This window comes from Camellia sinensis, chromosome 13 (assembly GCF_055761805.1).
Source record: "Camellia sinensis isolate YWXY chromosome 13, ASM5576180v1, whole genome shotgun sequence".
NCBI classification, from domain to species: Eukaryota; Viridiplantae; Streptophyta; class Magnoliopsida; order Ericales; family Theaceae; genus Camellia; species Camellia sinensis.
Window position 1 is genome coordinate 98,173,853 of NC_138973.1, and position 288,358 is coordinate 98,462,210.

The 288,358-nt window shown below is 39.6% G+C and overlaps 2 protein-coding genes, 1 long non-coding RNA gene and 1 pseudogene across 3 annotated transcripts; 1 reads left to right on the top strand and 3 right to left on the bottom strand.

The window, feature by feature from the left end:
- Positions 1–24,778: 24,778 nt before the first annotated feature.
- Positions 24,779–25,825, bottom strand: LOC145805580 (uncharacterized). Its single transcript, XM_082900746.1, has 4 exons — positions 25,634–25,825; positions 25,223–25,592; positions 24,922–25,175; positions 24,779–24,802 (listed from the first exon to the last, which is right to left on the bottom strand). The coding sequence occupies exons 1-4, from the start codon at positions 25,823–25,825 to the stop codon at positions 24,779–24,781; spliced, it is 840 nt and encodes a 279-aa protein (XP_082756872.1).
- A 2,810-nt stretch (positions 25,826–28,635) lies between these two features.
- Positions 28,636–195,521, bottom strand: LOC145805581 (uncharacterized; annotated as a pseudogene).
- On the bottom strand, positions 52,070–55,737 carry LOC145806333 (uncharacterized). Its single transcript, XM_082902973.1, has 4 exons — positions 53,268–55,737; positions 53,150–53,206; positions 52,986–53,075; positions 52,070–52,907 (listed from the first exon to the last, which is right to left on the bottom strand). Exons 1-4 carry the CDS (start codon positions 55,231–55,233, stop codon positions 52,432–52,434), a joined length of 2,589 nt encoding a protein of 862 aa, XP_082759099.1. The 5' UTR covers positions 55,234–55,737; the 3' UTR covers positions 52,070–52,431.
- On the top strand, positions 54,822–56,627 carry LOC145806334 (uncharacterized). The gene is made up of 2 exons (XR_014349298.1): positions 54,822–54,960; positions 55,724–56,627. It is a non-coding gene; the product is annotated as an uncharacterized LOC145806334 (long non-coding RNA).
- Positions 195,522–288,358: the final 92,837 nt, after the last annotated feature.

Sequence of the window (288,358 nt, forward strand, 5' to 3'; positions counted from 1 at the left end):
TAAAGAAAAACGGACAACGCTTAAGAACAAAGACTTTGAGAGAGAACACACAGAATAACCCTGCATTAGAAAAGGTAGCTGTTGGCCTTGAACCTTTCGTAGTGAAAGTCTATTGGATTTACTGGCTGACCAATGAACATGATGTCTTGAACTGTTCTGCCGTTTGTGTAAATCGAGACAACAGACCTCACACAGGAGTTACTCCAACCATTATTCTTGTTTTCATTGGTGTATTTAGTTTGGCCTTGGAACACTAGTCTGGTTCAGTGAGCGTTTTTAAAGAATTCAGCCTTGTCAATTCTTAAATAAGTGACCCCACTTCGCACTCACATAGGTGACCTACAAAAGGTATCTCTCTATACCACGGTTGACTATTCACAACACTTAGATCATTAAAAGCATCAGCTTAAGCTCCCACCCCACAGGGCATCACTGTATAAAGGAATGGATAAGAGGATTTACCTTCACAGTGACTCATCCGTTACACGCAATTAGGTTGTCTCTTTGAACCTAGATCTTGGGATCTCCAATCAACTAGGTTGGGTTTTCCATTCCGGTAACATTCGCTAAAGGCCTTAACCTCATTCCTTTTGACGACTTCTTACTAACTCTTGATTTAACCCTTAGGTTAACAGATTCGTAATATTGTCCCTATAGTGACAACAAATAAGAGCAGTCGTCGTATGGAAAATGTCTAGACTTTCCATTATATGTATTAATTTGTACCCTACCAATACTTGATTGGTTGTCACAAAATATACAAAATTGCTATGACAAGTTTTCATCGATATGGAATATTCTCAAGAAAACGGCAAATCAACTACTTTAGTAGCTTTTTCTAAAGTACTAAACTCTGACTCCATCGTTGATTTCATGATATACATTTGCTTGGAAGATTTCCAAGACACAGTTGCACCTCCAATAGTGAAAACAAATCCACTAATGGATTTGTAGTTTTTATATCAGATATCCAGGTGATGTCACTGTACCCTTCTAGTACAGCCAAATATCTGGGATAATGCAACCCATAATCCCGACTTCATTGTATATACCTTAGTACCGCACAATCGCCTTCTAAAGATAGGCATTGGGATTACTCGTGTATCTACTTAGCTTGGTAATTGAGTAGGCTATTCTTGGACTTGTACAACTCATCAGATACTTAAAACTTCCAATGACCTGAGAATATTCCATTATTCTTGGTCAAACAGAGACTAACGTCTTTAATACACTTGTATCTGGCTTATACTTCTCAAGACTCTTATCAAAATAATGAGACTGAGAAAGTACACTACCAGCAGATGGTCAGGAAATCTTAATTCTCAGATATACATCTGCAAGGCCCATGCCAAACTTAGAGTTCAACATCCACTTGGTAGTATTGAACATCTTCGCATAACTACCAGCAATGAGCATGTCACCTCAATACAGACACAAAATGACATATACTATTGTCAATGTCTTTGACATAAACACATTTGTCAATACCCACTTAACAACATAGTGTAGTCAAATTTCTCATGCCATTATTTTTGTACTTATTTCAAATTATAAAATGATTCGCAAGCTTACAATCTTTCGTTCTGGAATCGACAAACCCTTTAGGTTGTTCCATAAAGATTTATTCAACTAAATCTTTATATAGGAAAGCTATATGAACATCTATCTTGATGTATCTCCGGACTTCGCACAATTGCAATCACACTCACCATAACTAGTAATCACGTATCAAAGCAATCCAGGCCTTCTCTTTGCCGATATCCTTTGATAACGAGCACATCTCATCGGCTTTTATTTCATTTGCATCCCAAGGCTTACTACATATGCAAGATAAAGTTAAATTAATAACTTATTTCTAGAGAAATCGCAACTTCAAAGAAGCTTTTAGCCTTACTAGCCACCGTATAGATTTAAGAAGTTTAGATAAAAGAACTTCAAAGTCCTAGTCTATTTACATCTTCTAGGCTTATCTTTTTCCTCATGAAAATCGCTTCCTCAATTCCATGATTGTAATCTTGTGTAAATCTGAATATCAGATTCGTCCACAAGAAAATCGATATGCGCTACTTTATTGTGCAAAACCGTTGAAAATAAAGTCAATGGATTTTCAAGCCTATCCTATCCACTTGGGTTTAGGTATTGCCACATTCTGCATGACACCCCCACATTTGCCACCTTTTGCATGACACCCCCACATTTGTAGAATTTATACAAAGGCTTCCAGCCTCTCCAAAAATTCATACAAGGTCTTTAAACAATTCCTTGTGTCACAATGATTATGAGACTCTCATAATCATATCACAAAAAACACATTCCCAAACCATCATCAACCGAATTAGGTCTTTTCCGAATTCAAGGCACCAAAAAAATTTGGTCCAACATGTCACTATGAAGTCAATAACCTTACTATTTGGAATCACAAACCTAGTGATCAATAGTCTACTATTCGGAACTTCATAACATGGCCAGTAGTCTTATCACTAGGAATCACTAACTTCTCATCATGTGGTCAGTAGACTCTCCAGTACTAGGAACCATAATGTTTTAAATGTGATTAGTAGTCACTTCCATTACTAGAAATCATCATGTCTTGACATATGATCAGTAGCCTCTCCATTACTAGGAACCATCATGTCTTGACATGTGATCAGTAATCTATTTACTACTAGAAACCACAATCTCATAACTATGTAGTCAGTGGTCTAACACCTCCTAGGAACTACTAGTTTTTTATCTCTGTGATCTGTGATCTTGTACTCACTAGGAGCCACCAATTTAAGAATATATTTAGAATTTAAAAAATTCAAAGATATATTCACCCACCCTAACGGGTTGTCTTGTCTTTGTTTTCAAGTAAAGTCACATGGCAATCATACATGCTACAATTGACATAAGGATAACATACTAATTGCTTCTAATTAATTCAGAGATATTATCATGCAATCTTATTATTTCCTTTAATCACACTTGATCTCTGTAGATCTTCCTTTAAGAACCTCGTAAGGCTTAAGGTTGTCAGGTGGAACAACATTTTCTATTGTCACCTATTGAAGCCATTTCTGAAAAATCACAACAGAATTTCACTATTCTATTTTTCCCAGAAACTAAACTTAATAATAGAAAATCCCAAAGTCTGAAATTTAATTCAAAACTGATCTCACCATTTACCCTAGAATCGAACATGGTTAGGAAAGTTTCTAGGAAGGCTGGAGGGGTCACACCAGTCCCACTTAAAACCCAGATAACCTTAGACAAAACATTCACAAGCATGTTGACTACTAGTCCGTGAGAAACAAATTTAGATTTAAGTTTTTCAGGGGATAAACTAGGTTAAAACAAACCAAGTTTACAAAACTTATAAGCAATTAAAATTTGTTTTCAGAATTACACCACTCATAAAAGTTAACTGGTACTCCCGGAACTGAGCCCATTATTTCTAAATAAAAATCAGAGATATTTTAGCTAATGCTAAAAGTTGGTTTCCTTTCCCAAAACAAAACACTTTGGAAATAATCATATTATAACCAAAGACTTTCTCAAAACTTGGTTTCCTACCACTTTGAGAATAAAAAGATTAAACCCAAAGACTTCCTCTAATCACAAAGATTTGAAACCAAATCCATCATAGTTGCCATTTCTGAACAAATCAGAAATACTCTTTAGCCAAGGCTAAACTTTGGTTTCTATTATAGAAAACCAAAATACTTTGGGAATAATAAAATTAATCCCAAAGACTTTCTCTAAACTCGAAGGTTTATAATTTCTTTTATTCCCCTTTTCCTTTCACCATGATGAAACTATTACAAATTAGAAATTAAAAATACTACAAATGGAAATGGAAATGCAACTACAACTGTTATAATTACAAATTGTGTAAATCTGCAAAACGGAGCTCATGGCTGCATCCAAAATCGTCTGTTTAGCCAAAACCACACTTCTCCACTTGTTATGCTTTTCTTTGTATAAAACACATTACAAAACTATATCCTCGTTGCCGCTAAATCTCTATGCTCGTTGTTCATATACATACTTGGATACAAGATGAGTTAATGAACCAATAATGTGAATATTTGTAGACACCCCATTTTTGACCAACCTCAAGGCTTAGACGTCATCGTTTGTGCACTCGATGATTATGCTTGTTTGTGCTCATTTTGAGTGCCTGAAGTTCTTGGTGAAACGTCGTGTCTTTGAGCCTCTAAACCCTCCTTGTTTTGTGCTTGTTTTGGCCAAATCTTGGTGCCTCTTGCCTGGAGGAGGGAAGGGCCTTGTCGGCCACTTTTGGCCATTGTCGACTACTTTTCCCCCTTGTCGGCCACTTGAAGTGGTCAGTCGGCTAGGTGAGGTGGCCGACGGCCATTTTTCTCCTTTTTCAGATATTTTCTTAGCCAGCTGTGCCAACTGTTGTTCACTGAATGCCTCCTCCATACACGTGTATGGAGGGATGAATACAAGCCTTTGGCTTGTATTTCTATATAATGGGGGGTTAAAAAATTTGGGAGCAAAATTTCCTCTCTCTCTCTCTCCCTATTTTGTGCTTGAAAGTGAGAATTCTCTACACATTTGTACTAAGACCCTTGACCAAATACCTTCACCTTGGAGCTGAGGTTCTTTAAGGCTTGGTTTGAGTTCTTAAGGCTGGTTTTGGCTTAGAATTGTGGCTGTTTGTTGCTGTGCTTCAAAGGTATAAGACTTACCTCTTTTAAAGCTTCATTTTAGTTAATTACTTGGCCATCTATTCACACTATTTTGACCTAGTTTTTCAACCATTAAAAACTCTATTTTTGAGGTTTAAAAGTGGTAGTTTAAGTCTTGGTGAGTTGGGGGTGTTCTTCCTCTTTTGTTCTTTGGCTTGTGAAGCCTTTTGTGCCATTTCTTGCTATCTTTAAATCAAACTTTTTGGCCCTTCAAACCACTGAAATTCAAAGGAATTTTAGTGGTAAAAACTTGGTTTTGAAGTCCAAAAATAGAGGGGTTAGCCTCCCCTCCTTATCTCTCAAGTGCATGCCTAGTTAGCATCATAGGTTAGCTTGATTTTCTAGCTTAACTTAGCCTAGTTCAAGCATGTTTTAGGCCCTATTTTGGTATGTTTCAGCTCTGTTTTGGGTTGGTTGGTGCACTTGAGGCTTGCTTTTTTGTACTTGTAGTGCAATTGTGCTTACTAGTCTAGCATGCTTCATGATTTAGCCTATTAGTCTAGCTTGTGTTAGCTTAATTTCAGCATGTGTTAGCTACTGATTTGGCCTACTTTAACTCTGTTTTGGGCTGCTTTGATCATATGAACCTTATCTTGCATGGCTATAGTGCAAATGCCTTCACTAGCTTAGTGTTTTAAGGCCTCTATCATGCTTTGCTTGAGATGATGGCATGTTATAGCATCATTTAACATGTGATTTTAGTGTATATAGCTCTTTCACACTCTTACTTATTTCACTCTTTCATTGCTTTTGAGAGTTGTGTTTTGTGCCTTGTTTGCGGACTAACATGCGAGCATGTTTTTCTTGCCTTTTATCCTTCAAACTCAGCATGTTTTAGTCATTGTTTTGACTAGTTTTAACTTTGTTTTGAGTTCGTTTGGCCCTCTGACGCTTGTTTCGTATGCTCGTAGTGCATTGGTGCTTAATAGCCTAGCTTGTGCTATTGTTTTGGCCTCTTAGTTTAGCTATTCTGAGCTTATTTCAAGCATGTTTTAGGACTCCTCTTAGGCTGTTTCAGGACTGTTTTGGATTGTTGGTCCCTTTTGAGCTTTGTATGGCATGCCTCTAGTGTAATGCTCTTCACTAGTTTAATGTTTTTGACTCTTAAACATGTTATACATGTTTTGCTTGCATGTTTTAGTATCACTTTTGCATGCTATTTCAGCGCTGAAATATCTACAACTCTCCCCCATTCTTCATTTTTCACTTTGTTTTGAAAGTGGCCGTGAGCCCCTTGTTGGCTTGAGTGTAGGATTGAGGCTCTCGTGTCTAATGGTTTTAATCCTCCCTTGAGGGTTTCTACTAACCAACAACATGAGGCCTCTTTCATGCTCAAGGCACTTGTGGCTTAGGCCCTCTTTCCAATTAGAGGACTCTCACATTGGACTTAATCGGTTAAAAGACTAATCGGTAATGTAAAATGTGTAAACAAAACATGACAAGTAAAACTTGAGCAAGTTAAACATGTTGTGTTACATTGCATGTGTTTGGATCAGACATTAATCCAAACACAAGAAATGTGGGACGTTTCATACTCGAAGTGATGAAATGTGTCACGTTTCTTGGTCGCCGTCACCCTTGATCATGCATGATAGGGTGTTGGCCACTTGAGTCTTGTTTGTGCATTCATTGACCTTGTACAAACTTAACTCTCTAGCCATCATGCATTGAAAATGCTTGGTTGATGGCTTGAGAGCCAAGAGCTACACTCCTTTGAGCTTGAGAGATGATAAGGAGGGTAGCAGTACACACATTTCTTGAAAATGCATTGCTTTGCCTCTGTTGCTCTCTGTTGTAGCAAAACCAGAAGTTTGGGAAAAGGGGTGGCCGACCGGCCAGTTAAGGTGGCCAACAGCCACCTTTTGTGGCCGACCGGCTGCCAGTTCATTTTTGTGCAAAAAGTATTCCTGTTTTGAAACAGTGGCAACCTAGAAGTTGGTTCGATGTTCAGAGAATAAGTGAGTGCAAACAGAGGCAGCCGACGGCAAGGCGATGAATTTTCGGGAGGAAGCCAACCGAGCATGCATGTCTCCCTCGGCGCGAGGCCACTTTATTGCTTTACTAGCTAGTTGTAGCTGATTAATACATGTGTTGTAATTACTGAGTTTAATTTGGTTTGTAATATCTTAGCTATCTTAGAATAGTTAGTTGATTTATTTCAATTGTGTTGTAATTAATTAGCTAGAATAGTTAATTAGTTATTTTGTAATAATTAGCTTAGCTTAGTGTAACTTAGCTTATTCATTCGGACCCTCCTTCGAGAGGGCGTATTGTTGTAATAAGTGTGTGTGCGTGTGTGCATGTCTTCCAACCCCACGTCTTTCTCCCTTTTATTTAACTGCTTTCGGTAGTTAGATTAGGGACACGTTTTGATTAGCATACCTTATGCTTGCATGATTGTATTAATTCATTTGTATTGCATACACTGAGGCTCGGCGCATCATTCAAACTGCATTGTATTTCAATACTTATTTGAATATATGTTTCAAAGCATGTTATCAAATTGTTGCATTCATATGCCATATTAGTAGCCGAGCCTATTAATTGCATTATTGCATGTGTTGTGTTGCATTAGGCATCTTATATAGTTAGGGTCATGCATATTTCTAACTAGCTTTTGTTTTGGCTCGGAGTACACTGTAAGTTTTACGCTTTTGCATACTTGCATGAGTGTGAGTGTTGCCATGATAGCATGCTTGCCATGAAGCTATTTGCTTAAGTGATTAATTGCATGAATGCTTGTGGATGAAGGCTTTGTTGTTTGAATTGGAACAATTCAACAAGTATAAGTTTTAAGCCCACTTTGTGTAGACACCCCATTTTTGACCGTCCTCAAGACTTGGATGTCACTGTTTGAGCACACGGTGATCTTCCATGATTGTGTTCGTTTGGAGTTCCCGGAGGTCTCGGCTCGCGCGCCTTGCCTCAGGATCCCCGAACTCGACTGTTTAGTGTCTGGTTTTGCACCGAACACTTTTGTTTTGCCTTAGAAGGGCAGGGAATGCCTTGTGAGACATCCCCATACACCACCGGCAGTGGCTGGAGGCCACCGGCTGGTCTTTTTCTTCCATCGGCAATTTTGTTTGCCGGTCGGCACACTTTATTGCCGGTCGGCATAATATGTTGCCGGTCGGCACTGTTTTTTGCCGGAATAGTTTTTTTGGGCAGCCGACCACTGTTCCTCCACTTTATGGAGATATTTTGTGCCAGCTGTGATAGCTGGCACCAACTCGTTTCCCCTCCATACACGTGTATGGAGGGATTTCCCTCTAGCCAAGCTTGTTGAATAAGCTTTGCAAGAGGGATCCTTATAAGAGAGAGGCTTTCCTCTTGGTTCTAGGTTGGAAAAACAGAAGCAAAATCAGCCTTTAGAGATATAGATACATATTGTCTCTATACCTCTCTCCCTCTCCCTTCTTGTGTGTGTTTCTTGGCCCAAAAGGTGTGTTTTACCTTACTTTTGCACCATTACACACACCATTACACCTTAGTCCGAGATTGAGGGACTTGGGGGAGTTGTTTCTTGAGTTTTGGACTGGTTTTGATCCAAAGAAGGAGGTTAGGCCATTTGTTCTTCAAGGGTTCTTCAAGGGTGAGCATTTTCCCTTTTATTCCCCAAACTTGCATTGGTTTTCTACCTATTTTGTTTATTGTTTTGGCTCTTGTGTATAACATAAAAAAGGCTCATATTTTCCTGCTCTAACACTTTCATTAAGGTCACTTTGTGGTTAGATTGCAAACTCACCCTCTTAGGCCTTGTTTAGCCTATTTTGGTGCCATTTTGATAAGGTTTTGTTCACTTCAGCATTTTGATCTTTTGATCACCAAAAATCAGTGTATTTTAGTGTCAAAAAGGTTGGTTTGAAGTCTTGCATAGGGGAGGGACACCCCTCTCCCTTTATGGTTTTGTTTCTTTGCTTTTTGGGCTCAAGAGAGTAGCATGTGTGCTTGTTGTTTCTTGGCTTCATTTCAACATTTTTTTAGGCATGTTAGGTCATATATAATCTCTGTTTTTGGTCAAATTTGTGCCTCCTTGCATGCTTGTAATACTTGTTTTGTATTGCTCTATTTTGCTTAGAAGTGCACATCATGGTTAGGCCATGATTCTTGTGAGAGTTGGCTTAGTTCCATGAAGTTCTTGGTGATGTTTTTCCATGCTTAAGGTTCATTGGTTATCCATTTAGCCATGCTTGACTTGTTTGTGAGGGTTGCTTTGTATTTTAACTTAAAAGCTTTGAGCATGATGGCCTCTAGCATATTTGTTTGTGACTATCCTCATGGTTTAAATATCATCTAAGGTCTTTCTTTTAGTCCAAGAATCATGTTTACATGTGTGCATGCGTGGCCTTTTTCATGTCTTGAGGGTGTGCCTTCCTATGCCTAAGAATGAGCCTTAGTGTATTTGCTTCATGGGGGATATCTTAGTTGCCATATTAGGAGTTTTTGGGGTCCTATCTTGCATGCATAAATTCTGTTTTTACTTGTTTTAATCATGCCATGAATGGCCATGTTGGTGGGGGTAAGTTGTCTCCTTTAGTGCCTTAGCTTTGGGACCATAAGTTTGCTTGTTAGCATGAGTGGTTTGTTTATCATCTTAAGCACTTTTGGCCACTGTTTTGAGAAGGGTAAGGGCCTGCCCCTTTGCAACTTCAAGCCCTCTTGCATGTTTGCCCCATGTTCGTTGCATATTTGTTCCATTAAGCTTTGTAGCACATCAATTCCATGGTCAATTTGCTCCATGTTTGCATCATGTTTGTATCTTGTGCGCTTGGTATCATACATTTTGTCATGATAATTGCATATTGCTTCTTGTGTTTTATATCTTGGTGGCGTGTTACATTTGAGGCTTGTGAGCATTACATGCATTGCATTTACTTGGTTTGGGGTGTCAAACCAAGTGTGGGAGTCAAGGACCATTCGTACTTCAAGTGATGTAATGTGCCTTGATCCCCGGTCATCGGGACCTTTGACTCTAACTTGATAAGGCCTCGGTTTTCATGTTGTTTGTTGCATGCATTTTCATATCAAATGGCAAATTCGATCCTTTGACTCACCATGTACCATTGATGATTCAAGGATCGAAAGTCATGCTTCTTTGAGTCCAAAATATGATAAGAAGTAGGACCATGCTTACATGTGTCCAAAAACTCCATGCTATGCACTGCCTGTCCTCTGTTTGCTGTCAAATTGTCTGTTGCAGGAAGTTTCTGCCGACCGGCAGAATTTAGTGCCGACCGGCACTATCTGGAGTGCCGATGAATCTGATAAAGTGCCGACGGGAATTTTGGAGTGCCGGTGGCAATTCTGTCTGGCCGGTGGTGCTCTGCAGGATGCAGAGAGCTTGTTCCAGCACTTTGGAAATTTTCAGAAAGACAAGGCAGTACAAACAGAGGCGACAAGAGTATAGTACGGGTTTTCCGGGCAGGACGGATTCGAGCATGCATCATCTGCGCGCCCCGAGGCAGAGGCTGTGGCCACCCTCTTCATTCTTTTGCTTCCTTTTTTTAATTAATTAGGAAATTTTGTAATAATTTTATTTGTTCATTATTTTGGGACTGTAATATTAATTCGAACCCTCTGAGTGAGGGTAAACATGTAATAAGTGTGGGTGAGTGTGTGTATGTCTTCCAATCCCCATTTCTTTCTTCCCTTTTATTTACCAGCTTATGATGGTAGATTAGGGCATTTTTGAAATTAGCATACCTTATGATATGCATGCGTGCATTCATGCATCTGTTAACATGCACCGGGCTCGGTACATCATGCTAACCGCATTTGTATTTTCAAATTCCAAAATTGAATACATGAATTAGTTGGTTGCATATCGTATGCCATATCTAGGTTAACCGAGCCTAACTAGAATTGCACCTTGTATGTGTTGCATTAGGCAAAATAACATGAACTAGGACACGCGCATTTGCTAACTAGTTTATTGTTTTGGCACGGAGTACAATGTAAGTGGTTATGCTTTAGCATCCAACATGCGTGTGAATGTTGCCATGAGAGTATGCTTGCCATGCGGATAAGTGTTTACATGAGATAAATTGCTTGAATGCCTGTGGGTGGAGGTCAAATTGCTTAAATTGGGATAATGCGTTAAAACTGCGAGTTTTAAGCCCACTAGATAGTGGCAAAATCATCTTTTCTAAAAGCCCACTTGAGGGTGGCAAAATCTGCATTTTAGCCTACTTGCGAGTAGCAAACCATTTTCAAAAACAAACATGAAATGTTTTGTTCCAATTTGGGTGATTTGGTCTATACTTGTTTGCTGCGCGCACAACATAGTAATTCTAGGCTAATAACCGGTTTAAGAACACGTAACGTTTTCAAAATTGGATATCACGGTTAGTAGAGGCCGGTCTTCGGACCGGGCGAAAGGGGGTGCTCATAGCTGACCTTCCCCGATCGTACCCAAGCTCCCGAGCCGAGACAACTCCGGTGATGACGGACATGTGGCCTTCGGCACCGAGTCAGTGTTTCCTAAATTCTCCCATTTTAAAATATTTAGGTGGCGACTCTGTATCTGGCAAAGCAGTCCATGTTTGGCACTACTTTTTCAAAAATCTGTTTCTCAAAACGATTTGCCAGATTTGGACTCTTTGGTTCAGATTAAGAACCGTGACACAAATCGAGTCCGAACTGTAGCACGAGGCCCACGGGCGCGTCTACACTTTGCGAAGTGGCAAATCATGTTTTAAGCCCATCATGTTTGATGGAAAATCCGCGCTTTAGCCCACTTGAGGGTGGCATTTTCAAACCATTTTTGAAAACAAACATGAGTTGAATTTGTTCCAAGTCTTGCGACTTAGTTTATACTTGCTTGTGTGCGTCACATAGTAAAGTTAGCTAATAATCAGAATAGGAACAAATAAGGTTTTTAAAACAACATATCATGCTTAGTAGAGGTCGATCTTTGATCAAGCGAGCGAGGGTACTCATTTCAGGACCTTCCCCTCTCGTACCCAAGTTCCCGAGCCGAGGCAACTTTGGTGATGACGGACACGTGACCTTTGGCACGAGTCAAGGTTTCCTAAATTTCCCAAAACAAAACATTTAGGTGGCAACTCTGTAATCTGGCAAAGCAGTCCAGTTTTGGCATTATTTGATTCAAAATCGATTTTTCAAAATGATTTTCTGAATTGGACTCTTTGCTATTTATCAGTCTTACATTGTACTTTGTGAAATTAGATTCAGAACCGTGACAGGAGTCCGAATTGTAGGACCAATTCGAGCTCTCCACGAGGGGGACCCGAATAAGTCGAGCTACAATAGTACACAAGTGATTTCAGTAATAACTCACAATGTGTAATTCAAAGGCTAGAGATGCATTGCAGTTACAAGAATGTCATGAGTTTCATGGCTATGAAATAACTACATATATAATATTATTATGGTCATAACATTAGCATTCAACCATCTAACTATGAGAAAATAATCTTATAAACAATAAAGTTAAACTCCAACAATACATAATAGTGTTTGGAATAATTCACTTGATTATATACATCAAGACATGGAAACACTCATAAACGAAACAACAATTAATTAATAGAATTATAATGCAAAATTATTCTACCATGCACTAATTCTCTCTTAGGATCCATCCACCTTATAATACAACATAATCATAAGCAAACTCATAAATAAGACCATTATATAGAAAAAACTGAAACTGTTTTACTAAATTTTCTTCTAAAACAAACCTGTTTGGAGATATTTTATACCGTTAGAAACCTTTCGTCCAGACGAATCTCTTGAAATTCTCAAAACATGAATTCCAATACTTTGATTTTCTCATAATTTAATTAATTAAATAAAATAAAAAATGTTACTAATCTTTCAAAACAACATACAGAATAAATCCGAAATAAAACTCAACATTAAAGCGAATCTTTCAATTCACAGATATATCAAAAAAAACTAAAAGTCCAATCTTATTCCTTGTTCCACGCAAAGGTAATCCTGTTCAAAAAGTTAATAGCCCAAATTTATTTGTTCCAATTTGTTTTGTTCATCTATATCATCCTTTTGCGTTTAGGCAAACCTATAGAGAAAGTTAGCTACAAAACAAAATAAATAACACACAAATCAAATAAATTAGTAAGAACCTTAAGAAATAAATTTCTTATTTTATTTTATAAACTCCTACCAACTTAAGCACTAACAACCAAATAACTCATGCAATAACAACTAATTAACATAAAATAAATTGTATGAATAAATTACTTAAAACAAACAATTCAAATTCCAATAACTTTAGGAAATTAAATTAATTTTAATTCCAAGAGTCACTAAAATAAAATTATAATAAAACTAAATTATTTTATCAAAACTATTTATAAAAATCTGTTTTAAGATTGTTGGTACCTTTTTCCATAATAATATAAGAAAAATATATATAAAATGAATTAAATAGAGATGACAAAAGAACTATTATTATTATTATTATTATTATTATTATTATTATTATTATTATTATTAAAGAATGAAATATACAATAAACTATAGAACTAAAAAAAACACAAGAATGAATTAGATTACAAGATGGATTCATATGGACATATTAAATAATGTACGAGAAATTATTTAAATTTAAAACTTTGAAGAATAAAAGATAAGGATGCAAACCGAAATCTGTGTGATACCACAATTTCCTTAAAATAGATTCACCGCCTCCCGATGGATGCTGAAGGTACATCGGCGTCTGTCTCTCAGAATGCGATGGTCGAAACTAGCTAATGCAGAAGCACCTTTTGAATAGCTTCGGCGAACTTGACAATGGATGCACTCTCTCCAACAAGAACCAAAGAAGGGGCTAGCAAAAGAAGATAAGAAAAAAAAAAGATTGGTGTAAAAAACCATCTCCAACTTTTTTTCTCAAAATACCATCTCCATTTTCCATCAAAAATCTCTCCAAAATTATCCTACCAAGTTGGAGGGGAAATGCCTCTATTTATGCTAGTAGCGGAGAGCCTTAGCCATGAAAGCTAACATCAATGGGGTCATCAAATGTCATCAACTCTAGCCATTAGGGCTAGAGTTACAAAGGTTCAAAATTCCAAAACCATTATATAAATCATAATGTGTATATAATGTATAAGTTTTGAGAATTAAACTAGAAGAGTTGCAAAATGGATACGGGTGTTGGGTCACAACCCGATCCAAGTCCAATCTCAAACACATGCACAAACTAAGCCCTACACAGCTTAGTCCAAAGCTCAAGACTAGGTCCAAGTCTAAGTCTAAAACCAAACCCAGTATATGCACAAGTACAAGTCTAGGCCCAGTCCAAACCAAGACTAAGTCCAAATCTAAATCCAACTTTATTGACACCCACTTTATGAGATAATTTTTATTCACAACCAATAGTTTCAGCTCATTATTTTTGTATTGTAATCTTCTTACTTAAGATAATACAAAACCACTTAGACCCGCCTTAACCGACAGTTGAGTCCCACTTTAATTTCGAATTAAAATTGCCGAAAAATCATTATTTTCTAACATTGTCAAACACTTTCACTACAAGAAAAGAGCCCAAATAACACGGAACTTTTTGCAATGGTATAGGTACCGTCGCAAAAAATGGTCTTTTGCGACGGTGGTGACCCCGTCGCTAATGAATATATCACAAAAAAAAACATAAAACATTTGCGACGCCTGATGTACCATCACCAAAAAAAATTATTTTTGAGACTGGAACATTTACTGTCGCAAAAGTCTTGTTAAAACGACATCGTTTTAACTGTTAGGATTCATCATTTGCGACGGTTTAAGTATGCCGTCGCAAAAAGTAATGAAATTTTTTCTATCCCTCTCATTTTAGCCTATTCGCGGTCATGTGTTTCCCCCAAATCCCTAAAATCTTTAAAACCAAAATCCCCAAAACCATTTTGAAGCAAAATCCCCAAAGCCCTTGGGCCAAAATTCAATAACGATGACGGACGACGACGGTGATCAACGACGGCTAGCAGCGAGGGAGCAGCGAGTGACGGAGGTCATCAACGACGACGACGAGCAGCAGCAAGTGACAACGGCGATGACGAGCAGCAAGTGATGACAGTGACGACTGTATGCCCCTCTCTCTCTCTCTCTCTTTAATTACATCCAAAGCCCTCTCATTTTTTTGAATTTTTTTTTTCTCCATTGTTGTTTGGAGGTGTCATTGGTTTAAAACTATGCCTAGAGGTGACCATTCTCAAATTTGAAGTGATGAGACCATTCTCAAATTGGCATTTGATCGTATATCTCCTCCCTTCGGTTTGTTGCATAATTTGGCAGAGCCTTCTGGTTTCTCCACCTTGATGACATCGTCTTCAGAAATTGTGCACAGTGATGGCCTTAAAAAAAAAGAGACTTGGTGGATCATAATTATCACTGGATATTTTTTTTTTTTTTTTTTTGCAGATCGGCACAACAAACACCATGTACACACCATATTTACAAAAATATATGCTAATGATCACCCAGTGATTAGTATTAGTCTTGACATACGTGCTAAATGTGTATAAAAATATGTAAAAAGTGCTTAGTATTCTAACTATTTTGGTATTACCTCCCCCTTAAAGACAGACTATAGGTTATCATTAGCATGATCCTTTGAAAAATAATAGTGAACTTTATTATTTTCTAGATATGATAGTTCCTATATTTATACATATGGTTCGTTTGAATCCACGTAGGAGGTAAAAAGAAAGGGGGGTAAATATTGATGTATCATTTTCTTAGTCATCAAACCAAGACATACTCTCCTCTCTGAGGATGAGCTGTCTAGCACAAAATCTGACTCCATTTTCATTTGGCAGACTTAGCTCTAACAACATTACACTCTGGTAGGGGCCTCCCCATCAACCATAACTCAGTTGTACCAAATTTGCAGTCATGTGTGCGGAAATTGTTTCTTTAGTCGATTATAAACGTACCTAATTGCCTTAAAATAGCAAGAACTTATGAAGAGGTGAGTCCTCTGCTTCTTTATTTTATATTGAAGGAAAAATAATGGTTGGTCATTTAATGGTTTCATCAAGTCGTAGTTTATGGTTTCATGCTCATATTGAAGGTAAAAAACTCACTACACCTTGTATCTTCCCACCACAGTTGTCAAATCGGGATTCGTATCGTGAGTCGAAATGGTCTCGTACCGAATCGCGAATCGAATCGAATCGTGAATCGTAAAGATTCGGTCACTTCTTCTAAATTATTTAAAAACATATATTTACACATTTAGATGTTAAATATATCTTATGAATATAAAATATTTAGACTTAAATTAATGATAATGTTATTTTGAATGATAAACACGTAGTTTAATAAGTAAGAAGTTAACAAACGTTCCTATGTAAGATCACCATCTTACCTTTTTTCTTTTTAGATATTTCTTATCAACTATTCTTAATAAAAAAAATAACCAAATAGACAAACTATCAATTTCTAAAATAACAAAAATTAATAACGATATTGATATTTGGACAATAAGCATACATACTTTTCTAAGTAACAGTGAACAAATAATAAAAAAGAATCATTTAGAATCTTTTTTTTTTAAAGCCTAAAATATTTTAAAAAGTATAACTAATCTCATACATGTAATATTTAATTTAATAAAATAGTAATAGATAATTCATAGTGTAATTTTAATCTTAAATGTCTTTAGAAGATATATTACAATTTTTTAAAGGAAAAAAAAAAGGAGAAGAAAGGTTAAAAATATGTTGGGTCTGACTAAATCTAATTGGATCCTATTAAAAACTTCATGATCACTAAAATAACAATAAATCATGTATATATGTTGGTTTGGTATTAACATTATTAGAAGTTGTATTATGTCATTTTTACTAAAAAGTTGAAGGAAAAATAGAGTCAAAAATATGTCGGACACAATAATTTTAAAAATTGCATGAATCGTAAAAAGTGAATCGAATCGTGAATCGATTGTGAATCGTGCGATTCACTAGAGATTCACTTTCAAAATAGATTCACCCTTAGATTCGTATCGATTTTGTAAAAATTGCGAATCGAATGGGGAATCGAATCGCGAATCGTAAGATTCTGATAACAGAGCTTCCCACTAATATCTATTAGTGTCAAATCAACAAAAGATGAATGCTTGAAGCTCAACGTTTTATGGAGGCCTCTTTTGATCACCTCAAGTCATGTTTTACTCATTGATACTTGCAGGACTCATAGAGTAACTGTAACAAATATATATTCATTGGTTGGAATAATAACTGCCATTTCCTTTTGTTAAAAAAAAAGGTCCCACATTTGTATTTGACTTGTTTCATTGTTCTAATAATTTTGTACTTGTTGTAAAGCAGTGTCACATATTTGTGGCTTGATGGATCAGTTGAACCAGAAAAGCGTTTTGATATTGTAAAGGCTTTCAATTCAGACCCTACTATTCATGTACTACTGCTCACTACACATGGTAAGATTTTATTATATATAGCATACAGTCTTGGGTTAGGAATTTCACTAACCTATAAATTCTCCTTCCATCCTTCAGTTGCTGGGCCATTCTAAAAATCCTCTCCTCTTACCTTTATTCAAATAGGAACTCTCACTCTCTCTCTCTCTCTCTCTCTCTCTCTCAACATATTATCTAGCAGCAAAATGGTGTTACCAACTTATGGGAGTATGCATAGGAAAAATTAATAAAAATTTGGACAGAAATATCAAATTGAAATTAGATTTAAAGTGTAGGGATTGAATTGTTCAAATTAAAACTACGTAGATGAAAGTGAATTTTGAGTCAAACTATAAGGGTGAAAAGTGTAACTGACCCATATTTATTTTTCTGTTCTATATTTTGGGGGGCTTTGTTTCATTGTGATCATAATGAATGACTAGTGGCGGGTGCACATGCTATGTCTGCACGGTACACGTGTGCAACTTTATATCTAGTTTCTTGGATGGTTGGCTGAAGCTAAGGTTGTTGCTGAAAAATTGCATTCATGATTGCATTCATGTTGGCTGAAGCTAGGCTATGTTAGGTTCATTTGGTGAAGGCTAGGCTATGTTAGGCTCAATTAATAATGTATAAAATAAAGAGTAATGTTGAATATTGGGTAACATGGATCAGGTATTTTTTATTGGATAAAACCACATAGTAATAAACTATTCAAACTTCAATGCATGATTATCATCAATGGTTCAATTTACTATATAATCCAACTTGGTAAATACAATGTTTAAAATGAGGAAAGAAGACAAAAAGTTATTGGGACAAAGGCCAAAATAACTTATTTCCACATCATGAAATGCCAATACTAGCTTGGTAGTAGTAGCAGCAAGTTTTTGTCAGGCTATTCCTGCTCAAGCTGCCCTATGGGTTGATGGAAAAGCTTCGAGTTAACCCCTTCTTGACATTTGAGTTTAGCAGCTGATTTTAAGCCTAAGTGACATTGCCAAAATTTGTGATAAATGTCATGGTCTATGTTTCAAAGAATATTATACACCATATTATAAGTTAATCTAGTTTTATAATGGTGAAAGTATACATTTTTGCATGTGGTATTTTCCTGCAAATAACAAGATAATGTGGTTATAAGTAATTAATAAGGTAATGTGGTTGTAAGCAATTAACAAGTATATCTTTTCTGGTTGGATCTTAGAAGGATATGTTTAATGCCTGTGTTTTTACCTACTCTTGTAGTGCAAAATGTTATTTGCCCTGTGCTTCCCTTATAAAGTTCATCAGTTCCATTCACATTGACTAATAATTGTTATCTACGTCTAACTTCGAATTGATTTCTCATATGCAGAGTCATTGAGGTTGATTTATTTTCTCGCTTGTTGCAATTGAAATTGAGAGATCTGATCTTCTCTGATTGGCTTCTCAGGTAGTTATCTGAGCAATCATGAATGCATTAGCTGAAAAAAGAAGCTAAGGTTGTGGTTGAAAAATTGCAAGCTTCTCTAAAGGAAGAACTTGAGAAGGATGAGCAGAGAAAATCAATGCCAACCAAAGGGGTAATGTAAATCTACAAAAGATCCATGTGTTCTTTTTAGAATATTCATTTCAATATAATATTGCTTATCATGTTTATTAGAATACATTTCTTTTTAGAATATTCATTTCAATATATTATTGCTTAGTAAGTATGTATATCAGCATACATTTCTAGAATTTGCAGGTGAAATCACTAAATGATATGTACAAGAGATTGCAAGAGTACAACACTAGCTTGCAGCAGTATAATAGCAAGCTTCAAACAGACCTTGCAACGACTAATGAGACCCTCAAACGAGTAGAAAATGAGAAAGCGACTATAGTTCAGAATCTCAGCACTTTACGGAGTCATTATAATGCATTGCAGGACCAATTGACTACCTCCAGAGTAAGTAATTTTTTCGGTGTCCTACGGATTGTTTTTCTACATAATATATATTTCTTGTTCTTTATCTAAGAAAAAGTATGTATCAGTGAGTTGACTGACTCTACGCGACTGAGATTTAAAGTCTAAAATATTAGTTTAAGTTAATGAAAATTTTGGCTAAAAATTTCTATATTCATGAACGAACTTTTGCTATCACCTCATTTTATGTCAAAAAATTCAATGTGACAGTTGTGCGTAGCTGACTCCAAACACTTGTATCAACTTTGGTTGATTTGTACATCAGGTTAAGTGTTTTTACATGAACTTCAGTAAGAATTGGCCTTTTCTGTAAACAACAATTGTCCAAAAGGTAAAACAAAGCAGAACATAATTTTATAACTTTCCTCTTCTAAATAGTTAAAACAATATGAAGTGAGAGGAAAGAATTGAGAGAGCTGTAGAAGGGTAAATAGTGATAAATATTGAGGACAAAGATGTGGATATTTGAGGTGTTGACACCCCAAAATCACCAAACGGGGTCGGATTAGCACAAAACTTGGCACACACAACCGTTAAGGCATGAGAGACTTGTGGGAGAAGATGGGGCTCGAGTCGGGTTCCCGATTTGAGAGTTAGAGGCGGATTTCAGTCTAGGCAAACTAGTTCCTTAAGAAATTTAAATTCGAGGTGTTGACGTCCCAAAATCGCCAAACGGCGTCGGTTTGCCACGAAACTTGGCACGCACGACTGTCTAGGCACGAGAGACTTGTGGAAGAAGACGAGACTCCAATCAGGTTCCCGGTTTGGGAGCTAGAGCCGAATTTCACTCTAGGAAAACTAGTTCCTTAAGAAACTTGAATTTGAGGTGTTGGCGCCCCAAAATCACCAAACGGTGTCGGTTTAGCACGAAACTTAGCACACACGACCGCCAAAGAACAAGAGACTTGTGGAAGAAGACGGGACTCCAATCGGGTTCCCGGTTTGGGAGTTAGAGCCGAATTTCACTCTAGGCAAACTAGTTCCTTAAAAAACTTGAATTGGAGGTGTTGACAGCCCAAAATCACAAAACGGCGTCGGTTTAGCATGAAACTTGGCACACACGACCGCCTAAACATGAGAGACTTGTGGGAGAAGACGGGACTCCAATCGGGTTCCCGATTTGGGAGTTAGAGCCGGATTTCACTTTAGGCAAACTAGTTCCTTAAGAAACTTGAATTGGAGGTGTTGATGCCCAAAATCACCAAATGGCGTCGGTTTAGCACGAAACTTGGCACACACGACCGTCTAGGCATGAGAGACTTGTGGGAGAAGACAGGACTCCAATCGGGTTTCCGGTTTGGGAGTTAGAGCCGAATTTCACTCTAGGCAAACTAGTTCCTTAAGAAACTTGAATTCGAAGTGTTGATGCCCCAAAATCACCAAACGGCGTCGATTTAGTATGAAACTTCGCACACACGACCGCCTAGGCACGAGAGACTTGTGGGAGAAGACGGGACTCCAATTGGGTTCCCGGTTTGGGAGTTAGAGCCGGATTTCAATCTAGGCAAACTAGTTTCTTAAGAAACTTGAATTCGAGGTGTTGACGCCCCAAAATCACCAAACGGTGTCGGTTTAGCACGAAACTTGGCACACACGACCGCCTAAGAATGAGAGACTTGTGGGAGAAGACGGCACTCTAATCGGGTTCCCGATTTAGGAGTTAGAGCCGGATTTCACTCTAGGCAAACTAGTTCCATAGGGAACTTGAATTGGAGGTGTTGACGCCCCAAAATCACCAAACGGTGTCGGTTTAGCACGAAACTTGGCACACACGACCGCCTAAGAATGAGAGACTTGTGGGAGAAGACGGCACTCTAATCGGGTTCCCGATTTGGGAGTTAGAGCCGGATTTCACTCTAGGCAAACTAGTTCCATAAGGAACTTGAATTGGAGGTGTTGACGCCCCAAAATCACCAAATGGCGTTGGTTTAGCACGAAACTTGGCACAAACGAACGCCTAGGCACGAGAGGCTTGTGGGAGAAGACGGGACTCCAATCGGGTTCCCGATTTGGGAGTTAGAGCCGGATTTCAATCTAGGCAAACTAGTTTCTTAAGAAACTTGAATTCGAGGTATTTAAGCCCCAAAATCACCAAACGGCGTCGGTTTAGCACGAAAGTTGGCACACACGACCGTCCTGGCACAAGAGACTTGTGGGAGAAGACGGGACTCCAATCGGGTTCCCAGTTTGGGAGTTAGAGCCGGATTTCACTCTAGGGAAACTAGTTCATTAAGAAATTTGAATTGGAGGTGTTGACGCCCCAAAATCTCCAAACAGCGTCAGATTAGTACGAAACTTGGCACACACGACCGCCTATGCAGGAGAGACTTGTGGGAGAAGATGAAACTCCAATCGGGTTCCTAGTTTGGGAGTTAGAGCCGGATTTCGGTGTAGGAAAACTAGTTTATTAAGAAATTTAAATTTGAGGTGTTGACGCCCCAAAATCTCCAAACGGCGTTGGTTTAGCACGAAACTTGGCACACACGACCGCCTAGGCACGAGAGACTTATGGGAGAAGACGGGACTATAATCGGGTTCCCGGTTTGGGAGTTAGAGCCGGATTTCCGTCTAGCCAAAATTATTTACTTAATTATCTTTGTAATTATATAACAGTTAATTTTTTTATGTTTTTTTGTAATTAAAATATTAACACGTAATTATGTTGTCATTAATTATTTTTATTTCTTGTTTTCAAATATTTCTCGAGTAGCAGTTTGCTTCTTGTGGAATACAGGCATGTGAAGATTGCGATTTACTTTTGTTTTTGTTACCCACGGAAGAATCATGAGGGAAACTTTTGTTTTTGATTTACGTTATTTTGAATTGTGAACAATATTATGTATTTAAACGTTATATATGTATTATGCAATATTATGTAGTGGGATAATTTTTCTAATGTGTTGTAATGAATGAATGCAAGAATATTTTTATTATGGATGAATTGTTATTTTTATACTGAAATTTTTATATTACTATGTAATTATTGATTTCTTTTTCAATTATTTTTCATTTAATACAGGTAATTTTTATATTTTTAATGATTTTATTGCAGTTTTTTTTTTTTTTTTTTTTTTTTTTTTTTTTTTTTGGTGAGACGGCACCACATTGCCATCGCAAAGATATTGGCAGAGTTGAGACAAAAGCCTTTTGCGACGGTACTCTTTGCCATCGCAAATAATCTTTTAGCGACGGCATATCGTGCTGTCACAAATATTTTTTTAGCAACGGCAGGTATCCCGTCGCAATAAAAATTCTTTAGCGACGACATTTTTGCCGTCGCAAATAACACCTTTAGCGACAGCAACATAATGCTGTCTAAAAAAATCACAGATTTTTTCATATTAATGGCGACAGAAAAATTCTGTCGCGAAAAGGCAACTTTGCTATTGCAAAAAAAAAGGCGACGGCAACATGTCGTTGCTAAAACCTTTTTGCAACCCCCTTTGTTGCGACCCCCCACTTGCCATCGCTAAAAGTCATCTGCCGTCGCAAAAAACCTTTTGAGACGGCAATTTGAGTATTTGCGACGACATTTTGCCGTCGCAAAAAGTCAATTTTTTTGTAATGATCTAAAGATCACAATTTAACAATTAGTCATTATTATCAAATACGGAATGGTGACTGAAAAACAGAGTGTAGGAGAATGGTAACAACTGTGAGAAACGGGTTTGCTTGCTTGTGTTGTCAAAATCAAAAGGAATCTTTTAAGGAAAGTGTGTCCATTGTTCATGGAATTCCGCAGGAATCCATTAATGTTCTATTTTGAGAAAATTAATACAAAAGATGGGAAGGAAGCGAAATAATTGCAAATATGTGAAGAAAAAAAAAATATTATATCATTAGTTCATATAGTTTAAGTAAAGTGTCACTTTAGTTTCCATAATTTTAATTTTAATAATTTGATCTCTACATTTTTAGTTTTATTGCAATGTGATCTATCCATTACTTATCGTTAGAATTTGAAATGAAAAAAATACTATGTGTACAAATAGAGACACAAAAGTAAAATTCAAAATAAATTATAGAAACCGCCGGTATAATATATTCATTATGCCGGTGATCCTTATAGTTTGCTTTGAATTCTACTTTGATCTTTTTAATTTTGTATATGATTTTTTTCCGTTTAAAATATTAACATGCATGATGGAGGGATCACATTAGAACAAAATTTAAAGTGCAATGACCAAATTGAAACTATGATAACCAAAATAAAATTTCACTCATATTAGAAGGCCTAATTAATGGTAGAATCTACCCAAAAAATTAAAAAAAATATAATGTCTCAACTCTTCTGCCCCTTAGCCTTTCTGTCTTCCCATCTCTCTTTTCTCTCCAAACCAACAATCAAACAACTCTGGGTAGAACTTTCATAATTTTACAGCATGTGTGAAGATCAATTGGCTCTATGCTAATGATTTGAAGCAAATTGGCACCCCAATTAAATAGATGTATTATGTATATATGTAGTTGAGCGGAACAGCTTGTAACACTTTCTAATAGCAGTGAAACTATAACAACTATTAACATATCCCTCCTTTTTATGTAAATCTAATATTTTTGTGTGTGAGATTTTTAACTCTTATTTATTTATTTTTTCTATTTTTCGTGTCTCACCGACCAATCTAATCCTGGTTAGAAATTCTGCAATTCGTGACAAACAGTTGAGATAATGATGCAATGCTCTTCTTTCATTCCTGTACAGTTGGGCTGAAAAATTGAGCATAGACACAAGCAAAATCAGCTGCCGATTGGATTTTTGGAGATTTGGTCATGTCAAATATACCCTACAATTAACCCGTTGGCCTAGTGGTTGCAGCTTAGGACTTGGGATATGCTCCCTTTAGATCTCAGGTTCAATTCCCACCAGGTGCTATTAACTCCTTAGAGTTACGTCCGCAGAATCTGCCCAAGATTTGTCCAATTTACATAGAGGGGATGCTTTGTGTGGGTTCCAAAATTAGTTGAACTGTACGTAAAACGGTCTGAACAGCTAGGCATCAAAAAAAAATATGGCCTACAATTTTCAAAATGCTAATAAACAAAAGGTTTCATAGTCCCACTTGAAATGCAACAGAATAATTTCACTATGTTGATGGACTTGCTATAATGAATTAAGGTTCTAGAGACAAAAAACTAAAGACAAAATTACCTTTCAAGAATGAAATATTTTAGTTGCCAAAAGTATTGTTTCTAGTGACGAAATTGGACATTTATTGATAAATTGTTATCATTTTGAGATCAAAATTCTTTTAGCGCACAATTTTTTTGTTTTTAAAAGTGTATTTATTAGTAATTTTTTAAAATTGTCTTTGAAGGTCATTTTTTTAACTTTTCAAGACAGTCTTTTAGTGGCAACTCTCGTGACGACAGGACTAGTGCCTAATATTTTTTTACAATAATATTTATACTTTTAGGGATAAAAATTGAATCCTTAAAGCTTTTTTTTCTTTTTCTTTTTTGATTGGCCAAAAAACTTTATTGATGAAAAGAAAGAGGAATACATCAATAAAAAAGTTGAATAAACAAGCATCATAGCAAAGAAAAATGATCCCAACTAGGTTTGGCACCGTTGAGTGAGCCCAATCATATATTAGCATACAAGAAGTTGGTGAGCAACCAACCAAACAAGAGCAAGAACAAAAACACAAAAACAGCATCCCATCAATACAAAAGACAAGCAACCAAAACCCACCCTGCTGCAACTGCTACAAGACACTACCCCTATTGCTACACAACAAAACCACCCTGCTGCTACAAACCCAACAGACACAAGCATACAACACACCAATCAACCAATACCTTGGCTGCAAAACTTCTACAAGACACTACCCCTATTGCTACACAACAAAACCACCCCTGCTGCTACATACCCAATAGACACAAGCATACAACACACCAATCAACCAATACCTTGGCTGCAAAACTTGACTTGCTGGAAGGTTAAACACATAATCATTCACAGCAAATGGAACAACTGCAGATGAAGCTCTCACCCACAATGCTATTCTGGTTTTAATTGTATCACACAGCCCAGGCAGATCAGGTTGAGTACCCTGGAACACCACCTCGTTCCTCAGATTCCAAATAGACCAAAGAGTAGCAAGTGTATAATTTTCCAAATTTTCTGAACAAATTTGTTGAAAGTAAAACCAGCCCACCAAAGTAAAACACCTTTTACAGATTCTGCACCCCACCATGATAGAATATTAGCCCAAACCTGCCAGATGAGAGGGCACCACATCATAACATGGTTGACAATTCTGCTTCTGCTTCTGCTATACAAAACACAAGCAATGTTAGCACTCCCATTGATGATAGCAATACTTTGAAGATACACAATAGTTTTAAGCTTTTGCCTCCAAGCCAACCACACAAAAGAATTGACTTTGGGTGGAGAGACATTATGCCAAATCATCTTAGCAATAACTCCATTGTCATTGGGTTGAAGATTGAATTCACACCATCTAAATACTGAGGAAACACTAAAACAACCAGAGTTTTCTGCCCTCCACCCTAAAGCATCCTCCTTATCTGCCCTAACCTAAGAGCACAGGCAGCGAGTAGCATGTTAACGAGACTAACCACATCCTCCTTTTCCCAGTCCCTCAACTCTCTACAAAAGCCCTGTTCCCATTCAGGCAGACCACCTCTAAGCTCAAGTACCTCCTTTACTGATCTATGTCTATCAGATGAGAGTCTATACAACCTTGGGAACACCTCATTTAAACGCCTATCTCCAATCCATTTAACCCTTAAAACCCTTACATGTTGCATTTACTTTCCTGTTCCATGACTTCCAATCTTAGGGTAGTGGGTAACTTCATTGGATTTCCAAGCGCAATATTTTCTTTTATGTTTCACAGATTTTGAAAATTGAAGTTGAGCGAGATATTTTAGTGGTGGAATTGGAATGCCGTCATGACATCCTGATTAGAAGTGTGTATGAGTGATTTTGGTTTAGATTAGCACTAAACCTAAGAATCAATCAGTCATCATCAGTTTCAGATTTTTAGACTTAGACTGAACCAATTCTCTATTAAAATCGAACCGAACCAGTGTAGATCAAGTTATTTCGGATTGGAACCAGAGTTCCACAATACTGAAAATAAGTTAATCATTCATTTGAAAAACAATGTCTCCATTTCAATCTTGCATCATTACAAACTTTTTTTAAAAAATAAATATTTATAATAAACAAGTCTTGAATATGCAAACATAATATAAAGAAAAATAAAACATTGTTTCACAATTTAATACAAACCAACAATCATATATTTTGCCCTAATTTAGGTTTTACATGTCATAATCAAGTGTAGCAATGTCCACCTTGTTTTTCACTTTTCACTAGTTATATAAAGGCAACTCGACATAAATATAATTTTGTGTAATATATATATATAACTTTGACTCTCAAGTTGGCTTAGTTTAGGCAAGATGTAAACTAAGAACTAAACAAATCTTATAGGATTTGTGGTGGCAAAAATAAGACAAGCCACGTGATGTAGCATGGCCATTTGGTATGGCAGAGAATAATGTCGGATTTGGTAAGGTGAACTTGGCCACCAAGTAAAGATTAAATATGGTCCATAAATAACTCAACTATGGTTTGGACAAGCTTAAGGGGAAGAAACCTCCTATTATAAATAGAGGCAACATCTGAAGGAAAAGTATGTCTAAACCAATATATTTACTTATTTGTTCTTGTTTACATATAAAACATCATCTAACTTAGGCATTGTCATCCGGCCAGCAACTGCTAGTCAGGTGGTACTAACGATTTGTTATTTTGCAGATCCAGAATGGTGTGACTCATCTCTCCATTAATATGTTGATTAATCAATTTGAGACAAATCCTAGGGTCTGATTTTAAAACCCAGAACCGAACCAAACCAAACCGAAATATTGAAATAACTGAACTACCCTATAGAAGTCGGGTTGGTTCAGTTATCGAGTTTTCTGGATTTGTTGTGCAACCCTACTCCTCATGAGCCTTTAATTAATCAACTGATAGCTTATGAGCAAGTTTTATTCACATCAACTGATAGCCATATATCCATGAAAAAATTGTACATCAATGTGCATATTCATGTCAACCACCATCACAAGAACACCTAACACGGTAAATAATGGTTTATTACACCACCATTGGTACCCAACTCTGTCCAACAAAGGCTATCTATATCCAAATCCAAAGTACTAAACTTCTGTATAGTTGAACTCTTGTCTGTGTCAAGCCTTAGGACATCGAAAGGGAAGATTCATTCTAATGTTCTTTTATCTAATAGGAAGGTGGTGATGCTTTCATTATTTAACTTCAAAACATAGCTGATCTATTTAGTTCTCAACATTCTTAAAACACCAGCGACAACAACAGTGTATATAGGTAGCAAAAATTCAGTTATATGCCCACAATAACACGCACACACACATATATACGCAACAATAATTGAGTATGATCAACTAGAGTATTGTGATTAAAAAGCTTAACATTTTTAGTTTTCTTGTATGATCAACAATTTAGTTTTCTTGTGACATTGGTGATGATTGAGAATGTTCAAGTTTGCAGGAATAGGGTGATGATTTCATGCTTACACAAAAGCAGTAGGCAATAGCCATGCACTAAAGGATTGAAATCCACGTGGGGCAATGAACACAAAGCATAAATTTAAGGATTAAGTCCATCTTTAACACATTGAAACAAACGTGTGCTTATCAGATACAAAATTTCTATAAAATATGTGTTAGGGAAAATCGATGATTCCCCACAAGTAAATCAATCAATGGGAATAAAAACTAATGCGGAAAAATTAAATCAAAAGCAACACAAGAATTTTTACGTGGTTCCCTCAATGTGAGGTACGTCCACGGGATCGAAATCCGATTCACTATCAACCAAATAAGTTCCAAACGATTACGAACGAGACACCAATGGTCTCACAAAACCACCCTTAGGTGAATTCTAAATAATCACAAATAAACAAGAGGAAAAACCTCACCAAATAGAGGAACCAAAATCTTTAGAACCAGAGTTGTAGAAGATCCAAAATAACAACCCAAATCAACACCTTCTGCACGCCGAAGTTGTCAAAGCAGTGCTTGAAACAACCCACTGACTTGAATTAATATCAAACCAATTGTTGCTGCGCAAAGGAAAGTGGACCGAATTGATTACGAAGTGCAATCTCACCGAATTAATTACTTGCTGCTTCTGTTTTTCTTTTCTTCTACCAACGGGGCAAAAACATAAACAATATGTCTATATATTGTTAATTCTAGAGTTTATATCAAACCCTAGTTGTTACCAAATTGGATTGGGTCTTCTCAAATATAATATATAAAAATATATTATACCTAAATCAAGTCAACTTAAAACTCTTTTAGTAAACCAATTGGGTCCCACACTCCAATAAGGAGGTATACCCAACAATATGTATCATCTAATTTAGACATTGACAAAGAATAAACATACTACTTACACAAGTAGTGAGAAGGAAAAACACCTGGCTTATGTAGTAGTCACTTGCTATAATCTTTATCGAGTCCACATCAAGGTAAATGATCAACTTTTGTGCATTCAACAGTCATTAAAGGTCCAATGCCAGGCCATCACCATTGTCTTCTACCATCCTCTCATGTCTAGAATTGGTGCGCAGAGGAGCACCACCACCATAATTGCTTCTGACATTATCCTCTCTAAGTGGCAATTGTTGGCTGCAACTGAGCAGGATTTGCAAAACCTCTTTCATGCTAGGCCTAGTAGAGGGAAGTGTGCCGGTGCAAATGATCCCAAGCTTGAACACACCAGGCATTTCATCCAAGTAACAAGCCTCTTTAACTCTTGTTGTACGAGCATACTCTGAAATTCATAGTTTAAAATATGAATGCAAAACAAATTTTAGTAAAGAAAGATTACCCGTCAGCAGTTTGTATGTCACTTACCTGGAGCTATGTACCCAAAAGTTCCAGCCACAATTGACATTGTATTGGGCTCTCCATGTTTCACCAATATCTTGGTTAGACCAAAATCAGTAATTTTTGCATTGGACTGAGAATCCAACAAGACATTGCTCGATTTCACATCTCGATGAATTAATGAAGGTGCGCAATCATGGTGCATGTAGCATAGCCCCCGAGGAGCTCCCACTTCAATTTGCAACCGCTTAGGCCAGTCCAAGACAACATGGTGGACTGATTCGGAGATGCTTGGCCGCTTCTTTCTATGGAGCCACCTATCCAAGCTATGATTTTCTAGATACTCATAAACCAGAAGTTTCGAATTCTCACTTGTAATACAGCACAGCAATTTCACTATATTGGAGTGGCGAATCATGTCTAATATCTGAACTTCTGCCAGAAACTCCTTCTCAAGCCTTTGGTCCAACTTTTTACTATTCCAAATCCTCTTGACAGCAACAAATATGCTTGAATAGTATACAGCAACATGATACACTTTCCCTGACCCACCCTTTCTGATCACATTATTTTCAGTCAAACTTGACACAATGTCCGACTCTGTGAAATCCAACATCTGAAATGCTGTGAGGTTCCACGTTAAAATTGTCTCATGCTTTCCCTTTCGTTTAACTTTCTTAATGAAGAACAGTGATAACAAGCTCAATACAAATATTATTGCTGCTATACTTACAACTATAGCAAAAGGATTGGATGAAAGTTTGATCCAGTTTGGAAGTAATTGTACTGATAAGTAATTGTACTGAAGATCAAGAGTGATGAGGTTTTTTAGGTTGCAAATGAAGGGTGGGACTGCTCCAGCAGTGATGCTTATGTTCATAAGTGCAAGTCCAGAGATTTAACCATTGGTGCAGGTGATCTCAGACCAGTCACAGTGAGTGGAGTTGGAGCTTGATGATGATGGTGTCCAATGGTTGATGGATGGTGGATTGGACTAGTGTTGTTTCAGTTTCAGTAGAATGGAATACTCTTCACTGTAACTTTGAGAGTTTCCATGGAAAGGTAGGCTGAGGAAGAGGATGGAATATAAAAAGAAAGGGATTTCAAAAGATGTGAAGGTTATTCTTGATATTTTGGTAGAGACCGGTGTTGGGTTTTTCTCAGGTGACAAAGCAAACCATGGTGGCATGTAAAACTTGTGGAGCTCTAGTTTTCGAGTGGTGACAGCGGTGGTGGTGGCAGTGAGAAGGTTGTAGTGGTGTGGTGTCATGACCCGAACTAGCCCTTATAGGTTAGGATCATAACCGGCCAGTAATCATTAGATTACCTACGGCCTTAGACAGAAAACAGATTTTAAAATAATCATATGGGGCCAAAAGCGGAAGCAGACTTAAAAATTTTGTCCAATGAGCTGTGTTTACATAATAAAGCGAAATATTCCATAAACAGTCCATAATAACTCACACATAAAAACGGAGATAATATCTTATACATCCAGGAACTTCAAGACATGCAGTCAGCCAAACAAAACAAACTGGACGATCCAACGTATTCACCAATAAAGCAAAAATGTAAACACAAGAACAAAAACGAAGTCTTGTGCGTGAGACGTGCGGGCTGACTCCACAAAACTTCACTTCCTCTCATATCTTTCGTTGAGGTTGGGTTTGGTTATCTCTTTGCTCACTTACACACATATAAATGAGAGTGAGCGATAACCCAGTGAATAATATCAAAAATAAAGAAGTTACATGAATGAAATTCATAACAGGCATATCTAACGGCCTTAAGCCCATTCACGTTTTTATCTAATATATCAAACGGCCTCAGGCCCAAACATATCAAACGGCCTCAGGCCCAATTCGCTCTTATCGAATGGCCTCGAGCCCAATTTGTTTGTGTCAAACGGTTTTTGGTTCAATCATTCATGTCAAACGACGTTTGGCCCAATTATTCATGTCAGACGGCCTTTGGCCCAATCATTCATGTCAGACGGCCTTTGGCCCAATGTAGACACCCCATTTTTGACCGTCCTCGAGACTTGGATGTCACCGTTTGAACACTCGGTGATCATCCTTATTTGTGTTCGTCTTGAGTTCCCGGAGGTCTCGGCAATGCGCCTTGCCTCAGGATCTCTCGACTCGACTGTTTTGTGTCTGGTTTAGCACCAAACACTTGTGTTTTGCCTTTGAGGGGCAGGGAGTGGCTTGATGGCCATCCCCACACATCACCGGCCATGTCTTGAGGCCACCGACTGTGTTTTGTTTCCATCGTCCAAATGTTTGGCTAGTCGGCACTCTATTTGGTCGGGCGGCCACTGATTTTGGTCAATCGGCCACTTTTTCTGGCCGAGCCCTTTTCTTGAGGGGGTTTGAACCTTTTGAACCCTTGGTTCTAGCTTCTTGAGGAAGCTTGAACCTTTTGGACACTTAGTTTTAGCTTATTGGGAAAGTTTGAACCTTTTGAACCTTTGTTCTAGCTTCTCCAAGAAGCTTGAACCCTTCTAAGCTTCCAAGAGAAGCTTGCACCTTTTGCACCTTTTCCTCAAGCTTCTAAGAGAAGCTTGACCCCTTTGCCTAGCTTCTCCAAGAAGCTTGGCCCCTTTACCTTAGCTTCCGTTAGAAGCTTGCCCCCTTTGACCCTTTTGCCTTAGCTTCTCCAAGAAGCTTAGGCCTTTTGCCTTGCTCTATAAATAGACGGCCTCTCCTCCCATTTCAAGGGTTAGAAAAATCTGATATATAAGATATATATATCACTCTCTCTCTATATTTCCCTCTCTCTCTACATTTGGGTGTGTTAGAGGGTTCAAAAAGGTCTTGTTCTTGGCCTATTGCACACCACTACATAGCCACACACTTCCATCATCACTTGGAGGTTCTTGGAGCTTCTTTTCAAAGGTTGAGGGCTGTATTTTTGAGTCTAAAGGCTGCTGGTTCTTGCTGGTCCTCAAAGGTAACACTTCTTACCCTCTTTATTCCCCGTTTTTGCACACACTTTTAGCCTTACTTGCAAGCATATTTGAGCTTTTTCATAAACTGAAGAAAGCCTTATTTTGAGCTCCTTTTGAAGTTTGTTTCAGATCACTTTTGTGTTTGGGGTCGTTTACCCCCTCTTAGGCCTTGTTTGGCCCCATTTTGTGCTATTTTTGGTGAGCTTCGGGACCACCTTGTTTGGGCCTCCTCACCACTGAAGGAGAGGGCCATCCCCTCTCCTTGTTGTCTTCAAAATGTGCCATTTTAGCCTCATGTGTGAGCACCATTCTTGAGTTCATGTTGGCCATGTCTTAAGTGTTATTTGTGCTTATTTTGCCATGATATAGCACTGTTTTTACTTGGTTTAGACACACCATGCTTGCTTTGCATACTTGTCTTGTAATACCATGATTTGCCTTAACATGCTTTATGCTTTGAGCCTTGTTTCTAGCATGTTTTTGGCTTAGCTTTGTGAAGCTTTTATACTTGTTTTGATGTGCTTGAGGACTGTTTTTGGTCATTTGGGTCGTCCATGCTTTGCTTTGTATAACTACCATGTAATCCCCCTTGTAGGCTTTAAGTATCGGACCCTCTAGCATGCTATCCTTGCATCATTTCAGTGGTTTAGAACCACTTGTCATGTCATTTTAGTCCTTGTGGTATGCTTGTATGCTTGCATTTGATGCCTCTTTAATGCTTTATAAGGTTGATGTTTCATGCTCCATGTTTGTGCTATTGTGCATGCCTCTAGGATTAGATCATTTAGATACCATCTAAGTGGCTTTTTGGGGCTTAATTTGGCATGATTTGGGACTGTTTTGATTCACTTTGATCATTTGGTTCATGTGTCATATGATCATAGTTTAAGTCCTTGGGCTTGGGTGCATGCTTTGCTTGCATTGGTAGGTTGATTTGGCATCATCTTCTACATGTTTTTCAAAGCTTATCATGTATGCTATGTGCCAATGTTTGCCCCTTTTAAGTGTGCTTGAAAGTTGCTTCTATATGCTTAGGTATTCAACCATGTTTGCATGCATGTTTGTATGCTTAGGTACTTGGCTCATGACATTTTGTTGCATGTTTAAATGGTGTTGCATTTGGCATGCATTTCTTGCTAAGTTGCCTAACATGTTACATGCCTTGCATGTGTGCATGGTTAAGATTACACTTTGCATGTTTGCTAACTTGCATACTTGCCCTCATGTTCATGTTGCGTACTTAGCCTCCATGCCTAGGTTGCATTGCATAGAGCATGCATGCTTTGCCTCTTGAATTGAGTATGATAGAGGTTGGGCTTTATGTGTTTATTTGGTTTGCATGTCATTTGAAATCAAAATGCACAACTTGGTTTCTTGGGCCATCACGCATTGAAATACGCGATTGGTGGCCCGAGAATCAAGGAACATACCCCTTTGAGTCACAAACATGATAAGGGATGTGTTGGTGCACACATTTGCTCGAAATACATTGCCATGCCTTGTTTTGCCCCCCTACTGCTGTCAAAACAGGTTCTGCAGGAAGACTTGGCCGGTCGACTACATGGAGTGCCGACCGACCAATTATTGATGGCCGAGAGATCAACAAATGGCCGATGACCATTCGGACATGGTCGATGGGGTTCCCACTTGGTCGGTGGTGATCCACAGTGTCCATGGAGCACACCTTGGGATTTGTGCAATTTTCAGAGGAGCAGAGCAGGGGAAACAGAGGCAAACTTGTGCATGGTGGTGGGTTTCCGAGCAGAACTGAGCGCGCATGCATTGAGCCCTCTTCCCGAGGCTGCTTTTACTGCTTAATTGGCTTAGTTAATTTGCTTAACTAGTTAATTGTTTGTAATATTTAATTAGCCTGATAGTTAGTTAAATTGTATTATTCTTTTGGACCCTCCGAGCGAGGGCGAATTTGTAATAAGTGTGGGTGCGTGTGTGCATGTCTTCCAACCCCCACTTCTTTCTCCCTTTTACTTACTTGCTTTGATGGTTAGTATTAGGGCATGTTTAATTTAGCATACCTTATGCTATGCATGCGTGCATCATTCATCAGTATTGCATGCACCGGGCTTGGCGCATCATGCTAACTGCATTGTATTTCAATCCCAAATTGAATACATGTTATCTATCGCATTTCACATGCCATGTTTAGAATAGTCGAGCATGTCTAGATTGCATCTTTGCATGTGTTACATTACCCATTTTGAACATGAACTAGGATCACGCATATGATTACTAACTAATTTCTGTTTTGGCTTGTAGTACTAGGTAAGCTTTTATGCTTTAGCATGCCACATATGTGTGAATGTTGCCATGATAGCATAATTACCATGAGGCTAGCTGCTTATGTGATATAACTGTTTGAATGTCTGTGGATGGAGGTTGAATTACCTAAATTGGAATAATGCATTAAAACTGTGAGTTTTAAGCCCACTAGATAGGGGCAAAACCATCTTTTCTAAAGCCCACTTGAGGGTGGCAAAACCTGCATTTTAGCCTACTTGCGAGTAGCAAACCATTTTCAAAATAAACATGCAATGTTTTGTTCCAATTTAGGTGATTTGGTCTATACTTGTTTGCTGTGCGCATAACATAGTAAATCTAGGTTAATAAACGGAATAAGAACATGTAATGTTTTCAAAACAAGATATCATGGTTAGTAGAGGCCGATCTTCGGATCGGGCGTGGGGGTGCTCATAGCTGACCTTCCCCAATCGTACCTAAGTTCCCGAGCCGAGGCAACTTTGGTGATGACGGACACGTGGCCTTAGGCAAACAAGTCAGGGTTTCCTAAATTTTCCAAAATAAAATATTTAGATGGCGACTCTGTATCTGGCAAAGCGGTCCATGTTTGGCACTTCTTTTTTAAAAATCTGTTTTCTTAAAACGATTTGCCGGATTTGGACTCTTTGGTTCAGATTAAGAACCGTGACAACTCGAGTCTGAACTGTAGCACGAAGGCCTTACGCGGGCGCGTCTACACCCAATCATTCTAATCATTCATGTCAGACGGCCTTTGGCCCAATCATTCTAATCATTCATGTCAGACGGCCTTTGGCCCAATCATTCATATCAGACTGCCTTTGGCCCAATCATTCCAATCATTCATGTCAGACGGCCTTTGGCCTAATCATTCACATCAGACGGCCTTTGGCCCGATCATTCATGTCAGACGGCCTTTGGCCCAATCATTCATATCAGATGGCCTTTAGCCCAATCATTCCAATCATTCATGTCAGACAGCCTTTGGCCCAATCATTCTAATCATTCATGTCAGACGACCTTTATGTGTGTTTCATACTCATGATCATGATCGTATTTGTATTCACTTAGTCTTAAGCAAAAGACTGACATTTAGAATACTCATTCTTAATTCAAACATACAAATCCATAAGGCATGTATAGAAGTAACGTTTGGGAAAACAACATACTTGAACATATCTTTACCAAGATATTACTCACAGCGTTCTGCAGGTGGATTCGTCCTTATGCTTGACCCTACACAATTCATAACACATATTGGGTTACAAACGATTCAATCCGTTCTTTAATCTATTTATTTCTCTTAGGCTTCTTTCTTTACCTTTTAGGTCATTTACAAAGCTCAATGTATTCCTAAGAGTGCTTAGAAATGAAAGAGAACGGAAAACGAAACACAAAACCATTTTTCATAATTTCAGGAACAGGGCTCTCCACTCGAGCGCGGCTTTGGCCGTTCGAGCGGACCCCTTTGGTCTGCAAAAGTACTAGTTACTACATTTCTACGCTCGAGCGTGACTCTTTCCGCTCGAACAGACATCAATGTCTGCAAAAAGTTCTGGAAGCCAACATTTCACGCTCGAGCGGCGCTTTCCCCGCTCGAGCGGACATACCGAATTCTGGAATTTCCAGAATTGCATTTGAAGCTCAAACTTAGCATTCAAAGGGTCTAAAGCTCATGTTCTTGATACAAAATCATGAAAATCTTTATACAATATGAGGGCATAAGAAAATTGAGTCTAATTTGTCCAAAATCACAATTCAATTCCCAAATTATTTCACATTTTTCTTGACAACCCATACCAACTTCATATCTTCAAAACTCATGCAAATTAATTTCCATATCATTTTTAAATATACATGCATGTGAAATATAGGCTTCACTTTCAACTTAAATAGTACAATTGATGATCAACTTCATGAAATTCAACATTATCATGCTTACACATGCCAAATAGCCTTCAATTCATTATAAAATGCATGTTTGTACTCAAATATGGAAACTCATGACAATCCTTTACATGCATGCACATACAAACTTTAAGTTCATCAAATTCAACTCAATTTATATTTTTCATATCAAACCCAATTCCAAACTCACAAATTCTAAAATATGAATTAAACTTTCAAAATATAATCTCAAAACTTGGGTTCATACATGACTTGTCTAGAAACATACAAACTCTTAATTAATCAAGAAAATATGATCAATTTTAGATCATTTACATCAAAACTCCTTTAATTTAAAAATTGAACTTATTTGTTCATAAACTCATAATTTTCCAAAGCTTAGTTCTCATTTCATCAAAATATGAAATCAATTCCAAGAAATTTGTGATGCATGTGAATTTACATCTCATATATATCAAAGTTTCCAAACCCAAGCTCAATTGAAGAATTAAAATTATTTCCATATTGATTAACCTTAACCATGTTCATGAATTAATTCTTTAATTTCTCCAAATTACATACATGTAAAAATAAGACTCAAATCCATATAAGATATGCAAAATCAAACCCAAAATAATTAATTTCTAAGTTAATTTCCATAATCATGAATCTAATTTAATTTCGTCATCTTCTTGCTAATTCTCTTTTAATTACATGAAATTGAACCCATTTACCTCTTAATTTCAGCTTGTCGGTAAATTATCTACAAAATTTAAGTCTCAATTTCTTACCTTAAGTCTTCAAATTGATGAATTTCTTGGTCAATTATTGAACTCCTATTCAACACTTCACTCTCCTTTGTTTTTCTCCTTGGTCTTCCAGCAAACTCTCTCTTTCTCTACACTCTTTAATTCATTTTCTTCCCTTTTTGAAATGCTCTCCGCAGAGCTCCAAGCAACCAAAAGCCTTTTACATACACACACATGCACACCTATTCACACATGCACTCCTCTTCTTGTTGCCAACACATAGCACACGTGCACACTTAATCAAGCCTCCAACACAACACTCACATGCACACACGTACACAGATTTCTCAGTACACCCAGAATTTGTCTGCACACCCACCCATATACACCCTCAAATTTCTTTAAATCATCCAATTTATGATTAAAATTAACTTAATTAACACTCGGTCTAAATAAATCTTGATTAGTACATAATTAAATTAATCATAACTAATCACAAATCTTGCATAATTAAATTAGTCTAATTTGACTTCCTTTAGAGCCCAATTAATTATATTTAAAATTATCAATCCGAATCAGATTTTTAATCAATTCCCAAAAGGCTTCAGATATTAAGGCCAAGTTTGAAAAGTTGCCAAAAAGTCAAAAAGTCAAAAAGTTATTCAAAAAGTTAAAAAGTTATCACTATTCACAAAAAATCAAAAATTACGGCTGCATAACTCTCAATCCTAATTTTTCTCTACACACTAATTTATACAAATTTTTAACACATATTTTTCCATAAAAAGTCAAAAAATTAACCCAAACAATCATATTTTTTCCCTCAACTTTTTAGTCTAAAAAGACAAAAAGTGCACTTATTTAGGACACCCCAAACAATCCCTAAATTAAACTTATTATCATCATTACTTTTGATTTCCCAAGCCATTTGGGCCTTCAATTCCTAATCAAATTCCAAATTTTCGTCAATAAATTACATATTTAAATTGGACACTTCATAAATAAATTTAATTCGTAATAATTACAATTCTCAATCCTCATAATTTAACTAACTTAATTAACTCCAATTCGGACCTAATTAATCAAATATTTAATTAAACTCTCATATGGTCCGATACTTGAAATTAAACGGAATCAACTCACCAATTTTACCTTCTTAAGCCATTTGGACATTCAATTTCTAATTCCAAATTAAATTCTTATTAAAATCGAATACGAATCAGATTCCAAAAATTTCCATAAATCTCAAATTAAATTAGGATAATGACTAATCAAAATTCTAAATCTCCTTAATTAACTAAATATAAAATATTATACATGGCGGGGTTGTCACATGTGGCAAGCAACCATGAAATGAGAAAACAAACCACGGCAACTTTCCAACTTCTAAAAGAAAAATACAAGTGCTATATACTCAAAAATATTCGGAAAAATGCTAAGAAATTGGACGTATGATGTAAATTTAAACATAGTGAGGTGTCAAGTGTGGGTCATGCCAATAATAAAAATAGGGGGTAAATTATTAATAGGTCCTAATAGTTGAATTTAATTCTCATCAAATCCTATTGAAAATAAGCCCTAGTACAATCTTCGCTAAAAATATTTTTTTCTGATAATTTTTTATATGTCGCTAAAAATTGATAATTAGTAACTTTTTTTGTCACGATTTTTAGAAATTGTTACTAAAACTTATAATTAGTGACGTTTTTCTATGACTAATTTTTCAAACTGTCGCTAAAAGTTAAAAATTGATAACTTTTTCGTGACGATTTTTTTAAATTGTTGCTAAAACGTAATTAGCGACATTTTTTGTAACAAAATTTTCAAGCTGTCACTGAAAATTAACAATTAGTGACATTTTTTAATGGTGTACGATGAAAAATATCATTAATTATCATAGGACCTATTGGACAAGAAGTCCACTTAGTAAGACTTACACGTAAGTCCCCCTAATAAATACGATCAATATATTTCAAATTACAAACACTTTTTTAGATAAACATGCATGTCTTATATTTGTTCCGCATCGATATCACATGTGAACCCATCAATAAAATTCTCCACCACCATGAAAATTTAGACTATTCTTTGTGGCTATGACCCTTACCGAACTAGCTATTACATGAATACGTTAACAAAAAAATAAAAATAAAAATTTAATGCTATGTTTGGAGTATGAATCTTGCATTTGTTAAAGGAAGTCTTCAAAAGGAAAATAAGATTACTTGATACATATTCATTTTTTATGATTAATCAAACGAAAGAAAAAATAAATAAAAAAAATCGACGTACTAATTCGTTCACTTTTATTTTTCTAATTCTTGAAAACATAAGAAATAAATTAGCTTCTTCGATACACACACACACAAACAAGAAAAAATAAAAAAGTACAAGAAGAAGAAAAGAGAGAATAGGTTCAAGGATGCCATACATATAATGATTTTTAGGACTAGCACACCATCGTTGAATCAATTGAGACCCCATTGAACACTGCCAACTAGTAGATGACTTTGAAACTCATTCCACATGAGGTGAACTCCCCTTGCCCTTTTTTTCTTCTCAACTTCCAACTAAGAGCCAAAAAATCAACATGACCCTGCATTAACAGCTTTTTGCAACACTATATCAAATATCAACAGAACTTAGAGCAATTATTGCAGCTTATTCTAAGTGTTAATGTAATCAAACTGCAAAATCATTACATCAAGGAAGTGTTGTATTGAGTAAACTCAATTGAGTTAACTCATTGGGTTGACTCAGATTCTAGAAGGCTTGAAAGGTGACTAGTTGTGCTTCTAGAATCTTGCTTGATACATTGCACTCATATTCTGCAGGTACAGGTACAACTTGCAAGCAAGTCGGCAAGTTGAAGCCATGGAAAAATATCCTTTTGTCCTCCAATTTTGTTGTATAAATGGAGGTGCTAGTAGAGTGAAAAATAATCAGAGCAAGTGTAAGCAAAGTGTGAGTGACTGTAAGTTGAGTTTGACAGCCTCCTCCTCCTCCATTGGTGTATATGTTTGTTCCCTTGAAATTAGTGAAAATTCGCTCCCATAGATGTAGGCGCATTACTGAACCACGTAAAACTTGTGTGTTTCTTGTTTGGCTGCATATTTTGTGTTTGTTTCTGTAACATCCCAAATTTTATTACTCGAATATTATTATCTAATCCATGATTATAGTCAATTTCCATAATAATAAAAACAGAAGCAAGAATAAATAGCTAAGTAATAAATGTTCTCTCTCGTATGTACAGTGATGAACTATTCAACTAGAATAATTTATAACATGAGCCCTTAGGCTTACCTAGAAGAATAAATAAATAAATAGAAATGAATCAACGCTTATTACAATAAGATGGCATTTCGCCTACAAGTAATAGACTGCGTGGCCAACAAATAAGGAGACTCCATGGTCTTGAACAATATTCCAAACTTCTCACCTGAAAAATGATTAACAACGTGGGATGAACACTAATGTCCAGTAGAGATCCCAATGATTCTAAACAATAGTATGTTATAGATATATATGATCATGAATATTCTAACTCAATAAACATATATATATATATATAGTGTTGTTTTTCATATCTAGAACATACATACGTACGTATAATTTTCTCAAAAGAATCATTCTTTACCATTTCAAGAAACATCCATTTTTCAGACTTTCGTAACTCATTATTTTCAATTCAAAAGATTTCCAAACCGAAGTCAAATCTCGAATATCATACACACATTAACCATTTCAACGACTCTACGGCTCATCTTTTATAATCCAAATGATTTCATCACGTCGTTTATTTTCAAAATCAATTCACAACTAATCCTTTGTACTTTCATGCTACTCATTTACATCAAACAACACTAATAAACATAACATTTACATTCTCAATAGAATCAATCTACCTCATAAGAATCAATCCACCTCATAACACAACTTTAACTATATTTTCAATACATATTTTCATCAACAATAGTCTCTACAAATATACACACACTAACAATAAAATCTCACAATAAAATAAACAACTTGTGGTCTTGCCAAGCCCCACATTACCACCATAGTCTCGACAAGACCCATGTCTACCTGCTTTACCGGTTGCTAGCCGGAAGGAACGCATTACCTCTATATAGCACATCCTACTTTACCGGGTGCTAACCGGAAGGAACGCATTACCTCTATATAGCACATCAGCCCGCTTTGCCGGTTGCTAGCCGGAAGGATCGCGTTACCTCTATATAGCACAACCACATTCCACAACTCATGCATCTCAATTTCCTTCCAATCATTCACATATAATTACGTAATTGTGCAGTTAATCAACAACACATAAGGTTTCATATCAACCTATTTCACATCAATTCTACAACAAATAATACCATCCTGCACCAATGGTCACGGACAAAACCTCTAAGCATTTAATAGTAATAATATAAACAAGACAGTGTGATTCTCATAACATTTCCATACCTCAATATTACCAATATCGTCTAGAGTTAGATTAACAATTATATCATCTCATAATGTCCACAATTGATTCTACTATTTTCAATCACCAATATTTATAACGTTGTTGGCACATAAATTTCAACTAAATTTATGACACGTATAGAGCCTATAGAAAAGTTGTAGGTAATCACTTCCTAAAAAGATCAACATGATCCGTTGAAGTACATAAATAAAACAACGTTGTATCTCAACGACGTTATTCAAGATGCTCAAGTGACACGTGGAGCCTACGAAAGATGACACCTGTAGAGCCTACAGCAAAGACACCACACAGGATGAAACCCCAAAGATCAATCCGGTTAATCAAATATATGATTAACCAGATAGCGCTATTATTCAAAATTCAAATGGCAAATCAAATATACGATTAACCAGATAGCATGATTATTAAATAGGCGCTATCATTCAATTTGAAATTCAAATTGAAGATGAAGCAATCCTATCACCTGATGGCCCTCCATAAATATGAGGACCATCACACAAGACAGAAAGAAATCAGAAGTGAAAAAGATCAGAGAGAGAGAGAAAGAAATTAAGAGCTAAACAAATCGTTACAAGAAAGAAGAAGAGAAGCCTAGAGAATTCAAGAACCTACGCTAATGGCGATGAATAGGTAAAGGGTTCCAAACCCAAATTGTATTTTCTATTTGAGGGTTCAAAACCCATAAGAATCGCAATAAAATATTTCCTTTTTTTAAAATTGTCTCTTGTTGTTTATTTTGTTCTTCATTAATCAGAGGTTTCATTTTGCATAAAATGTGTAATTAACGATCTGAAATACAGATCGGAAATAAGAACCTGCTATTCAAATAATCAACACTGTTTAGTCAAAAAACTAAACAGTGGACATTTGTAACATAAAATTTTGAAATGTGTTGAAACACTTCATGTTTTAAAATTTGTGTCTACAAATTCTGGCACGCCCAGTGGGACTTATTTCTCCTCTCATCTTTTGAAGAACAAAATAATAATAATATATATATACAGTTGATACTTACTGACGTATTCTTTTGTTATAGGAATGCTGAAGCAACTATTAAGAGACAAACCTACACTCCAGTGGTTTTGAAATCACCAAGGGTGGAGATAGCACCCATCACCCAAGGGGCTCCGGAGCGAATGCTCTTGGCTGTCCCAAAGGTAGAGCCAACGAAATCCTGGAAAGATGCACTTCTTTCCCCTGCCACCCAAGGGGCTCCAGAGCGAAAGCTCTTGGCTGTCCCGAAGGTAACTGGTGTGACGAAGAAAGTCACACTTCTCCAGAAAGCTGAAAGTTTGAGAAAGAGTACTGAAGATTATGTGAAAGTGTCAAAGCAGTACGCAATTGTGAGGGCCACAGCCCGAACGAAGAACTTTCTAATTCAGGCAAAGGAGGCTAATCAATTTGCAACTGCGACTTTTGTTGCAGCTTCAATGGGGGCAACAAAAAATGTTGTGGCCCAACTACTCAAAAGGGTAGAAGACTCCATTAAAATGGTGGAGTTTGCCTAGAAGAAAGGTTCTGTTGAAAACATGGCCATCATTAGGGCCATTGGGAGGAGGGTAATGACCCAACCTCCTGTTGATGGAAAAAAGGCCCATGTTGTTGAAAAAACAGTTGCTGCCTACGAATCAATAGTTCTGTTTAGAGCACAAAATCGGTCAAACCAAATCTCAGTCAACTCTCAGGAGCCAAAGGAACACTCGTTGGCTCGACAAGGTTTGAATAAGGAACACCCGTTGGCTCGACAGGGTTCAAATAAGGAACACCCGTTGGCCCAACAGAATAAGGAACACTCGTTGGCTCGACAGGGTTCGAATGAGAAACACCCGTTGGCCTGACAGAATAAGGAACACCCGTTGGCCCGACAAGGTTCGGATAAGGAACACCTGTTGGCCCAACGGGATTTGAATCAACATCAATTGACCAGCTCTAAAAATATAGGGACTGTTTTGAAAATTCACGAGGAATTTACAAAGGCACAAATGGTTCCTTCTATGCCCTTAGGGGCTCGACTTGATATGTCATCCGGTTCAGTTTCGAAAAGACAAAGGCGAAGAAGAAATAAGGCCTTAAAGAAACTGGAACTAAGAATAGTGGCAACAAATGTTATAGGAGCTATTGAAAGGGCTCTCTCGAAAGATGAACCCCAAAAACAAATTGAAAGTCCTGTCTTTGTCGGAAAATCCAAGGTGGAGGAGGGTAAGCAACCCTTGGGAAATATTTCTACTTTGGTTGAACTATCTATGGAGGGAATAAGAAAAGGGCCTGTAATAAGGTCCATAACCCGTCAGGCTCAAAACAAAGCATCAGATGCTTCAAATATGAGTAATGTTGTGGGGGTTGATAATCCTTTATACGAACAAGATGATTCTATCTCGTTTGTTTCAACAAATATTGGAAACAATGAATTGAAAGATATCAACAAAGTCGCGGTTATGATGACTGAGGTTGAGAAAGAAGGTGAAAATTCGCAGGTCCAACAAGACCAAAGTCTCAAGGAAAAAGTGGTGGCCCTACAAGAACAACTCAAGAGAAAAGAACGGGAAATGGCTGCTATGTTGGAGCAAATGCAATAGTTGCAGGCCCAAATGATAGGACCAGGAAGTGCACCCAAACAAATGACACAACCTGTTGTGGGGACATCTGTAGGCATACAAAGTACACTAGCCCCAGGGGGCAATGGTCCTTGTTACTCTGATCTAACCAGTGGTGGTATGAATCCAATGCTCATGGCCATGATTGATGATATGGTGAGGAGACAAGTAAAGAAAGTCAAAGAAAGAGATGATGAGAATTTTCGAATAATTACAAAACCCTACCCAGCATGGGTAGATGCTGTTCCATTCCCTTCTAGTTTTTCCCAACCAGATTTCAAAATGTTTGATGGAACAGGAGATCCAAGACAACACGTGGCTCATTTTCTTTCAAGGTGCGGGCCAATAGCCCATAATGAGGCCCTGTGTCTGCAGCTATTTGTTCAGTCACTTGAAAGTTCTGTATTTACTTGGTATGCTAACCTTCCTGAGGGATCAATCCTAAATTGGGATTCTATGGTGAAGGAGTTCCTTAAACAGTTCTGCAACACACAAAGGCGAGTTGGAGTACCAGAACTGATTGAGACCAAGCAACGTGACAATGAGTCTGTTACAGATTTCATTGCAAGATGGCGAGCTTTGACATTTGCTTGTCCTCAAAAGTTTACGCAATTAGAGTTAATTCGGATGTGCCTTAACAACTTTCGACACGAGCTCTCTACGGCTCTTATGGCTCAAACTTTTGAAGGATTCAATGATCTATGCACTAAAGCTCATGATATGGAGTTGCATCTAGCTAAACGAAGGAGGCCTAGGGCCGTTGAAAGGGTTGAGTCCTCAACTACAGCTACAATCGAAACCAGAAAGAAGGGTCCCGTTGAAGTAGGGGCTAAAAAGCCCAAGGAATTTAAAAAGGTGACTATGAAAGAGAGGTTGGAGAAAAAATATTCTTTCATGGATGATCTGGTCGAAGACCTATTTGAAGATCTGTTGGAGCAAAAGTTGATTGCTCTCCCTGAGGTGAAAAGACCACATGAGGTAGGAAAGACCAATGATCCAAAATATTGCCCCTACCATCGTTTGATTAGTCATCCGATAAAAGAGTGCTTTGTTCTGAAAGATAAAATTCAAGAACTTTTGGACTCTAAGATCATCGAGCTCCCTCCTCAAGAGAAAGCATCTGCTAACCCAATCACTATCGACAATGATAATGAAGGTGAATGAGTTGTTTATCAGTCAAAAAGCATGAAGAAAAAACAAAATGCCACAGTGAAAGTTAGAAGTGTGGTTGATTCAACAACACAAGGGCCAAAAGTTTCCAAAAAGCAAAAACCAAAAGTTTCTAGGAAACAGAAAAAAGCCAAAGTAAGTAAGAGAAAAGGAAAGAAGAATCCAAAGAAAGAAAAAGGGGAAAAATTGGTCCCTGATGAGCAGTTAGAGCAAGGTCTTCTTGTCCCAGTCACATTGGAGGAATTTCTACCTTCAAAATTTCAATATGTGGAGTTGCAGACATACTTTGATAAAAGAAGGGAGGAAAAGTTTACATTGGCCCCTTGCCTAACCATCATTGTTTTGAGTGATGACGAGGAAGATGAGGGTGAAGTTGGTTCAAAAGTTAGGGAAGGAGATTGCATTACATCTCCTATCTGCATACTTGACTCACCAGAGTATACACCAACTTCTCCAGAATACACACCAGCCTCACCAGAGTATACACCAGCTTCTCCGGAAAACACAACAAAAGCCTTTTCTCCAAAATATTCGCCAGTACCACCAATGTACTATCAAAGCACTCCAGAATATGTAAGGGGGCAGAACAAGGAGACACCGGGTGTAGGTCCGACTCTGAGCTTGTGAAAAAGGCGAAAAAACGACTACACTTCAAGGATGATAGGGTGAATAGCGGGTGTATGTCGGATGATGAAGTATGGAAGCATTCAAGTAAACAAGCGAAGTCATCTCAAGTTGAGGATCCTAATGAAGATTGGGAACTTGACTTTTCCCCTGATGATTCATCATACACATCCCCAGCTAGGACATACGATGGAGAAAGTGTATCAAGTGACCACTTTGACTTTCCTTGTAATGTCATCACTGTGGACGTAAATTTTGAAGAGCGAGAAATACATATCATTCGCAATCCAGGTGATGATGAGAAAGCAAAAATTGAAGCTAGAAGGGAAACGGAACATCAGGCGAAAGTAACTGTCTCTTTGAAAGATGAGGGTTTTGAAGCCCATCAAAATTTGAGTATTGAAAGAAGTCAAATTTCTGGACACCCTTTCCCTAATTGGGTCGAATGGGTTCAGTTTCCACGAGGATATGCAGTACCTCGTTTTCCTTTATATAATGGGACAGGTTGTCCAAGGCGCCATTTGGTTCATTTCCTTGCACAATGTGGAAACACAGTAAAAAGCCAGGCATTACTTCTACGACAGTTCGTTCTTTCTTTGGAAGGATGGGCAGCGGATTGGTACTTCAGCCTGCCACCTAATTCAATCCCAGATTGGGACACCATGGCTGATTGATTCTATAGGACATTTTATAAACCATAGCCAATAGAAATTGAGATGTCAGAAAATTTGGATGACGAAGGTGCATCTTCTCAAACATATGATTTCATAGAAGGCACAATTCAGGAGAAGATTGAAACTGCCCTTGACCTTCGAGAGATGGGCACTTATTGCCCAAGGGGTTTGTTCCCTTTATGGGTAGAGCAAACACCATTTCCTGAAGGATATGAACTTCCAAATTTTGTCCTATATGAGGGGTATGGAGATCCTCAAAAACATATTAGGCGTTTTTTGAAACAGTGTGGAGAAACAACTCAAAATGAAGCACTTTGCCTAAAACAATTCCCCCTTTCCTTAGAGGGGATCGCCTTTGACTGGTATTGCTCCCTCGATGGAGTCATGGTGCCTAGTTGGGAGGCCATGAAGAATGGTTTTGAAGAATCTCAATGCTTTTATAGGCGTGATTCCCGGTACCTAAGAAATGGGAGAAGAGTGCAGCTCCAAGAAGATGGAGAAGTGACTGATGATGATGATCACCCTGCAGCTAGACCAGTTAACATGGTCCAAATAAGTGAGGGAATAAAAGAAGTTGAGGTCAACGAAAAGGCGGTTGCTGAAGTATGCCAGACTTATTTGACCTACCGGAGGAAATTACGAAATCCTCAGGACCCTCAAACGTCGGAAGTTCCACAAGTTTTGCTGGAGGAAGAGCAAGTGAAATATGATGTACTAGCTCATCTAAAGAAAATTCCAGCATTGTTGAGCGTATATGATGCACTAAAAATGTCTCCAAAGCTTCGAAAGTCTTTAATATATGCCCTGTCCAAGCCAGAGGATTTCCACAAAGAAATTGAGGGTAGAAATCAAGAGAAGGCAACTACATGCATGGCTATGGTAACTTTTGGTGACAAAGACATGTGTGCTGAAATGACAGACCATAATCGGCCTTTGATGGAGGATCTGCGGTGAACCTTCTGCCTCGGAGGGCCTTAAATTTATTAGGGGTTCAAATTTCACAACTTCGCCCAAGTCGTTTGGTCATTCAAGGATTTAATCAGAATGAGCAATGCCCAATGGGGAAAATTGAATTACAAACCAAGTTTGGGGATATTGAAGAAAGCACTGAGTTCTTGGTTATTGATGTAGACACCTCTTATAATGCTTTGCTTGGGAAACCATGGATGCATAATCATCATGCAGTGCCATTAACTTATCACCAATGTATTAAGTACCCATTGCCTTCACCCAAAAAAGAGGGGACAATTATGGCTAACAATGATCCATTTGGAGAAGTAGAGGCCTACTATGCTGATGCTCGCTTCTATACAAAGACTTCACAAAGAAAGGGAAAAGATGTGAAGAAGTCTGAAGATACTCCGAATGTCAAAGACGCTCTAGAGTCTACTCCAGTTTCAACAAAAAGAACTTTTCGATATGTGCCAAAGTCCGAAAGGAAACTGGGGGCAAAGGCTCTAGCCCCAATAAATCCAATTTTGGATCTCAAGGGTGAGTTCACGTTGCCATTAAGGAGGACAGAATGCACCTATGTGGAAAAATATAATAAGATTGTGGTCCCTTCTAAAGGAAAAGGGTCGAAACCCATCATATTCCACTCGCTTGGAGATGTTGAACAAAAAGTGAAAATTGAACAAATGCCAGAAGAAAACATCTCGAGTTTTGAGAAGCCTACCTTCAGTGCAGAAATCACACAGATGTTGGTAAAAGTTGGTTTAGATCCTGAAAAAATACCAAGAACAATGACACCCTTTGACTTTGCATTAACACCTTCACAGAGGCAGGCTATCCAGCAAGGCGGTATTATCACCGCCAGGACAGAGGGGTTAGGCTATCAGGGGAATGAGGAAAAATTTCCAGTAAACATGACTATCACTCAAGATGTGTTGGAAGATGTTGACCAAGATGAAGCTCAACCTGCACCAACAGAATTTGAAGCGGGAGGCCAAGCCACCGTGGATGACCTTCGTGAAATAAATCTAGGTGATGAAGGAGAAAACAAACCAACCTTCATTAGTGCAAATTTAAAGGAAGAAGAAGCTCGGCAATAAATTTCCTTTTTAAGGGATTATCGTGACATATTTGCATGGAACTACAGTGAGATGCCTGGTCTTAATCCAGAGATTGCAGTCCATAAGCTTGCAATTCACCCTGAGAAACGGCCAGTTAAACAGCCTCAAAGGCGAACTCGGCCAGAGCTTACAGCCCAAATTGAAGCCGAAGTCGACAAGCTTATCAATGCAGGATTCATCAGAGAAGTCAAATATCCAACCTGGCTAGCAAACATAGTGCCAGTCAAGAAAAAGAATGGTCAAATCAGGGTTTGCATTGATTTCCGTGATCTCAATGAGGCTTGTCCTAAAGATGACTTTCCTTTGCCTATCACTGAACTTCTTGTAGATACAACTACTGGGTATGAAACCTTGTCTTTTATGGATGGATACTCAGGATACAATCAAATCCGAATGGCACCTAAAGATGAAGAAATGACTGCATTCAGGACTCCGAAAGGAGTCTTTTGCTATAAGGTAATGCCTTTTGGCCTGAAAAATGCTGGGGCCACGTATCAAAGGGCGACGACTATAATTTTTGGTGATATGCTCCATGACACCATCGAATGCTATGTTGATGATCTCGTCGTCAAGACAAAGGAAAAGGAAAACCATGTGGAAGATTTGAGAAAAATCTTCGAACGTTTGAGGAGGTACAAACTCAAGATGAACCCACTAAAATGTGCATTTGGAGTTTCATCAGGAAAATTTCTTGGGTTTGTGGTTCGAAACAAAGGGATTGAAATTGACCCTACCAAGATTAAAGCTATTGCCGAAATGCCTCCTCCACGAAATTTAAGGGAATTGAAGGGGCTACAAGGGAGATTGGCCTATATCAGAAGATTTATTTCTAACTTGGCTGGTCGATGTTTTCCGTTCTCAAGATTGATGAAAAAGGGTGTTCCATTTGAATGGGATTAGCAATGCCAAAATGCTTTTAATAGTATGAAGGAGTATCTTTTGAAGCCTCCAGTACTTATGAGCCCAATAAAAGAAAAACCACTTTTGTTGTACATAACAGCCTTGGATAGTTCGTTAGGGGCATTGTTGGCACAACATAATGAGCATGGGAAAGAAAATGCCTTGTATTACTTGAGTCGTACTTTGGTTGGGACAGAGGTCAATTACTCCCCTATCGAAAAGACATGTCTTGCCTTGGTGTTCGCCTTGCAAAAACTAAAGCACTATGTCTTGGAACACGAAGTCAAGTTGATATCAAGAGCAGACCCCTTGAAATATATACTTTCACGGCCCATACTTTCAGGGAAAATTGCAAAGTGGGCTGTAATTCTCCAACAATTCGCAATTGAATATGTTCCCCAAAGAGCTGTAAAGGGGCAGGCTCTAGCAGATTTTTTGGCAGCACATCCTATACCTGATGACTCACCTCTAGTAACTGATTTACCAGATGAAGAGGTTATGCAAGTAGAAATTCATAAAGGATGGGAGATGTATTTTGATGGAGCTTCAAGGAGTCCAGATGGCAAAAAGCAAGAAAATCCTAAAAACAATAAAGCTGGAATTGGAATTGTGTTTGTGACTCCAGACAATGCTATAATCACCCATTCTTTCGCCTTAAGTGAAGGATGCTCCAATAATGAGGCAGAATATGAAGTTGTAATTGCTGGATTAGAATTGGCATTACAAATTCCTATTGAAGAACTCTCAATTTATGGAGATTCGGAACTGGTGGTAAAGCAACTTCGTGGAGAATACATTGTTAAGAAAACAAGTCTCATCCCGTATCATGAAAGGGCTGATCAATTGCTTTCGCAATTCAGAAAAACACATATTTTCCATGTGAAGAGAAGAACAAATGCTCGAGCTGATTCACTTGCAAGTTTGGCTACATCACTCACCCTACCAGATAGTAAAACAATTACTATCACGGTAGGTGAAAGAAGGGTGTTACAACCTTTAAAAGAGGTTTCTGACTTGGTTCCAATCATGGTTGTCACCACAAAAGGAGAAAGCGAGAAGGATTGGCGAGAACCATTCATAGCTTACCTCCAACATGGTAGGCTACCTGAAGATAAAGTAAAAAGAATTGAAGTGAGACGCAGGGCTACCAAATTCGTCCTGTGGAAAGATGGAACGTTATACAAAAGGTCTTTGGATGGAATGTTCATGCGGTGTATAGCCAAGGAGCGTATTCAAGAGGTAATGGCAGAAATACATGCAGGTGTATGTGGGGCACACCAAAGTGGTCCTAAATTACATATGCAGCTAAAACGGTTGGGATACTATTGGCTGACTATGATTGCAGATTGCATAAATTATGCTCGAAGATGCCAAGTCTGCCAATTCCATGGGAACTTTCTCCACCAACCCCCAGAGCCTTTACATTTAACAACTTGTTCTTGGCCATTTACAGCATGGGGTATGGACATTATTGGTCCTTTTGTACCTCCATCTTCAGCAGGATATCGATACATCCTAGCTGCAACTGACTATTTTTCAAAATGGGCTGAGGCTGTGGCTTTAAAGGATATAAAAAGCACAGCTGTTTCCGAGTTCATCCGAACCCATATCATTTACAGGTTTGGGATTCTAGAAAGTATCATCATGGATAATGGACAGCCATTCAGGAGTGATGCTTTGAACAAGTTATTTGCCAAGTACAAAATCAAAAACAACCATTCATCAAGATATCATGCACCTGCCAATGGTTTGGCAGAAGCTTTCAACAAGACATTGTGCAAAATTCTTAAGAAGATGGTGGATAAGAACAAAAAAGCTTGGCACGAAAAGTTACAAAAGCTTTGTGGGCTTATCGAACTTCGCACAGAACTCCTACTCAAGCAACCCCTTATTCGTTGGTTTTTGGAGGAGAAGCAGTGTTACCACTTGAGGTTCAAATACCATCATTACGAATGGCAATACAAGAGTCCTTAACGGAAGATGAAAGTGCAAGAGTGAGGTTGGCTGAACTGGAGACCCTGGATGAAAGAAGGTTGTATGCTCAACAGAACTTGGAAATCTACCAACAAAGGATGGCAAATGCATTCAATAAAAGAGTGAGGCTTCGTTCCTTTAAAAAGGGAGACTTGGTACTAATGGTTAGAACACCCATAGTAGTCTCATGAAGAACCAAAGGAAAGCTTGAGCCCAAATGGGAAGGACCTTATGTGATTGAGAAGGTTTACTCTAATGGGGCCTATTTGTTGATAACGATGGATAGTGACAGAATCATTCCCCCAACCAATGCAAGGTTCTTGAAGAGATATTACCCTTAAGAAAGCCTGCTAGGTTGAAAACCCGAAAGGGCGGCCTAGGCAAGAGTTAGGGCAAAAAAAAAAAGGGCAAAAGAAAAAAAAAAAAAAAAAACCCACCAACGGTATTGTATGTGGTTAAACTGCTAAAATACCTCACCGAAATCTAAGGTGATAAAACATTAGATACTCCTGGCCCGCAAGAGTATAAACTGTGTACGGCCAAACAAAAGTCAAAAAAACCACCAACGGTATTGTATGTGGTTAAACTGCTAAAATACCTCACCAAAATCTAAGGTGATAAAACATTGGATACTCTTGGCCCGCAAGAGTATAAACTGTGTACGGCCAAAATAAGACAAATAAATGTATTGTATTGAGAAATTTCATATAACAAGTAAATCTTTTGTGTACGGCTAAAATAAGACAAATCAATGTATTGTATTGAGAAATTTCGAATAACAAATAAATCCATCACTGAGCGAAATTTCATAAGTACATTATGTTCGGATGAATAAAAAATAATAAAAGTGCATTCATTCATTAAGAGAAGCCTTAGCCCTTTCAAAAGCACGTTCCACAACACTATGTTGTCCATTCTTCTTCTTGTGTTGGCTCAAAACATTCAGAGCAGTTTGCACATCTTCTTCTGATTTAGAAACACTCTCGGAAGCTTGTGCAAAATCACACATAAAGGATGCATGTTCCGCTTGGGTGGATGACAATTCCTCTTCAAGTTGTTTGAGTAACTCTTTGGTTTGAATAATCCTTTGATTAAGACCCGCAATCTACTCATCCGACTTGATAATTGAAGCAGACAATTGTTCATGTTCGCCAGAAACTTTGTCGAAATGAAGCTTCTTCTCACAATATTGGGCCTCAAATTCTGCAGTAGACAAGTTTGAAGAGTCTGCAAGTTGGGTTTTCAAAGCAAAGCACCCAAGGAATATCTTCACCTTCTCATAAAAGGAGATGAAGTCTACACCCAAACTCTTTAAAATCATGAAAACGTTGTTTGCTACAGCAATCATGCCATTAACATCCGTCATTGATTGGAGAGAAATAGTAAGACCTTTCTGAATATGGGTGGCTGCTTCGTTAGAGGAAGTTCCCAAAAGAAGGCCAGATGAAGCAAAGGGTGCTTCAAGTTTGTCAAATAATTTGTTAACCCCATTTGCTTCAAGTAAGTCTGCAAGAATTTGGGCTTCTTCCGAAGTATCAGAATTAATTTCGTCTGTCTCTTCCAATGTGTCAGAAGTACTTTCTGTGCAAATAGAAAGAGATACTCAATGAAAACATAGAAGGTAAAAACAATATATATATATATATGAATGAAGTATACCTTGGTGTACAGCTGGAAGAGACTTAGGTGGAGGAGGAGACAAGTTGTGATTCCCACAAGTGGACCATGGATTTTGCAATGTGGCATGATCTAAAGAGAAAAGAATTCCTTGACTATCTATACATGATGAAATAAAATAAGGTACAAAGAATAAATAAGAATACCCTTAAAGGTAGCCAATGGCATATGCGAGGCAGCTGGGGAAGTCCGAGGCGCACTGCCTAAGAAAATGAAAGGTATTAAAAAAAAAAAAAAAAAAAAAAAAAAAAAAAAAAGCTATACCTTTCTCCAATAGCTTGGATGGCTCGTTCGAAGGAGAAGAAAAAGCTACATTTGCTGAGGGCAATTTACTCATCTTAGTCGGTGTGCCATCCAAAAGAGGGGTGTAGTCATAAAACTCATCTTCACTCTCGTTACTTCCATTGAGAGAACAATCAAAAGATTTGGTACGAGAAGGAATTTCAACACTCTTAATGCGAATACGACCCAAGGCAGTTAATTCATACCCATCTCCCTCAAAGAGTTCTTGAATCATATTCTCATCTTTATCTTCAAGAAAAGAGTACAAGTATGTGCGAAATTGATCCATTGGGGTTTTGGTCGCTACAGTGGGTTGGGAAGTTCCTGTACAATCACTGATAGACATAGTCTCTGGAAAAAGCTTTGCGAGACTAGAAAATTGGGGACCAGAATCTGCTTGCTCAAAGCTAAATCTCATTTTAAATTGAGAATTACACATATCCTCGAAAAGATGAAGGAGATCTGAAGCCGAGTAACTAGATCGAGAAGGAGCAATAAGTGGTCGACTATTATCCATTCTCTGAAGTGATGATGCTTCCAGAGCAATAGGTGAAGATGATGACCTAGCTCTAGAGTAAGGAGGATTTTTCGTCTTTCGGTCTTTAATTGACATATCTAGTTTTCTCTTGCGTGAAGATTTCGACTGGGAATGAGTAACATATTGAAGCACGGTAAAGGAAGTTCCCAACCACCAATTGGCATAAGGCATGGTTACGTGAGAAGTAGATCGGGAGCCTGGTAACTCCAATGAGACTTTTGTACCACAGCGTAGCATATGGCGCCAGTTGTAATAAAATTTAGCCCACTCAGAGGGTTGCCGACAAGATACATTAAGCGGTGTAGGGCACGCTTGAGCAAACCCAAATTGACGACCGAATCGGTTAGGGGAGTACGGTTCAGAAATGAAATTAAATCCCATTTTAAAAGTTAAAACCCCTTGCCTCAAAGATATAAGATAGCCAAGATGGAAAGATGATATCCTTTCAGAGTCGACCAGAATGCCTGAAGGTTCACTTTCATGGGTAAGATCCCTAAACTGACACTCCGTACGATAAGTTAGGAGAGAGTCCACAAATGGAAATTTATCATTAAAAAACTGGGCTGCCGATTGGTTTCCAATAAACCCAAGATATGGCATGAAATGAATATCAGGAATTGGACAAATCAACTGAGGATCCCCATGAGAGTAAGTCTTGACAAAATATAGTGAAATCCATCCAAAAAAGTAATGTAAAGGACCTTGAATATTTTCCTTCCCAGGTGAAGATGATGATGCCATTTTACCAAGAGAATGATAGAGGTATGCAAGGACGGGGATGGCCAGGCTAAATAAGGTTCCACCTGCCATTTTGGTGGCTACATGAAAGGTCGTCGGACGAATTTCCCCAGAAGAGTGAGGGAAAACAAATCCGCTAAGCCAGCTCGCCAAAAAACCGGAAAGATACACATCATCAGGAATTCTATCCTTTCGTTGAAACCCACTGATCGAAGTTGGGGATTCGTCAATGAATTTAAAAGTCCAGTGGTTAAACTTCTTGGATTGAACAGAGCTGGCATAAATGTTGAAAAGCCCACGGCACGCCTTGGATGTCTGGGACGAATATAAAATGTCATTGGATGGGGTAAACTCTTCATAAAACTCACCACGAATGGGGAGCCCGCTAATGCGATGAAGGTCCCATAAAGATATCCCAAGTTCGCCATAAATGGTGTGGAAAGTGTTAGTATCGGGTGACCACCGCTCTAAGAATCCTTTGAGCAAGGAGACATTCCTAGCATATGCAAATTGGGGTACATAGATTGCAGCATAAATCCCACATTTCTTCAAAATAGGGGCAAATGTGGAAAGAACGTCATTCAACCAAAAAATCCATATGGGGGATTGCAAATGGGTAGAAATGCCACGGACATTAAAGGAATTATCCCACTTCAGTTTTTCATGCTTCATTCTCTTGAGAAGAGTATTAAATTCAGAGCAGTCAAGGTCCTCAGAAAATGGACGAAGGATTGAGACAGGGAATGAACCAATTGATTTTGAGTGCCCTTTCTCGAGAATCTCACAGCAGTTTCGAATTCCTGTATAAACCAAGTCTTCGGAAGCCGTATGTAAAGGGATGTAGGGTCCAACTCGGTGGGTGACAATAACGCAGTGATAGGTTTTTGCCGAATTATTTTCGGACCAGATTTGTCCAGTACATCCCTCTCGTCACGTCGAAGATATTCAAGGGTCTTGTCCATGCTTCCTAAATAAAATATATATATATATATAAAATAAAATAAAATAAAATAAAATAAAAAATGGTTAGTGAAGGCAAAATGTCATAATATAAAGAGATTAACAAAAGCCCCTTGGCCAAGAACTCAAGCCGTTGGGGTGACGGACACGTTCACTGCCAAGGACCCAAGCCGTTGGGGTGACGGACACAATCACTGCCAAGGACCCAATCCGTTGGGGTGACGGACACGTTCACTGCCAAGGACTCAATCCGTTGGGGTGACGGACACGTTCACTGCCAAGGACTCAATCCGTTGGGGTGACGGACACGTTCACTGCCAAGGACCCAATCCGTTGGGGTGACGGGCACGTTCACTGCCAAGGACTCAATCTGTTGGGGTGACGGACACGTTCACTGCCAAGGACCCAATCCGTTGGGGTGATGGACACGTTCACTGCCAAGGACCCAAGCCGTTGGGGTGATGGACACGTTCACTGCCAAGGACCCAAGCCGTTGGGGTGAGGGACACAATCACTGCCAAGGACTCAAGTCGTTGGGGTGACGGACACAATCACTGCCAAGAACTCAAGCCGTTGGGGTGACAGACACAATCACTGCCAAGAACTCAAGCAGTTGGGGTGACGGACACAATCACTGTCAAGGTTTCAAGCCGTTGGGGTGACGGACACATTCACTGCCAAGGACTCAAGCCGTTGGGGTGACGGACAAAATCACTGCCAAGAACTCAAGCCGTTGGGGTGACGGACACAATCACTGCCAAGGTTTCAAGCCGTTGGGGTGAAAGGACACATTCACTGCCAAGAACTCAAGTCGTTGGGGTGACGGACACAATCACTGCCAAGGTTTCAGGCCGTTGGGGTGACGGACACATTCACTGCCAAGGATTTAAGCCGTTAGGGTGAAAGGACACAATCACTGCCAAGGATTGAAGCCATTGGGGTGAAAGGACACAATCACTGCCAAGGATTCAAGCCATTGGGGTGAAAGGACACAATCACTGCCAAGGATTCAAGCCACTCATTGCCATTAGGTTGGAAATAGCAATGATACCTGCAAACAAACTCTGACGCCTTGCGTGTTGCCTGCAAAAGAGGGGAAAAGGTGTAAAATAATTGCAAAAAAAAAAAAAAATCATAATTCGTACAATTAAAATTCACTTGCACGAATCATGAGGGGGCAGGCTTTGATTAGATTAGATTTAAAAAAAAAAAAAAGTCTGTTTATATTTTTATGGCTTTAATTAGATTAAAAAAAAAAGTGTGTTTATATTTTTCTGGCTTTAATTAGATTAGATTTAGATTAGATTAAAAAAAAAAAAAAGGTCTGTTAATATATATATATATTTTTTAACAAAATCTGCTGCTATAAAAAGGGTAGCAGGAAAAGTCTTTGGGCTCATGGCTAAAAAATAAAATAAAATAAAAAATAAAAAAATCCAAGGACACAATCTTGATCATAACATGACTCCAACGGCTGATTGAAAGTTTGGTAACTCCAATGAGGCTTGTCCTATTTAGATAAAGAAAAGTCATCCAAATAGTCTACGAAAAGATGGTGAAGGAAGTTCAAAACTTTTGGGATAAAAAAAAAAAAAATATTCTGAACTTATCATCATTGACCAGAATCTGCTCTCTCAATTTATGTCTGCTCTACAAATGGTAATGCCAATTAGGTAGCAGTACGCAGTTTCAATCTTCGCCAGTCTTTGTATAAAAAAATATAAAACTTTCAATTGCAAAAAAAAAAAAAAAAAAAAGCTAATAAACAAATATATGCTGTTAAAAAAGAGAAGCAAAAAATAGGGAATTATACCGGATTAAAAGAAATTTGAAGGATTTCTTTTGGTGCCTTCTTTAAAGTACAAGAAGAACAGCTTTTGTTGGAAAAAAAAAAAAAAGTTGCTGGAAATTTTCTGGAAGAAAAAAAATCTGCTGAAAAAAATCTGTAGGGGAAAAAAGGGCTGCAGGGAAAAAATATCTGAAAAGGTGTAATATAAAGGAAAAGTCTTGCTTAAGAAAAGAGGTAGTGGTCTCCTAAAATACTTCAAAGAAGCAAGAGTTTATGTAGGATTTGAAATACTAAGTAAGAGTTTGTATAGGATTAGAAATCTTACCAATGCCAATCCCAAACTCCTAAAATATATATATATATATATATATATGTTGTAAAAAAAAAAAAATCCTAAAAATAATAAGTGGCAAGTTGAAGGCCCACAAAAAAAAAAAAAAAGTCCCAATTAAAAATAGTGACCTAGAAAAGGAAAGGTTCATGATGGCCTAGAAAAAATAAAAAAAATAATAAAATCTACTGTAAAAAAAAAAAATGGTGGCAAGTTGGAGGCCCACAAAAGAAAAGGCCCAATTAAAAAAATAGTGGCCTAGAAAAGGAAAGGTCCATGATGGTCTAGAAAAAAACCATGGCCTAGAAAAGGAAAGGTCTATGATGGCCTAAAAATAATAATAATAATAAAATAAATAAAAAAAAATGGTGGCAAGTTGGAGGTCCACAAAAGAAAAAAAAAACCAATAAAAAAAATGGTGGCCTAAAAAAGGAAAGATTCATGATGGTCTAAAAAATCCATGTTAGGCTAAAAATAAAAATAAAAATCTCTACCGCAAAAAAAATTGGCGGCAAATTGGAGGCCCACAAAAGGAAATGCCCAATTAAATATTGGACCTTACTCATGACCCTTCAAAAAAAAATAAATAAATAAAAGGTCAAAGAGTCGTCAACCCAAAAAAAAAAAAAAAAAAAAAGGCCAGGGACCAAAACACAGAAATAATCCCATCAAAGACTTAAAGATCATCCAGATAAAAGTGCCAAATTGTCGTGACTCGCACAGTTAAGAAAATTCACTTGTGCAAGTCACGAGGGGCATTTGTTGGCACATAAATTTCAACTAAATTTATGACACGTATAGAGCCTATAGAAAAGTTGTAGGTAATCACTTCCTAAAAAGATCAACATGATCCGTTGAAGTACATAAATAAAACAACGTTGTATCTCAACGACGTTATTCAAGATGCTCAAGTGACACGTGGAGCCTACGAAAGATGACACCTGTAGAGCCTACAGCAAAGACACCACACAGGATGAAACCCCAAAGATCAATCCGGTTAATCAAATATACGATTAACCAGATAGCGCTATTATTCAAAATTCAAATGGCTAATCAAATATACGATTAACCAGATAGCATGATTATTAAATAGGCGCTATCATTCAATTTGAAATTCAAATTGAAGATGAAGCAATCCTATCACCTGATGGCCCTCCATAAATATGAGGACCATCACACAAGACAGAAAGAAATCAGAAGTGAAAAAGATCAGAGAGAGAGAGAAAGAAATTGAGAGCTAAACAAATCGTTACAAGAAAGAAGATATAGCGATCCCGGGTTTACCCTTGTTGTATAGTGATCCGGACATGTGTCTGTGGATGTTGGTAGTTGTCTATCATCTTGTTTGCATCCTTTTACTTAGTATTTGAGTTATGGGATGTGTTGGGCAGGTTTGTTTCAGGTTGGTTGAGTTTAGAAACCAAAACTAGTTGCCCAGATTTTTGGCCTGTACGCTCGAGCGGAGGTGTTGGCGCTCGAGCGGGGAATACATCCATCCAGTATCTTGTTGTGCAGTGTTGTGAGCTCGAGCGTAGGGTTGGGAGCTCGAGCGTAGGTCTGTTTCTGCAAAAGTGCTGAGCGAGTGCATTCTGCGCTCGAGCGGGAGGTTGGCCGCTCGAGCGTAAGTCTGTGAGTGGCCGCTCGAGCGGGGTGTTTTACGCTCGAGCGTAGACCTGGGTTAAGTTCCGAAGTTGTGACTTTTCAAATCACTTTTTGCTTTCTCTTCTCTCTCTTACTTTTCCAAAATCACCATTGTTGAGCCTCTCACTCTAGATACTACCTTCTCTCTAGGTTTTGATCTAGTAGGAGTGATCTACTCACCTTTGGCCTTTACAAAAAAGTTGATGATCGTCGAGGGCTTCATCTTAATCTGAGAATCTCGGGTTTTGGAGCACGTTGGGTTTTGTCGTCTTCTCCTTTGGAACTCCGAATTTGAGGTAGGGATAACCTACTCCTCTCTATGGGTTTTGTCTTTAAATTTTGGTATTTTGAGATGTTGGGCTTGGTTGGGTAATCTTGTAAAGGTTTGGGCTTTTGTGTAATTTTACAAAGGTTGGGGTTTTATTCATAATAAATCCTAGATGCATGTTTGGCATAGAAAAATGGAATGATTGTTGAATCATTGATGAAAATGGGACCTAAGGGTTGAAATGGTAATTATGGAAAATGGCCTAATTACATTGTTTAATTAATTGGGGTAATTAATTGGTGAGAAATGAGGAAATGAAATGTTGATTGAATATCCATTTGTGCATTTATTTTCCGTTTTAGAAATAACTGCTTTGGGCTATCGGTGGAGGATAGTCGTGATTGTTGTAGACAATGTAAGTTGATTAGGCAAACTGAAACTAATCAATGGAATGTGTTATGAAACTTGACAGTTGCTAGAATACATTAATTGTTTGTATTGTGTGATTGTATATAGAACCAATGTGTTTATATACGTTGTGTGTAGAGGAGGAGATAGGGGATGTACTCCGCGGTTTAGGGGAAGATAGGGGATGGACCTCTAAACCGGATAGGTATTTGGAGGAGATAGGGGATGTACTCCGTAGACAGAGCTCATATGCTTGTCTAGAGAAGTGAAGATAGAGCTCATATGCTTATCTTTGTGAAGTGAAGTGTGGATACAGCTTGTATGCTTATCTGTGGATATTGTTGATATACATATCTGTTGTAGAGTGTGGATACAGCTTGTATGCTTATCTGTGGATATTGTTGATATACATATCTGTTGAGAATGTGGATATAGCTTTTATGCTTATCTGAATGTGAGATATAGTTTTTATACATATCTGTGGAAATGATGATAGAGCTAGCATGCTTATCTGTTGAAAAAGGAAAAATGAAAAGTAATTGGGACTTGTAAGTCGTTGACATAAATATGTAATTTATGTGATTGAATCAGTGTTGACCAACTATCAATTGCTAATGTTTTAGTCATTGTTCATGGTTGGTTTAGTGTATTTCTACTGGGCTGTGGCTCACCCTATATGGGAATATCATTTTCAGGTACAGGAAGCATGCCACCTCCAAGGACATAGCTGGGAGGCTAGTGGCGGGCATAGTTTGTCGTTTTACTTTTGATGTGTTACATGTAATTTCAAGCCAAGGGCTTAATGTGTAAACGAGTTAGACCTCTTTGTTGTAACCAAGTGTTAACTTGGAAAGCTGTAAGCCCGTAGGGCATTTTGTTATGGGATTAACATGTAATACTTATGTAATGGAATTCTAATGAATGATAGAAGGTGGTTAGTTTATCTATCAACGCTTGTCTTATTTGTTGGGTTTAATGTTATTATTTTGAGGGCGTTACAACTTGGTATCAGAGCGTACCGGGTTCGAATACTTTGGGTACGTGGGAAGTGATTAGGATCACAATGGGTTTGTCTCGCTTGATAGAGACGTAGATGTAGTACCATATGCTATGTGTTTATTTGATAACATGCTTATGTGACTATGTGGGTATGGGATTTAATTTCTAGGATGTTGATTGGATCCTTGAGTTTCTGGGAGTCTTGTTGGAAAAGCACTTGATCAACGCTGTTTCTAACCGGAACTCTAGTAACGTCTCGGGACTATCATTATCCGGAAATGAAATTCGTAAGTGCTTATGTGTTTATGTGCTTATGTGGAGTGAATTACAGTTGTCCATGCATTAGGACGTGAGTGATTAGTTTCGGCACACCTATGAATGTGCTAACGTTCTGTGTTGCCTTTATTAGGATGTCAGGACGAGGAAGAGGTGCTAGGCGTGGTAGACCTGCGAGGCAGGAAGTACCGTTACAGGGTGAGATTCCGGCAGTGCAGGAGGGAGTTGGGCAGGCCAATGTGGCTGAGCCAGTAGGTCAGCAGGCTATGGGTGCCTTGGCCAGAGAGATAGCAGGAGCCTTGGGTATTCTTAGAGCTGGGAATCAGGCAGCTGAGGCAGGGCCTTCTTTCTTGAAGAGGGAGTTCTTCCGGTGTAATCCGGACGAGTTTATCGGGGATCCTAAAGAGCCGCTTAAGGCAGATGAATGGCTCGAACAGACAACGAAGACGTTTGAGATGCTTGGCATCGAGGACGGAGCACTGAAAGTGACCTTGGCATCCTTCCAACTGAAGGGAGATGCGGGTCAATGGTGGAAGTACGAGAAAGCTCGTGTTGGTGGTACTTGGGAGGCGTTTGTGAATGCTTTTCAGGAGAGGTTTTTATCAGCAGCAGCTAGGGAGAAGCTGAGGGATCAGTTTAGCCGGCTTAATCAGCAGGGCTTGTCAGTGGCCGAGTTTGAGGCTACTTTTACCAGTCTGTCTAGGTTTGCACCTGAACTGGTGGCGTCTGAGGAACGCCGTTGCTATGAGTTTGAGCGGAAGTTGAGGCGGGGCCTCAAGTTGAGAATTGGTGGGTCTTATATTCGAGAGTATAGACACCTAGTGGATGCTACAGCTCATATGGAGCTTATGATGCAGGAGGAGGATGAGGGTCAGAGAGGCTCCAAGAGGAGCCAGGATAGTCAGAATGATGGCAGGAGGCAGAGGGGTTCTAACCCTCAGCAGTCTCAGGGTGCAGTCTCTAGATCGACCTTTCCAGTGCCTAGTGTAGGCTCGGGGAGAGGCAGTCAGGGAGAATTCACCTGTTACAAGTGTGGCCAGCTGGGTCACAAGGTATCTGTTTGCCCGCAGAAGGGTGGGGGTCAGAAAGCTGCTTTTTCTTCAGCTAGACCGCCGAGTCAGAGTTTGGGCAGGGGGCAGCTCTTGATTTGTTATCAGTGTGGACAACCTGGGCACATGAAGAGGTTTTGCCCACAGTTGAGTGCCACTTCGGGAGCGTCTGGTTCTAGGCAGACGCAGGGTTTTCAGCCAGCTCAGTCTGTGCAGGCCTCGAGGGCCAATCCGGGAGCTTCGTCATCCCAGTCTGTGCAGCAGTCTTTTGCTCCGAGGGGTGAGCAGGTAGACCAGGGGCCTACGGGGCGCGTGTATGCTGTTACCGCGCAGGATTTAGTACCAGCTCCATCAGTAGTGAGAGGTACTTTTCTGTTTTGCAATTCAGTTGCTAGTGTGTTGATAGACACGGGTGCATCTCATTCTTTTGTATCTGCTGCATTTGCATCTGTTTTGGAATTGGAGTTAGCACAGTTAGCATCTCCTATTTGTGTGGTGTCGCCTTTGGGTGGTGAGTTGATCTTGAAACAGGGTGTTAGAGGATGTGATATAGAGGTCGCCGATTATAGGCTTCCTTTTCCGTTTGTTGTCATGCCCATGAAGGGTTTTGATGTTATTTTGGGTATGGACTGGTTATCGTCATACCGGGCTGTTATTGATTGCTACCGCCAGAGGGTTACATTGTGTACCTTGAGCGGGGAGTGGTTCCATTTCTTGGGAGACCGGGTTGGTAGTGTTTTGCCACCGGGGTATGATTCGCGAGGGCGAAGTGAACTTAGTAGTCTACTTGCCAGTTTTGATAGTGGTGAGAGTGGTGAGACCCAGGTTGTGTTACCGAGGGTGGTTTGTGAGTATTCGGATGTCTTTCCCGAAGATCTTGTTAGTTTGCCACCTCACCGAGAGATAGAGTTCTCTATTGATTTAGTGCCTGGTACGGCGCCGATTTCTATGGCACCTTACCGTTTTGCTCCAGCAGAGTTGGTTGAGTTGAAAGTTCAGCTCCAGGAATTGCTTGATAAGGGCTTTGTTCGCCCTAGTGTTTCACCGTGGGGAGCACCGGCCCTCTTTGTTAAAAAGAAAGATGGTGCCTTGAGATTGTGTATAGACTACCGGAAGTTGAATCGGGCTACGGTTAAGAATAAGTATCCTATGCCCCGTATAGATGATTTGTTTGACCAGTTGAAGGGTTCCCGTTGTTTCTCTAAGATAGACTTGAGATCGGGTTACCATCAGTTGAGGGTTAGGGAGGAAGATATTCCTAAGACGGCATTCCGTACGCGGTATGGCCATTACGAGTTTCTGGTGATGCCATTCGGGCTTACCAATGCACCGGCAGTCTTTATGGACTTGATGAACCGGATTTTCCGGGAGTTCTTAGACCGATTTGTGGTTGTCTTCGTGGACGACATCCTTATCTATTCGTCTTCTGAGGAGGAGCACGAGGCACACATGAGAGTGGTGCTTGAGTTACTTAGAGCCCATAGGCTGTATGCCAAGTTAGGGAAGTGTGAGTTCTGGCTGAGGGAAGTCAAATTCTTAGGCCACGTGGTATCCGGGGAAGGGGTGTCTGTTGATACATCCAAGGTTGAGGCAGTGCAAGATTGGGCACAGCCTAAGAGTGTGTTTGAGATCCGCAGTTTTCTGGGATTAGCTGGGTATTACCGTCGGTTTGTGAAAGATTTCTCCAGGTTAGCGTCACCGTTGACTAGACTGACTCGGAAGGGAGTCAAGTTTGTGTGGAGTGAGACTTGTGAAAAGTCGTTCCAAGAGCTGAAAGTTAGATTGACCACCGCTCCGGTATTGATTATTCCGGAGAGAGGGTTGGGTTATGCGGTTTATTGTGATGCCTCACGAGAGGGTTTGGGTTGTGTGTTGATGCAAGAGGGGAAAGTGGTAGCTTATGGCTCACGTCAGTTGAAAATACACGAGAAGAATTACCCTACTCACGACCTAGAGTTAGCAGCAGTGATCTTTGCCTTGAAAGTCTGGAGGCACTACCTTTATGGTGAGAAGTTCGAGGTATTCTCGGATCATAAGAGTTTGAAGTATCTGTTTACACAGAGAGACTTGAATTTGAGGCAGAGGAGATGGATGGAGTTCATCGAGGATTATGATTTTGAGTTGCATTATCATCCGGGAAAGGCCAATGTTGTGGCCGATGCCCTTAGTAGGAAGACCATTAGTGATGTTGCTGGTATAGCCATCCGGGAATGGGAGATGTTGGGAGCACTTGGCGAGTTTGATTTGCTACTGGGCGAATCTGTTGAGGCTGCGGCCTTGTTTTCTGTTGTTGCGCAGCCTACACTTTTGATTAGAGTGTTAGAGGCACAGAGAGGTGACCTTGAGGTAGAATCCCTCCGAGAGAAGATCTCCAGTGGGAAAGTTGAGAAGGGTTTGACGGTGTATCCCGACCTGAGTGTGAGATACCGAGACCGTTTGTTTGTACCGGAGTCTTGCCGAGAGGAAGTACTCCGAGAGTTTCATCATTCGCGCCTTGCGGTGCATCCGGGAGGCACTAAGATGTATCAGGATTTGAGCCGCCAGTTTTGGTGGAGGGGTATGAAGAGAGATGTGGCTGTCTTCGTATCGAAATGCCTTACCTGCCAGCAAGTGAAGGCCGAGCATCAGAGGCCAGCGGGTTTGTTGCAACCCTTGCCTATTGCCGAGTGGAAGTGGGAGCATGTCACTATGGACTTCGTTGTAGGTCTTCCGAGGACTCAACGGGGTAGTGATGCTATTTGGGTGGTTGTAGACCGGTTGACTAAGTCGGCGCACTTTATTCCTATGCGCGTGAGAGATTCGGTAGATCATCTTGCCGATTTGTATATTCGGGACGTAGTGAGATTGCACGGGGTCCCAGTGACGATCGTCTCAGATAGAGATCCTCGTTTTACTGCTAGGTTGTGGCAGAGTTTGCAGAGTGCCTTGGGCACTAAGTTGACCTTTAGTACGGCTTATCATCCTCAGACTGACGGGCAGTCCGAGCGTACTATTCAGATCCTCGAGGATATGCTTCGGGGTTGTGTCCTGGACTTCAGTGGGACGTGGGAGAGGCACTTGCCATTGGTAGAGTTTGCCTACAACAACAGTTTTCAGTCTAGCATCGGTATGGCACCGTTTGAGGCCTTGTATGGCCGACCGTGTAGGTCTCCAGTTTGTTGGGCCGAGGTGGGTGATGCACCTTTGTTGGGTCCAGAGTTAGTTAGGGAGACGACGGAGAAAGTTGAGCTTATCCGTAGGAGGCTTGTTACAGCCCAGAGTCGACAAAAGAGTTATGCCGACCGTAGGAGGAGGCCTTTGGCGTTTGAGGTAGGTGATCATGTCTTTCTGAAGATATCACCTAGGCGAGGCCTGATGAGGTTTGGGAAGAGTGGGAAATTATCCCCTCGGTTTATTGGTCCTTTTGAGATCCTTGAAAGGATAGGTGAGGTTGCTTATCGGTTAGCCTTACCGCCGCAGTTGTCCGGAGTGCATGACGTGTTTCATGTGAGTATGCTTCGGAAGTATGAGCCAGATCCATCACATGTGTTGGATTGGACTGATTTAGAGGTAGATGAGGATGCCTCGTATGAGGAGAGACCGGTTCGGGTCTTGGATAGGCGGGATCAGGTCCTGCGTGGCAAGACCATTCCTTTGGTGAAAGTCTTGTGGAAACATCACGGAGTGGAGGAAGCCACTTGGGAACGTGAGTTGGAAGTCCGTGAGGAATATCCGGACTTGTTTGTTGATATGTAATCTTATGTTTAAATTTTACATCTTGTTGAACTTAAGAGCTTTGATATATGTCTTAAGTTGTGAAACATTGAAAATGTTTTGGTTATTGGAAGTATGTTTTGGAACTTGCCTAATATGGAAGTTGAAAGTGACATTATATGTGTTAAATATATTGTTGAAATTGGAAGGATAGTGCATAATGTTGATGCATGTTGAAAGTACATATGTTGTTTACATATTGTGATATGTCTCTTGTTAAAGGGATGGGATGACCGGTAATGGGTCGAATTGTTGACTGTTCAAGTGTAACACTGTTTAAAATGGAGGAAAGCTTGTTTTGCAACTTGTGCTTAATTTCGGGGGCGAAATTCTTTAAGGGGGGGAGGTTATAGCGATCCCGGGTTTACCCTTGTTGTATAGTGATCCGGACATGTGTCTGTGGATGTTGGTAGTTGTCTATCATCTTGTTTGCATCCTTTTACTTAGTATTTGAGTTATGGGATGTGTTGGGCAGGTTTGTTTCAGGTTGGTTGAGTTTAGAAACCAAAACTAGTTGCCCAGATTTTTGGCCTGTACGCTCGAGCGGAGGTGTTGGCGCTCGAGCGGGGAATACATCCATCCAGTATCTTGTTGTGCAGTGTTGTGAGCTCGAGCGTAGGGTTGGGAGCTCGAGCGTAGGTCTGTTTCTGCAAAAGTGCTGAGCGAGTGCATTCTGCGCTCGAGCGGGAGGTTGGCCGCTCGAGCGTAAGTCTGTGAGTGGCCGCTCGAGCGGGGTGTTTTACGCTCGAGCGTAGACCTGGGTTAAGTTCCGAAGTTGTGACTTTTCAAATCACTTTTTGCTTTCTCTTCTCTCTCTTACTTTTCCAAAATCACCATTGTTGAGCCTCTCACTCTAGATACTACCTTCTCTCTAGGTTTTGATCTAGTAGGAGTGATCTACTCACCTTTGGCCTTTACAAAAAAGTTGATGATCGTCGAGGGCTTCATCTTAATCTGAGAATCTCGGGTTTTGGAGCACGTTGGGTTTTGTCGTCTTCTCCTTTGGAACTCCGAATTTGAGGTAGGGATAACCTACTCCTCTCTATGGGTTTTGTCTTTAAATTTTGGTATTTTGAGATGTTGGGCTTGGTTGGGTAATCTTGTAAAGGTTTGGGCTTTTGTGTAATTTTACAAAGGTTGGGGTTTTATTCATAATAAATCCTAGATGCATGTTTGGCATAGAAAAATGGAATGATTGTTGAATCATTGATGAAAATGGGACCTAAGGGTTGAAATGGTAATTATGGAAAATGGCCTAATTACATTGTTTAATTAATTGGGGTAATTAATTGGTGAGAAATGAGGAAATGAAATGTTGATTGAATATCCATTTGTGCATTTATTTTCCGTTTTAGAAATAACTGCTTTGGGCTATCGGTGGAGGATAGTCGTGATTGTTGTAGACAATGTAAGTTGATTAGGCAAACTGAAACTAATCAATGGAATGTGTTATGAAACTTGACAGTTGCTAGAATACATTAATTGTTTGTATTGTGTGATTGTATATAGAACCAATGTGTTTATATACGTTGTGTGTAGAGGAGGAGATAGGGGATGTACTCCGCGGTTTAGGGGAAGATAGGGGATGGACCTCTAAACCGGATAGGTATTTGGAGGAGATAGGGGATGTACTCCGTAGACAGAGCTCATATGCTTGTCTAGAGAAGTGAAGATAGAGCTCATATGCTTATCTTTGTGAAGTGAAGTGTGGATACAGCTTGTATGCTTATCTGTGGATATTGTTGATATACATATCTGTTGTAGAGTGTGGATACAGCTTGTATGCTTATCTGTGGATATTGTTGATATACATATCTGTTGAGAATGTGGATATAGCTTTTATGCTTATCTGAATGTGAGATATAGTTTTTATACATATCTGTGGAAATGATGATAGAGCTAGCATGCTTATCTGTTGAAAAAGGAAAAATGAAAAGTAATTGGGACTTGTAAGTCGTTGACATAAATATGTAATTTATGTGATTGAATCAGTGTTGACCAACTATCAATTGCTAATGTTTTAGTCATTGTTCATGGTTGGTTTAGTGTATTTCTACTGGGCTGTGGCTCACCCTATATGGGAATATCATTTTCAGGTACAGGAAGCATGCCACCTCCAAGGACATAGCTGGGAGGCTAGTGGCGGGCATAGTTTGTCGTTTTACTTTTGATGTGTTACATGTAATTTCAAGCCAAGGGCTTAATGTGTAAACGAGTTAGACCTCTTTGTTGTAACCAAGTGTTAACTTGGAAAGCTGTAAGCCCGTAGGGCATTTTGTTATGGGATTAACATGTAATACTTATGTAATGGAATTCTAATGAATGATAGAAGGTGGTTAGTTTATCTATCAACGCTTGTCTTATTTGTTGGGTTTAATGTTATTATTTTGAGGGCGTTACAGAAGAGAAGCCTAGAGAATACAAGAACCTACGCTAATGGCGATGAATAGGTAAAGGGTTCCAAACCCAAACTGTATTTTGTATTCGAGGGTTCAAAACCCATAACAATCGCAATAAAATATTTTCTTTTTTTAAAATTGTCTTTTGTTGTTTATTTTGTTCTTCATTAATCAGAGGTTTCATTTTGCATAAAATGTGTAATTAACGATCTGAAATACAGATCGGAAATAAGAACCTGCTATTCAAATAATCAACACTGTTTAGTCAAAAAACTAAACAGTGGACATTTGTAACATAAAATTTTGAAATGTGTTGAAACACTTCATGTTTTAAAATTTGTGTCTACAAACGTAGGCCAATTTCATGATAATCATTCATTTCATTCTCTCTCTTCTTTCCATTTCTAGTTCACAATGATTATTACAATAATCTATTAATTATTTTTTAACTATCACATTTTTTTTTATTTTTTTTTCAATTGACCAAGAACAATAACCAGCTCAACTATTCATAAACATAAACCTTTTTGTACTACATAACCATCAATAAAAATTATGTTTTTTTTTTTTATTTTCTTCATTTTTATTTTTATTTATTTATTTTATTTTAGACTTCACAACTAATTTTTAATAGCATCAATTCACCATATATTAACCAAGACTTCACAAGATCAACCATTGAAATTTCATTCTCTTTCCATTTCACATTTCTTATTCACAAAAAAAAAAAAAAAATCAACATGACTCAATATTTATGTATAAAATAAATAAATAAATCATCTTTTCTTTTCATTCTCATAAACATTAAATTAAAAATTAGGGCTTTTTATTCCAACCATCATAAACATGTTCTTTTAGCTTCAAATTTCCATAATCAACAACAAAATATAACATTAAACTATATGATTCAAAACCCTAAATCTCATCCACATATATTTTGAAAAATCACTTATAAACTCCCTTTTTTTTTTTATTCAATAAGAAGTACCACATATCCATCTATAATGATATGTGATTTTTTTTTTATTCCAACCATCATAAACATGTTCTTTTAGCTTCAAATTTCCATAATCAACAACAAAATATAACATTAAACTATATGATTCAAAATCCTAAATCTCATCCACATGTATTTTGAAAAATCACTTATAAACTCCCTTTTTTTTTATTCAATAAAAAGTACCACATATCCATCTATAATGATATATTGAAGAGAATCAAAGAAATCCGTACCTCAAAATGTGAAGAAAGCAAATCTGAAAAAGGCAAAGCTTGCTGGATCAAGAATCCGAGACTACCATTGCGAAGAGTACGACGAGCTCTCCAACTTCCCCTTACAAAGATTGTGCAAAATCTCACTATAAGAACTCCCACTCTAAGCTCAAAGCTTGAGCAACAATGGTGAAAATTTAAGAGAGTGAGAGAGAAAGAAGAGCCGAGAGAGGGAGACAGAGAGACATACGGAAACAGTTTGCTCAAAAGAACGAAAAGAAGGAAAAAATAATAAATAAATAAAGAAAAGGGAAAGGAGGGGGGGAAGCCCACGTGGCTTGCACCTCTCAATTTATGTGTATATATATACATCTATGTATACATGTTTAGAGTAAAGCTACGTAGCTCGAGAAAAGAAGGGCTCGAATGGCCCGACCTCCCCCCTCTCTCTCTCTCTCTCTCTCTCTTCTCTATTCTCCTCCTCTGTCATGGTTCTCTTCTTCTTCTTCCTTCTCAACTGCAATGGTGGGCTCTCTCTCTCTCTCTCTCTCTCTCTCTCTCTCTCTCTCTTTCCTTTTCTCTATTTCTTTCACCTCTCTGTTACCAGTTTCAGAGAGGGAAAAAAAATTATCCAAATGTTTGGTTTGGTTTTGATTTTGAGTTTTGATTTTTTTTTTGATTTTGTGGGTTTTGGTTTTGATTTGATTTTGGGTTACCGTTCTCTGTGTGTGTACACAGATCTGTGTATATACACACACAGATCTGTTCTCCTCTCTCTACTCTCTGTTCTTTACTTTGTTTTTTTTTTTTTTACGAATCTGTTCGTCCTCCTTTCTTTTCTTTTAAATCTGTTGGCCGGCCAGAAGAGGAAGGAAAAAGAGAGGGGAAAGGAAGAAAAGGAAGAAGAGAGGGAGAAGGAAAAAGAAAAAAAAAATTTGATTTTGATTTTGATTTGAGCTTGGATTCAGACCAGAGGTTTGAGTTTGGATTCAGAACAGAGGAAGAAGAGGAAGGAAGAGAGGGGAAGAAGAAGAAGAAGAAGAAGAAAAAAAAAAAAAAGGGGGCCAAAACGACGTCGTTTTGGCACCTCGAGCCATTTGGGCCTTGGTAAATTCGAGCTACGAATCGCTGTTGCAAAAATTAAACTAAAAAAAAAAGAAGATGAGGAAGGAAGACGAAGACCCAAAAAAAGAAAAAAAAAAAAAAAGGCAAAACGATGTCGTTTTTCCTTTTCGAGCCATTCGGGGCAATTAGTTTCGAGCTACCAAACGGGATTGTATTTTATAATATAATTAACAAAATTATGTAATTTTTCTCAACGTAAGATATATATTTCGTTAGATGGTACACACCATAAATATTTGTAGCTTTCTTATGATAACAATAACAAACAATTATACATGAGACATAATTTAATCAATTGAGTCCAAAATGAATGAAATTTAACAATCTAAAATAAATCTCTAATTGAGATTATAGTACAAAATATTTTAAATGGAGTCAAGATGGTCCCCACCACTCACACAATTATAATTGACCAAACAGTTAAACATGGGTTATACTAACTCAAATTAAACTAATTCTAAATCATGGCTCTTGAATTAAGTTTCCACTCATAAACCAAACATGGCCCACATATATATCAAACTATACCCAACAAACTTTATCTCAAGTCATGGTCTAACACTCAAAATAAACAAAAAACTGAAATTAGATCATAAAAATTCTGCTATGTCAATTTATCAAACACTGATAAGTCCATGAATTTTATAAAATTAAATATTCATCCTTTCATTCTAGAAATTTTTCCAATGATACTAGATTCAAATGGGAATATCATATAAAAATTTTATAAGCTTCTGAATTGTGAAACTGTTTTTAAAAGTTCATAGAATTAGACTCCAAATAAAACGTTTAAAATTTGCATGGCCATTACAGTTTCTAGGCCCTAGGCGCAACAGGAAGGATGTATTTCCTTCCTGAAACTAGCTGCTTATAGGAATCAGGTTACCACATGTTTAAGCTTTCAAGTAGATGGCAACACTACCTTGCATTTGACCTGCATTTCAGAAGCACAGACGGTTGGGTATACCTCCTTATTGGAGTGTGGGACCAAATTGATTTACTAAAGGAGTTTTAATTTGGTTTGGTTTAGGTATAATATATTTTTATATATTATATCTAATTTTCTAGAGACCTAATCCAATTTGGAACAACTAAAGTTTAATTAAAAACCCTAGATTCACTATACATATTTTGGTATTGTTTCTCCCAAGAAAAGTGGGTTGTACGGCTGCTATAGAATAATTGATTGGAAAAGTCAATTTGGGTTCAAGGTGTGGCTTTGTGTATTACTTTCACAAACCAGCAACACAACAGTGTGCTTTGATTGGTGCTCTATTTTGAAGCGTTTCGGTTTTTGTTTTGGGTGAAATTCTTGGGGTCTTCTTCAAGTCTCGTTCTGAAGATTTTGGTTCATCTATTTGGTGAGGTCTTTCCTCTTTGTTTTTTGTGATTATTTGGAATTCACCTGAGGGTGGTTTTGTGAGACCATTAGTGTCTCGTTTGTAATCGTTTGGAACTTATTTGGTTGATAGTGGAATCGGATTTCGATCCCGTGGACGTACCTCACATTGAGGGAACCACGTAAAAATTCTTGTGTTGCTCTTGATTTAATTTTTCCGCATTAGTTTTATTCTCATTGATTGATTTACTTGTGGGGAATCACATCGATTTTCCCTAACACAGACAACACTGCCTTGTTATGAAGTACAAACATCTCCTCAAAGGTGTCTGACACATCAAACACGAATACGGACACAGACATTGACTCTATTTAATTAAGGCCTCTTACCTCTAAACATCTCTACTCGCTAATTTTTACTAACAAATTGAGCATTTAGCGTGCAAGATTTCAATAAGATGCCAAAAAAGCATGCTAGAAGGCTAAGAAGCATGTATATGGATATGGATACGAGATGAATATAGAAACGGATAACGCGATATGATAAAACTTTAAAAAATAGTATACAAGCACGGATAGAATACGTTTGTAAAAGAATTTAAAAATTATATTAGTAGTGAGTTACACATAAGCCTAAGAATATTGAAAAATATTAATCTTTAAAAATTAAGTATTAAAAAAAAGAATTATGTGTTAATTTAAGTTAGTAGCTAGTTTACATTTTTTTATATATATTTTAAAATAGGTCTTACAAATATTTCATTTAAATATCAAGTCTAATATATTTAGATTACAATTTACAATAATAGAATAAGGATATTTAATTTTACTATTATGTAGTTATAACGAACATGCATTTAATTTAACAAATTATATTACATTGGCTTACTATGTTTATCTTATCAAAAAACTAAAACAAATTATTAGAAAAATATTATTATATTGATATTATATTATAATTCTATGCAAGAAATACTATAATTCGTGACTTGGAGTATTCCATACTTTAAAATTAATAAAAAATTTATCAATAAATATCGAATACTTTTAATAAGTTTATACGTATCCATAAGTATTCAACGAATACTGATATGCAATACGAATAGGATACAACGAAGTATAGCACATCCAAACCTCATAAAAAAAAATACATGTAATTCCAATTTACCCAATTAAGAACAAAGATTTACCAGTCTAAGCCATCTCTGACAAAGAAGTTGCAGATTGAACTGAGACATTTGTTGAGCCCCTCCAGAGCCAAAATGTGGGTTACCCAAACCCACATCATATTTTTACAAATTCCCAAATCGTTCCCCATTTCCAATGGAATCCAAATATAGAGATAAATGGAGACCGGCCTTGTGGGCATACATCAAAATCTTCAGCTAAGGATGAGGGAGAAGATACGGGTGAGCCTATGAATGGCGATATAAGACCGGCCTTGTGCGTAATCATGAAAGCTCTAAACATAAATAAGATTTATATAAAAATAAAGAGGAAATATCGTTTTGCCCCCCTAAATTATCACACGTTTTATAATTTGATCCTCATATTTTGATTTATTTTAATTTAGTACTTGAATTTTCAATAAATTGATCAATTTAAACCCTGTTGTTACATATCGTCTATAATTGAACGGAATATGTTGACGTGGCACCAAAGTTCATTTAGAATCATTTTACCTTCTAAACTATACCTTAAAAATCAATTTGTCCCCCAAATATAAAAAAATTAAATTTAAATATTTAATAAATATTTTTTATGTCAATAATGAAAAAATTAAATTTTAAATAATATATACATTACAAAAAAATAATAAAAAAATATAAAAGTCCTCATTTAGAATTATCTTGAGACTATGAAGTACGGATATTTCGATAAACATGTTGTACCCGTACTGGTTACTTACTGAATTTTGAAAAAAAAAAAAATCACTCAATTTTGAAATTACTATTAGTCAATCAATTCTATTGAAATTAATTTGGGCAATAAACTAGTTACAATTGCGCATGCACACACACATAGGGTATTCAAGAAATTTTCAGCTCAGTAAGTTTCTCTAGGATCAACTCGAGATAATTTGAGAACTATGAAACACAAGTATGGGTATGAGTATTGGTATTGGTACGATATGAGTACATCGACATGGTAAACCCTTAAAACAGTAGGATACAGGTATGGTTTAATACATTTGTAAAAAAATATTTATTTTTAATTTGAAATAATACAAAAATTAATTAAATGGTTTAATTTGTTAAATCCAACATACAATTAACATTTAATGCCAAAAGCATAGGTATAAGATAAAATTAAATATTATTATATTAAATAACTTATAAACCATAACTTAATTTTAAAACCGTGCCAAACACAAAAATAACAATGAAAAAGAATTTTATCTTTGTAGTAGAAAAAAAATATTATTTTCGATTGAGGTACGACACAGTTTGATATATATTAGATATGTCTAGGTGGGCCAAAAATAAGATAGAAAATTTTGAGTACACATTTTGTGTACCTGATATGTATGCAAAAATATCATACGTCGGTAAGTATCCGGTACGGATACAACATGTTTATCGAATTATTCATACTTCATAGTCTCAAAATAATTCAAAATGAGAATTTTTATATTTTTTATTATTCTTTTGCAAAGTATATGTTATTTAAAATTTAATTTTGTCATTATTGAGATAAAATTTATTTATTAAATATTTAAATTTATTTTTTTTATATTTGGAGGGGCAAATTCATTTTTAAGGTATAGTTTGGGGGATAAAATAAAATTCCAAATGAATTCTGGTGCCATGTCAGCACATTTCGTCTAATGGTAGACGGAATGTGACAGCAGGGGTAAAATTGATCAATTTTCTGAAAGTTTAGATACTAAATTGAAATAAATCGAAGTATGAGGATCAAATTGAAAAATGCGTGATAGTTTGGGAGGCAAAATGATATTTCATAAAAAAAAAATTTGATAATAATGATGTGAAAATGCCATTATTATAAATAAATTTATTTTCAATGATGTGTTGTTTTGAAATGAAAGGTTCTCAATAAACTCCATCATTATGTATAATTTTTTTATTTGTATCACATTACTCTTACAATCATTCATTATAAAAAATAAAATAAATAAAAAAATTATAATCAAATATCTCGTAAGTTATAATTAAAGATATTTTCAATCATAATTAGGAGGGTAAAGATGGCCTGCAACCCAGGGTGGGCTTGGCCCGATTAGGCCCACGCTTGAGCCCAGCCCAAGACCATAGGCATAGGCCTGGACCGTCATTTTGAAACCCGGCCCATCGGCCCGCACAAGGCCCACCACTCAATACCCGGCCCGCGCCAAGGCCCATTGTTATTTTTAGTGCAAAATAATAAATTTTTGGTGCAAATTTTTTTTAAAAATATAAAAAAATATTTAGGCCCGCCCAAGCCTTGCCCCCGGCCTGCCTGTAGACACTCCATATTTGACCGCCCTTAAAACTTGGGCACCTCAAGTTGATCGCTCGATGATGAAAAGTTATGCTGTACAAACGTTCGATTTCTTCAGCAAGAAAAGTTTCTAAATCCCAACATTACACTCCATTTTTGACCAAAAATATTTTAGACTTTAAAACCCTCTTTTTCAAAATATTTTTCCAAATGTTTCTACGATGTTATGAGGCTCACATTTCATTTAAAATACTGCACTTTTCCTTAAACCGAGTAAGGACAAAGTTGACATAAGTGGAAGGGAGGTGAACACTTTAAAAAATATTTAAAAATATCTTATTTATAGGTTTGCAGTTGAAGGAAATAGGAGGGGGGAAGAAAACTAGTAGGGGGAAAGGTTGGGCATCAATCTGTTAAGAAAAAAATTAGCAGCCTTCACTAAAATAGGAATATCTCTTTGCATACTTAGAATTTAGATATGGGGTCACCTCCATTGGAAACTAGACTTCTAGGGCCTCAATTTGGACTCAAGAATCACCGGAAATCGAGTCCGGATGAGGGAGATGTGCTTGTTTGAATATGGGCCTGGAAGCAGATTTTTATGTACAGTCGGCCACTTTTCGTGGACGGCCGTACAAAAACTTGGCCGGCCGGCCGGCCAGGTGTCTCGAGAGGAAGACATTTATAGCCAAGTGTCCCTACAAACCAACTAATGGCCAGCCGGCCACAAATAAGTGTACGGCCATCCTCGTTAGTAGTCGGCTGGCCATTTGTTCCAGCAGAGCAGATTTTTGTAGATATTTGTTGCCAGCTATTCCCACAGGTGCATACACTGCAGCAACTGTCTATATATAAATATTTCCGACTGAGGCACATGTTTTTCTATATATAGATGACCATCCTTCTTGAAATTAGGTTAGAAAAAATTCCAAAGACTCAAAAACTTGCATAACAGCCTCTATCCATCTTGTAAGCTACATACTCTCTCTCTACACTTCCTAAACCAAAAATTTGGCTCTTCTTGCTGAGCTTCTTGAGCTCAAATCTCATCCCTTGAGAGTGAGAACTTGTTGGTTTGTGAACAAAGGAGTTACTCCTCTTCAAGAGGTATAACTTGTGCAATCTTTACATTATTTCTTTCTTATCTTTTCTTACTATTTTTGGGCTGTTTTTCAACTGTATTTATGGGCTGAAACTTGTGGTTAAAAGCTATCAAAGGTAGAGGGGTAACCCACCCTTCTTTGAACCTTATTTTCCAAGCTTTTGCTCTCGTGTTTCCCATCTTTTCCTCAACATTTGTTGATCTTTTTACCACTAAATTTCAGAGTTTTTCAAAGGCTAAAAATGTAGTTTTGAAGTCGCAAAAATGGAGGGGTTAGCCACCCTTCCTTATGCTTGTTTACTAGCTTAGTTTTCTAATTATTTTAGCTAACTTTTTCAAGTTTTTCCATGTTATTTCTAGCACTGTTTTTTTCTTACTTTAGGAGTATTTTAGGTCATCCATGCCATTTATGCTTTGTATAGCATGCTTGCAGTGTAAAGGACCTTATAGGTTTGGTGTTTTAGGCATTAGGAACCAACTTATTTGAGTTGATATCATTTATTTAATGCGTTTCATACTTGTGTTCATGGCATAATCACCTCTGCACTCTCCCTCTTTTTTTGTTTTGTTTTGTTGCTTTGAGAGTTGTTTCAAAATGAGTTTTGTTTAAGCTTGAGGAAGAGACCTTGTGCTTAATGGTTTAATCTCTTTGGAGGTTCATTACCAACGGCATGACCTCTCTCTCATGCCCAAAACAACCATTGGTTTGACACTTCGCTTCGTTAGTGGACTTAATGCTCATTCTTGGACTAAAATGACTAATGTGAGGCCCTTGAAAAATGTATTCTCTTTAAAAATCCTAATGTTTGAATTATTTTCTTAAAGCCCCTCAGTTCCTTGAATTATTTCAAATCTTGTCGGTTAGCATTTGTAACGCCCTCAAAATTAACCCATTATATATATCATTGACATTCATTATTTAAAGAAGATAATCTATTAATTCATTCATCAGAGTATTACAAAATAAAGCATTACATGTATCATCGAATAAAATGCCCTACAGGCTTACATCTTTCCAAGCCAACACTTGGTTACAAAAATATGAGTTCTAACTCAATACAAGAAAAGCCCTAGGCTTGAATGTTTACATGTACTAATAATTTAAGACAGTTAAGTAAAAGTTGTCTTCTTCAATCCAGAAGCCAAACCCTCCCAAGCTAATTCCTTGGAGGTAGTTTATCACCTGAACCTGAAAATGATGTTCCCATAAAGGGTGAGCCACAGCCCAGTAGAAATATACTAAACCACATATAAGCAATGAATAAAGCAATAGCATTCAACAGATGGTTAACCAAGATAATCAATTACTTTATTTTACAGTTTCATGACACTATTGTCTAAGATACATTTTACTTTCCAATTTTATCAACATGGCCCAGAACCTGGCCAAACTTACAACTGTGAATCACATATATCATATTCACATCCTTCCAATATCAACTAACAAATGAGACTCAAGCTCAAATCAAACACTTCATACTTCCAGATTGATACACATTTTAGTGCTGTATCAATAAAACACTTCTATATAAATAAGCACACATAAAAGTGATGCTAATGGAGTCCATCCCCTAACTCCTCCCAAACAAAATCCGGTTTAGAGGTCCATCCCCTATCTTCCCCTAAACCGTGGAGTACATCCCCTATCTCCTCCCACACACAAACAATGTATGCAAATGCAATGCTCAATCAATACACGTATTTTCTGTATCAATGCCACACGTATAAATTAATGACTTAACCAATGTGATTAGTTCCAGTTATTCCTAATCCACATGCAATGTCTACAACAATCATGACTATCCTCCACCGATAGCCCAAAACAGTTATTTCTAAACTGAAAATAACTATGTCCACAATTCAATAGACAAATGATTCAAATTATCCAATTATGCCATTTAATCAATGAATTCCCCAATTCCATGAATTTAACCATCTTTTCCCAATTTCATGAATTACTTATACAAATCAATTCAATAATTCAACTAAGGTTTTTCCCAAAATTTACCAAAGTATTCCCAACATATTAAAATACCAAAACTTAGAACATAACCTATAAAATGGAGTAGGAAATCCCTACCTCAAAGAAAACAACCCAAAAAGGTGAAGAAAGAGATGAGTGCCCAAAATACCAAAGTGCTCCAAATCGTCAAATGCTCAGATTAAATGGTAGCCCTTGCCTCACTCTATCTTTTTAATGAAGGATCTAGGGTAGAAACACACCCTAAGTGGATCAAATCTAAGAAAGAAGGTGAGTAGGGAGAGAGAGAAGTCGAACCTGGGGTTTTGAATCAAAAGAATATGAAAAAGACTGATCAAATCCCGCTGCTGTGTATATAAACTGGATAGGCTCGCTCGAGCGAAGACTTGGTCGCTCGAGCGACCAGACACAGAGAAACTACGCTCGAGCCAAGGAAGCCTTGCTCGAGCCAACAACTCAAATGCTCGCTCGAGCGAAAGAAAGCTCGGTCGAGCGAAGAACTCAAACCCTCAGGTCTGAACCCAGACACACGCTCGAGCGAAGGAACTATAGCTCGAGCGAAGGATGAACTAACTCGCTCGAGCGAAGAAAAGCTCGCTCGAGCCAAGAATGCACAGCTACAGGTCCAAATCAAACACTACCTCTCGCTTGAGCGAACAACTCCTCGCTCGAGCGAAGAACCAAAAACCTGGACAGCAACACTTGGTTTCTAAACCCAACCAACCTGAAACAAACCTGCCCAACACATCCTACAATTCCAAAAGAGAAAATAAGGAATAACAACAACAACCATTATACACTGACAGAATCTACGGAACAGTCCGGATACAATAATTAAATGGGAAAAGACCGGGGTCGCTATAGCATTTGTTAATTATTTTATTGAAACAGGAATATCCTAGCCGAATTAGATTCCTTTGCCTAATTTAATTTAATTCTACATAAGTAAGGTTCAAATACATGAATTTAATTCCAAGCCCTTATTTCTTTATTTAAATTCAAAAATTTCCCCAAAACTAGTACATGTACCTTTATACCGTAGGTACCATCAATCAAATTGAGATCCATATATATATATACATTGGGAGATGTGTCCCTAGTACCTAGATTGAATAAAAAAATAACCCCATCACCCTTCCCAATGGCCGGCCACCCTAGGGAGAAGTGAGAAACCAATTTTCAAGATTTATGATCACGGTATTCTAGAAAACCCAAAACCTAGTACCCTAGACCTAGGATGTTGTTTCCAATACTAGTTTCATTTCAACTAGGAATCAACTAGATATTGCCTAATCCTAGGATTAAGCTCCCTAATCACTCCTATTCCATTAGACTCCAAGTAAATCCTAACTTTTCCATCTAATTCCAACTAGTGGGCCTTTATGTCTTTTTACACCAAGATTTGCCTATAAATACCACCACTCCCTAGCTTGGCAAACACAAACAACACACTCACACACACATTCGGCCTAGAGGAGAGGAGGGAGAGCAAGAGAGAAGTCTTGAGAGGAAGAGGAAGGAAGAGGAGAGCAATCTTGTTCAAAGCTTAGCAAGTAAGCCACAACACAACCATCTCTTTCATTTTCCTTTTTCAAATACATGTTCTTAAGGGTTCTAAATATTGTTTTTAGATGTGTTATTGATGAGTTACTTGTGTTAGAAATGATAAGAGTTGAGCCATGATTCTACCTCTCTTGTATTTTCCCTCATTTCGGTACCAAAACTATCTTTTTCATACTAATCTCTCAAACTTTTCAAAGGCACACCTTCAAGAAAATTTTCTGAGTTTAATATATGTTACTTGGCATGTTTTCATCACAAAAGAAATGAAAATTTTCCCGTAGTGGATCTCTTTTCTCACAAATCTTTTTGTTTTGGGTATTGTGCCTTAGAATCTGTTTTTCGCAGCCAACTTTCAAAATTTCTAGAAAAATGTATAAAATTATTCTGGACCGCTATTTTATGTCAAAATCTTCCTTAAGGAGTTGGCTTTCAAATAAAATTAGTTTCATTGAAAAACAGTGAGCGGTTTGTAAGAAAATCAAATTTTTGTAACGGTCGACAAATCTGGACAGCGCTGGAGTGTTTTCTAAATAACTTAAAATCTAGGAAAGCTATCCCATTTCCAAAATATGTTCTGGAAACTCAATTAAATTCTCTACGAACCATAGGAAAGATGAGTCCGGTGAAAAATCTAAAATAGTCCTTTTCATTCTAATCCTTATGTGATATCGAATCTGGAAATTTTGTTGTGCATGGATGTTTTATGCTCTTGTGTTCATGAAAATGCTTGTTAGCTTATGATCATATCTTGGCATGATATTATATGTGTTATGGTTATGTTCTTTATCTTCTTCATCTTAATGATGCATGCTTATGTGGATATTATTATCTTGTTAAATTGGTCTAACCTTGATTTAAAACACTTAACTCAACGAAAAACTTAATTGGGATGGTATTGGGTTTTCGATCTTTGAGTTGTAAAAAGATGATAATATGTGATGTATGGATTGTTGGGATGCGTTCCCTGTTTGGAAGTTAAAGTCTTGTGCAAGTGGTTTTCGGAACCCTTGAACGGAGCGGTTGTATTCGGACCCTAGGTGATTTGGTGTGAGGAGGGATTTGGGTAAGGCCCATTATTACCGTCTCTTTTGAGGCTCTGCGGTTGGCGCTACGCGGTATATAACCATCGGTAGGCATCCGAGGTTAGTTCTGCAACAAAGTAGCAAAAGAGGGGGCATACCGAATAATCCGCGTCTGATTCTTGTGGTTGGGAGGATGAAATCTCTTTGGGGGATTTCTAGTTTACAAACATCTAACCTTATAACCCTTTATTTATTTAGTAGAGTATCATGCTTTACTACTTGATGTTATACTTGTGATTGTGTTTTGGACTGGGAAAAAGGGATGGGGTGGGTGTGTGTTTACTGGGCATTCAAAGCTCACGGCATATCATGCCAGGTGCCGAAGAGGAACTTATAGTTGGAGACGACGAGCCTGAAACCTTCGAACACTTTTGGCTATCTTAGGAAAGTTAGAAATTTCCTTTTGATATATTGCAAGACTCATATGAAGATTTAAATTTTCTTTTTAGGATGTAATGTAATGGAACAAGCTTTTGAAATTAAGGATATTCATGGTTGTTATGTACTTATATTCTAATATTTATATGTATACACCTTATCATTGTTTATGAGACCCTGTGTCAATACCTTTTAAAGATCTGTCAAAAGGGTAGTGCGCTGCCTAAGAAAGCCGGACTTAGAAGGGAGGCCAATTTGACTCCTTCGGCGATCTAGGATCTTACTTGGTTATTGACCATAGGACTCATTAGTGACTCTCCCTTGACTGCAACCAATAGTGTAGATTCAGGGCGTCACAATATGGTATCAGAGCCTAGGTTCAACCCTTACCCACGCGTTTCGACCCGCGGTTAGAGACTACCTTGCCCAAACTGTGTTATATTATTACACTACCTATTTTATCAACTAAAAGACATCAAAAATAAAACCTTTCTTGACCTATCTTAGGGAATTTCTTCGAATTTGGAGCACACCAACATCAACTCATGAGGACCTACTTCAGGGTCGTGAAATGGTTTTAATTTTGAGTGCGGCCTCACATCGCGCAGTAGGTGATACTATTAGTTCTACGCGTCTTATATCGATTGTCCTACCCTCATCTTGTATTAGTAACCTTTATTCAATGTCATCCTTTTCCAAGATTAAGTCTTGTCCATCTGGTCCTGTTTTATATACTACTATTTGTAAATTTGACCTCCTTTGACCCTTGATTATTTTATTTAGCCCAAGACTTCTTGTAAATAATTTCATTTTCTTTACTCGATGATGAATCTTGGATATTCAGTTTGAAATGCGGATGGCCAACGCAGTTTCAAGTTAAATATCTAGTTTAGTCACTACATCTATAACCTTGATCACATTGAAGTTCGAAACCATAACATCATACCGTTCATCCATATTTCAGTTAATCCTGATGTTATCACCATAACTGCTTCGTATTCTTCGTCTCCACTTCAATTCAATTTTAGAAATCTTGTAATTATTTTTATGTATACATGAAGTTGTGCTGTGTGAACACCCTAGGATAATAGCTTACCCATAAGGAATTGTGTAGACATCCCATTTTTTACCGTCCTTAAGACTTGGACGTCATCGTTTAAACACTCGATGATCATCCATGCTCGTGTTCGTTTTGAGTTCCCGAAGGTCTCAGCTGTGCGCCTCGCCTTAAGATCTCTTAACTTGTCTGTTTTGTGCTTGGTTGTGGACCAAGGACTTGTGTTTTTACTTCTGAGGAAAGGGGGGTGGCTTCTTGGCCATCCCCACACCCCATCGGCATCAGCCTTGTTTCCTTGCCATCGGCCATAAATGTTGGCTGGTCGACACTTTTGTTGGTCGGTCGGCACTTATTTTGGTCAATCGACCATATTTTCTGGCTAAGGCCTTTTCTTTGCCTTTTTCAGGCATTGTGCATGCCAGCTGTGCCAGCTGGTGAGCATAGACTCTTCCCTCCATACACGTGTATGGAGGGATTTGAACCAAAACTTAGCTTCTCTAAGAAGCTTTGAATTTGATTTCCTATAAGAGGGGAGCCTCCCCTCCCTTTCCGGAGGTTCAGCAAAATTGATATAGAAGATATATATACCTCTCCCTCTATATTTGCCTATCTCTATATTTGTGTGTGTGTTTGTGACCTAAAGTGTATTTTTGTTCATACTTTTGCACTAGAGCGCCTAGTAGAATACCTTCCTTTGGTTGCTGAGGCACTAGGAAGTTGGTTTCATAGTTCTTGGGCTGGTTTTGACCCAAGGGAGTGGCTGGAGTTGTGTTCTTGAAGGTGTTCTTCAAGGGTGAGCAACTAACCTTTTGTTTCTCCATTTTGGCTTAAGCTTTTAGACCTATTTACATATTGTTTCAAGCTTAACTATAAACTGAAAAAAGTTTTGTTTTTATATGCTTAAGATGATTGTTTAAGGTCCCTTTTGGGTTGGGGGTTGTCTACCCCCTCTTAGGCCTTGTTTGGCATTATTTTGGGTCACCCTTTTGAGCCTTTGTTCTTGCTTTGGCTTGACCTTTCTACCACTGAAATCCAGAGGATTTTCAGTGGTGGAAAGGTGGTTTTCGAGTCTTGTATAGGAGAGGGACACCTCCCTCTCCTTGTGTCTCACTTGCTAGTATAAGTGGCTCATATTGGTAGCATATTTGCTTAGCATGTTTTGGCTTCATTTCAGTAGCTTTTTGGTACTATCTTAGCATGCTATAACTCTATTTCATGTTGGATTGATAGCATCTTGCATGCTTCACATACTTGTAGAGTAATCTTGCATGCTAGCATAACATGCATCTTGTGTTTGGATCATCATTCATGCATGTTTTGGCTTAACTCAAAGGAGACTTTAGTCATGTTTTACCATGCTCTAGCTCTGTTCCATGTTGTTTTGGTCATGCATGCATTGTTTTGTATAGCCTTGGTTCAAACTAGCTTGTTGGCTTTGAGGGTCTAACGCCTTAGCATGCATCACTTGGACTGTTTTCATGATTTGGCATCATTTGAAATGTTATTTCAGTCCATGAAATGTGGTCATATACTTGCCTTTGTCATCCTTTCAATGTTTTGAGGAGTTTGTAGTTTAGGCCTGAAGATTAGGTCATTGTGCATGCCTCTATGCTTAGGTCTTTGGGTTGGGCTTATTTTGACATGCCATAATTCTGCTTTTCATTGGTTAAGTCATGCCATGTTTGGTTGTAATAGGTGTAGCGTAATACTCCTTATTGGCCTTGTATGTGTCATGTTTTGTGCTCACCTTTTTAGCATATTTTGGCCTCATTCCATGCATGTTCTAACCTTATTTTGGCCTGCCTTGGGACTGTTTTGGGTCACCTTGGCCCTTTGGGGCTTGGTTGATAGGGCCATGGTGTGAGTCCCTTGGCTAGCTTTGAGCTTTAAGTCTATTAGCATGCTATGCTTGCATTATTTAGTTGATTTGGCACCAACTCACATGAGATTTCAGAGCTTACCTCATTGCCACATTATCATGATTGTCACCCTTCGCTCATGTTTGGGTGTTGTGTCCTTATGCCTTAATTCTTGAGCCATTGCATGAACATGTTTGTCTTGCATTTCATGTCACCAATTCATCACAATGGCCACTGTTTTGGCATGGCTGAGGCCTATCCATATTCAATATAAGTCCATGGATCATGCGGTTTGTATATTGTTGTGTGCTTATCGCATTGCATGTTGTTGCATGCTTATTGTTGGTATCATTGTTGCATGCCTATCACATTATATGTTTTCATATCTAGGTTGCATAGTCGTATTGCATACTTATTGTATATCATGTTGTTTACATGTTAGGTTGCATTGCATTGCTTTGTCATGCTCATGTTACGTCGCCTTGCATTTCCATGTTGCATTGTACTTGGTTGCATGCATTGCATTGTGTTTGGTTTGGGGTGTCAAACCAAACACGAGGGAACGAGGAACGTTCGTACTTGAAGTGATGAAACGTGCCTCAATCCTCGGTCATCGATGCTCTTGATCAAGCATGATAGAGTTCTAGGCATTCATATGTTTTTGTTGCATTCATTCCACATTGATTTGCACACTTGGCTTCTTTGGCCATCACGCATTGAAATGCGCGATTGATGGTCCGAGGGCCGAGAACCATACTCCCTTGAGTTCATGACATGATAGGAAGGGTGGTCGTACATTGCCTTGAAAATGCATTGCCATGCTCTATTTGTCCTCTGCTGCAGCAAAACAGCATTCTGCAGGAAGATATGGCCGGCCGGCCATCTTTAGTGCCGATCGACTAAACATTGTTGGCCGAGATCCTCACAAATGGTCGATGACCAATTCCACATGGCCGATGTTCCTATATTTTGGCCGGTGACATCCCACAGTGCTCAGGGAGTGGTTCGGAAGCATCTTTGGGACTTGTGCAGTTTTTAGAGGTATAAAACAGTGCAAACAGAGGCAACATGTGGCATGGCATGGGTTTCCAAGCGAGGCGATCGAGCATGCATCATTCAATCATTCCGAGGCGGAGCTGCGGCGGCCTCTTTAGTTTCATAGCTTAGTTAATTTGTTTAAATTAGTTCAGGGTTTTGTAATATCTAATTAGCTAGTGTAGTTGATTAATTATTCGGTTTGTATTATTTATTCGGACCCTCCGTCGAGAGGGCGAATTTTGTAATAAGTGTTCGTGAGTGTGTGAATGACTTTCAACCTCATGTCTTTCTCCCTTTTACTTACCTGCTTTCAATGGTTAGTTTTAGGTCATGTTTCAATTAGCATCCTTATGCTCGCATGTTTGCTTCATTCATCTGTATTGCATGCACCGGGCTCGGTGTATCATACTAACTGCATAGTGTTTCAATTCCAACTTGAATACGTGTATCGAGTTGTTGCATTTCACATGCCATTCTTAGATTGGCCGAGCCTATTCTAGTTGCATTTTTGCATGTGGGGCTTTAGCCATCTTAACAAGAACTAGGATCATGCATTTGATTACTAACTAGTTATTGTTTTGGCTCAGAGTACTAGGTAAGCATTTACGCTTTAGCATACCGCATGTGTGCAAGTGTTGCCATGATAGCATGCTTGCCATGAGGCTATTTGCTTATGTGATATAACTGCCTGAATGCCTGTGGGTAAAGGTTGGACTACCTGAATTGGAACAATTCATTGAATGCGAGTTTTAAGCCCACTCTGCGGGGTGGCAAAAATCATGTTTTCTAAACCCACCCGAGGGTGGCAAATCCACGTCATAGCCTACTTGCGAGTAGCACCATCAAACTGTTTTCAAATAAACAAACATGAAATGTTTTGTTCCAATTTAGGCGATCCGGTCTATACTTGTGTGTTGTGCGCATCACATAGTAATTTTAGGCTAATAACCGGAATAAGAACGCATATGTTTTCAAAACAAAATATCATGCTTAGTACAGATCGATCTTTGATCGGGCGAGCGGGGGTGCTCATAGATGACCTTCCCCACTCGTACCCAAGTTCCCGAGCCAAGGCAACTTTGGTGATGATGGACACGTGGCCTTAGGCAATGAGTCAGGGTTTCCTAAATTCTCCCAAAATAAAATATTTAGGTGGCGACTTTGTATCTGGCAAAGCAGTCCATGTTTGGCACTTCTTTCTTAAAAATTAGTTTTCCAAAACGATTTGCCGAATTTGGACTCTTCGGCGATTTATCAATCTCACATCGCACATTGTGAGATCAGATTAAGAACCGTGACATTTGAGTCTGAACTGTAGCATGAAGCCTGAAGGCGCGTCTATAGTTTTTGGCGACTCTGCTAGGAAATTTAGAGAACTTGACTCGAACTCATGATATCTTGTTTTGACTACCCTTATGTGTTTCTTTGCATTGCATTTGCATTGGTGCACCTAGGACACCGTGTTTGCCGTATGTTATTCCTGAACGGTTTGTCGGAGGCCTGCTTTGAGAAACGTACCATGAGGCTGACCGGTTGCGGGCTCTGCCACGACGGGAACACAAACCTCGATTTTCACCGATGCACCCTTTTTGACCATTCGACCTAGTGCATATCGGAATCCATAGTGGCTATTCCAAACTAGGACAAGTTGCTTACCCGATTATAGGTTGTTTGAAATCGCTGTGTGCGTAGTGAAACCCTAACTCCTGACAAAATAGGACAGGGAAACCCTACCCCAACATAGGGATGTTTTGGCTCTTATTTTCTTGCTATGTGCCTTTAGAGTGTGCCTCTACAGGGAATGCACGTATCAGTTTGCAAGTTTGGGCATCAGGCCTGCGGGCATCAGTGTTTTGAGAATCAGTTATATCTGCGAGTATCTGATTCAGATTTGAGCCGATGATTTTGGGAAGAACGATCAGTAGTTGAGAACGGTTCGTTCAGCTTGTGTTTGCCAATTGTGTGTTGTCTTTATTTAAGCTGTTGTTCTGTCTGTTTTTCTATTCATTGTTTCCTTATTATTGCGTTAGTTATCTTTTTGCAAGGTAGTTTAGCACCATTGATTCCGACCAGGCAGATATCCCTCGAGCACTCTGGATTAGAGGTTGTAGACTCAATCGATCTAGGGATCTGATAGACGGACAAGCAGTGTTCCTTTCTTTACCCCCGGTTACCAGACGGAGGTCAAAAAGGCACAGTGTATCGGTACAGCAGTAGCCAGATCAGTGGTCTACCCCATTAGCGAACAGTCAGGCTGAGGTCTCAGTTTCTATTGTAGGGACAAATATACCAGTTGTTTAGTTAGATCAACACGATATGGCAGGCTTGGAGGAGATGATGCGTCAGCTCCAGGAGAGTATGAAAACCGTGCAGCAGGACGCTGCTTGTCAAACAGAATTTGCCAAACAACAGGCCAAGGTCATGGCCCAACAGGCAGAATTAATCGCCAGGTTACAGCAACAAATCGGAGCATCTGCTTCACACCAAGTTCCTCCCCCACCAAGAGTTCCAATACCCGGGGAGACACCAAATGTCCAGGAAGATACGAACGTTCCGACAGGGCCGGCCCCGCCCCTAATCCTACCCCAGCTATCCAAAACACCCACCAACCTACTAGATTCTCCTTTTGAGTTTGAGGTGGACCCTACAGCGTTAAAAATGAGCAAGCTTGAAAAGTTGTTCAAGAAATCTCAGGGTGTCAAGTCCATTCCAGATATTGAGGATGGGTATACCGACTCGGCCGTGACACTGCCAGATCGGTTTAAAATGCCACACATCGACCGCTTTGACGGGTCTGGGGATCCTATGGTGCATTTACGGTTGTTTTTGGATATGCTAAGGCCGATGGGCCTCTCCAGATTGCAAAAGCTTTCTTTGTTTGGCCGGACCTTGTCGGGTGTAGCGGCCATCTAGTATGCAAAACTAGAAGATTTCGTCAAGAGAAACTGGGAGGAGATGGCTGAGGCTTTCATAGCTCAATACTCCTATAATACACAGATCGAGGTCACAACCCGTGATCTTGAGACAACTAGGCAAGAGCTGAAGGAGAGCTTCTCCGATTTTGTGACCCGGTGGAGGGCCAAAGCCTCGATGATGACCATCAGGCCTGTGGACAAGGATCAGATACGGATGGTTATGCGCAACCTCCAGCCCAAGCTTATGCAGAAGATGATCGTTCTCCCCCTTTCCACCTTTTTAGATCAACACGAGATAGGGGTGCAGATCGAGGACGCGATGAAACAATGGCTCATTGATCATGAGAGAGAACAGCCCAAGAGGGCATTCAACCGCAGTACAAGTGCAGGCATAAGTAGTGCTGCAGCTGCCAGAGCTTCGGATGTGAGTATAGTTACCACCACCACTACCCCAAGAACCCTTTCAGCTACACCATTCACCGATGCGTCCAGAAGTAGCTCACAAATAACCAAATTCGCACCCCGAGGCCAAAGAACCGTCACCTCACTATACATGTCTCCATCCAAAGCTTTGGGGGTTTTGATTAGGAAAGGGCACCTGAAGCCCCTAGAGCCACGACCCTTACCAAGTAATCTCCCACCGACCCACAACCTGGCAAAGTACTGCGCCTTTCACCAACAGCTCGGTCACGACACAGACCAGTGCTTTAGATTGTGTCATGAGATTCAAGATCTCATCGACAATAGGGTGATCGTGCCTCCGGAGAAGCCACATGTCACAACCAACCCTCTTCCACCACATAACCAAGCTCCACCTCCCAAACGCATCAATATGATCCAAACTGGGGTTGTGTCATATGACCCTAGTATATATATCACCCTTTCTCACTTACCTAAGCCAGAGGTGTTCGTTTCTAACAACACTGACTTGTGCGTGTTGGACATCTCCCAAACCCAACCTGAGATGGCGGTGGTAGCTATCGAAGATAGAAGTGGGTCGACTGCAGGAGCAAGTGAGAATGATTATACAGAGCCTGAGGAGTTAGCAAGCTTCATATACAACCCGAGCGGTTATATTACCTCAACGGGCCAGGCTAGGCCGAGAGTGGAATTGCCAATGGGAGCAGAGGTTTGTGTAGTACGGGAAGATGGACTTAATCAGGGGCTGGATAACTTGGCAGAACAAGAGGAGGACATCGCGAACCTTCAATTCTTCAACGAATAGGATCCAGGAGACGTGACTGTCAACTGGTTTGGTTTGGAAGGGTCAGCAGAAGCTACTGGGTGGCTCAATGACGAGCCAGATGTTGTTGAGCAGCCTCAGTCAGAACAGAGTCCGTTAGGGACGAGGACATCAACAGTTGCCGAAAGGGCCGGGAATCAGTTTAAACCGCCGGAGAGCACCGGTGATAAAGAATTTTGCTCGGGATCAGAGCATTTTGAGTACAGAGGATATTGAACAACAAGCTGCACTGAAACAGTTCGAGCGGGAAAGGATCGAGGATTCTGAGAGAGTCAGGAAAGCCAAAGCCCTTGAGGGGACAAAACGTGTTGTGTGCACAGGAACGGAAGTTGCTGCGGGCATAGGAATAGTTGTGACGGAGCTGGACAGGTGTCTGTCGGCTGCCGATGGCATGTGGCGGGAAGATGACGACCTATGTCTTGCCCATACAGATGAGGACTAGGGGAGTAACCGGCCGGATGATACCTGGTACATTGGCGAAGTTGATCACACGACTAGGAGCGGGCGATATTTCAAGCCCCCGCACTTAGATCAACCAGAGGCGTCCGGAAAGGACAAGGAGGCGGAGAAGTAGAAAGAAAAATTACTCGAAGACGAGGCTGTGTTGAGACAGCTTAAGAAGATACAGGAGACATCTTCATCTGGGGATTGCTTATGGCTTCAAGAGTTCATAGACAAGCTGTCCTTTTTGCAATGGACAAGGCCAAACTTTCAATAGACACTACACTTGAACAACTGGTAGGGCTGGTCTTTCCGGGAGGAGCTTCCTCGACGTTGACCTTTTCTGACAAAGAACTGCCGCCTGAGGGCGCAAATCATAACAAGCTACTCTACATCTCCGTAGAATGTAGAGACAAGTGGGTACCCGTGGTTCTTGTCGACACAGGATCCGCTATTAACGTGTGCCCGTCGAGGACAACATATGCAATCGGGTTGAAACCCGTGGACTTTGTGGCAACTGCCCAGGTGATAAGGGCCTATGACAATACTAGCAGAGAAGTGATGGGAACTGTGCAGATTCAGACCAAGGTTGGTCCAGGACAGCACAAGATTGACTTTCATGTCTTGGACGTTCCCGCGACCTTTAATCTACTCCTAGGGCGACCGTGGTTACACCAGGTAAAGTCGGTCTCTTCCATCCTGCATCAGATGTTGAAATGCCCCCACGGGAAAGGGGTGGCCATTGTTTTCGGGAATTCATCAATCCATCCATCGCCAGAGGTATCTACACCGATTTTGGAAATCGAGCATGGCGCAAAGGATGTGTTCTTATCAGGATTTACCCTAGCCGAGGCCCGGGTCATACAAAACATTTTGGCTATTGATGAGGGGTTGTATGTCAGTGCACAGCCTGTGTACCTCATGAACAAGCTCCAGCATATCCCTGGGAAGGGTTTAGGAAAGAGTGACCGGAAAGGCATTGCAGTATCGGCCGAAGTGCTGCACAACCCGTATACCTTTGGCTTGGGTTATCTACCCACCAAAGAGGATTGGGTGAGGAAAGGCAAGGAGTTGGCTGGGAGAGCCAGAGCAAAGCAGGCGGGGAAGCCTTATGAGTTAATGCACCGACCTATCCAAGGTACCCTGAACGGACGCTTCGTCCGGGAGGGGGAAGACTTTCCATTCTGTGGTTTCCCAGAGCCATGGTTGAACGCAGAGAAGAGGCGCTTGCTGGGATTTGAAATCTTCTTTGACCTGCAGTTGTTTGGGGATGATGTTGCCGAGGAGCAGACAGACCCATCAACTGAGGTTAAGCAGTGTAAGGAAGTGGATTCTGAGAGCACCGAGATTGAAATGGGGATAGCACTGGCTTGTCTACTATCAGATCCTCCGATCGTACATGAGTGCTTGGGGAATGATCTCTCAGTGTCTATGATTGGGAATGGAGTGGTTGCGGGCCCATCTTCAAATATTTTGGATGCATCCATCGCACCCTCCCTCGTCTGGCAGTACGAGTAGGGATTCTTATCGAGCAGCACCGGGTCAGGTAGTGAGTCAGAATCAGGTTCCAACTCGTCTAAGTCTGAGTCTGGTATTCCTAAGGGTGACAACCCGGATGCCACAGTCCTGTCTATGTCATCTTTTTCTTTTTCCTTTGAGTTTGTTGTAACAGAGGAATCAAGAGACTTGGAAGTGATTAATGAGAATGAAATGGCTGTGGCTTTTGAGTATTTTTCTGTGCCTTTGATTTATTGCATTAATTCAGACTTTCAAAATTTCGATGAAAACAAAACGGGGAAGAAATTCCTCTGGTTTTGAAATATTTGCTAGAGTGAGAGCAGGAGAGGTTTGTGAAATTGCTGGTTGATGAAATCACCCAAATTAATGTTGGTACTGAGAAGGACCCGCGACTGGTCCAGACTGGGTCCACGTTGTCTTCGAAGGAGCGCGAGCGCTTAGTCACTTTGTTAAAAGATTTCAAAGATGTTTTCACGTGGTCCTACGAAGACATGCCTAGAATCGATCATGAGATTGTACAGCACCGGATCCCTCTTGACCCAGAGGCCCGACCTGTTAAGCAGAAGCTCAAAAGGATCCGCCCGGACTGGGCTCTCAAGATCAAAGAAGAGGTCACCAAGCTAATCGATGCAGGGTTCCTGTTGGTATCTGAATACCCAACTTGGTTGGCCAACATAGTTCCAGTACCGAAGAAGGATGGCAGGATTCGAGTATGCATGGATTTCAGGGATTAAAATAAAGCCAGTCCGAACGACGACTTTCCTCTGCCGCATATCGACGAGTTGGTGGACTTCACTGCGGGGCATGCATTGCTTTCGTTCATGGATGGCTTTTTAGGCTACAACCAGATTCTGATGGCACCCGAAGACCGGGAGAAGACTGCTTTTACCACCCCGTGGGGGACCTACTGTTATAGAGTGATGCCGTTTGGGCTGAAGAATGCTAGAGCTACATATCAACGGGCCGCGACCACGATATTGCATGACATGATCCACAAAGAGGTTGAGGTGTACGTGGACGACATGAGAGGGCCACTACACCGCCTTGCAAAAGTTCTTCCAAAGGATCAGAGAATTTCGGTTGCGGCTGAATCCTCAGAAATGTACGTTTGGTGTTACAGCAGGGAAAATGCTGGGGTTCTTGATTACACAGAGAGGTATCGAAGTCGACCCTTCCAAAATCAAGGCCATCTTAGAAATGCCACCACCAAAGACTGAAAAAGAGGTGCGAGGCTTTCTGGGTAAAGTGCAATTCATAAGACGGTTTATTGCTAGATTAACCTTAACTTGTGAACCACTCTTTGGTCTTCTGAAGAAAGGAACAAAGTTCTAATGGGACGGCCGATGCCAAGATGCTTTTGAACAGATCAAGCAATACTTACAGAACCCACCCGTGTTGTCACCGCCTGAGCCGAGGAAACCGTTGACTTTGTACCTTTCAGTAACTGAAACTACAATGGGCTGCATGCTTGCACAAGAGTTTGAGGACAAGGTGGAGAGAGCTATCTACTACCTGAGCAAGAAGATACTGGATTACGAGACCCGTTACACTCCGCTGGAAAAGGCTTGCTTAGCCTTGGTATGGGCTACCAGGAAACTGCGGCACTACCTGTTAGCTCACTCTGTAATGTTGGTTTCAAGATTAGATCCCATCAAATATCTCTTTGAGAAACCGGCACTTACGGGTAGGCTAGCTCATTGGTTGCTTCTACTTTCCGAATTCGATCTGAAGTATGTGACGTGCAAGTCAGTAAAAGGGAGAGCGGTAGCGGAGTTCCTAGCCGATCACCCAGTTGAAGGGGATGAAGCAGTTGAGTACCTATTCCCAGACGAGGCCATTCTGCATGTCGAAGAAGAGTTTTGGATGATGTACTATGACGGAGCGTCAAACCAATACGGGTATGGGATAGGGATGTTGCTGATAGCACCTAATAATTCTCGTATTCCTCTAGCATTCAAACTCCGGTTCAAAGTCTCCAACAATGAGGTAGAGTACGAAGCGTGTATTGCTGGACTAGAAGCAGCTCTGGAACTACGGGCAAAACGGTTGGACGTCATCGGGGACTCAAACCTTGTTGTATCTCAAGCAAAAGGAGATTGGAAAGTCAAAGAAGAAAAAATGAGAATATACCACCAGACCTTAGACTTGCTAATTCCTCAGTTTGAGAAGCTGAACTTCGCTCATCTACTCAGAGAGAACAACAGGTTCGCAGATTCACTAGCAACTCTATCTTCTATGATAGACATCCCTTTCGGAGTCTGGATGCATCCGATAATCATCGAACAGAAATTCGCGCCGGCCTACGAGCTGATTGCTGCCATAGATGAGGTACAAGATGAGAATCCTTGGTATTACGATGTTTGGAACTTCTTGGAAAAAGAGACGTATCCACCAGGGGCAAATGCCAAGGAGAAAAGGGCAATTAGAAGAATGACTGCTCAGTTCATCGTCTGCGAGGGAAAACTGTATAAGAGAGGTCATCTCGGGATGCATAAACTGTGTGTTGATGCTGAAGAATCAAAGCGCTTGGTGGAGGCCATCCATGGTGGAGAGTGCGGAGCGCACATGAACGGGGTGATGCTAGCCCGAAAGATCCTCATACAGGGTTATTACTGGTCCACCATGGAGGAGGATTGTATTGGCTTTGTTCAGCGATGTCACAAATGTCAGATCCATGCGAATCGCATGAAAATTCCGCCGTCGAAGCTATACAACATGACTTTGCCATGGCCATTTTCAGTCTGGGGGATTGATGTGATCGGGGCTGTCACTCCAAAGGGTTCCAATGGGCATGAGTTCATCCTGGTCGCGATAGACTATTTTACAAAGTGGGTTGAGGCCCAATCTTATGCGGTGTTAAAGGCTTCACATGTTGCAAAGTTCATCAGGAACAACATCATCTTTCGTTACGGAGTCCCGAACGAGATTATTTCAGATAATGGCTCCCACTTCAAGAAAGAGGTGATCGACTTGTTGGACAAAGACAATGTGACTTTTCATAAGTCGTCTACATATCGGCCGCAAACCAATGGAGCAATTGAGGCCGCCAACAAGAACATCAAGCACATATTGCAGAAGATGGTGGAAACCTACTGGGATTGGCCAGATAAGTTGCCGTTTGCACTATGGGGCTACCGGACGTCAATTAGAACTTCTACTGGAGCGACTCCGTATTCATTGGTCTATGGGATGGAGGCTGTTCTACCTATCAAAATTGAGGTTCCGTCATTGCGGGTATTGGCTGAGTGTCAGACAGCTGCGGCAGATTGGCAGCAGAGCAGATTCAAAGAACTCATGCTATTTGACGAGAGAAGGCTGAAAGCACTGTACCATGGTTAGGGTTATCAACGACGAATTGCCAGGGCTTTCAACAAGAAGGTTAAGCCCAGGAATTTGAAAGAAGGAGATTTGGTGCTCAAAGACAACCGAGCTCCCATTCACGACCCTAGGGGCAAGTTCAGACCCAATTGGACTGGTCTTTATATCACCAAGTCTATCTGGTCGGGCGGAGCTGTTGTTCTAATGGACCTAGACAGCCTAGAGTTCTCACAGCCGATCAACATGGACAAGTTGAAGAAATATTACCCCTGAGTGGCTCGCTACGCCGAAAACCCGAAAGGGCGACCTAGGCAAAATTTAGAGCATGAAAAATTTGAAATTATAAAAACTGAGCTCGCAAAGTTGAAAACTCGCAAAGGGCGGCCTTGGCAAAAGTTAGAGCGCAAAAGGAGAGCGTAAATACTCGAGTGAACCCAACCCGAACTACGTAAGGCTTGATTCCCATGTTTGGGATACGTAGGCAACTTCATCCTGATCATCTCGGTCAACTTTGTCTATTCAGCATTCAAGAGTTCGGTTGTGATCTCCAGTGTAGTGCTATTCAGACTAGGGGCAACTTTCCAGTTGCTGGAATCCGGGGTTGTGCATCTCAGTGACAGATCTCAGGCGTGTCCAGTTCTGATCCATATCAAAAATGGTTTTGACAAGTTTTAATAAAAGTTGATTTTGTTCAAATTAATCTTTTTTTTTACAACTTAGACCATTTTTGGACCAATCGAAAATTTTTTAGTACCACAACCTTCAATATTATTGATTTCAATACAGAGTTCTCCTACTCTTTAATACAAATTAAAGTTGCTTTTCATTACATTCATAAAGAAAACTTGAAAGTTCTGATTAAAGCAAATAAATTCGGGGCATAGTCAGGTGTTCCCGCGTCCTCTCCCAGAGCTGGTCGAAGCCTCTGATGCCAAGTTGGGCCCGATCTTTGCCTCTTCATTGAGCAAATCTAAGCACTCATCAGAGAGGGTGTAGCTAAAAATAAGAGCGGGGGCCAGAAGCTCTCTTATCCTCTATGTTGCGGCATACCGAGCTAGTTGCGTGCCTCGGACTGGAAATGTAGCGGGGAACTCAATCCCCTCATCTGGGCAAGTCTGATCATGTTCGAACTGGCGCCGGAACCGGAACGAAAAGTAAAACACGCAGTGTATCAGGCCAATCAACTGGATCCCAGGCTGACGGGTCATGCTATAGCTCATTACCGGTAAATTGAGCCAAGGGCAGCGCCAAGCGATGCGATCCGCGGACAAATTGCACATCCAGCTGTACCAACATCCTTCATCCGAAGCATCGACTAGACGTCGTCGGGAGAAATAGCTGCGAGCTGAATATGCCAGACACGAGTCCACAACTCTCAACTTGTCCAACAACCACACCTGGGGAGGGATGAAAAATGAGAGAATAAAGAATAGAGAGATGTGCGTTGAGAGAAAAAGTGAGCAAAAGGTTTTGAGAGAAAAATCGAGCCTGAGGGCTGAGTGATGTGAGCAATATATGTGAGATGGGGTGGGAAAAATTACCTGCAATAGTAATGGACTCCCTGCAAACCTAGCCGTCTCCCGATGATGAAAAACGTCTAAGCTCATCAATGTCTCGACCAGTGTCATGGCGATACAGCTTTTGCCCTCTTTCAAGCCCTCGGCCACCTCAATCAAACAAGTGCTAAACCCGCCGGAGCCCGGGGCTAGTAAGAAATGAGATAGCATGCATAAGCAGAGCACATGTCGTCGATAACCCTGCCAATGATGGTCGTCGCGGTCACCAGCATCAGAAAACCGACAAACCAAGCTCGGAGTGTCCAACTCTCCATCATGAATCAATGACCGAGCGTCATGCATAGTAAGGCCGCACATCCGTCCTAAGGCTTGGACGTGGCCGAACCGGAACTGAGGCAAGATTTCCTCGTCGCACTCGGATTCCATTAAAACTTGGAAATCCTCAAAAGTGGGACACATCTCTTGACCGCCAAAACTAAAGACGTGTGTTACTAGATTCCAAAACGTTGCCGCGGCATGGAGGAACGGAAAACGTAGCGGGGTGCGACCCAGCGTAAATAGTGCATTTATGCCAAAACCCCAGAAATTTAGCCTTTTCGAGCCATCCAAGTTGGCTATCCAAGTTGTCAAATTTTGGGCAAGAAACTCTTCTATTTGGTGCAAATCAGTGTTGAAATGAGGAAAACTACGAAGCTGGGGCTTTTATAGAAGATAAGGCGTTGAGTGGAAGACAGGTGTCAACATTCTGGAGGTGCTTGCATTTTTGGCCGATTGGCCAAAAATAGTGCCGACCGACCATCCTTTTTGGCCGATCGGCTAAAAATGTTGGCCGATGGCCATTTCTTGTGGCCGGTGGCCTTTCCCTTTGGCCGATGGCCTTCCTTCTTGTTCCCTGAGCTGTTAATGTATTGAACATGCTGAGAATTTGTGACTAGCACCACTTCCAATGCCTTATGGTGATGATTTTGCAAAGTCGCACCTGCGTTACTTCGATTTGTTTATCGAGTTGTTGTACATTTGCTTATCGAGTTGTATTTCACATTCTTTAAGTCTTTGTTTTGCTTATCGAGTTGTATTTACACTTGGTTAGCTTATCGAGTTCTTTGTTTTGATTATCGAGTTGTTTTTGTCGTTAGTCGGTTCACTACCTGATTATTAAGATACAAGCGCTTAATTTCAAACAAAAGTTCAATCTCATTTACATTATTACGTAATGCAATGCGATGCGATGCGATGCATATAATGTACAAATGCAACACTTTTTGAACGAAATAGCTATTTCATTTCTATCATGACTTTTGCAAAAAGTACATAATTTTGAGAAAAGTAAAACCTGCATGAGGCAGTACAATATGCTCAAAATACCAGTAAAAAGAAAAGTAAAGCAAAAAAAAAAAAAAAAGGAAAAAAACAATAAAATGTCTGGACAGAGCAAAGAAAAGAAAAAGTAGTAGAATGTTTGGATCAATATCGATGGCCTCAAGTGCGGGAGTTGGTCCTGGTCCTCTTCCTGGACGAGGGTCTAGGGTCACCACCACCGTCTCCATAGTCAGAATTTGAGCTGTCTCCGGCCTCGCCCTGGGACGATGCCCCCTCATCGTCAGAATCATCGGGGGAGGGCTCTCGCAAACTGCTCTCAGCATGAGCGTGCCTATGTTTGCCTCGGCTATGGACTGTCATCCCCCGCCTGGCTCCCCCTCCTCTTCGAGCAGGAATAGATGGTCTAGTTGGAGCACCTCCCGCGGCCGGAATCTGGAATGGGGCCTGAAAAGGACAAATGGCAAATGCATCAGTTATGCTACGCAAAGCAGAGTATGAATACCGAATACAGTGTATGAGTACAGCGTATGAATGCTGTTAGAAGTGTATCAATACAGAATGCAGTGAATAATTATAGTGTATGATTGTCGTGAGCAATGCTGTGAGCAGTGTGTGAGTTACAGTGTATCAGTGCCGTGAGTAGTACGTGAGTGCAGTATATCAAGTGCCGTATCCATAAATGCGACGCATCAGATCATGTATGGAACAGAATGTGCAAAGTTTGAGACTACGATTGAAGGAACTTACTGGGATACCATAGATGGTCAGTAGGTCCAGGCTCCTCTGCAGCATCACTATCGCTGAGGCCGTCAACTCCCGAGACTGACGAGTGTACTCAACGAAAGCCTGCAAAAGTGTTGAAATCATTAGTATTCTGTGGGATATTGAATGAAATGAAATGACTGTACAGAATGCAAAGCCTAGCAATACATACCGGGGTTGAGCCGTAAACTCCAATGAGATTATGATCAGCCGGAGGAGGGGCGAAGGGTATCTGATAAGTCTCCCCACCCTGCCCTCGGCATGTCATCGTCGTAGGCAACTCTGGCCATCCAGCTCCCTGTCCTCTCCAGGACCCACTCCTGCTACGGGCCTGAGGTGCCCTCAGTGCCCCTGCTCCGGTCGCTGGAACTGCAGGTCCCTCTCTCTCAGCTTGACGAGCACCGGTCAAAGGCCGCATCAGATAAGCTTGGATGAACTCGGTATAGTCGCCCTCGTCTCTGAAGGACTCAGAGTCCCGATCGACTATGTAATTGGTCATCTCCTCTCGGGTGTATCTCTCCGTGTTCCTCATGTGGGTAGGAGGTGGCTGCGGAACTATCTGTTTCGGTAAGCCAAGGGACTGGTGCAGGAAACGCTCGCCCAAGTACCAAGCCCGATAGACTGGGCCCTCCAGCAGAATCCTGAATCGGCCAGTCTCTCGAGCGCCCGCATACCGCTCCCGAACTGCATCAAGCAACGGGGCCCAAGGCTGCCAGGTGATCTACAAATAATACACAGTTTGTTATCTACTGTTATTGAGAGTGCAATATAAAGCAAAACTTAAATAAACTATAATGTTTGACATACCTCGGCTGCGGTGATGGTGTCAAAGTAGCGGCGGAAGAATACAAAAGACTTTCGTGGCCTCCGCTCGCATCTCACATCGAAGTGGTGAGAAAATGGAACACCAAGGGGGATCTCCTCATCTGGCACTGGGGCGAGCCTAGGAAAGTAGGCATACACCCACAACTACAGAATGTAACAGAGCAGATATGAGTATGCTTATCAAACAAAGCAGTATACAGATAAAGTGGAGTGCAGTATGTGCAGCGTATTGTGCAGTGTGTGCAGTTTACAACTAGGGTAAAGCAGATTGCGTGCGCGCAGTGTGTGTGATGTATAGATAATGAAAAACAGAATTGAAAAGATAAAAAAGGAAACATGTACCTCCCAGGCTCGCCAGTAGCCTCCAAGCAACTGCCCGCTACGCGCGGGAGGATGAGCTCATATATCCCTCAAGGGTGGCCAAGCCCGCGCCACCCCAGTCGTAGCCGCGGATCCATGTTTCGTCCACAAATGCGCTCAGTAGATAAAGGGCGATACTGTTCGCCCAGTCGACGAAGAGCATGGTCCCCAGCAGGAACATGATGAAGTCACGAGCATACTGCTCCTCCTTCTCCCGAGCAGTAGGCACCTGGATTCGGAAGTGATCCTCGAACCATGAGTACCTCACAAACCTTGGCCGGGCAAGAGGTGGCTAAGTACCAAGCAAGTATAGCTGAGCGGCGTCCCACTCATCCATATCTGTATCAAAGGGGATCAGATCACCCCTTACTCCGATGCCTGTGAGCATGGAGAAGTCAAAGGGAGTTATCATCATCTCTCTAGTGGCAGAAAGGTGGAAGGAGTCAGTGGTGTCCCACCACCCCTCCACCAAAGTATCAAGAAGGGGCCTGCTCGCAGTGAGGTGTGAGAGTCCCATGCAGAAGGTCCCAAAGCTGGCCTGGTCGACAATATGGCAAACAGTATCGGGTAACTCCATGTACCATCCTCGAGCAACGATATTCCTATACCCCTAGAAGGCATGGGAATCTCCCTGTGTTCAAAAACAAACAAATGTGAAGCAGTGTCAGATGTACAGTGTTTGAATGCCTTCAGAATTGGGAAAAATGCAGTGTGGGTGCATATGTTCGAGTTTACATAGATATTGGGTGGGCTAAGCATACGATGTAATGGTCTATTTGGGCTATTTAGTTGAAAATGCAGTGTGTGTGCATGTGTTTGTGTGCGCTCAGAATTGATGAAATGTAGCGCGGGTACATGTGTTCAGATTCAAACAGATATCGGGTGTGGGTGTGCTAACAGTAAACTACAGCATGTGATGTATCAGTGTGCCTGAGTTAAGCAGTTAAAGAACAGAATCGACTATCGCAGTTATATGTTCTACATTGCAGAAAATGAAACAGAGGAAGAATATACCTCAGCAGCGCCATAAGACAGATGTGACTCTGGCTCGCGCAACAAAAGCACCAGTGGCGCGCCCCGCACATAGCTCCTGAAGTGGCGGATGCCATCGGGAGGCAACACGTGTATCGCCGGCCTGTAAGTCACCGGATCGAACGATCGGATGCGAAGAGGTAAGAGCTCGACCTCGGGGTCCACGTCCATCTCCGGGGGAGTCCCACCACGTGAAATGTCGTCTGCCATCTGAAAAGGAGCGTGAAAATGGCCGAAAATGTGAAAAACGGGCAAGAATGCGAAAGGTCAACCCAAAAGTCAACCCCGAGGGGATGAAAAATGGGAGAAAAAGGTCAGAGTGTGGAAAAGGCACGAAAACCAAGTAAACTTGGGGGGAAACAAACCCTAAGTAGTGGAAACCAAGAAAGAAACACCGAAAACCAAGTTTGTTTGGTTTAAAGTGTGCGAAACGGGAAGGTTTCGCGAATTGAACAACGAAAAAGGCTCAAAAACAAGAGAAAAACAAGGATAGAAGGCGGGAAAATCACCTAGAGAGAAAGATGAAGGATTTTCGAGCTTGGAGAAGTGAAAATATGGGGTTTGGAACCCCATATTTAAAGACCCGTGGCCAAAGGACAAAACTGCCTCCGAAACTGCCATTTTTGGCCGACCGGCCAAATTGTTAGCCGATCGGCCAAATATTTGGCCGATTAGATCCTTTTGTGGCCAATGGATGGCCGGTGGCCTCCCCTTGTGGTCGATGCACCTCCCACACCCTTGTCTGGGTCAGTTAGGTTGTTTGAGACCATCATTCCTCAAGATAGTGCAAGAGAGTAGACTTTGAAGCTCAACCGGCCTTCGTGTTGACCTCGAATCGTGCCTTCCGAGTGCGATGCTCGGTACGCGCAAACTGTATCCTTTTTCGTATCTTTTTGTATCTTGCGAGATTCAGAAACTACTTTAAATGCGTTGCATTACAATGTTTTGTCTTGTTTATGATAATCGTGCATCTCTCGCATTGTTATACACGTACTACATGCGTTGTCACGCACACCATTCTTGCATTGTTATGCACTGTTCACTTGCATTGTTATGCACTGTTCATATGTGTTGTAGCGCACACCATCACTTGCATTGTTATGCACTTTTCACTTACATCGTTATGAACTTTTCACCCGTGTTGCTACGCGTCTTTCAACTTGCATTGCTATACATATTGGAATTGTATCTTGACATGACGTTGGATACGTGTTGTTACTATATTGTACCTGTCAAGTTTCTTTCTTATGCAGGGCACGATATTGTATGTACGGTTCATTTGAGGCTGGTACAACCAGATGGCACTGTATGTGAAGTTTATTCAGAGGAATTCCAGGTAAGACCCTTCCTGTCCTTTGAGTTCGTTTTCTTTCAGTTAAAAACACCCCAGCGCGCTCGATGTGATTTGTTGAGTGTTGTGCCTCCCTTCTTTTGCGTGTGATACGCTAAGAATTGCTTCCCTTCTCTTGCGTGTGATACGCTGAGAATTGTTTCCCTTCTCTTGCGGGTGATACGCTGAGAATTGCCTCCCTTCTCTTGCATATGATACGCTAAGAATTGTTTCCCTTCTCTTCCGCGTGATACACTGAGAATTGCCTCCCTTCTCTTGCGCGTGATACGCTAAGAATTGTTTCCCTTCTCTTGCGTGTGATACGCTGACAATTGCCTCCATTCTCTTGCGTGTGATACGCTAAGAATTGCCTCCCTTCTCTTGCGTGTGATACGCTGAGAATTGTTTCCCTTCTCCTGTGCGTGATACGCTGAGAATTGCATCCCTTCTCTTGCGTGTGATACGCTGAGAATTGCCTCCCTTCTCTTGTATATGACACGCTGAGAATTGCCTCCCTTCTCTTGCGCGTGATACGCTGAGAATTGCCTCCCTTCTCTTGCGCGTGATACGCTGAGAATTGCCTCCCTTCTCCTGCGCGTGATATGCTGAGAATTGCCTTCCTTCTCTTGCGTGTGATACGTTGAGAATTGCCTCCCTTCTCTTGCATGTGATACGCTGAGAATTCCGTCCCTTCTCTTGCGTGTGAAACGCTGAGAATTGCCTCCCTTCTCTTGCGTGTTATACGCTGAGAATTGTTTCCCTTCTCTTGCGCGTGATAGGCTGAGAATTGCCTCCCTTCTCTTGCGTGTGATACGCCGAGAAATATTGTGTTTGAGACTCCGGGCTTTCTCAGTAGTAGCTTTTAGTATTCTCCGCGCGAGACGCGGCGAGAATTGCATAATTTTCTTACGTCCTTTCTGCATGAAATGTAGTTTGATTCTTATTCGCTTGCTTAAATCGTTGCATTTTATGCTTCATTGTAGTTCTCTTTGCATGATCATAACTTATGCTCGGCGTTGTGCATGTCATTTGCATCCTGCCCCTGCCTGCGGGTGCATCTCTTTGTTATCTTGTATGTTTGTCTAAGTCTTTGGCCTTGTCGAAAATGGGTCGTCTCTGGGCTTTGACATTCACTCCCGTCATCTTATGACTTTCAAGTTCTGTCAAAGAGGGGGAACTATAGACACCCCATTTTTGACCGTCCTTAAGACTTGGACGTCATCGTTTGAACACTCGATGATCATCCATGCTCGTGTTCGTTTTGAGTTCCCAAAGGTCTCGGCTGCGTGCCTCCCCTTAAGATCTCTTAACTCGTCTGTTTTATGCTTGATTGTGGACCAAGGACTTGTGTTTTTACTTCTGAGGAAAGGGGGGTGGCTTCTTGGCCATCCTCACACCCCATCGGCTATGGCATGATGCCATCGGCCTTGTTTCCTTGCCATTGGCCATAAATGTTGGCCGGTCGGCGCTTTTGTTGGTCGGTCGGCACTTATTTTGGTCGATTGACCATATTTTCTGGCCGAGGCCTTTTCTTTGCCTTTTTCAGGCATTGTGCATGCCAGCTGTGCCAGCTGGTGAGCACAGACTCTCCCCTCCATACACGTGTATGGAGGGATTTGAACCAAAACTTAGCTTCTCTAAGAAGCTTTGAATTTGATTTCCTATAAGAGGGGAGCCTCCCCTCCCTTTTCGAAGGTTCAGCAAAATTGATATAGAAGATATATATACCTCTCTCTCTATATCTCCCTCTCTTTATATTTTTGTGTGTGTGTGTGACCTAAAGTGTGTTTTTGTACATACTTTTGCACTAGAGCACCTAGTAGAATACCTTCCTTTGGTTGCTGAGGCACTAGGAAGTTGGTTTCAGAGTTCTTGGGCTGGTTTTGACCCAAGGAAGTGGCTGGAGTTGTGTTCTTGAAGGTGTTCTGCAAGGGTGAGCAACTAACCTTTTGTTTCCCCATTTTGGTTTAAGCTTTTAGACCTATTTACATATTGTTTCAAGATTAACTATAAACTGAAAAAATTTCTATTTTTATATGCTTAAGATGATTGTTTCAGGTCTCTTTTGGGTTGGGGGTTGTCTACCCCCTCTTAGGCCTTGTTTGGCATTATTTTGGGTCACCCTTTTGAGCCTTTGTTCTTGCTTTAGCTTGACCTTTCTACCACTGAAATCCAGAGGATTTTCAGTGGTGGAAAGGTGGTTTTAGAGTCTTGTATAGGTGAGGGACACCCCTCTCTCCTTGTGTCTCATTTGCTAGTATAAGTAGCTCATATTGGTAGCATATTTGCTTAGCATGTTTTGGCTTCATTTCAGTAGCTTTTTGGTACTATCTTAGCATGCTATAACTCTGTTTCATGTTGGATTGATAGCATCTTGCATGCTTCACATACTTGTAGAGTAATCTTACATGCTAGCATAACAAGCATCTTGTGTTTGGATCATCATTCATGCATGTTTTGGCTTAACTCAAATGAGACTTTAGTCATGTTTTACCATGCTCTAGCTTTGTTCCATGTTGTTTTGGTCATGCATGCATTGTTTTGTATAGCCTTGGTTCAAACTAGCTTGTTGGCTTTGAGGGTCCAACCCCTTAGCATGCATCACTTGGACTATTTTCATGATTTGGCATCATTTGAAATGTTATTTCAGTCCATGAAATGTGGTCATATACTTGCCTTTGTCATCCTTTCAATGCTTTGAGGAGTTGGTAGTTTAGGCCTTAAGATTAGGTCATTATGCATGCCTCTATGCTTAGGTCTTTGGGATGCCATCTAAGTGGGTTTTTGGGCTTATTTTGACATGCCATAATTTTGTTTTTCATTGGTTAAGTCATGCCATGTTTGGTTGTAATAGGTGTAGTGTAATACTACTTATTGGCCTTGTATGTGTCATGTTTTGTGCTCACCTTTTTAGCATGTTTTGGCCTCATTCCATGCATGTTCTAACCTTATTTTGGCCTGCCTTGGGACAATTTTGGGTCACCTTGGCCCTTTGGGACTTGGTTGGTAGGGCCATGGTGTGAGTCCCTTGGCTAGCTTTGAGCTTTAAGTCCATTAGCATGCTATGCTTGCATTATTTAGTTGATTTGGCACCAACTCACATGAGATTTCAGAGCTTACCTCATTGCCACATTATCATGATTGTCACCCTTCGCTCATGTTTGGGTGTTGTGTCCTTATGCCTTAATTCTTGAGCCATTGCATGAACATGTTTGTCTTGCATTTCATGTCACCAATTCATCACAATGGCCACTGTTTTGGTATGGCTGAGGCCTATCCATATTCAGTATAAGTCCATGAATCATGCGGTTTGTATATTGTTGTGTGCTTATCGCATTGCATGTTGTTGCATTTCGAGGTATAAAACAGTGCAAACAAAGGCAACATGTGGCATGGCAATGGGTTTCCGAGCGAGGCGATTGAGCATGCATCATTCAATCATTCCGAGGCGGAGCTGCGGTGGCTTCTTTAGTTTCATACCTTAGTTAATTTGTTTAAATTAGTTAAGGGTTTTGTAATATCTAATTAGCTAGGGTAGTTGATTAATTATTCGGTTTGCATTATTTATTCGGGCCCTCCGTCGAGAGGGCGAATTTTGTAATAAGTGTGCGTGAGTGTGTGAATGACTTCCAACCCCATGTCTTTCTCCCTTTTACTTACCTGCTTTCAATGGTTAGTTTTAGGTCATGTTTCAATTAGCATCCTTATGCTCGCATGGTTGCATCATTCATCTGTATTGCATGCACTGGGTTCGGCGCATCATACTAATTGCATAGTGTTTCAATTCCAACTTGAATACGTGTATCGAGTTGTCGCATTTCACATGCCATTCTTAGATTAGCCGAGCCTATTCTAGTTGCATTTTTGCATGTGTTACATTAGCCATCTTAACATGAACTAGGATCATGCATTTGATTACTAACTAGCTATTGTTTTGGCTCGGAGTACTAGGTAAGCATTTACGCTTTAGCATACCGCATGTGTGTAAGTGTTGCCATGATAGCATGCTTGCCATGAGGGAAATTGCTTATGTGATATAACTGCCTGAATGACTGTGGGTGAAGGTTGGACTACCTGAATTGGAACAATTCATTGAATGAGAGTTTTAAGCCCACTCCGCGGGGTGGCAAAAATCATGTTTTCTAAACCCACCCGAGGGTGGAAAATCCACGTCTTAGCCTACTTGCGAGTAACACCATCAAACCATTTTCAAATAAACAAACATGAAATGTTTTGTTCCAATTTAGGCAATCCAGTCTATACTTGTGTGTTGTGCGCATCACATAGTAATTTTAGGCTAACAACCGGAATAAGAACACATATATTTTCAAAACAAAATATCATGCTTAGTACAGGCCGATCTTTGATCGGGTGAGCGGGGGTGCTCATAGATGACCTTCCCGAATCATACCCAAGTTCCCGAGCCGAGGCAACTTTGGTGATGCCGGACACGTGGCCTTAGGCAACGAGTCAGGGTTTCCTAAATTCTCCCAAAATAAAATATTTAGGTGGCAACTCTGTATCTGGCAAAGCAGTGCATGTTTGGCACTTCTTTCTTAAAAATCAGTTTTCCAAAACGATTTGCCGGATTTGGACTCTTCGGTGATTTATCAATCTCACATCGCACATTGTGAGATCAGATTAAGAACTGTGACATTTGAGTCCAAACTGTAGCATAAAGCCCGAAGGCATGTCTACAAATTGCCTCTGTAGTTTTTGACTTACGCCTCACCCACATTCAAAGAAAAACAAATGGTGGACCATACTTCGAGACAAGTAATAACATGAGCTTGCAAGCAACAATAGAAATGCGGTACCAGGAAATTGAAACCTTAAGAATGGACTAGTAACCGTGGCTAAAATCCTGAACCCTATCAAGAATAAAATTTTGGAGGAGTCCTACCATCTTTGTGGAAATAATCGGCACAACATTGACTTTAGAATAGAAGGAGGTAGGATCCAAGGGGATTTGGAGCTTGTGGGAGGAAACTCAACATCATGAAGATACCCTACTCCGACCTTATCTTAAAAATAGATTCATTACTCATACCTTAACAATTATCGATAGTTACCAGAAGAAGGAAATGACTTACCCATCCAACGGAGCATGTTTTCAGTTTGAGGGGGATAGACAAGACCCCATGGCTTCAACGAAAGGTAGGACGCAGTGGCACGATCAACTTGCGGGTAGGATAGCAAGTCTGATTCTAAATGAGGAGGGCTAAGGAGAAATAGAACTTCCACGCGTAGTATGCGAATATGCAGATGTATTTCCTACGGAATTACCGGGATTGCCACCAACCTGGGAAGTAGACTTTAGCATCGAGATGCAACCTGGAACTACCCCAATATCCATGGCCCCGTATTGCATGGCACCGGCAGAACTACGAGAATTGAAGACACAACTACAGGAATTGCTCAAGAGAGGATTCATTAGGCCAAGTACTTCGCCATGGGGAGCATCTGTGTTGTTTTCTAAAAGAAGGATGGGTCGTTAAGGCTATGCATCGATTACCGTCAACTCAATCGAGCCACGATTAAGAACCGATACCCACTCCAAAGGAGTGATGACCTTTTGACCAACTTAGAGGCTCAAGGTGCTATTCAAAGATCGATCTCAGGTCAGGTTACCATCAACTACGAGTCAAGGAGGAGAATATATCAAAAATTGCCTTTCGTACTAGATATGGCCACTATGAGTTTGTAGTAATGCCCTTCGGACTAACCAATGCACCGGCAGTATTCATGAGCCTAATGAATAAGATTTTTAGACCATATCTTGACCAGTTTGTAGTAGTGTTCATTGATGACATCTTGGTATATTCAAGGTCTGAAGAAGAGCATGAGCAACATTTAAAGATTGTCCTTCAAGTTCTTAGGGATAATCGGTTATATGCCACGGCAAGCAAATGTGAGTTTTGGTTGAATGAAGTGAAATTCTTAGGGCATGTTGTGTCGGAGAATGGGATTGCGGTGGATCCAACCAAGGTGGAGGCAGTATTAGATTGGAGACAACCGAAGACCGTGTCAGAAATCTACAGTTTCTTAGGATTGGCCGGTTATTACCGGAGGTTCATCCAAGATTTCTCCAAACTAGCTAAACCAATGACTCGTTTGACACAAAAAGGAGTAAAGTATGAGTGGGACGAAACATGCGAAAAATCCTTCCAAGAGATAAAGAAGAGGTTAACTAGTGCGCCAATTTTGACCATCCCAGAACGGGAAGTGGGGTACACTGTGTCTTGTGATGCGCCTAAAGAAGGATTAGGTTGTGTGCTCATGCAAAATGGAAAGATAGTCGCGTATGGATCCAGGCAGTTGAAACCTCATGAGCGTAACTACCCAACACATGACTTGGAGTTAGCGGCCGTAGTTTTTGCCCTAAAATAATGGCGACATTACCTGTATGGGGAACAATTTGAGATTTTCACAGATCACAAGAGTTTGAAGTATCTATTTACACAGAAGGACCTTAACTTGAGACAGAGACGATGGATGGAGTATCTTGAGGATTTCTAGTTCACTCTCTCATATCATCCGAGTAAAGCCAATGTAGTAGCGGATGCTCTAAGTCGCAAGAGTAGAGGAGTGATGGTTAAGATTTCCGTCAAAGAATGGGATATGGTTAAGACACTCAATGAATTTAGGATCCAAGTAAAAACTCAAGATACAAAGGCATACCTTAGTGCACAGAAGGTGATGCCTAATTTGATGAATGAGATCATCGAGGCCCAGAAGCACGACCAACAGGTAGCCTATATCAAGGGACATCTGGAATTAGGAGAACCAATGCTCGATTGGGTAATTCACCCCGATGGGAGTTTAAGATATCAAGGTAGATTGTTTGTACCAAGTGATGAGTTGCTTAGAGAAAAGGTACTTAAGGAATGTCATCATTCTGCATTTGCAGTACATCCAGGAGGGACTAAAATGTACCAAGATTTGAAGAGGCAGTATTGGTGGAATGGAATGAAGAAGGAGGCAGCTAAATTTGTAGCAAAATGTCTAACATGCCAACAAGTGAAGGCGGAACATCAAAAACCAAGGGGAATGTTGCAACCTCTACCAATAGCTGAATGGAAGTGGGAGTATGTGACGATGGACTTTGTGACAGAGTTGCCTAAGACACCTAAAGGGCACGATGCTATATGGGTAATAGTGGATCACCTCACCAAGTCAGCACATTTCTTACCCTATAAGATGACTAACACTTTAGAGTCTATGTGCAAGCTCTACATCGGGGAGATCACTCGACTACATGGAATTCCGGTATCTGTTGTGTCAGATCGTGATCCACGATTCACTTCTCGATTTTGGGGGAGCCTGCAGGAAGCTCTTGGTACTGAGTTATGTTTTAGCACCGCCTTTCACCCACAGACAGATGGACAATCTGAACGCACCATCCAGACACTCGAAGATATGTTGAGAGCTTGCGCAATGGATTTTCAAGGAAGTTGGGAACAACACCTACCCCTAATTGAATTCGTCTACAACAACAGCTTTCAAGCTAGCATCAGTATGGCGCCCTTTGAAGCATTATACAAACAACCTTGTAGATCGCCAATTTGTTGGATGGAAATGGGTGATGCAAATCTGATCGGACCTGAACTTGTTCTAGAAACTACTGAGAAGGTCAAATTGATCCGATAATGGTTAAAGACTGCTCAAGACTGTCAAAAGAATTATACAGCTAGGAGGAGAAGGCCATTGATGTTTGAAGTTGGCAGCCACGTGTTCCTAAAGGTGCAACCTAGGCATGGAATCGTACGTTTTGGGAGAAAGGGGAAGCTATCACCACGATATATTAGACCTTTTGAGGTATTAGGAAGAGTGGGCGAAGTAGCATATAGACTAGCTCTACCCCCGCAGTTAGCAGGGATACAAAACGTCTTCCATGTATCCATGTTGAGAAAATACATCGCCGACCCGTCACACGTCCTCAAATGGGAAGAAATCAGTCTTGATAAGATGTTACATTTAAAGAAGGACCGGTAGCAATACAAGATAGTCGAGAGAAGAACCTTAGAGGAAAAATGGTTCACTTGGTAAAAGTGCTATGGCGTCATCGGGGAATTGAGGAATCTACTTGGAAACGCTAGGATTGGGTGAAGGCAAACTACCCCGAACTTTTCGAAGGCAGTATGTAGTTGAATTTCGAGGACGAAATTGTTTTAAGGGGGATAGGCTGTGAAGCTCCTGAAAAATGTATTCTCTTTAAAAACCCTAATGTTTAAATTATTTTCTTAAAGCCCCTCAATTCCTTGAATTATTTCAAATCTTGTCGGTAAGCATTTTTTTTTATTATTTTATCGAAATAGGAATATCCTAGCCGAATTAGATTCCTTAGCCTAATTTAATTTAATTCTACATAAGTAAGGTTCCAATACATGAATTTAATTCCAAGCCCTCACTTCTTTATTTAAATTCAAAATTTTTCCCAAAACTAGTACATGTACCTTTATGCTATAGGTACCATCAATCAAATTGAGATCCATATATATATATACATTGGGAGATGTGTCCCTAGTACCTAGATTGAATAAAAAAAATAACCCCATCACCCTTCCCAATGGCCGGCCACCCTAGGGAGAAGTGAGAAACCAATTTTCAAGATTTATGATCATGGTATTCTAGAAAACCCAAAGCCTAGTACCCTAGACCTAGGATGTTGTTTCCAATACTAGTTTCATTTCAACTAGGAATCAACTAGATGTTGCCTAATCCTAGGATTAAACTCCCTAATCACTCATATTCCATTAGACTCCAAGTAAATCCTAACTTTTCCATCCAATTCCAACTAGTGGGCCTTTATGTCTTTTTACACCAAGATTTGCCTATAAATACCACCACTCCCTAGCTTGGCAAACACAAATAACACACTCACACACACATTCAGCCTAGTGGAGAGGAAGGAGAGCAAGAGAGAAGTCTTGAGAGGAAGAGGAAGGAAGAGGAGAGACATCTTGTTCAAAGCTTAGCAAGTAAGCCACAACACAACCATCTCTTTCATTTTCCTTTTTCAAATACATGTTCTTAAGGGTTCTAAATATTGTTTTCAGATGTGTTATTGATGACTTACTTGTGTTAGAAGTGATAAGAGTTGAGCCATGATTCTACCTCTCTTGTATTTTCTCTCATTTCGGTACCAAAACTATCTTTTTCATAGCAATCTCTCAAACTTTTCAAAGGCACACCTTCAAGCAAATTTTCTGATTTTAATATATATGTTAGCTGGCATGTTTTCATCACAAAAGAAATGAAAATTTTCCCGTAGTGGATCTCTTTTCTCACAAATCTTCTTGTTTTGGGTATTGTGCCTCAGAATCTGTTTTTTGTAGCCAACTTTCAAAATTTCTAGAAAAATGTAGAAAATTAGTCTGGACCTCTATTTTATGTAAAAATCTTCCTTAAGGAGTTATCTTTCAAATAAAATTTTTTTCATTGAAAAACAATGAGCGGTTTGTAAGAAAATCAAATATTCGTAACGGTCGACGAATCTGGACAGCGCTGGAGTGTTTTCTAAATAAATTAAAATCTAGGAAAGCTATCCCATTTCCGAAATATGTTCTGGAAACTAGATTAAATTCTCTACGAACCATAGCAAGGCCGAATCCGGTGAAAAATCTAAAATAGTCCTTTTCATTCTAATCCTTATGTGATATCGAATCTGCAAATTTTGTTGTGCATGGATGTTTTATGCTCTTGTGTTCATGAAAATGCTTGTTAGCTTATGATCATATCTTGGCATGATATTATATGTGTTATGGTTATGTTCTTTATCTTCTTCATCTTAATGATGCATGCTTATGTGGATATTATTATCTTGTTAAATTAGTCTAACCTTGATTTAAAACACTTAACTCAACGGAAAACTAAATTAAGATGGTATTGGGTTTTCGATCTTTGAGTTGTAAAAAGATGATAATATGTGATGTATGGATTTTTGGGATGCATTCCCTATTTGGAAGTTAAAGTCTTGCGCAAGTGGTTTTCGGAACTCTTGAACGGAGCGGTTGTATTCGGACCCTAGGTGGTTTGGTGTGAGGAGGGATTTGGGCAAGGCCCATTATTACCATCTCTTTTGAGGCCCTGCGGTTGGCACTACGCGGTATATAACCGTTGGTAGGCATCCGAGGTTAGTTCGGCAACAAAACAACAAAAGAGGGGGCATACCGAATAATCCGCATCCGATTCTTGTGGTTAGGAGGACGAAATCTCTTTGGGGGATTTCTAGTTTACTAACATCTAACCTTATAACCCTTTATTTATTTAGTTGAGTATCATGCTTTACTACTTGATGTTATACTTGTGATTGTGTTTCGGACTAGGAAAAAGGGACGGGGTGTGTGTGTGTTTACTGGGCATTCAAAGCTCACGGTGTATCATGCCAGGTGCCGAAGAGGAACTTGTAGCTGGAGACGACGAGCCTGAAACCTTCGAAGACTTTTGGCTATCTTAGGAAAGTTAGAAATTTCCTTTTGATATTTTGTAAGACTCATGAAGATTTAAATTTTCTTTTTGGGATGTAATGTACTGGAACAAGCTTTTGAAATTAAGGATATTCATGGTTGTTATGTACTTATATTCTAATATTTATATGTATACACATTATCGTTGTTTATGAGACCTTGTGTCAATACCTTTTAAAGATCTGTCAAAAGGGTAGTGCGCTGCCTAAGAAAGCCGGACTTAGAAGGGAGGCTAATTTGACTCCTTCGGCGATCTAGGATCTTACTTGGTTATTGACCATAGGACTCATTAGTGACTCTCCCTTGACTGCAACCAATAGTGTTGATTCGGGGCGTCACAACTAATGAATGGAAAGGTAATTAAAAGAGGCAATGAATGGCTTAAAAGAGGTAACAAGATAATAACATGGTTTGGGGTTTAATCAGACGTTAATTGAACCCGTTGAATCTTGAAGCATTTTATACCAACTAGTGATGAAAATGGTTCAAGTTTCAAGGCCAACCACTTCCCTTGATCAATTCTGTGATAGGGAGGGGGTTTTGTTGGTCTTTTTGCTTCATTTATCGGAATTGTCTCCCTTGGCTCATAAGTCATCACACAATGAGTTTGTGTCGATTGGTGGCTTGCGAATCAAGCCTATCCCTCCTTTGATCTATTTGACGATAAGGAGAGGCATGGTGGACAGACATCCCCTGAAAATGCTCTGTTTGTACTCTGTTTGTTGTCTGTTGCAGCAAGGAAGTACCACAAATTAGTGGCCGACCGGCTACTTTTTTCGTACGGCCGTCCCCTTCTTCTGGCCGGCTAGCCTCCTTTTCAGCCAGGTAGTGTAATTTCTTTTCTGTAGAACAGAGTAGAGGCTGAGGCAAAACAGTGCAATTTGCTAACTACAAAACAGAACCCTTTTGGGCTACAAAACAGAGGCATTTTCGAGAAAGAAAATCTTGTTCATGCATAAGCCATTCCCTTGCTTCTCGGGGCCCGTTAAATAGTGGACTTGTAATTAGTTAGAATAGCTAGTTAACTTGGTGTTGTAATTATTTAATTAGCTAGATTGGTTAGTTAAATTTGGTGTTGTAATAATTAGTTAACTAGCTTAGCTAATTCATTTATTTGCACGCTCTTGTGCAAGGGCAAATTGTAATAATATATATGTCTTTCAACTCCCATTTCTTTCTCCCTTTTATTTACTTGCTTATGATGGATAGAATAGAACATCATATTTCATTTATTATTTTTCATGAGTTGCATCCACATGTCTTGCATGCATAAAGTTTTGCTCATCATTCTAACAAGCATTGTCATTTAAATACTTCATTGAATACGTGCGCTACCTCATGCTATCAAATTGATTCACATGTCATATTAGTAGTCAAGCCTATTAATTGCATCTTGTATGTGTCACATTAGTCATTGTTGCATTAGTTAAGAACATGCATGTTTTCTAATTATTTTTCTTTATGTTGGCTTACCTTAGAGTACTAGGTGAGCATTTATTGCTTTAACATCGTGCATGCATGCGTTTGTTGCCATGTTGAGCATAATACCACAAGGCTAAGTGCTTAGGTGATGTACTTGTTTGAATACTTGTGGATGGAGGGTTTTTCCTTAAATTGGAATGTTTTGATGAAATGCACATACGAGTTGGCTTTTTCAAGTGATGCGTATTCAAAACAATTTTCAACTAAACATAAAATCAAAGTGTTCCAATTTTTGCAAATTAGTCTATACTTGTGTGCATCACATAGTAAAGTTAGCCTAATAAATCAGAACAAGAGCATATAATGTAAATAAGAATCACATCATGATTAGTAGAGGTCGATCTTTGATCGGGCGAATGGGGTGCTCAATTCATGACCTTCCCCTCTCGTACCTAAATTCCCGAGCCAAGACACTTTGGTGATGACGGATAAGTAGCCTTTGGCACGAGTCTTGGGTTTCCTAAATTTTCCCAAAATATTTAGGTGGCGACTCTGAAATCTGGTAATGCAGTCCATTTTTGGCATTTTGATTCAAAATCGATTTTTCGAAAGATTTTCTAGATTTGGACTCATTTGTGTTTATCTATTTCACATTGCACTTGTGAAATCAAATTCAGAACCCCGGGAGTCTGAACTGTAGGGCTATCATATCCGAAAGGAGTACGAAAAGCAAACTACAATTTTTGGCAACTCCGTCGGGGATTTAGAGAACATTACTTGAAATTCATGATATGAAATTTTAATTACATATATATGTTCTTTGAATTGCATTTACGTTGGTGCGCTTATGTCACAGTGTTTGCCATCTGCTATTCTTGGACGGTTTGCCAAAGGCATACCTAAAAGCTTACCCAAAGGCTAACCGATCATGGGCTCTGCCATGTTGGGAACACAACCTTTGGATTTGGACTACCGCTGTACCGTTTAATGCTCCTTTCACTTCTTAGTGTTAGGTGTGAGAGGTATATTAGGTAGCCTTACTGAGGTATCCCCCTTTTGGCCGTTCGGCCTAGTTGCATGTAATAAAGCCATAGTGACTGTTCCAAACTAGGACAGAATGCTCACCTGTGTACAGGATTGCGTGAAACCGCTTGATTGACATAGTGAAACCCTAGTTCATACCAAATACTAGGACAGGATAACCTACCCCCTCATAGGGGTGTTTTCGCTCTCTTTTAATTGGTATGTGCTTTACAATGAAAATGTATAGGAATGTGCATATCAGTTGGAAGGTTGGTATCTGTTTTGGGTCAAAATTCAGTGTGGAGTACAGTCACTCAGCTGTGATCATATTTGTTCTAATGAAATTGGGCTGAGGTGTTGTCTGTTTTCTCTTTTGAAAGGTAGTTCTGGAACCATAGCTTCAGAAGGCTTTGATGTCTCCCAGGTACTTTGGACTCATGTCGATAGACTTTGTAAGGTTGGAGATCTAGTTCTGGGGTAACCAGTGTTTGCTTCACTATCACTAGTGGCAAGGTGAAGAAGGGCCAAACAAGGCTCACCAGTTCCGCTGTTCTGGCATTTACCAGTTAGATCGCCTCTGTTAAGAGCACAACCATCTACCCCTATCATGGCTCAGCTCTAACAAATCTGGAGGAATTATTACTCCATTTGCAGGAAATAGTTGACTCCGTCCAACATGATATAGCCCGCCAAGCCGAAGTCACAGCTAGGTTACAGCAACAGCAACCGCAGCCGGCTGCGACTTCTGCGTCACATGTACCCACCACGACTATTCCTGTACCTGGTGCCACTGCTAATACTACCACTGCTCAAGATCCACAAACTGAGGGTGTTCCAATTTTCCCAGTCCAAGTAGAACCCATCCCAGCATAAGCTTCTAGAGCCCCCGTTTATCAGACTGAGGCACTGTTCAAATTCGAGGTTGATCCAACTGCGTTCAAAATCAACAAACCAGAGAAATTGTTCAAAAAAGCGTAAGGGGTCAACTTGATTCCAAACATAGAGGATGGGTACACCGAATTCGTGATTACCTTACCAGAGCGGTTTAAGATGCCACATATTGACCGCTTTGATGGCTTTAGAGACCCTATGGTTCACTTACGGCTGTTTTCAGATATCTTGCGGCCGATGGGTTTAACTAGACTACAGAAGCTATCCCTCTACAGTCAAACTATGTCGAGTATAGTTGCCATCAGGTACGCTAAGTTAGAAGATTCTATAAAGTAGAACTAGGAGGAATTAGCTAAGTCCTTTGTGGCTCAGTACTCTTACAACACGTAAATCGTGGTCACAACTCGTGATCTAGAGGCAATGCATCACGAACCGAAGGAGGGCTTTTTTGAGTTTGTTACTCAATGGAGGGCAAAGACAGCTATAATGGCAAACAGGCCTCTAGGGAAAGAGCAAGTTTGTATAATTGTTAGAAATCTGCATGAAAGGCTATTGCAGAAAATGATAGTTCTCCCACTATTCAACTGTAAGGACCTCCATGAAATTGGGGTTTAAATCGAGGATGCCATCAGACAAGGGATTATTGTAGAAGACCATGAGTCTGTGAGGAATAATGTTGTTTGCAATTCCAATGCTACTACCAGTGGTAGCATAACTGCGAAATGGTTAGAAGTAAACACTATCACCAGTCCCATCAAAAACCCTTTTGTTAATAATAGCCAAAAACCAGCCACTTCAACTCAGCCCCAAGCCTGAAATTTCCATCCTCTTTACATAAGTCTCTCTCAAGCCTTGAAAACGCTGCTGGAAAAGGGGCATCTAGAGCTCCTAGAACCCCGACCCCTTTCAAATCCTCTTCCACCATGGCATGACCCTGCTAAACACTGTTGTGGACTCGCATTTTTCCGCACCCCCGCCTTTCGGAAAGGGTTTGAAATGAAGGCCTCACAGTTGGGACTCTACCGCGGTTCTGAATCCAGTCTCACAAGTGCAATGTGAAACTGATAATCACCAAAGAGTCCAAATCCGGCTAACCTTTTGGAAAATCGATTTTAAATCAAATAATGCCAAAGTTGGACTGCTTTGCCAGATTTCAGAGTCGTCACCTAAATATTTTGTTTTTGGAAAAATTTAGGAAACCCTGACTCGTGCTGAAGGCCACGTGTCCGTCATCACCAAAGTTGCCTTAGCTCAGAAACTTGGGTACGAGGGGGGGGAAGGTCATGAAATGAGCACACCCGCTCGCCTGATCTAAGGATCGGCCTCTACTAATCATGATATGATGTTTTATAAACATTATGTGTTTTTATTCTGATTATTAAACTAACTTTATGATGTGACGCGCACAAGCAAGTGTAGACTAAATCGCAAGAATTGGAACATTTCAAGTCATGTTTGTTTTGCAAAAATGGTTTGAATTTACCACCCTCAAGTGGGCTTAAAAATACGGTTTTGCCACCCTCAAGGGGGGTCCGAATGAATAAGCTAACTAACTAGCTATGCTAATTCAGCTAAGCTATTACAAACCGAAACTAATTAACTATTCTAGTTAATGAATTATTACAAACCGAAAACAAATAACTAGTTACACTAACTAATTATTTACAACATTTAATTAGCTACAACTAATTAATTACGACATTGCTTCATCTAATGCTAATTAAATTAACAAGCTAATCCCGAAGAGTGAGGAATGCATGCATGCCCCGATTGGTTTCTTTCCGAAAATCCACCGCCTTGCCACTGAACGCCTCTGTTTGCACATCTTTTGACCACTGAAAATTGTGCCAACTCCCAGAACAATTCTGCTCCCATTTAGCAACACAATGAGCAACCATTCTTCTTTGAAGGCCGATCAACTACTACTGGTGGCTGTCGGCTACCATTGGTAGTCGGTCGGCTACTTCTGGTGGTCGGTCAGCTGCAACTGGTGGCTGGTTAGCCACTCATTTCTTGAACTTCCCCTTTTTGCTGCAACAGAGAGCAAACAGAGGCAAAGCAGTGTATTCTCAAGGAGTGTGTCTACTGCTACTCTTCTTATCATTACATAAGCTCAAAGCAATGTAGCTCTTGGCCCTTAAACCATCAACCAAGCATTTTCCATGCACGATGGCCGAGGAACCAAGCTTGTACAAGTTTAATGAGTGCAAAACAAGACTCAACAAAACCATAACCCTATCATGGAAGATCAAGGGTGATGGTGACCAAGAAAGTGGCACATTTCATCACTTTGAGTATGAAACGTCCCATTTCCCTCATGTCCGAATTAACGTCCGATTCGAACATATGCAATGCAACACAAAGATGCTTTATCTTGCCTCTTTTACTTTGTTCATTTTGTTTACCCATTTTAAATTACCAATCCATTCTTTAATTGATTAGTCCAAGAGGTGAGCGTCCTCTAATTGAAAGTGGGCTTAAACCACAAGTGCTTTGAGCATGAAAGAGACCTCATGTCGTTGGTAATGAACTCCCAAAGGAATTAAACCATTAAGCACGGGTGTCTCAATTTCACACTTAAGTCGACAAGGGGTTCAAAGTCACTTTCAAAATGAATGAGAGAGTGAAACAAAGGAGTATGTGACTGAGTTTATGACGCTGAAATTACATGCAAAATAGCACTACAACATGCTTTCAACTCAAAAGAATGATGATCAAAGCATTGAAACAACAAACTAGTGAAGGAAATTACACTACAACCACACAAAACAAGCCTCAAAGGACCAAACCAGCTCAAAATAGAGTTGAAACTAGTCAAAGTAGTAGCAAAAACATGCTGAGATTAAAGTGCAAAATGCTAGAAAAACATGCTCACATGTTAAGCTATCTAGGCATGCAAACAAGACACAAGGAGGGGAGGCTAACCCCTCCAATTTTGGACTTCAAAAGAAGGTTTTCGTCACTGAAATAACTCTTCATTTCAGTGGTTAAAAGGCCCAAAAATTTTGATTTGAATATGCTAAAATATGGTACAAAAGTCTACACAATTAAGCAACAAGAAGGGTGAACTATCCCTTGACACAAAATAGCCTCAAACCATCATGTTAAGCCTCAAAAACCAGAGTTTTTGTAGTTGAAAACCAGCTCAAAAACAATACAAAAGGATGGCAAAACAAGTATGCACAATAAGCTTAAATGAGGTAAGTTCTCTACCTTTGAAGCACAGCACAAAACAGTCACAATTTCAGGTTCAGACCTCCTTCCAAAGCACAAACTAGGCTCCAAGGGACCTCAACTCCAAGGTGGTCAAGTTTGGTTAAGGGCTAATGTGCAAAAGGTGTAGAGAAACTAAGCAAGTGTATGCAAAATAACAAGAGAGAGAGGGAGAAATGTCTAGAGAGAGAGAGATAGATTTTTTATTCAAAATTTCTAACCCTCAAAAATGGGGGAAAACAACCCCTATATATAGAAAAACAAGGTTTGAGCCTCAATACATCCTACCATACACGTGTATGAAGATGCACTTCAGTGAGCAATAGTTGGCACAGCTGGCAAACAAATATCTGAAAAAGGAGAAAATGGCCGACAGGCACAAGTCATGGCCGACAGGCTGTGGAACTGGCCGACGGGTCACCCTCTCCTTCAAACTTGAAACAACAAGCCTTTGGTCCACAACCAAGCACAAAATAGACAAGATTTAAAGGCTCAAAGACAAGGCGCTCGGCCAAGAACTTAAAACGAACACGAGCATACAAAATCATTGAGTGTTCGAACGATGACATCCAAGTCTTGAGGACGGTCAAAAATGGGGTGTCTACAATTGTCCCTCTTTGACAGAACTCGAAAGTCATGAAATGACGGGAGTGAATGTCAAAGCCCAAAGATGACCCATTTTTGACAAGGCTGAAGACTTGGACAAACAAGCAAGCAAAACAAAGAACGGTTGGGCCCGTAGGCTGCCTACGTATCCTTTTGCAAGGATTCAAACTAGCATAGCTCTTGGGCCAAGATGCAAGCGATATGCATGATGCAGAACATAACTCATGATCATGCAATGAGGCAGTAATGAAACATCTAGATGCAAATGTTATGTAAAGAAATGCTATATTTGAACAAACCAAAACACGATACAATAAACTCAAATATGAACATAAGTAAGTAAACATGAACCAAACCACGTTTCATGCAGAAAGGATGTAAGAAAATTATACAATCTTAACTACGCAACGTGCAGGAAAGGAAAAGAACAACACAACCATCAGGCGTACCCGAGGTGTCAAACAAGATTCCAATGCGTTACACACGCGAGGAGAAAGATGGTGTGAATCAGGGACACACCTAAATGTCCAAATGCGTCACATATGAGAGAAGAAAAGAAGGTGAACACTGGGACGCGCCCCTGTGTTTCCAATTGAAAGCGTTCTAACGCGTCGCACGTGAGAGAAAAAGAAGCACCAAGAACACTGGGATGCTCCCAAATGTCTCTAACTGAAGCGTCCTAACACATCGCACGTGAGAGAAGAAAGAGAGAGGTGTAAACACCGGGAGCACCCAAATGTTTCTAACCAAAAAGGTCCTAACGCGTCGCGCGCGAGAGAGAAAGGGAGTAGTGTAAACACTGAGCGTACCCTAATGTTTCTAACCAAAAACGTCCTAACACGTTGCATGGGAGAGGGGAAGGGAAGTGGTGTAAACACCGGGCATACCTGAATGTTTCTAACCAAAAACGTCCTAACGCGTCGCACGCAAAAGGAGAAAGGGAGCGGTGTAAACATCGGGCGTACCCGAATGTTTCTAACCAAAAATGTACTAACGCGTCGCACGTGAGAGGAGAAAGGGAGTGGTGTAAACACCGGGCGTACCCGAATGTTTCTAACCAAAAACAAGGTATTCGAGGGACAGGAATGATATCACCTGGAATTCCTCTGAGCAAACAAAGATACGGTATGGTCTGGTTGCACTAGCTTTGAATGAACCGTACATACAATATTGCGCTTGCGTGAGAAAGAAACTTAACAAGCATAATATAGCAAAAGCGCATGTTCTATGCAAGACGAATAACCATGACACAATGTTGAGGATATGTTGACGCACAACATGCAAGGAACAAAACATAAGCATATTCTATGCAACAAAAAATAAAAAAATAAAAAAATTGGAGCATGTTTTATGCAACACGAAAATGCATATTTGATGCAATAATAGCAAACGCATGTTCTATGCAACAAATACAAACATTTTTAATGTAAACGTGAGAGCACGTACAATGCAATATGTGAACATTTTCTATGCAAATGTGATGACAATGCATAACTTATGCACAAGCATGTTCCATACTAAGTACAAAACGCATGTTCAATGCATAATTAAAAAAGCACGCTCTATGTTAAAGTACCAAATGCATGACGCACGCCTCATATATGTAATAAAGGAAGGCGTAGCTACATAAGGATGAAAATACATTCTAATGCGACAGGTACAAAAGCAACTCTTCGATCTACCTCTCAGAAGAGTTGTAATACACAAAAAGGATACACCTCGTCCAATAAGAGGGAAACAATGATCACTGAGAACACAGTTTCAAGCCTCTGCAAAGAGGATTGGAGCTCGACAGCAGTTTTTCCTTACACCTCTTAAGGAACAGCGACCAACACAGCAGGAAAACACCAAAATAGGAGCACTGGGAACTGATAGGCCACTAGGGAGGGGTGACGGCCACCCATCAGCCACCCCTAAGCACTGTCAGCCACAAATTGGCCCTGTCAGTCACCAATGGTGGCTGTCGGCCTTCGATGGCAAATTCGGGGCAAAATGGGTATTTCACCCTAGGTCTTTAAGTATACCCTCCTATACTTCATTTCTACACTTCTCCAAGTCCGAAAATCTCTTCCCTTCCTCTCTAGACCTTCCTCCTCTTTAGATCTAAGCATCACACGCATTTTCGAATGCCCCATAGACACATTCTTTGCTAAACCCTCTTAGTCTACTCCACTTTGAACCGATCGAAAGTCGATTTCGGGGCTTCTTTCTTCGTTTTCACCACTTGGGGTTTGTTTCCCTCAAGGTTCCCTTGGATTCAGTGCCCTTTTCCTGGGCTTCAACCTTTTCTCCCATTTTTCCTCTTTCAGAGTTGACTTCCGTTAACTTTTGGCATTCTCTACCCATCTTCCTCATTTTTGAGCATTTTCCCACCTTCTTTCGAGATGGCAGATGACATTCCGCATGACGGAGCTTCTCTGGAGACGGAGATGGATCCAGGGCTCGAGCTATTTCTACTCAGTGTTCAATCTTTTGACTCGACGACGTATCACCCTAAGATACATGTACTACCACCCGATAACATTCAACAGTTTAGAGGGTTTGCACGAGGTGCATCGGAGGACCTCTTATTGCGTGAGCCGGAGTCTCATTTTATCTTATGGCGCCTCTGAGGTATACATTGTATTCTTACTTTTTCCCAATGTACTTTGCATTGCTTGCTTAAATCACACGCTCACACTGTATTTCTTATATTGCATTTCATCTGCTTGTCCTAATCACAGGGGGATTCACACACCATCAGACGATATCGGACCATATCCGCGAGGGAGTGGTACATGGAGCTTCCCGACGGTGTTTGCTATATCATCGACGAGGTTGGCTTCGGCTCATTCAAATGGGACTCTCATGTCTCATAGCGAGCAAGCCTTTGCTGGGTGCCTTGGTAAAGAGGTGGTGGGATACCACTGAGTCCTTTCACTTCTCTACCGTAGGGGAGATGACGATGACTCCATTCGACTTCTCTATGCGCACTGGCATAAAGGTGGGGGGTCATCCGATTCCTTACAACACAGACATGGGCGAGTGGGAGGCCACCTTGATTTATCTACTGGGGACTCACCCACTTATCTCTCGATCAAGGATAGTCCGATACACATGGTTTGCAGATCATTACAGGGGGATAGTAGCAACAACCCAGGAGGAGACCAAGCAGTATGCCCGAGGTTTCTTGATGTTCCTATTTGGCACTACCTTGTTCGCCAACCAGGCGAACACTGTCGGGCTATACCTCATAAGCGCCTTGGTGGACTTATCCCATGTCTGATTCTACGATTGGGGCAGCGCAAGCCTGGCCACCTTATACGGGTACATGAGCTCGACCTCCAGCAGGAGTGGACATCTAATTGGGGGATACTAGAGGCCTGGGAGGTATGTTTTACTTTTCTGTTTTGCATTTCCTGTTATGCTTTCTTCCTTGCATTCTTTGTGCATTGCCTATACCGTACACTGCACACACTCAGTCTACTTTCTGCTTTACACACTTTGTATCCTGCACACACACAGTCTGTTTTTTTCTTTACCAGCATTTATCTATCGCATACTCACTGTTGCCCTTTTGTTTTCTGCAGCTATGGGTGTACGCCTATTTTTCGACCCTCGCCCCAGAGCCAAAGGTAGAGATGCCTGATGTCGTACTATACTCGCACCGGTATGATGGGAAATGCAAGTGGAGGTCCCGAGAGTCCTTCCCATTCTTCCGCCGATACTTCGATATTGTGACCGCGACCGAGGTAACTTAAGATCCACTGTCATTTCCATTTTCCTTTGATTCTGATTCATATCGTAATATCTAATGAGAGCTAAAAATCTACGCATTCTCTATTTACAAATCACTTGGCAGCCTTGGGCGATGATGCCTGAGGGAGTTAGGGATCAGTTCGCTGGGGCGGGAGAGGTTTCCCGCTTCCGGCTCTTTTTCGAGGGCCCGGTTTGTTGGACATGGTTCTTAGGGGAGTGATTCTTACGTCAGACCATTGGCTTGCCCGAGCCGGTAGGCCCTATGCCACCTCCGACATATTTGAGAGCCATAGAGAAATTCACTTTTTAAGAGATGATTGATTTCACCAGGGGCTGGGACGCTGACTCTTTTCGAGTTGAGGGTGATTACACAGCCTTCATTCAGACATACTTCATGCCACCTCTGACTGGCACTCGTGGAGGTGAGAAAGCGAGGGCTCCAACTGCGAGAGGGAGAGACCAAGAGGCCAGGGCGACCAGGACCCGTGGCAGGAGAGGTTCTCAAACGAGACAGGGGACATGGTGGCCAGAGCTGCCTACTACGCTCACCTGTTGGTGGCACATCGGGGAGGCTTACCAGATCCCTATTGAGCCTACGCCAGCCAGACACAAACTTGTCGGGGTTCGAGGCCCGACTCTAGTATGTACCACACTTTACATTTTGCATGTCAAATTCAATTCAGTTATGCTTATAGAACACTAATGACCTCAACGCACTTACAGGCATCTATAAAGTACACCTGGGAGGCTCTTGAGCTAGTGGCCTCCCTGATGGGGATGGTGCAGAGGAGCATGAGCCTGCTTAGCCTTTACGGTATTCAGGTATTCTATTACATATATATATTTTCCATGCCGTCTGACTTTTTACTGATACACTAGCATTCCAACTGTAATCTGGCCCACACTACACTGATCTAATACACTGCACTGATCTGATACACTTACTTATATCTGACACGCAACTATGGCTAATCATATGACAAATGCCTTTTCAGGGCCCATTCACTCTGACAGTACCAGCAGCAGCCAGAGCAGGACCATCAGTACCTCCTCCAGCAGTAGGGAGGAGAGGGAGACAGGCTCCGGCACATAGCCGGGACAGAACAAGGGGCACCCATGATGAGAGTGACCCTTCAGAGCCCACCCCGGATGATGATGATGATAAGACAGGCGAGGACGAGGAGGTAGGGAGTCCACAGTCAGAGTCATCTGAGGACAGAGAGGACGACGCTGGCTCAGATTCTGAGGACGAAAATGATACTGAGGCAGGTTCAGCAGCTAGCTCAGATTCGGGGGCCTCTGACAGTGGCACTGATGGAGATAGCTCTGAGTCCGTGGGCAGGAAGGGGATGAAGAGAGCCTCTCGATCCTGAGGTGGTTGGGCGCCGATTCATATGTTCTTGCTTAGTTTTTTTTTCTCTTTTTCTTTTTTAGTAGTGTTAGCACATTGTACAGTTTTAGACAGTTTTTATTTTCTTAAAAACTTGTACCTTTTGTAAAAAGTGACCATGATTGGAATGGAAACAACTTTTTGATGAAAAGTGTTTAGTTCTGCATTCTGAGCACCGCATTGCACAGCATAGCACAAAAACAGGATTGAGGGAAACTTGAACACTGCATATTGTATTGGCATTTCCAAAATCAAGTAATGAACTGACCAACATAACAAAACAAAATAAAACAACTCAATAAACAACTAATAATAACAACTCGATAATCAAAACAACAACTCGATAAACAAAACAAAACAAATACAACTCAATAAGCAACACGACAACTCGATAAACAAATCGAAACAACTTGATCAACAATTTGAAGCAATTTACAAACGACTCAACAAAGCTACAAAAAACAAGACAGCAGAATGCATCAAGAACAGAACAAAACACATGTTCTCAGCACTCTCAACACTCAGGAAGACCAAAGGACCAATCAGGAGGCCATCGACCATAAATAGAGATTATCGGCCACTAGTGGTGGCTGTCGGCCACCAGTAGTGGCCGGTAGGCTACAAAAGGTGGCCTGTCAGCCACCAACACTGGCCGGTCAGCCACTAGTGTAAGGAACATCCAGATTGCTGCCACCTGTGTTCCACTCAATGCCTTATCTTCTACAAAAGTTTGGGACTTCGTAGTTTCTTCATTCCAACTCTGTTTTTGCCATAAATGGAGTCATTCTTCACCGAAAAACTCTCGACTTGGATTGCAACTTTAGATGGCTCAAAAAAAGTGAATTTTTGGGGTTTCGGGATAAATGCACCATTCTCACTAAGCCGTACCCCACTGTGTTTACGGTTCCTCCATGCCGCGGCTAAATGTTAGAACCTAGTTACACATGTCTTCAGCTTGGGGGGGGGGGGGCAGGAGATATGCCCTACAATCGAAGAATTCCAAGTTTTGAAGAATCCCGGCATGACGAGGAAATCCTGCCCTAGTCCTGTTTTGGCCACATCCAAGCTCTAGGGAGGATGTGTGGGCTCACTTTACACGAGGCCCGATCATTAGTTCACAACGGAGAGCTGGACGTTCCCAATTTGATGCATCGATTTTCTGACGTCGGCAATCGCGATGACCGTCTCTGGCAGAGTTTTCGGCAGCATGCCCGTTGTTTGTGTATGTTGACTCACTTTCTGCTTGCCCCTGGTTTCGACGGGTCTAGCACTCGCTTGTTTGAAGTGGCCCAAGGCTTGAAAGAGGGCAAGAGTTGCATTGGCTTAACATTAGCTGAGACTTTGATAGGCTTAGACGCCTTTCATCGGCGAGAGACAACCAAATTGGCAGGGAGTCCACTACTCTTGCAGGTATTGTTTCCCACCCTATCTCACATGTGTGTCTCACATCACTCGACACTCATGCTCCCTTTTTTTTTTCCTCTGAAAACCCTTTCTCACTTTTCCTCTCCACATACACCTCTCTATTCTTTAATCTCTCTTATTTTTCATCCCTTCCCAGATAAGGCTCATGGATAGGTTGAAGGTGGTGGACTCTTGCCCAGCATATTCAGCACGAGGCTATTTCTTTTGCCAACGGCTAGTCGATTTCCCGAACGAAGGGTGGTGGTGCCATTGGATGTGCAACAGGTTTGTTGCTGACATTGTTTGGCGTTGCCCTTGGCTTGATCTACCTGAGATGAGCTACAGCATGGCTCGACAACCCGGTATTCAACTAATTGACCTAATACATTGTGTCTTCTATTTTCCATTCCGGCTCAGGCGTCAATTCGAACATGACCAGACTTGCCCAGAAGAGGGGGTAGAGTACCTGGCTTCATTTCCAATCCGAGGTTCACAACTAGCTCGATATCCCACTGCATAGAGGATAAGGGAACTTCTGGCTCCCGCTCCCAATTTCAGTTGCGCCTTTTTTGACGAATCCCTGGCTTGGCTTGAGGATGAGGTGCAAACTTGGCCTACTTTAGCATCTGAAGCTTCCACAAGCTCTGGGAGGGGACGCAGGAACACGTGACTCATCCATGCCCCAAGTTTATTGCTTTGATTTGTATTTTCAAGTTTTCCTTTAAATGTAATAAAAAACAACTTTGATATGTATTGAGAGGAAAAGAACTTTGTATTGAAATCAATGAATTGAAGTTGTGGGCACTGAAAATTTTCCTTTTGGTTCAAAAATGGTCTAAGTTGTAAAAAGATTAATTTGAACAAAATCAACTTTTATCAAAACTTTTCAAAACCATTTTCGATAAAGATCACAACTTGACACACTTGGAATCTATCCTCGAGATGTATAACCCCGAATCCAGCAAATGGAGAGTTGCCCCTAGACTGAATATCACTGGTCAGCACAATAATCAACTCTTCTCTGAGGGTAAGGATCACAACCGACCTTTCAGATAATTAGTGGACAAAGATGTCTTGATCAAACACATGGAGATAGTTGATTTGGAAGTGTTTACGGTTGAACTTCAGAATGAAGTTGCCTACGTATCCTGAAGATGGGAATCAAGCCTTACGTAGTTCAGTGCGGGTTCACTCGGGTATTAACACTCTCCTTTTGTGCTCTAACTTTTGCCAAGGCCACCCTTTCTGGGTTTTCAACCTTGCGAGCTCAGTTTTTCTTTATTTCTAATTTTTTGTGCTCTAACTTTTGCTTAGGTCGCCATTTCGGGTTTTCAGCCTAGCGAGCCTCTCAAGGATAGTATTTCTTCAACTTGTCCATGTTGATTGGTTGGGAGAATTCGAGGCCATCTAGGTCCATAATAATGATAGCTCCACCTGACCAAATTGATTTGATGATGTAATGACCAATCCAATTAGGTTTGAACTTGCCCCTAAGGTCATAGATGGGAGCTCGGTTGTCTTTGAGCACCAAATCCCCTTCTTTAAGATTCTGAGACTTAACTTTCTTGTTGAAAGCCCTGGCGATTCTGCGTTGATATCCATGGACATGGTATAGTGCTTTCAGCCTCCTCTTATCGAACAACATCAGTTCTTCGAACCTGCTCTACTACCAATCTACTTCTGTTATCTAGCACTCAGCCATAATTCGCAGCGACGGAACCTCTATTTCGATTGGCAGAACAACCTCCATCCTATAAACCAAAGAATACGGAGTTGCCCCAGTAGATGTTCGAATTGATGTTTTTTAACACCAGAGAGTGAACGACAATTTGTCTGGCAAGTCCCTATAGGTCTCAACCATTTTCTACAAAATGTGCTTAATGTTCTTGTTGGCAGCCTCAACAGCTTCTTTGGTTTGCGGTCGATATGTGGATGACTTATGAAAAGCCACGTTGTATTTCTCCAACAAGTCGATTACTTCCTTTTTGAAATGGGAGCCATTGTCTGAAATGATCTCATTCGGGACCCCATAACGGCAAATAATATTATTCCTGATGAACTTGGCTACATCCGACACTTTCAGCATTGCATAGGATTAGGCTTCGACCCACTTTGTAAAATAGTCTATTGCCACCAGGATGTACTCATGCCCGTTCGATCCTTTCGGTGTAACTGCCTCAATAACATCAAGTCCCTAGACTGAAAAGGGCCATGGTGAAGTCATGTTGTACAGCATCGATGGCGGAATATTCATGCGATTTGCATGAATTTGACATTTGTGGCATCGTCGAACAAAACCGATATAATCCTCCTCCATGGTTGACCAGTAGTAACCCTGCTTGAGAATCTTTCGGGCTAGCATTACTCTGCTGATGTGTGCTCCACACTCTCCCCCATGGATGGCCTCCATTGGACGCTTTGACTCTTCTGAATCAACACACAGCTTGTGCATTCCCAGATGGCCTCATTTGTACAACTTACTCTCGCAAATGATAAACTGAGCAGCCATTCGTCGTACTGCCCTTTTATCTTTGGCATTTGCCCCTGGTGGATAAGCCTCCTTTTCCAATAAGTTCCAGATATCATAATACCTGGGGTTCTGATCTTGTACTTCACTTATTGCGGCAATCAACTCGTAGGCCGGCACATACCTTTGTTCAATAATGATCGGACACATCCGGACTCCCAAAGGGATGTCTATCATGGAAGATAGAGTTGACAAAGCGTCAGTGAACCTGTTGTTCTCTCTTAACAGATGCGTGAAGGTTAGCTTCTCAAACCTAGGAATCAGAACATCCAGGGTTTGGTGATAGATTTTCATCATTTCTTCCTTAACCTTCCAGTCTTCTTTTGCTTAAGACACAACCAGGTTCAAGTCCCCAATGACGTCCAACCTTCTTACTCCTAGTTCCAGGGCGGCTTCCAATCTGGCGATACATGCCTCGTATTCTACTTCGTTGTTGGATACTTTGAACCGGAGTTTGAAGGCTAAAGGTGTATAGGAATTGTCGGGTGTTATCAGCAATACCCCTATCCCATAGCCGTACTGATTAGATGCTCCGTCAAAGTACATTGTCCAGGTTTTTTCCTCAACCTGAAGAATAGCCTCATCTGGGAATAGGTATTCTACTGCTTCATCCCCTTCCACTGGGTGATCTGCTAGGAACCCTGCTACTGCTCTCCCCTTGACAGACTTGTGAGTCATACACTTCAAATTGAATTCGGAGAGAAGAAGCAACCAACGAGCTAGCCTACCCGTAAGCGTTGGTTTCTCGAAGAGATATTTGATGGGATCTAATCTCGAAACCAGAATTATGGAGTAAGCTAATAGGCAGTGCCTTAACTTCCTGGTGGCCCATACCAAGGCTAACAAGCCTTTTCCAGTGGGGTATAACGGGTCTCATATTCCAACATCTTCTTGCTCAGCTAATAGATGGCTTTCTCCACTCTATCCTCAAATTCCTACGCAAGCATGCAACCCATAGTCGTATCGGTTACTGACAGATACAAAATCAATGGCTTCCCCATCTCTGGCGGTGACAACACGGGTGGGTTCTAAAGGTACTGCTTGATCTGCTCAAAAGCAAATTGCCATCGGTCATCCCATTGGAATTTCTTTCCTTTCTTCAGGAGATCAAACAATGGTTCACAAGTCAAGGTTAATTTTGTAATAAACCATCTTATGAATTGCACTTTACCCAGAAAGCCTCGCACCTCCTTTTTAGTCCTTGGTGTTGGCATTTCTAAGATGGACTTGATTTTGGAAGGATAGATCTCAATGCCCCTCTATGTAATCAAGAACCCTAACATTTTCCCTGCTGTGACACCAAAAGTGCATTTCTGTGGGTTCAGCTTCAACCAATATTCCCTAATCCATTGGAAGAATTTCTTCAAGGCGGTGTAGTGGCCCTCCATTTCCTTGGACTTGACAATTATGTTGTCCACGTACACCTCAACCTCTTTGTGGATCATATCATGCAAGATCGTAGTTGCAGCCCGTTGATATGTAGCCCCAGTATTTTCTAGACCGAACGGCATTACCCTGTAGCAGTGGGTTGCCCACGGCGTGGTGAAGGCAGTCTTCTCTCCATCCTCAGGTGCCATCAAAATCTGGTTATACCCGGAAAATCCATCCATAAAGGAGAGCAACGCATGGCCTGCGGTGAAGTCCATCAACTCATCGATGTGCGGTATAGGAAAGTCGTCCTTCGGACCGGCTTTGTTTAGATCTCTGAAATCCATACACACCCGAATTCTGCCATCTTTCTTCGGCACCGGAACAATGTTAGCCAACCAAGTAGGATACTCAAATACTAGCAAAAATCGTGCATCTATCCCCTTGGTGACCACTTCTTTAATCTTCAAAGCCCAATCCGGGCGTATTCTCCGAAGCTTCTGCTTGATGGGTCGGGCCTCAAGGTCAAGAGGGATTCGGTGTTGTACAATCTCAAGATCGATTCTAGGCATGTCTTCATAGGACCACGTGAAAACATCTTTGAAATCTTTTAATAAAGCAACTAAGCGCTCGCGTTCCTCCGAAGACAACGTGGACCCGATCTGGACCAGACGCGGATCCTTCTCAGTACCCACATTAATTGAAATGATTTCATCAACAAGGGGTTTTACAAACCTCGCCTCCTCTCGATCAATCAAATGTTTCAAACTAGAGGAATTCCTTCCTCGTCGTTTTTATCAAAATTTTGAAAGTCATGATCAATGCAATACACAAGTGGCACAGAGAAGTACTCGGAAACAGCAGTGGCATCATTCTCATTCAAAGCTTCCAGCTTATCCAATTCCTCGGTTACAATTGACTCAAAAGAAAAGGAAAAAGACGAGCTGGACAAAACTACGGTATCTGGGTTATCAACCCCTGGGATACCGAACTCCGACTTAGAAGAACTGGAATCTGATTCTGACTCCACAGACTCTGTGGAATCAGATTCAGACTCACTTCCTGATTCAGAACTGCTGGACAAAAAGCCCTCCTCCAATTGCCAAACGAGAGAGGGTGCGTTGGGTGCATCTAGAATGCCGGTAGAAGGGTCCATACCTGGGTTCGCCCCGATCATAGAAACGGTGAAGTCATTCCCCAAGCTCTCTGGTTTGATCTGAGGATCCGAAAGGAGGCAAGCCAGCGCTGCCCCTATCTCAAGTTCACTGCTGTTAGACTCATCCTCTGTACTTTGTTCAACCTCAATTGGTAGATTAGTCTGTTCCTCTGCGGCTTCGTCCTCTTGCAGTTGTAGGTCAAAGAAAATCTCAAAGCTGAGCAAGCGCCGCTTCTTAGAGTTCAACCATGGCTCAGGAAAGCCACAGAATGGGAAGTTTTTCCCCTCCCAGACAAAGTGGCCATTCAAAGTTCCCTGAATTGGTCTATGCACAAGCTCATAGTGCTTTCCAATTTGCTTTGCCTTGGCTCTTCCTGCCATTTCCTTTCCTTTCTGAACCCAGTCCTCTTTGGTAGGCATGTAACCGAGACCAAAGGTATGAGGTTTATATGGCACTTCAGCCAGTGCAGTAACGCCCTTCTGGTCACTCCTTTCTAATCCCATCCCAAGTATGTGTTGTAGTGTCACGACCCGAACCCGCCCCCGTGGGTTAAGGACGTAACCGGCCAGTAACCATGAGATTACCTACGGCCTCAAACTGTTCTAAACGTATTTTAACAGAGTTAATGGGGGCCAAACGGAAGCAAAAATTTAAAACTTTGTCCATAGAGCCGTGCTTATATGCACATCAAACAAACCATACTCAGATACGTTAATAACTCACATCAAAAGTACAGCTTCACAAAATTCATTACAGACAGGATCGTCCAAAACGAGTCAACCTATAACAGACTATGTACAGACATGCACTGGGTCCTCGCCAACAAGACAAAACATAGGTACATAGTAAAAGGGCAAGGATGGTCTCATGCGCGAGGCACAAGGCTGACTCTCCCAAAACTCCTGTTGTTCCTAGCAGACTTCACTGGGGCTGGGTTTGGACTTCCCTTGGCTCACCTACAAATACATGAATGAGCGTGAGCGATAGCCCAGTGAATAATATCAAATATAACAATTACATATCAATATGTAGATCAACATGCTCCAAACGGTCTTGGGCCCAATTCATACTTCTGTTTAACAGCAAAATATATATAACTATACAAAATGCAAGTCAAGTAGCTGTAGTTCCAAACATTCTGGCCTTTGGCCCATCCGGGTTTCCATTCATGGCAAAACGGCCTTCGGCCCATTCATTCATGTCAAACGGCCTTTGGCCCATTCATTCATGTCAAACGGCCTTCGGCCCATTCATTCATGTCAAACGGCCTTCGGCCCATTCATTCATGTCAAACGGCCTTTGGCCCATTCAATCATGTCAAACGGCCTTTGGCCCATTCATTCATGTCAAACGGCCTTTGGCCCATTCATTCATGTCAAACGGCCTTTGGCCCATTCATTCATGTCAAACGGCCTTTGGCCCATTCATTCATGTCAAACGGCCTTTGGCCCATTCATTCATGTCAAACGGCCTTTGGCCCATTCATTCATGTCAAACGGCCTTTGGCCCATTCATTCATGTCAAACGGCCTTTGGCCCATTCATTCATTTATTCTTATCAGACTTTTGTCCACAATCCCAATTAACAACTCATAATATTTATAGGGGAATAACAATTGGACATTGACAAGTTTTCAAATATTGATATTACTCACAGTGATCGGCTTGTGGATTTGCCCTGGAGCTTGACCCTACACGTTTCATGAACACAAAAGGGTCATTAACAGTTCAATCCGTTCTTTAATTCACATATTCCTCTTTAGGCTTTATTATTATCTCATTAACTCATTTACAATGCTTAACATATGCCTAAGAGTGCTTGCAAGTGAAAGAGAACGGAAAACAGAACACAAAATGCAAAAACAGAATTTCAGAAAATAGGGTCCCCGCTCGAGCGTGGACTTACCCGCTCGAGCGGACCCTTAAGTCTGCGAAAGTACTGGTTGCCTTCTATTCCAGCTCGAGCGTGAACTAGGCCGCTCGAGCGGACTGCCTGCCTACACAGCTCCCTGCTCGAGCGTAAACTTCCCCGCTCGAGCGAACACCACATCTGCAGAAAATGCTGGGAGCTCGATTTCTCCGCTCGAGCATAACTTCACCCGCTCGAGCGTACATCGAAAATCTGGGTTTTCCAGATTGAGTTCTTGAGCTTCATCTTGACATTCAAAGGCTCTAAATGCATGATTTCGGACCAAATTTCACATAATCATATACTAACATGGTACAAACATAGAATTACAACATATTGAAGCTCAATTTCATAATTTATTTACATGCATGGCTCATTTTCCACCAACTCATTACCGATGTAGCCATTTCATGCATTCAAAGCTCATATCTTCTCAATTTGTACATGCATGTGATGGATTAGCCACATTCTCAACTTAGATAACACCAATGGTGATCAAGACATGAGTTTCCTTTAATATTTCACATGGGTTATACACATTTGTGCTCAAACATGCAAATTTCAAAGTATTTCTTACATGCATGCACATATTAAGCTTCAATTCAACAAACACAACTCAACTTCATTACAATCTTGTTCTTGATCACCAAGATAGCTTGGACATGCACAAAATTACAATTATAATCCAAGAATCACTCACCTAGGAGCTTGATCCTCACAATCTATGATCAAATCTTGAATTAGACTTCCAATCTCCAAGTTTCAAGACCAAAGTTGCATAATCCCTCTTTCTCCCTCCTATGGTCGGCTCTCCCTCTCAAATTGAGTTCAAGAATCAGCCAAAATAAGCCAAGGGAGAGAAATAAGGTGTAGTGCTCAAATATATTAAGTCCCACTAAGTCAATATAATAATATAAAATAATGGGGTACTTAATTTATCATTTCAATCAGTTTAAATTGACCAGAATCAATTTTCAATTAAATTTCACCGTAGGCTCTAAAAATTATGCCAACCACAATGGCGTAATCGATTTCGGGTTCTGTGGCCGATAAGGCCCTCAATTAAATTTCCAAAGCTGATTATTCAAACAGATATTCCTACGGTGAACAGATGGAACTTCAAATCACATATTTTCACATAGTGAAACACAAATCATATCAAAATACATAATCACATCATGTTAAGGACCAATTAACATATTACGGAACAGGGGTATTACAGTCTTCCCCCCTTTAGGAAGTTTGGTCCTCCAAACTTAATTTACCTGTAGTCGAAAATAATTCGGAATACTTTCTTATTCAACGGTTCCATTTCTTTTTGATAGCCACTTACTTAGCCCCAAAGTCAAACAAAACTCAGTTCTTACTCGGTCAGAGACTTACCTTTTCTTCCATACAAGGCCTATATGGTGCCATACCGAAACTAAAGTGTAAGCCGTCGTCGTGAGTAAGGTCTGCCAACGATGAATAGATCTTTCCAATTCCTCGAAAATCTAAGGTACACATTTGGAGCATTTCTCCCAGAGTCTAACAAGTTCTTTCTGATCATACATCAATTTGCGGATGGAAAAACGGCGCCGAATCATAATTCAGTTTCGTATCAAATTCGTAATTTGTCCAGATCATATACAGAAATCATAAGTCATGATTAAGTTTACGTGACACATCCATTAGCATTAACAGAACAGAACAGAACGGAACAGTACAGAACATATACATGTGAGGTTACGAATAACCAGTTTCATAAGGGAACCTTCGGGTCCGGGTAACATAACAGAACAGAAGCTGAGCCCCCATTGCCTTTTGAAGGCTTTTCCGGATTCAAACACATTTTAGAATTTCTGTCTAAACAATAGGTACTGGGACTCCATGTAAATGAGCGATCTCATCGATGTAAACAGTGGCTAGTCTACAAGCATCATACAAAATTTTATAGGGAGAAATGGGCAACTTCAATAATTTTACCTACAATAGCCCAAATGGGACTTATACCTTGGGTGCTCAAGGTAGCCCCACAACGAAATTCGTAGCCACATATTCCCATTCCCATTCCAAAATGAAGAGATTGAAGCAGTTCTGCCACCACTGATATTCGACTTCGACCTGTTGGTACCGAAAATATTCAAACACAAATTCACTAATTGCCCCATTCATGGTAGGTCACCAACAAATTTATTTTAGATGTCGGCTAACTTTATCACAGAAGTTCGGTCTATTCTGTGTCACAAAAGTTCAATTCATTCTTCAATAATTTTCCCAATTCACGATCTGATTCGGTATTTAGTCCAGTGACTCATCACAATTATCCAAGGTCAATTAGCAGTCTTCAGGAACATAAGATGGATCCAGATACTGATTCCCGAAACAACAAAGGTAACATCGAAGTAATTACCCACACAATACACATAGTCCAGACATCCCCATAATACTGATTGTAAGGTACAATAACACTGAGGCAATCGACTTCTAATAGAACACACGTATTCTCAGTTCATTCAACAGTTTACAGTTTGCAATTCACAATTCAGTTCAGTATTCAATTCTCTGTTCCATCAAGTCTTTCTACTTTATCTTATAGTCGTTAAAAGCATAAGGCAATTCATATATAAACCTCCATAATGGCAAAGGTAGTATCAAAGGAGTCAATCACATGTTAAGCACAATTTACACATCCTCAGGGCCCCAATTACAGAATATGATGGCGCTGGGCAGGCGTTCACATGGTGCACTGAATTCGCACACTTATGGTTGATCAGGATTTTTCAAAGCTTCTTGGACGTCTATAACATTTACATAATGCCAAAGGATGACATTCCAAACAAAACAAAGGAATAATCGTCTCGGAATCGAAGCACACCCGTTTGCGACCGTCGGCGGCCGATTCCAGATCGATTAGTCAAACCCACCCGTACGAAACCGTCGGTGGCAAAAGGTATCTCAATCAAAGGTGCTACATAGGCTTAACGTCCCCTAGCATAAAAGGACACTCTAAGAATGTCATCAAAGCAACACAACACCATTCACTATAACCTGATTTCTCCAAAATCTGATAATACTGAAACAACCACTCTCCCTTACAAAACATGTTCTGATCAGTCAAAGACAAATGTTCAGTACTGCTCAAAATCAAATCAGTCTACCGTCATCGGTTCCCATAGCGTCAAACAAACAAAATGGAACAACACTCCTTACGACACCCAATCACGGGGTTTGTACAATTCCGTTCGTTTTTAACACGTATGTTCTCAATAGTTGGGGATTGGTTCTCAACGGTGTTCATAGTCAGATCAATCTGTTGATAGCCCACAAAAGGTCTTTCAAATAAATCAAGTATCCCAAATGAATTCAAGTTTTGGGTCTATCAGTTTTTCTGCCAAGAATAATCTGGCTATTTATTCACAAGCCATTCTTAATCCCCTTTTTACAAAATCAAATTAGATAGAGGGTCTTATCGGTCGATCCAAGCAACGATTTTGTCAGATTAGATCGAACAAAGGTTCCATCAAATTATATCAAATGAGGGTTCCATCGGAACAATATCAGGCAAAGGTTCTACCGGATCGAATCAGATAAAAATTTTCTCAAATAGGCACATTCGGTTCTGTAAGGCATACTTCGTTTGCTTAGGTACTTGGTTGATAGTTACACAACTGTCCTAAGTCTATCAGTTCTCAAAGTCAAATCAGGGTCATTCATCACAACTGTTTATATCAAAATGACTCAGGTCACGTACAATACGACATTGTTCACATAAGTCCAGGTGTAGATGCATTTGCATGCAGTTGTTCATATAAAAAGGTATGTATCATAATCAAATCAGCAGTTCCCAAATAAGTCTTATATGCAAGTACATAGTGCACAGTAACACGGTAAACAAGGTTCCTCAGTTACACATAACCTAGGATTGTCACGCAAAAGTTCCAAATCGGTCACAAAACAAAGACTTACGAGTCAAGCTCAGTTTAGTCACGCAGTTCAGTCAATTTTCTACCAGTTCCACATACATGATCCATAATTTGCAGAGTTTATTATTTGGGGTGCTCAACTTAGTTATACAATCACAAGGTCACAATTCCAGTGGTTTAGTCATTGACGACGATAACATAATAAATCACCCTGAGCTTAGGTGTAGATAGATATATGTGCATGTGCAGAGTCCATCAATATCCCAAAACGTATTTCACAAATTTCCCAAACGGGGCATATACCTCCAATGAATACAGTCTCGATCATGTGGGTCTAACCAATCTAGATACACATGCAGCAGATATGAAATATATGCCGATCCGAATCAAATAATATCCCAAGCGAAGACATACAAACGTACTAATTCAGAATCAATCAACACATAAGCATTCGTTTTGTAAACAGTATAGATACCTGGGATAATGGTTACAACATTCTGAGTGCTTTCTGGGATGAGTGTGATTACTCCATCCTGAGTAGCAATTCCTACCACTGGTACGGATTTAGCCAAGGCAGAGGATTCATTCACACTTCGTTCAATCCGGGGACAGTTCCTTACCGTATGGTCCATTTTACCATATCTATAACGAGCCCCAGGAGTCTGATAACAAACTCCTCGGTGTTTCTCACACTGGTGGTGGCAAAGGTTCTTGCCGTAGCGGCAACTGACGCTGTTGTCTCAAGATCTCTGCCAATTCTGGTACTACTCTTTCCGAACTATTAAGTCGGGCTGTGGAAGAACCTTCCAACCCGTATGCCCTTAATTTGCCCACACTCTACACAAATTCTTATCAAACTTTACCAAATACTGGGATGCCCAATACGAAATTAAACACAAAATCACATGAGTACATTCGCACATAGACACATTGTTATATTCTCCTTTCACATATCGCACGCAATTAATCACTTACGTAACAGATAATTGCATATTTATCAAATATCGCATGCTGAACATTTACTAAGTAATTATATACTCAAATCATGTTCATATTTCACATAGACACCCGTAGGCAGAATTGGATGCACATAAACAACTTTTCATGGGTGTGCATTTCAACAAAACAAACTTGTTTGACACGTTAGTGTAACAATTCATATCTCATATTCAAGTCATGTGTGGTACTTCCCTTAGCGTAACATATCATATTGGTCAAGCACATCAAGTTCCATAAGGGAATCTTCGATACTGGCAACATGTCTCATACATAGGCCACGGTATTATTTCCCCCGGGCTAGGGCCTCATGACCATAAGCCACAGTATTATGTCCCCTGGGCGAGGGCCTCTGCTAAGGATACCACAATTATGTTCAAGGAAAATTTTGAACAATCATTAATTCATACCAACATAACATTTTAGGGGACTTTGTCATTTCATATCATTAACAAATATTTAAAGTTAAACACAACTTTACGGAGTTCTTATTCACCGTCTGATTAAACTTGCATTATACAATATACAAAAGATTCTACGAATATGCATATACTAGAGAGTATATGTAATCAAACAGTTTGCAATGCAAGTACAACACAACTTATAGCACATAATTGCCCAAATCAAAACACTTAAGCATATTCTCGATGCTTTCGAATTCATACTTATCTCATGAATGCATCCTAGATCTTTTCTAGACGCTTATTGCTCTTTTGGACAAGTGTGTGAGTTATTAACTCGTGCTCTGATACCACTCTGTCACGACCCGAACCCGCCCCCGTGGGTTAAGGACGTAACCGGCCAGTAACCATGAGATTACCTACGGCCTCAAACTGTTCTAAACGTATTTTAACAGAGTTAATGGGGGCCAAACGGAAGCAAAAATTTAAAACTTTGTCCATAGAGCCGTGCTTATATGCACATCAAACAAACCATACTCAGATACGTTAATAACTCACATCAAAAGTACAGCTTCACAAAATTCATTACAGACAGGATCGTCCAAAACGAGTCAACCTATAACAGACTATGTACAGACATGCACTGGGTCCTTGCCAACAAGACAAAACATAGGTACATAGTAAAAGGGCAAGGATGGTCTCATGCGCGAGGCACAAGGCTGACTCTCCCAAAACTCCTGTTGTTCCTAGCAGACTTCACTGGGGCTGGGTTTGGACTTCCCTTGGCTCACCTACAAATACATGAATGAGCGTGAGCGATAGCCCAGTGAATAATATCAAATATAACAATTACATAACAATATGTAGATCAACATGCTCCAAACGGTCTTGGGCCCAATTCATACTTCTGTTTAACAGCAAAATATATATAACTATACGAAATGCAAGTCAAGTAGCTGTAGTTCCAAACATTCTGGCCTTTGGCCCATCCGGGTTTCCATTCATGGCAAAACGGCCTTCGGCCCATTCATTCATGTCAAACGGCCTTTGGCCCATTCATTCATGTCAAACGGCCTTCGGCCCATTCATTCATGTCAAACGGCCTTCGGCCCATTCATTAATGTCAAACGGCCTTTGGCCCATTCAATCATGTCAAACGGCCTTTGGCCCATTCATTCATGTCAAACGGCCTTTGGCCCATTCATTCATGTCAAACGGCCTTTGGCCCATTCATTCATGTCAAACGGCCTTTGGCCCATTCATTCATGTCAAACGGCCTTTGGCCCATTCATTCATGTCAAACGGCCTTTGGCCCATTCATTCATGTCAAACGGCCTTTGGCCCATTCATTCATGTCAAACGGCCTTTGGCCCATTCATTCATGTCAAACGGCCTTTGGCCCATTCATTCATGTCAAACGGCCTTTGGCCCATTCATTCATTTATTCTTATCAGACTTTTGTCCACAATCCCAATTAACAACTCATAATATTTATAGGGGAATAACAATTGGACATTGACAAGTTTTCAAATATTGATATTACTCACAGTGATCGGCTTGTGGATTTGCCCTGGAGCTTGACCCTACACGTTTCATGAACACAAAAGGGTCATTAACAGTTCAATCCGTTCTTTAATTCACATATTCCTCTTTAGGCTTTATTATTATCTCATTAACTCATTTACAATGCTTAACATATGCCTAAGAGTGCTTGCAAGTGAAAGAGAACGGAAAACAGAACACAAAATGCAAAAACAGAATTTCAGAAAATAGGGTCCCCGCTCGAGCGTGGACTTACCCGCTCGAGCGGACCCTTAAGTCTGCGAAAGTACTGGTTGCCTTCTATTCCAGCTCGAGCGTGAACTAGGCCGCTCGAGCGGACTGCCTGCCTACACAGCTCCCTGCTCGAGCGTAAACTTCCCCGCTCGAGCGAACACCACATCTGCAGAAAATGCTGGGAGCTCGATTTCTCCGCTCGAGCATAACTTCACCCGCTCGAGCGTACATCGAAAATCTGGGTTTTCCAGATTGAGTTCTTGAGCTTCATCTTGACATTCAAAGGCTCTAAATGCATGATTTCGGACCAAATTTCACATAATCATATACTAACATGGTACAAACATAGAATTACAACATATTGAAGCTCAATTTCATAATTTATTTACATGCATGGCTCATTTTCCACCAACTCATTACCGATGTAGCCATTTCATGCATTCAAAGCTCATATCTTCTCAATTTGTACATGCATGTGATGGATTAGCCACATTCTCAACTTAGATAACACCAATGGTGATCAAGACATGAGTTTCCTTTAATATTTCACATGGGTTATACACATTTGTGCTCAAACATGCAAATTTCAAAGTATTTCTTACATGCATGCACATATTAAGCTTCAATTCAACAAACACAACTCAACTTCATTACAATCTTGTTCTTGATCACCAAGATAGCTTGGACATGCACAAAATTACAATTATAATCCAAGAATCACTCACCTAGGAGCTTGATCCTCACAATCTATGATCAAATCTTGAATTAGACTTCCAATCTCCAAGTTTCAAGACCAAAGTTGCATAATCCCTCTTTCTCCCTCCTATGGTCGGCTCTCCCTCTCAAATTGAGTTCAAGAATCAGCCAAAATAAGCCAAGGGAGAGAAATAAGGTGTAGTGCTCAAATATATTAAGTCCCACTAAGTCAATATAATAATATAAAATAATGGGGTACTTAATTTATCATTTCAATCAGTTTAAATTGACCAGAATCAATTTTCAATTAAATTTCACCGTAGGCTCTAAAAATTATGCCAACCACAATGGCGTAATCGATTTCGGGTTCTGTGGCCGATAAGGCCCTCAATTAAATTTCCAAAGCTGATTATTCAAACAGATATTCCTACGGTGAACAGATGGAACTTCAAATCACATATTTTCACATAGTGGAACACAAATCATATCAAAATACATAATCACATCATGTTAAGGACCAATTAACATATTACGGAACAGGGGTATTACATGTAGCTTGTTCATGAGGTAGACTGATTGAACACCGACGTACAACCACTCATCAATGGCTAAAATGTTTTGCACCACTCGGGCCTCGACCAAGGTAAAACCAGACAAGAAAACATCCTTGTTGCCGTATACAATCTCCAATACTGGTGTAGTGACCTCCGGCAGAGGATGCATAGAAGAATTCCTGAAAACAATGGCTACCCCTTTTCTAAAGGGGTACTTCAGCATCTAATGAAGAGTGGAAGAGACAGCTTTTACTCTGTGCAGCCATGGTCGTCCAAAGAGTAAGTTAAAAGTGGCCGGAACATCTAGGACGTGAAACTCAATATCCTGTTGTGCCGAGCCAACCTGTGTTCTGATCTGAACTGCCCCCATCACTTCTCGACTTGTGTTGTCATAAGCTCCGATCACCTGGGCCGTTGGTACAAAGTCTGCTGGCTTCAGGACAATAGCATAAGCTGTGCGCGACGGACAAACATTAATTGCCGACCCAGAGTCCACCAATACAACCGGCACCTACTTCTCTCTGCATTCAACTGAGATGTATAGTGGTTTGTTATGTGCAGAGCCCTCGGGCGACAATTCCTTATCCGTGAAGGTCAAAGTCGGCAAAGCGCCTCCCAAGAAAACCAGTCCCACTAATTGCTCTAGAGTCGTATCGATAGACAACTTGGCCCTGTCCATTACTAACAGGACAGCTTGCTGATGTACACACGAAGCCATGAGTAGTCCCCAGATGGATATGTCTTCCTGGATCTTCTTTAGTTGCTTCAGTACAGCTTCTTCCTCCAACTGTTTTTCCTTCTGTTTTTCAGCCTCTCTATCCTTTCCAGATGCTTCTGGTCAGTCTAAGTGTGGGGGCTGGAAGTATTGCCCGCTCATAGTCATATGATCCACTTCCTTAAAATACCAAGTATCGTCTGGCAAATTCTGTCCCCAATCTTCATCGGTGTGGGCAAGATATAGATCATCATCTTCCCATCATGCTCCTCCGAAAATCGACAAGCAGTTGTCCAGTTCCGTTGTAAGTACTTGGACGTCGATATCACAATTATTCCCATAGGGCCCTTGTCTTTTCTAGCCTTCTGATCATTCTCAGCTCTTTCCCATTCAATCCGCTTTAGTGTGGCCTCCTGTTCTGTATCAACTATACTAACATTATTCAATTCCTGAGCAAAATTCTTAGTATCGGTGCTCTCTGATAACTTTCCCTTGTCCTCGGCCGTTCCGGCCCTTGTTGCAGTTCCTACTTTTAACTGTTCTAACTTTGGTTGAGACCCCTCATCTACATCCGGTTCATCACTGAGCCACCCCGAATTATCCGTTGATCCATTCATATCAAACCAGTTGATTTGCACATCCATCGAATCTTGCTCGTCAAGGAACTGCAAATTGTTGATGTCCTCCTTGAGGTCGGCTAAGTCATCCAATCCCTGGCTAGGTCCATCCTCCCAGACCACACTTACCTCCATTCCTGTTGGCAACTCCAGCTCTAGTTTCGCTTGATTAGTTGGCACAATGTAATGGCACAGGTTGTATCCCTCCTCAGATAAGTCCACGAAGTCCTCAGACACTAGACTGGCGTTCTCATGCTCCACCAAGGCTAGTCTGCCCTCCTATACCACAGTCACCACCACAGGTTCGGGTTGGGATGTGGATGTGTTCATCATACATAGATCTGTGCTTTTTAGGATGAACAATGTCGGCTTAGGTAGGTTGGAAGGGGTGATGTATATACTGGGGTCGTAAGGGACAGCCAGTGTTTTTATGAGGTTTATTTGCATGGGTGGCGGGGCTTGGTTATGTTGTGGGAGAGGATTTGTAGTGACATTGGGTTTTTCTAAAGGTGCTATCACTTTGTTGTCAATGAGATCCTGAATCTCATGACGAAGTCTAAAGCACTGGTCGGTATCATGACTGTGCTGCTGGTGGAAGGCATAGTATTTGTCCGGGTTGTGTTTAGGAGGGAGAGAATCTGGCAAAGGGCATTGTTCTAATGGTTTCAAATTCCCTTTTCTGATCAGAACCCTTAAGGCCACAAATAGAGACATGTAGAGTGGGGTGAGACCCTCTAGCCTTGAGCCTGATGGCTGGAAGTGTATTGGCTGTGCCGGCAAAGGGGTTGGCAGTTTTCGGTGTCGTGGCGACCATACCCAAATCAAAAGGTCTTGCAGCTACACTACTACTTGCAGTCGTATTGGAACCGCACGTGAAAGCCCTCTTGGGCTGCTCTTTCTCGTGGTCAATCTGACCCTATTTCATTACATCCTCTATTTGCATCCCTATTTCATGGAGGTCAGCAAATGTAGACAGAGGTAAGACTATCATCTTCTGTAACAGCCTTGGTTGCAGATTACAGACCACCATTCTGATCTAGTCCTTTTCAGCTAGTCGGACTGTCATCATAGAGGCCTTGGCCCTCCACCGGGTTACAAAATCAGAAAATCCCTCCTTCGACTCTTGGCGAGCTGCTTCGAGATCACGAGTTGTGACCTCGATCTGTGTGTTGTAGGAGTATTGAGCAATAAAGGCCTCAACCATCTCTTCCTAGTTCCTCTTTACAAAATCTTCAAGTTTGGCATACCAAATGGCCGCGATACTCGACAGGGTCCGGTTGAAGAGGGATAACTTCTGTAGTCTAGATAGGCCTATCGGCTGCAGAATGTCTGAGAATAGCCGCAAGTGGACCATGGGATCACTCGAGCCATTAAAGCGGTCTATATGCGACATTTTGAATCTATCTGGCAATGTCACCGCCGTATCAGTATAACTGTCCTCTATATCCGAGATCGAATTCACACCTTGAGCTCGTTTAAAGAGCTTCTCAAGCCTGCTCACTTTCAGTGCAGTAAGGTCGACCTCAAACTCAAATGGCGCCTCTGTTGGGTAAATTGGTGCTTTGGAAGTCTGGGGTGGAACAGGCTCTACTGGAATGTTTGCATTTTCCTGGACATTAGTTGTAATCCCGGGTATAGGAACCCTGACTGGGGGTGGATGCAAAGCAGAAGTTGCTGCTTGTTGTGGTTGTTGTTGTTGCTGAAGCCTAGCAATTAACTTGGCCTGCTGGGTTGCAATTTTTGCTTGGTGGACGGTGACTTCCGTCTAGCGACCAGCATCCAGTTACATATTCTGAATAGTCTGTTGAAGTTAGCAGAGCATTTCTTCCATGTTAACTAAGGGGTGCTGATTTATCAGAACTGGTGTATATTCTCTTTTCGAAGTAGAAGCAGATAATTGGGCCCGACTGAGCATAGGCGAAGTAGATAGTGACTGCTGAGTTGGTGACTGATGAACCGATGAGTTATGCCTGACTCTCCCCCATCTTGTAACCGGGGGTAGTGAAGCAAACACTAGTTGTCCTCTTACAAGATCCCCAGATCGGTAAAGTTGCCTTACCCTGGTCCAGAGTGCTTGGCGGGTGACAGACTCGTCTGAAGCAATGGTGACACACTACCTTGTAAAAAGAAAATAAAGCAAAAAGAAACCAAAATCAGAAAACGGACAGCACCTCTGCTCAGACAGAAACAACGCGCAGTCGCAATCATAAGCTGGTTAACTGAACTCAAACACTGATTTCAGCCCCAAAACTGATACCCTCAAACTAATACCCAGACTTTCAACTGATACATACATTCTTGCAGAGTTTCACTCTAAAAGCACGTATCGATCAAGTGAGAGCCAAAACACCCCTATGATGGGGTAGGGTTACCCTGTCCTAATTTCGTTAGGAGCTAGGGTTTCACTACGCACACAAGTGGTTTAATACAATCCCTGCATTCGAGTCAGCAACCTGCCCTAGTTTGGAACAGTCCCTACGACTTTCGAGATGCAACTAGGTCGATTCATCAAAAAGGGTACCTCAGCAAGACCACCTAATATACCTCTGACACCTAACACCGAGAAGTGAAAGGAGGATCAAACGGTATAGTGGTAGTCCAGATCCAAGGGTTGTGTTCTCATCGTGATAGAGCCCACAACCGGTTAACCTTTTGGCAAGCTTTTCCAAGCAAGCCTTCGGCAAACTGCTCAAGAATAGCAGATGCCAAACACGGTGACTTAGGTGCACCAATACAGATGCAAAGAAACACATAAGTGAAAATATAAAACAATCATATCATGAGTTCGAGTCAAGATCTCTAGGTCCCCAGCATAGTCGCTAGAAACTGTGGACTCGTCTTTTTCCGTGCCCCCGTCTTTCGGAAAGGGTTTAAAATGAAGGCCTCACAGTTGGGACTCTACCGCGGTTCTGAATCTAGTCTCACAAGTGCAATGTGAAACTGATAATCACCAAAGAGTCCAAATCCGGTCAACCTTTTGGAAAATCGATTTTAAATAAAATAATGCCAAAGTTGGACTGCTTTGCCAGATTACAGAGTCGCCACCTAAATATTTTGTTTTTGAGGAAATTTAAGAAATCCTGACTCATGCCGAAGGCCACGTGCCCGTCATCACCAAAGTTGCCTCGACTCGGGAACTTGGGTACGAGGGGGGAAAAGTCATGAAATGAGGAGCCCCGCTCGCCCGATCAAAGGATCGGCCTCTACTAATCATGATATGATGTTTTATAAACATTATGTGTTCTTATTCCGATTATTAAACTAACTTTACTATGTGACACACACAAGCAAGTATAGACTAAATCGCAAGAATTGGAACATTTCAAGTCATGTTTGTTTTGCGAAAATGGTTTGAATTTGCTACCCTTGTGTGGGCTTAAAAATGTGGTTTTGCCACCAAATATAGCGGGCTTAAAACAGGATTTGCCACAACAAAGTGGGCTTAAAACACACATTTGTTGAATTGTTCCAATTCAAACAACAGGCCTTCATCCACAGGCATTCATGCAGTTTAGCATTTAAGCACATAGCCTCATGGCAAACATGCAAAACATGGCAATATGGCAATCACACTCATGCAAATATGCTAAAGCATAAAACTCACCGAGTACTCCAAGCCAAAACAAAAGATAGCTAGAAAAATGTATGATCCTAACTATGTTAAATGACTAATGCAACATATGCAATGATGTAACTAAATAGGCTCGGCTACTTATTCATGGTATTTGCAACACTTTGATAGCATGCTTTAAAACACGTATTCAAAAAAGTACTGAAATGACAATGCAGTTTGAATAATGCACCGAGCCTCGGTGCATGCAAGACAAATGAATGGATGTAAACATGCGAGCATAAGGCATGCTAATTGAAAATGTCCCTAATCTGACCATCAAAAGCGATTAAATAAAAGGAAGAAATATGTGGGATTGGAAGACACACACACACACACGCACACTTATTACAACATTACGCCCTCACGAAGCGGGGTTCGAATGAATAAGCTAATTAACTATCTACGCTAATTAAGCTAAGCTATTACAAACCGAAACTAATTAATTACTCTAGTTAAGGAATTATTACAAACCGAAAACAAATAACTAGTTACACTAACTAATTATTTACAACATTTAATTAGCTACAACTAATTAATTACAACAATGCTTGATCTAATGCTAATTAAATTAACAAGCTAATCCCGAAGAGTGAGGAATGCATGCATGCCCGATTGGTTTCTTCCCGAAAATCCACTGCCTTGCCACTAAATGCCTCTCTTTGCACAACTTTTGACCATTGAAAATTGTGCCAACTCCCAGCACCACCTACTGTTGGTGGCTGTCGGCTACCATTCGTAACTGGTCGGCTACTTCTAGTGGTCGGTCGGCTGCAGCTCTTGGCCGGTCGGCCACTCATTTCCTGAACTTTCCCTTTTTGCCGCAACAGAGAGCCAACAGAGGCAAAGCAGTGTATTCTCAAGGAGTGTGTGTACTGCTACTCTCCTTATCATTACATAAGCTCAAAGGAGTGTAGCTCTTGGCCCTTAAACCATCAACTAGGCATTTTCCATGCATGACGGCCAAGGAACCAAGCTTGTACAAGCTTAATGAGTGCAAAACAAGACTCAACAAAACCATAACCCTATCATGTATGATCAAGGGTGATGGTGACCAAGAAAAGTGACGCGTTTCATCACTTTGAGTATGAAACGTCCCATTTCCCTCTGTAGACTCGACTTTCTTCGTGCGCCCCCCCTTTCGGAGAAGGTGCGAATTGGTCTTACTACAGTTCGGACTCCTGTCACAGTTCTGAATCTAATCTCACAAAGTGCAATGTGAGACTGATAAACACCAAATAGTCCAAATCTGGCAATTGGTTTTGGAAAATCAATTTTGAATCAAAAAGCGCCAAACATGGACCGCTTTGCTAGATTATAGAGTCGCCACCTAAATATTTTATTTTTGGGAAATTTAGAAAGCCCTGACTCGTGCCAAATGCCACATATCCATCATCACCAAAGTTGCCTCGGCTCGGGAACTTGGGTACAGGAGGAGAAGGTCCTGAAATGAGTACCCTCGCTCGCCCGATCAAAGATCGACCTCTACTAGCATGATATGTTATTTTATAAACACATGTGTTCTTATTCCAATTATTATCTAACTTACTATGTGATGTGCACAGCATACAAGTATAGACTAAGTCGCGAGAAATAGAATAAAACAACGCAGGTTTGTTTTCGAAAGTTATTTGAAAGTGCTACTCGCAAGTAGGCTAAAGCGCGGATTTGCCACCCTCAAGTGGGCTTTAAAACATGATTTTGCCACTTCGCAAAGTGGGCTTAAAGCTCACCTTTGATGAATTGTTCCGATTCAGGCAATCAAGCCTTCATCCACAGGCATTTATGCAGTTTATCAAGTAAGCAAATAGCCTCATGGCAAACATGCTATCATGGAAACACTCACACTCATGCAAGGATGCTAAAGCGTAAACACTTACAGTATACTTCGAGCCAAAACAAAAGCTAATTAGCAATCATGCATGATCCTAACTATACAAAATGCCTAATGCAACACATGCAATAGTGTAACTAAATAGGCTCGGCTATCTAAGATGGCATATGAATGCAACACTTGATAACATGCTTTGAAACACGTATTCAAGTAAGTGTATTGAGATACAATGCAGTTTGAATGATGCGCCGAGCCCGGTGCATGCAAGACAAATGAATGATGCAAACATGCAAGCATAAGGTATGCTAATTGAAACGTACCCTAAACTAACCATCGAAAGCAGGTAAGTAAAAGGGAGAAAGACGTGAGGTTGGAAGACATTCACACACCCACGCACACTTATTACAACATTGTGCCCGCTCGAATGAGGACCCGAATAAATAAGCTAACTAGCTACGCTAATTAAACTAATTATTACAAACCAACTAATTAACTATGCTAAGCTAATTAATTATTACAAAACCGAATTGAATAACTAGCTAACACTAAGCTAATTAAATAGTACAGGCCAAATTGAGTAATCAACTATGCTAAGCTAATTAAAACAATAAAATGGCCTCGAGAGACGAGGGAGACATGTATGCTCGGTTGGCGTCCGCTCGAAAATCCATCGCTTTGCCAAAGGTTGCCTCTGTTTACACTCGCCTTAACCTCCAAACATTGAACCAATCCTCTAGACTGCCTCTGCCTCAAAACAGAATCATTTTTGCACAAAATTGGGCTAGTGGCCAGTCAACCACTTTAACTGGCCAGTCGGCCGGTTGGACTGGCTGGTCAGCTACTTCAACTGGCCGGTCGGCCACTTATTTTCCAGGCTGCTAGTTTTGCTGCAACAAAGAAGAATAGAGGCACAACAATGTATTTGCAAGGAAATATGTGTACTACTGCCCTCCTTATCATGTCTCAAGCTCAAAGGAGTGCGGCACTTGGCTTTCGAGCCACCAACCAAGCATCTCAATGCATGATGGCCGAAAAACCAAGCTTGTACAATGTTGATGAATGCACAAATAAGACTCGAAGAGCCTCCACCCTATCATGCATGATCAAGGGGGACGGCGACCAAGGAATGTGAAACATTTCATCACTTGGAGTATGAAACATCCTACATTTCTTGTGTTTGGATTAACGTCCGGTCCAAACACATGCAATGCAAACAATATGCTTATCTTGCACAAGTTTTACTTTACTTAATTCTTGTTTACACATTTTACATTACCAAACCATTCTTTAATTGGTTAAGTCAAATGTGCAAGTCCTCTAAGGTGAGGAGGTCAACCAAAAGAGTGATTTAGGACATGAGAGGGATTATGCTTTTGACTAAGAGAAACCCTCAAAGGAGGGTTAAAGCCATTTGAGCATAAACCCTACCTCATGCTTAAACACAAACTTAAGGCCAAACGACCTTCAAAACAAATGGAAAAATGAAAAAATGGGAAAGGTTGCAGATATTTTTAGTGCTGAAATGGCATGACAAATTAGACTATAACATGCAAACAACTCATGTACAACTTGTTAAGAGCCAAAACATTGAGACTAGCGAAGGACACAATACTAGAGGCATGCAATACAATGCTCAAATTACCAAACCAACCCAAAATAGAGCTACACCTCATCAAAACAGTGGCCTAATCATGCTGAAACTTAGGCACAAAAGAGTAGGAAATCATGCGCACATGTTGACTCGCAAGCAAGGCATAATGCACCACTCTCAGAACCAATTAAAGAGTGATATATGTGAGAGTATGACAGAGGTATTTGCACTGAAATTACATGCTAAATGATGCTATGGCCTGTAAATAATCCAAGCAAAGCATGCTAGAGGCCCGAAAACTCAAAGCTAGTAAAGAGCATGACACTAGAAGCATGCAATATCAAACCCAAATAACCAAACCAGCTATGGACAGACCTAAAACACATCAAATCAGAGGCTGAAATGTGCTGAGATGATAGCATGAAAAGCAAGAAAATCATGCTCACGTATTGGCTCATAAACAAGGCATAAAACACAACTCTCAAGAGCTATGAAAGAGTGAAATATGTGAGAGTGTGACTACACTATATGCACTGAAATTACATGCTAAATGATGCCAAAACACATAATCATCACATGCACAACATGTTAAAAGCCTCAAAACCCAAAGCTAGTCAAGGCCATTTACACTACAACTATACAAAGCAAAGCATATATGACCGAGACTATCCAAATCAGAGTTAAAGCATGCTAAACCATGAGTAAAAATGTGCTGGAGCCAAGCTAACACATGCTAGAATGATGGACCAACTAATTAAGCATGCTAGGCTAGTGAGCAAAATTGCATTACAAGAAGGGGGAGGGACCTTCCCTTATATAGAACAAGCAAGCCAAAGCTTCCTTGACAAGCTAGAAGCTTGTTTGAATCCATTCATATACATGTATGGAGGATACACTCAATGTGCAACAGGTGGCTCAAAAGATCTGAAAATATTTGAAAAAGGAGAGAATTGGCCACTGACCACTTCAACTAGCCGGTCGGCCACTTTGACTAGCTGACAGGCCACTTCAAGTGGCTAGCAAGAAGAAAAAGTGGCTGACAAATGCCAAAAGTGGCCGGCAAGGCCCTTCTCCCCTCCAGGCAAGAGGCACCAAGGTTTGGCCCAAAAATAAGGCTAAAAGCAAAAGGTTTAGAGGCTTAAAGACAAGGCACCCAGCCGAGAACTTTAGGCACTCAAAACGAGCACAAATATGCACAATCATCGCGCGAACAAACGATGACGTCTGAGTCTTAAGGTCTTTCAAAAATGGGGTGTCCATAGTTGCTCCTCTTTGATAGAACTCGGAAGTCATGAAATGACGGGAGTGAATGTCAAAACCCAGAGACGACCCATTTTTGACAAGGCCGAAAACTTAGACAAATAAGCGAGATAACAATATAGATGCGCCCGCAGGCATGGGCAAAATACAAATGACATGCACAGTGTAGAACATAACTTATGATCATGCAATAAGAGCTGTAATGAAACATCTAGATGCAAATGTTATGCAAAGAAATACTACGGCAAACTCGTACATAAGCAAGTTAAGATGAACCAAACCACATTTCATGTAGAATGGATGTAAGAAAAATATGCAATCTTGACCACGCACCACGTGGGAAAGACTAAGAGCGAACGTTGGGCATACCCAAGGTCTTAAACAAGATTCTGACGCGTTGCATGTGAAAGGAAAAAGAGTGGCATAAGCATTGGAACACATTCCAAATGCTCTTAACCAAGGAGGGAGGGAACATAGGGACACATCCCAGCGTTTCCAACCATAGGAGTGGCATAAGCATTGGAACACGTTCCAAATGCTCTTAACCAAAGAGGGGGAAACATAGGGACACATCCCAGCGTTTCCAACCAAGGGAGTGGTATAAGCATTGGAACACGTTCCAAATGCCCTTAACCAAAGAGGGAAAACATAAGGACGCATCCCAGCGTTTCCAACCAAAGGAATGGTATAAGCATTGGAACACGTTCCAAATGCTCTTAACCAAAGAGGGGGAAACATAGAGACACATCCCAGCGTTTCCAACCAAGGGAGTGGCATAACCATTAGAACACATTCCAAATGCTCTTAACCAAAGACAGCCTAACGTGCCGCACGCACGAGGAGAAAGAATAACAATGCCAAAGGCACACGAGATTAAATGCGATAGATACACAAAGTGAACATGTGCGATAGATACACAACATGAACATGTGCAATAGATACACAAAGTGAACATGTGCGATAGATACACAAAGTGAAAGTGAGCGTTCTCTTACCGAGACATGAACGATCTTATCCGGAACTTCTCTGGATGAACCGTACATACAATATCGTGTCTGCATAAGAAAGAAACTTAACAGATACATCAGGATAGGAATGCATGTTCCATGCAAGGTTGACAGCATGCACCATGCTAATGTGAGAAGTGCATATACAATGCAAAGATGACAAATGCATGCTCCATGCAATATCGAGATACATATTCTATACAAGAATAATGAATGCATGTCCGATGCGGGAGTAACAAATGCATGTTCCATGCGAGATATTAAAGTGCATATTCAATGCAAGTGTAAGAAGTGCATATACAATGCAAACATGAAAAGTGTATATACAATGCAAGCATGAGAAGTGCATATACAATGCAAGCATAAGAAGTGCATAGAGAATGCAACGCAACGCAGCATACATATTTCGTGCACAGTAATCAATGCATATTCGATGCAATATGTTCAATGAAGAAAAGCGCGTCTTGAAAAGACCGATTCAAATGCAACCTCTAATTTACCTGTCAGAGGAGTGGCAACAAATTAAAAGGATACACCTCGTACGTGCTGAGCATCGCATGCTAAGATCATAGCCCGGAGCTTCTGCGCAAGCCACTTGAACTTAAAAAATGTACTTCCCTTGCATTTTCTTATGGGCTCCAGACACAAAACAGCAAAACAATAACCAAGGAGAGCATCAGAGGTCTGCTGGCCACTCTAGGAAGCCACCGGCCACCCATCAGCCACAAATTAATTTCATCGGCCAACAATGGCAGATTCGGGGCAGATTGGAGATTTCACCTCGTGTTGTTAAGGATCTCTTGCTTCTGCATCTTGTGCTTCCAAACCACAAGAACTACCTTTCTTCCTAGCCATGTTCACAACTTTCCCTATTCTCCAACGGGGTGACAGACTAGGTTGGTTCAGTATCTAGAATTGAGCTGCATACCTACTACCTCAACTTATGGGGCTTCCATACAGATTTCAAGCCGGGGATACACCCCTGGGTATTTAAACCAGACTTTAGTCTCAGAAATCCCAAACCTTTGCATTCTAGGCATCGCCATTCAAACTCTAGTTTCCACCGTCGTAGTTGGTCTCCTAGGAACTCATTGCAAGCACAACCAATATGTCTCTAGCGTGGAATAGTACTCAGGGAGAGCACTTCTGATCGCTGTTCTGGCTTGAAGAAGGCTTGAGCTTGAGCTTGAGGTAGAGGCACACTCATACTTTGGCTCATTGACAAGGTCTGAGGAAGTACACCCGGAATGCAATCCCGAAATTTAGTGAAGGTGAAACACACTCAGATGCTTCGATTTTCCTTCTTTTCTCTTTTGCTTTGCAGTCTGGAACCTATATAGCTTCAGTTAGGTCCTTATTCTATTATTCTCACATGACATGACTTGGGTTGAAACCTGCAGTTTATGAAAGAAAGAATCCTATTTTGTACAAATGTGGAGAATGGCACAGCACTCTGAGTACAAAATGATTCATTTTTGAACTTGAAATCGAGAAATGAGTTCTCAACTGGGTATTGAACCTACGACTGAACACAGCATACCACGACTCAACAAAGGAAAACAAAGATAAAACAACCTAAACACATCTATTGACACTCAAAACGACTCAAAATAAGAATCGAGACAAACAACAAAAACAACAAACACAACACTCAGATGTGTACCACCAGTGGGAGACCTCTCAGTTCACAAGGAGCCCACAGCTTCTCCAGGTATTTGTTTCCCATCCTTTCTTATTTGTGATTCTCACATCACCCTGGCACTCAATCTCTTGTTTTCTGAAAAAGCCCTTTCCTCACTTTTTCTCTCTGCACACATCTCTCTATTCTTCAATCTCTCTAATTTTTTATCACTCCCCTGGGTGGTTGATGGATAAATAGGAAGTTGTGGGATCTTGCCCCTAGTATTCTACTAGATGCTCCTTTTGCTCACAATAGTGAATTTCTCCCGCAGAGGGGTTGCGGTGCGACCAGATGCACAGTAGATTTGCAATTGAGATCGGTTGATGATGCCCCTGGCTTAGCTTGATCAAGGCGAGTTACAACATGTCCCACCGGCCAGGTATACAATTGATTAGTCTGACACATTACGTTTTCTACGTCCCTATTCTGGGTCAGACGCCAGTTTGAGCATGATCATCCAGATGAAGGAATCAAACATCCTGCTCTATTTTCAATTCGTGCTTCGCACTTGGCGTGATACCTCACTGCTTGGAGGATGTGAGAGCTTTCTGCCCTTTGCTTGTTAGCTTCAGTTGTGCCCTTTCTGGCAAGTGTGTTGACAATGGGAAAAAGACAGAAAACCTGACTCAATTGTGCCCCTAGTTCATCATTTTGACCATTTTTTATTTTTGCTTTCTACTAAAACAATTTTGACCATCATGAAAGTTAGATTAACACTCTTGTTCAATTTTTGATTTAAAATCATGCAAGTCAAGTTATGAGCACTAAAAATTTTCCTTTTTTGGGTCCATGAAATGGTCTAGTTTTGGGAAAATGGAATAATTTTCGAGAGAATTAGTCAACCTCATTAAAAATTCTCAAAAACTATTTTTGCAAATGGCCACTGCTCGACCAACACAAAATTTACTCTTGAAATGCACAACCTCAGATCCAAAACAATGGAAAATTGCTCCTTGTCTAAATGGCACTGCATGGCCACGGAAAGTTGCCCCTTGTCTGAATAGTAGCACAGCGCACTGTAATCAGTCCTCAAAGTAACGATCACAACCGAACTCTCCGATACAGAGAAGACAAAGATGATCAGAACCATTACATGGACATAGTCGATTTGGAAGTGTCTATGGATGGACTTCATAATGAAGTTGCCTACGTATCCCAAAGATGGGAATCAAGCTTGACATAGTTCCGGGTTAAGGTCCACTCGGTTGTTGACACTCTCCTTTTATGCTCTAACTTTTGCCAAAGCCGCCCTTCTAGGTTTTCAACCTTGCGAGCTATATTTTTCTTCTTTTTTCATCTCTTTTCATCTTTGTTCTTCTTTTTTCTTTTCTTTTTTTTTCCTTTCTTCTCTTCTTTTCATTTTTTTTCATCTTTTCTTTTTCTTTTCATTTTTTCATTTTTGTTCTTTTCTTCTTTTTCTCTTGCTCTAACTTTTGCTTGGGTCGCCTTTTCAGGTTTTTGGCCAAACGAGCCTCTCGAGGGTAAAAAGTGTAACACGTCCATGTTGAATGGTTGTAGGATCTCGAAGCCATTTGAATCCAAGAGAATGGCTATTGTTCGTTGATGATGCAGGAGTCCATCCAATCGAGGTCTGAAGTTGCCCCTAGTGTTGTAGATAGGAACTCGATTGTCCTTCAACAATAAATTTTCTTCTTCCAGCTGCTGGAATTTGGCTTTCTTGCCAGTTTTCATTAGCTTGAGAAATGACTCATCTTTCACTCTTCGAGCACATCTGACATTTTTGCCCCTAGTCCAAGGGATACTTCTGATCTAGCTTTTCAAGCTTCCTTTGATAACATCTGATCTTCTTGATCTGACTTTCTTGCCCCTAGTTCGAGGACTGCTTCAAATCTAGCCTGGCAACCCTCCTTTGATGTCATACGACCTTATTGCCCTAAGTTCATGGGCTGCTTCAAATCTGGCCATACAAGCCTCATATTGTGGTTGACTGTTGAACATTTTGAATCAAAGTTCAAGGTTTGAAAGCAAAAGGGGTCAAGTCTCGAGCCTGAGAGTGATCCTATGCTGCCCAATCTCAAGATTAATTCCATATATGTCTTCGCAAGACCACGCAAAACATTTTTTGAAATCTTTTAAGAAAACGACTAGTCGCTCGCGTTGAAGACAATGTAGAACCAATCTGGATCAAGCCAAGATCTTTCTAAGTACTCACATTAGCAAACATGATCTCATTTATTAAGGGCTTAGCTCGCCTCTCTTTCTCTCAATTGATCAAATTTTTGCAAATCCCGAGGAATTCCTTCCTCCTCGTTTTCATCACAATGTTTAAAAAGTTTTCAAAAACTTAAGTCAATGCAATGATTTCAAGGCACAGAAAAGACACAGTTTTGGTCAATTACTGCCATCTCATTCAGAACTTCTGGCACAACTGGCTCAATAGCAGAAACAGACGCAGAAGGGGGAAAATCACTGCTGTTTCATTTAGATCTTCTGGCGCAACTGGCTCAAGGATAGAAACAGACGCAAAAGAAAGAGTGTAAAAGACAAACACAAAACAAGATAGTGATGTTCGAGGTAATGCCCCCCAAAATCACCTGACTCTAACACAACAGGACTGACTCGATACAACAAGACAGACTCGACTGACTCAGTACAAAAAGACTGACTCAATACAACACAACAAAACTGACTCAATACCCAAGTCAGAAAGTACAATAACCAACATTTGCACATTGCTCAAAACAGTGCGTGCCATCTCCATATCTGGAGTAAACTGAATGCCATCCGCAAGTGGTTCATCCCCCGATCACATAATCACTTTATCTCCCAAGTTCACTGATCTAGCGCCGATAGACTTTGTAGGACCTGGTGCGACAATGACCTCTTTATCTATCAAATCTTGTATTTTGTGGCGAAGACGAAAACACATGTTGGTGTCATGGCCAGCTTGTTGATGGAAGGCACAGTACTTGGCAGCATCATGCGTAGCCGGAAGGGATTTCAGGAGAGGCCGAGGCTCAAGGGGTTTGAGATGGCCATACCCTATAAGGATTTGAAAAGCCTTGGAAAAGGTCATGTAAAGCAAGGCGAAGACCCTCTGGCCTCGGGATGGGTACTTCAAGGTCGGTGGAGTGTTGGATATACCAACAAAGGGATTGGCAGGTGCTGACTGGGTTTGATGATCTCTTCTGAGTGTAGGATTGGAGCTGAAAGGAATGTTTCTGGCACGACATCCCTTTTCTCGGCTTGCCCCTTGATTCAGAATGCTTTCACCGTGAGTAGCAAAAGTGTCATCCACAGTTTTTGTAACAACTGCGAGCACTTGCTATTTGTTCAGTCCTTCGGCTTTCAAAGCCTCAACAGCCCACTGAAGATGTTCATAGGGACCAATGCATGCCCCTACCTTGTTCTTACCACTTACCTCCACTTTGCCAAGGGATTGGGTTGCTATATCAGAGCAGAGCCCAGTTGTTGGTAACATGCCACCACCCAGATCTAAGATGACTTCAGGTTGGCCCGTTTCAATTTCCGCTTGCCCCAAGATCAAGGAGCCTTTTGGATTGAAACTTTTGGCCTGTGATGTGGTCGATGATGGAGCCAAAATTCCAAAGGCTAAATCTGCCACAGTTTTTTTTGCAAATCTTCAATCATGCTCGCTAGCTCAGAAGTAGTGGGTTCATAGGTTTGAGATGATTGGGGTTCAGGTGCACCCATCATACATAAGTCCATTCTGACTAGAATGAACACCTCAGGCTCTGGTAAATAGGCTAGGGTGATGTATATACTGGGGTCAAACGGGTTGGTCGTTGTTTGGATAAAGTTTACCTGCCTAAGTGGAGGGTTTTGATTGATAGTTGGTTTTTCTGGAGGTGCTACTACCTTGTTGTCAATGAGATCTTGAATCTTATGACGTAGTCTGAAGCAAAAGTCGGTATCATGACTGTGCTGCTGATGGAAGGCACAATGTTTAGCCGGGTCATGCTTTCGAGGGAGAGGATCGAGTAGAGGCCGTTGTTCTAACGGTTTTAGATGTCCTTTCTTGAGTAGGACCCCTAGAGCTTTAGACAAAGGCATATAAAGTGGGGTGAAAACCCTCTTGCCTCGAGGTAGATAGTTCGAAGTTTAGGGGTTTGGATTGGACGTACTAACAAAGGGGGTGGCTGTTTTCGGAGTGGTGGTGACCATTCCAACTTTAGAAGATCTTGCAGCTGCATCACCACTGGTGGTCGCATTCTAACTGCGTGTATAACCCTTCTTGGGTGACTCCCTTTCGTGGTCAATCAGACCTTGTTTCATAACATCTTCTATCTGTACCCCTTTCTCATGGAGGTCAGCAAAGGTGGGGAGGGGTAAGACAATCATCCTCTACATCAACTTCGGTTGCAGATTTCGCACGACCATCCTTGTTTGGTCTTTCTCAGCTAGCCTGGTGGTCATCATAGAAGCCTTGGCTCTCCAACGGGTTATGAAGTCAGAGAAGCCCTCCTTTGGCTCTTGTCTAGTTGCCTCGAGATCACGAGTTGTGACCTCGATTTGTGTATTGTACGAATATTGGGTGACGAAAGCCTTGGCCATCTTTTCCCAACTCTTTTTTACTGAATCATCCAACTTAGCGTACCAGATGGCCCAACACCCAACGGGGTCCGACCGAAGAGAGATAGTTTTTGTAATCTAGAGAGGCCCATTGGCCGTAAGATATCCGAGAACAACCGCAGGTGTACCATAGGATCTCCAGAACCATCAAAGCGGTCTATATGTGGCATCTTGAAATGGTCCGGCAATGTCACTGCCGAATCAATGTAACCATCCTCTATGTCTAGAATGGAGTTAACGCTTTGAGCCCTCTTAAATAGCTTTTCAAGCTTGCTCACTTTTAATGCAGTTGGATCCACTTCGAACTCGAAAGGGGCCTCAATTGCGTAGGCCTGTGCTTTGGAAGTCAGAGTTGGAGTGGGATCCGCTGGGACATCTGTATTCTCTTGGGCATTGGCGGTAGGGGCAGGAGCCCTTGGTGCAAGAATTTCTACTGGAGGTGGGTGGGATGCAAAAGATGTTCCCTGTTGTGTCTGTTGCTGCTGCTGTTGAAGCCTAGCAATGAGTTCGGCCTGCTGGACCACGACCTCGGTCTGGCAGGTGGTAACCTTCGCTTAGCGGGCAGCATCCCGCTGCATGGCCTCCATAGTCTATTGGGGCTGACGCATCATGTCTTCCATACTCATACTAACTAAAGGGGGCTGATCTATTGGATCTGGTGAGTTTTCACTTTCTGAGGTGGAAACAGGAAACTAAGCCCAACTGTGCACAGGTAATGTAGATAGTGACCGCTAAACTGGAGACTGTTGAACTGGTGATCTGTGCCTAACTGGCCTTTCTTTGCCTTGCCTCTGGCAAAGGAAACACCGGTTGCTCTGTTGCACTGAATCTCTGACCTTATAAAGTCTATCAACACAAGTCCAATGTACCCGAGGGATATTGGAGCCTTCTGAAGCTATGGTTCCAAGATTACCCCTAGCAAAAGAAAAAAACAGACAACATCTCAGCCTGATTTCATTAGAACAGATTTGAGCAGCAAAAATGGTCGGTCGGCTACTATAAATGGTCAGCCTGCTACTTATTTGGTCGGCCGGCACATTGTTCTGGTCGATCGGCACAATGTTTGGTCGGTCGGCAGGAAAAATCTGCTCTGCAGGTCCAACTTCAAATGGGCATAACTCTTTCATATGAACTCCTTTTCAGGTCATTCTTGTGTCCAAATTGAAGCCCTGGAAGTAAGCTTTCCAGTGAACAAGCCTTGCATAAAAATTTCAACTTTGCAAAAAGTTATGCTTGTTTTGGTGAAGGTTGCTCAGTTTCGGTCCAACCGAGATGATGCCCAACTTCAACCAATCGTATCTCCCCCATCCGAACTCGGCTTTAAGAGATTCTTGAATGAAAAATGAAGCCCCGGGAGTCTTCTTTCCAACGGTGGTAGCCTCATAGCTTAAATTCAAGTGCATAGACAGATAAGCCTGATTTAGCAAAGACCGCTTGACTCTCTCTTAGCGGTTCATACCTAACTTCTTCCTCAGCTAGATTTCTTCTCTCTTCTCCTCTTTTCTTCAACTCCAAACCCCCGAACAAGGTGTTTTGAAAGATTTTTCAAAGATTTCATCTGTCTTTCATTCATTTCCACTTTGTCCTTGCTCAATTTATTGAAAAGCGCATCATTTGATAAAATGTGAGCCTCAGAACATTGTAAAAACTTTATTTCAAAAATGTTTTGAAAGAGAGGGTTTTAAGGTCTAAAAACCATCCAAAATAGCTTTGGTCCAAAATGGGGTGTGAAGTTGAGATTTGTCTCTCTTCTTGCCAAAGAAACTGAGTCTTTTCCCTGCACACCTTTCTCCACCAAGTAAACCATCAGTAATGCCCAAGTCTTGAGGGCGGTCAAAAATGGGGTGTCTACAATTGCCCCTCTTTGACAGAGCTTGAAAGTCATGAAATGATGTGAGTGAATGTCAAAGCCTAGAGACGACCCATTTTTGACAAGGCCGAAGACTTAGACAAACAAACAAAATACCGATAAATAAATGGTTGCGCCCGCAGGCTGCCTACGTATCCCTTTGCAAGGAATCAAACCAGCGTAGTTCAAGGGCAAGATGCAAATGGTATGCAGGAAGACTTTGATAATTGGACTTATACACTACGCGAAGCCGGTTTGGGTGGTGTGAACAGACAGGCGTACTTGTTATTGTTAACCAGTTTTGAAAATTGGACTTATACGCTACGAGAAGCCGGTTTGAAAATTGGACTTATACGCTGCGCGAAGCCGGTTTGAAAATTGGACTTATACGCTACGTGAAGCCGGTTTTGAAAATTGAGGATTTATGCCATGCAATGCAATGTAAAAATGCAATGTAATAGCTAGAAAGCGAAGGTACCTTACAGGGGCAATTGGCAATGACCTACCTCATGCTGCTGGGGACCTTCCCCTTCTTCTTGGTTGAACCGCAGGTAATACTTTTCTCCCTGGCCATGGTCACAGCTTTTCCTATTGTCCAACAGGGTGACAGACTAGGTTGGATCAGTATCCAAAATTGAGGTGCATACAGATGCTATCTCAATCTATGGGGCAGCTATATGGATTTCAAGCCGAGGATATACCCCTAGGTATTTAAACCAGACTTTAGTCTCAGAAATCCCGAACCTTTGTGGTCTACGCATGAGCCATTCGAACTCTAGTTTCCACCGTCTCAGTTGGTCGCCTAGGAACTCACCACAAACACAGGCCGGTGGCTATACCAGACCACCAGAAGTCGTTCGGGCACGATAAACACCAAAGGAATTGCATCTTTAGAGGATTTAAGGTCTCCTAGACCAGAGAGTGCACAAGAAAGTGCGAGTGAAGAGTGAATGCACAAAATAGTGCTAAGAATATGCACGAAACAGTGCGATGCAATGTACTAACAAGTACAGGTTAGGTGCGCAAGAAAGTGCGATAAAATGCATGTAAAATACAAGTAAGGTGCACAAAACAGTGCGATGCAATGCACTGACAAGTGCTACAAGCATTTTCTATGCAAGATGAGAGAGAGCATGTAATGAAATGCACAACACAGTGCGATGCGCAAGAAAATGCGAGTGATAAACTGCACAAAATAATGCGATGAGCAAGAAAGCGTGAGTGATTTGAAATGCACAAGATAGTATGATACGCTAAACAGCGCGAGTGATTTGAAATGCACAAGACAGTGCAATACGCTAAACAGCGTGAGTGATTTGAAATGCACTAAACAGTGCGATACGCTAAACAGCGCGAGTGATTTGAAATGCACAAGACAGTGCGATACGCTAAACAGCGCGAGTGATTTGAAATGCACTAAACAGTGCGATACGCTAAACAGTGCGAGTGATTTGAAATGCACAAGATAGTACGATACACTAAACAGCGCGAGTGATTTGAAATGCACAAGACAGTGCAATATGCTAAACAGCGCGAGTGATTTGAAATGCAGTAAACAGTGCGATACGCTAAACAGCACGAGTGATTTGAAATGCACAAGACAGCGCGATACGCTAAACAACGCGAGTGATTTGAAATGCACTAAACAGTGCGATACGCTAAACAGCACGAGTGATTTGAAATGCACTAAACAGTGCGATACGCTAAACAGCGCGAGTGATTTGAAATGCACAAGACAGTGCGATAAAATGCATCTTCTATGCAAGTATGGGAGCACATTCTATGCAATACTGAAAGCATATTCTATGCAGAACTGAAAGCAAGCATATTCTATGCATGAATCATAACGATGTGCGGCACACATGCAACAGAAGTGTATATGAAAGTGCACATTCTATGCAATAGAGGGACATAAAACATGTACTCTGGTGCCTCTGATTTATCTCTCGGAGGGCTTTGTAACACACTCAGCTCAACAAGGGCACACCCTGTTCATATTGGCGAGAGGCAACATCTGCTGCTGCTTTAATTGCCATTCTGACTTGAAGCAAGCTTACACTTGGGGTCGAGATACACTCATACTCCAGAGAAATGGCGAGGTCTGAGAAGGTGCACCTGGAATGTAGTCTCGGAATTTGCCGAAGCTAAAACACACTAAGATGCTCCAAATTTTCCTTTTTTTCTTTTGCTTTGCAGTCTAGAACCCACATAGCTTCAAATAGGTCCTTGTTTTGCTGTTCTCACATGACCTGGGTTGAACCCTGCAGTTTTATGAAAGAACAAATTCTTTTTTGCACAAATGTGGAGAATGGCACAGCACTCTGAGCACAAAATGATTTTATTTTGAATATCGAGAAAAGGGTTCTCAACCGGGTATTGAGCCTACAACTGACCACAGCTAAAACAACTCAAAAATGGAAAACAAAGGTAAAACAACCTAAACACATCTATTGACACTCGAAGCGACTAAAAACAAGAATCGAGACAGACAAAACAAAACACAAGACTCACATGTGCATAGGGAGCCTGTTTCTCCGGGTATTGTTTCCTACCATTTCTCATTTGTGATTCTCACATCACTCGGCCCTCAGGCTCTATTTTTCTGAAAAAGCCCTTTTCCTCACTTTTTCTCTCAGTGCACATCTCTCTATTCTTCAATCTTTCATTTTTTTTTATCCCTCCCCTAGGTGTTTGATAGATAAGCAGAAAGTTGTGGGCTCTTGCCCCAGGTATTCTGCCAGATTCCCATTCTTGTTCACAACAGTGAGTTTCTCTCACAGAAGGGCTACGCTATAACTGGGTGTGTAGCAAATCTGCAGCTAATATCGATTGACGATGCTTTGCTGGGGAGTTTGGGCGTGATCAGATCTGCCCAGATGAGGGAATGGAATATCTTGCCCCATTCCAGTTCGTGCTTCTCACTTGGCTTCATACCTCGTTGCTTGGAGGATGTGAGAGCTTTCTGCCCTTTGCGGTCAGCTTCAGTGGTGCCCTTTTTCTGGCAGATATGATGCCCTTTCTAGCAAGTGCGTTGATAAAGGGGAGAAAACAGAAAACCTGACTCAACTGTGCCCCTAGTTCATCATTTTAACCATTTTTTGTTTTTGGCTTTCTACAAAAACAATTTTGACCAAAATGAGAGTTAGATTAACATGCTTATTCGATTTTTGATTTGAAAATCATGTAAGTTAGGCTATGAGCACTGAAAATTTTCCTTTTTTGGGTCCAAGAAATGGTCCAGTTTTGGAAAAGATGGAATAATTTTTGAGAAAATCGTCAACCTCAGTAAAAATTCTCAAAAACTATTTTTGCAAACGGTCAATGCTTAACGAGCACGGAACCTACTCTTGAGATGCGCAACCTCAGATTCGAAGGAAAATTGCCCCTTGTCTGAAGGAGACTGAACGGCAACGGAAAGTTACCCCTTGTTTGAATGGCACCGCAGCACACTGTATGGCACCAGAAAGTTGCCCCTTGTTTGGATAACACCACAGCGCATTGTAATCAGTCCTCAGAGTGACGATCACAACCGAACTCTCGGATACAGAGAAGATAAAGATGACCAGAACCATCACATGGACACAGTCGAATTTGAAGTGTTTGACGGCTGGACTTCAGAATGAAGTTGCCTACGTATCCCAAAGATGGGAATCAAGCCTTACGTAGTTCGGGGTTAAGGTACACTCGGGTATTAACCTCTCCTTTTACACTCTAACTTTTGCCAAGGCCGCCCTTTCTGGGTTTTCAACCTTGCGAGCTTTGTTCTTCTTTTCTTTTCAATTCTTTTCATTTCTTTTCTTCTTTTCTTCTTTTCTTCTTTTTTCTTTTTCATCTTTTCTTTTCATTTTCTTTATTTTCATTTTTTGTATTTTTCTTTTTTCTCTTTTTTTTTTCTTTTTTCTTCTTTTTCTTGCTCTAACTTTTGCCTGGGTCACCCTTCCGGGTTTTCGACCCAGCGAGCCTCTCAAGGGTAAAAATGTAGCTTTGTCCATGTTGAATGGTTTGAGATCCTGAAGTCATCTGAATCTAGGAGAACAGCTGTTGTTCGCTGATGATGCAGGAGTCCATCCAATGGGGACTAAATTTGCCCCTAGTGTTGTGGATAGGAACTCGGTTGTCCTTCAGCAATACCTTCGTCTTTCCTCCCTTCTGGGATTTGACATTCTTGCCGATCTTTGTTGATTTGCAGAATGATCCATCTTCGGCTTTTCGAGCACAATCTATCATCTTTCCCCCTAGTTCAAGGGGTGTTTCTCATCCAGCTTTGCAAGCTTTCTTTTGACGACGTCCGACCTTCTTGATCTGATTTTCTTGCCCCTAGTTCGAGGGCTGCTTTGAATCTGGCCACACAGGCCTCACGTTGTAGTTGACCATTGAACATTTTGAATTTAAGTCCAAGGTTTGACAATGAGGAGTCGAGTCTTGAGGCTAAGAGCGATCCTAGGCTGCACAATCTCAAGAGTGATTCCACACAAGTCTTCGCAAGATCACGCAAAATAGTTTTTGAAATCTTTTAAGAAAGCGACAAATCACTTGCGCTGAAGACAATGTAGAACCAATCTGGATCAAGTCAGGATCCTTCCCAATACTCACACTAACAAGCATGATCTCAATCACTAAGGGCTTAGCACGCCTCTCTTTCTCTCAATTGATCAAGTTTTGCAAAACCCGAGGAATTCCTTTCTCTTCATTTTTACCACAGTGTTCAAAAAGTTTTGAAAAAACTTAGGTCAACGCAATGACTTAAAAGCACAAAAAAGCAGGTGAAATGCACTGCCGTTCCATTCAACTTTCTGGCACAACTGGCACAAGGTAGAAGCAAGCACAAAAGCATGAAAAACCACTGTTGTTTCATTCATAACTGTTGGTGTGACTGGCTCCATGGCAGAAACAGACTCAAAAGAAAGCGAAAAGACAAACACAAAACAAAATAGTGATGCCTAAGGTAACACCCCCAGAATCACCTGACTCTAACAAAACAGGATTGACTCGATACAACAAGACAGACCCGAAATAAAAAGACTGACTCAAAACAAAGGGACAGACTCAAAACAACACAACAAAACTGACCTAAATACCCAAATCAGAAACTAGCATTCGTAAATGCTCAAAACAGTGCGTGCCATACGCCACATCTGGGGTAAATCGAGCGCCACCCGCAGCTGGTTCATCCCCTGATCACATATTCACATTATCCCCCAAGTTCACTGACCCGATGCCGATAGACTTTGCAGGACCCGGCGCGATGATGATTCCATTGTCAATCAGATCTTGTATTTCATGGCGGAGATGGTAACAACTATCAGGGCCATGACCGGTTTGTTGATGAAAGGCGCAGTACTTGGCCGGATCATGGGAAGGAGGAAGTTTATTTGGCAGTGGCCAGGGGTTTCAGATCCCCCTTTCTAATCAGGACCCTCAAGGCCGCTAATAGAGACATGTACAGTGGCGTGAACACCCTCTGGCCCCGAGGTGGGTGTTTTGAGGTTTGTGGAGTTTTGCTGGATGCACTAGCAAAGGGATTGACAGGCGCTGACTGGGTTTGCTGATCTCTTCTGAGCACGGGATTAGGGCGGAAAGGAACATTCCTGGTACAACAGCCCTTCTCCCGGCTTGCCCTTTGATTCAAATGCCCCCAACTTGAGTGGCGAAAGTGTCATCTACAGCCTTTGCAACAACTGCAATCACTTGCTATTTGTTTAGCCCTTCGGCTTTCAAAGCCTCAACAGCCCACTGAAGATGTTCATGGGGACTAAGGCTTGCCCTTGCCTTGTCCTTATCACTGGCCTTCACTTTGCTAAGAGATTGGCCTTCTCCCAATGCAGCCCGTCCCAAGGTTAGGGAGCCCTTTGATATGAACTCCCTGGTATGTGATGCGATTGACGACGGAGCCAAAACTCCAAAGGCCAGATCTGCCACAGTTCTCTGAAGATCTTCGATCATCCTCATCAGCTCAGAAGTAGTGGGTTCATGGGTTTGGGATGATTGGGGTTCAGATGCACCCATCATGCATAAGTCCATGCTTTCCGAGATAAACACCTCAGGCATGGGTAGATGGACCGGGGTGATATATACGTTGGGGTCATAAGGGACGGCCAATGTGTGGGTTAGATTGAGATGTGGATGAGGTATTTGGTCATTGGGGTCTAAAGGTGGAGCTATCGTTCGGTTGTCGATGAGATTTTGGATCTCATGACGAAGGCGGTAGCAACGGTCGATGCCATGACCGTGCTGCTGATGGTACACACAGTACTTGGAGGGTTTATGTCTGGCTGGGAGTGGGTCAAGAAGAGGTTGAGGATCGAGGGGTTTGAGATGCCCTCTTTCCATCAAGACTTTTAGTGCGGTAGTCAGGCTCATATAGAAGGGGGTGAAAGTTCTGCCTTGAGCTCGGGCTGCGCCGGCGGTTTGTAGGCTTGGATTGGCAAAAGGGTTGGCTGTGGCGACTGTATTGATTTCGGTGGGTTTGGAAATAGTGCTACTACCAGCATTGGTGCTTCCTACAATTGCCCTCCTTGTCGGTTCACTTGTTCTGGGAATGATCCCGCTGTTGAACGCATTCTCGACCTGAACCCCCAGTTCATGCAAACTTTTGAAAGTGAATAGTGGTGCGACTATTAACTTTTGCAACATGTCATGCTCGAGGTTTCGCACCATCATCTACACTTGATCCCTCTCAGAAGGGCGATCTGTCATCTGTGCTGCCTTTGCCCTCCACCTTGCAACAAATTTCACAAAAGGCTCTGTTGGGTTCTGGCAGGTTGTTTCAAGCTCTTGCATGGCCATTTCAACTTGGGTATTGTAGGAATACTGATCGACAAAGGCCTCAACCAATTCTTCCCAGTCTTGCTTCACTTTGTCCTCCAACTTAGCGTACCAAGTGGCTGCTACACCAGACAGGGTTCTTCCATACAGAGAGAGTTTCTATGGCTTAGTCAGACCCATCGGCTTTAGGACATCCAAGAAAAGTCAGATATGTACCATTAGATCTTCAAACCCGTCGAAACGGTCAAGGTGTGGCATTTTGAATCTGTCTCGGAGCCGTACGGCAGACTCAGTGTCCCCATCCTCAATGTCGGGAATGGAGTTAAGGCCCTGTGCCTTTTTGAATTGCTTCTCAAGGTTCGCAATTTTCACTGCAGTCGGATTGAGCTCATTAACATCAAGGGAATAAAGCCTCTCATTAGGCTGTACCAAGGGTCTGAGCACCTGAGCTTGAGTCTACCTTTCTCGAGGATTTGGACACTGCAGATCTTCAACTGGCGGAAGTGGGTCAAAGTTCGGCTGGGGTCCCAAAGCTGGATGTGAGGCAGATGCCCCAGATGGGCACTACGTTTCAATACTGGTCTCAGCCTGCATGGCAGTTCCCTGATTTAATGCTGTTATCACAGCCACAAATTCTTTCGAACCCTGTGCCATCATAGTCTGCTGAGTCCGAACAAAGGTGATGTGACCGGTGACTGATGGATTAGATGAACCGGTGAGCCCTGACTGGCCTTTCTTTGCCTTGCCTCAGCGAAAGAACACTGGTTGCCCTTGAATTGAATTTCTGACCTAACAAAGTCTATCAGCACTAGTCCAATGTACCCGGGGGATATCGGAGCCTTCTGAAGCTATGGTTCCAGGACTACCCTAGCAAAAGAGAAAACCGAGAGCATCTCAGCCTGATTTCACCAAAACAAATTTGACTATTTACGGAATTCTCCCCCAAAGTTCTGCCTGTAAACTGATACCCTCAGGTAGAACTGATTGCCCCAAAATACTGATGCTGGTGTCCGCAGGCCTGATACCCAAACTTGTAAACTGATACATGCATTCCCTATAGAAGCACACTCTAAAAGCACATAGCAAGCAAAGAGAGCCAAAACACCCCTATGTTGGGGTAGGGTTTCCCTGTCCTATTTTGTCAGGAGCTAGGGTTTCACTATGCACGTAGCGGTTTCAAACAACCTAACAATAGGGTAAGCAACCTGTCCTAGTTTGGAATGATCACTATGGATTCCGAATATGCACTAGGTCGAATGGTCAAAAGGGTGCCCCGGTAAAAACTGGGGTTTGTGTTCCCATCGTGGCAGAGCCCGTAACCAGTCAATCTTGTGGCACGCAGCCTCAGGCTAACTGCTCAGGAATAGCAGATGGTAAACACGGTGTCCTAGGCACACCAATGCACATGCAATGCAAAGAAATACATAAGTGTAGTCAAAATGAGATATCATGAGTTCGAGTCAAGTTCTCTAACTCTCCAGCAGAGTCGCCAGAAACTGTAGACGTCCTCGAACATCCCGGGAGGGAAATCCCGTTCTGTTCTTTATGGGCTCACTACAGTTCAGGACTCAAATTGTTACGGTTCTAAATCTGAACCAAAGAGTCCAAATCCGGCAAATCGTTTTTGAAAACAAATTTTTGTAAAGAAGTGCCAAACATGGACTGCTTTGCCAGATACAGAGTCGCCACCTAAATATTTTATTTTGGAGGGGAATTTAGGAAACCCTGACTCGTTGCCTAAGGCCACGTGTCCGTCATCACCAAAGTTGCCTCGGCTCAGGAACTTGGGTACGATTGGGGAAGGTCACTTCGTGAACACCCCCGCTCGCCCGATCAAAGATCGGCCTCCACTAACCATGATATCTAGTTTTGAAAACATTATGTGTTCTTATTCCGGTTATTAGCCTAGATTTACAATGTGATGCGCACAGCATACAAGTATAGACTGGATCGCCTGAATTGGAACAAAGCATTTCATATTTGTTTTGAAAACGGTTTGCTACTCGCAAGTAGGCTAAAAATACAAATTTTGCCACCCTCGGGTGGGCATAGAAAACACGATGATTTGCCACTCTCAAGTGGGCTTAAAAAACTTAAAGTCGATGAATTGTCCCAATTCAAATAACCCAACCTTCACTCACAGGCATTCAGGCAGTTATATCACATAAGAATATAGCCTCATGGTAAGCATGCTGTCATGGCAATACTCACACTCATGCAAGGATGCTAAACCGTAAATGCTTACCTAGTACTCCAAGCCAAAACAGAAACTAGTTAGTAATCAAATGCATGATCCTAGTTCATGTTAAGATGGCTAATGCAACACATGCAAAAATGCAACTAAGAATAGGCTCGGCTAATCTAAGAATGACATGTGAGATGCTACAACTAACACGTATTCAACTTGGAATTGAAATACAATGTAGTTAGTATGATGCGCCGAGCCCGGTGCATGCAAGACAAATGTATGGATGCACGCATGCAAAGCATAAGGTATGCTAATTTAAATATGCCCTAATACTAATCATTGAAAGCAAGTAAGTAAAAGGAAGAAAGAAGTGGGGTTAGAAGACACGCACACACATTTATTACACAATTGCCCTCGCTCGGAGGGTCCGAATAAATAATACAAAATGAATAAATAATTAACTACTTTAGCTAATTAAAGATTACAAAACTTCTAATTAATTAACAAATTAATTACAAAGAAAAAGTCTAAAGATGAAACTAAAGAGACCGCGGCAGCTCTGCCTCGGAATGCGTGGATGATGCATGCTTGACTCACCTTGCTCGAGAACTCACTGCCATGTCAAAAGCTGCCTCTGTTTACACTGCCTTGCTCCTTTGAAAATTATGAAAGTTTCCAGGACCCTTCTGAATCACTCTCTGAGTGTTGTGGGATGACACCGGCCATGATAGAGCATTACCGGCCATGAGAATGTGGCCATCGGCCAAAAATTGAACCACCGGCTTGACTTTGGTAGCCGGTCGGCACTGTAAGTGGCTGGCCGGCCATTCCTTCCTGCAGAACCCTGTTTTGACAGCAGCAGAGGACAGACAGTGCATGGCATGGAAATTTCAAAGCAATGTGTGCATGGTCACTCTCCCAATCATGCTATGGACTCAAGGGAGTGTGGCCCTCGGTTCTCGGGCCACCAATCACGCATTTCAATGCATGATGGCCAAAGGCACCAAGTTTGCAAATCAATGTAAATGCATACAACAGAACAAATGGATGCCTCACGCCCTATCATGTTGAGATCAAGGGCGTCGGCGACCGAGAAGTGAGACGTGTTTCGTCAATTTAAGTACAAACACACCTCATTCCTCATGTTTGGCTTGACACCCCAAACCAAACATAATGCAATGCATGTATGCAAAATGTAATGCGAAAACATGTAATTAATGCAATGCAACATGAGCAATGTAACATATCATGCAAACACCATGGCAATATGACAAGTATGCAACACTACAATGCAACCTAGATAGGCAATTATGCAAAGTGATAGGCATACAACAATGCACTAACTACAAGGATGCAACAACCATGCAATGTAATGAGCATACAACAAAATGCAAATGCATGACCCATGGTCTTACACTATAGGTGGACAGACCTCAGCCTTGTCCATAACAGTGGCCAAAATGATGCAACAAGAGCACAAATCACATATGCAAGCATGCATGCCCCAAGGCCCATCACCCAAGGCATGAGAGAGGCAACTCTAAGCATCCATAAAAGAGACAAACATGGGCATTAGACCAACAAAAATCAGAGCTATGGTATGTTAGAATAAGCCCCAAAACCCACATAAATGGCATCCCAAATGACTTAAACAAAGAGGCATACACCAAGGCCCAAACAAGGAGCATAAGACCACAACCCTTCAAGGCATTAAAAGGGTAACAAATGCAAGCATGTAGGCATAAAACATGAACTGAAATGGCATGACAAGTGATTCCAAATCACTGAAATAAACCAAATGAGGCATGCTAACGACTCACACACCCGAAGCCAACAAGCTAGAATACAAGGAGGCTATATAAAGCATGGCAAGCATGACTCCAAAGACTCAAGATAGACCTTAATCATGTTAAAACATGACCGAAAAATTCACAAAGCTAAGCCAAAACATGCAAGCATGATGGTCCAAAGGCAAGATGTATTTCTAGGTAAAATAGAGGAATACAAGGCAAGTATATTATGCATGAAAGGGGTCAACAAACCAACATGGGACAGAGGTAAAACATACTAAATAAACACCAAATAACCTCTGAAATAAAGCCAAACAAAGCTAGGCATGCATGATACCCTTATGAGCCAAAACACAAGCAATGAGACAATAAGGGGAGAGGGGTGTCCCTCCCCTATACAAGTCCTCAAAACCACTTCATCACCACTGAAAATCCTCTAGATTTTAGTGGTGAGAAGGCCAATACACGAAATTTCCAAAGCTCAACCGATAAGGCTCAAAATGAGGCCAAACAAGGCCTAAGAGGGGGTGGACGACCCCCAACACCAAAATGACCTTAAACAAACATGTTAAGCATGCAAACACAAAAAAATTTTCAGTTTATAGCTAAGCTCGAATCAATATGAAAGATAGCCTAAAAGCTTGTACAAAAAGGAAGGACTAAGAGGGTAAGTGTCTCACCCTTGAAGACCTTTTTCAAAACACCAAACTAGCAACCCTTTTGGATCAAAACCAGCTCCAAGACTCCTCAAACAACTCCATAACACTTCAACAACTCAAAGGTGGTGTGCTACAAGGTGTTCTAGTGTGAGAAAGTGGACAAACAATCACTTTAGGGCACTCCAACACACACAAATATAGAGAGAGAGAATGGTATATATGCTATATATGCCCTAACCAAGTTCTGAACCTAGTATAAGGAGAGGGGAGCCTTCCTTTATAGAGCCAAGAGACTAAAGCTTCTCTTAGAAGCTTCAAACCAAGAGCAAAGATCCTCCATACACGTGTATGGAGGATCCAGTATGTGCCCTCCAACTGGCACAGCTGGCATCCATTCAATCTGTAGAATACACCGGAAGGTCGTCGACCAGCAAAAATGGTCAGTCGGCTACTACAAATGGTCGGCCTGCTACTTATTTGGTCAGCTGGCACATTGTTCTGGTCGGTCGGCACAATGTTTGGTCGGCCGGTAGGAAAAATCTGCTCTGCAAGTCCAACTTCAAACGGGCATAACTCCTTCATATAAACTCCTTTTTAGGTCATTCTTGTGTCCAAATTGAAGCCCCGGAAGTAAGCTTTCCAATGACACCAGCCTTGCATAAAAATTTCAAGTTTACAAAAATTTATTCTTGTTTTGGTGAAGGTTGCTTAGTTTCGGTCCAACCGGGATGATGCCCAACTTCAACCAATCATATCTCCCCCATCCGGACTCGCCTTTAAGAGATTCGTGAATGAAAAATGAAGCCCCGGAAGTCTTCTTTCCAACGGTGGTAGCCTCATAGCTTAACTTCAAGTGCATAGACAGATAAGCCTGATTTAGCGAGGACCGGTTGACTCTCTCTTAGCGGTTCATACCCAACTTCTTCCTCAGCTAGGTTTCTTCTCTCTTCTCCTCTTTTCTTCAACTCCAAACCCCCGAACAAGGTGTTTTGAAAGATTTTTCAAAGATTTCATCTCTCTTTCATTCATTTCCACTTTGTCCTCGCTCAGTTTATCGAAAAGCGCATCATTTGACAAAATGTGAGCCTCGGAACATTGTAGAAACTTTATTTCAAAAATGTTTTGAAAGAGAGGGTTTTAAGGTCTAAAAACCATCCAAAATAGCTTTGGTCCAAAATGGGGTGTGAAGTTGAGATTTGTCTCTCTCCTTGCCAAAGAAACTGAGTCTTTGCCCTGCACACCTTTCTCCACCAAGTAAACCATCAATAATGCCCAAGTCTTGAGGACGGTAAAAAATGAGATGTCTACAATAGCATAAAAAGAAAATTTCACAATAACTCTTAATTTCAATACCAAACTTGTTAAACACACATATCCCAGTCCTCTTTAATCATCGAAATTCCAAAATAACCTTTAGTTCTTATAATACTACATTCTCACAAATCATTATACTTGTACTCACTAATATTTCCTTATAATGTGAAAAAGTTCCTCAATAGTTCTTGGCTCTTAGCCTCAATACCACATTTATTAAACAAACACATTTTGGTCCTCTTATAAGCATCAAAATACCCTACAACTCTTAATTCTTGGTTTTAATACTTAAATCTATTACACAAACACATATATATTCCCAAATGCACAACTTATCACTTACTTATTAGATGCATGCAACTTAATTCCGTTCTAGACATTCTAATGCTCAATGGACTCATGTGTGAGATATTAACTCGTGCTCTAATACCACTCTGTCAAAATCCAAACCCACCCCTAGGGATTTAGAGTCATGACTAGCCAGTAATCCTAGATCACCTTCAGCCTCAAAGACAAAATTTCAAAATATTTATTATCATAGCGGGGCCTAAGACGGAAGCAAAGCAAAAATAAAAATATCCATTGAGCTTGTACCTACATGATACAATAATAAATTATAAACATATACAAATCTTATATATCTCACACACATATACATTTAAGACTCAGCAAAATACCAAACTTTGACAAAGCTAAGGGGGCTGATTTTCTTGGCTCTACTTGAGCCTAACTTGCTCCATTTCGGAAGCTCTTCAAAAGGCTAACATGGGTAGACTCCGACGCTTTCTCTATCCTTGTTGCTTAATTTTCTCACCTACATATACGTATAAATAGTGAGCTAAAGCCCAATGAGTAATAACAGAATAAAGAGGTTAAATGAATGAAGTTCAATGACATAGGTCAATCAAATATCAATAATCATCTCTCATTAATCAATAAATTTCATCATCGATATCTTTCGATATTAATTTGAATGGCACATTCATGAAACAATAATATTCCAATATCTATCGACCACAGAGGGTCAAGCCAATAGACCACGAAGGGTCAAACCAGTGGACCGCAGATGTGACGGTCGGGTTCCTTCCCTTTCTCTTTCTCTCTTCATTTCATTCTCTATTTGCCATCGTTGGATTTGAAATTCCCGGGATGGTTCCCTAGATTGGAGTTCTAATGTTTTTCTATTCGGTGTTAAATTTCGCTTGTTCTGGAGGATGCGCGGGCGAGTTCGGAGTGCCGGGAGCGAAGTAGAAATTTTTGGTGGCTGGGCTTGGGCCACACGTACGAGGCCCTAGGACGCACGTGCGGGGCTGGGCTGCTCAAGCGGTGGGCTAGGCCGCTTGAGCGGTGGAGGCTGTATAGCGATCCTGATTTTCTCTGTTGTTGTTGAGCTGTAATCCGGACTTGGTTCCATAGATCTGTTGTTGTCTTATCCTCATTTCTATCCCTTACTCTTTGTTTTAGAGTTTTGGGTTGTGTTGGGCAAGTTTGGAATAAGTTGGTTGTGTTTTAAAACTTAGAATTTTGCCCAGGTTTTGGTCTATCCACTCGAGCGGCTCTTTGACGCTCGAGCGGGCATTTGTTATTGCCTTTCCGCTCGAGCGGCAGTTTGGACGCTCGAGCGTGACTTTTCCTCTCTCAGCATTTTGGTCGTCTGTAGGAAATTCTGGAAGGGTGCATCCGGCGCTCGAGCGGATATTTGGACGCTCGAGCGTGAACCTGTGTCTTACGCTCGAGCGGGGTTTTGTACGCTCGAGCGGACCTGTTTTATATCAGTCCGTGAAATCACTTTTTGAATCACCTTTCACTTTTCTTTTCTCTCTCTTACTTTCCCAAAAACCAATTTTTGAGAGCTCCTCACTCTAAAACCTAACTTCTCTCTAGGGTTTGATCTAGTAGGAGTGTTTTCCTCACTTTGGGCCTTTGTAAAAAGTGTGTTGATCGTCAAGGGCTTCGTTTTGATCCAAGAAATTTAGGAATTGGAGCACTTCCGAGTTTTGCTCTTCTTCTCCTTGGGTTCTACATTTGAGGTAGGGATCTCCTTGTTCTTTTTCAATACTTCGTCTATAAATAGACATGTGGTAGTTTTGTATTGCATGAAAATCATATCCATGTTGGATTTGTTTGAAATCATGAGAAGGAACCTAGGGTTGGTTGTTTGAAAATGGTTATTTTATCATTGATGGTTGTTTTGAGTTAATTAGAGTGTAAATTAGCATGTTATAGTTGAAAGAAGAAAAAAACCCTAAATTATATTTTGATTTGGTAAATTAAAATGAAGGGTAGTTAACCTATGTTGTAAGTCTCTATTGTTAATGTGAGTTGGGTGAAGGTGTTAATGCCTAAGGGATTAACTTTGGCTTTGGAATGGTTTTGAAATGAATGTAGTGGACTAAAATGAGTTAAGACGTTATTGTCCATGGAGTTGGTTTTGTGAAAGCAAAAAGGATGGAACTAGTTTTGTAAAAACAAAAGGAATGGAGTTGGTTTTGTGAAAACAAAAGGAAATGGAATTTGTTTTGTGAAATGAGAAAAGTATCTTTGATATAAGTATGAAAATTGGATTGTTGATTCTTGAGTGTTAAATACACACGTGGGGGTTGTATCTTCAACTACCGTGTTAGTGTTGTTGGTGGGTTTATGGTCTCATAGCAATTGAGTCTTTAATAGATGTACTAAATATTTGCATCTAGAGGTTTTGTCCTTGGTCATCGGTGGAGGATGACACGGTTGTGTTGGATTGTCGTGTATGCATTATACCATTGTTGATTGAACATCGTATGTGATGAAGTGTTGAGATACATTATGTATGTATACTTGCTCGGGAGGAGGTACTTATGTGTTCATATACTTCAACACATTGCTTGTATCTTGACGGTTTATGTATATGTGTTATACATGTTAGTTATGCCCTGTTGTATTTTGGTTGGTGGTGTTATACCTTGCGCTAAAAATCAGAGGTACCGTGACCTTCCAGCTAGCGCCTGGAGAACTGACTGCATTGAGAATCTAAGGCACCATACCCTTCCAGCTAGCGCCTGGTAAACTGGCATGTTGTTGTGAGAGGTGTATCTTTGGCTTACTACACACATAGCTAGTAGAGCAAGGTTGTGTTATTGATGTTTCAGTGTGCCTGGGAATATCATGGATTGTGTCGGTTACAGTTTTGGAGAGCTGAGTTGCCTCATTGGTTTATCTTATGCATGTTGGTGAGTTGTTATCTCCCTTTTTATAACGGTGCATGTAAAGATTTGATTGTATCGAGAAGAAGCCAAAATGTCATTTTGTCTTTTGAAAAGTGTGAAGGAGAACGGATATTTTAAAGAAATATATGTTTTGAAAAGGCACATCTGTGTATGTTTGGAAAATGGAAGAGAGTAGTGGGCTTAGTGAATTTATTTCCTAAGGAATTGTTAATGTATGAAAGATTGGGAACGGGGGTTAATGAAAAGAAAAGAAAATTGAATCGCCTATGGCGTTGATTGAAATGGTTGTTTTCGAGAAAAGTTCATACTTATGTATATTTTGTGCAAACTGTCACATTACTATCCTAGTATGAGATTGAGCATTCATGAACATAGCTATCTGTAAGTTGTTATTGTTGAGGGCCATGTTGAGATCCCTACTGGACTATATGTTCATCCCACGTTGTTGAATCTTTTTCAGGTGTTGAGCTGAATGTGCTGCAAGATTTGGATCTTCTTATTTGTTGGCCACGGGGCCTCTCTTGTGTTGGCGGAATGCCATATGTGTAAAAGGGTTACACCCTTCTTCTTGATTCGTTAATGATGTAAGCCCATAGGCAATTTATTTATTATACTCATGTTGTATTTACTTACATACGAATGAGAGCAATGTTATTCACTTTTACGAGTAGAATATACTAGTTTATTTCCGCATGTTATCTCTGAAATGGAATTAAGTTAATGAATTTGGTAATACTTCGAGTAATAAAAAGTGGGGCGTGTCAGGCTGAGACCCAGGAAATTCCATTCTGTCTAGAGCGCATGAGCGGAGAAAATGGGCCGCACGAGCGGTCAAGGTGGGGCGCTCGAGTGGTGGAGAAGGCCGCACGAGCGGCCAAACGGGTAGTCTGAGCTCTGTTTTTATATAATATTTTGGTCCAAATATATCATCCATTATACACATTCCTCTCTCACTCTAAACCCTATTTCTCTCCCCCTTCTCTCTAGAAAACTTCTCCAAACACCAAAACACTTTGATTTTGCAAATTCTTGGGTCAAGATCTTCATCTTCTCCCTCTAAATCTTAGAGATCAAGAACTAGGGCTACACTTGGGTTGAAGAAATCAAAGCTCTCTCTCATCTTTCAAAGCTAGGGTTTCATCTCATCTTGTTCTTCATCAAGCTTTGAGGTAGGGTTTTCTTGAGTCATATATACAAGTTTTGCTAGATTAATGTTGATTTAAAAAGGGTTTTGAAGTTTTGAGTTGATTTCTTTGATTTTGATTTCAAAATGAAGGTCTTGAATGTGAGTTTGTATTTCAACCTTTTACTATTATTTTGTGGGTTTTCCTCTATTAAACTCATGGAAAATGGTGTGATGGAGTTCCTATAAGAAAATGATGAAAGTTTGTTATTGATGAAAACCCTAGAAATTGGGGATTTTTGGCAAAAGGGAAAATGTCTTGAAATTTCTTACTTTCTTGTGTTAAAATGATGAATGAGAGGGTTGTTATCAATGTTTACCAAGATGACTAATTTACTTGATGTATGAGAAGGAAGTGTTATTTAAATGTTATGGCTAATACTTGAACAATGCAAGCTTGTGTGTGATAAATCATTGGATATCATAAATGGTGGGAAAATTGTAAATAGTGGGGATTTATATTTGACATATGTCACTTGTAGCCATGGAGAGACTAAATTGTTATGGCATGTAAAAAGAGAATTGTGGCAAAATGTTGATGACTCATGTTAAATTTTGTGGATGCATATTGAAAGGAGAATATGAGAATGTAAATGTTGGCATTGTTGTAGAGATATTCAAAATGAAGAAATGTTATGAGGTATGGAAAAGATTATTGCATTGCATATTACTTCATTTATCATGGTGCATTGTGAATCTAAATTGAAGAGATTTACATCATGACAAAAAATGTTATTGTGATGAGAACTAATGGAAATGTATATGGGGTAAATACGTTGGTAAGTCCGGATAGGGGGTGTAGATGATTTGATAAGTTGGCCTGAGTGTCCAGGGTGAAAGACCCGAAAGCCGCGCGGATAGGTGTCGAGCCTTCCAGTTAGTACTGGTAAAAATGACAGTTTGGTAGTACTCGTAGAGTCTACTTGCAGACACCAACCTAGGGATTACCAGTGTCGTATTTACCGCCCCTGTTGATTTAAATTTTGGAAATTGAAATTAATGAGGTTGCTAATTATTATTGAGAACATGGTGGATTTAAAATAGTGCATTGAATATTATTGAGAACATGATGATTTTGAAATGGTGCATTGAAATAAGATTTTCCTTCACTATTGGCACTTGCATGGCATTACATATGCATTTTTAACGTTAATGGAATTGGCATAACTGTATATACTTTGTGAGAAATCTCTACTGGGCTTTATGCTCACCCCTATGGAATTTGGTGCAGGTAAAGGTGTGGTGAACCCGCCAAGCGAAGGGCGTGGAAATGTTTTGAAGAAGAGTAGTTTAACTCTTATGTTATTGTGATATTTTTTTTGTAAGCCAAAGGCTAACGTGTTTAGGTCCGAGAGACCATTATGTGTAATCGGGTTATTGCCTTGGAACTTGTAAGCCCTTGAGGGCCTTATTCGTTGTGATTTAATGATTTCATTTACATGCAATAGATTCATTTACTAGTGAGTAAATAAATGTATTATGACATGTGAGAATACTTGGTAAATATTGGAACCATGCAAATGAATTTGATCAATATCTCATTTTGGAAATGGATTGATGTAATAGTTTTGTGAGTTTATTTTCGGGGCGTGACAGCAGAGGGTCAAACCAATGGACCACAGAAGGTCAAACACTAGAGATCTCTGTGTTTCAAATAATCCAATAGCCATAGTATTGTTACCCCCAGGCAAGGGCCTACAACCAATAGCCGTGGTATTGTTACCCCCAGGCAAGGGCCTATGTTCAATGGATGCCATAAATACATTTCGAAAATGAACTTCATTCATCATTACAAAATACCTTTTCGATAAACCATTCAATCAATCACAAATTGATTCCAAGAATAATAACAATTTCAAAAGTAATATTACTTGAACATATCTTTATAAAGTTACTACTCACAGTGGATTAAGTCGATATAAGGCCTCGGACGTCCACCTAAACAAATCACATAACAAAAACACAATAGAAGCACCATTCAATATTCATTTCATTTTAATTCAACTCTCTTTATGCGTTTCTAGCTCATTCCATGACTATGTGAGTCCAATTGGTGCCTAAGAATACTTAGAATGTCATGAGGGTGCAATTATGCATTTAAAAGAGTTAGTCAAAAATTGCTAAAAATAGGGTCCTCGCTCGAGCGCACCTTTGGTCGCTCGAGCTATCTGCAAAGCTCTGTAAAAATACTAGTTGGCCTTAATGTTCGCTCGAGCAGCCAGCAAATTTTCTGTCCTTTCAAAACCAACAAAATAATTCCCAAACACATTTTCAAAACTTAAACTCTTGCATGAACCAATTTAAACATGTAATTTTATTAATAAAGATGAACCCATGACTAATTTTCCAATATCTAATACAAAAATCTCTTTGATCATTAAACCAATCAGTGTGTTTGGTTTGAGTTTTCTGGATTAAGTTTTTTAGAAACTGAGATTTTTGTTTTTCATGCTTTTTTGTTTTTAGTGAATGATTTTAAAATTTTAAGCTTTTTTTTAAAATTTTTTAGATGCACCTTACTTAGATGTATCTAAAAAGTAAAAAATTTGTGAAAAAATATTTTAAAAACTTAACAAATACGAAAAATATACTAAATTTTCGTATTTTTTAGTATTTTTGGTATTTATTGAATTTTTAAAAGATTTTTTCACAAAAATTATACTTTTTATGTGTATTTATGTTAAGTGTATCTAAAAATTAATAGAAAATTGCTTCAAATATTCAAAAAAATTCAGTAAAAACAAAAAAAAAATACAGAAAACAAGAAAGTATAATTTTTTGAAAACTGTTTTCAAAAAAACGAAACCAAACAAGCTGAAATTTCATGAATATAATAATTCCAGCATTCTTCTTTCTTTGTTTTATAAAACATAAATTAAAGCTATAAGGCTCTTTCAAAAATATGTACATGTAAGAAATTTAAATCAAAATCAAACTAATTTTGATTCGCAAATATAAATTATAATTTATTTTCAAATTGTCCAAATTTAAATTTATTTTATTTTCTCCATATCAAACCCAATTTCAAACCCACAAATTTTAGAACACGAAATAAACTCTCAAAACTCTTGAAAATTTCATGATGTATGTAAAAATGGAATTCAATTTCATTATTAATAACAAAAATCAAACTTAAATAATGAATTACAAAATCAATTTCTTAGAATTTCAACTTAACTCAATTTTTAACCAAAAACTTAATTTATGATCATTGATGTTCCAAAATGTGTTTAAATTAAATAGAACTTTTAAATTCAACTACATGCATGGATCAAACAAATTCATAATTTTCATAATAAAATCAAAACTTTGTCTTACTTTAGAATTAATTCCAAATTTCCATAAGTTTGATCTTTCTAAAGCTTTTTCCTTTTTCTCTTCAAAATATCAGATTGAATTAGTTCAAATTCTTCAAAATCCATGATGAATGTATAATTAGAGTAATAAACTTGTAGAATTTACTCATGCATGTAACAATGAGGCTTAATTTCATGCAAAATCACAACATTAAACCCAAAATAATTAATAATTTCCATAACCATGAACCTAACTTAATCTCTTCATCTTTATTTTCTAATTTCTTCCAAATTATATGAAATTGAACCCAAACTCATCTTTAATTCAAGTGTAATACAAAGATTCTACAAAATTTAATTTGAAATCCTTACCTTTAATCTTCAAATTGATAATTTCATGATGATCTTGCATTTTCATTTCTTGAATTTCCTTTCCCTTGACTTGAATTTTCTAACACAATTCTCTCTCTCTCTCTCTCTCTCTCTCTCTCTCTCGGTTCTCCTTTCTCTCCCTCTCGGCTGTGTTTTCTCCCAGCACATTCATGACTTGATAATGTATATAAATGTATATAGCACTTGTTGCCTTGGACTTTCCATAACACACCAAATTGTATTATAATTTTATTAAAAATAAATTAATATATCAATTACATTTTAATTTAATTGGACATCATTTAATCTTAATTAGTCTTAATTAGCCCAATCACAAATCCCACATAAATTAATTAGTCCAATTGACTTCAATTAAAGCCCAATTAATTATATTTGATTTTGTCATTCTGAATCAGATTTTTAATCAAACTCTCAAAGACTCCAAATATTAAATTAAGATTATTGTCATCGTCAAATTTTGATTTCCCAAATCATTTAGGCCTTCAATTTCTAATCAAACTCAAAATTTCCGTTAATAAATTACATATTCAAATTGGATACCTCAAAATAGATTTAATTCATAATAATCATAATTTCTCAAACCTTATAACATAATTAACTTAATTAACTCCGATTTGGACCCAATTAATCAAATCTTGATTTTACTAAACTGAACTAAATATTAATTAAACTCCCAAATGGGTCCGTAATTAAAATTAAATTGATTCAACTTCTTAATTTCACTTCCTTAAGCTATTTGGACCCTTAATTTCTAATTCCAAAATAAATCTTTAATAGAATCGTATACGAATCAGATTCTACAATTCTTATAAATCCCAAATTTAATTAGGATAACGACTAATTAAAATCTCAAATCTCCTTAATTAACCAAATATAAAATATTATACGTGGCGGAGTCGTCAAAGAAAGAAAGCATGACATTCCAGATGATTACATGGTGTATCTACAAGAATCTAATTTTGATATTGGGATTAACAAAAATCCAGTCTCATTTTCACAAGCCAGGAATAGTGATGATTCTACTAAATAGGTCAATATTATAAATGAAGAGTTAAAATCCATGGAACAGAATGGTGTTTGGGATCTCGTCGAATTGCCTGATAATTGTAAAAAGGTCGGGCGTAAATGGGTCTTCAAGACCAAGCGCGACGCAAAATGCAATATTGAACAATTTAAAGCCAGACTTGTTACCAAGGGTTTTACTCCAAAAGAAGACATAGACTATAAAGAGACCTTCTCTCCAATATCTAAGAAGGACTCGCTTAGAATCCTCCTAGCATTGGTAGCTCATTATGACTTAGAGTTACATCAAATTGATGTGAAAACTACTTTTCTAAATGGGAATTTGGATGAAGAAATTTATATGGAGCAGCCAGAAGGATTTGCAGAGAAAGATAAAGAACATTTATCTTGCAAATTAAAGAAATCCATATATGGCCTTAAGCAAGCTTCTAAGCAATGGTATTTAAGGTTTAATGATACCATTACCTTCTTCGAATTTAAGGAAAATGCAGTTGATCAGTGCATATATCTGAAGGTTAGTGGGAGTAAGTTCATTATTTTTGTGCTATATGTGGATGACATTTTGTTAGCTAGTAATGACATTGGCTTATTGCATGAAACCAAAGAATATTTCTCCAATAACTTTAAACTGGTCGATATGGATGAGGCAAACTATGTTATTGGCATAGAGATCATTATGGATCGATCTCGAGGATTGCTAGGACTATCTCAGAAAGGATATAATGATCATGTTTTGGAGAGATTCAATATGCAGTTTTGTTCAGCCAGTGATGCACCTATCATGAAGGGTGATAAATTAAGTGAAAAACAGTGTCCAAGGAATGACTTGGAAAGAAAACAAATGAAGGACATTCCATATGGATTGGCAGTAGGGAGCTTGATGTATGCCCATACATGTACCAGACCAGATATTAGTTTTGCAGTTGGAATGTCGGGAAGATTCCAAAGTAATCCTGGAATGGAACATTAGAAAATAGTGGAGAAAGTTATGAGATATCTTCAAGGAACAAAAAACTATATGCTCACCTATAGGAGATCAGAACAGTTAGAAGTGACCGTGTAACGCCCCAAAATAATTCGACATGAACCACCCACATGAATTAACTTTTGCTAAAACATTGACAATAATCCTTCCATCTTTACATAGTCAATAAATGGGTTTATACAAAAATTTCACATGCAATATACATTCAATGATAAGAGAACACATGAATCTATAGCATGTGATGTGTATAATTCTCAAAACAAATAAATGCCCTTATGAGCTTACATCTTCCAAGGCAATAGCCCGGTTACACAAAATGGTCTCTCGGACCCATACACCTTAGCCCTTGGCTTACAAAAATATCACAACAAAAGTAAGAGCAAAACTACTCTTCACCAAAACATATCCACGCCCTTAGCTTGGCGGGATCACCACATCTTTACCTGCACCAAATCCCATACGGGTGAGCATAAATCTCAGCAGAGAATTCTCACAAAGTATATACAGTTATGCAACTCCCAATGTAAAATGCAAATGTAATGCCATGCAATGCCATTATAAGGAAGAACTTCATTTCAATGCTCAACTTGAAAATCACCATGTTGTCAATAATATATTTCGCAATCTCATAAATTTCAAAACTTCCATTTCTTTTAAATCAATAGGGGCGGTAAATATGACATTGGTAATTCCTAGGCTGGTGCCTGCAAGTAAACTCTACAAGTACTACCGAATTGTCATTTTTATCGATATTAACCGGAAGGCTCGACACCTATCCGCGCGGGTTTTTGGTCTTTCACCATGGACACTCAGGCCAACTTATCAAATCATCTACACCCCCTATCCAGACTTACCACCGTATTTACCCCATAAACATTTCCATTAGTTCTCATTACAACATAAACCTTCTCAAAATAAACATGATGAGAATGTGCAATAATGATAATAAATCACTCCATGCGCATTAATGATAATAAATCAAATGAGAATGCAGTGCAATAATTAATATCTCATAACATTTCTCCATTTCAAACATCTCTACAACAATGACAACATTCACATTTCTCATTTCTTCTCTTAAATGTTTCTTTACAAGATAATCATGTGTCAATCAACACATAACTACAATCTCACATTTCACAAGTCTCAACAATCTAGTCTCTTCAAGACTACATATGGTGTTTTCAAACATTAACCTTCAATGTTAAAATTCTCAAAGTCCATGGTGCACAAAAATTGCCATCTCAATACACAAATGTATAACTCCCCCAAGAATTTCAATTGCGCTCATATTCATTACTGTAGGGATTGGGTTCAAGCTTTCCCCAGCCCCTTCTCATCAATGGACTCCTGATGTATACGAAGGAGTGCGGTTCGTTCGATAAATTCCTACCTCTCTATCTATCTCTGAGATGTTTGGATTTTTCAAAACTCCATCGACATGCAGAAGAGAAATGCTATCCTCAATCTAACCAAGACAGAACTTTTACTTGTTCAAATAACAATTAAAGTGAAGCAGTGTCAGAAACGACGAATCTCTTTATGATAAATAGATCTATTTTACAAGTTCGTTATTATGGGTAGTTCCTACAAAGGATCGGACTAATGACGTATACAATACTTGAATTCTCGCTGTAGATGCTACATAGTTGGTTCTCATCCTTCAGAGACTACAAGTATAATAGGAGCATCCGTCGACAAAAGGATCACAACCATATATCATCATTTATTAATAATAGTTTTTAAAACAAATTCTCCATTACAAGATGTCAATTAGATTGCCCCTTTTTGCAAACCACATTATGGAATCTATACTCATTCATCTTTTTATCAAAAGAAAAGAGAGAATTCCATGGACAATTTTATGTTTTTCCAAAAATCCCTAATTTCTAGGGTTTTTCATCAAAAACCAAACATTTTCTCATCTCCTTGGTGAAACCCTATCAAAACCATTTTCCTTAAGCTTAATAGAAGGAAACCCTCTAAAATTAGTTAAAGGATTAAGATACAAACCCACTTGTAAAACTCTCTACACTTTTGATTCACAATGTTGAAATCAACATAAGAACTAGAAGAAAGTTTTTAAATCATCATCAAAATAGCAAAACTTGTATATATAACTCAAGAAATCCCTACCTCAAGGTCTTGATGATGGAGAAGAATGAAACCCTAACTTTAAAGGTGGATTCTTCAACTCCCACTACACCAAGAGAAGCCCTAACTTGATCTTTAAGATTGTAGGAGGATGATGATGATCTAGACCCAAGAAATCACAAGAAATCAAGGGTTTGGAATGCTAGATGAGGGTTTTTAGAGAGAATGAGGAGGAAATATGAGGTTTAGAGTAAGAAAGAGAGGCCCCAAATGTGTTACAAATTCAGCCAAAGGACATTATAAAGAAAAAAAAAACAGAGTTTCGGACTGCCAGAGTGCCGCATGTGTGGCACCCAACCCCGCACATGCGAAGCGCCCCTTCCCGCACGTGCGGCCCTCACCCCCACACGTGCGGGGGTCCTCCCGCACCACTCTCCGCACCTGCAATTAAAGCAGTGTGCAACCTTCTGAAGATCAACTCTCCCCGCACGTGCGGCTTCACTTCCGCACGTGCGACCCCCACCCCGCACATGTGGCCCTGGCCTAGCAGCCCAGAACTTCTCCATTTCGCTCCCGGGCACTCCGGACCTAACCCCGCACCTCCCGGAATAATTGAAACTCAATACCAAACAAAAATAAGAAAAAGAACTTTAATTAAGCACCACTTCCAAATGTTTCAAACCCAGCGAGAGCAAAAGATAACGGAGTGAAAAAGAAGGAAAAAGAAAGAGAGGGAAAGACCCGGTCATCACAGACCGGATACTCAGACTCAGATTTTGCTGGTTGCCTTGATAGTAGAAAATCTACATCAGATTTTGTTTTTCTACTAGCTAGTAGAGCAATTTCATGGAAGAGTGTGAAGCAGTCCACTATTGCTTCATCTACTATGGAGGCTGAGTTTATGGCATGCTTTGAGGCTACAAATCATGCTTTATCATTGCGAAATTTCATCTCAGGACTTGGTGTTGTTAACTTAATTGCCAGGCCACTGAAGATATATTATGACTATACTGCATCAGTTTTCTTCTGTAAGAATGGAAAGTACTCTAATGGTTCCAAACACATGGAAGTAAAGTACTTAGTTGTTAGAGAAAGAGTCCAAAAACAACAAGTGTTAATTGAAAACTTAAGCACATCTCTTATGATTGCTGATCCATTCACAAAGGGATTGCTACCAAAGACATACAAAGAACATGTTATTAGGATGGGTCTTTTAAGCAACCCATGATTTGTATGGTTAATCTTGAGTGTTTATTTTTATTTGACACTATTTGAGCAATAATAATTTGGTTTCTATTTTTCTTGTTTCTAAAAGTGTGTGTACACATTAATTTGAATATTCATAAATAGGAAATGCCTTAACAAGACAAATTACAGGGGCCTTTCAGGCAAATAATTACATATCCTGATAATGGACTGGGTTAGTGAAGGTTATCAATGGTGTGGTGCAGAGAAGGAAATATGGCATAAATGTTATATAACCGTTATGACTCACATCGGTGATCTGAAGTAATCACAATATTATAGTCTATAATATATCTGAACTTATTGGCTATTTTTAAAATTTCGTGATCACGTGTCAAAGTATTTAGTGTGGAATCCAGTGACTCAAATTTTTTATAAATCGCATATTTTTGAAAAAAAAAAAAGATTATAATTGCATCATAATCGGCTTCATGGGCCAAGTGGAAAAATGTTAAATTTATTTTCTAGTGTGGCCCAATAGCCTACATATCTTTTACATGTTTTATTTTATTTGGACTCCACAATTAGATAAAGCCAATGTTTGAGATAAAGTTCAGTAATTAGAATTTTAAATATGAGATAATTACTCTCATAAGATAAAAAGGAAACCTTGATGGACATAAATTCTTCTGATAGAGTTTATCTGGGCCCTCTTCTCTGCTCTATATAAGGATGGGTGACTACCCTTTCATAATATGAGTATTTTTCCATCACTTAAAGTTTTATAGTCATCCTAATTAAGAGAGACAGAGAGAAGAAGGTGAGCCAAGAATTCAAGGTTCAACTATTAGGGGTATTTTCTCAACTTCTCTAATTCAATGGTTGACAAAGGTATATTCATTTTATTCTTGAGATGTAAGCTGTAAGATTTTATCAGAACCGGCCCTGGGCTAAGGCCATTAAGGCCTGTACCTTAGGCCCCAAAATAGGGCCCCAAAATTTAGAAAAGTATTATAGCATATTACAAATATAAATAGGTCCAAATTATTTTTGTTTGTTTAGGACCAATCTAAAGGACCAACAAATATTCTTTTGAGCCCATATTTGTCTATAAGTGTGGTTTGACCCAATTGAAATTAAAATAGATACAAAATGTTGGTGGTCCTTGAATAAGAAACACTACATACGGGGGGTCTATTTACATCCAAAAAATCATTAAGTACTCCCAATTTCTAAATACACCCTATTTAATTATTTAAAATTTTATTTTACTCTCATTACACCCTATTATTTTTCCCAAATTACCCTCAAGGTAAACCCAAATAATAAATAATAAAAAAGTTAAAAAAAGCTAAATTATTTTAAAAACTTTTCAATATAGAAAATAATTCTCAAATACAGGAAAGAAAAAAAAAACTTGTAAGCACATAAGCATTAAATATAGAAAAAAATCAAACTTCTGCAAAAGCATTATAAAACTTTTCAATACAGAAAAAAAAATAAAAAAAATACTAGTAATTTAAATTATAAATTATCCACAAGAATGCTCGTGGAAAAGTAAAAATCAAACTTATAAGCACATAAGTATGAAAATAATGTACTATATGATCTTCTTCTTCTTTTTATTCTTCATGGTCTCCGTTTTCTTTCATACTTGTTTGTTAATGCTTCAGTGCTTCCTCTTCTCTTTGGTTTTCCCTCCTACTTGTTAACTCTGCATTCCTTTGCTTCCTCTTCTCTCTGCTTTTTCACATTTTTGTTTTCCAACTTGTATTAGACATTTTTCCTGTATAAAAACCTCATGTAAGCATGCAATGTGTGTGTGTGTGTATTGGGGGGGGGGGGGGTTGGACAAGTTTTTAAATTACTAATTCTTGTTTTCATACTTGTAGCAGCTTACTTTTAATTTATTTTAAATTGACATATATATATATATATATATGTATATAAACTAATATTTGTGAAAGAACACTAAAATGGTGTTTTTATTTGTATATTGAAGAATGATTCATCTTAACAAACCATTTTTATCCAATTTTCAGGACCATTATGTTATTATTTTTAGTGGGTTTGATCTGATTTATTTTATTTTTAAATTTTTGGGTAGTGTGTTCAAATTCACCAGTTCTATGCTTTTGTTTTATTTTTATTGGTCTCTTCTTAATATTATTTTATAGATTTGGGTAACAAAAATATAAGTTTCTTGTAAAATCTTTCTTCTAAGGTCTAGGGTTTCAAAATAATAAAAAAAACAATGATGTTGAAGATGATGGTGAGTTTTGATAAGGTGGATTAAAGTTTTGGAGGGAGGATGATGAAGAAGAAGAAGAAGAAGAAGAAGAAGAAGAAGAAGAAGAAGAAGAAGAAGAAGAAGAATAAATAATTTTGATCCCTTGGGGAAGAATACACAAAGATTTGAATAGGAATAATTGATTAGGGTGTATCATGAGGGAAAAAATTTTTATTTTAGGGTTTAATATGTGTTGTCATTATTAGTAAATTCGTATTAGGATATAATAAGAATTTAAATTTAAATTGGACGTACTAACACATATTTTGGGTTCAAATAGAATCCCCCCACTACATACACATACAAAATGTTAGTGGCCCAAAATCCTAGCTTGGCCTAAAAAGATTAAGATGGGTGGGCTAAGCCCAACCCCCACACTCAATCCATTCCAGCACAATTCTGTCTTGACTCAAAAAGATTAAGATGGGTGGGCCAAGCCCAATCTCCACACTCAATCCATTCCAACAAGCCTCAAACCTCAAGCCCAATGTCCATGGACCCGGACCCGATGGTGTGCGCTTGTGGCAATTTTTGCATAACCAGCTTGGACAATAGTCTTGGCCCAAGTCCATCTTTGAAGCATCCATAACTCCCCTCTTTTGGAAAATTTGGATGCCCCAAAGGGCTTATACCTTTTGTGCAAAAAATGAGATTTAAATATCCATCAATGCTCTCCTCTACAATCAATATGGGATACAAGGTTTTACACTTTTCCCAACACCTTTTTTATGAGGCCAACTTAATGAGCCAATTTCTCGTTCAAACCTAAATAGTTTTTTGTCATTCTTTTTGTAGTGTAAAGATTTCATTACAAAGAATCTAAACCCACTTTATTCCACCACAATTGAGGACTTACACCCACTTTAATATTGTACTAAAATCACCAAAAACTTTGCTTGGCTTGGGTTTTCTAAAAACACCTTTTAGAAAATGGAAAATATTTGGGACCTCCTTTTGGGGAAACCCCAACCACCCCCACAGTGATGTGGACTAATGATGTGTTTGTATTTTTATTTTATTTTTTCTTACTTGGACCAATCACAAGTGAGTGGGGGTTGTGGGGGTGATGTTTTGCGGGGGCCTGAATCATTACTGTTGGAAAATTCTACTTCCTTATTTTTCGTATTTCTTGTTTTTTGTATTTTTTTTGTTTGTACTGAATTTTTTTTAATATTTTAAGCAATTTTTTAATCTTTAGACACATCTAACATAAATACATTTGAAAAGTATAATTTTCGTAAAAAAAATTTTTAAAAAATTCACTAAACACCAAAAATGTAATAAAATAAAAACAAAAATTTAGTATACTTTTCGCATTTTTGTGTATTTATTAATTTTTTGAAATATTTTTTTACAAATATTTTACTTTTTAGATACATTTAAGTAAAGTGTATCTTAAAAAATTTAAAAAAAAATACTTAAAATTTTAAAAATATTTACTAAAAACAAAAAAATAAAAAATTTAATTTTCAAAAAACTAAATTCAGAAAGCTGAAACCAAACATATTTTTCTAACAGATTTTACCTTAGTCTCTATAATTTTAATTTCATGAATTTATATCTCACGCATTCAATTACTTGTCATATATTGTTAATATTTTAAACGAAAAATAAAGGGAGCAAATGTCATTTACCCTATAATTGTTGGTGTTGACTTACAAACTCGTCTAAATTGGGGCAAACAACACAACTCAATAAGTCTCCATTTATCTTTCATTTTTTTGGTGGGTGGGTTGGGGAGCTCAAAAGAAGAATAGTATCAATCTATTCATGAACGAGTTGAGATCTTCTTCTTGGGTTCTCTCCTTACTTTCTTACTTGTAGTGGTGGAGATGCATTTTAAATTGATCCAACGGTCCAAATTTAGGAGGGAAAAGCAAATTTGAATTTATTTTATTATTTTATTATTTTTAAATAGTCAAATATAAATCGTTGGATCAACTCAAAGTACATCTTCACCGTTGCAAGTAAAGAGGCAAGGAGAGAGTTCAATGAGAGGATCTCAACTCTTCATGAACAGCATATAGGCTAGAGTAGGTTTTACGATTAGAAAAGAAACAAACAAACAAACAAAAATTTATTTAAAATATATATATATATATATATATACATATAGGAGATGCATAGGCTGAGCACAAAAATGTGTAATGAAAAAAGGAGGGCTATTAGCATTTAGATCCAAACAAAGGATATAAATAAAGCCCAATCTAGTTGTTCATCCTCAAAGCCCAATGGAGCTACTATTAGTTGCATCTTATGGTAGAGAAAAGCTGCACCACTTTCTTTGTCGAGAAGCTAGTCACCACAGAACAACAGAAACAGAAACGGAAATAGAGCATACGGCTGTATCGGAACTATATCGCTGCATTTATTGGATTTAGGCTGAAACTATCAGGAATCAGACGCTACATCTCACCGGTATTTTCCGGTACGAATCTACCGGCCGATTTTTATGATTACATGTATATTAATTTTTATAGTTATAATTCTCACAGCTATATCTATGATTATAGCGAGGAGGATGGAGGATATTTTGCTCGAGTATTCAAATCCAGAAGAGCAGATCTCAAGGACGACTGACGGATTACTGGCACAAAGACCGGTGTTGTTCAAGAAGCTAGCATTGAAAAAAGTAGTTTCAAACTCAGCTGGGATTCTTCCAGTGAGACAGTTGGAAGACAAATTGAAGGAAGTTGGCTTTAAAAGGCCAATCTGAGTTGGAATTTGACCTGAGAACTCATTCCTTAACAAGTCCAAAACAGTGAGGCTTGGTAAAGAACCAAGTTTGGCAGAAATTGAACCTGAGAGTTGGTTTCGACTAAGATTCAGAGTTTTCAGCGACTTCCATGAGACAATATTTGACGGAAGATGACCGGAAAATAGATTCCCATCGAGCAGCAGAGTTGTCAATTGAGAAAGTGTTGTCAATTCTTGGGGAATTGTACCAACAAAGAGGTTGCTACTTGCACTGAACACTGTTAAATTCTTTGAAGAAGACAACCCAGTTGGGATTTCACCTGAAAGCTTGTTATTACTGACCTCGAGTCGCGATAAACGTGGTGCTAGTGTTCTTGGAAGCTGACTGGTAAAGGAGTTGTCACTAAGCATCAACAATGTCTGATTGATGTCCACAGACCAGCTGAAATACTGCCAGAAAGGCGATTACCATTAACCTGAACAATCAACAAACTCGAACAATTGCCAAGTGAGTTAGGCAATTCACCACTCAAATTGTTCTCAAATGCCACAATTCCTATTAGTCCACCATTAGCGCACAAGTACTCTGGCACCTTACCTGTAGTGACCCTCATTCACCCACCTTAGCCCCGAGCACGAGCATTTGTATAACTTTGTTTTGATAAGCTTGCTTTAGTGGATTTTCTCGACTTGTTTTATCTAAAATAAGATTCTTGTCTTGGTTTATTCTTATGTGAATTTACTTGTTAAGTCTTGTTCCTCCTAGTGAGTCTAGCCGAAGTCACCTTAAAGCTAAAACCATCTTGGAACCACTTTGGTTTACCTTTACTTCCATCCTGGCATGTTGGCCGAGATGTCACTTTCTAGGCCGAGGGGTATCATCAAGGCCGAAGAGTGCATCATCTAGGCCGAGATGTTATCCTTCAACCCAAGTGATCTTGTTCTTGGATTGGTGCGACCTAGACTGAGGTGTGGCACATCTAGGCCGAGGTGTGGCATAGCTAGGCCAAGTGTTGTCCGTCCTAGCCGAGGTCATAGATACCCTACCTACCGGAGCCGATGATTTCACCCGATGTCAACATCTTGCCAGAGTGCCCATGCCGCTTTACTTGTTAAACACTCTTTCGCCATGCTTTTGTCTAGCCTGTCAGCCACCTTTTTGAAGTGAACCAACCCGGTAGCGCCGCGTGTCCCAGCTAAGTGTTAAGTCAACTAGCAGACCTAGAAATGTATCATTTTACTATATGTCTTTGTTCTTGAGGAGAGAGAAGCTCTAGAAGAAGAAGAAGAAGTCTTTAGAGAGAGAAGTAGATCCCAAGCTTGATCCTTAGAGTTGAGCCATTAGATCCGTGCTTTGAGGTTAGATTCTTGATCTATTCTTGTTGTTCTTATTAATCATCTAGCTGCATTGCATGATCTAGCATGTTTCATGAGCCATGCATTGATTGAAAGTTTGGTTTTAAAAAGAGAAAGTAGTATTCATGTGTTCTTGAATAAAAACCTTGTTTGATCCGAAAGTTTGCATTAAGATTCATGCTTTTGTGTTTGTTTTCATAAGATCTTCAAGTATGAGTACCCAGGTCCATGTTTTTAAATTCATAGAATGAAGTCCCAGATTTCGTAATGACAAGTTAAGATTGAGCATTCATGTGTTTCATGTTCTTCAGCAGAGGGAAACCCAAATTTTCCCGACTTCATTTCTTTGAGGGTGACCACCGAGACCACACCTCGGGAAGGAGGTGTGGGACCTCGGCAATAGCTTGGTTGGTACCTAGCACGTTCTTCCGAGATGAGAAACAGTGTTTTGTTTGGGTTTGACTTAGCTTTGTAGAAATGCCGAGATCATTGCATTCATGTAAAGCTTGTTTGTCAGTTCATTCAATAGACCTCGCCATGTGTTTGTAGGACTTGGACTCCCACTCGACCCCGACATTGAGAAACTAGGTGAGTGGTATTTTTAATAAAGCTATGTTATAACGTTTTGCTAAAGCTTCTCTTTACTTGTTTTGAAAAGTATTGTTAAGCATGAATGATGATCCCTATTTTTGAATATCAAGTATTATCTCGTTTTGATGACAATCTTGAAAGTCCGTACGTGCTAGGGGACTATAAGTATTTGTAGCACAATCTTGAAAGTCCGTATGTGCTAGGGGACTATAAGCATTTGTAGCACAGTCTTGAAAGTCCGTACGTGCTAGGGGACTATAAGCATTTGTAGCACAATCTTGAAAGCCGGTACGTGCTAGGGGACTATAAGCATTTGTAGCATAATCTTGAAAGTCCGTACGTGCTAGGGGACTATAAGCATTTGTAGCACAACCCTTGTTAATATCATCCCTTGAACTTGGAAGCCTTGAAAGACTTGATTGATGAAGCTCGATAGATTCGTTAGATGAATTTGATTTATCCCACGTCTTGTTATATGCTATAATTATGTATTGTTTTGTTAAAGATCTCGGATGTCATACATGCAAACCCTTTATTACTTGTACCATTCACTAAGTATCCAAGCTCACCCTCTCTATATATATGTAGGTGATGAGCAAGAAGGCGATGAGGCCTAGATGTGTTGCCGATATGTTTTTGGATGTATTGTCGATGTTCCTTGGATTCATATTTTTGTAGCATCTTGAAGATCATGCTTCTTAGCTTGTATTTCATTACGTTTTGTATATGTCGGCTTGAGAAGCCTTTTGGTCAAGGTGTATTTTGTATTTCACTTCTATTGTATCCAAGTTGTAAGTTTTGTAAAGATGTTTGACATTTCATTGATGTACGCACAGCTCTTATGGACCACTTGTATTTTAAATTATTGCTTCCGCACTTGTGAGCCCCATATATTTATACTCTGATTGTGTGTGAATTTTGAAAGTTGGCCTTCGGTAATCTCGGATTGCTGGCCATCACGGCACCAAACTACTAGGGATGGTTTGGGGTCGTGACATTACCGGTGAAATGGTTCTGGGCGACTTCAAGCCCCTGAAGAATGGAATATTGCCCCAAGTCTAGTGGCAATGTTCCAGAGAGATTGTTGCTGGACAATCTTACATATGTCAGTGATGGAAGGGGACTAATGCTTTCCGGTATGTCCCCCAAGAGTTGACTAGAAAATAGAGACAAACGCGACAACTCTGTTAGTGCACCAAAATCATCCGGAATTGTTCCTGTCAAGTTGTTTTCGGATAAATCGATTACCTCCATCTTCAAAGCTTCAATGGGCTGAGGAATTGGCCCGGACAAGTGATTTTTGGAGAGATCTACTATTCTTAAATTCTTCAGCAGAAACAAACCACTTGGAATTGTACCAGTCAAGTTATTGTTTGACAAGTCCAATTCCTCGAGCTCTGCTAAATTCCCAATTGTTTTTGGGATTTCACCGATCAAACTTGAATCTTTGATCAATAGCTGTTTAAGTTTCCTCAATTGGGTAAAGGTGGATGGTATCACCATCGGCGCAAATTCATTGTCCGACAGCTCCAGCATTTCGAGTCTTAACAGGTTGCCAATTTCTAGCGGGAAAGAGCCGTTAAACAAATTTAGAAAAAGCCGAAGGGTTGTGAGCTCGGGGAACCGCTCGATGGCTATTGGGATATCGCAGGTGAAGTTGTTGCCACTGAGGTTGAAGGTTCAGAGATGAGTCGACAACCGGTCGACATCGCCTGGGATGCAGCCCACGAACAAGTTTTGGGAGAGGTCTAAATGTTTCAACTTGGAACAGTTGTAGAGAATCGTAGGAAATGGTCCTGGGATGTAATTGTATTGGAAATCGATGACGGTGAGGTTTTTGAGGTCACAAATGAACTGTGGGATTGTCACGGCAACGGTTTTGTTAGGGAGAGAAAGTCCAGTGACAGAGCCGTTGGTACAGGTGATCTCGGGCCAGTTACAGTGTGTCGATGAGTTGGAGTTGGGAAATTTTGGTGTTCCAGTGGCAGATGGAAGGTGGATTGTACCAGTGTTGTTTGAGTCTCAACAGAATTGTTTCTTTTGAATCAGTAGTAGTAGATTGGGTGTTTCCATGCACGGGTAGGATGAGGAGTAGGAGGGAGAATATGGAGAAAAGGATTTGGAGGGAAGTTGTTGGGGTTGTTTTGGACATTTTAGAGGTTGGTTTCGCGGGGGTTTTTGGGTGGTAGGTACATAGTTTGGAAGTTCAAGTTTGGAGTGATGGTGAGAGGGTCGTGTTCGGCAGGAAGATGTTGAAAATTTCAAGCTGGTGGCTGGGTTTTATAATGTGAAGAGTCCAAGTTTCCTCAATCCTCAATCAATGGTTAATGAGGGAAAGAAACTTGCACTCCAAACAGCCAAGAACCAACTAATTTATTTTTTTTATTTTGTTTTTTGTTTTTTTTTTATGATAGAGGGTCCAAGTCAGTTAAATGCATTTTTACTAATTTGAAGGCCTATGAAAAATGAAACAAGTTTGGGGCAGAGTGTGTAGGCATCATCCAAAAAAATAAATTGCTCCTAATAAAAGTTGACCGTGAGACCTTGATTAATTTTTACATTTTAGTAGTTGTTTGGGATTTGGTATATAAGTATACTTTTTTATTTTTTAGTTAAAAAAATAAAATAAAATTTGTATGTTTGGAATAATTTTTTAACTTTTTAAGAAAAAATAAGTAATAAAATATTGTAGTAAAATCAAAATGATAATTTTATTCTTTTAACTTTTTGACTTTTAACTAAATTAGTGGTTGCCATACGCGATGCGCAAGCTATTCAAATAAATAAAATAAAATAAGAAATTTATTATATATTGTGTGTTAGTCAAGTGGTAAGAATCTTATTCATTTGTTATAAATCTAAGTTTCAAATCCCTCCACTCATCTATCTAACTTTTTTTTAATTTTAAATAAAAAAAATGGACACGTGGCAGCATAAGAAACAAAGTTTCAGGACACCATAAGAGTTGCTCACTTATAATAGTATAGATTGTTGAATTCAAAGGGAAAAATAATAATTTTGCACTAGTGACTTCCTCCACAAGCTATCATTGAATAGTATAGACTTTTTAACTTTTTGTGTATGTTTAAGTAAACCTAAAAAAGATTAAAAAAAATTAAAAAATGGAATTTTTATTGATAAGTTCAATTTGGAAGTGTTTTAACCCAAGAAGTCCATGAAAGAATTTTTTAACCCATTTAGTCCCATGTATGTATAGTTTTATCCCATATAGTCCATTTTCTTGATTTACACTATTTTCTTAGACACTTATGCCCTTATATTCAATTTTGATATCTTTATAAATATTTTTTGAACGATTAGCAATTTAATGATGTGAATATTCATATTTTAAAATTCACATTGGTGGGAATGTAAAATTGGCCCGTGGCGGCCCGAAACCCGCCCGCCAGCCGGGGCAGGCCCGACCCATTGACAATGTGAATATTCATATTGACATATTAACATTCACATTAATAGGAGTGTAACATTGGCGCGCGTCCCGGGGCGGCGCGAAACCCGCTCGCGACCCATGGGCGGCCCGGGGCGGGCCCGGTCCGGCCCATTGACAATGTGAATATTCACATTGACACGTTAACATTCACATTGATAAGAGTATAAAATTGGCCCGCGGACCATGGGCGGCCATAAGCCCACCCGCGGCCCGGGGAGGGCCCGGCCCGGCCCGGCCCGTTGACAATGTGAATATTCACATTGACATGTTAACATTCACAATGACAGGAGTGTAAAATTAGCGCGCCCCGTGGCTGTCCGAAACCCGTCTATGGCCCCTGGGCGGCCCGGGGTGAGCCCGGCCCAGCCTGTTGACAATGTGAATATTCACATTGACATGTTAACATTCACATTGATAAGAGTATAAAATTGGCCAGCAGCCTAGGGCGGGCCCGACCCGGCCCAGCCCGTTGACAATATGAATATTCACATTGACATGTTAACATTCACATTAATAGGAGCGCAAAATTGGCCCCCTTCCCGTGGCGGCGCGAAACCTGCCCGCGGTCTGGGGCGGGCCCGGTCCGAACCGTTAACAATATGAATATTCACGTTGACATGTTAACATTCACATTGATAGGAGTATAAAATTGGCCTGCGGCCCATGGGCGGCCAAAAGCCTGCCCGCGGCCCGGGGCGGGCCCGGCCCGGCCCGGGCTGTTGACAATGTGAATATTCACATTGACATGTTGACATTCACATTGATAAGAGTGTACAATTGGCCCGCAGCCCGTGGGCGGCCCGAAGCCCGACCCGTGACAATGTGAATATTTACATTGACATTTTAACATTCACATTAATAGGAGTGTAAAATTAGCCCGCGCCCCATGGCTGCCCAAAACCCGCCCACGACCCGTGGGCGGCCCGGGGCCGGCCCGGCCCAGCCTATTGACAATGTGAATATTTACATTGACATGTTAACATTCACATTGATAAAAGTGTAAAATTGGTTCGTGACCCGTAAGGAGCCTGAAGCCTGACTTCGGGCCGGGGCGGGCCCGGCCCATTGGCAATGTGAATATTCACATATCAATGTGAATATTCACATTGACATGTTAACATTAACATTGATAGGAGTGTAAAATTTATCCGCTACCCGAAGCTCGCCTGTGGCCCGGGGTAGGCTCGGACCCAAACCCGGGCCGTCCCAGGCCGCCAATGGGACGCGAGTCAATTTTACACTCTTATCGATGTGAATGTTAACATGTCAATGTGAATATTCACATTGTCAACAGGTCGGGCCAGGCCCGCCTCGGGCCGCCCACGGGGCGTGGGTGGGTTTCGGGCAGCCACGGGGCACGGGTTAATGTTACACTCTTATCAATGTTAATGTTAGCATGTCAATTTGAATATTCACATTGTCAACAGGTCGGGCCGAGCCCGCCTCGGGCCGCCCACGAGCCGTGGGTTGGTTTTCGAGCAGCCACGGGGCACGGGTTAATGTTACACTCTTATCAAAGTGAATGTTAACATGTCAATGTGAATATTCACATTGCCAACGGGCCGGGTGCCCACGGGTCACGGGCCACGGGCCAATTATATACTGTTATCAATGTTAATGTTAATATGTCAATGTGATTATTCACATTGTTAACAGGCCGAGCCGGGCCTGCCCAGGGCAGCGGGCGGGCTTCGGGCCGTCCACGGGCCACGGGCCAATTTTACACTCCTATCAATGTGAATGTTAATATGTCAATGTGAATATTCGCATTGTCAACGGGCCGGGTCGGGCTTGCCCCGGGCCGCTCACGGGCTTCGGGCCGTCCATAGGACGCGAGTCAATTTTACACTCTTATCAATGTGAATGTTAACATGTCAATGTGAATATTCACATTGTCAACAGGCCGGGCCGAGCCCGCCCCGGGCTGCCTACGGGCCGTGGGCTGGTTTCGGGCAGCCACGGGGCGCGAGCTAATTTTATACTCTTATCAATGTGAATGTTAACATGTCAATATGAATATTCACATTATCAACGGGTCGGGCCAGCCCGCCCAGGGCAGCCCACGAGCCGGCGGGCGGGTTTCGGGCCGGCCACAGGCCGCGGGCTAATTTTACACTCCTATCAATGTAAATGTTAACAAGTCAATGTGAATATTCACATTGTCAACGGGCCGGGCCCAGGCTTCGGGCTGCCCACGGGTCGTGGGCTAATTTTACACTCTTATCAATGTTAATGTTAATATGTCAATGTAAATATTCACATTATGAACGGACCGGCCAGGGCCCGTCCCGGGCGGCGGGCTAGCTTCGGGCTGCCCATGGGCCACGGACCAATTTTACACTCCTATCAATGTGAATGTTAACTTTTCAATGTGAATATTCACATTATCAACGAGTCGGGCCGGGCCGGGCCGAGCCGAGCCGGGCCTATTTTTTTGGCCTGTGGGCCGGCCCAGCCAGACTCAAATTTTTCCCGGCACCCACAAGGATCGACATGGGCCGGGCCCCTACACATTGACGATATGAACATTCACATTGACGGTGTGAACATTCACATTAGGGGTATTTTGATAATTATGTCACCCATAGGACTTATTGAAATATAAGAAAATAATGTAAACTAAATAGAACATAAGTAGATGAAAAGGGATATTTTGGTCTTCTTATCTCAAATTGGACCTAATGGAATAGTAAAAAAGAATATGGATTAGGTGGAATAAAACTCTTAAAAAATGAATTTATCAAAAAAATTCCCTTAAAAAATCATTACAAAAGTCAAAAAATTTATACTATTCACATTTATTTTTATTTTTATTTTTATTTTTATTTTATTTTTTTTAACGGAAAACAACAATACTGATCAGACGCCAAAAAGACCGAAATGGTCCTGTTTTTGTCCACAAATTCAAGTCAAGTGTGGACAAGCAACCTGTACATAAAATTTTATAAAAAGCACTTTGTACATATCTTCTCTGGAGCCCCCACCACACATTGCATGCACAAGCCGTACTCGTCTTGTCACGTGACGCACAGTCAGTATCAATATTTACATATTTATTACAATATTATAATACATATATTTTATAAAAAATTAAAAAATTATTTTAAATATTTTTTTTTCTTAATTTTTTTAATCAAAAAATATATAATCCCCACAAACGGCTCCTAATAAATTTTTAACTTTTTAATTTTTTTTTTAATTTATATTAAACAAGGTTTTAATTCTCAAAATACACGCCTTCTTTTTCCGTCTTACTTTTTCTTGGGAGTCCTTTTTTAACGAATGATTTTATGATTGATTATAAAATTGTTTTACTATATATTGTTTAGCATCTCATTGTATTTCATCCAGGAGATTAACTTCCGTCTAAATATGAATTGGAGAGGTATCTGTGTATATATTATTTATAAAAATAAAATAAAAAAAATTGACCGATTAGATATTTAAAACATATTTATCTTATCTCATTTTAAAAATTCATTTGCCATTCATTTTTTGTATAAACAAACATAGTAAATAAAAATATTAAAATTACCGGATCGATCTATTTTTTTTTATAAATAATATATACACAAAAAATCTTAAATAATGAACAATTTAAATTATCAAAATTGAGTCTAGACAGCGTCCACATCTAGACTACAAAGGATCCCATCCATTCCATCAATAATAACATAGATGAACTGTAAGACCCACCAGATTGTTGTGTTGATAAATAAATAGAATAAATTACATTTTTAAGTTTTTGTTGTTTTAAATTAAATAATTACAATACATAAACTTTAAGTCTTATTTTAATTTGATTATTTCATTTAAAGTAGTAGTTAAAATTATTGATTTTGTGGTAATTGTCAATCTCCTGTACATATAGAAAAATTAGCTATTATCTAAACCAAAAAAAAAAAAAATCAAATTAAAATTAGACTTAAAATGTAAGGGATCAAATTGTTCAATTTAAAACAATAGAGATCCAAGTAAAATTTGAGTCAAATTATAAGTCTGAAAATTATAATTTACCCAATAAAATTTGATAATATATATATATATATATATATATATATTAGGGAGAATTATAAAGGCATCCCTCTCCAACTTTGTGTAGTAGGAGAAGTTCAAGATTTTATTTTTTATTTTTTATTAGCTAAGGTCTCTCAACATTTTCACAAAGAAAATTCGACTTACACTATGTTTGGATTGAGTGATTTGGAGAGAGAAGAAAAGAAATAGAGTGATATGTATTTCTCTTATTTGTTTGGATAACATAAGTAGAGAAAAATGGGAAGAAATGAAGAGAAATTGAGAGAAACTCATTTCTCATATAAGTTTCATTTTCAATCTTCCCATAAGTGGAGATTGGGAGAGAAAAGAAACTACTATTTTCATAATACCAATTTTGTCCCTATAAAAATAAAAGAAATAAAATGATTGAAAATATAGAAAGGTTATTTTGGTAATATAACATAAAATAATTTCTTTTCTTTTCTCTTAATGAAACTTAACCAAACAAGAATGAGAGAAATCACAATCATTTCTTTTCTTTTATTTCTTCCTTATCCAAACAAAAATGAGAGAAATCACAATCATTTTTTTTCTTTTCTTTTCTCTTATTACTTAAGTAATCATTTCTTTTCTTTTCTCTCCTAGATTCCCAAACATAGTGTTAGAGAAATTTTTCCTGATTCAGAGAAATATCATCCGACTCATAAAATTTTTGAAATTTCTCTAGTATGATCATTGAGAAATTTCAAAATTTCTCTATGAAATCAGTGAAATTTTTCAATGAAAATTGAAATTTCTCTGAGTCGAGGCAAAATTTTTCTGAGTCAAATTTTCTCTACAGAAATGTTTAGGGACCTTAATTATTACGAAAATATTATGTCACTCATCTTATAAAATCTTAATATCATAGACTTTAAAAGTAATTCCTCTATATTTTATTGTATTATTATTTATAGTACCAATATTATGATAACATTTTTTAACATATTTTGTTTACTATTCCATGTATTAATATTATATTACTGAGTGACAAACATAAATGATATAACTCATTAGGTTATGCTATAAATTATTTTTTAATCATAATTAAAAAAAATAACAGGTCATAATAAAATACAATATAAGATATAATAAAAGATTTTTTTTTCGATAATAATCAAAATAATAATCATCATTAATATCACAATCAACTATAATTAATCCCACAATAAATTATAACCAAACCCTACAAATATCTTAACCAACTGAACATGTACACAACTTTTGTGTAGTATAGAATTAGAAGTTATGGCAAACAGCACATGTCATCATAACACTACAATAAGTTTTGTTTGGTTTTAGATTTTTGGTTAAAAAAGTATTTAAAAAAAATAAAATTAATTACATAAATCAATAAGACAAAATATTACATCTAAATCATAATCATTACACTTTTTCTTTCATAAAAATCAAAAAAATCAAAAAAAATAAACCAAACCAGATTAAAAAAATCGGACTAAAAAAGTTTCAACACAAAAAAGTTAGTTAAAAAACGAAGGTCAAGCGAAGACTAAAATAATTTTGTAACCCCTCAATTATCAAAAATTATGTTGGCACTTTTTGTCACAAGTTTATGAATTGTTTGGAATGTGATGTATAAGTGCATTTTTTAACTTTTTTGTTAAAAAAATAAAGAAAAAAAGGAGTATATTTGGGACAACTTTTTAACTTTTTACGAAAAGATGTGTAATAAAATATTGTAGTAAAATCAAAATGACAATTTTATCCTTCCAATTTTTTTCACTTTTAACTTTTTGACTTTTTGAGTAGTTGAATTCAAATGGCAAAAATTTTGCCCTAGCGAATTCCCCCACAAGCTACCCTAGAATAGTATAGATTTTTTAACATTTTTAGTAACTGTTTCACCTTTTGACTTTTTTAATTTAGCCCAAACAAGGCCTTAGTGCAACGGTGAAATACCAATAAGGTCCTCATTTGAGATTCTAATTTTCATTATGTCAAAAGAATAGAGAAGGGCAAACAAATCTAATTTTAATTCTAGAAATACAAACAAACCTAGTGAAAAATACAAAAGATTTTTCCAATAGCAATTCTTCAATAAAAAAAGAAACCTCTTCAACGAAAACCACCACCCAAAAAGCTATACAAAGCAAAGCCCCTAAAACTTTTAAATTCCTACGCACCAATATTGTTAATATAATAACCATAGAGGAGAAGTAAAAGATAGAGATAGAGAGGGGGCGAAAGGAAGGAACCCAAATCTAGCGATTCCTCATCACACTAGCCCCTTTCGTCTAAACTATATCAAAGGATCCATCGATGGCAGATTGCTCTCTCTTTCTCTCTCTCTCTTCATGTGTGTGTGTGTGTGTGTAACACCCCGAAATAAACATAATATATCCATCTCATAATAACTAATAAATAGCAACATAAATGAATTGATAAGCTTTTATTAATTAGAGTTTGATATACAGAAGGTGACACATGCGATATACATTCATAAACAGTACATCCTGAATCTACAGCATGTGTTACAAGATTGTGAAAAGAAATGAAAACTAAACAAATATTCATATACCCTGAAGGCTTACATTTTTCCAAGCCAAGGTTTGGGTACATCAAAAGTGAGTCTTAAGCTTAATACAGATAAAGCCCTAGGCTTGTACAAAATTAAATACAAAATAATAACACTGAGCCTTCAGCTCCACAGTCCTCCCAAGCTAAGTCTTTGGTGGAGGCATATCACCTGCACCTAAAAATGATTTTTCCCAGATAGGATGAGTCAAAGCCCAATAGAAACACTACAACACAATGTATAGATCTTAACAATGTGTAGACACCCCATTTTTGACCGACCTTAAGACTCAGACGTCACCGATTGAGCGCTTGGTGATGTTGCATATCGCGCTCGTTCAGAAGTTTCAGAATCGCGGCCGTGAGCCCTGCCTCCACACTTCCGAACCCTCTTCTTTGCCTTGCCTCGGTTTGCGAACCAGACTCGATTTTCTCTGTTTCTTTTCCCGAGGGGAGGGGACGGTTTCCGGTTTTTCGGGACCGTTGGCCGTGTGCCTCGGTTCGGGACCGCCTAACCATCTCCGTTTGCTTTGAATTTTGGCATACATCTTATTTGCTCCCTTTTGAGGGACACTGGGGTCTGAGAAACCCACTTCGTGGCCGAATGCCACTTTCGGTGCTTAACAGCCCATTTTCGGGACCCCGAACTACGTGTTTTGGTCCTCGAACTTTCGTTTTGCATCGGTTTTTGTTCATTTTTGGCAGGTACCTCTGTTTCATCACCGGGAAGGTCACTGGAGGGTGGAAGGCCAGCAATTATCTTAGCAACCAGTTATATTCCATTTTCGCCCTCCGACGCCCGTTTTTCTCACTTCCGAGCTAATGTTGAACAACCTGGCCCCTTTTTCTTGAACTTTGAACCACATATCTGTGTTGTACACACATGGGAGGATCCTAAAAGTTGGTGGCCGGCCATTAATTCCATCTGACCCTTTTGACCCCCCCTTGAAAGTGGTTTGTTGTCCCTCCTGTTTTACAGTTGCCAATTTTGAACTATAGGGTTATGTTGAGGACACATAAGAGGACAGCAATTTGTGGTGGCCGGCCACTATTTCAACTTGACCTTTTTGACCCCTAGCCAGCCGGCTGGGGGGGGTGGCCGGCCGGCCACCTGCAACTCCAAAAGGTGGCCGGCCATGTTCCTCACTGTGTGTGCTTTCCAGCTGTGCCTTGGTTTTCCCCCAAAAATATCTATATCCGGGGGACCCTTTTGGAGGAAAAAGAAGGCTCATTTCCCTCCACTTTGGCCTAGACTCTTCTCTCCCTCTCTTGCATATATTGCTGGCCTCCCAACTCAAGAGGGAGGGTTACAAGAATTGCTTTGAAGATATAGATACATATCTCTCCATTTCCTTCAAGTTTTGGCTCCATTTCTCCATCATCATCAAGCTCTACCACCACCACTCCATTCCAGCGGCAAGGGGAAGAATTCCAGCAGCTTAGAGTCATCAAAGTTGGTCCAAGAAGCAACAAAAGCATTGGTCTTCAAGGGTGAGTATCAATCCCCTCTTTTTGAGCTTATTTTTGCAACATTTCTTAGCCATATATGCCTATTGTTTTGAGCTCCGGCCCTAACTGAGAGTGGCCTTATTTTGATCTCTTTTTCACTTTTGATTAAGGGCTCAACACTGTTTGAGGCCCCCATCTTGCACTTGCTTCAATATCCTTCTTAAATACCGTAATCTTGCATGTTATTTTTGGCCTACGTGTGATCTGTTTTGGAGCGTGATGTGAACTGTAAATAGGCTTATTTTGAGCCCCTCTTCAACATTGAAGAAGGGCTCATCACTGTTTGGGACCTCCATCTGCCACTTCGTGTTATATCCCTCTTTGGTCCCCTTTTCTTGCATGCTTTGGCAGCCCATTGTGCTTCTGTTTTTGGCCTTTTTACAGTACTGAAAATAGTCTTATTTTGGCCCATTCTTCATGCTTCATTAAGGGTCTTTGGCTGTTTGATGAATTTTTTGTATACTTGCTTCTTTGGCCACCTTTTGGCCCGTTTTCTTGCATAAGAGCTTAGCCATATCTATGTTTGTTTTTGGGGTTTTTACAGTTCTGTAAATGTGCATATTTTGGGCCCCTCTTCAATGTTGTTGAAAGGCCCTAACCTGTTTGGGGTCAGCAGCTGTGAGTTGCTTCATAACCTCATATTTAGGGCCATTTTTGCATACTAGTTTTGCCCTATCTATGTTTGCTGTTTGGCCACGCTTTGAACTGGAAAAATGCTTATTTTGGGGTTACCTTGCTACTGTCTATTCATTTCATGTCCATATTGTGCATATTTGGTATAGCTATAGGCCATTTCGGGTGCCAAAATTTATGCTTCGGGGCTATTCCATGCATCGGGTGCACTTTCGCCTCATTTCGGGGCTGTTTTCCCCCACATTTCAGTGCTGAAATTCCATTAGCATGTTTGCGTATCATTTTCCATGCTATTGCATTGCATATGTCATTGCCTCGATTTGCGTGCCCGTGTGCACGCATTTCGAGGCACTTCATTTTCATCCATCGGCCTCTTATGTGAGTGTGGCTAAGGCTCTCTCATATTAGTATAAGTCCATGTTGCATTCTATATGCCATTTTAGCCATATTGCATTGCATATGTCATTGCCTCGGTTTGCGTGCCCATGTGCATGCATTTTGAGGCACTTTATTTTCATCCATCGGCCTCTTATGTGAGTGTGGTTGAGGCTCTCTCATGTTAGTATAAGTCCATGTTGCATTCTATATGCCATTTTAGCCATATTGCATTGCATATGCCATTGCCTCGATTTGCGTGCCCGTGTGCACGCGTTTCGAGGCACTTCATTTTCATCCATCGGCCTCTTATGTGAGTGTGGCTGAGGCTCTCTCATGTTAGTATAAGTCCACGTTGCATTCTATATGCCATTTTAGCCATATTGCATTGCATATGCCATTACCTCGATTTGCGTGCCCGTGTGCACGCATTTCGAGACACTTCATTTTCATCCATCGGCCTCTTATGTGATTGTGGCTGAGGCTCTCTCATGTTAGTGTAAGCCCATATCATATTTTCATGTCATTTGCATTGCGTATGTCATTTTCTCGGTTTGCATGCCCGTGTGCACGCATTTCGAGACATCTCATTTTCATAACATTGTGCATACTAGGCTGTATCTTAGTTGCATTCATGCATATCATGCATATTGCATCGTGTTCGGGATAGGAGTTAGCCCGGGCACGGGAAACGAGGTGCGTTTCGTACTCCGAGTGACGGAACGTGTCTCAATTCCCAGTCACCGACACTCCGGATTACCCATGATGGAGTTAGGTTCTTGTTGTGTTTACACGTGCATTCATTCTATATTGAGTTGCACATTTCGACTCCTCTGCCATCATGCATCGATATGCGTGATTGGTGGCACGAGGATCGAGGCATGCATATATCTGTGAAAATACACTGCCATGCCCCTTTCCTGCTCTCTGTTGCAGCAAAATGTAGAATCAGCAACTTTTTAGAGTTTGGCGCGCATTTCAAGAAAAGGTGTAAACAAAGGCTAATTGGGGCATCCTAGTGGATTTCCGCGCAAGGCAGCCCAGACATGCACCATTCATTAGGAGCAAGGCAGTCCCTGGCTTGCACGCCAGTTTTACGGCTTTCTTAGTTAATTTGATTAATTAATTAGGAATTTGTATATTATTTGGACTGTAATATTCGGACTGTAATATTCTTTTATTCGGGACTATATATTTATTCGGACCCTCTGTGCGAGGGCACAACTGTAATAAGTGTGCGTGAGTGTGTTGTATGTCTTCCAACCTCACGTCTTTCTCCCTTTTATTTACCTGCTTATGATGGTTAGATTATGGCATATTCCGATTAGCATACAGTATGACAGCATGTTTGCATCATTCATCTGTTTTGCATGCACCGGGCTCGGCGCATCATACTGACTGCATTTGTATTTCAATTCCAAATTGAATACATGTTAGCTGTAGCATTCCATATGCCATGTCTAGAATAGCCGAGCCAGCTATAGTTGCACTTTTGCATGTGTTGCATTAGGCATTTCTGTATAGTTAGGATCATGCATGATTTCTAATGTAGTTTCTATTTTGGCTTGGAGTACTCGGTGAGTTTTATGCTTTAGCATCCTTGCATGCGTGTGAGTGACTGCCATGAATAGCATGATTACCATGAGGCTATATGCTTATGTGATATAACTGCCTGAATTCCTGTGGGTGAAGGTTAAGTTATTTGGATTGGAACAATTCATCAAAGGTTTGTTTTAAGCCCACTAGATAGTGGCAAAACCATCTTTACTAAGCCCACCTGCGGGTGGCAAAATATGCATTTTAAGCCTACTTGCGAGTAGCGAACCATCTTTCAAATAAACAAGCATGAAATGTTTTGTTCCAATTCGGGCGACCTAGTCTATACTTATATGCTGTGTGCATCACATAGTAACCTAGGCTAATAACCGGAATAAGGATACACAAAGTTTTCAAAAATAGATATCATGGTTAGTAGAGGCCGATCTTTGATAGGGCGAGCGGGGGTGCTCACGAAGTGACCTTTCCCAATCGTACCCAAGTTCCCGAGCCGAGGCAACTTTAGTGATGACGGACACGTGGCCTTAGGCAACGAGTCAGGGTTTCCTAAATTTTCCAAAATAAAATATTTAGGTGGCGACTCTGTATCTGGTAAAGCAGTCCATGTTTGGCACTTCTTTCAAAATCTGTTTTCTCAAAACGATTTGCCGGATTTGGACTTTTTGGTTCAGATTTAGAACCGTGACAAATTTGAGAGTCCTGAGCTGTAGTGACCCCAAAATGAACAGAACGGGAGATCGTTCCTCCCGGGGCGTTCGGGGACGTCTACACAATGCCATAAGATTTTATGCATATGCAATGCCAATACCAAAATATTTATAACATTTTTCAAAAGTCGTGCTAGGCCAGGTTTATATCACAATTCTCAAAACCATGCCCTTTACAATAGAAAGCAGGAGGAAATCTCAAACCAGTACAACCTTTCACGAATATTTCGTCTGCGGGAAACCGTCAAATGGCACCCATGTAAACGTAGCCTATACAAGCACTACTATTCCATTTTACGGATATTTTGTTCGCGGGAACCAGCATCCTTGTATACGAGCATTTTTCGGGACTTTCACCCTAAACACACAGGCCAACTTGATTTGGTGATACATACCTTTTTTCCACGTTCACTCGTTTTTCTCAAAATCATATACATTTTCAATATATTAAATGAGCAACAATGTTCAATGCACATGGATGATAAATTAGTTTTAATTCACCTAATTCTCATGCAATTTCTATAACATTCATAGCTATCTTCCACCGATAGCCCAAAACAGATATCTCTAAACAGATAAATAAATTTCATTAAAGATACATTTTTCCAAAATCTCAAGTTGGGTGTGATAGTACATATCCAACTCTGCCATCATCATCAACATTACTTCAATTTCATAATTCTCAACATCAATTCCATTTTCTCTTTACAATCTCAAACATTCACATTTTAGGGCAAAATCCCTTTCTCTTTGAAAATCAATTTCAATGTAGGAAATACCTCATTTCAACATATATCAACTCCAATTTCATACCCACAAGCTTTTCCAAGAAACCATTTGAAAACCCCTCGTTTTCATTTTGATTTTAAACCCTAGGCTTTATCAAACCCCTCCTCCAAACCAATATAATATTTTGAAATAGAAAATAACTAAAGTAAAACTCATACAAGAGTGTGAAAAATCCTTACTTCAAGCTTAGAAAATGATTGAGAGAGTGAGAAAACTTCAACAACGTCGAAACCCAACTTTGTTCGGATGAAAATGAAGCTCTATATGAGCTCTACCTTCTTTTCAAAGGGAATAGGGTAGAGAAATCAATGGATCTGGGTATTTTAGAAGAGAGAATGTGAGTTTTAGAGAGAGTGTGTGTGTAGATCTAGGGTTTTTAGAAAGTTTAAAGAGAGGGAGAAATGAAAAAATGATGTAAAAAGTGACTTTTATGGACTGATATACATACAGACTGCTCGAGCACAAGAAGTGATGCTCGAGCGTAAGACACAAAAGATGTGACCACTCAAGCGCAAAAAATTGTTGCTCGAGCGTGAAATACAAACCCCCAGTAGTTTTACAAATGGAAGGCCAACGCTTAAGCGCAATAAGGGCCGCTCGAGCCAAGACCGCTCGAACGCAAGAAGTTTTGCTTGAGCGAAGAATACCAATTCCCAGTAGTTTTACAGACCTGTAAAAGTATTGAGAGTTCACAAAGACCGCTCGAGCGCAAAAAGTGACGCTCGAGTGTAAAAGCAAAATTTTAGGCAACAAGGTTTTTGAAAAACAAGGTACTAACCTATTCCAAACGCAACCAACACAACCCAAAAGCAAATCCCATAGGGATATAAGGGAAATAAGACATAAATGACTATACAAGGCAATCAAACCCAAATCCAAAACATCAAATGGTTCGTGTCCAAACCAAAATAGCTATAATCTCCCCTCCTTAAAGAATTTGTCCTCGAAATTAAAACCAAACATTTAAAACCATGTTTAAACCAATTACAACAATGATAATCAACTAATCACATTACCATGACCCACTCACTGGTCATTCATTCATATCAACATGATAAACAAGTTCTCAATATTGAATATACAATTCACATTTCCAAAACATATGCAATGTTTACATTACATTAACACAACAAAACTCTCAAAACATGCTTAAGTACTAACAAATAGGTCTGGATACTTCTCACGAACTTCCAACTCACGTTCTCTAGGTGCTTCCTTAACCCCGTGATATTTCCATAACACTTTAACCAAAGGAATTGTCTTGCCTCACAAGACTTGGTCTTAAGTATCTAAAACTATAACCGGTCTCTCCTCATACGAGGCATCCTCGTCTACCTCTAACTCAGTCCAATCTAACACGTATGAAGGATCCAGGTCATACTTCCGAAGCATACAGATGTGAAACAGGTCATGAACCTCAGAAACCTGTAGCGGCAAGGCCAAGCGATAAGCTACTTCTCTAATCCGCTGTAGGATCTCAAAAGGCCCAATAAACCTACGAGACAACTTCCCGCTCTTCCCAAATCTCATCAAACCTGGCCTAGGTGATATCTTTAGGAAGATGTGATCTTCTACCTCAAAGGACAATGGTCTCCTTCTACGGTCGGCATAGCTCTTCTGACGACTCTGAACCATAACCAACCTCTTGTGGATAAGTGCAAGTTTCTCCATCGTTTCTCGGACCAACTCTGGACCCAACATAAGTGCATCGCCCACCTCGGCCCAGCACACAAGAGACTTACATGGTCGGCCATACAAGGCCTCAAATGATGTCGTGCCAATACTCGACTGAAAGCAATTGTTATAGACAAACTTCACTAAGGGCAAGTGCCTCTCCCATGACCCCTTAAAGTCAAGAACACAACCTCAAAGCATATCCTCTAGAATCTGAATGGTTCCCTTTGACTGCCCGTCAATCTGATGATGATACGCGGTGCTAAAAGTCAATCTCGTGTAACAACCCCGACCTCTGATTAACATTAATCCATGATTAATTGTGTCTAATAAGTAATTAAGATGAAATTTTTGCATATATTACATGTGTTATGTGTTATATGAGTTTCTATTTGTTCTGTGTAGGAATATCTCTCTCTGATTTTGTTCTATTTTGTAAAATTTAAGGCCTTATCGGCATCCGATCACGAAATTAACTTGGAATATAAGTTAGAATTTTTAGAACATTATGACAGGTTCAATTGAAATTCGATTCGGAACGAATTAATTAGAATAATTTGTGCCCATTTAATTAGTGGTAAGCTTAATTAATTGAACTCCCTAACCAAGCCTATATAAGGCTAGTGTGTGTGCATTAACTTCTCTTTTTACACACCTTTGAGCCTAATCAACCAATCAAAACGTGAGAGAGAGCAAGAGAAGGAAGAAGTTGAGATCAAAGCTAGGAGAGGGAATAACTACTAGGGAATTAAGGAGAATTGAAGAAATTGAGCAAGAACTCACTATAATTCAAGGAGTTGAGAACCTAAGGTAAGAAATCAAGCCTTTAGTTGTATAATTAGGGTACTTAACATATGCATTCAAAAGAATTAAGTGAGTTGAGGCAAGAATTAAACTTAATGAAGTAGAAGAGAAGAGTATACATACATGCATGTGCATTACATTACATTTACAGCATGTTGTCTAAGAATTTGTCACATGCATGCTCATATTTTTGTTATAGTTTAAGAATTCACCATGTTTTTTAGTAGAATATCTCATTTGATCATGTTTTGGAAGCTATGAACTCAAATGAATATATGCATGTTATGTTTACATCGTGTTCTTACATTTCAAGTTGAATTTTTGCACAATTGACATACTTTTGGGTCTTGATTTCATGAAATGATCTTTAATCCTTCATAATTTACAAGTTTACATATGTTTCCTCAAGTTTTGCGCCCAAAAGGATGTGAATTGTAGCCTTGAATTTCAGTTTTGAGCTGAGAAGAGCAATCTGGAAATCCCAGATTCTGCTTCTTCGCTCGAGCTACAAATCTTACACTCGAGCGACCACCTTCATTTTCACACTTCCGCTCGAGCGATCAAAAGTCTGCTCGAGCATAAAATGCATGCTCCTAGAAGTTTACATGTTTTGCAGACTGCTCGAGTGACAGAAGTTACACTCCAGCGAGAGCATGAGTCTCACGCTCGAGCGAGCGTTGAGCAAGCATCGAGCGAAAAAATCAAACAACCAGCACTTTTGTAGAAGTTTGCAGCCGCTCGAGCAACAGAAGTTGCGCTTGAGCGACCACTCACATTTGGCATGTCTACTTGAGTGAAGAAAGCTACGCTCAAGCGAGGCCCCTATTTTCAGCAAGTTTTACAAATGTTTTCAAGTGCATTTTAGCATCCTCATTGCATCCTAGGCATCCCTAGGCCAAGATTAGGACACTATAATGAGGACAAGAAGTAGAAACGCACAAAGAGTAAAGTAAAATGAGTTATGTACTATTCAAGCGTGTGTTTTATATATATATATATATATATTTGTTATGTGTTTGTGTAGGTTGCACATCATAGGCTATCCAGTTATCTGTTCTGTCTATCTGCTTTGGGACTATCTGTGAATAATAACCTTGTAAAGCTACGCTTACATTTAATTAATCTCTTATATAATATGATATGACAAGAAATGCACTATTTTGTGAAATGTTATATTTGCTCATAAATGATGATCCATGTTTTTGAAATGTTTATGTTGTATCTTTAGCAGAGGCCCTCGCCTAGGGAAAATAATATTGTGTCTTATGGTCATGAGGCCCTCGCCCGGGGTTATAATACCATGGCCCATGTATGAGATATGATACATGGTACTGGAGGTTCCATTATGGAACTTGATATGCTTGACCAAAGAGATATGTTCATGCTAATAGATGTACCACACATGATTTGATAATGATTATGACTATGACTCTGTTTCTGATACGAACATGCCTATGTTTCTGTTTGACAAGTGAATTAAAAGCTATATCTGTGACATACATCGTTCATTTAAACCCTTTACATCTATTATTATTCACTGGGCTTCCCCTCACTATTATTTATGTATACAGGTGAGCAGGTTCATGACCAGGCTTAAGATGATGCCTGAAGAATTTTGTGTTTGTCAACCACCTTTTACGCCGCTCAAGGAGGTTCCGGACTAAGTCAAGTCTCGTGGCAGTGTTTTGTGAATGTTTAAGACTTTGTTTCTTTTGATTTATGGGCAAAATTTTCGTTTATATGTACATGGGGTGACGTATAACTATTGCATCTTTTCATGTCACGCGTCTGTTTTATAAAAAAAAAAAAAAGTTTAAGATTATCTATCTCATATATGTTTGCACAGCTCGATGGACTATGTATATTTCTATATATTGCTTTCGCAGCCCCTAATTATATGCTATTATGTTAAGAGGCCTTTAGTAATTGAAGGATTACTGACCGGTTACGGCGCTAAACCTATAGGGGCGGGTTTGGGTCGTGACATCTCGTGCCTAAGGCATTTTGTAGGCTCTGCCACAAACGAGCCGTAAAACACAGATCTCTGTCCTAAACAATCGTTACAGGGGCCCAGTGCAACCTCACTATGTCCCTAACGAAAAGGTTGGCTAGATAATCTACCGAGTCACTTATGTGCATAGGTACAAAGTGCACTGACTTGGTCAATCGATCAACTACCACCCAAATGGCATCATTACCTCGTTGAGTTCTCGAAAGACGTACAGTAAAATTCATTGTGACATGCTCCCACTACCACTCGGCTATAGGCAAAGGTTGTAAAAAAACCAGTTAGCCTCTAATGCTCTACCTTCACTTGTTGACAAGTAAGGCACTTCGATACAAACACGACGACATCCTTTTTCATCCTCTTCCACCAAAACTGACGACTAAGATCATGATACATCTTCGTGCCTCTCAGATGCACCACAATGCGTGAATGGTGAAACTCTCGGGGTACTTCCTCTCGATAAGACTCCGGCATGAAAGGACGGTCAAGGTATCTAACACTCGAGTCAGAATACACATTCAAGCCCTTCTCTACCTTTCCACTAGAGGTCTTCTTCCGGAGGGTTTCTACCTTAAGATCACCTCTCTGTGCTTCTATCACTCGGCTCACAAGTATAGGTTGTGCAACTATCAAAAACAAGACTGTAGACTCAACAGACTCGCCAAGATACAAGTCAAACTCACCAATAACACCTAACATCTCCCATTCCCGAATGGCCATACTAGCTGCCCTGCTAATGGATTTCCTACTTAAGGCATCGGCCACAACATTGGCCTTCCTCGGATGATATTGTAAGTCAAAGTCATGATCTTCTATAAAGTCCATCCACCACCTCTGCCTCAGATTCAAGTCATTCTGTGTAAACAGATATTTCAAACTCTTGTGATCAGAAAATACTTCAAACTTGTCACCATACAAATAATGCCTCCAAATTTTCAAAGCAAAGATCACGACTTCTAGTTTTAGGTCATGAGTGGGGTAGTTCCTCTCGTGTGCTTTCAACTGACGTGAGCCATATGCCACTACTTTCCCTTCTTGCATCAAGACGTATCCCAAACCTTCCTGTGACGCATCACAATATACCGAATAGCCCAAACCCCTCTCTGAAATAATTAACACTGGTGCAGTGTAAGTCTAACCTTAAACTCTTGAAATGATTTCTCACAAGTCTCACTCCACACAAATTTGATCCCCTTTCTCGTCAATCTAGTTAACGGTGAGGCTAACCTAGAGAAATCTTTCACAAATTGACGGCAATACCCAGCCAACGCAAGAAACTATGAATCTCCAAGCATTCTTAGGTTATTTCCAATCTTGTACTACTTCTATCTTGGATGAATCTACAGTCACCCCTTCCCCAGATACCACACGGCCTAAGAACTTTATTTCTCTCAACCAGAATTCACACTTTCCAAATTTAGAGTACAACTTGTGGGCTTTAAGCAACTCAAGCACAACTCGCAAGTATTCCTTGTGTTCCTCCTCGAAGGGTGAGTAAATCAAGATTTCATCAAAAAAGACGACTACAAAAAGGTTTAAGAACTCATAGAAGATTCTGTTCCTCAAATCCATAAATACATCTGGTGCATTGGTTAGCCCAAAAGGCATCACTAGGAATTCATAATGGTCATACTGCATACGAAATGTCGTCTTTTGGATATCTTCCTCCTTTACTCGCATGAAGGTTGCAAGAAGACCACCAAGCTCACTTCGACCACGTGAATCATACACCAGCAATAAAACTCGATAGGCTCTGTCTCCATGAAATAAAAACAGTCACCGCTCAAGGTACATACAGTAACCCTCTGACGGTAACAGTCTATGATAGCCTGATACAATGACAACCAATCCACACAAAATATAGCATCAAAACTCGACATGTCAATCAACACAAATGCAAAAGGAAGTCAGTGACCAGTAACCTCTATCTCACAACCTCAACACCCCTGTTCCAAAACAATCTCACCACTAATAGGTGACTCTACACTGAGTGGAGATGCTAACCAATCCTATTCTAACCCCAATGCCAATGCAAATGCAGACGATATGAATGAATGGGATACACCCGTATCAATTAACACATTAGCAATAGAATTACATAATAAGAAAGTACCTCTCACAACTAAAGGTGTTGGCACTAAGTCTGGCGTGGTAACAGCATACATACGCCCTGAAGGTCTCTGCTCCATCTTCTCACACCTTGGAGCATAAGTCTGATGCACTGACTTAGCCGTAGAGGCTCCCTGATTGGCCATCGAGGCCTATGCTAACTGTGTAGGCTGGTGGCTCTGTGTCTGCCTCCAACCAGACGCACCAGGTGTGCCACCTAACTGAGGGCAAAACCTTTTCAAGTGCCCTGCCTGGCCATACTGATAACAAGTGAGCGGTTGTCCTTTCCTCTGACTCTAGCTATGGAAACAAGCCGCAGATGAAACAGACGGTTGCCCTCCTCCTATTTGTGGGCAAGTTAGAGACTTGTGGCCTAACTAGCCACACTTAAAACAAATGAAATCTCCCTGACCACTTCTTCCAGAACCCGAACTCGGTACTGGAAAAGTGGACCTCGACTATGCTCCCTGGGAGTGCTGTGGTTTAGAACCCCTCTGCCTTTTATTGTCCCCCTGAACATCCTGACTCCTCCTAGAGCCTCTCATCCGTTCGTCCCCCATTTGCATCATGGTCTCAAGATGAGCCGCCGACTCTACAAGTCGCTTGTAATCTCTAATCATTGAACTAGCTACCTTGAAAAGAAGCCCAGTCCTTAACCTTTTCTCGAACTCCACACAACGGCGCTCCGTTGTCGCCACTAACTCTGGTGCAAATCTAGAGAGGCTGGTAAAGGTTGCCTCAAACTCAGCGACAGGCATGTTGAGCTACTTGAGCTTTGAGAACTACTCCCTTAACTTCTTCCTAACCATGGGAGGTAAGAAGTTATCCTGGAAGGTGTCAAGCCCTAAAATTTGGATAATTAAACATTCAATCAATATACCATCATCCAAATCTTAGAGGTGAAACAAAATCTAAACGCTCTCGTCTCCATAAAGTTTAAGTAAATTTCAATGCTAAGAAAAGAAAAATACAAGGGATAAAAAACAAATTAATAAATACTAACCAAACTATCTATCATAAATTCATAACTATCTAATACCTCCAATATTAAAGTAGCAACAACTAGTCAAAACAACTTGAATAATGTAAAGTTGAAAAAATAACCCACAATGCCAAATCGTCAAAATACTAAGGTCATAAAAAAAAAAAGGGGATAATAAATACATAAACTAATATCAATCCCTAAACTCTAAACTCCATAAAACAAAAGAAGTCCAAACGACATGTCTAACAACTATAGTTATTTCTCGTCACCGCCGTAGCCCCAACTAATTCTGCAAAGGAAGTTCAGATGTGCTAAAATAGAACGCACCTGAAATGCCAAGAGACAAAACGGGTCAGTATGCAAGTATACTAGTATAAGTACAAATATTTGACACCCACATGTCCATCAGACACAAATAAAAATATATTTAATTCTTATTATGGGACAAGACATGTAGGGTTCGTTTGGTTTGTGTTTCTGAAAAAATTTTGGAAATTTTCTCTACAAATAAGTTTTTAAAAGTAATCAAACCAAATAAATTTTCTCAAAAAAATTTCTCAAAACTTGTAAACCAAACAAGTTTTCCAAACAAATCTCCCTCTCACACACATCAAATCAATCATTTTTTCCAAAACTCTCTCTCAAAATAATTTTTCAAAACATCTTTTGAAAAAAACCAAACCAAACAACTTTTCGTACTTTTTATCTCTAAAGCACATCTCTCAAACACAAACCAAACATACCCGTAGTTTCATCCGCACCGAGACAAAGATGTAGTTTCTCGAGATATAATGGCATTTAGTTTCTTACCCGTACACAACTAAATATAAATGGAGTATAAAATAAACAAAATAAACATAAAAATATGGTGGGTCAGCCCTATATAAAAAAAAAAATAGTAAGACCCACCATTTTACAAAAAAAATAAAGTTAGTTTAATTTAATCATAAGTGAATTACTAAAGAAGTATAAACAAACGCACTGTTTCATGCTTAAATAATTTGAATTGACCAAAACTCAAAGAACAAAAGTTGAACATAATCAAATTTCCTAAAAAACATTATGAACGAGTTTAGTATAAACTGAACAGGTTGAGAGAAAAGCTTAATAGAAGAACCTATACGAAATTCCACTGAAAAATTTGAACCTGAAAACAAAAAGAAACTGTCCTAAGATGACTTTTTTCGGAAAAGTTCAAAACACGAAATGTATTCAGAATAATGTTTTACTTTTGTTTACTCGAAACCAATAAAAATGAGCTCGTTTCGTGGGTTAAAACAACATCTAAAATCAACATTGCTAAAATGAGCAAAAACTGTTGTAACCAAGATAATCCGATTACAAGTTCTAATTGATCTTTTAGTAAAAAGTTAAAACACAAAAGTTGTCTATAATTACGTATACATGCCTCTGCCCAAATTTCATAATTTATCAAGGTTGTTTACTATTTTTCGAGATGTACAAATCAAAGCAATTTAAACTATACCAATAAGTTTATATTTAATTCTTTGTACCTTAATTCCACCACTTCGGCGCTTTACTTCCGGCCTACACGTATATCTCATATGCCTCTCGTATACCTAACACCGCTCCGAAGCCAAAATTGCATAGGGATATTGTCCCGAGTTTGACCCACACTCCCCGGATGGTTAGCATATACGTACGCACGTAAATCAAAGCACACGTCTACTCTTGAGAACAAGGCAACAATATATATACACAATCTCTCATCTACTCATGAGAACAAACATAATAATGCCAAACCTAAGGCATTCAAATAAATCTCCTAATTCTTACATTTTTTTTATACACTTTTTCTCACCAACACTCAAATAAAACAACAATACATGGAGTCATGATGGAGTGTAAAGAATTTATCTATGGGCTCTAAATTTATTTTAATTTCATATAACCATGAGTGTGATTACAATCATAAAATAAATATATATATAAACCCTAAACCTTAAATACACATTTAACCAAATAATGAAATCAATCCATCATCTACATGCAAACATAAAATCAAACCAACATCAAATAAATAAAAATAAATAAATAAAAACAACGAATTAAACATAAATCAAGGATAGTGGGTTTTGCACTCACAATATTTTTTTGAAGATTAAAGAATCACTTGGAGAATTAATGGAGCCACCAAAATAAAATCGTAACCCATTTTGTCTTTGTCTCTTTTCCTCACCTCTCTTTCCCATCTCTCTCTTCTCTCCCTGTCGGTTTGCACTCTTTGATTCCTCACAGAGCCTCTCTCTCTCTCTCTCTCTCTCTCTCTCTCTCTCTTCCTCATCATGGCTTGCTTCTCTCTCTTTTTTTTGGTTTTGTTTTAGTGAGCCTCTAAGCTTTGTACCCTAATTGGCATAAATTATTGTATTATAATTTACAAATACAACATATATAAATATAAATATCTTATATAAAATCTATATAAATATTTAGATTAATTATATATAATTAACTAACACATTTAATTAACTAAATATCACATTAAATTCTCATGTATCCTCACAATTAATAAAGCCAAAAAAAATAAAGTAATAATAACAATAATAAATAATGTCTTAAGAAAATTAGGGTCGCTACAGAAGGCGTTGACAAAAGCCTCCCGAGTCACTCCAATGTGCCCACGCGCATACTTCTAGCATTGACCCGCATCTCCCTTCAGCTGGAAGGATGCCAAGGTCACTCTTAGTTTATCGTCTTCGATGCCAAGCATCTTACATATCTTCACTATTTGCTCTAGACACTCATCTGCCTTCAGTTGCTCCTTAGGATTACCCAAAAACTCGTCTGAATTAGATCGAAAGAACTCCCTCTTTAAGAACAATGGCCCTGCTTCAACAACTTGGACCTGGACTTCATTCTCAGCTCTAAGAATGTCCATGGATTCCTGTAAAGCTTCGGCCATTTCATGACCAAGGTGCCCATGGCTTGCTGACCAACTGGTTCGACCACATTGGCCTAACCAACCTCTTCCTCTTGTACCGGAATCTCATCCGGTAAAGGAACCTCATGCCTCCTAGGCCTACCATACCTACCACCACCATGTCCACATTCTAACATCCTCATGAAGATAATAAAAGAGATTAGCACATTTACAAATGTGACGAAACTAACTCACTTGCGTCCTAATGCGATGGACAACAGTAATTTACTCCACATAAGCACATAGTCACAAACACATACGAATTTCCTTCCTAGATAATGATCGTCCCGCGGTATTGCCAGAGTTCCGATTAGAAATAGCAGTGATCAAGTGCTCTTCTAATAGGACTTCTAGAAACCTATAAGCCCAATCAATATCTTAGGAACTAAATCTCATATCCATATAACGACATAAGCATATTATCGCTTAAGCATTTTAGACATACAAATATCTTTATCAAGCGAAACAAACCCATTGTGCTAATAACTACTTCCCACGTACCCAAAGTATTCAAACCCAGTATGCTCTGATACCAAGTTGTAACGTCCCAAAATAAACATAATATACCCATCTCATAACAACCAATAAATAGCAATATAAATGAAATGATAAGCTTTCCTTAATTAGAGTTTGATATACAAAAGGTGACACATGCGATATACATTCATAAACAGTACATCCTAAATCTGCAACATATGTTACAAGATTGTGAAAAGAAATGAAAACTAAACAAATATTCATATGCCCTAAAGGTTTACGTCTTTCCAAGTCAAGGCATGGGTACATCAAAAAGTGAGTTTTAAACTCAATACAGATAAAGCCCTAGGCTTGTACAAAATTAAATACAAAATAACAACATTGAGCCTTCAGCTCCACAGTCTTCCTAAGGTAAGTCCTTGGTGGGGGTATATCACTAGCACCTAAAAATGGTTTTTCCCACATAGGGTGAGCCAAAGCCCAGTAGAAATACTACAACACAATGTATAAATCTTAACAAAGACATAAGGTTTTATGCATATGTAATGCCAGTACAAAAACATTTATAACCTTTTTCAAAAGTCGTGCTATGCCCTGTTTATATCACAATTCTCAAAATCATGCCCTTTACAATAGAAAGTAGGGGGAAATCTCAAACCAGTATAACCTTTCATGGATATTTCGTCCGCAGGAAACTGTCAAACGACACCTATGTAGACGTAGCCTATACAAATGCAACTATTGCCATTTTACGGATATTTCATCCGTGGGAACTAGCACCCATGTATATGCTCATTTTTCAGAATTTTCACTCTAGACACACAAGCCAACTTGATTTGGTGATGCACACCTCTTTCCCATGTTCATCACTTTTTTTCTTAAAATCATATATGTAGTGATCCCGGATTTGACCATTCTTTTATGTTTTTCCACTTCACTGAGTATGTCGGGGATCGACCTGCCCGGTCAGCTTGCGGGGGTCTAGGGGGCAGCACCCCTTGGCGGGTTCGAGGATAGCACCCTGGCGGGGTTGAGGGGCAGCGACCCCGAAGCAAAAATGCAAAATGCATACGAAATTGCTTGTCCGCTTGAGCAAAGCTTCTTGCATTCGAGCGAGGAGTGCGTCTGAAAACTTCTGAAGCTAGGTATTTTACGCTCGAGCGAGAACTCCTTTGCTCGAGCGAGCCTGGCATATATCATTTACCAGCAACGCCATTTTGCTTCACTTTTGATTTCCTTTTCACTCAAAAACCCTAAATCTGCAGCTCCTCTCTCTAGAAGTCACCTTCTCTCTTTGATTTCTCTAAATCTATTGGGATTTAGGCCTAAGTTCTTCATGAAAGTTGGTCATCACCTCGAGGGCTTTGTTGTGTGCGGTGGAGATCGAGTTTCAATATCATAAATTTTAGGGTTTCATCTCAATTTTTCTTTAAAACTTGAAGTAGGGATTTCCTTAGAGTTATATATATATATTTGCAAGATCTAGATGATTTTCGAAATCATCCTTCGATAGCTTTGAAAATTGATCGTTGATTCAAGAAGTTGAACAATTTCGAAAGTGAGTTTGTCTCTTGTTCTTTTAAAATGATCTTATGGGTTTTGATCTTTGTTGATTGAAAAAAAGATGATTTTGCAAAGTTTTCTTTCAAAAGATTTGAGTTGTATAGTTTTGGTGAGAAAACCTAGAATTTGGGAATTTTTTTTAAAGAGACTGAAAATCCATGAATTATATTGTTATATTTATTTTGTTTGTCAAAATAAATGGATATTTGGCAATTTTCTTATTTATATTTATATAAATGATGAATTTCAGAGAATATGAGAATTGTTGTTCATTTTAGAAATTATTGTTCAAAACGTTGAAATAGTCTTGAAATGACAAATTGTTGACGATACTTGAGAAGAGGGAATTGTTTTATTCCTTGGATGATGAATTGGAATAAAAGTATTTATATTCATCTTGTGTTATTGGCATATCGATTCATTTGATTATATTAAACTTTGAAAGTTGATTTGAAAACTTGTATTGAGAAAAGAATGTTGAGAAACAAGTTTCCATGAATTGGTTTTGGGGTAAATACGGTGGTAAGTCTTGACAGGTGGTGTAGATGAAATTGAATAGGTGTCGAGCCTTCCAGTTAATACTGGTAAAAATGACAGATTATAAGTGTCGAGCCTTCCAGTCAATGCTAGTAAAAATGACAAATTGGTAACACTTGTATAGTCTACTTGCAAACACCAACCTAGGGATTACCAGAGTCATATTTACCGCTCTTGAAATGAATTGTTAAGTTTTGAAGAATTGAAATTGCATGACATCATTGAGCATGATGGTTTTCAAAGATGAAGATGTGATTTTCTTTCAAAAGGACATAGCATGACATGTGCATTTCATCTCTTGAGACTTGTATAAAATGTATATACTTTGTTAAGGATTTCCTACTGGGCTTTATGCTCATCCTACGGGATTTTTGCGCAGGAAAAGATGTGGTGATGCCATCTAACTAAAGGCGAGGAAATGTGTGTAGAGAGTACGAGACTCTCATTTTGCTGTGACTTTGTGTGTAAGCCAATGGCTGTATGTGTGTGGTTTGAATAACCATTTTGTGCAACCAGGCTCAAGCCTTGGAGACTTGTAAACCCTTTAGGATATTTATTTGTTTATTTACTTGTTGTTGGATTAATGTAAGTTTGGAGATTTATATTCAGTTTTCCTTGAAAGAGCCATGATTGCTGTATTATCATTTGGGCTAGAAATTTGGGGTGTTACAATATATATTTTTAATAAATTAAATGAGCAATAATGTTCAATGCACATGGATGAGAAATTAGTTTTAATTCACCTAATTCTCATGCAATTGCTACAACACTAATAGCTATCTTCCACCGATAACCCAAAACATATATCTCTAAATAGATAAATAAATAAATTTCAATAAAGGTACATTTTCCCAAGATCTCAAGATGGGAGTGATAGTACATATGCAACACTGCCATCATTATCAACATTACTTCAATTTCATAATTCTCAACATCAATTCCATTTTCTCTTTACAATCTCAAACATCCACATTTTAGGGCAAAATCCCTTTTCTCTTTGAAAATCAATTTCAATGTAGGAAACACCTCATTTCAACATATATCAATTCCAATTTCATACCCACAAGCTTTTCCAAAAAATCATTTGAAAACCCCTCATTTTCATTTTAATTTTAAACCCTAGGTTTTACCAAGCCCCTCCCCCCCCCCCCTCACTCTCTCCCCCCTCCCCAAAAAAAAAAAACCACTATAATCTTTTGAAATAGAAAATAACTAAGGTAAAACTCATACAAGAGTGTGAAGAATCCCTACCTCAAACTTAGAAGATGATTGAAAGAGTAAGGAAACTTCAACAATGTCGAAACTCAACTTTGTTCAGATAAAAATAAAACTCTAAGTGAGCTCTACCTTCTTCTCAAAGGGAATAGGGTAGAGAAATCTATGGATCTACATGTTTTAGATAGAAGAATGTGAGTTTTAGAGAGAGAGAGAGAGTGTGTGTGTGTAGATCTAGGGTTTTTATAAAGTTTAGAGAGAGAGAGAGAGAGAGAGAGAGAGAGATGAAAAAGTGATGTAAAAAGTGACTTTTACGGACTGATATACATACAGACCACTCGAGCGCAAGAAGTGACGCTCGAGCGTAAGACACAAAAAATGTGGCTGCTCAAGCGCAAAAAATTGTTGCTCGAGTGTGAAATACAAACCCCCAGTAGTTTTATAGATAGAAGGCCAACGCTCGAGGGCAATAAGGGCCGCTTGAGCGCAAGAAGTTTCTGTAACAACCTCACTACTGTTTACTGATAACAACACTGATTACTGCTAAACTGAGACTGATCATGATAAGTAATTGAATTGACTGAAAACCTGAACTGATTGATTGAGTGTGTTAGTTAAATGCATTTATATCTGTTTGACTGTTAAATGATCTGTTCGTGTTTTATGTTTAAACTGCAAATTGAAGGTCTTATCGGCGGTCGAATCTGAAATTGATTAATGTTTTATGCTAAGTGGAATTTATGTGATTTTTTGGTATATTTAATTGAAACGTGATTTGGTATGTTTGAATTAGATTAAATAAAGCTAAATTGCATTAGGTTGATTATTCATCAAATTGCCACTTAGTGGGTTATGCTAGACCACTCCTCTTCTCACCCTTACATTGTTTGAGCACCCTTTTCCTCAGCCACTTTGAGAGTTAAAACCGACTAGAGTGAGAGAAATTGAGTTCAACTTGGAGGTTTTGCTTGGAAATTATAGGAATTGAAGGATAATTTGCAAAATTGAGCTTCCATATCTTACATTCAAGACCTAAGGTAGGACATTTACTTTCTTGTTTGTGAATTCAAGTTAATTGTTGCATGGTTCATGGTAAATAGGAGCTTAAGATCATAAATTGGTTGTAGATTGTTGAATAAAGGCTTAATTCATGCATGCATGTGCATATTTGGAAGTTTAAAGTTGTTGTCATGGAAATTCTTGCATGCATGTCCATATTATTGTTATAGTCCATGAATTCCTCATGTTTTTGAAAGGATTGGCTCATTTGTTCTTGAATTAGAAGTTTTGATGTTGATTTAATTCATACATGTTATGTTTGACATCATGTTCATGGAATTTGTTTAAATTGTGTTTTAATTGAACTACCTTTGGGCTTTGATTTCTCAAATTGATCTTCAAAACATGTTATACTATGAGTTTACAAGTGTTTTCCAGAAAATTAGCCCAAAAGGATCGAATTTGATGCATTCGAATTGAGTTTTGAGCTTGAGGTTCAAATCTGGAAATTCCAGATTTTAGACTCATGCTCGAGCGAGGAGTTCTACGGTCGAGCGTAAGCCTTGTGTTCATGCAGTCCACTCGAGCGAGGAAAGTGGCGTTCGAGTGTGAAATGCGTGTATCCAGTACTTTGCACGTGTTTACAATCCGCTCGAGTGAGAGAGTTTACGCTCAAGCGAGGACTTGTGTCTCACGCTCAAGCGTGGATCTAGCGCCCGTTGAGCGTGATTTTTGTGCATCCAGTAGTTTTACTGTAGCTTGCAGTCCGCTCGAGCAACGGAAGTGATGCTCGACCGAAGCTCATTTGTCTGCACGTCTGCTCGAGCGTAGAAAGCCACGTTCGAGCGAGACCCCTGTTTTCTGAAAATTTTGAAATATTTTTTAAAGTGCATCTTTGCATCCTCATTCCATCCTAGGTATTCCTAGGCCTAGTTTAAGGCATCTTAATGAGGATATTGATGTAGAACCACACCGAGTCAAGATAGGGACTAAGTTATTATTTTTCCAACTGTGTAGCTTAGTGTGTGTTCACTCTGTAACTGTGTAGGGTTGGCATCCGGAGATGCTCTAGTTTATCTGTAGCCCAGAACTCTGTGAGTAACAATGTTGTGAAGATATGTTCAATAATGATTATCTTCTGAACAATTGAACTGTACTATTTTTTGAAATGATACTGTTGCTGAATGAATGATGTCCTATTTGTGAACTGTATTCGTGACATCCATAGCAACCTATTGTCACTGTACTGTACTGTAACTGTCACAGAGATCTCTGTCAGTTCCCATGTTGGAACCACTATTGTTTACTGATATGACGGCCATCAACTGACTGTTCGATCTGATAAGACCTACTGTACTTTTTTTCTATTGGATGTACCACGTATGACTATTATAGTTTCTGAATGACTGTTATGGCATGAATTATGAGCCACAAACTGGATGACTGATATACTGATAAATGACTATTTTCAATACTGAAAGTACATTCATTCTTAACCTCTTTACGCATATGTTATTCACTGGGCTTTAGCTCACTGCTCATATATATATGTAGGTGTATAGCCACCGGACCATTGCTAGAAGCGTCAGGGTAAACTTCAGTTTTGTCGAGCCAACCACGGTGCCTCAGTGAGATGTTCGAAGTCCTTCAAGCTAGGGCTTTTGGGGTGTTTCAGTTTTCCCCCTTTTTTGTATCTGTTTTGTAATTACTGCATAGACTAAATGATATCGTACTGTACTGTTATGGTAGGGATTCGGTCCCTAACCTGAATATCTGTATATGATGTATGTATGTGCTGTTTTGTTCTAAATGTGTATATGATATGAAAAGTCTTTTTGTATACAGACTGTCACGGCTTGTTGGACATCTTTTATTACTGTTTTGGCTTCCGCCAGCCCTTGTACTCTGTATTACTATTTTACTATTAAGCAGGCTTTTGGTAATCTCGGATTACTGGCCGGTTACGGTGCTAAACCCATAGGGGTGGGTTTGGGTCGTGACAGAGTGGTATCAGAGCGATACTTAAGCACGAGTTATACCGCACACATGTGTCCAAATGAGCTATTGGATGTCCTAGAAAAGTAAATAGGGCATTGCATGAGCATGAAAAGTGTGTGTGGCCATGACATGAATATCTGTGCTAATATGCTAATGTGTTTAAGTATGCAACTGCCTATGTTTATAATTGCCATAATTGTCTATAGTGAAATGGATAATGCAAGAACTACTGATAAAACTGAATCATCTGAGGCCAGAATGGCAAGGCTCGAAAGAACAGTGGAAATGTTGACTCAGGCCTTAAGGCTACAACAACAGAACCAATAGCCCCCACCTCCTTCGGTACAGCCGGAACAGAATGTTAATGATGACATCATTGCTCTAACACAGAAGTTTAGTAAGATGAAACCGCCATCCTTTTAGGGAGGCCTTGAACCCTTAAAGGCCGAAGCGTGGGTGCTTGAAACAGAAAAGTTATTTGAAGTCTTTCCGTGTTCTGAAGCACACAAAGTGCTACTGGCTACCTTCACCTTACAAGAAAAGGCCAGAAAGTGGTGGATGCTAGTCCGTGACACCGACACCGTTATGACTTAGGCTCAGTTTAAGGGAGCCTGCTTTGAGAAATACTTCCCACAGTGTATCAGGGACCATAAGGTAACCGAATTTGAATAGATGAAACAAGGCACCATGTCGGTAGCAGAGTATGAATCAAAATTTACAGAACTTGCCCGTTATGCACCACACATGGTTGATACAGATTACAAAAAGGCTAGGAAGTTTGAAGGCGGCCTTAATGTAGAAATTCTTGATAAAATCAACATTTTGAAACTGTTGAAGTATGTGGATGTTCTTGATCGAGCAATCATGGCTGAGTCAAACATCGAGGCACTGAAACAAACTGAAACACCAGCATCTGAATTGCGTGGTAAAAGACGGGGCTTTAAGTTCAAGAAAGGTAGAAATAATTCATCGAACAAAAAGCAGAATACAGGGTCAACGACTAGTTCTAGTCAAGGGAACCGTTCTATACCACCCTGCTTCGAATGTGGTAAGAACCATAACGGAGTTTGTTATAAAATACCTGGCGCTTGTTACAGGTGTGGCAAGGTGGGCCACATGGTCAAAGATTGCCCTTCTGCTCCCCAAGGCAATAGCAAAGTTGCACCAAGAGCAGCAGCATTAACTGCTCCACCAAAACCCAACCCTAAAGCGACTGGAAAAGAGCCTATGAGGTAAGGCCGAGTGTTCACACTCGTTCCAGGAGATGTACAGAATACCGAGACCGTTGTATCAGGTATACTCTCAATTTGTGCTCAAAATGCATATGTTTTGATTGATTCGGGATCTACATATTTATATGTATCGCATGCTTTTTCGCAAAAATTGAATGGACCATTGGAACCCATGAACTATCTATTAGCTGTATCTTCACCTATTGGGGGATCTATGACTTGTGCTTATATGTACCCTGCATGTGAAATTATTGTTGAAGAGGCACATTTGTATATTGATTTACGGCCATTGAATATAGATCATTTTGATGTGATATTGGGAATGGACTGGTTAACAAAATATCAAGCTACCATAGACTGTGTAACAAAACAAGTTGTTTTCTGTCCACCGGTACTGCCTGAATTTGTGTTTAACGGAGTAGGAGTAGTACCTCCCCCATACCTGATTTCATCCATGAAAGCTTTAAATTGATTAAGAAAGGGTGTAAAGGGTATTTATGTTCCGTATTGACTGTACCTACTGATGATAAAACTAATGTGGACAGTATTCCTAAAGTCAGAGAATTCCCAGATGTTTTCCCCGATGACCTGCCAGGGGATTTGATTGACAGGGAGATTGAGTTCACCATTGATGTGATTCCGGGTACACAGCCGGTATCTAAAGCTCCTTACAGAATGGCACCGACTGAATTGAAAGAGTTGAAAGTTCAGCTGCAAGAACTGTTAGATAAGAAGTTCATCAGGCCCAGTACTTCACCGTGGGGCACGCCAGTCTTATTTGTGAAAAAGAAAGACGGCTTACTGAGACTCTGCATTGACTACCGTGAATTGAACAAGGTAACAGTGAAAAATAAATATCCATTACCTCGTATTGATGATTTATTTGACCAGTTACAGGGTGCCCAAGTGTTCTCCAAAATTGACTTTAGATCTGGATGCCACCAGTTGAAAGTCAAGATAGGGGACATAGAAAAGACTGCATTTTGAACGAGGTATGGACACTACGAATTTCTAGTTATGCCTTTTGGAGTTACTAATGCACCAGTTGCATTTATGGACCTTATGAACCGAATTTTTAAACCATTCCTCGATGACTTTATTGTTGTATTCATAGATGACATTTTAATTTATTCCAAAAGCATAGAGGAACATGAATATCATTTGAGAATTGCCCTACAGACCCTAAGAGAACAGAAACTATATGCTAAACTGACTAAATGTGAATTTTGGTTTGACAATGTTATGTTTTTAGGGTATGTAATTAGTAAAGATGGAATTTTAGTTGATCCACAGAAAATTGAAGCAGTAGTGAACAGGCCTAGACCTACAAATGTTACCGAAGTCCGAAGTTTTCTAGGCTTAGCTGGGTATTACAGAAGGTTTGTCAAAGATTTCTTCAAAATTGCTCTACCACTGACACAGCTGACTTAGAAGGGAATATCATTTGACTGGACCGATCAGAGGGAATTAGCTTTTCAAGAGTTGAAAACTCGACTAGTGACTGCACTGATTCTCACCTTACCCTCAGGTACAGATGGTTATACTGTATATAGTGATGCTTCTCATAAGGGTTTGGGATGTGTTTTAATGCAGAATGGGAAAGTTATTGCATATGCTTCCCAACAACTGAGACCGCATGAAAAGAACTACCTGACCCATGATTTAGAACTTGCTGCAGTGGTGTTTGCACTAAAAATTTGGCGTCATTACCTTTATGGGGCGACATGTGAGGTATACACAGACCACCAGAGTTTGAAGTACTTCTTCACACAGAAAGAACTGAACATGAGGCAGCGGAGATGGTTAGAACTGATTAAAGATTATGATTTGCAAATTTTGTACCATCCCAGGAAAGCTAATACCGTTGTCAATGCATTGAGTCGGAAAGCGATTGGAAATTTAGCCTGTTTACTCACCGGACAAAAAAAATTGCTTTGTGACCTTGAAAAATTTGATGTTGAGATTGTTTTGCGTGAACAAGGTGGAACAATAGCTGCTATTTTTGCTCAACCGGCACTAATTCAAGAGATTAAAGAGAAACAACAACAGGATGACTTCTTGAGAAAGATCATCAACGAACGGGAATCCAAACGGAGGCCGGATTTCAAATTTGAGAATAATGTGTTGAAATTTTAGGGAAGATTGTGTGTACCAAGTAATTCTGAACAGAAAAGAAGAATTCTGCAAGAAGGCCACAATTTGAAACTGTCTATCAATCTAGGAAATACGAAGATGTACTAAGATTTGAAACTAAATTTCTGGTGGCCAGGAATGAAGAAAGAAATTGTTGATTTTATGTCGAAATGTCTTCATTGCCAACAAGTTAAAGCCGAACATCAACGACACGCAGGTTTACTGCAACCTTTACCAATACCGGAGTGGAAATGAGAACATATCACTATGAATTTTATTGTTGGTTTACCTCACTCCAGTAAAGGTATGGATTCAATTTGGGTTATTGTTGATAGATTGACTAAATCTGCTCATTTCTTACCTGTCAAAACAATTTATAATGCGGACAAATTGGCTATACTCTATATTGATGAAATTGTTAGATTGCATGGAGTGCCTGTGTCCATTGTTTCTGATAGGGACTCGAAGTTTACATCGAGATTTTGGCAAAGTTTGCAGACAGCATTGGGTACTGAACTGAGACTGAGTAGTGCATACCATCATCAAACAGATGGTTAGTCAGAAAGAACCATCCAGACTCTGGAGGATTTACTGCGGATGTGTGTTCTTGATTTCCAGGGAAATTGGAAAAGTCATCTACCGTTGGCTGAATTCGCCTACAACAACAGTTTCCATTCGAGCATTGGTATGGCACCTTTCGAGGCTTTATATGGTAGGATATGTCGATCTTCTATCTGCTGGGCAGAAGTTGGAGATGGGCCTTTGCTTGGGCCCGAGATTGTACAATAAACTACCGAAAAAGTGAAACTGGTTCAACAGAGATTGAAAACCGCACAAAGCCGATAGAAAAGTTATGCGGATGTCCGAAGGCGAGACAGAGAGTACGAAGTAGGTGATTATGTGTTTGTAAAAGTGACACCGATGAAGGGCCAGGCTCGTTTTGGAATTAAAGGCAAGTTAGCGCCGCGATATGTCAGACCGTATGAGATTATTGAGAAAATCAATCCGGTGGCGTATCAAGTAGCGCTTCCTCCTGAAATGGAGCATATGCATAACGTGTTCCATATTTCTATGTTGAGGGACTACCTTCGAGATCCCTTCCATGTGATTGAGCCTACCCGTGTAGTGCTAAGTGATGACTACACTTATGAAGAACAGCCTATTCAGATTGTGAACAGACGGATCAAGAAGTTGAGAAATAAAGAGATTCCGTTAGTAAAAGTTGATTGGCAAAACCATGGCGGCGTGTATGCCACTTGGGAAAGGGAAAATGATATGATGAAGTGATATCCTGAATTGTTCCCACTGAATCCTGTTTTCTTCCAGAATGAAGGTAATTCAAGTTTGGAGGACCAAACTCTTTATAAGGAGGGGAAACTGTAACAACTCTCACTACTGTTTACTGATAACACCACTGATTACTGCTAAACTGAGACTGATCATGATACGTAATTGAATTGACTGAAAATCTGAACTGATTGATTGAGTGTGTTAGTTAAATGCATTTCTGTCTATTTGACTGTTAAATGATCTGTTCCTGTTTTATGTTTAAACTGCAAATTGAAGGCCTTATCAACAGCCGAATCTAAAATTGATTAATGTTTTATGCTAAGTGGAATTTATATGATTTTTTGGTATATTTAATTGAAATCTGATTTGGTATGTTTGAATTAGATTAAATAAAGCTAAATTGCATTAGGTTGATTATTCACCAAATTGCCACTTAGTGGGTATGCTAGACCACTCCTCTTCTCACCCTTACATTGTTTGAGCACCCTTTTCCTCAGCCACTTTGAGAGCTAAAACTGACTAGAGTGAGAGAGTGAGAGAAATTGAGTTCAACTTGGAGGTTTTGCTTGGAAATTATAGGAATTGAAGGATAATTTGCATAATTGAGCTCCTATATCTTGCATTCAAGACCTAAGGTAGGACATTTACCTTCTTGTTTGTGAATTCAAGTTAATTGTTGCATGGTTCATGGTAAATAGGAGCTTAAGATCATAAATTGGTTGTAGATTGTTGAATAGAGGCTTAATTCATGCATGCATGTGCATATTATGAAGTTTAAAGTTGTGGTCATGAAAATTCTTGCATGCATGTCCATATTATTGTTATAGTCCATGAATTCCTCATGTTTTTGAAAGGATTGGCTCATTTATTCTTGAATTAGAAGCTTTGAGGTTGATTTAATTCATACATGTTATGTTTTACATCATGTTCATGGAATTTGTTTAAATTATGTTTTAATTGAACTACCTTTGGGCTTTGATTTCTCAAATTGATCTTTAAAACATGTTATACTATGAGTTTACAAGTGTTTTCCAGAAAATTAGCCCAAAAGGATTGAATTTGATGCATTGGAATTGAGTTTTGAGCTTGAGGTTCAAATCTGGAAATTTCAGATTTTGGACTCACGCTCGAGCAAGGATTTCTACGCTCGAGCGTAAGCCTTGTGTTCATGCAGTCCGCTCGAGCAAGGAAAGTGGCGCTCGAGTGTTAAATGCATATATCCAGTACTTTGCATGTGTTTACGGTTCGCTCGAGCGAGAGAGTTTACGCTCCAGCGAGGACTTGTGTCTCACGCTCGAGCGTGGATCGAGCGCCCGTCGAGCGTGATTTTTGTGCATCCAGTACTTTTACTGTAGCTTGCAGTCCGCTCGAGCGACGGAAGTGATGCTCGAGCGAAACTCATTTGTCTGCATGTCTACTCGAGCATAGAAAGCCACGCTCGAGCGAGACCCATGTTTTCTGAAAATTCTTAAATGTGTTTTAAAGTGCATCTTTGCATCCTCATTCCATCCTAGGCATTCCTAGGCCTAGCTTAAGGCATCTTAATGAGGATATTGATGTAGAACCACACCGAGTCAAGGTAGGGATTAAGTTGTTATTTTCCCAACTGTGTAGCTTAATGTGTGTTCACTCTGTAACTGTGTAGGGTTGGCATCCGGAGACGCTCTAGTTTATCTGTAGCCCAGAACTCTGTGAGGAACAATGTTGTAAAGATATGTTCAATAATGATTATCTTCTGAACAATTGAACTGCACTGTTTTCTGAAATGATACTGTTGCTGAATGAATGATGTCCTATTTGTGAACTGTATTCGTGGCATCCATAGCAACCTATTGTCACTGTACTATACTGCTATTGTCATGGAGATCTCTGTCGGTTCCCATGTTGGAACCACTACTGTTTACTGATATGATGGCCATCAACTGACTGTTCGGTCTGATAAGATTTACTGTACTGTTTTGCTATTAGATGTACCACATATGACTATTATAGTTTCTGAATGAATGTTATGGCATGAATTATGAGCCACAAACTGGATGACTAATATACTGATAAATGACTGTTTTCAATACTGAAAGGACATTCATTCTTAACCTCTTTACGCATATGTTATTCACTGGGTTTTAGCTCACTGCTCATATATATATGTAGGTGTATAGGCACCGAACCGTTGCTAGAAGCGTCAAGGTAAACTCTAGTTTTGTCGAGCCAACCACGGCGCCTCACTGAGAGGTTCCAAGTCCATCAAGCTAGGGCTTTTGGGGTGTTTTAGTTTTCCCCCTTTTTTGAATTTGTTTTGTAATTACTGTACAGACTAAATGATATCGTATTGTACTGTTATGGTAGGGATCCGGTCCCTAACCTGAATATCTGTATATGATGTATGTATGTACTGTTTTGTTCTGAATGTGTACATGATATGAAAAGTCTTTTTGCATACAGACTGTCACAGCTCATTGGACATCTTTTATTACTGTTTTGGCTTCCGCCAGCCCCTGTACTCTATATTATTGTTTTATTGTTAAGCAGGCCTTCGGTAATCTCGGATTACTGGCCGATTACGGTGCTAAAACCATAGGGGCGGGTTTAGGTCGTGACAATTTCGCTCGAGTGAAGAATACCAATTCCCAGTAGTTTTGTAGACCTACAAAAGTACTGAGAGTTCATAAAGACCGCTCGAGCGCAAGAAGTGACGCTCGAGCGTAGAAGCAAAATTCTGGACAACAAGGTTTTCGAAAAACAAGGTACCAACCTGTTCCAAACGCAACCAACACAACCCAAAAGCCAATCTCAAAGGGGTATAAGGGAAATAAGACATAAATGATTATACAAGGCAATGAAACCCAGATCCAAAACAGCAAATAGTTTGGGTCCAAACCAGAATCACTATACTCTCTCCCTCATAACATAAAAACCTATCAATGTTCATAGGAGATGCTTCCACAGGCGATAGAGGTACATGGCTGACCATGGCTTAAGGCGAACAAGGCAGCATCTTAGGCTCTTAAATTTCCTCAAATTTTAAGCGTGTCAAATAATTTTAACTATTATGGTGTTAGTAGGTTTACAAATGAGAAATGTTAGAGACCCATAATGATGCAATAAGAGAGTTGGGCCCTATATCATTGGATTTGTAATAAATCATTGAATTTGTAATAAATCAAAAATTGACACACATGATGTCACATTACTGATGATACAATTGTGGGTATTTTTAGAAATCTCAAATATGTTCCTTTAAGAATAAAGGTCCAAACCAACTAATAAAAGTCTTTAGAGCATCTCCTACTCTTCATTACTTCTTCTTCTTTTTTTTTTCATAGTGGTTGCGGCGCGTTGAGGCACTTCTTTGCCCATGCTGCTATTTGCCGTCAAAGCACTCTAGAGATTCGTGCTAAATAGCTTTCTGCATCATCAGCGGTGCTAGAGTAGGTTTTTTTTTTTTTCCTTCTGCCCAATACCCCCGCCTTATCAATTAGAAACCAAATCATAAACTTAGTTTTCGTCACACGAAACTCAACTCTTTTGAAACCGGTATTTGTAATTCACTCAACTCTTTCCATACTTCACTCAACTCAACTCAATTCTTTCCATACTTCATGGGTGCAGCATCAACAAATTCACTCATGATCAAGTTATAGCCTAAGATCTATGACCATATTATGTTATCTGTTTGTATTTCGTTCATTCCATCAGTATGCTCCTAGGTACCTGTAATTGTGATTTGATTTTTAATTTTTGTAAAAAATCTGATTTGATATGAACTAGTCCAACTCTTTTTTCAAATTTTCATCAAAACCTTTCTAACAATTTTTTTCAAATCCCAAATTTCCCTTTTCATCAAGGTAATCTTCAATACTTTAATGAAATTAAATTTAATGAATTCAAAAAATTTATGTTCATCAAATTTTATGTTTTTAAATTTGATCAAATTCAAATTTAATGAATTCTCATTTTGATATTAAAAATAAATAAATAAATAAATAAAACCTTCTTTCTTAAAAACTAAATAAAAAAATATATTTATAAATTTCATTCATTTTAAGTATAAATCGAATTACACTAACTTTGAATATTTAGCATGGATGGAGATGATGAGTTCTAACGAAATGGGGTTTGCTCGATGCTCTATTGAGGTACTGTTGTGTAAACCTCTTTTTATTTATTATTTATTTATTATTATTATTATTTTTTTGTATATACGTTCAATCTAGAAATTATCCAGCTTTTTATTTTTTATTTTTTTTGGGTATTTGACTGATAGTTCGGAGATTTTTCTTCGTTGTAAGTTTTCTATCTAGAAGTTTCTATAGCTGTACTCTATCTATTTGTAAATCTGGTTCACAGCTTTGCTTTGAATAATTTTAGGTTCTAACGCAGAATATGGCTTTGACCTTAGAGATTAAGATTTGAATTTGATTATTTATGCACATATGTAAATTGAGGGATTTATGCACATATTTGAAGATTTCTTTAGCCTCCGTTTGGGAAGTGAGTTGGCTTTTTAGTTTTTTGACTTTTTTAACTATTTTAATCTAGGCTAAAAAGCATAGTTTGGAAAGGACTTTTTGACTTTTTTGACTTTTTTGTGAGAGAATAGTGTAATGATTATGGGTTGGATGTGATGTTTTGTTTGTTGTGGCTAAAATAGCCTATTTTGTCTATTGTGGCTATTTTAGCCACAAACCAACTTGCCAAACAGAGCATAATCAAATTAGTTTTTGACCGAGCTGTTTGTTTAAGCTTGTACAAGTTAATTATACACTACGCCAAAATTGGGCTTTAGCGGTGGTTTTTTATCTCCGTTAAAGGCTGTAAAACCACCGTTAAAGCCTTTAACGGCGGTATTAACGGCGGTTTTGTTACCGCCGTTTATGCGCGTGTCGGAAAAAGTACAACCGTCGTAAAAAGGTAAATTACCGTCGTTAAAAGTCGACCAAAAACGGCGGTAACATAGGACCAAAAACGGCAGTTTTTTACCGCCGTAAATAGGTTCAAATTTTTCAAAAAATAATTCTTTCTTCTTGCACTCCCCAAGTCTTGAACCCTCAACTTCTCATCCACCCACACTAACCACTCTACCATAACCACTCTTCATGAAATATATTTCCTAAATAAATATTTAAACATTACTTTTACTTTATTGTAGATGGTTTCGCCGGAGCTCGCCGGAGTTTCGCCGGAACACGCCGGAGTTTCGTCGGAGTTTCGCCGGCAAAGACCACCGTCATTAACGGCGGTAATGATTGGGCGTTAGCGGCGGTTTTGTTACCGCCGTTAAAAGTGGGCATTAACGGCGGTTTTTTTAACGGCGGTAACAAAACCGCCGTTAATGATACCTTTAACGACGGTTTTCGTTACCGCCGTTAATAGTACCTTTAACGACGGTTTTCGTTACCGCCGTTAAAAAAATCGCCGTTAATGCTCGGTTTTGGCGTAGTGATAGTTTATTTTAATTTTAAAGTCTGTGTTAGACTGATTGATAAGCTTCAGCTTATAGATTATTGGATAAAATTTGTTTAAATAAACTAAAAAAATTAATTATATAAAAGTTAAGGGAGGGATATTTTTAACTCCTATTTTTTAATTAACAGCTTTTAACTTAAAAAATTATAACAAACAGGGCCGATGTTTCTTCTGATAGATTTTAGTTTTGAATATATATATATATATATATATATGATACAATTGTGTGTTTGGTAGGGATGGGATTGGATTCACATGTCCTTGATCCTTTATAATGATTCCAATGAGTCAATTAAATCATAATTAAAAATCATAATTAAAACTACTTGAAACATAATTAAAAATCTCTTCAATTATAATTAAAATAATAATTATAAAATATTATAATAAATTATAATTAAATATAAAAATAAGGGAGACTTATTTATAAGTCATTTTTCAAACATTTATGCTAGGCTAAGTTCTGTGTAATTTCTTATAGAGTCTCAAGTTCTATTTAGATTGGAAAGTATTCCACAAGATCCTACATAAATGTAACGTGACATAACACTTACATAAACGTAACGTAACATGACACTTACATAAACGAAACGTAACATAACGTGACACCTATATAAACGTAACGTGACACCTATACGTAACGTGACATCTACATAAACGTAACGTGACACCTACATAAACGTAACGTAACGTGTCACGTTACGTTTCGCAAACTTAATGAGTTTTTATTTTTTAAAATTGAATGTGAACATGTTGCTAGTTTATGTTGGTGTCACGTTACGTTTCATATAAATATGATCTATGGCAACATTCAATTTCTTATATAGGAAATTGAATGTTGCCATAGATCATAGGTGTCACGTTACGTTTATGTAGGTGTCACGTTACGTTACGTTTATGTAGATATGATTTATGGTAATATTCAATTTCTTATATAGGAAATTGAATGTTGTCATAGATCATAGGTGTCACGTTACGTTTATGTAGGTGTCACGTTACGTTACGTTTATATAGATATAATTTATGGTAACATTCAATTTCCTATATATGGTTTTACTATTATTTATGATATTAACAACTAATATTGAGGGTACATGTGTCAACAAACTTCCTACAGGAGTTATGGGAACATAAGTTTTTTAGTAGGACCATATGTAACATAAGTCTCCCTAATATGACTTATAAATAATTTTCCCTAAAAATAATTATAACTGAAATATATTATACATACTTTTTTAAAAATATTTTTTAATGTGTGTTATAAAAATTCATAACAAGAATATGCACCAAAGATAGTTTTGTCTAGGCCTGTAAATGGTTTGGATTCGGATCGGATCTGTCAAAATCTGAATCCGATCCGATTATGTCAAACTCGAATCTGATTCGAATCCGTTTAGTCTATATCCGATTATAGATATCCGAATCCGAATCCGATGATTTCGGATATCCAATCCGATAATCCGATCCAATCCATATATTTGTTTATTGAGCTACAATTTTATATAATTTGATTTTTTTTTTTTTTCATTTTGTGTTTTTTTTCATTCAAATTGAGAATACTCGGATCGGATTATCGGGTTATCAGGTCGGATCGGATTTTTGCAGATTCAATCCACACTACAAGAAAAAGCATTTTTGCCGACCACTTTTAGCTACCAAAACTAATTTAGTCGGCAAAAGTCACGGAATTGGCTACCAAAAATAATATTAGTCGGCAAAAGTCAACTTTTTAGCTACTAATTTTTTTTAGTAGGGGAATGTTGATTATTGGCTACTAAAAAAAATTTAGTAGCTAAAGATATTACAATTGGCGACTAAAACAATTTTTAGTAGCTAAACATATGACAATTGGCGACTAAATAAAAATTTAGTAGCCGTAGAGATACCTTTAGCTACTAAATTGTTTGGTAGCCAAATGAAAATAAAAAAATTAATTTTTAATCTTTTGCCGACCAAAATTTTGGTCGCCAAATGTTAACTTTCGGCGACAAAATTCCTTTTAGTCGCTAAAGACCTACCTTTCACTACTAAATTATTTGGTAGCCGAATGAAAATAAAAAAATTAATTTTTAATCTTTTGCCGACCAAAATTTTGGTCGCCAAATGTTAACTTTCGGCGACAACATTCCTTTTAGTCGCTAAAGACCTACCTTTCGCTACTAAATTATTTGGTAGCCGAATGAAAATAAAAAAATTAACAAAATAGTTATTTTATTTTATTAATAACAATACCATTAGTCTCCACTTGAAAATTTGACTAAACAAAATAGTTATTTTTATTTTTATTTTTATTTTTAGGTTGTACACCCACCATCCAAAATTATTAATATCTTATTTTATTTTTTATTATCTCAAAATATTAATTTAAAAAAAAATAATTATTAAAATAATATGAATTTCTTATTTTGTCCTTTTTTTAAATCCATTAATAATACAAAAAGTACAATTATGACAATTGATATTTCTACAAAAATATACTATCAAAAGGTAATTTTGAAAAATTAATATTTTTAAAATGTAATAATTGTATTATAAAAAGAAATTAAATTCTAAAAATAGACTATTATTTTTAGATGGAAGAAGTTGTCGGCTTTCATTTGATGGGTTGAACACATCTTTTAATAATTGAGCCCTCACGCGAAAGGTATGCTAAAATGGGCAACTTGTTATTGGCTGTTTGTCGATAGTTTTACATTGCAAAAATTTAAAGACATAGTTACAGGTCAGTCTGATGAATTTAATTTTTAATAATAAATTTATTATTTTTAAAAAGTACAATTAAACGATTTATACTTTTTACATCATCATATTTCAATAACACTAATAAATTAAGAATAAATCAAAATTCACAAATAAAAGACAAAATATCCCAATTATTTATCATTTTAATAAATTTTTCAATATTATTACCAGTACTAATGAAATAATCATTTTACAGACACAAAACATATATTTAAAAAGTTTTAAAAAAATTTCATTATCAAAACGAGGGCTAAGTGTGTAAAAAAAATTCACTCATGACTTATGAGTAAATAAATCTGATTTGTAAGACTTATTGATATTATTTCAAATTTTAAAATTTTTCTTAATTTTTTAATAATTAATTTTTTCAACTTTTTAAATTTATTTTTACGTTATACACGGTTAACAATAATCAAACACTATTGCTAATTTAAATTTGGAGGGAGACATTTCTAATTTAAATTTTAGGGATTTATAAAAGTAATTGGCGACTAAAAACACGGGTTGAGCTGGCTCAAAAAAAATTTTCAAAAAAATTTTCCTTCTTTTTTTTTTTAATTTTCTTTCTTTCTTTTCTTTCTTATTTTATATATATATATATATATATATATATAATATAAGAATATAAGAATTGTTTGATTTTAAAATATATTATAATATTTTTTAGTAAAAAAAATATTAGGACAAATATTTAAGATAATTTAATATTTTTAATTTATAATTTTAGGACAAATATTAGGACAGATTTCAGATTTCGTTTTTCTGTCTCTCACTCTCTGACTCTCTCTCTCTCTCTCTTTCTCACTCTCTCACTACAAGAAAAGTGGGCTTATGAGACGGAACTTTTTGCGACGGCACATTTGTCGTCGCAAAAAATGGCACAACTTGCCGTCTTAAAAAATGTGACTTTTTGAGACGGCACAACTTGCCATCGCCAAAAAATGTGACTTTCGTCGCAAAAAATAGAGTATTTGCGACGGCAGAAATTGCTGTCGCAAAAAAAAAAAGAGTATTTGCGACGGTACCAACTGCAGTCGCAAAAAAAAAAAAAGGGTCTCTCACAATTTGCGTCTGTCAGTCTATCTGTCTCTCTCTCTCACTCATCTATCTCTTCTCTCATCTCTTTTCTCTTTCTGTCTCTTTCGCTCATCTCTCTTCTCTTTATCTCTCTCGCTCATCTCTCATCTCTCTCTGTCTCTCTCCTTCATCTCTCTTCTCTCTATCTTTCTTTCTGTCTCTCTCGCTCATCTCTCTATCTCTCTGTCTCTCTGTCTCTCTCGTCAATCTCTCTTCTCTCTATGTCTCTTTTCTGTCTCTCACTCTCACTCTCTATCTCTTTCTTTCTCTCTCTCTCTCTCTCCCACTGTGTTTGCGTTGCTCACTCTCTCTCTCTCTCTCTGTCTCTCTCTCTCTCCTCTATCTGTCTCTCACTCATTTCTGTCTCTCACCATCCATCTCCAGTACCACCTTCACCACTACTACAAACGTCATTCCACCCTCACCACTACTTCCACTATCGCCACTTCACTGGTACGACTACTATTACTACTATCATCACCACCACTCCACTACCACTACTACCACTACTACTACCATTACCTTTCTTTCACCACTGCCACTCCATTTACACTACCACTACCACAACTTCACCACTAATCTCTTTCGCGAGGGCTAAGTGTGTAAAAAAAATTCACACTTTTTGCGAGGGCTAAGTGTGTAAAAAAAATTCACTCATCATGACTTATGAATAAATAATACATATTTGTAAGACTTATTGATATTATTTCAGATTTTAAAATTTTTCTTAATTTTTTAATCATTAATTTTTTCAACTTTTTTAAATATTTAAAGCAAATTTGTTTATTTTTTAGATTCACTTAATTTAGATATATATATTTTTTTAAATTTGAGGGATTTATAAAAGTAATTGGTGATTTAATGCTAATTGAACTAAAGGCCTAAGCTGGGGCTGTGCGTATATATTTTTTAGTTGTACGTTAATGATTTTGACTGCTAAGATATGCTTCAGAAAATGATTTTGACTGCTAGTTACAACTGAATAATAAATTAATTAAATCCACTTGACACATGATTTCTTCATCTGTCTTTATCTATGAGAAAATATACATATTGCATGTTCTAAAATTCTAAAAAATTGATTAGTGCCTAGTTAGTCATGCAGGAGTCCCAAAAAAAAAAAAAACAAGGGTTGAGTTGGCTTATAATTTTTTGGAGAAAAAATTTTCCTTCTTTTTTTTTTAAATTTTCTTTCTTTCTTTTCTTTCTTATTATATATATATATATATATTTATTTATTTATATAATAAGGGAGGAAGGTTTTTGAAAATATGTTAAAATGTATAAGAGATACATTTCATTTGAATGGTTGGGATGATTCCTAATCAATATCTAAGGGTCCAGATTAAATTTTTTCCCGCCCAAACACTCTCTACCCTCTCTCTCGCCCACGTCTGCCAAACACGTCTCTTAGAACTCTATCTCTCCACGTTCTCTCTCACGTTGGTGGATCTCTGTTAATGTGTTGTAGTACAGAGAAAGAAAGAGATGGGTGTTGTTGTGTTCACACACACTCTCTCTCTGTCTCTCTCATCTCTCTCTAGGGTTCTCACTCTCGATGCCGCCAAACCTGTCCTAATGCCGCTGTCGCACTACCGTTACCAGAACCACCGCCAACCATATAGCGATCCCGGGTTTACCCTTGTTGTACAATGATCCGGACATGTGTCCGTGAATGTTGGTAGTTTATTTTCTAGTTTGCATCCTCTTTACTTTGTATATTGAGTTATGGGATGTGTTGGGCAGGTTTGTTACAGGTTAGTTATGCTTGGGAGCCTAGTGTTGCTGCCCAGATTTTTGGTCCTTCGCTCGAGCGAGGAGTTTGTCGCTCGAGCGAGCGTTGTGTTGCACCTGGTTCTGGACCTGAGAGTTGTAGTTTCTGGCTCGAGCGAGCTTTTCGTGGCTCGAGCGGTCTGGGTTTTTCTTCGCTCAATCGAGAACTTCTTGGCTCGAGCGAGAGTTTTCTGTGTCTGGTCGCTCGAGCGACCAATCCTTCGCTCGAGCGAGGGTGTTTTATATCAGCGGACAGCAGCGTCTAAAACATCACTTTTTCAGTCCTTTTCTTTGATTAAACCCTAAATCCGACACCCTCTCTCTCTAAACTTGCACTCTCTCTAAGATTTGATCTCCCTAGGGTGTGAATCTAGCCTAGGGCCTTTGTTAAAAAGATAGAGGGCGTTGAGAGCTTCATTTTAATCTGAAAAAGTTTGGATTTGGAGCAAGTTGATCTTGGAGTCTTCATCTCCTTTTGGGCTAAAACTTCAAGGTAGGGATAACCTACTCCTCTCTATGGGTTTTGTCTTTAAATTTTGGTATTTTGAGATGTTGGGCTTGGTTTGGTAATTTTGTGAAAGTTTGGGGCTTTTGTGCAATTATACAAAAGTTGGGGTTTTATTCATAATAAACCTAGATGCATGTTTAGCATGAAAAAAATGGAATGATTGCTGAATCATTGAAGAAAATGGGACCTAAGGGTTGAAATGGTAATTATGGAAAATGGCCTAATTACATTGTTTAATTAATTGGGATAATTAATTGGTGAGAAATGAGGAAATGAAATGTTGATTGAATATCCATTTGCGCATTTATTTTCTGTTTTAGAAATAACTGCTTGGGGCTATCGGTGGAGGATAGTCGTGATTGTTGTAGACAATGTATGTTGATTAGGCAAACTGAAACTAATCAATGGAATGTGTTATGGAACTTGACAGTTGCTAGAATACATTAATTGTTTGTATTGTGTGATTGTATGTAGAACCAATGTGTTTATATACGTTATGTGTAGAGGAGGAGATAGGGGATGTACTCCGCGGTTTAGGGGAAGATAGGGGATGGACCTCTAAACCGGATAGGTATTTGGAGGAGATAGGGGATGTACTCCGTAGACAGAGCTCATATGCTTGTCTAGAGAAGTGAAGATAGAGCTCATATGCTTATCTTTGTGAAGTGAAGTGTGGATACAGCTTGTATGCTTATCTGTGGATATTGTTGATATACATATCTGTTGTAGAGTGTGGATACAGCTTGTATGCTTATCTGTGGATATTGTTGATATACATATCTGTTGAGAATGTGGATATAGCTTTTATGCTTATCTGAATGTGAGATATAATTTTTATACATATCTGTGGAAATGATGATAGAGCTAGCATGCTTATCTGTTGAAAAAGGGAAAATGAAAAGTAATTGGGACTTGTAAGTCGTAGACATAAATATGTAATTTATGTGATTGAATCAGTGTTGACCAACTATCAATTGCTAATGTTTTAGTCATTGTCCATGGTTGGTTTAGTGTATTTCTACTGGGCTGTGGCTCACCCTATATGGGAATATCATTTTCAGGTACAGGAAGCATGCCACCTCCAAGGACATAGCTGGGAGGCTAGTGGCGGGCATAGTTTTGTCGTTTTACTTTTGATGTATTACATGTAATTTCAAGCCAAGGGCTTAATGTGTAAACGAGTTAGAACTCTTTGTTGTAACCAAGTGTTAACTTGGAAAGCTGTAAGCCCGTAGGGCATTTTGTTATGAGGTTAACATGTAATACTTATGTCTTGGAATTCTAATGAATGAAAGGAATGCGGTTAGTTTATATGTAAATGCATGTCTTATCTGATGGGTTTAATGTTATTATTTTGAGGGCGTTACAACTTGGTATCAGAGCGTACCGGGTTTGAATACTTTGGGTACGTGGGAAGTGATTAGTATCACAATGGGTTTGTCTCGCTTGATAGAGACTTAGATGTAGTATCATATGCTATGTGCTTAAGTGATAACATGCTTATGTGACTATGTGGGTATGGGATTTAATTTCTAGGATATTGATTGGATCCTTGAGTTTCTGGGAGTCTTGTTGGAAAAGCACTTGATCAATGCTGTTTCTAACCGGAACTCTAGTAACGTCTTGGGACTATCATTATCCGGAAATGAAATTCGTAAGTGCTTATGTGTTTATGTGCTTATGTGGAGTGAATTACAGTTGTCCATGCATTAGGACGTGAGTGATTAGTTTCGGCACACCTATGAATGTGCTAACGTTCTGTGTTACCTTTATTAGGATGTCAGGACGAGGAAGAGGTGCTAGGCGTGGTAGACCTGCGAGGCAGGAAGTACCGTTACCGGGTGAGATTCCGGCAGTGCAGGAGGGAGTTGGGCAGGCCAATGTGGCCGAGCCAGTGGGTCAGCAGGCTATGGGTGCCTTGGCCAGAGAGATAGCAGGAGCTTTGGGTATTCTTAGAGCTGGGAATCAGGCAGCTGAGGCAGGGCCTTCTTTCTTGAAGAGGGAGTTCTTCCGGTGTAATCCGGACGAGTTTATCGGGGATCCTAAAGAGCCGCTTAAGGCAGATGAATGGCTCGAACAGACAACGAAGACGTTTGAGATGCTTGGCATCGAGGACGGAGCACTGAAAGTGACCTTGGCATCCTTTCAACTGAAGGGAGATGCGGGTCAATGGTGGAAGTACGAGAAAGCTCGTGTTGGTGGTACTTGGGAGGCGTTTGTGAATGCTTTTCAGGAGAGGTTTTTGTCTGCAGTAGCAAGGGAGAAGCTGAGGGATCAGTTTAGCCGGCTTAATCAGCAGGGCTTGTCAGTGGCCGAGTTTGAGGCTACTTTTACCAGTCTGTCTAGGTTTGCACCTGAACTGGTGGCGTCTGAGGAACGCCGTTGCTATGAGTTTGAGCGGAAGTTGAGGCGGGGCCTCAAGTTGAGAGTTGGTGGGTCTTATATTCGAGAGTATAGACACCTAGTGGATGCTGCAGCTCATATGGAGCTTATGATGCAGGAGGAGGATGAGGGTCAGAGAGGCTCCAAGAGGAGCCAGGATAGTCAGAGTGATGGCAGGAGACAGAAGGGTAATAACCCTCAGCAGTCTCAGGGTGCAGTCTCTAGATCGACCTTTCCAGTGCCTAGTGTAGGCTCGGGGAGAGGCAGTCAGGGAGAATTCACTTGTTACAAGTGTGGCCAGCTGGGTCACAAGGTTTCTGTTTGCCCGCAGAAGGGTGGGGGTCAGAAAGCTGCTTCTTCTTCAGCTAGACCGCCGAGTCAGAGTTTGGGCAGGGGGCAGCTCTTGATTTGTTATCAGTGTGGACAACCTGGGCACATGAAGAGGTTTTGCCCACAGTTGAGTGCCACTTCGGGAGCGTCTGGTTCTAGGCAGACGCAGGGTTTCCAGCCAGCTCAGTCTGTGCAGGCCTCGAGGGCCAATCCGGGAGCTTCGTCATCCCAGTCTGTGCAGCAGTCTTTTGCTCCGAGAGGTGAGCAGGTAGACCAGGGGCCTACGGGGCGCGTGTATGCTGTTACCGCGCAGGATTTAGTACCGGCTCCATCAGTAGTGAGAGGTACTTTTCTGTTTTGCAACTCAGTTGCTAATGTGTTGATAGACACGGGCGCATCTCATTCTTTTGTATCTGCTGCATTTGCATCTGTTTTGGAATTGGAGTTAGCACAGTTAGCATCTCCTATTTGTGTGGTATCGCCTTTGGGTGGTGAGTTGATTCTGAAACAGGGTGTTAGAGGATGTGATATAGAGGTCGCCGATTATAGGCTTCCTTTTCCGTTTGTTGTCATGCCCATGAAGGGTTTTGATGTTATTTTGGGTATGGACTGGTTATCGTCATACCGGGCTGTTATTGATTGCTACCGCCAGAGGGTTACATTGTGTACCTTGAGCGGGGAGTGGTTCCATTTCTTGGGAGACCGGGTTGGTAGTGTTTTGCCACCGGGGTATGATTCGCGAGGGCGAAGTGAGCTTAGTGGTCTACTTGCTAGCTTTGAGAGTAGTAAGGGTGATGAGACACTGATTGTGTTACCGAGGGTGGTTTGTGAGTATTCGGATGTCTTTCCCGAAGATCTTGTTAGTTTGCCACCTCACCGAGAGATAGAGTTCTCTATTGATTTAGTGCCCGGCACGGCGCCGATTTCTATGGCACCTTACCGTTTTGCTCCAGCAGAGTTGGTTGAGTTGAAAGTTCAGCTCCAGGAATTGCTCGATAAGGGCTTTGTTCGCCCTAGTGTTTCACCGTGGGGAGCACCGGCCCTCTTTGTTAAAAAGAAAGATGGTGCCTTGAGATTGTGTATTGACTACCGGAAGTTGAATCGGGCTACGGTTAAGAATAAGTATCCTATGCCCCGTATAGATGATTTGTTTGACCAGTTGAAGGGTTCCCGTTGTTTCTCTAAGATAGACTTGAGATCGGGTTACCATCAGTTGAGGGTCAGGGAGGAAGATATTCCGAAGACGGCATTCCGTACGCGGTATGGCCATTATGAGTTTCTGGTGATGCCATTTGGGCTTACCAATGCACCGGCAGTCTTTATGGACTTGATGAACCGGATTTTCCGGGAGTTCTTAGACCGCTTTGTGGTTGTTTTTGTGGACGATATCCTTATCTATTCGTCATCTAAGGAGGAGCACGAGGAACACTTGAGAGTGGTGCTTGAGTTACTTAGAGCCCATAGGCTGTATGCCAAGTTTGGGAAGTGTGAGTTCTGGCTGGGGGAAGTCAAGTTCTTAGGCCACGTGGTATCCGGGGAAGGGGTGTCTGTTGATACATCCAAGGTTGAGGCAGTGCAAGATTGGGCACAGCCTAAGAGTGTGTTTGAGATCCGCAGTTTTCTGGGATTAGCTGGGTATTACCGTCGGTTTGTGAAGGATTTCTCCAGGTTAGCGTCACCGTTGACTAGACTGACTCGGAAGGGAGTCAAGTTTGTGTGGAGTGAGACTTGTGAAAAGTCGTTCCAAGAGCTGAAAGTTAGATTGACCACCGCTCCGGTGTTGATTATTCCGGAGAGAGGGTTGGGTTATGCGGTTTATTGTGATGCTTCACGAGAGGGTTTGGGTTGTGTGTTGATGCAAGAGGGGAAAGTGGTAGCTTATGGCTCGCGTCAGTTGAAAATACACGAGAAGAATTACCCTACTCACGACCTAGAGTTAGCAGCAGTGATCTTTGCCTTGAAAATCTGGAGGCACTACCTTTATGGTGAGAGGTTCGAGGTATTCTCGGATCATAAGAGTTTGAAGTATCTGTTTACACAGAGAGACTTGAATATGAGGCAGAGGAGGTGGATGGAGTTCATCGAGGATTATGATTTTGAGTTACATTATCATCCGGGAAAGGCCAATGTTGTGGCCGATGCCCTTAGTAGGAAAACCATTAGTGATGTAGCTTGTATAGCCATCCGGGAATGGGAGATGTTGGGAGCACTTGGCGAGTTTGATTTGCTACTGGGCGAATCTGTCGAGGCTGCGGCCTTGTTTTCTGTTGTTGCGCAACCTACACTTGTGATTAGAGTGTTAGAGGCACAGAGAGGTGACCTTGAGGTAGAATCCCTCCGAGAGAAGATCTCCAGTGGGAAAGTTGAGAAGGGTCTGACGGTGTATCCCGACCTGAGTGTGAGGTACCGAGACCGTTTGTTTGTACCGGAGGCTTGCCGTGAGGAAGTACTCCGAGAGTTTCATCATTCGCGCCTTGCGGTGCATCCGGGAGGTACTAAGATGTATCAGGATTTGGGTCGCCAGTTTTGGTGGCGGGGTATGAAAAGAGATGTGGCTGTTTTCGTATCGAAATGCCTTACTTGCCAGCAAGTGAAGGCCGAGCATCAGAGGTCAGCGGGTTTGTTGCAACCCTTGCCTATTGCCGAGTGGAAGTGGGAGCATGTCACTATGGACTTCGTTGTAGGTCTTCCGAGGACTCAACGGGGTAGTGATGCTATTTGGGTGGTTGTAGACCGGTTGACTAAGTCGGCGCACTTTATTCCTATGCGCGTGAGAGATTCGGTAGATCATCTTGCCGATTTGTACATTCGGGATGTAGTGAGATTGCACGGGGTCCCAGTGACGATCGTCTCAGATAGAGATCCTCGTTTTACTGCTAGGTTGTGGCAGAGTTTGCAGAGTGCATTGGGCACTAAGTTGACCTTTAGTACGGCTTATCATCCTCAGACTGACGGGCAGTCCGAGCGTACTATTCAGATCCTCGAGGATATGCTTCGGGGTTGTGTCCTGGACTTCAGTGGGACGTGGGAGAGGCACTTGCCATTGGTAGAGTTTGCCTACAACAACAGTTTTCAGTCTAGCATCGGTATGGCACCATTTGAGGCCTTGTATGGCCGACCGTGTAGATCTCCAGTTTGTTGGGCCGAGGTGGGTGATGCACCTTTGTTGGGTCCGGAGTTGGTTAGGGAGACGACGGAGAAAGTTGAGCTTATCCGTAGGAGGCTTGTTACAGCCCAGAGTCGACAAAAGAGTTATGCCGACCGTAGGAGGAGGCCTTTGGCGTTTGAGGTAGGCGATCATGTCTTTCTGAAGATATCACCTAGACGAGGCCTGATGAGGTTTGGGAAGAGTGGGAAGTTATCCCCTCGGTTTATTGGTCCTTTTGAGATCCTTGAGAGGATAGGTGAGGTTGCTTATCGGTTAGCCTTACCGCCGCAGTTGTCCGGAGTACATGACGTGTTTCATGTGAGTATGCTTCGGAAGTATGAGCCAGATCCATCACATGTGTTGGATTGGACTGATTTAGAGGTAGATGAGGATGCCTCGTATGAGGAGAGACCGGTTCGGGTCTTGGATAGGCGGGACCAGGTCTTGCGTGGCAAGACCATTCCTTTGGTGAAAGTCTTGTGGAAACATCACGGAGTGGAGGAAGCCACTTGGGAACGTGAGTTGGAAGTCCGAGAGAAATATCCGGACTTGTTTGTTGATATGTAATCTTGTATTTACATTTTGCATTTTGTTGAACTTAAGAGCTTTTATATATGTCTTAAGTTGTGAAACATTGAAAATGTTTTGGTTATTGGACGTATGTTTTGGAACTTGCCTCATATGGAAGTTGAATGTAACATTATAGGTGTTAAGTATATTGTTGACATTGGAAAGTTAGTGCATAATGTTAGTGCATGTTAATAATACATATGTTTGTGTTATGTCTCTTGTTTAAGGGATGGGATGACCAGTAATGGGTCGAATTGTTGAATGTTAAATTGTAACATTGTCTAAAATGGAGGAAAACCTGTTTTTGAAAACTTGTGCTTAATTTCGGGGGCGAAATTCTTTAAGGGGGGGAGGTTATAGCGATCCCGGGTTTACCCTTGTTGTACAATGATCCGGACATGTGTCCGTGAATGTTGGTAGTTGTTTATTTTCTAGTTTGCATCCTCTTTACTTTGTATATTGAGTTATGGGATGTGTTGGGCAGGTTTGTTACAGGTTAGTTATGCTTGGGAGCCTAGTGTTGCTGCCCAGATTTTTGGTCCTTCGCTCGAGCGAGGAGTTTGTCGCTCGAGCGAGCGTTGTGTTGCACCTGGTTCTGGACCTGAGAGTTGTAGTTTCTGGCTCGAGCGAGCTTTTCGTGGCTCGAGCGGTCTGGGTTTTTCTTCGCTCAATCGAGAACTTCTTGGCTCGAGCGAGAGTTTTCTGTGTCTGGTCGCTCGAGCGACCAATCCTTCGCTCGAGCGAGGGTGTTTTATATCAGCGGACAGCAGCGTCTAAAACATCACTTTTTCAGTCCTTTTCTTTGATTAAACCCTAAATCCGACACCCTCTCTCTCTAAACTTGCACTCTCTCTAAGATTTGATCTCCCTAGGGTGTGAATCTAGCCTAGGGCCTTTGTTAAAAAGATAGAGGGCGTTGAGAGCTTCATTTTAATCTGAAAAAGTTTGGATTTGGAGCAAGTTGATCTTGGAGTCTTCATCTCCTTTTGGGCTAAAACTTCAAGGTAGGGATAACCTACTCCTCTCTATGGGTTTTGTCTTTAAATTTTGGTATTTTGAGATGTTGGGCTTGGTTTGGTAATTTTGTGAAAGTTTGGGGCTTTTGTGCAATTATACAAAAGTTGGGGTTTTATTCATAATAAACCTAGATGCATGTTTAGCATGAAAAAAATGGAATGATTGCTGAATCATTGAAGAAAATGGGACCTAAGGGTTGAAATGGTAATTATGGAAAATGGCCTAATTACATTGTTTAATTAATTGGGATAATTAATTGGTGAGAAATGAGGAAATGAAATGTTGATTGAATATCCATTTGCGCATTTATTTTCTGTTTTAGAAATAACTGCTTGGGGCTATCGGTGGAGGATAGTCGTGATTGTTGTAGACAATGTATGTTGATTAGGCAAACTGAAACTAATCAATGGAATGTGTTATGGAACTTGACAGTTGCTAGAATACATTAATTGTTTGTATTGTGTGATTGTATGTAGAACCAATGTGTTTATATACGTTATGTGTAGAGGAGGAGATAGGGGATGTACTCCGCGGTTTAGGGGAAGATAGGGGATGGACCTCTAAACCGGATAGGTATTTGGAGGAGATAGGGGATGTACTCCGTAGACAGAGCTCATATGCTTGTCTAGAGAAGTGAAGATAGAGCTCATATGCTTATCTTTGTGAAGTGAAGTGTGGATACAGCTTGTATGCTTATCTGTGGATATTGTTGATATACATATCTGTTGTAGAGTGTGGATACAGCTTGTATGCTTATCTGTGGATATTGTTGATATACATATCTGTTGAGAATGTGGATATAGCTTTTATGCTTATCTGAATGTGAGATATAATTTTTATACATATCTGTGGAAATGATGATAGAGCTAGCATGCTTATCTGTTGAAAAAGGGAAAATGAAAAGTAATTGGGACTTGTAAGTCGTAGACATAAATATGTAATTTATGTGATTGAATCAGTGTTGACCAACTATCAATTGCTAATGTTTTAGTCATTGTCCATGGTTGGTTTAGTGTATTTCTACTGGGCTGTGGCTCACCCTATATGGGAATATCATTTTCAGGTACAGGAAGCATGCCACCTCCAAGGACATAGCTGGGAGGCTAGTGGCGGGCATAGTTTTGTCGTTTTACTTTTGATGTATTACATGTAATTTCAAGCCAAGGGCTTAATGTGTAAACGAGTTAGAACTCTTTGTTGTAACCAAGTGTTAACTTGGAAAGCTGTAAGCCCGTAGGGCATTTTGTTATGAGGTTAACATGTAATACTTATGTCTTGGAATTCTAATGAATGAAAGGAATGCGGTTAGTTTATATGTAAATGCATGTCTTATCTGATGGGTTTAATGTTATTATTTTGAGGGCGTTACAACTTGGTATCAGAGCGTACCGGGTTTGAATACTTTGGGTACGTGGGAAGTGATTAGTATCACAATGGGTTTGTCTCGCTTGATAGAGACTTAGATGTAGTATCATATGCTATGTGCTTAAGTGATAACATGCTTATGTGACTATGTGGGTATGGGATTTAATTTCTAGGATATTGATTGGATCCTTGAGTTTCTGGGAGTCTTGTTGGAAAAGCACTTGATCAATGCTGTTTCTAACCGGAACTCTAGTAACGTCTTGGGACTATCATTATCCGGAAATGAAATTCGTAAGTGCTTATGTGTTTATGTGCTTATGTGGAGTGAATTACAGTTGTCCATGCATTAGGACGTGAGTGATTAGTTTCGGCACACCTATGAATGTGCTAACGTTCTGTGTTACCTTTATTAGGATGTCAGGACGAGGAAGAGGTGCTAGGCGTGGTAGACCTGCGAGGCAGGAAGTACCGTTACCGGGTGAGATTCCGGCAGTGCAGGAGGGAGTTGGGCAGGCCAATGTGGCCGAGCCAGTGGGTCAGCAGGCTATGGGTGCCTTGGCCAGAGAGATAGCAGGAGCTTTGGGTATTCTTAGAGCTGGGAATCAGGCAGCTGAGGCAGGGCCTTCTTTCTTGAAGAGGGAGTTCTTCCGGTGTAATCCGGACGAGTTTATCGGGGATCCTAAAGAGCCGCTTAAGGCAGATGAATGGCTCGAACAGACAACGAAGACGTTTGAGATGCTTGGCATCGAGGACGGAGCACTGAAAGTGACCTTGGCATCCTTTCAACTGAAGGGAGATGCGGGTCAATGGTGGAAGTACGAGAAAGCTCGTGTTGGTGGTACTTGGGAGGCGTTTGTGAATGCTTTTCAGGAGAGGTTTTTGTCTGCAGTAGCAAGGGAGAAGCTGAGGGATCAGTTTAGCCGGCTTAATCAGCAGGGCTTGTCAGTGGCCGAGTTTGAGGCTACTTTTACCAGTCTGTCTAGGTTTGCACCTGAACTGGTGGCGTCTGAGGAACGCCGTTGCTATGAGTTTGAGCGGAAGTTGAGGCGGGGCCTCAAGTTGAGAGTTGGTGGGTCTTATATTCGAGAGTATAGACACCTAGTGGATGCTGCAGCTCATATGGAGCTTATGATGCAGGAGGAGGATGAGGGTCAGAGAGGCTCCAAGAGGAGCCAGGATAGTCAGAGTGATGGCAGGAGACAGAAGGGTAATAACCCTCAGCAGTCTCAGGGTGCAGTCTCTAGATCGACCTTTCCAGTGCCTAGTGTAGGCTCGGGGAGAGGCAGTCAGGGAGAATTCACTTGTTACAAGTGTGGCCAGCTGGGTCACAAGGTTTCTGTTTGCCCGCAGAAGGGTGGGGGTCAGAAAGCTGCTTCTTCTTCAGCTAGACCGCCGAGTCAGAGTTTGGGCAGGGGGCAGCTCTTGATTTGTTATCAGTGTGGACAACCTGGGCACATGAAGAGGTTTTGCCCACAGTTGAGTGCCACTTCGGGAGCGTCTGGTTCTAGGCAGACGCAGGGTTTCCAGCCAGCTCAGTCTGTGCAGGCCTCGAGGGCCAATCCGGGAGCTTCGTCATCCCAGTCTGTGCAGCAGTCTTTTGCTCCGAGAGGTGAGCAGGTAGACCAGGGGCCTACGGGGCGCGTGTATGCTGTTACCGCGCAGGATTTAGTACCGGCTCCATCAGTAGTGAGAGGTACTTTTCTGTTTTGCAACTCAGTTGCTAATGTGTTGATAGACACGGGCGCATCTCATTCTTTTGTATCTGCTGCATTTGCATCTGTTTTGGAATTGGAGTTAGCACAGTTAGCATCTCCTATTTGTGTGGTATCGCCTTTGGGTGGTGAGTTGATTCTGAAACAGGGTGTTAGAGGATGTGATATAGAGGTCGCCGATTATAGGCTTCCTTTTCCGTTTGTTGTCATGCCCATGAAGGGTTTTGATGTTATTTTGGGTATGGACTGGTTATCGTCATACCGGGCTGTTATTGATTGCTACCGCCAGAGGGTTACATTGTGTACCTTGAGCGGGGAGTGGTTCCATTTCTTGGGAGACCGGGTTGGTAGTGTTTTGCCACCGGGGTATGATTCGCGAGGGCGAAGTGAGCTTAGTGGTCTACTTGCTAGCTTTGAGAGTAGTAAGGGTGATGAGACACTGATTGTGTTACCGAGGGTGGTTTGTGAGTATTCGGATGTCTTTCCCGAAGATCTTGTTAGTTTGCCACCTCACCGAGAGATAGAGTTCTCTATTGATTTAGTGCCCGGCACGGCGCCGATTTCTATGGCACCTTACCGTTTTGCTCCAGCAGAGTTGGTTGAGTTGAAAGTTCAGCTCCAGGAATTGCTCGATAAGGGCTTTGTTCGCCCTAGTGTTTCACCGTGGGGAGCACCGGCCCTCTTTGTTAAAAAGAAAGATGGTGCCTTGAGATTGTGTATTGACTACCGGAAGTTGAATCGGGCTACGGTTAAGAATAAGTATCCTATGCCCCGTATAGATGATTTGTTTGACCAGTTGAAGGGTTCCCGTTGTTTCTCTAAGATAGACTTGAGATCGGGTTACCATCAGTTGAGGGTCAGGGAGGAAGATATTCCGAAGACGGCATTCCGTACGCGGTATGGCCATTATGAGTTTCTGGTGATGCCATTTGGGCTTACCAATGCACCGGCAGTCTTTATGGACTTGATGAACCGGATTTTCCGGGAGTTCTTAGACCGCTTTGTGGTTGTTTTTGTGGACGATATCCTTATCTATTCGTCATCTAAGGAGGAGCACGAGGAACACTTGAGAGTGGTGCTTGAGTTACTTAGAGCCCATAGGCTGTATGCCAAGTTTGGGAAGTGTGAGTTCTGGCTGGGGGAAGTCAAGTTCTTAGGCCACGTGGTATCCGGGGAAGGGGTGTCTGTTGATACATCCAAGGTTGAGGTAGTGCAAGATTGGGCACAGCCTAAGAGTGTGTTTGAGATCCGCAGTTTTCTGGGATTAGCTGGGTATTACCGTCGGTTTGTGAAGGATTTCTCCAGGTTAGCGTCACCGTTGACTAGACTGACTCGGAAGGGAGTCAAGTTTGTGTGGAGTGAGACTTGTGAAAAGTCGTTCCAAGAGCTGAAAGTTAGATTGACCACCGCTCCGGTGTTGATTATTCCGGAGAGAGGGTTGGGTTATGCGGTTTATTGTGATGCTTCACGAGAGGGTTTGGGTTGTGTGTTGATGCAAGAGGGGAAAGTGGTAGCTTATGGCTCGCGTCAGTTGAAAATACACGAGAAGAATTACCCTACTCACGACCTAGAGTTAGCAGCAGTGATCTTTGCCTTGAAAATCTGGAGGCACTACCTTTATGGTGAGAGGTTCGAGGTATTCTCGGATCATAAGAGTTTGAAGTATCTGTTTACACAGAGAGACTTGAATATGAGGCAGAGGAGGTGGATGGAGTTCATCGAGGATTATGATTTTGAGTTACATTATCATCCGGGAAAGGCCAATGTTGTGGCCGATGCCCTTAGTAGGAAAACCATTAGTGATGTAGCTTGTATAGCCATCCGGGAATGGGAGATGTTGGGAGCACTTGGCGAGTTTGATTTGCTACTGGGCGAATCTGTCGAGGCTGCGGCCTTGTTTTCTGTTGTTGCGCAACCTACACTTGTGATTAGAGTGTTAGAGGCACAGAGAGGTGACCTTGAGGTAGAATCCCTCCGAGAGAAGATCTCCAGTGGGAAAGTTGAGAAGGGTCTGACGGTGTATCCCGACCTGAGTGTGAGGTACCGAGACCGTTTGTTTGTACCGGAGGCTTGCCGTGAGGAAGTACTCCGAGAGTTTCATCATTCGCGCCTTGCGGTGCATCCGGGAGGTACTAAGATGTATCAGGATTTGGGTCGCCAGTTTTGGTGGCGGGGTATGAAAAGAGATGTGGCTGTTTTCGTATCGAAATGCCTTACTTGCCAGCAAGTGAAGGCCGAGCATCAGAGGCCAGCGGGTTTGTTGCAACCCTTGCCTATTGCCGAGTGGAAGTGGGAGCATGTCACTATGGACTTCGTTGTAGGTCTTCCGAGGACTCAACGGGGTAGTGATGCTATTTGGGTGGTTGTAGACCGGTTGACTAAGTCGGCGCACTTTATTCCTATGCGCGTGAGAGATTCGGTAGATCATCTTGCCGATTTGTACATTCGGGATGTAGTGAGATTGCACGGGGTCCCAGTGACGATCGTCTCAGATAGAGATCCTCGTTTTACTGCTAGGTTGTGGCAGAGTTTGCAGAGTGCATTGGGCACTAAGTTGACCTTTAGTACGGCTTATCATCCTCAGACTGACGGGCAGTCCGAGCGTACTATTCAGATCCTCGAGGATATGCTTCGGGGTTGTGTCCTGGACTTCAGTGGGACGTGGGAGAGGCACTTGCCATTGGTAGAGTTTGCCTACAACAACAGTTTTCAGTCTAGCATCGGTATGGCACCATTTGAGGCCTTGTATGGCCGACCGTGTAGATCTCCAGTTTGTTGGGCCGAGGTGGGTGATGCACCTTTGTTGGGTCCGGAGTTGGTTAGGGAGACGACGGAGAAAGTTGAGCTTATCCGTAGGAGGCTTGTTACAGCCCAGAGTCGACAAAAGAGTTATGCCGACCGTAGGAGGAGGCCTTTGGCGTTTGAGGTAGGCGATCATGTCTTTCTGAAGATATCACCTAGACGAGGCCTGATGAGGTTTGGGAAGAGTGGGAAGTTATCCCCTCGGTTTATTGGTCCTTTTGAGATCCTTGAGAGGATAGGTGAGGTTGCTTATCGGTTAGCCTTACCGCCGCAGTTGTCCGGAGTACATGACGTGTTTCATGTGAGTATGCTTCGGAAGTATGAGCCAGATCCATCACATGTGTTGGATTGGACTGATTTAGAGGTAGATGAGGATGCCTCGTATGAGGAGAGACCGGTTCGGGTCTTGGATAGGCGGGACCAGGTCTTGCGTGGCAAGACCATTCCTTTGGTGAAAGTCTTGTGGAAACATCACGGAGTGGAGGAAGCCACTTGGGAACGTGAGTTGGAAGTCCGAGAGAAATATCCGGACTTGTTTGTTGATATGTAATCTTGTATTTACATTTTGCATTTTGTTGAACTTAAGAGCTTTTATATATGTCTTAAGTTGTGAAACATTGAAAATGTTTTGGTTATTGGACGTATGTTTTGGAACTTGCCTCATATGGAAGTTGAATGTAACATTATAGGTGTTAAGTATATTGTTGACATTGGAAAGTTAGTGCATAATGTTAGTGCATGTTAATAATACATATGTTTGTGTTATGTCTCTTGTTTAAGGGATGGGATGACCAGTAATGGGTCGAATTGTTGAATGTTAAATTGTAACATTGTCTAAAATGGAGGAAAACCTGTTTTTGAAAACTTGTGCTTAATTTCGGGGGCGAAATTCTTTAAGGGGGGGAGGTTATAGCGATCCCGGGTTTACCCTTGTTGTACAATGATCCGGACATGTGTCCGTGAATGTTGGTAGTTGTTTATTTTCTAGTTTGCATCCTCTTTACTTTGTATATTGAGTTATGGGATGTGTTGGGCAGGTTTGTTACAGGTTAGTTATGCTTGGGAGCCTAGTGTTGCTGCCCAGATTTTTGGTCCTTCGCTCGAGCGAGGAGTTTGTCGCTCGAGCGAGCGTTGTGTTGCACCTGGTTCTGGACCTGAGAGTTGTAGTTTCTGGCTCGAGCGAGCTTTTCGTGGCTCGAGCGGTCTGGGTTTTTCTTCGCTCAATCGAGAACTTCTTGGCTCGAGCGAGAGTTTTCTGTGTCTGGTCGCTCGAGCGACCAATCCTTCGCTCGAGCGAGGGTGTTTTATATCAGCGGACAGCAGCGTCTAAAACATCACTTTTTCAGTCCTTTTCTTTGATTAAACCCTAAATCCGACACCCTCTCTCTCTAAACTTGCACTCTCTCTAAGATTTGATCTCCCTAGGGTGTGAATCTAGCCTAGGGCCTTTGTTAAAAAGATAGAGGGCGTTGAGAGCTTCATTTTAATCTGAAAAAGTTTGGATTTGGAGCAAGTTGATCTTGGAGTCTTCATCTCCTTTTGGGCTAAAACTTCAAGGTAGGGATAACCTACTCCTCTCTATGGGTTTTGTCTTTAAATTTTGGTATTTTGAGATGTTGGGCTTGGTTTGGTAATTTTGTGAAAGTTTGGGGCTTTTGTGCAATTATACAAAAGTTGGGGTTTTATTCATAATAAACCTAGATGCATGTTTAGCATGAAAAAAATGGAATGATTGCTGAATCATTGAAGAAAATGGGACCTAAGGGTTGAAATGGTAATTATGGAAAATGGCCTAATTACATTGTTTAATTAATTGGGATAATTAATTGGTGAGAAATGAGGAAATGAAATGTTGATTGAATATCCATTTGCGCATTTATTTTCTGTTTTAGAAATAACTGCTTGGGGCTATCGGTGGAGGATAGTCGTGATTGTTGTAGACAATGTATGTTGATTAGGCAAACTGAAACTAATCAATGGAATGTGTTATGGAACTTGACAGTTGCTAGAATACATTAATTGTTTGTATTGTGTGATTGTATGTAGAACCAATGTGTTTATATACGTTATGTGTAGAGGAGGAGATAGGGGATGTACTCCGCGGTTTAGGGGAAGATAGGGGATGGACCTCTAAACCGGATAGGTATTTGGAGGAGATAGGGGATGTACTCCGTAGACAGAGCTCATATGCTTGTCTAGAGAAGTGAAGATAGAGCTCATATGCTTATCTTTGTGAAGTGAAGTGTGGATACAGCTTGTATGCTTATCTGTGGATATTGTTGATATACATATCTGTTGTAGAGTGTGGATACAGCTTGTATGCTTATCTGTGGATATTGTTGATATACATATCTGTTGAGAATGTGGATATAGCTTTTATGCTTATCTGAATGTGAGATATAATTTTTATACATATCTGTGGAAATGATGATAGAGCTAGCATGCTTATCTGTTGAAAAAGGGAAAATGAAAAGTAATTGGGACTTGTAAGTCGTAGACATAAATATGTAATTTATGTGATTGAATCAGTGTTGACCAACTATCAATTGCTAATGTTTTAGTCATTGTCCATGGTTGGTTTAGTGTATTTCTACTGGGCTGTGGCTCACCCTATATGGGAATATCATTTTCAGGTACAGGAAGCATGCCACCTCCAAGGACATAGCTGGGAGGCTAGTGGCGGGCATAGTTTTGTCGTTTTACTTTTGATGTATTACATGTAATTTCAAGCCAAGGGCTTAATGTGTAAACGAGTTAGAACTCTTTGTTGTAACCAAGTGTTAACTTGGAAAGCTGTAAGCCCGTAGGGCATTTTGTTATGAGGTTAACATGTAATACTTATGTCTTGGAATTCTAATGAATGAAAGGAATGCGGTTAGTTTATATGTAAATGCATGTCTTATCTGATGGGTTTAATGTTATCATGTCTTATCTGATGGGTTTAATGTTTTTCCCTCTATCTTTCCCCAATTTTTTTCCCTCTCTCCCACTCATCACTCTTCTCTCTGGCTCTCTCATATCTCTTCGCTCTTTATCTCTCTTGTTCATTTTTCTTCTTTCTCTCTCTATGTCTCTTTCTCTATCTCTTGTTCATTTCTTTTTGTTATCTTTCTCTCTTTATCTCTCTTTCTTTGTGTCTATCTCTCGCTCATCTTGTTTCTCTCTCTTTTTTTTTTCTCTCTCTCTGTCACTCATCACTCTTCTCGCTGGCTCTCTCTATCTCTCTTGCTTATCTTTATTCTCCCTTTCACTCTCTCTATATCTCTTGTTCATCTCTTTTTGCTGTCTTTCTCTCTCTCCCTCTCTCTTTGTCTATCTCTCGCTCATCTTGTTTATCTTTCTCTTTTTTTCTTTCTATCTGTCTCTCTCTCTCTCACTCATTTCTCTTCTCTCTCAATCGTTCATTTCTCTCAATCACACTCATCTCTTTCTCTGAGCCCATTATTATTGAAAGAGGAAAAAGTCAAAAAATGAAATGGGTCTCTCTTTCTCTCTATCTCTTACTCTCTATGTCTCTTACTCATTTCTCTTCTCTCTCTTTCACTCATCTCTCTTACTCATTTCTCTTCTCTATCTCTCTCATCTTTTTTCAAATATTTTTTTTTTCAAATATCTTTTTTCAATTATAATGTGTATAATTCCATCGTCATAAATAATACAAAAAATAAATATAAATATTTTAGGCCTAAACAAACATGCTTTTTAGTTTATGTTTTTAAATTTTTTTAAACATTTTGTTCAAACCAAACGCGTTTGTAATTTATGTTTTTCTAAAAATAAACAAAAACCAATTTATAAAATTTATGGAAATTATTTTTCATTAAAATATTACTCCTACTTCTACCAAAGTAAAAAAATAAGAATAATTTTTTATTCATTAAAATAAAAATGAAACAAATAAATTTTCAACCTTTATAACTGGAAAAAATAAAAAAGCAAAAAAAATAAATTCATTAACTATAAAAAAAAAATTATTTTAACAAAAAATAATTTTTTTTTTTAAAAAAAAGAATCATTTTGCTATTTAAATATTACCAAAAAAAAAAAAAAAATTCCCGCTCGATTTTCCACCCCTTTTTTCCATTCCCACTCGGCTTCCCCCCCTCCCCATCTCTTGAACCAAAATACCCAATCTGAAAAACCAAAAATCCCCTTCAATCAAAAATCCCTAATTCTTACGGCTCCACCGAATTCGAGAAGATCTGACTAAGATGGTATCCAGGCTCCAATCTGTGGAGATCGAAGCCATGGTCGCTTGCCATTCATTTTCCACGATTGTACTAACGGTTGTAGCCACGACTACTGCCGACGAGTGAGGAAGAGAAGAGATGAGAGGCGAGCGTTTAGAGATGGAGGTGCAAGAACAAAGTGAAGAAAAGGTGATCGAAGCCATGGCCGTTTTTGATCTGTTTGTCCATTGATATCTATTTGAATCTCTCTGAATCTATATCTATATATATATATATATATCTTGGTTTTTGCTCTGTTTGTTCATTGATTTTGGACCAACTATACCGACAGGTCCATTGAGTTCTAAGCAAGGGACTGAATGTTCGACGACAGTTTGAATTAGGCATCTAATGGGTATTTTTTTTTTGGCTTGCTTGCAGGTTTGATTTCTAAGGTTGGCTTCTGTAATTTACTTCTATTCTTTTTCAACCACTCATTTGACTTAATTGTTGCTCTACAATTGCTTTCTTGGCAAAGGAATCTTTAATTTACATGTCAATACCACTCTTACCTTTGTGGTTAAATTTTCTGCAACAATTACACACTTAGTTAAAGCTCCCTTTTCCTACACCTATATCCCTAACCGGAGATATCTAGTACGGATTCTATCTCATTGCTTTTGATTTTACAGTGTCGACTTTATCCCTTCTGTATAAGTTAGCGAAAAAGAAGAACCTTAATCTCCTTATGTTTTCTGCTTCAAATCATTTCCGTTCCAAAATAAGTGAGTAAAGATGATATGATCCTCCTCCATCAAGGAAAGTTTGTAAAATTTGTTAGTTTGTATAGGCATTACTCTTCAAGTATATTTTTAGTGCTTTCCTATGACTAGGACCTAATTATGTTTACAAGGGATAATTGACTCTTTTAAAACTAACATATTTTTGTTTGTGTTCTTTTGCTTTCCCCTGACCTTTATAAGAATGGCCCTACTCGATTCATCTTCTAGGCCACATTGATTTTGTATGGGTCTTGGGTCTAGGAGTAGGAGAAGTGCAGTGAAAGATACTTTGATCAAGAATAATCCAGATATTGTAATCTTTCTAGAAAGTAAAATTGAAATTTTTTTAGGAGCATTTGGGGGACTTGGAATAGGAGTTAGGAGGCCTTATCTTTCAGTAGTAGATCCTTCGGGGATTTTGGTCGGTAAGCTTCAAGTAGTATTTAGGGTGTTTTTTGTCTATAAGGTCTAGAGATTTTGATGACAACGATGAGTGGCTTAGCTTATGGGGGTTTATGGTCCTAAGTCCTAGGTCCTAGGTTTAGATGGTCGTTTGTTGGAGTTAATTGGTTTGTTTGGGTTGTGTTCGCCAAATTGTTATGGGAGGTGATTTTAACGTTAATGGATTTGCTTCAAAAAAGTTGAATGGGGATGGAGTCTCAAGGCGTATGAGAGATTTTGATGCTTTTATTACGAATTGTGAGTTGGTTGATCCGGATGGAACATAATTTACGGACTTACGGATGGAACATAATTTAGATGGACTTACGGATGGACTTACAGACTTACGGATGGAACATAATTGTGAGTTAGTTGATTACGGATGGAACATAATTTAATCAATTGAGATTAAGGTACATAATATTTTAGATGGACTTACGATAATTCCCACCACTTATATAATTAAAAAGGACCACATAATTAAATAAGACTTACCTGCATAAATCTAAATTATAACGTTATAAGTTTTAGTATCCAAAATTTAACATAAAAAATTTGCTATAAATTAAACTGAACCATTCGTAAGAATTCTTTATTTTGTTTTATTTTATTTTATTTTATTTTATTGGCCTTTATAGATTTGGCCTCTTCTTCTTGGGGTAGCAAAGCGTGTTTTGAGGGGGAGAGAGAGAGAGAGAGTATGTGTTTTAAAATTTGAAATTTCAAAAAGTGAGGTGAGCGATAACTTATGAGATTTTGTTTTGTTGGGAAAGAGTTGTTGGGAAAGAGTTGGTACTTGATGTTTGGTTTTCCAGAGGCATTGTAAATTACATTCTACGTTATCGCTCTAACAACAGTAGTCTTACTAAAAAAAAAATCTGCTCTAACAACACAAAGAGAAGGAATTCTTACTAGATGTTTGGTTTTCCAGAGGCATTGTAAATTACATTCTACGTTACAGTGGCATAGAAAATTTTCTATTATCCAATTTGAGGCTTGGTACTTGAAGTTGTTACCAACAAGCTGTTGCTTTTTTATTTTCTCATTGAATGTGGTAAAGTTGTGAGGAAATTCTAGTCTTTGAGTCTTCCTAAAATGAAGTGGTATTGTTCCTAAAAAAACAAAAACCTAGCAAAGCTGTATTTTACATCTGTTATGACTACCATGCCACCTAATCCAACATGAATATTGTGCTAAGGAAACAATACAGGTTTTGATATTTGCAGGTGGTCCTTCTGTGATGGTGTGGTTGACTGACCACTGATCTTTTCTTAAGATTGCTGGTTTTTATTCCTTAGTTCTTTCATTATTTTATATAACCTAGTGGCAGTGGACATTGAAACTTCATATAAAATAGCATTTGAAGTACATTTTAGAAATCTTAATGTGGTATATCCCTAACTAAAAAGTACACCCAATATAGTAGGATCCTATGTTACCAATTCAAAAAATAGATGCTTAGAGTGTAAGGCAATTTGAAAATAAAGCAATGACAAATCATTTTATGATTATTTAATCAATTGGTTCAGGATGTCCAGAAATACAATCTATAGTATACTAGTTGCCTATTGAAGTAATGTTTCCTCTCTCAAAGGAAATTTAAATAAAAAATTGATTTTAAAAATGGGATTGAAGCAGGGAAAATTGGTATATTTATTGGTATTGGGTGGTGTATTGTTTTCAAATGACAAGGAAGATGATGAGCTGCCTTTTTTCATTTGAAATTTTCTTATCAAAATTCTGTTTGTACTGTGTTTACTATATGTAAGGCAAGCGAAATGATATTGATGCTTCTTACTGATGCTCTGTTTCAAATTTACCATGATTCCCTTGATGTTTCACATGAAACTTATGTCTATTTTCTTCTTTCCAGATAGTTGACTGCATTAAGGGCTTTCTAAATATTTCCTCTGACCCGGCAACTTTCATTCAGGTTTGTTGTTCAAAATGCTTTTTTCTGAATAATAGACACTAAGAACTGAAATTTCAATACTATTAGAATTCAAAAGATACAGCTAAGATGTGCTGATAAAAAATACATACAATAAAGAAGTTCTAATCTTGTGTTACTGCTGAAGCCCGGAAATGTTAGACGAATCAAATCAATAATTTTCCATTGGAGAGTTGAAGTAGGTAGCAGTAAGGATATGGCATAAGAATAATGTGTATTACAGAAGCATAAACTCCTTAAATTCAATAGTCCCCCCCCCCCCCCCGCCCAAAAAAAAAAAAAAGAAAAGAAATTGTTAAAGCATGCATCACAAAACACGTCCATAGAGGTTATAAGTTGGTTGAAAATCTTGAGTACTTTGCCTTGTAATGGCTCATGTAACAGAGCAAAGCTATGGTCATGATTCATTTCTTATCAAATTATCCACTGCTGAATTCCTTATGGTTAACTTTTTATTTAAATTATTTATTGTTTGTGTCATTGGCCAAAAAAAAGAAATAGGAACAAATATACATTTACAAATACACTATTTACTTATTTATTTTTAATTTTTTGTGATTCGTCATGGAGGGCAATTTACATTGTCTCTGATGTATTCTGTCAACTACATTGTTTCCATAATTTAGTTTGATTTATATTATACAAATAAAATTCACCCAAGAATTTGTATTGTGCTTTATTTGTTTCACTGATTTATTAGAATGTTTGGTGCCACTTTTGCCAATAACTTATGAGATTTTGTTTTGTTGGGAAAGAGTTGTTCGATGTGAATCATGTGGTGCTGCGGAACCGGGGACATGCGAAGGTATTTTTCATGTTTTAATCCTTTTTATTTTCTGATTACACTGAGAAGTTTGAATGGTCATGACCGCTGGACACATTGAAGTATTGCTAAAGTTTTGTTCATTTTTTTACCTTTTAGGTCACTTTGGGTATATAGAATTACCAATTCCAGTATATCATCCTTCCCATGTGAGCGAACTAAAGCGGTTGTTGAGCCTGGTTTGCTTTAAGTGCTTGAAGTTGAGAAGTGGGAAGGTAATGGATATGTTTATAGAAGGCTCCACGTAAAATCTATTTGTCATAAGTAATTAAATCCTTTTGCTTTCTTGATTGAGAGGGTAGCAGATTATTGTGTTGTGTTGTGTTATGGTAAGAATTTGAAGCTCTCGGTGATTATAGATCATTCTGCCATAATATATCCTATATTTTATTATTTAATAAAGGAAGTTGGTAGACATTTGAGTGTGGTCACATATGTGGTGGCCCTTTTCTAAAAGTGTTGTGTGAATATCATTATTTTTCTATTGTTTCTCTAAGACATTTAATTTTATAAATTGTTTCTCTCCTTATTTTAACTAAAATGTAGAGTTAATTTGTGGAACTGATATCTCAACATAGAAGTGTTATATGTAAGAATATCTATGTCATTAACAGGGAAAGCTTTTAAGCCTTCTTAACATTTTATAGGCACCCAACTAATGAATTTTATTTTTTTTTCAGATGATTTTGGACATACAAATGTGGATATATAATATTTTGACAATTACGGGAGGGCATTGTTTTTATACCTCTATTTGTATATAGTGGTTCGAACAAATTAATTAGGTTATTCATGTATTATGTATGGATTTAAATTATTAACGTTGGATTAGACTTGGAGTGTATGGAATTTGTATGGATTATGTATGGATTATTGACCCTAATATATTTTAGTGTTGATGGATTATATTGTTTATACAGGGTACAGGTTGTAATTTAAATTATTGACGTTGGTTATTCATGTATTATGTATGGATTTAAATCATGGTTATTCATGTATTATGTTGAATGCTTTAATGGTTGATAATATATTTTAGTGTTGATGGATTATATTGTTTATACAGGGTACATGCAATATAAATGAATACAGGTTGTTTACAATTTTTTTTTTTTTAAAAAAAAAACAGAAAATTATTTGGCCACCAAATGTTTTGGTAGCCAAATAGGTAATCAAAAGTTTGGGCTACTAATAATTTAGTAGCAAAAACATAACCCAAAACGTTTTTGCCACCAAATAATTAGTAGCTAAAAAATTTGAGAATGAGAGAAATAAACTATTGGCTACTAAATTTTTTAGTCACAGAAAAAAGGGTATCATTTGGTGACTAAAACTTTTGGTGGCAAAAAGTAAAAAAATGAATCTTAATAGGTTTTTGGCTACGAACAGTTTTAGTCGGCAAAAGTCACCACGCCTAAGGTAGAACTTTTAGTGACTAAATGGTTAGTAGCCAAAAGTTTAATAAAATGAAAAATAATATTTTTGGCGACTAAATTCTTTAGTCCCTAAATGTAGTAATGTTGTGACTAAAACTTATTCCCGACAAAAAGCTTTAGTCGCTAAAAATTTAATTTATTTTATTTGAACACTTTTGGCGACTAAATATTTAGTCGCCAAAACATACCCTTTCCCGACTACTCAGATTTTGGTAGACGAATGTTCACTTTTGGCGACTAATATTTTAGTCGCCAAAAGATAACCTTTGCCGACTATGTCACGCCCCCAAACCGCCCCTAGTAGTTTGGTGCCGTGATGGCCAGTAATCCGTAATTACCGAAGGCCAACTTTCAAATTCACACACAATCAGAGTATAAAATATGGGGCTTACAAGTGCGGAAGCAATATATATACATCTAAATAGTCCATGAGAGCCGTGCATAAGTCCAATGAAATGACATACATCTTTATAAAGTCTTACAACTTAAATACAATAAGGAAATGAGATACAAAACACATCTTGACCAAAAGGCTTCTCAAGCCGACATATACAAGTACAAATGAGAAATAAGCCAAGAAGCATGATCTTCAAGACGGTACAAAAATGCGAATCCAAAACATGTCGGCAATGCGCCCAAAAACACATCGGCATCGCGTCTAGGCCTCAATGCCTTCTTGCTCATCACCTACATATATATAGAGAGGGTGAGCTTGGATACTCAGTGAATGATATTAGAAATAAAGGTTTTGCATGATTGATATCCAAGATCTCTTTCAAAACAATACATAGCATACTTTACAATCAAGTGGAAAATCAAGTTTGTTGCCGGCTTTTCAAGTTCCTTGGATGTTATTACATCTACTTAATACAAGGGGGTGATGACAATTCCAAGACAAGAGTGCAGTTGCATTATAGTCCCCTGCAGCTAAGGACTTTCAAGACAAGAGTGCAGTTGCATTATAGTCCCCTGCAGCTAAGGACTTTCAAGACAAGAGTGCAGTTGCATTATAGTCCCCTGCAACTAAGGACTTTCAAGACAAGAGTGCAGTTGCATTATAGTCCCCTGCAACTAAGGACTTTCAAGACAAGAGTGCAGTTGCATTATAGTCCCCTGCAACTAAGGACTTTCAAGACAAGAGTGCAGTTGAATTATAGTCCCCTGCAACTAAGGACTTTCAAGAAATGTCATCAAAACAAGATAGCGTTTAATATACAAGTAGGGATAGTCATTCATGCCGAGATCAAATACTTTTTATCAAAACCGAGCAAAACGAGATTTATCAAAACAAGTATAACATAGCTTTATCAAAAATACCACTCACATAGTTCTTCGAACGTCGGGGTCGAGACAAGCCCAAGTCCTACAAACACATGGCAAAGCCTATTGAATGCACCTTCAACAAGTTTCGTATGTACACAAATGATTTTCGGGAAACATGCTGGGCACCAACCAGGTCTAGGCCGAGGTTCCACACCTCCTCGCCGAGGTGTGTTCCCGAGGGCCACATGCAGGGAAAAGAGGTCGGGAAACTCTGGGTTTTCCCTCTGCTGATGAATATGAAGAACATGAGTATGAAAACATGGAAAATATGAATGTTCGATCACAATCTGTTATCACAAATCTGGGATCTTCATGCTATGAGTTCGAAAACATGGACCTGGGTACCCATAGTTGAAAATCATGCAAGAACAAACACAAAACATGAGTCTAGGCAAAAAGCTTTCCGATCAACACATGGTTTTCTTGAAGAACACATGAATGTCATTTTCTCTTTCTAAAACCGAATTTCAAGACGATGCATGGCTTACAAATCATATCCGATCATGTGATGCAATAACATGAACATCAAGAACATCACGAGCAGATCAAGAATCTAACCTTAGAACACGAATCTAACGGTTTGATCTCAAGGAATCAAGCTTGAAGACTTACTTCCTCACTCTAAAACTCCTTCTTCCTCCTAGAGTTTCTCTCTCTACAAGGCAAGGTTATGACACTAAAATGATAAGTGCTCTTACTCGGTTCTGTGCTTAATCCCTCTGCTGGGACACGTGGCGGCGACTGGTTGGGTTCACCCTGAAAAGGTGGCTGACAGACTGGTCAAAGCATGGTGAAAGGGTGTTCAACAAGCAAAACGGTATGGGCTTCCTGACAAGGCAACGACATCGGCTAATAACAAGGCGTATCTAACAAGCTACACGGAACGGTACTCCGGCAAGGGGTGACATCGGCTAACAAAGGACTTCGGCAACTAAGGTGACAATGACCTCGGCTAGGAAGGACAACACTTGACTAAGCTGTGCCACATCTTGGCCTAGATTCGCCACACCTCGGCCTAGGTCATACCACTCCAGGACGAGATCACTTGGGTGCAAGGTAACATCTCGGCTAATGTGGTCAAGGCAAGGACGGAGGTCGACAAGGGGTTTCAAGACACTACTACTAGACTAAGGATGACCTCGGCTTGGAATAACATCGGCTAGCATAACTCAGGCAAGGCGTGACCTAAGTTTCACATCAAGGAAGGAACAAGACAAGTACACTACTCTTAGACAAATCACAAGGCTTCAAAACAAGGCATGGATTTCACTCACTTAAGCGAAACAAGCCACAAACATACACATGCAAGCTTAACAAGTCATAATCATACAGATGCTCATGAACATGATGAGAATATAAAATGTGGGTTCCTACAGTCTACCCTCCTTAAAGAAGTTTGGTCCCCAAACTTAAGTTACCTTGTCCTACGAATAACTCTGGGTAACGGATTTTCATGTCCTCTTCCTTTTCCCATGTGGCCTCCCCGCCATAGTGTTTCTCCCATTCGATTTTCACCATTGATATCGACTTGTTTCTCAACTGCCTTACTTGTCTGTCGATAATTCTCATCGGCTTCTCTTCGTAGCCTAGGTTCTCGTTAACTACAACTCCGGAGTAATCTATTACATGCAGTGGGTCTCGGATATATTTTCTCAGCATTGAAACATGGAACACGCTGTGGACTTGGCTCAAATCTGGCGGCAAAGCGAGTCTGTAAGCAACGGTGTTAACTTTCTCAAGGATTTCAAACGGCCCAATATATCGGGGTGCGAGTTTACCCTTCTTCCCAAATCTCGAAACTCCTGTCATCGGCGAGACCTTCAAAAATACATGATCCCCAACTTCAAATTCTAGCTCCCTCCTTCTTTGGTCGGCATAACACTTCTGTCGACTCTGTGCAGTTTTAATCCTCTGCTGAATGAGTTTGATCTTTTCAGTCGTCATCTGAACCAACTCGGGGCCAATTAGAGCTTTGTCTCCTACTTCAGTCCAACATATCGGCGATCTGCACTCCCTTCCATACAAAGCTTCGTACGGCGCCATACCTATGCTGGCTTGATAGCTGTTGTTGTACGCGAACTCTACTAATGGCAAATGCGATTCCCAACTTCCTTGGAAATCCAACACGCACAGTCTGAGCATGTCTTCGAGTGTCTGAATCGTTCTTTCCGTCTGCCCGTCGGTCTGGGGGTGAAAGGCTGTGCTAAATCTCAACTCTGTTCCCAAGGCTCCTTGTAGACTCTGCCAAAATCTAGAAACGAACTTCGGATCTCGGTCTGACACAATGGACATCGGCACACCATGAAGCCTAACGATCTCATTCATGTACAACTCGGCAAGTCGGTCGGCATTGAATGTAGTCTTGACAGGCAAGAAGTGAGCTGACTTAGTAAATCTGTCGACTATAACCCAAATGGAATCCATACCTCTTTGCGTCCTCGGCAAACCCACTACAAAATCCATGGAGATGTGCTCCCATTTCCACTCAGGAATTGACAAGGGTTGAAGTAGTCCTGCCGGTCTCTGGTGTTCCGCTTTCACTTGCTGACAACACAGACACTGAAATACAAACTCGGTTATCTCTCTTTTCATGTTTGGCCACCAAAAGGTCCGCTTTACGTCCTGATACATCTTGGTGCTCCCTGGATGAATGGCAAACTTGGAACTATGGGCTTCTTGCAAAATCTTCCTTTTTAACTCTGGTATGTCGGCTACACACAATCTCCCTTCAAACTTAAGCACTTGATTCTCCATAGTGTATCCCGGCCTCGGCTTGGTGACGAATTCATCAATTACTTTCTTGAGGAATTTATCCTCCCTCTGTCTGGTCTTTGCTTCCTCAATAATCGTCGGTTCCACCGAAACCGCTGTCAGGCACGCTAAACTTCCAACTAACTTCCTGCTCAATGCGTCGGCTACGGAATTTGCCTTACCTGGGTGATACTGAATCTGCATGTCATAATCCTTCAGTAGCTCGAGCCATCTTCTCTGCCTCATATTTAACTCTTTCTGAGTGAACAAGTACTTCAGACTCTTGTGGTCGGTGAAAACTTGGCAAGATGTTCCATACAAGTAATGACGCCATATCTTCAAAGCAAAAACCACGGCAGCTAGCTCCAGATCGTGGGTAGGATAATTCTTTTCATTGGGCTTCAATTGATGAGACGCGTACGCTATGACTTTACCTTCTTGCATTAACACGCAACCCAAACCCTTATGTGAGGCATCACTGTAAATTTGAAATTCCTCATTAGCCGATGGTAGTACCAGAACTGGCGCTGTAACTAACCTCGTCTTCAGCTCCTGGAAGGCTGATTCTCTTTCATTGGTCCATTCATAAGCTGCTCCCTTCTTAGTTAGTTGTGTCAACGGCACTGCAATCCTCGAGAAATCCTTCACAAACTTTCTGTAATAACCTGCCAAACCCAGAAAACTACGAACCTCGGACACGTTGGTCGGCGTCGGCCAATTCACAATGGCTTCAATCTTACTGGGGTCAACTGATATACCGTCTTCATTAATCACATGCCCTAGAAATGAAATGCTGGAAAGCCAAAACTCGCATTTACTTAACTTGGCGTACAACTTTTTATCTCTCAAGGTCTGCAGGGCAAGTCTCAGATGATTCTCGTGTTCGCTCGTACTCCCGGAATAGATCAATATGTCGTCGATGAAAATAATGACAAACTCATCTAGGTACGGCTTAAAGACTCTGTTCATCAAATCCATGAATGCTGCTGGGGCGTTGGTTACTCCGAAGGGCATTACCAAAAATTCGTAGTGGCCATATCTTGTCCGAAAAGCAGTTTTCTCGATGTCCTCGGCTTTAACCTTCAACTGGTGGTAGCCTGACCTAAGGTCAATCTTGGAAAAGACTCGTGCTCCTCGTAGTTGATCAAGCAAATCATCAATCCTTGGCAATGGATACTTGTTCTTAATGGTCACTTTATTAAGTTCTCTGTAGTCGATGCAAAGGCGAAGTGTGCCATCCTTTTTCTTAACAAACAGAACGGGTGCCCCCCATGGTGAAGTGCTCGGTCTGATAAATCCCTTATCCAACAATTCTTGTAGTTGCAATTTCAGTTCTCTAAGTTCGGCTGGGGCCATTCGGTAGGGTGTTTTGGAGATAGGTTGTGTTCCTGACAAGACGTCCACAGTAAACTCTATTTCTCTATCGACAAGGCGGCCAGGCAACTCATTCGGAAAGACATCGGGGAATTCCTCAACCACAGGTATGTCGGCTAACTCAACACTTCCATTCAAATCACTCAGTATACTGCATAAATAACCCTGACATCCTTTTTGGATCAACTTGTAGGCCTTCATGGATGAGATTAAGTAAGGTGGGGGTACTACTCCTTTACCTTAGAAAATGACCTCGGCTAGATCTGGGGTCTTCAATGTGACGCTCTTAGTGACACAATTAATGGATGCATGGTTTGCTACTAACCAATCCATTCCCAATATGACATCGAAGTGGGTCATGCTTAATGGCATCAAATCAACTAACAACTCTACCCTCTCAATCATAACAACACACGCCCTATAAATGGATGTGACAATCATATTTCTCCCAGATGGAGTAGACACAGATAATATGTAGTCAAGGGGTTCTAACTCTCTACTCAACTTCTCGGCAAATATAGTGGACACAAATGAATGCGTAGAACCCGAATCAATCAATACGTATGCATCTTGAGAACAAATTGAAATGGTACCTGACACCACTGCTTCAGCATTCTGGGCGTCTCCTGGCACTAACGCGAAAACTCTGCCCTGCCTCGCCTGTATCCCCCCGATGTTATTCTTCTGTGCAGAGCCTGAGGTGCTTCCATTCCTCTTCCCATCATCGGTCCTTGCTTTCGGGCAGTCCTTCACGCGATGGCCTATCTCGCCACACTCATAGCAAGCTCCTGTTGCCCAACGACAAACCCCGAAATGTAGCTTTCCACAACTTGCACACACCGGTTTGGCGTTACCCTCCTGATTTGAGTTGCTGGAACTGTCTGTGCTCATTCTCTTCTTGGCATTGAACGGAACTCGGCGATTATCATAATTCTGTCTCTTCCTCTGTCCCTCACCTGAACTCTGGTATCGGTTTAAATTAGCTTCAGCTAGGATGGCCTTGTCCAGTACTCCGGCGTATGTCGGCATATTGAGCATATTGACCCTGTCTTGTATCGGTCCACGTAACCCACTTTCGAACTTTCTCGCCTTTCGGTATTCGTCGTCAATCATATGAGGCGCATATCTCGCCAGTTCAGTAAAGGCACGATCGTATTCTGCGACTGTCTTGTTCCCTTGTATCAGATTCTGAAACTCCGTGGTTTTTCGGTCTCGAACGCTGAGGGGGAAATGCTTGTTATAGAACAACTCCAAAAATTTTGCCCAAGTCAAACCCGGATTGCTTTCTCGGACCATAATCCACCACCTACGAGCATCGTCGTCTAATGTGAATGCTGCCAGAGATACCTTCTGAGCGTCTGTACTGGGGAAGATCTCAAACAACTTCTCCATCTCTAAAACCCACGCCTCGGCTTTCATTGGTTCTATGCCCCCTTGGAATCTTGGCGGTTTCATCTTCTTGAACTCTCTGATCAGAGTTATCGTGTCGTTCCCATACAAAGCCTGCTGTAGAGGCACTTGTGGCACTGGAGGGGGTGGAGCTGCATAACGGCCATTCGTCTGCTCGGCCTGCGTAGAAGTGGTACCAGTATCCTGCGGCCTAGGTTGTCTCTGCTCACGAACCAAGCCTTCGACTAACCTTTCCAATCTCTCCAATCTATCTTCTGAACGATCTCGGCCAACTGGGGGTCTACCTCTCCTCATGATGCTAGGGGGAATGCAAGATGAGACTTTAAAACAACTAAACAGATGACACATATACAAGTAACAAACGTTCATGCCGAAATGATGCACACGTAGTCAAGTAGCAAGCAATATGATGTAATCCTAACATCATTCTAAGGGAAATCCTACGCTCTCTAGGACTCAAGTGTGTGAACAATCGTACACCGAGGAACTTGTGCTCTGATACCATTCTGTCACGCCCCCAAACCACCCCTAGTAGTTTGGTGCCGTGATGGCTAGTAATCCGTAATTACCGAAGGCCAACTTTCAAATTCACACACAATCAGAGTATAAAATATGGGGCTTACAAGTGCGGAAGCAATATATATACATCTAAATAGTCCATGAGAGCCGTGCATAAGTCCAATGAAATGACATACATCTTTATAAATTCTTACAACTTAAATACAATAAGGAAATGAGATACAAAACACATCTTGACCAAAAGGCTTCTCAAGCCGACATATACAAGTACAAATGAGAAATAAGCCAAGAAGCATGATCTTCAAGACGGTACAAAAATGCGAATCCAAAACATGTCGGCAATGCGCCCAAAAACACATCGGCATCGCGTCTAGGCCTCAATGCCTTTTTGCTCATCACCTACATATATATAGAGAGGGTGAGCTTGGATACTCAGTGAATGATATTAGAAATAAAGGTTTTGCATGATTGATATCCAAGATCTCTTTCAAAACAATACATAGCATACTTTACAATCAAGTGGAAAATCAAGTTTGTTGCCGGCTTTTCAAGTTCCTTGGATGTTATTACATCTACTTAATACAAGGGGGTGATGACAATTCCAAGACAAGAGTGCAGTTGCATTATAGTCCCCTGCAGCTAAGGACTTTCAAGACAAGAGTGCAGTTGCATTATAGTCCCCTGCAGCTAAGGACTTTCAAGACAAGAGTGCAGTTGCATTATAGTCCCCTGCAACTAAGGACTTTCAAGACAAGAGTGCAGTTGCATTATAGTCCCCTGCAACTAAGGACTTTCAAGACAAGAGTGCAGTTGCATTATAGTCCCCTGCAACTAAGGACTTTCAAGACAAGAGTGCAGTTGCATTATAGTCCCCTGCAACTAAGGACTTTCAAGAAATGTCATCAAAACAAGATAGCGTTTAATATACAAGTAGGGATAGTCATTCATGCCGAGATCAAATACTTTTTATCAAAACCGAGCAAAACGAGATTTATCAAAACAAGTATAACATAGCTTTATCAAAAATACCACTCACATAGTTCTTCAAACGTCGGGGTCGAGACAAGCCCAAGTCCTACAAACACATGGCAAAGCCTATTGAATGCACCTTCAACAAGTTTCGTATGTACACAAATGATTTTCGGGAAACATGCTGGGCACCAACCAGGTCTAGGCCGAGGTTCCACACCTCCTCGCCGAGGTGTGTTCCCGAGGGCCACATGCAGGGAAAAGAGGTCGGGAAACTCTGGGTTTTCCCTCTGCTGATGAATATGAAGAACATGAGTATGAAAACATGGAAAATATGAATGTTCGATCACAATCTGTTATCACAAATCTGGGATCTTCATGCTATGAGTTCGAAAACATGGACCTGGGTACCCATAGTTGAAAATCATGCAAGAACAAACACAAAACATGAGTCTAGGCAAAAAGCTTTCGGATCAAAACATGGTTTTCTTGAAGAACACATGAATGTCATTTTCTCTTTCTAAAACCGAATTTCAAGACGATGCATGGCTTACAAATCATATCCGATCATGTGATGCAATAACATGAACATAAAGAACATCACGAGCAGATCAAGAATCTAACCTTAGAACACGAATCTAACGGTTTGATCTCAAGGAATCAAGCTTGAAGACTTACTTCCTCACTCTAAAACTCCTTCTTCCTCCTAGAGTTTCTCTCTCTACAAGGCAAGGTTATGACACTAAAATGATAAGTGCTCTTACTCGGTTCTGTGCTTAATCCCTTTGCTGGGACACGTGGCGGCGACTGGTTGGGTTCACCCTGAAAAGGTGGCTGACAGACTGGTCAAAGCATGGTGAAAGGGTGTTCAACAAGCAAAACGGTATGGGCTTCCTGACAAGGCAACGACATCGGCTAATAACAAGGCGTATCTAACAAGCTACACGGAACGGTACTCCGGCAAGGGGTGACATCGGCTAACAAAGGACTTCGGCAACTAAGGTGACAATGACCTCGGCTAGGAAGGACAACACTTGACTAAGCTGTGCCACATCTTGGCCTAGATGCGCCACACCTCGGCCTAGGTCATACCACTCCAGGACGAGATCACTTGGGTGCAAGGTAACATCTCGGCTAATGTGGTCAAGGCAAGGACGGAGGTCGACAAGGGGTTTCAAGACACTACTACTAGACTAAGGATGACCTCGGCTTGGAATAACATCGGCTAGCATAACTCAGGCAAGGCGTGACCTAAGTTTCACATCAAGGAAGGAACAAGACAAGTACACTACTCTTAGACAAATCACAAGGCTTCAAAACAAGGCATGGATTTCACTCACTTAAGCGAAACAAGCCACAAACATACACATGCAAGCTTAACAAGTCATAATCATACAGATGCTCATGAACATGATGAGAATATAAAATGTGGGTTCCTACAGACTAACCAGAGTTTAGTAGCCAAAACGTTCACTTTCAGCGACCAAAAATAGTTTAGTCGCCAATACTATCGCCGACAGGGTATAGGCGACTAGTTTGGCGACAAAATATTTTAGTCGCTAATTGTTTCGGCGACCAAAAATGGGGCTTTTGGCGACCAATATTTTGGTCACCAAAAGTGGCATTTCCTGTAGTGCCATTTAATAAATGGATTAAACGGATTCGGATTATCGGATCGGATTTTTTGTAAACGGATTCGGATTATCGGATCGGATTCGAATCGGATTCGGGTGAAATCCGATCCACTGACAGCCCTAGTTTTGTCTTTTATGATTCTAAAATTATTAGTAGGGACGAGCACAGCATTAAACTAAATCCATATTCCACGAGAATGACTTTGACTTGACCATAAAGACTCAGGGAACCGGGTGGCCATGGCACGCACCAGATGTTTGATAATTTAACCCACTAAAGAAAAGGCTAAGAATTAGTGCAGTAGAAAGGCAACATTATGAGTGATTATTGGATTTTTATTTTTATTTTTAGTACGGTTACATAGTATTTTATGATATTACTTTTATGATTTTGTGTGAGTGATTAAAAAACATAGAAAGATATAATTAATGATATGATGATTGGTGAAAGATACTTCAAGAATATTTAATAATTTTCACATTTTATGAGAGTCGCCCAATATAATAATATATTGATAATCTCTGTTCCTAGACCAAATCAGAGATTAATAACCACATAATTAATTATATAATAAAATAATCATTAAATGACTATTTCACTTGATTGCTTTCAAGTGTATCTTTTGTCACCACGCGAGTGTTTTGTATTGACTATTACCGGACCAGTCCTAAAAATAAGATTATCGCCTTCAATTCCTAAGTGCGCAATCCAAACTAAAAAGTTGATTGAAGTAGTTAATTATTAAAAATAATGAATGATTATTTTTTAAATGTATGAATTATTTGTTAACTATATCAGTTATTATTGTGAACGAAGTTTTATAAAATTAAAATTGATAAGATTTTACATTTGATTAACCATGTCATAAAAAATTGAACAAATTATTTATATTATCTACTAAAAAGAATGTGGCGAATAAGTTATAATATGCAAGAATAATTTATAATTTTACATTTAAAAATACGAGAAGAATAATATTTATGTGATAGTTTACTGTAATATTTTTTTTTATTTGGTATTATAAATTTTAATTTTGTTTGATATATATATATATATTGATTTTCTAAATTATAAAGCAACAAGAACAAATTTTTAGTAACTTTTTCAATCATTATAATGATCTCTTCATATATACTGCCTAAGTAAATTTTAACATATAATTTTAATAATTATATATGCAACAAGACTTTGCGTGAATACTAGCAAATAAAAAAAAAAAAATTGCACGTACTTATGATTTTGCCCATAAACTCTTTTTGTTACCGTTATGCATAAAGAATCTTATTTTGTAAGTTCGCCTAGGACTTCCAAAGAACCCAAGATTGCACTTGGACACAACACAATTGCAAATAATGTTCTTTTCTTTTTTACTAAATTTGTGTCGATTTTTATGTTTTTAATTTTTTTTTATTTTTTTGTCAATAGATAGGAGAATAATTACAATCATTGACAAATATTTACATAATTGAACAGACAACTAGCCTATAATAATTAAAAAGTTTAACAACCAATAACCGAAAACCCACCAAGTCCAACACAACTAACTCACCAAGCTTAAACCCAACAACTACATACAATCAACCGCCATAATGGGGATAACAAAAACCATAACACTATCAAACTTTTCTCCATAGGAGTTGAATCTAATACCTCATACGACAAACGGGTGCTACATAACCACTAAATTAAATATCTAAATTTGTATCAATTTTTATGTTGTCAGATGTAGTTTTTGTTTTCTCATTGGCTAGTGTAGGGATATAATTTAGAGTTATTCACGTGGCTTAGGTGGATAGCAGAAGTACCACATGGGTAATTCTGATTGGCCAATGTATGATTAAATCACATCTGAATCCGAGATATTTGAATGAGGGATTAGAGTCTTAGATGATGATAGACTCTCTATTTGAGTAAGGTTGGACTCCTGAGAGAGTTGATCTTAATCCAAATAGAATGAGTATTGGATGAGTGATATCCTTGTAAAGGATAGAGTCCTATGAAGTGATACTTCTAGGAGACGAGGGCATTGTTGACTATAAAAGTAAGGCCCCCCGTGAGTGTAAGGTATGTTTTTATTTGTGCACTAGTACTTGAGTTGATATCTTTGTGAAATAAGTTGACTAATTTGATTGTCGGAGTGCCCTCGGGTGGACAAGCTTCCATGATATTTCTTATTTGCTTGTGTGTAGGTGTTGGCTTAATCTATTCTGCAAAGAAGTCTATTTGGTTGTGAGGTCAAAAGTCAGCATCCACAATTTGGTGCCGTCAGTAGGAACTTAGTAGAAATAGATAGCCAACATCCGACAAGGAGGATAAGAAGGATAATCTTGATTCTTGATTCTTGGTTCTTTGTTTTTGATGAGTGGACATTTGAGTCCTTGTTTCATGAAGCTGACGAGTCATGATCTCGGTTGGAGGAGTATCTTTAGAATGTTGTTTAGCTAACATATTGAAAGATTTAACGAAATAGGTTCCGTCATCTCAGGTTACCGAAGTAATAGAACCTAGAGGGCAGTTGTGGGGACATAATTTTGAGTTGTCCACGTGGCCTAGGTGGTTAGCCGAAGTGCCACGTGGTTGATTCTGATTGGTTGAGGTGTGATTAAATCACATCAGCATCCGAGATGTTCGAATGAGGGACTACAGTCCTAGATGACGACAGACTCTTTGTTTGGGTAATGTTGAACTTTTGAGAAGTTGATCTTAATCCAAATAGGAAGAGTCTTAGATAAGTGATATCTTTGTAAATGATAGAGTCCTATGAAGTGATACTTCTAGGGAATGAGGGCACTGTTGACTATAAAAGTAAGATATCCCCGTGGGTCTAAGGTATGCTTTTACGTGTGCACTGTTGCTTGAGTTGATATCTTTGTGAGATAAGTTGACTAACTTAATCGTTGGAATCCTCCCGGTGATATTTCTTACTCTCTTGTGTGTAGGTATTGGCTTAATCTATTTTGTTGCGTGCTCTCTAACTAAATTCCCTAGATCTCTGCAGAAAGGTCTATTTGGTTGTAAGGTCAGAAATCAATACCCACAACCAGCATATGTTCGCAAAAATTTTTGTGATTAGTTTTTTGACCACCATTACACCTTAAATGTATTTTTTTTAGCCCAATTGTTTGCGTCAGCATCTTCAATGTCAAAAACATTAGTAATTTTTATATGTGGATAAGATGTGTGTCATGTGATGCTTTTATTATTATAATTAGTTTTGACAGTAACGTCTACTACATTTATATTGGGTGTTTGCGGAACAATAAAGAGTATATATATTTATAATTGATAGAAGATAATATTATATGATATCCTCTTGACATATAAAATTTTTTGCGGAAACAATAATTTTTCCGTTCAGTGTTCAATATTTTTCTACGACCATTGATCCCACCAGCTAAAAAAACGTATTATTTACATCGGAAAAAGAGAAAATGTTGAAATGCTGAAAGTAAGAAGTCCTTTCTGCTAGTAGTGATTGATTCTTATTCTTAGATTTATTGATCAAAAAACTAGTGGATAGCTTGCAAAGATGACTCCCAATGACCACGTTTGGTTGTGACTATCACAATAATGGTTCTATCCATAGAAAATGGGTTTGTTTGTGTTGTCAGAAAGGAACCTTTAAGGAAATTGTGTTCATTGCTCATGGAATTCCTCGAGAATTGATCAGGAATCTGAGAAAAGTAAATTTTGCAATTGGAAAAATTAGACTATGTCGCTTTTATGGTTGGTCGTTTTTTTATTTTAATTTTTAAAATTTATTTTTTATTATTTTGATCTTTTATATTTTATTTTTTTTTTTAAATTTACTTCTAAATTTTTTTTATTAAAAATAAATAAAAAATGATAGATTAACAATTACGTGACATATAAATATTTTATTATATATAACTCATATCTCTAAACTAAACTTAAATTTTAATATAATAATATAAGTTTTTATATTATATGATAATTATTATGACATTTTATGTCTAATTTTAAATAGAAATTAAATTTAAAAGTAAATTAAAAAAATTAAAATACAAAGGGTCAAAAAAAAAAAAAATTAAGAAGTAAAATAATAAAAAATAATAATAATTTACTTTTCGAAAAGTATTCAAATTGACTCATCAAACACTAATGATGTAATAGACAAAGATGGCAATCTAACACGAGCAATAAGTCTACATGCAAACAGAAACATATGAAGAAAATTGCACATAAAAATCAGTTGCAATTGGTTCACTTCATTTTTTATTTTTTTTGGAATCCAGCTCCTCTCAGTTCACAGTAGATTAGACGATTCAGTCTAGTTTGTTATAAGGCTCATTTCAATAATTTATTCTGATTATTTTTAAGTCTTGATATATTAATTATTTATAAAAAATTTAAATTAATCTAAAATGTAATTGCAAAAGGTAAAATTTTCTCAATAAGAAAAACGAGATAGCGTGTCCATTTCTTCACTCTATCAAGATAGACCAAAACGTCAATAATCATCCCTCGGACCCCATCAAGATAGGTCGGAAGGACCATTCGATGGTCAAGTTAGTTAACTCTTTGGTCATAATAATCTATATTTAAAAGAGAGTTCTTAAGTTACCTCTAGTCTGTCCTCTATGCTTCTCCTGCTTGGCCTTTTATAATTACCTAACTTGAATCTCGTTCGTTGGATCACTGTCCGATTCGAGGATTCTACCTTTACTTAACCCTATTCGGGCAAGTGGCCAAGTTGTTTTTATCCTAAATCGTTGGATTATCATCTTAGAGTCGGCTCAAATTATGTCAGATGTTAGTAGCCAACTTGTCAAGTGTTGTATTTGTCAGATCAAGTTGATTGGACGATCTTGTTGTTTATTAGGCCTGACCTATATCCCTGGATTTTCTGTTACGTGTTTCTATTGTTAGATGAAGCTTAATCCAACGTCCTTCTTTCATTCTGTAGATTTCTCTTCTAGAAGGATATCTTTATGCTTGATTGCCCTTCATGCTTTCAGGCACACGCCAGCTGCCAATTGTTCCTAATGGACTCCTAAAAGGCTCATCTAAGCCTTTCCTTTCTTCTAGGCTGATGTTTAATTGATTTGGGCTTGAGCTATTATTTTATCCATCCACGATAATCATATACTTTAATCATATATCTTCAAAAAAATAAAAATAAATAAATAAACAATAAATATGATTTTTAAAACAAATTATTCTTTAGTTAGCAATAAAATATTAAAATGATATGATACAATTGTAATATTTTTTTTTTATTTTTTTTTATTTTATATAATCTATACACTAGGACATAAAATACAAATTGAAAAGATTATTATGAACTCCCCGCACTTGAGACAAGCTAGATTCTTTTTTGTGAATTATTGCATTCGCAAATGCACACCCCATTCAAAAGTAGCAATAGCAGATCTTGAATAATGATGTTCTATTTACGGAAAATTAAATAATATCAAATACATGGAGAATTAAAAATGAATTAAAATAAGGATGAAAAGGTAAAAATAACTGCAAAAAAAAAAAAATGGTGATTTTTACTCTTTTGCCTCTTAGCCTCTCTCATCTCCTCGTTTTCCTTGCCTTGACTGCCTTTCCTGTTGGCCACCCCTCCTCATCCTCCTCAGTCACAAACCACCCCTTTGCCACTCAACATTGCCACTACCAACTCCACCCTTAACTCCCTTCTCCATGCCAATTGTCCAGTGCAAAGGAAGATTGCGACAAGAGTAAAGAGAAAAAGAAAGAGAGAAGAGGGCATTTTTGTAATTTATAGGGCATTGCTATTAAATTGGTTTTCCAGATGTTCACAAACTTTGGATAGAGTTAATCAAGCTAATGCCAGGGTCCAAACTGTAGTCAATGTACCATGAACACACACAACCCATGTAACATTTTTTAGTTGAAAAGGGCAAGAAATCATCTGCCAACAAACTGCACAAAATTCAAAACTTTTGGACAGAATTATTTGTCTCACTTGTAAATAAGTACCAATCCGGATGGATAAATAATTACTTCTAATAGCATGTTCAGTTGTTGAAAATAGATTTAAATAGAGACCTGAGGATAAGATTCAATATCGTAAGTTCAAGTTTCTCAAAAGATCACTGGAGATTTGTCTAGGTGTTAACTTAAGGTTCCCGGCTGTCCTGATATGAGGTAACTCGGGGCCAATTAGGCTAAACTAGGCAGTTAATACCTTGGATTATCAAAATAATAAAAAATAAAAAATAGACAAATAACAGAAAACAAAGAGTAGATTGAAAAACATAGCCAAACCCGACTACTTTGTTTAGACTTCCAAAGTCGTGCAGTATTGTTCAAGTTGTTTTTGGATAAATTGATTACCTCCATCTTTCAAAGCTTCAATGGGCCGATGAGTTGCCCCACTCAAGTGACTTTTGTAGAGGTAATGCAGTGTTGCTAAATTCATCAGCAGAAATTCATCAGCAGAAACAAGTCACTAGGACTGGTACAGTCAAGTTCTTGTTTGTCAAGTCAGATTCCTGGAGCTCTCTTAAATTCTTGATTGTTTTTGGGATTTCTCAATCTTTGATGAAGAGTTGAAGAGTGGTCTTAGAGTATTTTTTGGACAGTTGAGATTTAATTCTATAAAAGTTAAGGGTGCAATAATTATTTCACCTTCTAACTTATAAACCTTAACCCTATCACTTTAAGATCACTTCGAGAGAAATTACTCTAAAAAAGATTCTGACCATTTTTAGGTGGTCCATAGCTAGCAAAGTTGAGGTTTGGAGTAGTGATGGAGGAAAGAACGTCGTATTAGTGTGGCAAAGGCAGGTGTTTCAAAACTTAATAGTTTTGTCAATGGTAAAAGTGAGAAAAAACATGGGGCGCCAACTGCCAACTAACTTTAAAAAACGTAACAAGAAAAATAATATGTAATTAAAATTTATTTTAAGTGTGGATCTGACAATGTAACAATTGAATTTACATCATGAGTTTGGATTTCCTATAGTTCATTCTCTGTAATGCACACTATAAAACGACATTGTTGTGTGTTTCTTTTTTTTTCTTTTTTTTTCAGTCGTATGAAACCCACGACGACTATCGCGTCCTCTCCAAGGTTCCTCCGCCAATGTCAATCTTTGCAACACCACCTCTCTCCCAAGCGTCAATAACTTTCTCTTCAACAAATCCCCCAATTTACTGTTGTTGTTTCCATGGTTGGTTCTGTTTGATTTCTTGTCCTCTGTTGAGCCATTGTTCAGGCCCAAAAGTTCCCTTCTGTTCTTCCTGCATCTGATCCCAGATGCATTGCACAGTGACTGCAATAAACAGACACAACCTAGATCACACAAGCAAAATCAAATTTGAACCCAGAACCCCAAAACGCTAATCAAAACACAACCATTGAAATAATCAAGAACTCTGTTAGGGATAATAGCCAACCTTCCAAATCTAAAATCAGAGCATATATGGCATAAAAGATCTATGCTTGTGTTCCCAAGTTTTCACACCCCAATTTGTTTTCTTCTCTCCCTATATACTTAATTCTAGTTGTCCAATTTTTGAGATGGGTTTGTGATGTAGAACAAGTAGATGATGAACTCTTTGAACAATTGGATCATCAAAGGGTAAGGAAGAGTCAAATTGAGGATAATAGTGACACTTTTGTGACCAATTTGGAATTATCTCAAATTTGGTATTCTAATTGGAAATAGCTTTTAAATCAAAGTCATCACCATTTTGGAGATAATGTATGGTGGATTTTAGCCAAATTCCTTCACTTAAGTTCTCAAATTAGTGATTTTTCTATTTTAGGGAAGCTTCATTTTAGCAATAACTTTATTTTGAGAAGTCCATTTTTAGTGTTGTCTATTTTGGTGCGTTTCTATTGTTTCTTGGTATTCAGATTTGGGTTTAACTCAAAAAAAAATTTTTTTGGGTGGTAATTTTCTGTTTATTTTTGTGTCTAACAAGGAATTAACCTAATTTCTTGTTTTCTTATCTAGTTAGGGTTTTGTTCATTTTATATAAGGATATATGATTTAGGGCAAATCAACTTCTATTCAATATAATTCAAATTCTCTTTGAGAATTCTTTGTTTTTTTGTGGATTCAAGGTGTTCTTCATCTACTAGAGTGATGTCTAACCTTGTGTGATATATTCTGATGTGTCAGTTTGTGTGTATTGTGTAGATTGTTGCGGAACAATATCTCCGGTGAAATTTTGCTGGATCTCGGCTCTCTTTTGAACCTTCAGACCCTAGATCTGTTCAATAATCGGTTCTCTGGTTACATCGTGCATCGCCGCCAGCAGCAGTCGCCACCTACTCATCCACCCTCCTTTCCCTTTTCTCTCGATCTCGTTGGTCTTCACGGTAGAGCTGTCACGACCCCATTCCGCCCCTAGTAGAATGGTGCCGTGATGGCCAGTAATTCGAGATTACCGAAGGCCAACTTCCAAAATTCACACACAATCAGAGTATAAATATATGGGGCTCACAAGTGCGAAAGCAATATATACAATTCTAATTAATCCATAAGAGCTGTGCATAAGTCAAATAGAATGACACACATCTTAATATAGTTTGCAACTTGGATACAATAAATAAAGTATAAAATACATCTTGATCAAAAGGTTTCTCAAGCCGACATATACAAGAGATTTAACTACAAGCCAAGAAGCATGATCTTCAAGATGCTACAAAAGTACGAATCCAAAACAAGTTACAAACAATCATCTAGGCGTCACCACCGTCTTGCTCATCACCTACATATATATATAGAGAGGGTGAGCTTGGATACTCAGTGAATGATATAATCAATAAAGGAGTTTGCATGAATGATATCCGAGATCTTTATCAAAGTAATACACATTATATCTTGCACAAAGTCAAAAGAAAAATCAAGTTCATCTAACCAATCTTTCAAGCTTCATCAATCTGAGTCTTTTAAGGCTTTAAAGTTTCAAGGGATGACATTAACAAAGGTTGTGCTACAAATGCTTTTAGTCCCCTAGCACGTACAGACTTTCAAAGGTTGTGCTACAAATGCATATAGTCCCCTAGCACGTACGGACTTTCAAAGATTGTGCTACAAATGCTTATAGTCCCCTAGCACGTACGAACTTTCAAAGATTGTGCTACAAATGCTTATAGTCCCCTAGCACGTACGGACTTTCAAAGATTGTGCTACAAATGCTTATAGTCCCCTAGCACGTACGGACTTTCAAAAGGTTTTATCAAAACCAAGGCTAATACTTGACACACAGAATAGGGATAGTCATTCATGCTTGATCAAATACTTTTCAAAACAAAGAAAGCAAAGCTTATCAAAACATTATAACATAGCTTTATTAAAAATACCACTCACATAGTTCTTCACACGTCGGGGTCAAAGCAAGAGTCCAAGTCCTACAAACACATGGCAAAGTCTATTGAATGCACTCTCAAACAAGCTTTACATGAATGCAATAATTTCGGCATTCTTTCAAAACTAAGTCGGACCAAAACAGGGCACTGTTTCTTATCTCGGGAAAACATAATGGGCACCAACCAGGTCTTCGCTAAGGTCCCACACCTCCTTGTCGAGGTGTCGTCCCCATGGCCACATTCAAGGAAATGAAGTCGGGAAAATCTGGGTTTCCCTCTGCTAAAGAACATGAAGAACACGAAAAACATGAATGCTCAATCACAACTTGTTATTACGAAATCTGGAATTTCATGAGATGAGTTCGAAAACATAGACCTGGGTACCCATACTTGAAGATCTTATGAAGACAAACACGAAAACATGAATCTTGATGCAAGCTTCCGGATCAAACAAGGCTTTTATTCAAGAACACATGAACATCACTTTCTCTCTCTAAAACCAAACTTTAAATCAATGCATGGCTTACAAATCGTGCTCGATCATGCAATGCAGCTAGATGAACAATAAGAACAACAAGAGTAGATCAAGATTCTATCCCCAAGACACGAATCTAACGGCTCAAGGTGTGAAGGTCAAGCTTGAAAATCTATTCCCTCTCTAAGAACTCCTCCTTCTTCCTAGAGCCTCTCTCTCTAAAAGACAAGGATATGGTACAAAATGATGTGTTTCTCAACAGCTCATTGACTTAACCCTCTGCTGGGACACGTGGCATCGGCCGGTTGACTCTTCTAAAAAAGGTGACTGAGTGAAAAGACCAGACTATGACAAAGTGTGTTCAATAAGCAAGATGGCATAGGCACTCTGGCAGGTAATGAACTCGGCTAAGGACAAGGCCTCGGCAAGTAAGGTCTCAATGATCTCGGCTAGAAGAGACAACACTTGACTTAGCTGTGCCACACCTCGGCCTAGATGTGCCACACCTCGGTCTAGGTCATACCAATCCAGGAACAAGATCACTAGGTGCTAGGGTAACATCTCGGCCTAGATAATACACATCTCGGGCTTGGTGATGAACACCTCGGCCTAGATAATGACATCTCGGCCAATATGCCAAGGTGCGAGTGGAGGTTAACCAAAAGATTCAAGGTGCGACCCAGGCTTAGGATGACCTCGGCTAACTCACACCAAGCAAGGAACAAAGCATGCAGTAACACTTAAGCAAAACAAAGACAAGATTTGAAGTGCAAGCTTAACAAGACAAAATCATATAAATGCATGAGAGCATGACTAAGATGAAGTGAGGGTTGCTACAAGAGCGATCACCAAAGATGGTGGGTTGGGGGTAGGGTGGAGAGAGGAGGTGGCTTTGGCGGGGTTCAGGGTGGGGTGGGTGGTTATCGGAGGAAGCTACTTTGTCTTAAATAATAAACAAAATGATGCCATTTTCATGCAGTACAGAATGTGCTATACAGTGTGCCCTATAGAGATTCTAAATTCTTAGATCATACAGTGATTTTTATTAATAATCTTTTTTATCTAAATTCTTGGTCCCTATCATTATTCAACGTGGCAAATTTTATTTGTTTTTTGTGTGTTCCTTTTTCTTTGGACTGTGGAATCAATAATGTTGTAATGTTTTCATTTATTTATTTTTACTATGTTTTTGTTTATGATCTCAATTTATTGATAATAGAAAAAAAAGAAAAAAAAAAGTGGTGGGATTCATTAAACTATTATAATGCCCAAACAGAACGCAATATATAGATTATTATTATAAAAGGATTAAACATCCCTTAAGTTTAAATTTTTGAATAAATTATTTAGGCCTATGGGTTTATTATGAATCCCATTTCAATTATTTAAATTATTCATTTTATAGGATCCTTTGCATATATTATCCATGAAAAAGATTATATCAATCCGATAATTGTAATATTTTTATTTTATAGCATGAAAAAATAGATGCTAAATATGTATTTAAAAATAGACCGTCATCCTTTTTTTCTTTTTCTTTTTTTTTTCTTTTTTTTGCAAACAAACGCGTAAAAAAAATAGACCTAATTTTTTTACATTTACAGTTATGAGAATTTTTGTTTTGTTTTATTATTTAGGATTATAATAAATTAAAGTTTTAGTGATAAAAACTTAGAGAAAAAATCACATTTTAAGAACGAAGAATTGTAGTTACTAAAAGTGCCTTTTTATTGTATTTTTATCAATGACATTGAACACTTAGGAACAAATATCCTTTTAGTGACATTTTTATAATTTTATTGTTAAAAGTCTCCTTATTTAACTTTTCAAGATGGGGTTATAGTGACAACATGAAATAATCTCTTAATAACTTTTTGTAATAAAATTTGTACTTTTGGAGGGTTTGATCCCTAAAATTCTTAAATATTGTAGTATCCCAACATTTTCCTAACGAGCACCTAAATACTGCTTGCATATACATCACTAGGGCATGGCTCTAAGACTCGTTTGAAAGTAGTGTTTTTAAAAAATTAAGGGGACTGTGTATGTTCTAATTGATAGACTTATTATCTAGTAAGTCTTGTGATAATTAGTGACTTTTTTATAAACAAAAAAAATGTAATTATCAGTTTTTATAGATAATTTTAAAAATTTGTCATAGAAAAACGTTATTAATTGTTAATTTTTAGGAAAAATTACCAATAGGTCCTATTTTTTAGACTTGTTACCCATTAAGTCTTATTTTATTAGTCTCTTATTTTTATGAATAAATTTATAGTGATAAATTTATCAGTCTCTTATTTTTATAGTGATAAATTTGTCAGTTAGGACTTGTAAATAAATAAGTCTAGTTAATAAGACTGATTGGTAAGTACCCCTAATTTTTAGTGACATCTTTAGAAAAACATCACAGAAAATGTCTCTAATTATCAATTTTTAGTGACAATTAGAAAAACGTTGTTAATTGTTGGTTTTTAGCGACATCGAAAAAAGTCACAAAAAGTGTTATTAATTGTCAATTTTAAGCAATGATTTTGATAGGATCAACTTTTTGCTATGAATTAATTGGATTTAATAGGAATTAAGTCAAACTATTAATGCTTATTGATAATTTATCCAAAAACGAAAAACAAAGCACGCGTACCAAACTTATTTTTGTCTTACGCTTTTAGACCCACTGTGAGACTAGCTAGGTAAAAACTCACCTCTGATTGCATGATGCTCAACTGACTTGGACTAATCAAAAGTCCTGGGAGAAGAAAGTACCATCTATGGGCACCCACCACACCAGATGGTTGACTATGAAGCACAGATGTTCTTAAAAATATATATGATATTAGATATAGGCCCCGTTTGGTAGAGCTGTGAAAAAGTGATTATAACTTATAGTTTAACAGCTTATAGCTTATAACTGTGAGCATAAGCTGATTTTTGACTTATAAATTAAGCTTCTCCTCCCCCACTCAAAGAATAAGTTGATTTTTGACTTACAAAAAGCTATAAATTGTATTATTAAACCGAACCATACACATCAAAATAACTTAAATTAAGCTAAAAGCTGAAATAAGCTGGAAATCAGCCCTACCAAACAGGGTCATATATAGGATATAGATACGCATCTGATATGACAATATATGTATTTAATATAGCAAATAAGTATTCAAATT

What these genes read in the sequence shown, in the direction of transcription:
- LOC145806333 (XM_082902973.1), bottom strand. Translation starts at nt 55,233, where the DNA reads ATGAAGCATGAAAAACTGAAGTGGGATAATTCCTTTAATGTCCGTGGC. An exon ending in ATCCAAGCTATTGGAGAAAG is followed by an intron (nt 53,207 to 53,267) that starts GTATAGCTTTTT and finishes TCATTTTCTTAG; the next exon opens with GCAGTGCGCCTCGGACTTCC. An exon ending in TCTTCCAGCTGTACACCAAG is followed by an intron (nt 52,908 to 52,985) that starts GTATACTTCATT and finishes CTATTTGCACAG; the next exon opens with AAAGTACTTCTGACACATTG.
- LOC145805580 (XM_082900746.1), bottom strand. Translation starts at nt 25,825, where the DNA reads ATGCAACATGTAAGGGTTTTAAGGGTTAAATGGATTGGAGATAGGCGT. An exon ending in ACTGGGAAAAGGAGGATGTG is followed by an intron (nt 25,593 to 25,633) that starts GTTAGTCTCGTT and finishes CTGTGCTCTTAG; the next exon opens with GTTAGGGCAGATAAGGAGGA. An exon ending in GGGTGCAGAATCTGTAAAAG is followed by an intron (nt 25,176 to 25,222) that starts GTGTTTTACTTT and finishes AAATTTGTTCAG; the next exon opens with AAAATTTGGAAAATTATACA.